Source organism: Notechis scutatus, chromosome 1, assembly GCF_049901735.1.
Source record: "Notechis scutatus isolate UNSWTSFEM ecotype Mainland chromosome 1, rNotScu1.2, whole genome shotgun sequence".
Taxonomy (NCBI): Eukaryota; Metazoa; Chordata; class Lepidosauria; order Squamata; family Elapidae; genus Notechis; species Notechis scutatus.
This window is the reverse complement of record NC_142009.1, coordinates 234827715-235116072: the sequence shown is the minus strand read 5'-3', so window position 1 is coordinate 235116072 and position 288358 is coordinate 234827715. Positions and strand designations below refer to the sequence as shown.

The window sequence follows — 288358 nt, the reverse complement described above, 5'->3', positions numbered from 1 at the left end:
TGGTATATAAGTCTAAGCGATATTGCTATTTAGGAGAGCTTAGCATTTACTGATTTGCTTGAAGTCAGTTCTCATGTGATTTGAATTTTCCAAAATCCTAAAACTTGTTTGTAAAATTCCAAAGGTGGATATGTGTAGAGTGATCTAAAAGCATTAGAGTTTTGAAAACATAAGTTACACTTAATTCCACAAGAAAGGAGAGGCAGCTGAAAACCTTGTAGCGTACATTTGTTTATCCCCAACAGGACAGAATGAAGGGTGCTAGATACTACATTCTCAATAAGCTTAAGAAAAAGACAGGAAGAGGAAAGCTGAAAACAGCCACTGCCACCTTTTGAAGTTTCTTTGCAGGTGACACCCCTCTGTGCACCAACTTAGGGGAGACCTCCCATCTCTGTTTAACTTGTATTTTCAAATGTTTCTTGCATCTCTAGAAATGAGCCAATAGGGTGTGCTGTTGAGCTGTTCATGAAACACAATTCCATCTTTGGATTGTCAGAGGACTTCCAAATCTGAACTCCCCCCACCCTCCACCTCCCATTTCTCTTGTGCTGCTGCTCTTATTATCTAGCCATGGTTTCTCTTCTGCCACCATCAATCTTTATAAGTTATGTTTGAATTAGACATACCCTACAGTTGCAGTGAGAGGGTCCAACATCCTGCTGACCCCAATTAAAGTGAAGTAAACTATTTAGATAAGAGAGTACAGCTATTTTAAAAAGACATAAATAGCAAGTGTTTACATACATGCTTTGCTCAGTATCAAAAACAAATCTACTAAGCTGGGGCAGGCAGAATGATTAAAATACAATTACATGTTTTTAAACTGCCTCCCATCTTCCCAAGCCTAGATAGAATGCTTAAGAATCGGGGAGACTGTGGTTCAAGTTGACCTTCATCCACAGAAACTCCACAGTGACTTTGAGCTAATCATCCCCTTTCAGTCCAGCCTATACCTGGTAAAATAAAGGCAGATCAAAATATGAGACCCCTTTGAGCTTCTGGAGGAAAGGTGCCATATAAATTAACAACTAAGTTGACATTTCAAATTTGTGTTAACAATCCACAGTCTGTAGAAGGATAATCCTGGGTTCCAAGAAACTTGCAATCTGAACTTCAACATGCAGAAAGAACTAGAGGCAGGAATAAACATGAGAAGAATATGCAGCTGTTTGGCTCACATGTGCCAAGGCTTGTTCGGTTATATATAGGCCAGCCAATAACAAAATTCTGATAAAATGAAGTAGGCTAAATGTTTCACAATAAAATTAAAATGCCAATTAAAATACAGAACAAAAAGAGGACAGCAGGCACCACAGGGAATCAAGGAAAGAGAGAAATCCCAAGTGCCAGGAAAAAGGAGAAATCCAGGCGCCAAATCATTTAAGCCCAGCATATTTTGGAAATGTTTTTCAGGGTCACTCTTGGAATGTCTATAAAATAATAAACTGACTAGCTGTCAGAATTTTTCACCCGTCCCTTGTTAAGAACAGAAACATTAAATCAATAAAGCTAAAACATACATATTGGAGCAGATATCAATAAATAGAAAATAATATTTTGCCTTGTATCGGAAAACACGGGTGCCTGGCAGCCCTCTCAAAGGGAAGAAGGTATTGGATTAATGTGCAAGACAGACCTTTTCCTTTGGTGCCCCTGTGATGTTTCCTTCATCCTGCCACCAGCCTTAACTGTCCTGGTATTACAGTGGTGTTTCCTCTCTTAAACTGATAGCAACCTGTGTCAGTCTCAAGGCCTGCGCATCCTTTCCTGCCACATCTCAGCAATGAAACAGATGGGATCAACCTGGCACCTCTTGGCATTTCAGGCTAGTGTGGGCAGAGGCTGTCCTGGAAGCCTGGCCATTCCCTTTTAGTGGCAGTCTTCTACGTGAAGCTTAAAAGTCCAACCCTTTCAAATCACGCTCTTCTAGCAAAAGCCAAACTATTGAACCAATGCATTGGCTTAGTGCATAATGCACAGCTCAAATAAGGATGGCATGTAATGGCAAGCCAGAACAGAGGCTGTAGAAGCCAGATAGGGATTGGGCAATGGGTAGAGTGAATTTAATGCCTGCACAATTTTCTCCGGAACAGAAAGATAGCACTTTGAGCCCTGGGGAAAAGTCAAGACAAGGGTTTCTGATTCAGAATATATGCCTTTAGGACTATATGATTGTTCAGAGATAGTCATAGGCATAGTTCAAGGCCAGAACTGATCAAGCTCAGGCTGGAAGCTAGAGGCAACAAGGAAACACTATTGTGTTCATGTTTGACTTAGCCACAAGGGGACTATTTTGCTCTTTTTATTTTTATTTTATTTTATTTTTATTTATTTTTATTTGTTTACAGGATAATAGGTATAAGTATATACCTACATATACATTAATAAATGAAATGGGTACATATAAGAAAAATAAAAGAAACAATAGGACAGGGACAGTAGGCACGTTGATGCGCTTATGCACGCCCCCTACAGACCTCTTAGGAAAGGGGTGAGGTCAATAGTAGACAGTCTAAGGTTAAAGTTTTTGGGGTTTGGGGAAGAAACCACAGAGTCAGGTAGAGTATTCCAGACATTGACTACTCTGTTGCTGAAGTCGTATTTCCCGCAATCAAGTTTGGTGCGGTTAACCTTGAGTTTGTATCTATTGTGTGCTCTTGTGTTGCTATGGTTGAAACTGAAGTATCCATTGACAGGTAAGTCATTGCAATGTATGATTTTATATACCATACTTAAATCAGACCAAAGATGGTGCAATTCAAGGTTTTCTAGGTCTAGAATTTCAAGTCTGGTGGCATAAGGTATTCTACAACGAGTAGAGGAGTGGAGAACTCTTGTGAAATATTTCTGGACCTTCTCAACTATGCTAATATCAGATACATAATGTGGGTTCCAGACTGATGAGTTGTATTCGAGTATTGGTCTAGCAAATGTTTTGTATGTCTAGTTAGTAGTGTGATATTACCAGAGAAAAAGCTATGTAGGATTAGGTTAACAACTCTTAATGCCTTTTTGGCTATGTAGTTACAGTGGGCTCTAGCACTTAGATCATTAGAGATGAGTACTCCAAGATCCTTGACAGAGTTTGGATCATCAACAAGGTCTTGACTATTCAGCTTATATTTTATTTTCTGACTTTTTTTTTTTTTTGCCAATATGTAAGACAGAGCATTTATTTGTTGAGGTTTGAAGTTGCCATTTGTTTGACCATTCTGATATATAGTCGAGGTCTTTTTGAAGGGTAGCAGTATTGTCTGTGGTGTTGAATAGCTTTACATCATCAGCGAAGAGGACACAGTTGCTCTTAATATGATCACAGAGGTCATTTATGTAGAGTATGAAGAGAGTTGGTCCTAGAACACTGCCTTGGGGGACCCCACTGTTGACAGGTACAGAATTTAATAGGACGCTCCCAATTTTGACCATTTGTTGTCTGTTTGACAGGAATGCAGGTGTCCAGAGGTACCATAAGATTTTAGTTTTAGGAGTAGTTTGTCGTGTACCACTGAATCAAAGGCTTTACAGAAGTCTATGTAGATTGCGTCTATTGCTTTGCCCTGATCGAGTTGTGTAGTCCATATGTTTTTGCAGTGTAAGAGTTGCAGATTGCAGAATAGTTTTTTTCTGAAACCAAATTGTTTATTAGAGAGTAGGTTGTTTGTCTCTAAGTGGAGGATGATGGATTGGTTAATAATTGATTCCATGACTTTACAGGTGATGCAGCATAAAGAGATTGGTCTGTAATTTTCAACTAGGCTGGGGTCTCCCTTTTTGAAGATGGGGATGACCGTGGCTTGTGACCATAGTTTTGGCAAGGAGCTGGTCCTGAAAGATTTTTCAAAGATTATGCTTAGAGGTTCGGCTATGGCAGTGGATAGCTTTTTTAAGAAGTAGACACATATTCCGTCCGGTCCAATAGATAGAGATGGTTTTAGATTGCGTAGTGCCTTTTCAACATTGTCTACTGTAAAATCGATATGTATTAGATCATTGTAGTTGTCTGTGGTTCAACTAGGAAATACTGGGCATGATCCATTGCTGTTTACAAATACTGAGCCAAAGAATGTGTTAAAGAGGTTGGCTTTAATGGTGCCATCATTGCAGTCTTTAGCATTAGGTCCTTTCAGGGGTGGGATGGACCTTGAGTCTTTTAGTTTGTTGTTTACAAAATTGTAGAAAGCGCGGGTGGAATTGGTGCGTAGAAGGTTTTCCTCTTGTTTAATGTGATACTTGGTGCATTCAGTCTTTATCTGGTGGCATAATTTTTTGTATCGACTTTTGAAGTTGACAACGTGACCAGATTTGTTTTTCCGCCAAAGTGATCTCTTTTTGGATTGAAGCTTCCTTATTGTTATGGGTAATCTGTTTTTTCTGGTTTTTGGAATTGTTGGTACATATAGTTTGATGACTCTTTTGACTTCAAGTAAAAATATGTTGTAATGGTCTTCAACAGTATTGCATCCAGTAAATAGAAATTGCCAATCAAGGGATGAGAGATTGTTGTCTATAAGATCATAGTTGCCTTTTTTGAAGTTATATTTGGGGATCACATCACTGTGTTGATTTTTGTGTGGACGTATGTTGAGACAAAAGTCAATCATGCTGTGGTCACTGTTGGAAAAGGGTTCTTTAATTTGTATTCCGTAAATTGAAATCAAACTATTGCAGAAGATGAGATCGAGGCAGTTGTTTAGTCTAGTGTTGTTGGTTACTAGTTGTTCCAGTCCCAGGTTTGTTACAGCATTGTAGAAGGTTGCATGTATGGGTTCAGTTTTACATTCGTTTAGGGTCCAGTTAATGTGAGGTAGATTGAAGTCACCAAGAAAGATAAAAGTGTGTGGGCAGGATGTTGCTCATGTTAGTAGTGAATTTAGCTTGTTTACATGTTCGATGTCAAATCAGGGGCTCTATAACATAGTAAGAATCGAAATGTGATATTTAAGGACAGTTCACAGACGATGGTCTCAGGAAGAGCAAGCTTTTGGGTAGCTTGGATGTTTTTTAGATGTAATGACTTTTTATAGAAGATTCCTTATTGTTATGGGTAATCTGTTTTTTGTTGTTGTTGTTTTGGGAGTTGTTATTGGTACATATAGTTTGATGACTCTTTTGACTTAAAGTAAAAATATGTTGTAATGGTCTTCAACAGTATTGCATCCAGTGAATAGAGATTGCCAATCAAGGGATGAGAGATCGTTGTCTATAAGATCATAGATGCCTTTTTTGAAGTTATAATTGGGGATTACATCATTGTGATTATTTTTGTGTGGGCGTATGTTGAGACAAAAGTCAATCATATCGTGGTCACTGTTGGAAAAGGGTTCTTTGGTTTGTATTCCGTAAATTAAATTCAAACTATTGCAGAAGATGAGAAGCTTCTTAGAATGACCTTTTTCTAGAAAAAGAGATAGCCAAGACTAAGAATGTTGTTCACAGCTACAGCTATGAAATTAAAGAGAAATATACTTTCTGTCTACTACATCCTCAACAAAATATGTGATTTTTGCTTTTTGTGTTCAAAAAAGAAATTGATGGTCCTGCCCTTTATAGGGACATGTCAGATTGTTTTCTTGGTAAGATATAGAAGTTGTTTGGCACTGTTTTTCAGAATGAATTTTTGATTTCCAGTTCTACCTCACATTCTTGGAATTTCCTGGTGGTCTCCTATCCTAGTCTGACCCTGCTTAGTTTTTTTCAAGATAGTCAAGGTCAGGTATGTGCTATATTTGTGTCTATATTTGCAAGCCACTTACACATCAATGTTATTCTCAATGGTGTTTATAAGAGAGGAATTCCGTATCTTTTATTTTAAACAGAAATTTTTTAACTTTTTCTTGTAAATAAGTTCATCCATTGCCTGACAAAACTTATTCTTTGGAAACATGGCCAGGATTGCAGTCTTAGAGAAACTGGTGTGATTAAAATCAGTGCTGAAGTTTAAAAAAAAAACCCCACTCTTTGGGTATTTGATAAGACCACATTTCTTTGGAAGTGGTAGTCAATTTTCTCAATGGGCCACACATGAACATGGGAATGTTGTGGAGAGGCCCTGCCCCCACACACTGATGCTGCTGCAGGCAGGATATGGACAGCCCTGAGGCCAGATGTGGCCCATGGGCCATAAAATGCATAGGTCTGGTTTTAAAAAAAGCGTTGCCAGCTGTGCCCAAGAAGGAAGAATTCAGTGTGTAAGTTAGTGGGAAATAACTTCACAAAATTTCTGTGACCTAAGGGCTTCTCTGTACTGCAGTCATCATTTCAGTGAATGAACCTGCTGGAAATGAAACCCTTGAAATGAAATTCCTTTCTGGAATCTTTCCATACTTTGGACCTAGTAATGGACTACGCTTTCCATGACTCCCAAGAAGGACATTGCTCTGTTTTCTTTATGCCTCCTCCTCAGCACCAACTTGCTTTCCTTTTAACAGAGGGCGGGGGTTGTGGGGAGGCTTCTCTCAGGAGATGCAGTTTCCATTAATAGACCTTTTATATGAGCACATACCCCTATAGACTTGTACTTAGGACCCCCAGTATAGTACATCCCCCTGATAATGGATCTATTTAAAAAGGAGGCAGGAGAAAATACACTTCTATATTTTTATTTATAATAAAAATTGATTTATTCTTTAAACAAAAAAGCGGATCATGATTTCTAGTCCCACCTTAGCCTGAAAACCATGTTTGAGCCGGTCACTCTCTCTCAGCTCAGCTCATCTCACAAAGTTGTTCTTATGGGAAAAATAGGATGAGGAAAGAGTATTTGGCATGTCCGACACCTTGAGTTATTCATAAAAAATAATAAAGGCAGGACACACAGACACACACATACCCAAATATTCTGAGTGGAAGTTAGAAAAAAAAAATTCTGGTAGAAGGTAACCTTGAATCACAAATCAAATCCACAAAACGGTATGGATGTGGATGTGTAATCACTGGGAACCAAATGGATTTTTAAAATCTTTTTTACACTTTAAAAAAGGACTGCAGACTATTTAGATAAAAGGTATAGGCCTATAGAGCTTTCCCTCAGCTTTCATCTCTCAATATACTTGTTAAATAAAGCCCCCCCACTTGCTCTGTGGGGTCACAGTCTTGTGGTTTACTGCTGGGAAAGGAAGAACTACCCATCTTGCATGCTTGACTTCTTCCCCACCCAATGCAAGAAATAGGATTAATAAGATATCCATTCGTTCCAGTAGAGGATTTGTGGCATTTAATTATCATGGGGGGGGGGGAGGGGAGTTCACAGTTAAGGAGAGAATTACAGAATCCTACAAATGTAATCTGCGGAAGATTCCGGGGGGACTAAAGTAGGGGGCGCTGCACGTCAAACTGGGTTTAGCAAAAAATAAAATACCAGAGAAATAAAAACTTGTTTGCAGTTTTCTAAATCACTTCTACTTTGCTTTTCAAAGAAACCCAGTTCAGATGTCTAGGCAGGAGAAACAGCACCTGACTGACCTTGTTGGAGTAAAGTTGGGCCTGGTTGGTACTTTGGGGCTGTAAGCAGGAATGGGAAGTAAAATATGCAATATGCAACACACACACACACACACAAGGAATGGCAAAATATTTCCACACTGCTGTGAAGGAAACTATGTGGATGACCTTTACAAAATGCCTAACAGTGTACAAATGATCATATCAGATGTGTGTACTATATAGCTAGATTTTTCCTACAGGTGGGATGCTGTATTTGGCGTGTCAACACTCAGGAGTGCTGTCAAGGAAAATCTGATCTCATCCAGAACTCCACTGTCATCTAGCCCATCTGATTCCAGGCACCTGCCCAAAACCTCTGGGCCACACCTGAACCCAAGGAAGAAAACAAAATAAAACTGAGTATTATCATCATACTTCTAGCATGGCACTTCAAGTCCTTACGTGACTTTACCCAGTGTTTTCATGTACCGTAGATTTAAAACACCTTGGGAAGCAAGACTAGACATCAGCTAACACAAGGACCTGGGAATAGCTCTCCTTCAGATGCAGCAATTCAACCATTTGCCAAGAAAGCCAAGAAGTGTAAACAAAGTTTTTGCTCTCAAAGAAGCTTGTCACAACCTCCATTTCTTGCCTCCTCCAACCCAACAGCTCTTTACCCATTTTATGTCCAAAAACTACTTTGAAACAAAAATAAATTTAACAAAAAAATAATAGGAATAGCAGGAGCACTGTCTTTAACATGAATTTCGCTCAAACTGGCTTCGACTGAACACTTACTTTAACCCATTTCCTTATACAGTTAATCAGCCTCTCCCTACTTAGAACTGCTCTTAACAGATGGCTACCCAGAGACCCTTAAATCCATAGAAAAATACATTTCCTTTGCTTCCACCACCGAAAAATAGGACTTAAAAATGCCTGCTGGGTAGCTTCCCTCCTGAGCCTTCTTTCCCCTACCCACTCAGATTCTAGCTGTCCTTGCACTCATCTTTTATTGCACCAGGCAGCCAAGTATGCTTTTGATAGGCAGAGAGGGATAGCTTCTGTGGACCTTGTATCAAGCCTTTGATAGTTCTCTATTTCAGAGATCTGAGTTTTAATAGGGCACCATAGAAACCCTGCAAAAAGGCAGTCTGCATCTCTAAGTCAGTTTGCATAAGCTTGGGCAACCTGATCCAGACTATCAAAACATAGATCATTAGGAGGCAGCAAAAAGAAGAGTTGGTTTTTCCTGTGTTTGCTGCCATCTAGTGATTGTCTAGATTTCTTTATCTAGTAGTAGCTTTAGTGTAACCCCCCTGGTAGTTCTCTTAACAATCCAAGCAAGTTGTAAATAAAAACCTAACCCATCTGCGGGGTCACAATCATTTGCCAGACATAAACTGAGGTAAATTTTGCATGAGGCCGGTGATTTATCAAGAGAACCATGACATTCTCCAGACAAATAGAAGGCAGGAAGGTGCAGGGAAACACACAGCATGGATAAAACACATCAGCAAAAGTAGGATAGGGAAATCATTTCCACTGAGTATTCTTCTGTCTGAAGAATCTTGTGCTAAATCAGAGGTGGTATTCAGCAGGTTCTGACCAGTCCTGGAGAACCAGTAGCAAAAATTTTGATTAGTTCAGAGAACCGGCAAATACCATCTCCGACTGGCCCCGCTGAGGGGTGAGGTCAATAGTAGACAGTCTAAGGTTAAAGTTTTTGGGGCTGGGGGAAAAACCCACAGGGTCAGGTAGAGTATTCCAGACATTGACCACTCTGTTGCTGAAGTCGTATTTCCTGCAATCAAGTTTGGTGCGATTAACCTTGAGTTTGTATCTATTGTTTGCTCTTGTGTTGTTATGGTTGAAGCTGAAGTATCCATTGACAGGTAGGACATTGCAATGTATGATTTTATATGCTATACTTAGATCGGACCAAAGGCGGCGTAGTTCTAGGTTTTCTAAGTCTAGAATTTCGAGTCTGGTGGCATAAGGTATTCTGCAGCGAGTAGAGGAGTGGAGAACTCTTCTTGTGAAATATTTCTGGACTTTCTCAGCTGTGTTAATATCAGATACGTAATGTGGGTTCCAGACTGATGAGCTGTTTTTGAGTATTGGTCTAGCAAATGTTTTGTATGCTCTACTTATTAGTGTTATTAGTTATTATTCTCTGCCTCCCGAGCCCCAGCTGATCAGCTGGATCTTCTTTTGTTGCCCTGCACAGGAGAACGGAGCTGGAAAGCAGGTTAGGGAGGTGGGGAGGGAATGGGATTTTGCAGTAACCTTCCCCTGCCACGCCTATCAAGCCATACCCACAGAACCGGTAGTAAAAAAAATTTGAATCCCACCACTGTGCTAAATGAACTACTAAACGTTAGAGGGAAACAGGTTACTGAGAATGAATGCAGAATAAACATTTTGTAATAGCTCCTAAGGGAGAAATTGATTGATTATGTGCTATCTGTCTCTCATCCAGTCCTTCAGCTCTTCCAATGATACACTCATCAATGCTGTAACCGAGTCCATCCACCTTGCTGATGGTCATCCTCTTTTTTCCATCCCTCTTTCTTGGCAGTATAACTTTCTTCAGACACCCAGGTCTTCACATGATGTGTCCCAAGTAGGATTCAGATGGTCTTCAACTTACGACCACAATTGAGCCCAAATTTTCTGTTGCTAAGTGAGACAGTTGTTAAGTGAATTTTGTCTCCTTTTACGATCTTTCTTGTCGCAGTTGTTAAATGAATCACTGCAGGGGTTAAGTTAGTAACAGAGTTGTTAAGTGAATCTGGCTTCCCCATTGACTTTGCTTGTCAGAAGGCCGCCAAAGGGAATCAAATGACCCCAGGACACTGCAGGTGTCATAAATATGAACCAGTTGCCCAGGATCCAAATTATGATCAAATGCCCATGGGGATGCTGCAGTGGTCGTAAGCATGAAAAAAGGTCATAAGCCACTCTTTTTCAGTGCCGTTGTAACTCTGGTCACTAAATGAATTGTTATAAATCGAAGACTACCTGTAATGTGATGCCTCAGGTGAGAAAGGAAGATGTAATCCTGCTAAAATGCGGGTTTCATTCAAATCTTCCACACCTTTCAGATTTAGGGAGGAGAGAAATGATTAGGCAAGAGAACACAGTGGCTCCCAACTCCCTCCGTCCTCCAAGGCCATGCAAGGGTTGAATTAAGCATCCCTTCCATTCTCCATCCAGTTGTTTAATCCTGACTGGCAGCTTCTCCCTTTACCCACCTTGCATTTACAAACATCATGTTAAGGCAGATGAGAAACCTTCGGTGGCAAGCAGCTCTTTTAGTGAATCACCCTGCCCATCCAGAAAGGCGGTTTCCATGGTGAATGGCTATAAGTCTGTTGGAAGAATTATCCTTCTGGGTTCAGTTCCAAGTGGGGAAGAAAGACACTGGAAACATGGGGACTGTTTGGAAAGATGGCTTAATGGTGGACAGGATCATATGCCTTGGGAGAAGAAAGAAGGGCTGATATGCTGAGAGTGCAATTGTTTTGTACCCTCTGTTGGGATTTGAATTTGAGCTTGTATTTTGATTGGTTGTCAGATGCCCACAGGGCCATGCAGGGGCAACTCTGTCGGTTGTCCTGAGTCCCAGGCTTGGTTGAGCCTTGCTGGATGATGATGTAATAAAAGGGCTTTGGACAATTCCTATAGCTCTACCTGGAGATCTTTGTTATGTAAAATAGGCTGGCCTAGGCGAGAGTAATAGTCCATTAGCAAATGTGGGAGGGGGCTGAGCTTCTGAGGTGAGTTTCTGCTTCTGAGTTTCTACTCTTTTTAGGAGAAATTTTCTGTCTTTTTAGTATATCCTAAAATATTTCATTTTCCTAGGAGAGGAATGGGTTTTAACAACCAATCAGAATACAAGTTCAAATTCAAATCCCAACAGAGGGTAGAAAACCCAGGCACTTTCAGCATCTCAGCCCTTCCTTCTTTCTTCACCCAAGGCATGTGATCCTGTCCACCATTAAACCATCTTTCCAAGCAGTTACCATGTTTCCAGTGTCTTTCTTCCCCACTTGGAACTGAACCCAGAAGGATAATTCTTCCAACAAGTCAAAATATAAAAGTATTGGAAAAGAACAGTGAGTACAAAAAGATTTATAGAGATTAATTTTAATTTTGTGAGTTTATTTTCAACTGTATTTTTATTTCTTTGACATCCCTCTGCCTCCCAAAATAAATCCTAGAATCTATTCCAGGATAGGCATCTTTTAGTAAAAAAAAAAAAAAAAAAAGAATAACTTAATTACAAAGGACAATAATTAACCTGTCTGTGTAGTTTCATAGGCTCATTAATTTCCGAGACATGGTGACCATTCGGATTAAGAAAAAGGTACTTGAGAAAACATGTTGTTCTAATTAAGTGGAGGCTCGCAGGGGGAAAATGCTGGGAATGGGAGGTTTTTTTATTTTATTATTTTTAATGAGAAGGGGCGATGATGTCATTAACTCCCCTTCCCCAGATTTCCCTGCTCCCTCTAAATATACAGTGGAGGGAGGGAGAGTGGCTGGCTTTTCTCAGTAACAATAGATTGTTGCTATCCACCTCTTGTAATGCAAAGTATTTTGGGTGAGTTGGTCTTGAATAGGCAATTAAGACCCATTAGCTTCACAAAGGGCCTGTCTCTAGTGGGAAATGAAAACTGCTGGAACTGGACAGTCTGTCTTTTATTATGCAATCTCTCTCCTTCAATAGCAGCAGGTTTTTGTCTGCATCCAGGGTTTGTGTCTCTTGTTGCAGAAGTGTTAAAGAAGAAGAACTTTTTAGTTCCCTGCCACAGATTTTAGAATATGCCTTCATCACCCTAGCAAAACTCTTTTCTTTCACTTTCCTTTAAGATATGGAGAAGCTTGTTCTTTACATGAAAGCCATTACGGCATAATTTAAGTTACACAAATTTTATTTCAACGATTAAAAAAAATCTCTTCTACTAGTATAAAGAGCAGATTGTACAGTAGTTATGTATGTGTAGATCTATATTAACTGAGGTTTTCACTGAAAACCTCAGTTAATATAGAACTCTATTATCCTACAATAATCTTTTACTGGATCTGTCAGGGAGGTATTCGGTTAGAAAAGAACATAGAATAATAGAGTTGGAAGTCTTTTAGTCCAATCTCCTGCTTGAGTAGGAGACCCTATACCATTTTACATAAATGATTGTCCAGTCTTTTTTTGAAATCCTCCAGTGATGGAGCACCCACAACTTCTGAAGGCAAGTTGTCCCATTGGGTTGATTGCTTTCACTGTTAGGAAATGTCTCCTTGGTTCTAGGTTGCTTCTCTCCTTGGTTAGTTTCCATCCATTGTTTCTCATCTTGCCTTTTGGTACTTTGGAAAACAATTTGACCCCCTTGTCTTTGTAGGAGCCCTTTCTTCTAGGAGAGGGGTGGGTGATAACTTTCTACAGTCCAGTGGTGATAAGGGCACCATTGGAAGACCTGAAAGGCCAGCTTAGAGATAGATCACCCTGGAGAATGTAGTCTATCTATGTTGTCTCTCGGAATTGAAAGTGACTTGATGGCACATAATCAGTCATTGGGTAAAGGTAATGATGCATCAAGAATAAGAATCTAGATCTGTCCTGCCACCCTCCAGCAATTTAACAATGTTCTGCCTGTTTCAAAATCATTTATTTGATAGTCAGTTGATCATGATAAATTGAATATTATGTTCTGTACCGCCATTCTTTGCTGTGTGTGTGTGTGTAATCTCTCAGTATGTATTTATAGTTATAGATGCAGACAGCTGGTTCTTGGGTACATGCCTCAGGGGGCTTGTGATCATGCATGCCTAGTTTCCCAATTTTCCCACATCACCACTGCTGGAGGAGCCTGACTTCAACAGAACAAGCCAAGCCATGAAGCAAAATGCTGCAGTGTAGATTGTTCAGCTCAATTACCTTACTTGTTTATGTTAGCAGTTGCCTGATTTGCTTATATGTGTATTGGTTGACTGAAATAAATACAGCACCAATGCAGAATGTAACAAGGTGATATCAATGTATGCAATTGCTGTGATTAAATTTAACTCCTTGAAAAGGACAAATTATATATACACACAAACACACACACACACACACACACACACACACACACATTAATTGCACCTTCATTGTTTCCATATGCCAATCTTCCATATGTCTTTTCGCATATTATTTTATCTGCTTGTCTTCTTCCTCCTACATTGATGCTATAATAATGAAAAACCACACAAGCCACTTAGGTATACTTGCTTTTTGTGTAATCACAGACATTTTAATGATCTTTGCATAATGGTGCATTTCTTTCAGACATTTTAAAAATAATCATCACCCACTCTCAACCAAGGAACTGTAATAGCTATTCATACACTAATAGCCAGAGAGCAGCAATTTTGGCATGAATCTATAGCTCTGCCTCCATTAACAGTCCACGAACCAATGTATAATTCACTAGCAGTTTCAAAACTCAGTTACAAAGTTGAATCAATACAATGTAAATTCATGCAACTGAAAAGAATATGAGCTATTAGAGATTCAGCATTTTGTTTGATGTTGGATGAAATTGATTTAGTAAGTCATGTTGCTGAAAGCTAGTCCTAGTGAGATGTTGTTGGGTTGTTGTGTTTCTTTTTTGTGGAAAGGGTGGGGGACAGACAATATTCAATTCCAAAATTGGAAATTGTATATTTGAGCATCTTGTAGGTTTTTTTTCTCCTATAAAATTTAAAAGTGATGGCATATTTTATTTACACAATTCCTAGGTAATCCATATACACATTCTGGGACCCACTTATGGGTTTGCAGATTGGAGGAGAATAGACTGATGCCAACATGAAACAATTAAGGTAAATTCTTCATGATACATTTATGGCTTAGAAAATTTGAACCAAGGATCTCTAAACCATAACCTTCAGACGAGAAGGTCAGACTCTATTTATTAAGATAATTCTGGTTTCAAACTGCATTTCATAGGTATGTGGCATTCCCAGTTTTATTTTGTTTCCAAATTTCAAAAAGACTTTTTTGTTGTAAAATGTGTTTGCCCAAATTGTTCTGATCTTTTCTCTTGGGCTCTAAGAAAGAATATCTGATGAATACACAGGTGCCACTTTACCATTTTAGAATTGGAATAAATTGAACCCGTGTTAACAAAGGAATTAAGTAAATTCCCCTGTATGGGGAGAAGTGGAGTAAAAGCAGAAAAGCTATGAAGGGTCTCTGAAAATCCTGAAAGCACTAAATAAATGGAATTCAATTTGTGTTTCCCCAAAAAATATCATCCTCTTCTCTCCAAAATAATAAAAACTACACTGTGCTTTTATTATTCTCTCAAAGGTTTTGGAAATATGGCCTTAACTATTTTTCATTACTGACTACTATGATAACTAGACCTAGATGGGTGAATAGCTGATTTCTCCAAATTGGCAGATTTCAGGTATCTTCCATGGTCTATAAAATTGAAGGTAATACTTAAAAAAAAATTAAGAGACAAAGAAGAAAATGTGGATATTGATTACCATTTTAACTAACTTGTTTGATTTTAAACTACTCTGAAACTTGTGGGATGGATTTGTCTTTAACAAATTAGTGTAAAGAATTATTATTATGCATGTGAACCAATAGAAATACAGATGGCTTCCCATCAGCATCCAAGCAGGAGGTCCAAATCTCTTCTCTAGCTATCATTGCTGAAACTAGGGTAATAAAACTAGACTCCAACAACCAAATTTTACTCAAAGGCATAAGACAGGGGTGTCCAACCTTGGCAACTTTAAGACTTGTGGACTTCAACTCCCAGAATTCCTCAGCCAGCTTTGCTGGCTGAGGAATTCTGGGAGTTGAAGTCCACAAGTCTTAAAGTTGCCAAGGTTGGACACCCCTGGCATAAGATTTTAGTTAGAGGATCCCCAATGTCCAATGACGGATATGGCACAAGAAGAAGAAGCTTTCCAGGCTCCCGGTTTTTTTACCACCATTGATGAACATGGCTCACTCTCTCCCCCCCCTCCTCCTCCATCTTTCAAGAGTAATAAATATGTTGACTTTATTTAGAATTCCCATATTATTATGATTATTACCCTTACTTGCTTTTCATACATTCCCTTTTATACAATAGATTTAACATCTAGAAATTTTACTTCATTGATTTTATTTCTCATTAAATCTTCCCCGTGTGCAAAATTGCACAGCTACCCCTTACCAAAGTTTGTCAAATCTGCATTTCTGAGTTTGGGGCAAAAAGAACCTCTGAGCACCTTTCTTTCCATTTTTACAGAGCTATTAAGTGAAAAGATGATTTCATGATGGAAATCAAACATCCCCAGGTGTCCTAATCTGTCCAGATTAGGCAGTTTCTCAACCTTGGCAACTTTAAGATACGTGGACTCCAACTCCCAGCATTCTCCAGGCAGCCATGTTGGCCAGGGAATTCTGGGAGCTGGAGTTCACGTACCTTAAAGTTGTTATGGTTGAGAAACACTTGTTTAGAGGAACTAGGGGTAGCCTTCGTATGCAGTATTTTTCTTACTGTAATAAGGAATTCTTGGAAGAAGAGCTTTGCAGATGATACTAAGCTGGCAGGAATAGCTAACACCCAGAAGATAGGCTCAAGATCCAGATGGATCTTGACAGACTAGAACACTGGGCCATATCTAATAAAATGAAATTCAACGTAGAGAAAAGTAAAGTCCTACACTTAGGCAAGAAAAACCAAAAGTACACATATAGACTGGGTGAAACCAGCAGTAGCTGTGAGAGGGATCTTGGAGTCTTAGTGGACAACCAGCTAAATATGAGCCAGCAGTGTGCAGCCGCCACCAAAAAAGCTAATGCAATCCTAAGTTGTATTAACAGAGGGATACAGTCAAGATCAAAGGAAGTACTAATACCACTCTATAAAGCCTTAGTAAGACCACACCTAGAGTACTGCATCCAGTTTTGTTCACCACATTATAAAATAGATGTTAAGACTCTAGAAAAAGTACAGAGAAGAGCAACCAGGATGATTAGGGGACTGGAGGCTAAAACATACAACGAACAGTTGCAGGAACTGGGCTTGGCTAGTCTAGTAAAGAGAAGGACTAGGGGAGACATGATAGTGGTCTTCCAATATTTGAGGGGCTGCCACAGGGAGGAAGGAGTCAAGCTATTTTCTAAGGCTCCTGTAGGCCAGACAAGGAATAATGGATGGAAACTGAACAAGGAGAGATTTAACCTGGAAACAAGGAGAAACTTTCTGACAGTGAGAACAATCAACCAATGGAACAGCTTTCCCTCGGAAGTTGTGGGAGAGCCATCAGTTGAGACTGTCAAGAAGAGATTGGACTGCCATTTGTCAGAAATGGTATAGGGTCTCCTGCTTGGGCAGAGGGTTGGACTAGATGACCTACAAGGTCCCTTCCAAGTCTGATTATCTGTATCTGCCATGGATGTTTTAAATTACCACCCCATCCGGTGTGTAACATCAGCTGTGCCTGTTTCATGCCCAAGGTCTCCACTGCTTCTATAAGTTATATCTGGGCTGTGAGCAGAATCCTGAGGAGATTTTTGAGAACTAAAAGCAGTCAAGACCAAAGACAAACACAGAACTAAAGAGGTCAAACCAGGAGGGAGGCACAAAAGAAGGCTGGAACCAAGGACTAAAAAACTCAGGAAACTCGAGAAAGATTTGATACTTAAGCAAGCTTTAACTGAGATCAGCCCCATCTTGTCATTTTTGTTGTTACACCCACTGTCAGTGCTTAATATAATTAACTGACCTCAGGAAGCCCACCAGCACTACTGTAACATCTGCCTGTCAGTTTTGTCTGGTTTTGTTGCTATAGCCTCCAGAAAAATCATGCAGGATGATTGCCACAAGGATCAGAGCCGGTTGAAGCAATCCATTATTTGGCAAGGATTAAAAGAGTGCCTCATCTTCCTGTAGCTTCCCAGTTCAGAATAAATTAGCTGCAACCAGTTAGGAGGTGCAACAAATGAAGATCTTCATAATGCCCGAAAGAACAAAGGTTATTACTGCCAAGAAGGAGAACTTGGTACAAGGCCCAACACAGCCTGGGGAAAGTCTGCTACAAACCAACTCAGGCTTCCTTACAAATGTAGTCCCTTGCTGACTGGCTCTGACAAAATCTTAGAAGAAAAGTGTAATACTTCCCTAGTGATTTGGAAGTAGGGACATTAATGAGTGAAGTTTTAGGAATAGAATGATGGGTCCCTTCTTGCAGCTATCACTGTGACCCTTTGGCCTGGCAAGTCCCCCTAAGAAGGGGAGCTGTTAGCTTCTCTCACAGAATCTGTGTTCAGGATGCCTGTAAACCTAGAGTTAGTCTGATTTTCTACCAGGAGTTCTTAGGTGGGTGGGATCAATTAAGGCTTGAGGATACAACATGGTAAATGCTGCAACATTAGTGTTACGCTCTGTTTGGAAAACACCAAGAGCCTTCAGCAGGGGGAGAAATAGTAATAGAATAACTGAAAGAAGAAGGGGGAAAGAACATGAAAGAGTAAAGCTGTTTTCAGACCTATGCAAAGCATCAAGGGGTCTACAAAAAAAAAAAAAAAGAGGAAGGTTGGGAAAAAGCATATAGTACAGTACCAACTTCTGTCCCCTGGCTGACCCTTTCACACTTCTTCAGAGGGCAGAGCAACTACCTTCAGTGAAAAGGCTTCTCTATCCATGGAGGCTCTTCCGTGAATTGGAATCCTGGGGAAATTAGGAGCCTCAATCTTAGCAAGGACCTCTGTAGGTAGGTGATGCTCCTGCTACACAGTTAATCTCCTTGGGGAGAACAGTGCAGTAGGTGGAGGCAGTTTGCTTCTTCCTGGTCTTCCTTTTAATGGGAGGAGTTACACGGCTTCCAAGGAAGCCAAAGAAAAGTCACTGGTTACTGTTTTGCATCAAAAACAATGACGTCCATGGCAAATAGGAACATGCCTGCAACAACAAATGCTGCCTTTGGTTATTTGTCAACTCTTGCCTGACATAAATAACTTACTTGTGGCCTTTGCACAAAGACATCATCATGCACACATCTTAATTTGCCATCCTTTTGCTGCCTCCCACCTCCCCTAAACACCTTGATCGCAGATTTCGGTCCGTCACCGAAGAAGCTCAAACTGGAAGTTGGCGGCTTACAACTTATGACTGTTATATAGAAGACCCAAATCACAATAAACACTTGTGATTTAGGTCTTCTATATAACAGTCATAAGTTGTAAGCTGCCGACTTCCAGTTTGAGCTTCTTCGGCGACGGACCAAAATCCGCGATTGTGTGTGGTTTTGATCTGTGCTCACCGCTGGAGTGCCCTGAGCTGGCTGGATCTGGGGCTAAGCCATCCCGTAGAGGTGGTGAAGAGGGGGGAGACTGCCAGCAGGATCGAGGAGACCCGCATCTCTCCTCCTCAGCTGGCCATTGCTCCCTTTCCCAAAGGCGGTTGCAGCAGTGGTCAGAAATGGCCACCTCAAAGAAGAACTCGACCGGAAAAGAATATGCAGGAGGAAGATAAGAAGAGAAAGTTTTGGTTGACCGGGTTAAACTGAAAAAGCAACAACGTAAGGTACCCTGGAATTTGAACTATAAAAAAATAACCTTGTTCCCAAAGAAGATTTTGAAGCAGCGAAGGAGAGAGGGAAGGGAAAGGATTTGGTGTTTTTTTTCTTCCCTTCCCTTTACTGACAGCTAAGGGACTTAAGCAAGAAATTGAAAAAAAAAAATCCACTTTGACAGCAATAGGCATTTAAGCTTAAAATAAAATGTCAAAGGGATAATAAAGACTTTTGGATACTCAAAAACCTTTAAAAGCAGGAAAGGAGAGAAAAGGAAAGAATAAAAGGGCGGGATCTGGAAAAATGGAGGAGACTGCCTGGAACTAAAAGGAACTTACAGTGAAACCTTAACAAGATTCCTAAAAGATACATTCTAACTGAAACTTTGTCGCAAAATAATAGAACCCCAGGAAGAGAAAGTGGAAAAAAGAAGCAAGAAGAAACAGCTTTGGATTATTTGGATTACTTGGTGATTTTTGGATTTTTGGCTATTGGATTTAAATGACTAAAATCAGTCGGGTGGTTGTTTAAAAGTGTTTAAAACGGCACCACTTTTAGAAGAACTGAAAATGGAACTTAAAAAACAGAAAGAAGATGCACAAGAAGGAAGAGGTTCATTTGGCTTCATATTTCAATTTTTAGAAATGGAGATCTGGAACTATGAGAAACAACAAGAAACGCTTGTAGAACAAGAAGGTTGGGACAAAGAAGAAGCCATCTTTAATGATCAAGTAATTTTATGTGGGGGAAAAAAGGAAAGGGGGGAAAGAGAGTGAAAAGTTTACTATTTGAAAAAAACAACCAAAAAAAGATTAGTTTGAAAAATAATTACAATATTAGGAAGCAACAGAAGAGAGGATCACAGCAGAAAGAATTAGAAGTAGAGAGACAAGGGGGCAAAAAGGGGAGGGAGAAGAAGAGGGGGAAACAGGAAAGAAAAAGAAGTTATAAAAGACAGAAACAAGATATAGAGAAACAGGGAAAATGTATAAAGATTGCAAGTATAAGCCTATTTAGAAATAATGGGTGAAAATTTAATTGAAAAAGGGATTCTGCAAAGGTACATAAGATAGTGTTGTTATATTAGAAATAGAAATAATTTTAGAAAATATGAAACAATGTATGATTAAAATGATGGATAAAATACTTATTGTAATGCAGTGGAATGTTTGTTAATAAATAAATGAAATAAAATGAATGAGAGAATGAAATTAGGAAAGGATGGGAACATTGTAATTATTATTAATAGTTTTTTAAAATATAAGTGAAGAGAAATATGGAAAAAAAGAATTAATTATGGAAAGTTTATAAGTGTTCACAAGGAAGTATGATATTCAATTGAAAAGAAATGTTAAAGATGTTAAGATTCTAACTAATATTAATGATAGAATTGAATTGGAATGGAAAGAGTGTTTTATTTACTATTGTTTTATATATATATATATATATTTTTAAAGAACATAGTGTGTATTTTAAGAATGTACCAAGCAGAATTCGATTGGAAGTTATGTACTATATTGAATGTTATAATTTTAAAGGCATAAATTGAAGTTTAAATAAGAGTTGAATGGATAAAATTAAAAGATATAAAGGTATCATACTCCAATTAGTAACTACAGGGGGAAATTTGTTTAATGAGAAAAGATAATATGAAATTGAAACAGGACAGACAAAAGTATAAATATAATGATTGGAAAGACATTGAAACTTAGAAAAAGATATATAATTGAATTTAGAGATGAGATAATTAAAAATAAAGTTGAGAAAACCAAGGGATGGGAAAAATTATGGAGAAAATGTTAAAATAGTAATAAGATATGGAATAGAACACAAAGATGAATATGAAATTGAGTTTGGGTCTGTATGAAGAAATGATAACCCAGGATCATGCTATTCTCAAAAAAAGATGTTTTATTTGTATTAGGTTTTTGTGAAAACCCAAATAAAATTTATATTTAAAAAAAAAAGTTGTAAGCCACCCAGAGTCATGTTGAGACGGACGGCAAACAATTTACCTCACCCCTTTCCTAAGAGGTCTGTAGGGGGTGTCCATAAGCGCACCAATGTGCCTACCTTCCCTGTCCTATTGTTTCTTTTTTTTTCTTATTCCTATCCATTTCATGTATTCATAACCATGTTTATACTTATACCTGTTATCTAATAATCGCTTGACAAAATAAATAAATAAATAAACAAATAAATACATACATACATATATACATACATAAAAATATCACTTTAATAGGTGGAACGGAAAGATCTTCTTGTTTTGTGACACAATAAAGCAAACTCTGTTTACTGTAAGCAACGTCAATTTATATTTGGTTGACGTTTACCTCCAAACATGGTTAGCCAGAATCTCTCTTTGTAGCCCAAAATGACACACGCAAGCTAAAAAAAAAAGGGTGGGGGAGTACCTGGGAAACATGGCAACGCCATGGGAAAGTGGATGTCTCCCATGAGACATGAGCCAGACCCCTCTCTCGACTTGGGAGGGATCGAGTGGAGAGAAGGGCTGCTCAGATGCTTATCGCTGAGAGAAAACTAGGCCTTGTGGGAGCTTCTGGAGAGCATCAGGAACTGCTGACTCTCAGGGTAGGTGGGCCAACTCTCCGTGTCTATAAAAACAAATAAAATATGACAGCTGCAAAAGAACATTTTGCACAGACGGGAGAATATACTTAGTGACCCGATTGATTGAGTTCACTACCATTAATGTCAGCGAACATAAAATATGCTCCAAATGACTCAGAAAGGTCTGTTAGGGGATTGTTCACCAATAGGGAAAATGTGGGGTGTAGTTTAGTAAATAAATGAACAGTGATATCCTAATCAAACATAATCATGCTTGTTCAAATATGAATAGGCCCCTCTCCACCTTAGTTAACTTACCTGCAGTCAAACCTTGTGGAATATCATAGTGAGTATAACCTAGCATGCATCAGTGTAAAAAAAAACACATTTCTCTGCAATAAAAATAATGTATTGTTTTTCCCCCCAATTTTTATATGCAACTCCTCCATGGAACCTTTGTATTTTGGCATACTGAAATGTAATGCATTGCTATAGTATACCAGGTCTATCAGCCATGTCTCCTGTTTGGCACAAGGCAGTCCTCCACCTGCAGGGCTTTAGAGGCTAATCTATCATAGGCAGTCCTCTTTTTGTGAAGGGATGGAGTCTAATCCAGATTAAAGCTCAAAAGGCCAGGGAAAGGGAGCATATGAAGCTGCTCACTACTAGCTCTCAGGATAATAACTAAGTAGCCCCACAATTCACTTGCTCAGTCTTCCCTACTACAATAAAATTATTGAACTTCTCCTTTCATTCTAGAATGTATTTCTAATTTCCCACTCATAAACATTAAAATGATGTTGGAATTAACAAATTTGCAGAGGTTCCTACTAACCGGGAAGGTAGGATTGTTATCATAAAAAGTTCTGATTAAAAGGTTCTTATTCTCCAGTTTCTTTTGATTAGGGAACATACTGAAAAATTTGAGAATACAGCTAGTCCTCGACTTACAAGCACAACTGAGCCCAAAATTTCTGTTGCTAAGTGAAACATTTGTTAATTTTGCCCCATTTTACAACTTTTCTTGCCACAGTTGTTAAGTGAATCACTGCAGTTATTAAGTTAGCAGCACGGTTGTTGAGTGAATCTGGCTTCCCCATTGACTTTGCTTGTAAGAAGGTTGCAAAACTGCAGCTGTCATAAGTATGAACCAGTTGCCAAGCATCTGAATTTTGATTGTTGTTGTAAGCGTGAAAAATGGTCATCAGTCACTTTTTGCAGTGCCGTTGTAAGATTGAACAGTCACGAAATGAACTATTGTAAGTCGAGGGCTACCTGTTACTGTTTGTTACTAGCACTCCTGCAAATCCGCTGTTGAGAAGAAGTTTCATCATTCACAAAAGAACTCCCTTGGGCAGGGCAGGTGGCAGTCACACTACATTGCCAATTTTCTGCTTTCTCTCCTCTCTCCTTTCTCCTTTTCCAGAATGTTGCCTGATCCTTATCATGTTTTTTTTTAAGGCAAATGGAGCTGTCCCAATAAAATATTGGATTGTAGCCAGAAATCTTTTTCATTTTTCAATAACTGCTATGAGTCTCCTTTAGACCTATTGCCTTGCTCTACAGCCAGCATGGTTGCCAGATGTGTCACACAATGGCCATGCCCATGCCCAATTTAGTGAAGGGGGGAAAAGTCCCAATACATTACGTGACACCGCCTGTCAGCGTTCCAGCAAGCCTCCATTCCAATCAGTAACTCCAAGACATAATCTCAAAAGTACCTTTATTAGAATAGCACCTGGCACATCTGTGGAATCTCAAAACTAAAAGTTTCCCGGACTTCCCACAATGTCCCAAACTACAATCCATCCCCCTTTCTCCCATCATCACATCACATGGACCAATCACGATCTGTCCCAGTGTAAGATCCTTTTTCTCTGCTGTACCACACTTAATAACCTTGAACTAAAAACAGAATTTTATTTTGTCTACTTAGAACTAATCAATTGAATCACCCCCCTCCCATTCTCTCAGGCTATGTGGCAGCATGGAATATGGCTTCCAAAGCTGATACCGCCAGGACGATGTGAGTTTGTCACCCTTGCTCTACAGCATACAAGTAGTCCTTGACTTCTAATAGCTCACTTAGTGAACTATTCAAAATGACAACAGTACTGACAAAAGTGACTTGTGACAGTTTTTCGCTCTTAACAACCTTGATTACGTGATCAAAATTTGGATGCTTGGCAACTGACTAATATTTATGATGGTTGTCGTATCCTGTGGTCATGTGATTTTGCAATGGGGAAGTGAGATTTGCTTAGCAAGCATGTTACATAACAACAATCATAACAACTGCAGCGATTCCCTTAACAACTCTGACAACAAAGGTGGTAAAGTGGCCCCCCCCAAAAAAAATCTCACTTAGCAACAGAAATTTTGATCTCAATTGTGGTCATATGTCTTACATGTATACTGGTTTCTGACAATTTTTGTATAAATACATTACTCAAATATTCTTGAGTGCTAAGGGCATTTGAGAACCTCAGAAGCACAGGTGCTTATTTCTAGCCATGATGACACAGAAAGGAGAAAACATGGATTGTGAAATCACAAAGTAAGTTCACAAGCAAGAACTGAACCTAAAAGGTAGAGTTTGCCTCACGATGTCTTATGTCATTCTTCCTGCTGTAAATGTCTGCACTCAGGAAGAACTTTTATTTGGGCAAAAAGTCCCATACAATGAAACCAATTTTCTGATCTAAATTATGCCCTAGTTTATAAATGCAATCCTTTCCAGACAATTAGGGAGAACATCTGTATCATTCTTTTGAAAAAAGGCTAATGGCATCTGTTCTTTTCACACACTCATTCATATACACAAACACTCATCAATTCCAAGTATCGTTCTTTATTAGATTTATTCATTCATTCATTTGTTCGTTCGTTCGTTCGTTCATTTATTCATTCATTCATTCATTTATTTATTTATTTATTTATTTATTATTTATTTATTTACCCATCCATCTATTCATTCATTCATTTGACTTGTATGTCACCCATCTCACCAGAGTATCTATTAGTATCTGTTCTAGTCTTCTATTTGCACCCTACAGCCTGTCTTCAGTCTCAAAGATAAATTGAATGCCAGAATTTGAGGACACTTTGCTTCCATCTTATACCCCAAAGTGTGTCACCACATCATGCCTGGTTGCCTGAAGCAATCATGATCAGAACACAGAGAAAGGAAGCTGTTTACATCTGCAAGCCAGAGGCCCTGATGTAAGGAAACCAGATGGAGGAAGACCCATTATTTTTCAATAGCAATCCCAGCCATGCCTGGCACCATAAAGAAGGCCATGGAATACCAAGGAAGGAAGGAAGGAAGGAAGGATCTATCTCCCTGTATTTCTCTATATATGTTATATGCAAATATGGCTCAATGGATGCAACCTAATTAATAAAACCTTCCAGAGGGAGTAGTCTAGTAGCACACAGTCACATGACACTTTAAAAATAAGTAAAGTTACTGGGGCATAATTTTTGTCCCATGAAAAAGGTAGTTTTCAAGGGACCACAAAATTCCTGGCTCTACTTAATTTTTGTATGAAACATCTTAACTAAGGAAAGGAGAAAAAGATGCATATCTAGCAAATTGCAAAGCTGAAATGGTAGAGGATGATTTGGCCATCTTTGTCATATAAATATATAATTGTAGTCAACCAGAGCCTTTTTTTTTTACTGGAGTCACATAGAAATGGCCTGAATGATCTAATTCCATTAGCTTTTCCCATGCTAGGCCAGTTTACATCCATATGTAGTTTTAGCCCTGTCTTCATTCTACTTCCAAAGTAATATAAAATCTGCTCTTCTTGGAATGTCTTCTCTTTTGTTTGCATTCTAATTTCTGTTTCTATTTTAAGAGATTGAATGAATTGAGGGGTACACTACATCTAAGAGCAATTCTCCATGCACCAAAAATTGGTTCCCAAAAATCTTGTCTCCAGAGTGAGGACACATTCCCTAGTTTTCAAGATACCTGCTTTCTTGCAAACTTTGTCACACAACAGGGAAGTGCATTTCAGACGGGGTGCAAAAAAAATCCAGAACTTGTCTCAGCTCTGGAATAAGGAAGCAATTATGGCTTGACCAGACCATTGTTAATTCTCTAATCAAGCAATTGCCTGTTTCCAGTCTCACACAGTGTTCTTTTCTTTGGCTGTCACCAGCTCCCTGTCTCATCACTCATCTCAATACAGGACCTAGTATCTAATTTCTGAAGAGTGTGCAACATAGCACAGAGTGCTACATAGTTTAAATCAAAGAGTAAGAAAGACAGACTCCCTTATAGTTCAACAATTTTCCAACAGAGATCAATGGATGCCAATGGTTTAACATTATGAATGTGAACCTTTGGCACCTGCTATTCCTCTTCCCTCGTTCTTCTTTTGAATACTTGTGTTTCTATTTTAGCAGCAAACCATAGCTAGTTATTTTGGGTGCCTTCAGCATACAAACCAGGTTCAAATGGATTTGTGACCTGAGTTTATAAGCACAATGGCTTGTGAAGCTGAGCTGACAGTTTCCTCTTAGAAACTAACCATGGGGTGTTGAAAAACATCATTCATCCTTTGAAGCTTTCTTTGCATTTTATGTAGGCGGACTAATGACAAGAAAAGCAACAGCTTACAGTTGCATTATTTATGTAACATGACTTATGTGTTCTGTATCCATTCAAGAAATCTGTGCCTTGTCAAAAGCCCTTGTAACTCTTCTCATGCCCAGAGACAGGGCTTGGCTTCTCAAGACATCTTCTTTCAATATGGAAAGCATGAGATGGCTAGTAATGCAAATTCAAAATGTATGCTGGCCAAAAGTTCACTCTTGTTACAAATGGTTCTTTTCTATGAGTCTCCACCCTGTTAACCAAACCAGTTGCTTAGAAAAAGAACAAAGGGGGAAAGTTCAACATCGCTCCAAGTTTTGAAATTTTTCTATAAACTGTAAGATTCCTCTAAAATTTAAGAACACAAAATAAAAACCGGACAGGGGCATTTTTTTTTTACTGTATTGACTATCATACACTATTGAATAAGCTGCTTGAGTGTCAGTAAGCATGTCTTCCTGTATGCAGAGGTGCCCCTACCAATTATGGTCAAAAAAGTCAAGATGGCAGCCATATCAGCAAAATCAAACCTCTTCCTGTTGGGTTTTTTTTTTTTTTTTTTGGCACTGTAGCTGCCATCTTGATTATTTTTAACTATACTTTGGGAAAACCCCCAAGTGGAAGAAAGGGTAATTGTATGCAAGGTTGTAGCTATGTTACTTCTCTGAGGTGCTGGGGCCGCAGCTAGCAGCCAAAGGGTTAACATCTGTAACCTATCCAAATTCAAGCTTCTGCCAACATCTGTTATTATGTTAAACATGGTGTTAAGCCACTGGAGCAATACTGTGCTAAGCTCTGATGAAAGACCTGAAACAAGAATAAAAGTAAACCTTTACTGAATAAAAATCGATGAAAGTTAAAACAACTGTAAGGAGATTACACTAAATACCAGATACAAGACATGAGTTTGAATCGGTTGACAAAATGTTCTGAATATATTCAACCCCAATGGATCACTCCTTAGAGTATATACCTCCTTCAAAAGAAAGAACAAAAAACTGGTATCTTTACACCAGAAAGTCCCATTAGTAATCATGATGCATTGTCTTTCTGCAACCAGCTGGAGTCTCCGTTATGATTGTACATATCTAAAAAAGAGAGCACTATTGTCCATCTCTGTTCACAATGTTGGTCTGAAAAAGAAGATCGAGCTTTTGGCTCTTTAGACCATTTTTCTAACAAGTGCACAGAAAGAACACATCGTCCTCTCTTACCTATCTGGAAGCACCATTGAGGCGATCTATTTCTCTCAGTTATGAATGTTGGAATTCTACACTTTTTAAAAAAATGATTTAGAGCTCTACCACATTAATATGTAAATTGGTCCTTTCTAGGCATATCCTTCTATCAACATATACAAAGGTGTCCAAAAGCTGCCATAAATTATTTTGTTTTGTTTTACATGCTCTTGTTAATGTTGGTAGCTCACCATTTTCATAACAAGGTACAAACAGAACCATTCAAAGGGCCATTTGCAGGGAGACACCAAAGGTTTCAAATGACATCTTTTGCTTTGCAAAATCATGTGTCCAAATTTGAGCCTGGTCATTTGTACTTTGAGTGAGAATTTTGATTTCTTCAATGATCCATTTGAATGTTTCCTTGGTTTTCCATAGTAACCTTAGGAGTTTCCTCCAGCATAAAGTTCAAAGGCTCTTTCCTAAAGTCTGACTTTCACTTTCATAGTGTCACTGGGAATACAATGGCTTGCACGATTCTGACATATATAAATCTAGACGCATCACAGCATTTGAATATCTTTTCCAAGGTCTTCATGGCTGCTCTACCAAGAGCTAGTATGTGGCTTATTTCTTGATTGCTTGTTCCTTTACCTACATTGTCAATTCTAGGTCTGGTTGTTCTACCTTTTATCATTAATTTGGTCTTTTGGTCCCACTTCTTCATTATGGTTCTTGACTTTTATTACTACATTGTATATATCCTTCCATAGTCCTTTCTCACAATGATGGAGTATGAGCCTATATATACAGACTTCAAAGCTGAAATTTCCCCAAACTACTCTCATTCCTGAGACCACCTCTGTCTTCTTATGAATGCCCGTATACTAGATGCACTTCTAGAGTTTTGATGTAACATCTCTGAACGTCTATGGAGATTCTCAGTCATCCAGGTCATGGTTGTCCCAAAGGTGCTTTTTTCAAGAAGCAACTGGACTGGTTTTTCTTTGAAGACATTTCATTTCTCATCCAAGAAGCTTCTTTAGCTCTGATTGGATGGTGAGGAATGGAAGGATTTATACTCCTTGCAGGCAGCTTGTCATTTGCATTCTTTTAGCGAATGGTGAAGGTCACCTGGAGGTTTATCTGTGTCATCAGGGTCACCTGAATGGTACAAATGGGTGTGGAGCTTTCTTGGAACTGTTGAAAATACTGTGTTATAGAGTGGAGATAGACAATGTCATATCCATCCCCCTCTGTAGAGAAAGGGCTGTTCAATTTTGACATAAATGGCCTCTTTGACCCCTCTTTCAAACTAGCGGTCCTCTCTGTCCAAAATGTGGACTTTGCTGTCTTCAAAAAGGTGGCCTTTGTCTTTTAAATGCAGGTGGACTGCTGAATCTAGTCCTGATGTGTTTGATCTCCTATGTTGTGCCATGCGCTTATGAAGTGGTTGTTTTGTTTCCCCAATGTACAGATCTGCACATGGCTTGCTGCATTGTACTGCATATATACCACATTGCTCAGTTTTTATCTGGGTGTTTTATCTTTGGGGTGGACAAGCTTCTGCCTTAGTGTACTCTTGGGTTTGAAGTGTGCACATATGTTATGTTGGCTGAAGATCCTCCTGAGTTTTTCCGATATGCCTGCAATGTACAGAATGACAACATTACTTCGTTTATTGTTCTCTTCATTATCTGCTACAGAGAAGCTCCTGTAGGGTGTTTTTTGAGATTTGATGAAGGGTGTTACATCTCTGTTCTCTCTCTCTCTTAAACTGCCAATAGTATATTTGGAATGGAATTGGAAGCTTACCCTCAGTCACAAAAGCCCAGAAATGACTTGGAGCCAATTCCTACCTTCCGTTTTCAACATAACCTATCTCATACGGTTATTGTTGTGGAAAATTGGGAAGAGAAGAGACCATATATCACGCACACCAGGAGGAGCATTGGGTTATAAAGCTAATAAATATGAAACAAAGCAAAACCATAGTATTTCAGAGAGTAGAAATGTGTGGCAAGTGATCTAATGAATCATATTGAAATGTGCTCACCGGTATTGAATAACAATTACAACCTAAGCTTCTCTAATGTGAAATTGGAACAGGAACTGATTTTTCAACTGTTTCCAATGTCCATTTCATTTCAGAAACTAGAAACTAGCTTAGTAGAGGGCTTGATGTACAATCTCCAGATTCAGTGCTACTAGTTACTGGATAACATTAGAAAAAATATAAAATACATTTTTACTACATCACAGTAATCATAGTTTCAGTGTTCACTCCACTAGTCACAGAGAGAGAAAAGGACCCAATAGCATTTATTCATTATTAAGTTTTGTTGCTTTCATTTCCTGCCAAATCCTGGCTAAATCTATGACATTCTTGATTTCTTTCAAACCCTATTTTTGTTCGACTAAACTTATATGGGTAAGTACTTCTGTGTGATGATTCCACAGGTAGATCTTCACCCCAAAATCAGATGATGCTTTGCAAAGTCTCCAGATGCCCAGGACCTCCGTGATCATAATTAGAACTTTCTGAGGAAAGGAATATATTTGCATGCCCCAATGGCTTATGTGCATACTTCTTTAAAAAGCTCTCCACTGCCATCTAAGCCAGGAGTGGGATTCAAATTTTGCAACAACCAATTCTGTGGGCGTGGCTTAATTTCTGGGCATGGCTTGATGGTCACATGACTGGGTGGGTGTGGCGTGGTGGCCATGTGACTGGGTGGGCATGGCCAGGTGACCATGTGCCTGGCACACTAAATACAAGTGGTCCTCACTTAATGGACGGTTGCTTAGTAAGTGTTCTCATTTATGACTGATCTCCCCAGAGCTACTTGACCTGTTTTTGGAGTTTTGACAGCCACACACAGCCACACACAGCCACACACACATGCACACACACACCCTTCTAACCCTGCTATTCTTCTCCTGCTGGAATGGGGGTTGGACTAGATGACCTCCGAGATCCCTTGCAGGCCAGCCCTAGATTGCTGTGCTGCTTCAAATAGTCTTCTGAAGCCAGGGTTTGTGTCCTTTCTTCCTCTCCTTTTTTTCTCTCTGCCTTCCTTCCTCCTTCCATGTATTTATCTATCCATCCCTATATCTCATTCGCTTTCTGGTAAGTGATTGACAAATCAAATAAATAAATAAAAATAAATAAAATATGTAGGAACAATGACTGGAATGGAATAGACTAAAATATACAATACTTTGCTCTGTAAACATTTGCATTTTTCTCCTGCAGAAAAGGCAGCCAGCAGTAAGGTGTGACTGTTGGAAAGGACTTGACTGCATTCCCTACCTACAGTACCTTCTTTTTTAGTTACATACCTCTTTCTTTGATTCTTTCCCACTGTTTCAAAGCCCAATTGACATAACCTGTTTCTTATTATTTTGTTATTGCTGGTGCAGTGCAACTTTGCCTGGGGAAAAGTACTGTAATATTACATGGTCAGCTCCTGGAGGAAACCTGGCAGTTATTATGCTGGCTGGTGCAAAAACATAAGTTGTACCATTGACATCATGACACATATGTCATTTCCAATTCCTCCTTCCCATCCTTTCCTAGGGACACTTGTACCTAGGCAAATGGAAGGACTCCCTCTCTACGGAGTCTCTCCCTTGTGGACATGGGATGTAATGTCAATAAATGTGTTCTTCTGTGGCATATTTCCTCCTATTGTTCTGGAGAGTTGGTAAAAGTTGCTTCCCACCTCCTATTGGTGAGAAAGTTGTATCAGAACTGTCTTGCATATCAGGTCACCTGGCTTTCACCAATATCAAAGCTCTAGAAAGGAAGTTTTTCTTTCTTGGTGTAGTGTCTGTGTTCATATAATACTGTCAGCCTATGAGGTGGCTTAAAGTTCAGTTGAGTCAGACTACTTGATTACTTCTATAACTAAGCAACTATAAATACAAATATCATGCAAGCCTAAGCAAATGCAAATAAGTTCTTTTATGCTAGATGGAGTAGTAAGACAAAATCTCCTCGTATGAACCACCCAAACTTCAAAATTTTTCCTCAGCAATCACCCATACCTGTCTTTGTTTTTTGAAAACTAGGAAAAACCATCTTGAATTGACAGGATTTAGAAAAATTAACATCTGATTCTTGGCTATCTTGTTTGACTCAGTGATCCATTTTTGTGCTTGATCAGCATTTTCCTGTATTCATAACTCATTTTAAATATGCTTATTTTATACTTATGGACCATTGTGGCAGGCAGGTTACTTTAAAAAATATCCCGAGAGTCTTGAATGCTCCCAAATTTACTTCTGCTAGTAGTTGAATTCACTTCTGCTAGTAGCCAGGCCTATTAGGCCTGGATCTCAAAACTCTGCACAAGTGCTTGAACCAAAATTTTCTGCATCTTTTTGTTGCCATCTACTCATCATCTTGAATTCTGAAGTCCAAATCTTACACCATAGGTCAGTCTTAAAAACAGGTGAAGTATGGTATATTGAGCTACAAACTAATTCCATGGACTCAGTTTTCCCAACATACTTGTCTAACATATAATTAGCTTATTTCTAGTTCAATGTGTTGTATGAACCCAGTTCCCTATTCGAGATACGGTCTTTATTAATTCCATCCACAGAAGAATAATGCCAATATTATTGGAAAAGGTTTACACAACTTTAGGATGTTGCTGACACTCAGGCCTTTTTTACGGATTCCAGGTATTTGAGACATGGCTTGAGTGCCAAGTTCTGAAGTGTAAACAGACCTTGGCTTTGTGTTGCCCAATAACATTGGGAAGGAGAGAATGCTAACCAAATCCAGATGGAATGCAAACAGAATGTTAATTTGGCAACAAGACCTGGAGTTGGTTACAGTGGAATTTGGCCTTGCCCACCGACGTCAACCCTTAACTCCTGTGAGAAGTGCCACAAGTGGTTGAGATCTCAGTTTCCATCTCATCCTCCCCAGTTGGCTCTTGCTCTTGCCAAGCAGAGCCTAGCGCCCTGCAAGGCCACTTCACAGCATTATTTATATAAGCACAGCTGGGCAGCTTGCCACCAATTGAGCCTCCTCTTGAAGCATTAATGCCTTTCTTCAGTGGCTTTGATTCAAATCGTGGCTCTGCCTGTTGTTGCCATTTCTGAAACTTGAAATCTGACAGGACTGCAGCTGGAGGGAGAGGATGGCTGCAGGCCCTCAGCCAGATCGAGTGGTAATTAAGTTGCTCATATTAAATTCTTAATTAAAAATCCAATAGCAGCAACAGCAATGCATTAGCTTCTGCTAGTGCTTGATTCCCAGCATCTCACTAAGAGGATGGGATATTTGAACCAGAGCACAAATGCCTCCCAGAGAGAATAGCTAGGTTTCCTTCAAGCTACCCTCTTCCTCCTAAAATGATGGTGGGCTGAGCATGTTGTAAATACACTGATGTAGATGTTGTAGATGCACTGCTGAAGTTTAGAGGTTCAGTTCCACTGAGATGCATTAGCAGAGCTATTAAATGCAAATTCATACACTGTATAAGACAGCACAATAAAATAGCATATGTGACTTTTCTATGGCAGTCTCGGGTATATTTTCAAAAAATCCCACCCTTAAAATCTCTGCGGATGAAACAATATCAAGAAATTGTTCAAAGAAACCAAAACAAATGGTAAGTTAAAAACACCACGAACCCAAATAAATAAATAAAGAGGTAAACTATATGATAATTTCAAGTTCTTCTATACCAGCAAGTCAAAAGCAGTCTTTAAAACTGTGGTGTCTATACTGCCAGCCATGATTCATTTAATAATGGCTTACTGAATTGAGTTAATTACATGGGTTTATTCCATACACTGAAACATCAATTGCACGGACAAGATTCATGCCACACTTATCAGTGGTTTCTCGCATAATTCCATGTTTTTTCATACCACACTGTGAAAACAAACTAGGTTAAAATATAATGGATTAGATTGTGATGCAGGTAAGACTAGAATGCAAAAGTCAGGATGACCCCTATAGCTTAGAGCTCAGGTATCTCTTTGCTGTCATCTAGCTGCTGCCCAGCAAATAGCAGCCCAAAGGCATAGTAAAATACAGGTAATCCTCAACTTACAACAGTTCATTTAGTGACCATTCAAAGTTGGCACTGAATAAAGTGACTTATGACCATTTTTCACAGTTACAATTTTGCAGCATCATTATGGTCATGTGATAAATTTTGGGCTCAATTTTTGGGCTCAATTGTGGTTGTAAGTCATGGACAACCTGTACAGCCTTTGTTTCAATCACATCACAGACGAATCTTATCCTGATCCAGGCTCTTATTCTGTTATTTTTATCTTAAGGAAAGGTAACAGAAGTTTTCAAATCTCTTCAGCCCACTGATTTCTTTGCCCATGGTCTTCCCTCCAGTAAGCAGATTCCTCACAACCATATTCAGCAATTTACCCTGTTTCTTTTTCATTTCAAATCTTAGCATTAAATATTTGGACTAGCCAGTTCTTAGGGCTTCAACTGGCAGAAGTAAAAGTTAGAAAAGGAACATAAGTTTCCCAGATGACCCCATGTTTCATCAAAGATGCTGATAATTATTGGGGCAAACAAGAGGCAAGGAATTGGGTTTAATCAGCCCCTTGCCCCACAATTTCTCCCAGAATATTCAAAGAAAAACAAATCCAGCATGAGGCAAAGTGGACAGGAAAATGAACTGCAAAAAGAATCAGTGAACCCAGAATGTGTTGACTTTTTGTTCACTGATTCCCAATAGATGCGTTGGTTTATTTGCACTAGTGCTCATTTAACCCTGCCACCTTAATTGGCTACACAATACTCAGAATCATAAACTACCTAAAGTAGCTGGAATCGGCATGCTGAGCCACAAACCAGTTACATTTTGAGGGTGATGTATGAATTGGTTAACCTGTGGTGTCGCATTTTTGCCAAAGAAGGAGGAGAAATTGCCAAATTTTCCTGAGGAGAAATTGCCAAAGTTTCTTCATTGGGTGCCTGCTTTGCAAGAAAGAAGGACCCGGAACAATAGAGAGAGAGATTTTTATACACTTTAGGGTTGAGTGGTGGGAAATCTGAAGGAACTGATTCACGGACACATTTTGAACAATTGGGACAAATGTTTAAACAAAGGAAATGCTTGGTGTTCTTTTTCTATTGTAAACCAAAGCTGCTAAGAATTCCATTGTTAAAAGGGTGGAATGTCTGCAGTTTTTCACCTTCTGCTTCCTTGACGAACTTTTAGGTCAGGTGTTTTCAACTGTTCTCCTTGTGATAGGATTGAAAAACTATTTCGGTAACAGAAACACACCATGATTGAGTTATAGTACAGTGATCAAGGAAGGGCTGGTCCAGTCTGTCTGCAAGTGGTGGAGGAGCTGAGGGAAATGGGAAAAGAAGCTGAGGAGTGGGGGGAGGCGGGGGAGGAAGAGGGAAATTTTGCAAATTTGGTTTTTCCATCACACCAACATGTTGTTCTACTTTGCCTTCCTTCCTTTCTTGAGTACTATTCTGCCTTTTACAAAATGTGGAGGATCTAACACTCAGTTATAATACAGCATAACTAAATTGAACAACCAGACAGAGGTTTACACATACCATAGAATCCCCCAAGTGACATGTAAATAGGCACAATAAAAATGATATTATTGCTTAAAAAGTTGTTATAGAGCAGGGGTCCCCAACCACCGGTCCGCGGACCGGAACCGGTCCGTGGAACAAGTCCTACCGGGCCGCTGGTTTGCTGGGCGCCGCCATCTTTTTTTGATGAAAAAGTGCTTCCGGTGAGCTTTTCCAGGTAGAAAGCTCACTTCTACCCGGAAAAGCTCACCGGAAGCGCTGGCGCCGCCATCTTTTTTTGATGAAAAAGTGCTTCCGGTGAGGTCACCGGAAGCACTTTTTCATCAAAAAAAGATAGCGGCGCCCAGCTAATGCCGGTACCGGGCCGCGCCATAAAAAAGGTTGGGGATACCGGGCCGCGGCATAAGAAAGGTTGGGGATCACTGTTATAGAGTATTTCTTAGCATTCATTGTCTATATCAAAATATATGTATGTTTAGACTTCTATTTAGGAATTTAGGATTTTTTTAGGAATACTAATCCCCAAAAACATTTCTTCATTTGTAGACATAAACATTTCAATCTGTTCATCTCAGATTAACATTGATACTGATTGTTATGAGAATTTACCGGAAAATTAATTCATGGGAAAAATAAATGTTGTAAAAATAAATATTAAATCTAGATTGTTATAGATATTTGTGGCAATAAAGGTATTTCAAAAAGACTGTTATTGAGTAGGGCTTTTTATGGAAATGACAAAATGTTTTCTTCTTCATTTAAATTATAGCTGATATAGCGGATTTTAACTCTTGACTTTGGGCATGTTTTTAGAATTCTATTTTTTATGGAATCCAAATGATGAAGTACATCATTAAGTACAATTAATTACTTATTTTATGTCTCACACACCCACACACAGACATCCTACCTCCCAGACTCAGACATTATAGTAGGAGCTTGGTTTCTTTCTTCAGTCAAGAGTCTTCTATATTTCCAGCGTTAAAGATTTGAAGATTTGAAATGGAAGTATGTCTCAAAGAGTTTTATTTGTTTTGTTGTTGTTGTTTTCAACTTGTAGGCTAATAGGGATATTAATGTTCTGGGTCACATAATTGCCACTCATTTGAATCATTCCATGAGCCACCTAAATTGTCTAAAAAATGTCTGTGTATTCAGCTGAAACATCTTTTGATTACATAATTTAATTCAGATACTTTAGCAGATCTAAAATGTCTATCAATGCTGAAATGTACAGTGAATGATTTCAAGTTTACGGTATTCATAGTAAGCAATTAAGAAGCATTGTTAAGATGAATTATTGGTGATTTCCAAAGATATTGAATAAAAAGATGGAATATCCATATTAAATAATCAATGGGTAGTCTTAAAGTTGTTATTTAGTTACTTCCTTTTAAATATTTGTACCATAAAACTTAAAACATATTTTAATGTTTATTTAATAAATATGTATAATCTGAATATGAGATTAATTCAACAAAAGATATTTTTATTTTTATGCCACATCATAGAGACTGATTTAAAAGGGTTGGATGAGTAATTTTGCTTAAAGAAGTGATTCTGTATTACATGCTCAAAATCGGAAATCTACCATTACATGAGGAACAATGATGCTACCAAATGGGGCTTAGCAAATAAGATTTCTCTTTTATAAAGGAAATATAGTGTCACCTGGCTTCATAATCTTGCATTGATGAAACATATTTACTTTCTGGTTATGAACTGGCTTCATATTGACATATGTGATTAAGATGTAACATGTATAAAAACTATGCTGTTTTTTATATGTAACACAATGCAAATTTTGTCCTTTTCCTTCTTTCTCTCTCTTTTTCTTTTGTTTTCTTCTTTTTTCTGTTTCAGAAATTAAGAACTAAAATATTGTTTTCAAATTAAAGATTTCTCCTATGGGGTTTCAGTCAAAATAGATCATACAATCCAAACTAGCAACAAAAGGACATTGGCGAAGTCTATTAAAAAAAGAAACATAACAGAGTCTAAAACAGTCTATTCTCCAAATATACTTCCAAATATAGCAGCTGGTGGCTTTAAATGAGTGTCAAGTGATTGACCATTCTGGATTGCAAAAGCAGAATATTCACAAGCTGAACTTTGAGTCAAGCACTACAGTATCATTTGTCCATCCATGAAAAAAATTGTCAGAAACCAACATGAGAAGTAATTGCCCCCAAGTAATTTCTCATGCTCTCAAACTGTTGTTATTCTTCTCCACTTCTGGCTTTGTACATCCAGGTTTCAAAACAACATAACAACAGTAGTTCTTAAGAACAAACTAGACAACATGTGTTCCTTTAGGTCGAGTTTTTAGAAATATTTCCTTACTAAAACTGTGAAAAAGAATGAGCAGGGGTGGGCAACAAAGCAGTGGGAATGTTAGCAATTTCCAAATTCCTGCCTGCGGGCTTCCCCATTTACTTTGCTTGTTGGAAGCTTGCAAGGACAAAGTCAATGGAGAAGCCAGCAGGAAGTTGCAGATTGCAGGGCAGCAGGCAGGAAAGTGGCTGCTGCTGGGAGGGGAAGAGAGAGATTGCACAACTGGCTAGGAAACTGTCACAGAATGGAATGTTGATAACAATCATGTGACTGTAACAGCAGTGCAGCAATGGCCAGTAGCACTGAAGCAGTTGCCACTTGCCCAAATCTCATTCCCTTGGGAGCCATGGATCCCGGATTTTGGGTACATTCTGAAAGTTAGCCCATTTGAGGTACTGTGGTTTGAAAATTGTTGCCCTATGATGCACCAGTTCACCCATTTTAACGGTTAGAGACAATGAGGATTTTAGTAGTGTGTAGATTGAATAGAACGAACAGCATCTGTTGGAAGAGTCTCTGTTCAGCTATTTTGGTTAGGTTCCTGTGTGTAGGCACCTGCAGGTCAGGGCAAGTGATGAAACATGCCTCCCATTGATATACTCCACCCTGATATACTTGAATATGACAATGTCAGTATGAAAGGGCAGAACTTCTATTGCAACATAATGAGGTGTTTCATCATTTTGGCATCATTCATCATACTTAGGAAAAGATATCTCTGTTCCTCAGCCACATGAATATTGCAAAGAACACTAGATTGTATAATAAAAGAGGCATCTGTATTTTTCTTGCCTTCCAGCTAGGTAGTCAGGAGAAGAAAACCTGACAGATGCAACTGTTACGGACTAAGCAAACGCACTGCAATGGATATAAAGAAGGCCTGCAGTCTCAGGATCATTTTTTTAACCTGCTCTCTGGAAGGCTGGGGTTGAAATAAATGCTAATCCCCCTTCTGCTTGGGGGAATCCAATGAATACTTCACTTTTGCTTTCAATGAAAACAAGACAATCCATGCCTCTGTTCTGGATGTATTGGGAGAAACCACGTCATTGGATTTGGGGCATCAAATCCAGGGGTGGGATTCAAGTTTTTTAACAACCGGTTCTGTGGCCGTGGCTTAGTTGGTGGGCGTGGCTTGGTGTTCATGTGACTGGCTGGGTGTGGCCAACTCAACATCACTCACATCGAGGCACACATCTCCTCACCTGGCCTCTCATGACTGTGGGGATGCTGCAACAGTCGTAAGTGTGAAAAACGGTCATAAGTCACTTTTTTCAGTGCCACTGTAACTTTGAATGGTCACTCCACACAAGCAAAGTACCAGCAAAGGAGGGGAAAAAACTCCAGAGACATTCCTGAGACAGGAAATCTAGTCCTGCCAAGAACGTAATAGGGTTTAACAGAGAGGCAGTTTCTGTAAGCAACACCAGAATGTTTCCTTCCTGCCTTCCTTACAGGATTAGGCCAGTAATTTCTTCTAACAACCGGTTCTCCGAACTGCTTAGAATGTTAACAACTGGTTCTAGAGAATAGGTGCGAACTGGTAGAATCCCACCCCTGATCAAATCTCCTAACTGGAATGTGATTCTTGAGAATTCTTGAGAATCTTGGGGAACTTTTCATTGCTTTTGTTACCTCCACCCAATGTTCATCTCTTGCAGATTGTTGATGATGATGTGCCATCAAATCATTGTTGATGCTTTTAGTGACCAAATAGATAGATTTTCTCCATGACAGTCTCTCCCTGACCTGGTCCTTCAGGTCTTACACTGGTGTTTTCACTATTTTTACTTTTTCACCCTAACTAAAACCAACAAAAATAATATAACACAATTGGTCTCCAGTGCATATTTCACATGTTTATTTTCAAGCTTATATTTATGCATTTATTTTAATTGCCTTTTCACACTACTGTAGATTTTTTTTTTCTTAAAATTCGATCAGAGCATATTCCCCAACCTACTAGGCAAGTGTTAAAACCCAGGAGATGGATAATTTTAACAGTTGCTAGTCCAGGCCTTTTCAAAGGTTCCCAACTAAAGGTTATAACGAGAGGCTGCCATGAGCTTATCCTGTCACATCTTGGCCTAACCAAAGGGGCCATTCTTAATTTTTAAAAAATCATTTTTTTTACAAAAGAACAGCTTCTCCCTTTAGCTTGGCAATATTAAAAACCAGGGAGGAAGGCATTTCAGATCATTCTAGCCAAGAGTTTAGACACGACAGACTTAATAAACATAAAACACCCATCTCCTTGGAAAATGAAAATGTAGAAACTCAGAGAGGCAGAAACCCAGCCCCCCCCCCCACCTTTGCTAATGGACCATTACTCTGGCCTAGGCCAGCCTATTTTACATAACAAAGATCTACTCCAGGAATTGCCCAAAACCCTTTCATTACATCATCATCCACCAAGCTCAACCAAGCCTGGGACTCAGGACAACCTGCAGAGGTGCCGCTGCATGACTCTATGGGAGTCTGACAACCAATCCGAATAGAAGCTCAAATTAAAATCCCAACAAAGGGTATAAAACAATTGCATTCAGCATATCAGCCCTTCTTTCTTCACCCAAGGCATGTGATCCTGTCCACCATTAAACCATCTTTCCAAGCACTCACTATGTTTCCAGTGTCTTTCTTCCCCACTTGAAACTGAACCCAGAAGGCTATTTCTTCCAATAATAGGAAACAAGAATTTATGGGGGAAAGGGAAAAACAAGGAAATGTGACCATTACACTCAACATTCCAGCTCAAGATTGACTCAGCCTTCCTTCCTTCTGAGGTGGGTAAAAGAGGACCCAAATTCTTGGGGGCAAACCGCTCAGAGAGTAATATAAAGCACTGTGAAGCGGTATATAAATCTAAGTGGTATTGCTACTCTACTGATGGAACAGTAGAGGGACCATCTTTTTATTTCTTTAATCTGAGGATATTTAGTTCTGCCACTAAAACTGTGGTGTTTTCTTTTTCTTTTCTTTTCTTTTCTTTTCTTTTCTTTTCTTTTCTTTTCTTTTCAGCTAGTTCAAAAAGTAGGGGAACCAGTGATGGGATTCAAAATATTTTGCTATCGGTTCTGTGAGTGTGGCTTGGTGGGCGTGGCAAGGGAAGGATACTATAAAATCCCCTCCTCACCCCACTAACCTGCTTTCCAGCTCCATTCTCCTGTGCAGGGTAACCAAAGAAGACCCAGCCAATCAGCTGGGACTCAGGAGGCAGAGAATAGATGGGGGCGGGGCCAGTCAGTGGTGGGATTTGCCAGTTCTCCGAACTACTCAAAATTTCCGCTACCGATTCTCCAGAACTGGTCAGAACCTGCTGAATACCACCTCTGAGGGGAACCCACCGTTTAGGGGGCATGGTTAGTGAGATTCAGAGAGAATATCAGGCCATTGCTGTAGCCAACATGATGAAAGGAATCTTTCCTTTTCCCTGAGTACTGCCTCAGATTTTTTAGAAGGAGAAGGACAACAGAAAGCCATTCTCTTTGGGATGCCTGGTGTGTTATGCAAAAGCAGTCCATGTGATCCACTCATGGTTCAGTGTGTTCTAGGAACTCAGACAGTATAATTACTTGAGGAAATGGACTAAGAAATAACCATGTGATAGTAACTGTAAGAAGAATAGAGATCACCATGATAAACTTTGTATAGGTGCAGAAGTGAGAGAGAGGGGACTATTTCAGTGGAGATGGCTATCTATGTCCTAATGTATTTAAATCCTAAAACTGCAATGCATATCTAAAAATCTATTCAAAATGTATTTCAATCAACAGCCTTATGTACTTTAAAGAAATGCAAGGGACAAGGAAAAATAAGGTATAGTCGTAAACAAGGGTTTACTTTTTTTTTTACAATTGTTTAAAACTTTCCATCCACTCCCAGCCAGGACATAATAGTACTATTTCAATCATTTTGTTCTTTGCCCAACTAGTTGTCCACAAATAGTGGATATTCTTTTAGATATGAACATTTGTGACTCTTGTCTCCTAGATAAATGAACATCTGCAAAAACATTCTTGCAGTTTATTGTACACATTTAAGTGACTGCTACAAACATCTAAACATGCCCCAAAGGGCAGGTCTTCAGTCACAGATTCCATGACCTACAAAACAAAACCTTGTTTGTTTTGGCTGTTTTGACCCCTTCCTTGCTGTTGTTTAAATCTTTTTCTCCTCTGTGGATATACTGATGGCCTGATGTTCTATATCTGGACTAGAAAATGATGGTTCCAAATTTTTTTGCTTCACCCCCTTCTTTTCTTAGTATCAACTCTTAAGATTTTCAGATGTTTTCCCTACCATCTCCTTTTGGGTTAATTAGAACATTTGACTGCTACTTGGGGACAATTTCCAATTTGCCACAAGAAGGAAATGAGATACTAAGCAGAAAGAAAACGATTGCTAAACATAGGTGCTGAGTAGAAAATGTATGGCAACTGATTAATTGAGTTTAAGTTAAAGGGAAATCAACTGAGCATTTGGTTGGGGGCAAAGTCACAGTATGATTCTTGGTGAACCACATCCTTTCCAAAGTCACCACAAGCAGCTGGAGTATGTGGGATAGGAAGCATGGAGAGAAGGAAAAAGAAGCTTGAATTGCAGCTGGTAGCTAAAAACTTCTGGACATCCTTCCTTTGGATGATGGGAGGTTTACAGGCTAATGCTGTGCCACCAAACAGCCAGATATTTAATGTGCCGATAGAGATTTAGATGGAAGTGGGAAAATTCATAGCCAGAATTTAATTGCTAAGGGGAAAATGGGAAGGAACTCAAAGGGAGTGACAGATTAAGATCAACAAGAAAGTCAATCAGCAGACAGAATAAAGGAGAAACAGAAAGTCAGTTTTCTTAAAAAGGAAAAAAAAACCTGATGGTACGGAAAAGAGAATTTTGACTAAGCCTTCTCCAACCTGATAGTCTCCAGATGTAAATATACATCAGTATCCATAATTTCAACAGTTCTGCACATTGGAACATATGTGTGCACAGAGGAGTCTGTATGGGATAATAATTTGCACGTGTCTATAAATATTACCATAATTGTTCATTTAATTCTCTTAATATGTATGTATGTTTTTGTCATGCCCTCGTACCAATTTGGAACTAAGGTTTTTAACCAATACGTAAACAAACAGAGACAAATATGAACAAATATATCAAAGGATGTATTGAGCATATAAGCAGAGCTATTGACAGGCTTCAATAGGAGATGGCATCTCCTATTGTGCTGGGAAACTGGACATGTACAGGAATTTTCTGTGCATTTCTAACTTTTCCTCTCTCTTTAAACTTCCTTTTATAGGAAAAAATCTTAAATTCGTTGTCTTTGCTGCTATTGTTTATCTGTTTGTTTATTGTTTATTTATTATAGCTGCCTTGCTATGGACATACTGAGCCAGCATCCATAAGTCTTACTGTCTATGTCCGGAAGCTGTTCAGATTTGAATGGGGTGGAACAGAATTTGGCTCAAATTTGACAAGGCTGACAGGATGTGGCTCTTTGTGGTTGGGTAATGAGTTCATGTGTCATTATCCAAAGAAAAACCACTTTTACCCAATTTTGGGTAGTGTACCTAGGTTTGGGAAGCAGTGCATGAAACTATTTAAATCCATAAATGCACACTGGTTTTGAAAGATTTTAAAGTAATTTATGGGATCTTCCCCATGTCAGGGTTACTTTTTTTGTTTTGTTTCCCTGGCATAAACTTCCTGGAAATGAAGCCAACCTAAGAAATCCCGTTTCTGATTTCAATTCAATAACATAAGACATAAGACATAAGAATTTATTTGTCATTACACTCGCTAGTGGGTGCAACGAAATGAGGTGCTCTTCCACAAAGTAAAACTGGACAAACACCACTAAAAGAAAAAATTGAACTAAACACAACCAACCATACAATAATCTCTATGCAATTTAAAAATGTAAATACCCCATTTCTCTCAGTCATTTAAATTCCACAAAAATCTTATGACCCTGCATTCAAACTCAAAACTGCACTTGGATAAAAACTGTTCTTAAATCTGGTCGTCCTTGTTCTTAATACCCTTAACATCCATGAGGGGGTGGCATGGGGGCAGGAAGGGGGGGATCAGATCAAAGTTAGAAGCCTTGCCCCTTTCATACATGCATTGTATCCATCCACATCCATCTATACAGGTGGGAGGTCCTGAAGCCCGTTGGAGTGCTTTGTCTACAGTGAAATGAAATGTAGCAGGTAAACCTTGGATAGTGCTACCTGTTCCAGCCCAATCAGAAAATATTAGTTTTGATGCATCGCAGGAAAAGTTGGGTGAGCTTTTTGCATGCAGAAATGCTCAGGTTCAACCTTGAGCATCTCTAGGACCTGAAAAATTAAAGTGTTCCTTTTGATCAGGGCAGACAGTAGTTAAGTTTGATGGACTATGATGGACTATGTTGTGCTATGGCACAACAATACAGCCTTTTGTGTTCAACTTCAGGATCACTTCTGTGATGGCTGCACTATGTCACTGGGAAGCTTTTCACATTTCCATACATATGGGTAGTACTTTAAAGAACTCTTACATTATAATAGAGGTCAATAACATCACTAACTGGAATGTTAAGCATTTTGGACTTCTATTGTGCATACACAAATCATCTTGATTTTACCAATCCCCAGTCCTATTTAATATATTTGTATTACAACAGCCGACAACTGATCTGAACTGGCTACTTTTTTCTGTAATTAGTTTTGTAATCATTAGAAGGACAGAATCACGTGGCTACAAGGGGCACTTGAGCTTATTTTCGTCATTAGATTGAATTATGTACAGACTTATCTATTCATAATACTTCTACACCTCCTATCTCATCTAAGGGACTTCAGCATTTCAGCTATTTCCTTAGTCAACAGATTTTGATAACTATCTGGAAGATTGAGAAACATCCCAGAATAAAACAGCAACATAATACTTAAATAAAGCTACCAAGAAAAGTTCATGCAGGGTAGCTGACGAGGGTGATTTGATTTATACGTAATTCTGGTATTTATTTCCTTTGGGACCAAACAAATTCAGTGAACATTGATGCTCTTTTAAAATATGCTATAGAAATGTTTTCTCTTAAGCATTATTTTTACAAGGAATTCTGTTCATGCTCTGAAATCTAAGACTCCAAGACAGCCTTTCCCTTCTAGACTTGCAAGCAACTGATTGCTTGACTTATTGGTAGGGACTCTTGCTACCATCTACTGGTTTGGTATATGGCAAGAACCCAGTGGTTTACATCTTAGCAGACTAAACAAAGGACATTAAGGGCAAAGCCATACTTTCTGTTTGGCCCATTGGTAGCATAGCGCCCTCTTCACAGGAACAGATTGTGTCATCTTCCACACACTCCCAGCCTCAGTTTCTTCCACCAGGACCCATATTTTCCAAAACTACTGTCTGTTTCCCAGCTTGGCCCATCTTAAACCCTTCAAAGCAGACAGGTAGGTGCCAGTACTTAATTCATTTACAGTAGTAGTCCCAGTTCTGGCTGCAGTGACTGGCACATCCCCTCCTATCCAGCAACTGGTCATTGTCCTGCCTAGCTATTTCTCTCCTAGTTATTTGGCTGCTCTGTTGTTTGCTGGCCTGCAATTTATTTATTTTTTAAATAATGCTGGAGTCGATCCAATGAAGGCCCTTCAACCCTAGAAGTTCATACTGCATTCAACACCTACATCTCCCTTTTAGTTTCTGCTCCAGGTTGGGGGAAACATGCCCCCTTCCTTTGCCAGCTCCTGCCCACAGCTTCTTTGCTGCATTTAAAAAAAACTTTAAATTGCAACCAAGAAGCATAATTGTTTTGTTTCAATGAAGGTGGGCCATCAGTTCTTTCTTGCTACAAAGAACTACGTACCCTCCCCTATTGGTTTTAATTACTGTAGCATCAGAACAATGATGCTATTGTGAAGTGGGGGGGAATAGAAAAGATCTACATTAGGGTCAAAGGAAATAATATGGCAAAAGGGTGCAAAGTTATCCACATGTGGAAATATCTGGGAAAGCAAAGGAAAGGCACTGGGACTAATGAGGAGGGAACAATTCCCACAAGCTAAAGGCAGACACCGGATAGACACTGGGTCCATCCAGGACCCAGCCAGCAAGTCTTGCCTTTCCTCCATTGATGGGAAGAATAAGAAACAATGCAGAACAATGAGTCAATTGCAGGCCAGTCTTGTTGGGAGCCAATGTGATCTGGCCAAAAGGATGTGCAGAATTACCCTTTCAGTTGTACCGTTTAGATTGTGAGGGGAAATTAGATCTCTTCGGAATGTGGGGTGTTGATCTATGGCTGTAATCTTTGTTTTGAGATGAAGATGGAATAAATGGTATTCTTTGGTTATGTCTCAGGTGTGTCTGGGAGACCAGGTATACAAACATCCAAACTGGGGCTATAGCGATTCCAGAAGGGAGACAAGCCAGAGATACATTTTTGGGGGAGGGGCGGGAGAACTGATCCAAGATTGCCTAATAACATTTCATCAAACTGTCTTCCCTGTTCCCGTGAGCTTCCGTGGCACAAAGGTTAGAATGCAGTATTACAAGATAATTCTGCTGACAGCCCGGAGTTCAATCCTCACTGGCTCAAGGTTGATTCATCCTTCCAAGATCAATAAAATGAGGACCTTCCGAGGTCAGTAAAATGAGGACCCAGATTGTTGGGGGCAATATGCTGAGTCTCTAAACTGTTTTAGACAGGGCTATAAAGCATTATGAAGCAGCATATCAGTCTATTGCTTTGCTATTTCCACTCTTTTCATTTCAGTACTAAGTGAACAGTGTAAATAGGGGATATAAACAAATGCTTAGCAGCCTGCATGGACCCTGGATCTCTTGTACAATGTGAAAATGCAAAATAATAATAACCACAAGTCACTAATATGAATAGAGTTCAAAGAAATGGATGAAAGAAACCTGACAAACTTCAGAGAGGAATACAGGCCCTCTCTCAGAGGGCTCAGCCTAGCTTGCAGCTGCCTTCAATATGATCCTTAAGTGTATTTTCTTGGGCTACATTTTTATCAGAGGAAGATGAAAACACTGGACTTACAGGGAATACCCCTCCAGCAGCTGCTCTTTAATTGAAGTAATTCATTTAGCACAGTAGTTAATTTGTTACTATCATTGTCAACGAGGGTGGAGGTCTTTGTATTGTTGTTTTAATTAGTATTTTCTTACTGCAAGAGGAAATGGAGTTATGTAAATTTGTACTGAATATTTTAACATATCAAACAAAATGCCACCCCAGTGAACCTGAGGATTCTTCTATATAAATATTTTGTAATTGGATAACCATAATGCTGCACCATTAATATGATTGCTGCCTTGAAGGATATTATCTTTTAAATTTATCTAGCTAGGGATGAGAAACAAAGCAAAAGTGCCAGAGTTTTACATGTTTATAAAGGAAAGGAATACAAAATAAATCAGCTCTTAGACAATTGTCCCAAAGGTGTTTTTTTTCCCCCCAAAAGGCAAGAGGAGTTTCTTGTTTTTTTCATTGAAAATATTTTGCTTCTCACCCAAGAAACTTCTTCAGTTTAACTGATGGGTGGGGAACTGGAGAAATATCTTGGATGAGAAGTGAAACATTTTCCAAGAAAAAACCAAAGAAAGTCTACTTGCCTTTTGGAAAAAGCACCTTTGGGACAGCCATGACCTGGATGATTGACAATTTCTGTAGACTCAGATAATTAGCTCTACTGTTAGAAATGGACCACCTGCCTTCACCATCCCACTAGAATTCCACATGGGCATCAAGTGACCAGCTTCACATACACTATTAATTCACATTGTGGCTTGTTTGATATACTATATAACCTGAATCCAACAACTCTAATTTCTACACTGTGTGGCTTAAAGTGCTGTATGATTTCAACTAATTGAAATTTATTTAATAGCCCATAATTAAAACATGGATTAGTTTGAACCAGTCCTCTGCATCATTACTCTAACTTTTCCTAACCTTGTGCCCTCCGAAGGTGGTGAACTACAACTCGGAGAAGTCCCTAAGGGTACGCTGGTTGTATCTGAAGGTGCTAGGTTGGAGCGCAAACTTGTTTAGTGCTTTGAGCATATATGGACCTCTGGGAATAGGCTGAACACACTGAGAGCAAGCAAGATCTTTCCCTTCAATGGTTCCTTTGCTCAAACTGTACCTATTTGTGCCTGATTTTCATCAAATGCCCACCAAGTCAAATGCCCACATGCATTTGTACATGAACAGTAGTTCTCAACTTATCACTGGTTCTTCCCGGCTCTATAGAACTGGTAGCTCTGAAGAGCAGCAGACACCAAACCAGTTCTGTGTTTGCTGTTGTTTGGCCTACCTGCCCGCCCGGGCTCTTATCTGTCCTTTATTGCCTGCTTTTTCAACCTCAGCTGCTTTGCGCGGAACAGTTGAGGTTGAAAAAGCAGAAAAAGGGGGCTTTTCAAATGCTGCACACCCACGCGCAGCGCTTTTCAGCTGTCTGGGCAGCATAGCTTAAGGTTTATTACACGTGCGCACAGCAAACGTAGTCACCAAACTGGTAGTAACACTAGTTGAATCCCACCCCTGCTTATCACCATTCGTACAGTGACTCGTTGAAGTTACAACAGCACTGGGGAAAAAACGAGTTGCTCCCAATGTCACAGCATCCCAATGTCCCAGTCCTCCCAATGTCACAGCATCCCCCTGGTCACATGATCAAAATTCAGGTTCTTGAAAACCAGCATGTGTTTAGGTTGGTTGTAGTCAGTGGTGGAATTCAAATTTTTTTACTACCGGTTCTGTGGGTATGGCTTATTTGGTGGGCATGGCTTGGGTTAGGGTTTGGGTAGGTGTGGTTTAGTGGTCTGTGATTGGCTGGGTGTGCTTGGTGGTCATGTAACTGGGTGGCATGGCTTGGTGGTCATGTGACTGGGTGGGCGTGGCCAACTCAATGTCACTCACATCAAGGGGTGTCTCACCTGGCCCCTTCCCTCCCAGCCATTCCTTGTCACCCAGCCTCAACTTATCTATAGTTCTGTAAAAATGTTGTTCACCTTTTTTGACTTTATTATCTGTATACTATAGATGTACTTTCATGGACCACTGAAAGGAGGAAATGGCTCACATGCTTTACACAAGAGTGTGATAGGCAACGGGCTTTTAAGGGGCTGCCACAAAGAAAGGGCGGGGATGTATTTTCCAAAGAAGTAGAACGCAAACAAGAAGCAATGGATGGAAACTGAACAGAGAGAAGCAACCTAGAACTAAGGAGAAACTTCCTGACAGTGAGAACAATTAACCAGTGAAACTGCCTGCCTCCAGAAGTTCTGGGTGCTCAATCACTTGAAGTTTTTGAGAAAAGACTGGACAGCCATTTCTCTGAAATGGTATAGGGTTCACCCCAAGCTCCCTTCTAAGTATTATTCTGACACCTTTCCCAGGATTTCTACTCAGAGTTTGGCATCCTCAGTTTTCTTGCCTGAGCTGGGGGTTGGACTAGAAGACCTCCAAGGTCCCTTTCAACTCTTGTTAAACACATGTGTATTTTATGCTCTGGACTATTGACATTGAATGCATGTAAACCCTGAAAAATATGTGGTAGCCCTGGGCAAAAGAAAGGCAGAAAAAGCACTCTAGGTGTAGGGACAGTGTAAAATATTAACACATGATAAATAGTGGAACAATTAAAAATAATAGCACAGAGTTTTATCTCTCTCTCTCTTCCTATTTTTTTTTCTTTCTCTCCCTCCCTCCTTCTTTCTTTCTTTCTTTCTTTCTTTCTTTCTTTCTTTCTTTCTTTCTTTCTTTCTTTCTTTCTTTCTTTCTTTCTTTCTTTCTTTCTTTCTTTCTTTCTTTCTTTCTCTCTCTCTCTCTCTCTCTCTCTCACACACACACACACACACACACGCACGCGCGCTCACACATGCACACACCACTTAACAGACAAGCATTTTGGAAGCAGCTCCTTTAAATTTCTCCAAGGCTGGAGTAGATTCCCCCATCCCGTCTGTCAGACCGCACTACTTCTCATTCCAGGCACTTTTAATTCACATGGGGAAAGTGATACTTGCAGCGTCCATGCCTTTCTTCCTTTCCCCCAGGGAGAAAGAGGATGTGGGGAACAGAAAGCTAGGAGAGCGATCGCAAGTGAGTGACCGGGCGACCGGGTTGGGGGCGTGGCCAGCCAGGGGTCACCACCGGTTCAGTGACCCATGCCAAATAACCGCTACCGGTTCGCCTGAGTAGGTGTGAACCGGTTGAACACCACTTCTGGTTGTAGTGTCTTGGGGTCATGTGATGACTATTTGCAACCTTCCTGGCCGGCTTCCAACAAACAAAGTCAATGGGGAAAGCTAGATTCATTTAACCACATGATTTCCTTAACAACTGCAGTGATTCGCTTAACAATGATGGCAAAAAAAGGTCATAAAATGAGGTGCAACTCACTTAACAACTGCCTTGCTTAGCACTGAAAATTCTGGCTCTGGTTGCAATTGTAAGGCAAGGACTATCTGTAGCGCGCAATTGCCCCAGAGGGATTTTCATAATTTGCTTTCAGAAAACCACCTATAGTTTCTTTTTTGTTTCACTGATTCATAATGAAGTCTTGTAACATAAACAGAGAAGCCCACAAAGAACGCTATCTCCCACATTTCCTCCCCAGTGAAGGACATTTACATCATTTTAAACACTGGACAGCCAACTGTGTTATGCAATGAACAGGTTTTTTATCATTTTTTAACAAAGTAAAAGTAGTTGAATGAGCATCTGTCACATCTTGCAACAATGAGCAGAAAAGCCATCCGTGCCATTGAGTCCCATCAAATGCAGCCCTGCTGAGGATTTCATACTAAGCCAGCTTCCTGCTGCCACCGTTATCTGAATGATCATTGGGGTGTGTGTGTGTCACTGACACAGTTGTTGGAAGCATCTGATTGCAGGGTTGTGAGTTTCACCTCAGGGATCTAAGAGGAAGTGTACCCCCGCCTTTCAGGTGACTAACAATTGTCTCAAACTCTAGACTCCAGATGAGACTTCCATAATCCCTCAACTACATGGTTAATTACTACTATTAGACTTAAATGAACTCCTGGGCATTAAGCTATGGCTTGTTTAACCATGTTACGTTCTATAAATCACAATGATAGGGTTCACACATACAAGGAAGAGCACTCCCACAATGAAGCCACATGCAACATGTAAATTCAGCCCATAATAACCCCAGTTTGGCCGGAAAAACCTTCACCTGGCCATGAAGCTTTGCAAATGCATACCTCCTAAACTGCACTACAGTATTGAAATTTGGTGACAATCTGGCCAAATTCTGACAATGCAATTTCAGGCTACTGAGAAAGTAAGGAAAATGGGATTCAGAGGGTGCAGAGGCCGCCTTCTCCCATTCCTGCCCATTCACCCCCTTTAAAAGAAAAAGAAACCTGTTGAAAATGTCATTGAATTTCTATGACACCCATCGAGATTGCTATGAGTGGGCAGGTGTTGCCCATCTCTGCCCTAAACAAAGAAAATTAGAAGGAAGCAGATCGGGTTTACTTCCTCTGTTTGTTCTGTGGGGTTTCAGACAAAGGGAGGGGTAAAAAAAATACTTTAAAATGGGAATTGAAGGGAATGAAGGATATTTGGAATGCATGGAATATAATAGAATAACAGTTGGAAGGCACCTTGGAGGTCTTCTAGTCCAATCCCCTGCTCAGGCAGGAAACCCTACACCACTTCAGACAAATGGTTGTCCAATCTCTTCTTAACTTCCTGTGTTTGAGCATCCACAACGACTGGAGGCAAGTTGCATGTAAAATATCAGGGGTCTCCAGCCTTGGCAACTTTAAGACTTGTGGACTTCAACTCCTAGAATTCCTCAGACAGCTGGCTGAGGAATTCTTGGAGTTGAAGTCCACAAGTCTTAAAGTTGCCAAGGTTGGAGACCCCTGACATATATTAAAAAAACAATCCCGGGGAGGCGGAGCTGGTGTCTCAGCGGTACAGTGTGCGATCTTGAAGCTCCAAGATCACTGCTGATATCTCTGTTGCAGGACGGTCCCACCGGACCTAAACCATCTCGGAGAGACGGTGACTGAGGAGGCCACATCCTGTCGATCCCAGGGACATCGCAAAGTCCCTGGTTGATTCAGGAAAAACCCTTTTGCTGGCGGTGGAGAGGCAGCCATTCAAGCTGCTGAAGCTGGAGCAGCTCCGGAATGGAAGAGATTGAAGGAAAGTGTATCAACTTGGTGAGATGACCTTTTACCTATTATTGCTTGAAGAGAACACTCTGAAAGATTTAAAGTGAAATTAAAAGTGAAGAGAAAAGTGTTTAAGCACCTAAATTAAGCTAGTTAGTGAAAGTTTTTTCCTTTTCCCTTTTTATTGGAACTTTGAATTTGGTAAAGTTACTGAATTTTAAACTGGACTGGTTTCTTTTAAATTTTCCATCTTTGTTTTTATTTTTATTTTTTTTAACAATTTTTTGAAAGTCTGTTTTGATTAAGACTCTTCTTTTGGATTTGAGTTTTTTTTTTCATAAAAAAGGAAGGATTCCATTTTCTCTTTTTGTTTCTGGTATTGGATACATGAGGGGGGAGTGAAAGTAAAGGGGAAAAAAAGTAGCGCTGCCATCTAGAGGCTTGGACATATTTTTTTCTTTCTTTCCTCAGTTTGTTTATGTACTTGTGCTATACTCAAGGACTCTGAGCTTTGCACTGGAAAAGATAGTGGGATGAGCATAGCAGATTGTTTATACAGGTGCCCATCTGTGAAACTAAATAATTAGAGCTTTGAGCTGAAAGAAAGAAGATTGAAGTGACCTTGAAAATACTGGAACCAGAAACATTGAGTTGATTTATTAAAGAGCCTTGGATACTCAGTGGCAGTGGCTGGCTTAACTTTAGGTTATTTTCCATCTCCTTTTTTTACTCCCCCACTCCCATTGGATTTTTATATTTGGATTTTAATCTTCTATTCCAGAAACTAGAACGTAAAATTTTTACTTCTTTTCTTTTATCGTCTTCCTTTTCTCTCTTTTATTAAGAGAAATAATTGGATTAAGGTACATAAGTGCCTTTCACTTTTTCTTTTTTGGAGTGGCAATTGCCTGCCTGTACTCCTTTTTTTCTCTCCTTTTTTCCTTTCTCTTTTTTCTTTCTCCCTCTCTACAGGTAAGCACTACAAGATGAGCAGAAAGACAACAGCACCAGCTTCTTCAATACCAATAGCCTCTTCACCATCTGGAGGACAACTGTCAATACAGACAATCTTACAACAGGAGAAAGAGAAGGAAGTGACATTACAGATGATTATGCAAGGAATTCAGAAGATTGAAAAGAGAATGGAGAATATTGAGCAAAGAATTGAAAAGACAGATGAGAAAGTAGAAAATATTCAACAGATTATGATGCAATATGAGGATAGATTTTAAAAAATTGAAGAAGAAGATACACAAAGGAACAAGAAAATTGGAGATATTGATACTTGATTGAGCGATGTCGAGAAGGGCAGATGCGAACCATTAGGATGGGAAATTAACAGATCAGAATTCTACTTAAGATTTCAAAATGTAGAAGAAGGGAAAGGTGAAAATCTTGCTGAAATAATGACAGAAATACTGGCAGAAGCATTAGAGATAACTAAAGAGAAGATGATGGATGGGATGGATGAAGTGTTCCGTGTCTATACAAGATACACAATGAGAAAGAGACTACCAAGAGAAGTTCATATCAGATTCACTAAAAAGATTATTAAGACACAGATACTGCAGGTGGCAAGAGAGAAAACTTTAAAGTACAAAGATAAAGAAATTGTGGTGCTGAAACAGATACCAAGAAGAGTAAGAGAGATGAGAAGAGAATATTTATTTTTGACCAAAGAGTTACTTAAAAGAGGAGTAAATTACACATGGCTGATGCCAGAAGGCCTCTTGTTCACCTGGCAGGAACAAAGACACAGAATTGATACAGTTGAAAAAGCTGAGCTATTCTACTTAGAATATTTCAGAGGAAAGGAGGAAGAAGCTAGAAAGGAAGAGTCACAAATTGAATTCCAAGAGGAGTGCATAGCAGTAATTGAAAAAGAGAAAGAAGAAGGTGCAGTAGGTGGTGTACCCAGAGAGCAGCAAGAATTAAGACTTACTAGAGCAATAAAAACCCCTCACAAACTTAATTGATTGCGATTAACATAAATGGATTTAACTTGGCTACTAAAAGAAGGAAAGTATTTCATAAACTAGAGAAATTAAAATTTGGTATAATTTGCTTACAAGAAGTACATATTAAAAAACAACATGAATATATACTGAAACAAAAACAATTAGGGAAATTATTTGCATCACTGGCACAATCTAAAAAAAGAGGTGTGGTTTTATATATTAAAGACACAATTTTGGTGGAATTAATTTACACAGATGACGATGGAAGGATTTTGATGGTGGAAATAATGGACAATAATGTTAAAACACTTTTAATTGCAATTTATGCTCCGAATGATAACCAAGAAGAATTCTACAGGAAATTACATATGAAAATAATTGAACTGGACTATGCTAATATTTGTATGATGGGAGATCTTAATGGAATAATTAATGATCGGTTGGACTACAAAATGCAGAAATCAACAAAGAAAACTAGAAAGATATTACCAAAATCTTTCTTTCGAATAACAGAAGAATTCAACTTAAAAGATGCATGAAGACAGAGAGAAATGTGGAGAGTAAGCAATACACTGTTTACTCAAACAGACATGCTTCATGGTCTAGAATAGTCATGATATGGATGTCAGCAGAATTACTAGCTAACATACAAGAGACTGAAATAGAAACAAGCACTTGGGCAGACCATAATCCAGTGACAGTTACTTGGAAAGGATATAAGAGGAAATCCAAATGGACCTTAAATAATACGATATTAAAAGAAAAAGACTTTAAACAGAAAATAGAGAAAGAACTTGCTTTCTTTTTTAAAGAAAATAGAAAAGAGGATACATCTCTACAGAACCTCTGGGACACGATGAAGGCCTATACAAGAGGCTTGATAATAGACTATACAAGGAAAAGAAATATAAAACAGAAAAAGACTTTCAAAATATTGGAGGATGATTATAAAAAAATTAGAAAAAGATTTACAGAAGTCCCCACAAAAAAAACACTAAAAATAAAATGGATATAATTAAATATAAAATGGGACTAATGGAAAAAGAGGAACTAGCACAAAAAATTAAAAAATGCTAAACAGAATTACTTTGAAGATGCAAATAAACCAGGTAGATGGCTAGCCTATAAACTGAGAAAGGAGAGAGAATCAAGAAAGATTAGCCAACTAATAAATGAAGAAGGACATGCTTGCTATGAAAATGAGGAGAAGAAAAAAATTATACAAGATTACTATGAGAAATTGTATTTTCAAGAGAATATTCAAGAAGAAAAAGTTAAGCAATATTTGCAGAAAGTGAATTTACCTCAGATACCTAAAGATACTGAAACAATGCTAGAAGGGAATATAACAATGATGGAACTAACAGACACCTTAAAAAAAAAAGAATGTTGGAAAAGCACCAGGTCCAGATGGCTTACCAGCGGAATTTTACCAGACTTTCCAGGAAATATTGAATCGTCACCTATTAGAAGTTATGAACGAAGTTATGTTAAAGAAAAGAATACCCAAAACATGGACAGAAGCATATATTACACTTATACTGAAGGAGGATATAGACCTGCAGCAAGTTAAAAATTACATACCTATAGCCCTATTAAATTCATATAAAATTTTTGCTTCAATTTTGGCAGAAAGGCTAAAAATATATTTAAATAACTTTATCCATATTGATCAAAATGGATTCCTGCCAAAGAGACAAATCAAAGACAATGTGAGAATTATTTTGGATACTCTGGAATACTATGAGGCATATCCTGAGAAGCAAATGGCTTTGATGTTTTTAGACGCACAAAAAGCTTTTGACAATGTGAGTTGGCGATTTATGTTATTGCAATTGGAACAAATGGGCTTTGGTAAGAAATTCATTCAAGCCATTGAAACGATATGAACAAACTGCAAAGGTTATGGTAAATGGAGAATTAACAGAATCTATAGATATAAGAAAAGGGACAAGGCAAGGTTGTCCACTATCGCCCCTGGTGTTTGTGTTAACATTGGAAGTGTTGAATAGGAATATTAGAGAAGACAAAGAAATAAAAGGAATGAAAATCAAAAAGGAAGAGTATAAATTGCAAGCCTTTGCAGATGACCTGGTATTTATATTAGAAGATCCATTGGAAACAGCACCTAAATTAAGAGAAAAAATAGAAGAATATGGAAAAGTAGCAGGTTTGAAAATAAAGATATTAACAAAGAATATGTTAGTAAGACGAAAGAAAGAGTTGGAAGAAGTTTTAGACATACAGGTCACAAACAAGGTTAAGTATTTAGGGATATACATCACACCAAGATGTAGCACACTGAAGGGGGATAATTAACTTAAACTCAAACAGCAGATTGTGACAGATTTGACAAAATGGGGAAACTTACAATTATCATTGATTGGGAGAATATCTACAATTAAGATGAATGTATTGCCTAGAATTTTATATTTATTCCAGACAATTCCAATCCAACTAGGGAAAGAGTTTTTTTGAAGACTTAAATAGAATTGTGCTCAAATATATTTGGCAGGGCAAAAAAGCAATAATAAAATTAAAATTGTTACAAGATGCAAGAATAAAAGGAAGGTTTGCCTTGCCTAACTGGGAATTGTATCACCAGGCGACAAATTTGATGTGGGTAAAGGAATTGATAACATTAAGGAACAATAGACTATTTACCATAGAAGGGCATGACTTGCTGTTGGGATGACATGCCTTCCTTTGGTATAAGGGAACTAAAACACAGGGAAGACATTATGTTCAAGAGGCATTGTTTTTGAATTGGGAGAAGATAAAAATACAATATTATTTAAAAATTCCATTATGGATATCTACCATTGAAGCTGGGAACAAACAGTTAGATATGGTGAGATATTGAATGAAAAGGGTGAACTTAAATCTATGCAAGCGTTGAAAGAACAAGGTGTAAAAATGAACTGGTTTTCATATTTGCAAATACAATCTAGATTTGATAAAGATGTTAAAACAGAAGGTATTTATGATAAGTTGACTGATTTAGATAAAATTTTGATGGGTATTGATGAAAAGGTAATTAAAAAACTTTATGGACACTTATTAGAATTTAAATTGGAGGAGGAACAAGTAAAAGAAACGATGATTGCTTGGGGGGAAAAGTTTGGATATGGGATTGATTTAGAAAAATGGCAAAAATTGTGGTCTCAAAATTATAAAATGACAATGTAAACTGCATATAAAGAAAATTTGTATAAGAAGTTTTACAGGTGGCATCTATCCCCAATGAGACTTGCAATAATATTTAAGAATAAATCGGATAAGTGTTGGAAATGTCATCAGATACCTGGTTCATATTACCATATGTGGTGGACATGCTCGGATGCAAAGAAATATTGGACTAAAATCCACACATGGTTGGAAAAAATGATAAAACAACATATAGACTTTAAACCAGAGATCTTTTTATTGTGAATTATACTGGAAATATACAACAAAGAGTTGAAATATTTGATTGTAAATGTATTAACAGCGGCTAGGATTGTATTTGCTAAGAATTGGGAAAATGATAAAATACCTATGCAGGAGGAAGTTATTAAGAAAATTATGGATTGTGCTGAAATGAGTAAATTGACATTTGAAATTAGAGAACAAGAAGATAAACAATTTTATACGATATGGGATTTGTTTTAACAATGGTTGGATAAAAAGACATGGTAATGTAATAGACTAGATAATTCTGTGATAGAAATTTAATAGATTGATATAAAACATAATATAGATATATATAACCATTGGTTGAAAGTATAACATAAATTTTGAGATAAAATTTGGAATATCTCATATAAAATGATGGAATAAATAGTTTAGTCATGGATGATTAATAACTGATAAATATATAAGCATACGTTAGTTTGACAATGTGAAAATTGATATAAACTGTGAGTAAATGACTATAAAAGGATAGCACAAAAGATTTGTAACCAACTGACACACTGTATGTATATAAAATGGAAGATGGTTTTATGTTTTTATGTTTTGTATGTGTATGTTTGTTTTTTTAAAAAAATAAAAACTTTTTATAAAAAAAACAACAATCCCACCTACCCTTCCCCCAAGGGACTGGATATATACATAGGAAGAACAAAGCAGGAGAGAAACTACCACTGGATCTTTTGCAGATTTGATGTGGATTTTTTTCTAATTGGTAACTGGTGGTCAGATGCTGGACTTGACCCACATGTTCAGAAGGCCACCCACTAAATAGCCCAAGGCAAAAGCAGTGGAAGAGTAATGTTACCACAGCAATTAGGATAATAACTAACCTTCTGAATTAGAGCTTAGTTTTCTGGTAATTGTCATGGAAAGTTACTCTGGTAGCAGAAATTGTTGTAGATTAGACAGCTGATCCATCTTATAATACTGGTTCATGTCGATGAAGCACCACTTTTAATAGCTGGAAGTAATGTTTAAAATCAAGGTAATTCTTGCCATAAATTTTAAAGATAAGCTAGCGTGTACACTATGGATGTGAAGACTGACTATGAGTGGTCTGAGATTTGAACCTGACGGACCAGATGCTTGACAATTTTTGTGTGTGCAAAGCCTTCTAGGTAGTCATCACAATCTGAACGTTTTAGGCGATCCTTCTGAACCATCAATTACAGTTAAAATATTGCACATGGGTTGGTAGATTGTACAGACCTACTTTCTTAAGGGACATACCTTACTTTTTACCTGAAATGATCACAAATTCTGGTAGAACCAAATTCAGTCCTGTAATTTTCCACATTTTTTTTTTGTTTTATTTTGGCTCACTTTTTTTCTTTGTTTTTTTCTTTTTGAAAACCAATCATGCTGGCTCCCTACTGTATATACTACTTACTCTAGGACATGTGCTAGATGTTGTTAGCCACAAGGATCTGTGTGGGTCACTACAGAAGGACTAAGTGTAGTTAAGAATAGTACTGCAGGCAATCTTAAATTTAACAGGACTGCCTGGGAGGAAAATTACAGAGTTGATGAAGGATAGTGGCTATGATTTCAGTGTTTTATAGTAAATAGAAATGTCAAGAGTTTTGGTGGTAAGGAAGTATTTTCATCAGCACTGTATAAGGCAGCCTTCCCTATTTTAGCATTTGTCAAATGTGCCAGATTACAATTCCCATTGTCCTTTCTTTGGATAATGGGAGTGATAATCTAATTAATCTTGAGGTTGAAGAAAACGGACATAAAGCTTTCCTTTATATTTTGGAGTCTTGGGGAAACATCAAAAAAGCGCTAGGTCAGAAGGGAGATTTCTGTCTGTATTTTTGATCCAGATAGATAGAATAATAATGCCAATGGAATTAAAAGCCACTGGAAAGTGGGGAAAATAAATACAATCACAGCTTCATCTTAAAGTATCAACTAGTGCTATCTAGACAATCTAAGTCTGAAGCTGAAATGACACCTTGAAACAGGTACAGAGTTGAACTATCCAGATTTTTGGACAATCCTCATATGCCCCAGTCAATATAGCCACTGATGATGACCCGCAGCATTTATAGATGGAAACATCTGCAAGAAACCAGATTGCCTGCTGTAGATTGGAATTACTTGTGTTATCCAAGAGTAAATAGAGCTAACTTGCATGTTACTTGAGTATCTTGAGAGAAAGGTAGCTTAGCAACTAACAGATTGTTGGGAAAATAATTTAGTCAGTGGAAGATTTATTCAAATTCAGTCTCACAGCTGCCTTCTTCCAGGCAGCTGGGAGTGCCCTTTCTTTCAAAGCTTGAATCTGAAACCGGAGAAATGCCAAGGATCGAATCTGGGACCTTATCTACAGATGGCATGTGCACCAGCACAAAAATATGGCCGCTCCCTGAGCTGGTGACAGACTTCTGGAATCAGATGCCAAAAAGCAGGTGATAAAAGGCAGATATACAAAATGAGAAGAAGTGGCTTTTGTTGGCAGAGGACTAGAGCAGGTAAGCAAGCAAGAGTCTTTGCAGAAAGGCATGTTGTGGTTCTAGGCAGATGTTAGAATGAGCACTGCAGTATTGTAGAGATGCCTGTTGACCCCCATTGTACAAAGTGCTGCATGTGATGCTTGAGAGGGAGGGGGATGTGAGAAGTGGCACTGCAAATGGATAGCTGGCATTAAAGAAGCTGTTGCATGCTCAGCACTTTGGTCAATCTGACCTTTCTGATGGTGCTTAAACAGGAGCTGTGCATTCTTGCAAAATTCTGTTAAGCAGCTGTTGATGCTATATGCAAAGAAGACTAATGTAGTTGGAACTAGCAATGGGAGGGGTGGTTCTGTGATGACCCTTTTGATTTAGTGGTATCTATGCAAGCACAGCAGCAACAGCCCGCCCACCCTGCACATTCTCCTATGATTCTCCTGGAAATGGAGCCCCCTTCTACATGGCTTTCATTGTTACCTAGTAAAGCACACATCATGTTTCGACAGCTGTAGCCTTGACTGAATGTTCTTCACAATGGGAAGGTTCAGACATTATTTCTTTGTCCCAGGATACTAGTAGGATTAGTAAAGTGCTTTCTGTGCCATAACCCCTGTCCTCTGGAACATTCTCCTTTCAGAGGTTAGGAGACCCTGGCCTAGTTTCATAAAGTCGTGAAGATCAGGTTGTGTACCTGGACCTGGGGTCCAAGTGCATTAACAATCCTGTTTCTTGGCTGTATTAACATCCATGGCAATAATTTTACTTGGTGAGCATACATATTTTGTATTGTTTTGTTTTAATTCCTTCATTTTTGTTTCATCTTACCTTCTAAAGAATTCTGGAGAACCCACAAATTTGCATTCTAGTTCATTATTTAATTTCATCCAATGAAGCATGTTCTGGAATTATGAACTTTCATGCACCAATAGTGCTGCTTGCTTTTAAAAATATTTTAATGCTTAAACCACTAAGCAAAATAAAGCTCATCATCATCATGTATTAAATCTGCATGCCACCCCAACTCTCAATGACACTCAGAAGTAATAATAATCTCAGAAATTACATAATAGTAGAGAGATAGCCCTTGTTTCACAGTGGTAAATGGAACAGAATTTATGTCCCTAAGCAATTAAGCCTTGAAGTGCGACATTTGACCATATTACTTAGTGGTCCTGATTACTGACAGGAACAAATAACCAGGAATAGGAGATAAAGCACTAAAGGTATATTACATGCTACCCTATACACAAGAATCTGATCTACTAATGGTCAAGGCAAATTGGCACTAGATAAGAATCAATGGAATTCACAGGCGGCTGGACTTAGGTCTCTTGTGGCTGCGTAAGGATTCCAAGCTGTTGATGCATTTGACTCTACCTTCCAGCCCCACCTGGTCTTCTCCTACAATTACCATCATCAAGTAAGGACAATGCATGTCTTATCCGAGCCCATGGAAATCACAGACATGTAAGTAAGTCTTATATCTTTACTAAAAGGTTTTCAAACAGAATTCAATGGCAAAAAGTTTGAATAAACTAAAAGACAGCTAAAGAGTTGAGGAACACGATGGTGGGGTAAATGGAGAATTGTTGCCAATGGATCTGTGAAGTGTGCAGTTCCCTTTCTAATTTGCTCCTTCGACAGGGCAGGATTCTTTCTGACCAACAGTCTTGCTGAGCACCTTTGTTTCAGCCCTCCTCTCCTTGTGGCAAGCCCTTGCACTGGGAGCAGGTGTTAACCTCTTTGTCTTCCAAGACCAGCAATAGATGCCTTTCCTGGTTGTTAGCCAATACTGCTTTTTTGGCCTGCAATTCTTCCAGCTGATGATCTTTATCCTCTGGCTCTGTGCTGGCCACCACAGTGCAAAATATTAAGCGAGGTCCTCATGTTAACATTATTTCCAGCTTCTAGACAATCTTTGGATTGATTTTGCTTGTGGGAAGCTGGCAGGCAAGGTTGCACATCATGATCTCATGACCACAGGATGCTGCAACAGTCAAAAATCCAGGTGAATTCCTTAACACCTGGATCATGATCATAAGACCATGGTCATGCTGCAACAGCTGGAACTTCAAGGACTGATCTTAAATACCACTTGGAATGGTCACTGAACCCTATTAAGCGAGGATCACTTATAACTAATTCTGAATTGCCACATGGCTTTTGGGCTTGTATTTCTCAAAAAGCAGCTTCACATGCAGTATAAACAAACCTCTTTTGAAATCCTGAGAACTTCCAGCACAACTTGTTCTTGGAAGATCTGAAGTTAATAAAAGACATCAAGTAAATAAAATCCTAAAAGTCATGCTGCATGCAGTAATTAGATACCAGTTACTGCTGCTATTATTGTCATCATGATTTCTATTATCTCCAACAAGAAATATAGCCAGAAAATCATGTGTGACTGTACTCCATTTCCTATAAAACAGACTCTGGAGTAAACATTTTTTGAATTGCCTCCAGAACCCAATAGAAAAATTCAACTGGAAACTGAAAAGACTAAGGAAGATGATCTTGACAGATATATGCAAACCCATTATCTAGGCGAAGAGGCTGGAGCATTTTTAAGCCCTGGAAAACAGAATCATTTCAGAAACATCTCAGGCAAATGCCTCCCAGATTTATAGGGATATGAGAAGCGGGGAATATATAACCACAATCAGATTTGCAAAATTCTGTTATTGTAGCTAATCTCAATAAAGTGTGCTTCTGGTTTCCCTGTAGTGTTGATTTCCTGGTCTGCTCTACCTAGTGGGGTTGAAAGCAGCCAGCATCCAGTCCAGACAGTCTGGGTTATGTCCTCATTAAAAGTTCCAACCACAACCAGGTCACTGCATTCTGGATCAGCTGCTTATTCCAAATGATGTTAAAACACAGAGACATGCGTACTGCATCGCAGTAACCCAGCTGAGTGATGATAATGACATTAAGGCATCACTGCAAGATGTACTCAATTAATTGAATTTTCTAGGTTTGCAATCTCTCTGAACCATGCAACTATCTACACTGGCTGCTTTCACGTCATATAGGCCAGGGATCCCCAACCTTTTCGGCCTTGCGGCCCGGTTCCGGCGTCAGCTGGCGCCCGCCCGGTTCGGCGTCAGCTGGCGCCGCCATCTTTTTGGCGAAAAATCACTTCCGGTGGCGTCACGGTGATTTTTCGTCAAATAAGCGGACTCAGCGCTTCAGTGAAGCTTTTGGGTAGAAATGGCTTTCTGCCGGAAAAGCTCACCAACGCTGGCGCCATCTTTTTGACGAAAAATTGCTTTTTTACCAAAAAAGATGGCGGCGCCAGCAACCAGCGGCCCGGTAAGGCTTGTTCCACAGCGGCCCCGGTCCGTGGACCGGCGGTTGGGGACCCCTGATATAGGCTAAGCCACAAATGAGCCAATTCAAGCTAATATGTTGTGCAAGTCCAGCTGTTGTTGACAAGAATCTTATTTCTTGTTGATTTCTACTTATAATTAAAGAGATAAGCCCTGATAAGAAAGGAAAGGATACAACCTTCATCACCTTTAAAAAAAAGCACGAAATATTATTCTGTGTCTGCATAGAGACAGTTTTTCTTTTTTATAAGAGCTTCGCCAGAAAAGTTATGTGTCCAACACATTGCCAATAGTTTTTAGACTGACCAGGGTTTTGTTTCCATAACTTGCTATACTGTGCATCATGGTTTACAAAAAACAACTAAGCTAAAATAAAAAAGAGACTATATTTCAAGACATTGTGTGAACTAGGCCATCATATAACAAAAGTTGCTTTGACTTACCATGTTGTCATGTGGATACATTCATGATCTGCTAACTCTTGTTTGTGGCTAAATGTATTGCACATATAGCTTATGAGTAAGTTCATAAATCATATGAAGTAATGATAGTGATGATTTGATTTTGGAGTTTGCAATGACTTGGAGTAACATTTTTTTAAATTTAGTAAACAGTTGCGCCAACATAATGCACTAAATTACTGTTAGTAGGTTAAAAGGGGGTACCCACCACCATTTTAGCCCATGCTAAAGCTATGCTTTTAGCTCCTTCTGAGATCTATTTTCAGTGTCAAGTTTTAGCTTGTTGGTATGTAAAAAATGGTGTGAATCCAGCCAACCACCTTACCACACAGATACTAATAGAAAGCATTCCTGCTTGATAAGCCTCCCCTACTTAATCACACATGAAAAAATACAGGGCATGAAAATCCCATATTGCACTTTCAGTCATTCAAGTAATGCAAGTAAATCTCTGCTTGAAAACGTAGTACAAGAATCCTGTTTGGATGAGACATCAGTTCTATATGATGCTCCAAAGCCGTGCCCTAAGATTAGAGAAAGCAAATCTACTGCCACTACAACTCTAATCCTGATCATTGATGCCTAAATCAAAGTCCCAACCACCACCCCAGGGACCCCAGTGTCCATACCAGTGGAAACCAAGGGCAGAAGAGAGGCTCAGCTTGTCAATTGTCTGCACAGGCAATTTATGACATTCAAAACCACAAATACTGTATAGCAGTGGAATATTTGCTATAGTTTCATTGTACTTTTTTATCTTTAAATCAAAGTTGATTTTTCTGTTGATTACACCCTGGATTTGTAATAGTTTCTGCTTGCCCACTGCATTTTGCTTTCAATAACACACTTTTGCTTATCTAGGGCTTGGGCTAAACAAAGACTTATTTATTTCAGACTTTGACCTGATAAAGTCTTCACCAAAAATCTAGAGATTGGTGCAGATAGTAATTAATTTAGGGCACAATTTCATAAAATGATACACAATGCAGAATACATTCACCTCTAATTATCCACTGAACAGCCATTTTAAATTGTGTGGCTCTCAGGTCAGAAGGTATATCTCAAACAGAAGACAAAGAACATAACATTTCAAAAAAGTTGGGAATTTATTAAAAGCAACAGTTGAGTTCCTCTTGAACAGGAATGAGCAATAAATTGTCCTCCAATTATCCACCATGGTTCATCAGAATATATTGGTTGTCTTCACTATAAGAAGTTTGGGCTGTCTTTCAACGTTTTCAATTCTAATGCCAAAAATCATTGCACAGCTGAAATCACTACCTGCAATGTTGAAACATAACCTGACATTCTGGGAAAGGTGATTTTCATTTTGTAAGTATATTCTTTGGAGTAGAGGCTATTACTTTGCTAAAGAGAAAGGTGGAATACTCATAAAGTTTTTCAGCATTGATTCTGAGCATTAAAAGAAAAGCTGAAAATTTATCTAAGCAATTGTGTAGAAACCGAGAGTGATGACCACCTATGCTGAAAATATAACATTAAAAATGGGGGGAGGGTGTCTTGTTTCAATCAAATTCATTTAGAGCTGTTCTCTAAATACTGACACTTGCTTTTTAGCAAAAGGCAAGCTTAATTTATAATTCATAAATCAAAACTACATCACATGGGTATCATACCTAAAACTAACCTGAAAAAGGATTTAGAACTATTGTAACAAAATTCCTGTATTGGCTGCAGTGCAATGTACATAACTGCTAACTGATTGTATGGCATATTTCCCTTTCAAGACCCAGATCCACAGTTGCTGCAAACCAGAAGTGGCCACGGAGCTTCAGGTTGTACAGATCTGCTCTAATACAAGCCTTTGTGACTATGTCATTCCAGAGCAAATATGGAAACAAAGTAAGTTGAAAAGTCAAAAGCGTATCAGAATAGGAACACTTTTGCTTGTCGGAGAGGATCTAGTGCCCCTCTCCAGTTTCTAGTTAATGGTAGTGGGACAGAGAGAAGGGCCTCTCCAGTTTCATATAATATAAGGAAGTGTGTGAAAATTTTCAAACCATGATCCTTTCCATTCCTTCTAAAGCAAACACACGTTGATCTTAACACATGCTTGTTGGAGCAAATCTTCCTGGAATCAGCTCACCATCCTCTTTTCCCTTCTAAAGCAATCATATAGTCTTAACACACCCTTGTGTAAACAGATATTTAACTTCATTTTGCTGGAATTAGGTGCTAGTCCTGCCCCTCTTCTTACTGTTTTGTTTTGATTTTAGCAATTGTAACTCTATTTCCTTTTGCAATGAAACAAAGCTGCCTATGCTAAAGCAAGATATCAAATTATATTTAGACATAAAACAATTATATCTCTTATAAATGATTGAGTTAGGTAAAAAGTTTATGTTTTAAACAGTCAAAAAATCAATTTGAAAAAGTAGTCTTATGCATGCTTAATCTTATGCATACTGATTCAAAAATGACTCTTCATTTCCTGGATTTATTCTTAGTCCACCAGAAAATACCAGTATCACTGATAATATCAGACATTTTTATTGTAGTATTAAATGAAATACTGTACTGTCAAATTTAAGTTTTGCTTGAATTTGAAAAATTAGGGGTATATAGGGTCCGTGGAAGTCCGTGCCAAAAACAGATGATCGCCTGGTGTTTCAGTCTGGGGATGCTTATTATACGGCTTCTCCACAAAAGAATTAGTTTTAAACATGCCAGACAATTAATCAGATTTCACATCTTAACTGTGCAACTTAAACCAAGCAAGTTTCTTCTTGTACTCTTGGTACAATATATTACATAATAAGGCCCTTAGTTTTTCTTGAAGTCCTTGTATATTGTCATATAAAACAATGGATGGGATTAAAAGAGCTACTTAATTAACCCCTCAAGGCTTCATGTGTACCCAGTTAATCTTTCTTTTCTTTTCTTTTCTTTTCTTTCTTTCTTCTTTCTTTCTTTCTTTCTTTCTTTCTTTCTTTCTTTCTTTCTTTCTTTCTTTCTTTCTTTCTTTCTTTCTTTCTTTCTTTCTTTCCTTTCTTTCTTCTTTCTTTCTTTCTTTTCTTTCCTTCTTTCTTTTCTTTCTTTTTCTTTCTTTTCAGATAGCAACATTATATTTCTGCCATTTGTAAATGATTCTTCCCTCCCAAATGACAATCTTTTAAAATGCTAAAGGAATTTCAAAACTCAAATCAATAATTAGAATAGGTATGCCAGGAACACATGCATAATGTTACTAGAGGGCAGGGATAGATAGCCTGCAGCCCTCAGAGATGCAGAACGCCTGATCTATCCTTCAAACCAACCAACTTATCGAAGTGCTCAGCTGCCTAGAGACAAATAATCAGGAAATAGAAGAAGCCTGCAACCTTGCTTAAAATCACTGGGAAAGATGATTTGTAACTCCCTCTCTCCCTCCCTCCCATTGATTGCTTCCTAAACCAGTGGCTAGCAAGCAAGATAACTGGGAGGTAATTGATATATATTTTTCCTATGTTTCCCATAAACCATGCTCAGTAGTGTATGTGTATGCATGTTATGCATCACCATATTTATGCATGAATGACCATGTATTGTATGTGCAGTCCCTCTTATAGCAACCATGCACATCTTTACCAAAGGGACTTGGGAGTTATTCTTTAGCATCTGCCAATTACAGGTAATTGGAAATAGATTATTAAAAATCAATTATGAACATCAAATTGGTTTCCCTTCTTCAGTGTTCCCAGTACTGGAAATCCATAAAGGCTTTTCAAATAAACATGTTAAATAACTGCTCACTTTGTAATGTTTATCAAGAAAGGTTAATTATTCTCCCAGTTCTCATCTTAATTTCCAGTAATTCTCCTACAGTATTTTTAAGGGAAGGGAGCAACACTCATCAATACTGCCTCCTGCAGGACAATACCTAGCTGCATCCATATTCTTACTAAAATGTATTCTTACTAAAATATAAAATTCTGCCAACTGGGATTGCAACATGTAACCATATGGTTGGTTAGATTAATCACCTTTTAAAAATAAATTTAAACAATCAGAAAAGCACCCCTAATTAATTGAGCAATTTATTTTTTTGAAATAAAAACATAAAACATTCTCTCCATGATAGTTTCTTTCAAAAAGATTAACAAGAAATCATGTATTCCAGATGGGTAACTGCACAATTGTTCCCATCTGAAAGACTAGCAAAACAATAAGGCAAGTACTGGAACAATTAGACAGGAAATTATGTCTTTAATTCCTGTTAATGGAAGGTTTAAAACTTCTCCACCTGCATGCAGAAGTCTAAATCACAACTGGGCCTCTGCCCACTTAAAGTAGCTTCGCAGCAACAAAGAAAACCAATCTATTGTGTTCTTTATCCACTATGATTCAACTGAGCAGTAGGACAGTGAAGTTTATCTGGCTCATATAAGTTCTTCCTTTCTCCAGTGGAGAATTGCCTGATAAAATTGATAACTCAGCCAGTTACAACAGTACTGATGGAAGAGAATATTACTAGCTCCAGGTTGAATTGTGGAGTCCTCTCTGAGCCTAATTGTTTTCTTGCAGACATTTCAATGCCAAACACTGATGATGTTACCTAGTTTGGTAATGAAACATCTTCAAACCAAGCAAGTTCAGAAAGCACCAATACCACACTTACCCCAGTGTTATATATTGTGTTTAAACACTGTTCCCTGTGCAAACTGCTCTACTGATCCAGATGCCTTGGGCATTGTTTCACATTTCAGCTTATCAAGAATAGCAGGAATTCTTAAACTAAGTTGGGATCCCCTGAAGGACTCACAAGTACAGTATCTTAAAGAGGGAGATCATGTTTTTTTTTTTAAAAAAATAACAACCTTGATCATGCTCATATAGGCCAAAGGAGAACCCTATCAAAGCTACTCACGTTTTGCTCGTCCTTTGCCTGTGAAAGTCCAGTTTTAGTTCCCCCAAGTTTAAGTGCAGCTGTGATAAACTAATTAAAATTTAATAACTAGCCCAACTCTAACCTCAATTAACCTATTTGCTTTATTCAGAGGAGTTATTACAACAATTGTAATTTTGAGGGGTTGCAGAATCACACAGTTTGATATCACTAATGTATGATAATAGTTTAACATTTAGGGTACACTTCATGATCCCATCTATTTTATAGATATTAAAAATTCAGCGCTGATATTTAAAAACTCACAATTACAGAAATAGGGCCAATCATATTTATTTTTCTAATCCACAGTCTATTGGGATAATCCGTTAACAAAATTTGAGACTTTGATCAGCAACCAAATTATAGCTATTGAATATTTAAATATATTTTGTAATCATGCCACATAAAGTTCAAACCATGTGTGCTAGAAGCAAATTGTCCAGAGTTTCAAAATGTCTTTTTGGTCGCAGTTCAAAATTGAGCAAAATTTCCTTCTACTTTGTGCAACTGAATTAGTACATTTATCTTTGTGCTCTTTTTATTTATTTGGTAAACGGTCATAGATGGAAAAATCACAAACCATTATATAATTATATAAGAGGTCTGTAGGGAGCGTGCATAAGCGCACCACCGTGCCTACTGTTCCTGTCCTATTGTTTCTTTTTATTTTTCTTATATGTATCCATTTCATGTATTCATAACTATGTTTATACTTATACCTATTATATTGTAAGCGATTGACAAATCAAATAAATAAAAAATAAATACACAAGAAATAAATGTTGCCATACATGGCTTAGATCTGACTTCTTATTAGGACAGAACAAGGCAAATTTCACAGTATATATAGTTTAATAAAAAGTGGATATAAAATGTTCAAGCATCATAAAGTACACACTTAATCCAGACTTAATTCATTGTGGAATATACCAGTGACTTTTAATGGTAATAGCAACACTAGACATTTTGCAATTCTGCTGGAGATTTTGACACATTGATCTTGCTAGTAGTTGATTGGTATAACTGCTGATTGAAATTGGTCTGCAAATGTGCTAAAAGCTCCTTAATACTCTTGTAAGACCAGGTATGATATAAAAGCCAGTTCTGTAGGATATGACACAACAGCAATCTCTGAACAGAAGCAGAAGTGATTATGGTAAAAGATAGCATATCTTCCCAGCATCAGCTCTGAAAGAAAAGCCTTAATTTGTGCTAATTTGCCCTTCCATGCAAGGAGGATTTTATAGAAGTATCTATGTAAAAGGAAGGAAGCACAGATAAAAGTTGCAATAACAAAATTGTCATTTTAAAGTGAACAACTTAGACATGTAGATTTAAATCTCTTCATCTGAGGTCTGCCATGGATATCCCTGGGCCTTGTAAAAATATAGCTAAGGTGGTGGTGGGGTGATCTGCAGTGGATCCAACTGAGGTCTGTTTGCTTTTTAAAAGAAGATGTATAACTATCTAAAAGAATAAGGTGGGTTAAAGATTCACTTTCAAGTATTTGTTTTAATTGATATAAATTTAAGTTGGCAAGCTTCAAACAGGCCTCAACAGAAATCTAACCAAAGTTCAACTGAAGGGTTGCATTTACAACCAAGAGATGTGGATGATGACCCTCAAAATTTTAGAGTAAATAGTTTCTAAGATACATATGTCCTTATATGCATAGAATTGGGTCATTACATACTCACTCAGTTTCATTGAACCCTGGCTTTAAACAGTTTCATTGAACTGGGCATTTCTTTATTGTCCTTATTACTTGGGGAATCTGATGATTGTAAAAACATGAGCTTTGGGGACTCATATTACTTCTTCATTTGATAGGTCTAAGAGGCAGAAAGTTACTTAATTTGCTTAATAAAGGTATCATTAAGTAAAAAGTAGCACCTTTGTTTTGAAGTATTTATCTTTATACCACAAGACAAAAATGTGCTATCCCAGGGAGATACTTGCAAAAGCCAACACAGGTCCCCTGTTTGCCATTGTTCTTACATCTAATTTACATAAAGGACTTTACATGTCATGCTATTATCAGTTTGAGCAGACAATAGTTGATGGAAAGAGATTATCCCATAACCTGTTTCAGATAATTCAATCAATGGAGAGTTCCTTGGAAAACTAGAAAACTCCTCTGTCAAGTAATGTACATTTACACATTTTTTCCCTTGACTCACCAAATCAGCAAGATTACAATAAATGTTTCACCTAAAATTTGCTAATTTTACCTAAAAGGCTAACTGAGTCATAATTGGGCAGTTTCTTCTTTTTTTATATTGATAGGTAATAGAATAATTCCTATTTTGGGGAATCATAAGGAGCACTAGTAAATGGCAAGTGGGGTGGTAGGAGACAGGCCCTTTAGTGAGGGTTCGTTTTCAACAATTCTGGGGGAATTAATTTCCTTGCCACCACTTTACCATTTTTTAGTAGAGTGATTAATTTAAGTATGTCTGAATTTGAAACCAGAGGCCCGACTTTTCAAACTTTTGGCTAAAATAAATTATAGATTCTGTTCATCCTAACTATAGAAACAGCTTAAAAATTAAACACAGATTCCCCTCTAATCCAATCTCTTTCTTAAACATCAAATGTCTGCTTCTGCTATAGTAAAAACAAAGGTGTTGGTCAACTGGCCAATCTCAGTTCACAGACAGAGGACTATATTAATCTGTATGAATTGCAAGTTATTTATATATGTAATTGATTTCACAATTCACATCCCAATTATTTGTACATTTCCATATATGTGTGTGTGTGTATATACAATATTTAAAAATATTACTGATGCTGATAGTGTTATTGATCTTTCCTTTGCCAGAAGCAACTTTTGAGACATGTGATCAATATTGCAACTTATATTGATATTGTTTTAACAATAGTTAGAGAAAGAAAATAAATTAAGAGCAAAGTACTCTCGTAGAGAAACTGGACCAGAATGCTCTTGTTCAAAAATCAACTAAAAAGTTCTGTTTAAATTATTTGCTCTTTTTAAAAAAAATTAATTCTCATTTGCTGTTCATTATAATCGTAGTAAAGGTTTTAATATCAAAGGGCTGGGTCTGAATTCTTGTTGTTGATGTGCCACAGAATGGTTCAATTTTCTCCAGCTCTTCCTTTCTGGTTGATCCAGGGAGTCAGGAATAGATTGAAGGGACAATGATCACACTCCCCCTCCTTTAGCATAAATTGTGGTTACAAGCTAACTTTTTTCATTCTGAAACAAAGACTGAGACAAATAATAGTTAAAGAGGAAGGAGGGGAGGCTGTAAAATCAAGCTGGTTTTTATATAAAGTGTGCTAAAGTACAGTATGATTGTGCTACGCAGCATATATTTGCATTATATTACAGGCAGAAGTAGATCAGAAAAAAGGTAGTCTTTGACTTATGGCCACAGTTGAGACCAGAATTTCTGTTGTTAAGCAAGTAAGTCATGCCTGATTTTATCATCTTTTTTGCTACAGTTGTTAAGTGAATCACTGCAGTTGTTAAATGAATCATGCAGTTGTTAAGTGATCCTGCTTCCCTATTGACTTTGCTTGTCAGAAACCAGATGGAAAACTCGCAAATGGTGGTCATATGACCCTAGGATGCTGCAATTCGCAGCGAGGGGAGTGTGTGTGTGCCACACCTCGCCCCGAAGTGGCTGGGGACTCTGCCTTCAAGGGAGCTTTCATCTGCCGAAAGAAGCGGCCTCGCAGCGAGGAGAGTGTGTGTGTGTGCGCTCGCCCCAAGGCCGCTTCTACCGGCCGACTGGAGTAGCTGGTGACTGCATTTGGGGAGCTTCCATCACCCGAAAGAGACTGCCCTAAAGGCGAGGGGACACGGGTAGCCACGCCACGCCCTGAAGCGGCTGGGGACTCTGCCTTCAGGGAGCTTCTATCGGCTATCGGGGTATTCTAGCCTAGGCTACCTGCAGGGCACTCCTAAAGGCAAGTTTTCTCCCCATCCTCCCCACCCTTCCTCCGTCCATTTCTCTTCACCTCGTGTAGTCCTAACAAAGGATGTGAGAAATGGCGGGGAAAAGCATGGTTTGAATAGGCCTAAATTTTGGGGGCGGGGCTTAATTTCACCTCATGCCTAGAAATCATGCTGGGCCTTCCTATTGGTGGAGGCCATATTGTTGGAGAAACACGGTACCTATGATTTTGTTGGCAATATGTATGAAAATTACATATGATTTAAGTAATCTTTATACAAATTGCTCAAACAACCACAGGGATAAGTAAATCCTTTTCTGAAAACACAGTCTCGAAACTTCTTTGTACAAAAACATCAAATCTCTTGCATCCATCTATCTGAAATTTGGCAGGCAATGCTTACTCTGAAGTGGCAACTATGCCTGTAAATATAATCCAGCTCTGTTAAACAATAAACATAAAAGAAATCCCTCTTTTAATACATTTTAGAAGCCATTTCCATGAAGATAATTGAGAGCATGTTATATAATTTATATACTTTAGAAACATAGCATGCTTTATACTAGCAACAATATCCCAGCAACAATAATATTTACATAATTATAATTTGCATTATAATAAAAAAAAAACATATACTGAAATTGTTTGGAGCCATCCTAACAAGATTTTTGTGTTTGCATGATACTCTAAGACTGATCACATGACTCTAGGAATGACATTGCATTAAATAAGGGTTAATGGTACACCAGACAATATGGTAAATCTGTTCTGCAGTATTCCAGGCACTTGTTAATAAATAGACAGCAAGATGCTCCAACTGACCCTAGGAGCACTGGTTGTGTTGGTATGGCAGGTGAAAACTAAGTCTAGTTTATGCCTCTCTTTCACCAATTATGTCCTCCCACAGGATGAAATTGAACTAAAAGCAGCAGAGATGCTGGAAGAGGTAGGGCTGTTTTACAGTTCATCTTTAAGTATATTATTTTCCCATTTTCCAAGTCATGACCAGATCGAGTTAAATAAACTAACCAAAATCAAGCCATGGTCATGGATTGTGGTTAAAATGGAACATCTTTATCAAAATATGACCAACAGTGTCAGTTTGGATAGTACGCCAAGTTAAATCAAGTATGACTTACCATATCATGTAATACAAACAGATCGATTTCTATCCTGGTCCTGCACTGGATAATTCATTGTGATAATAATTGGAGGACGTTCGGTTCTGCATTCTAAAGAAATTGAACTGGCTCTATTTTGTTTGTCTAATTCTTTTACATTTTTGTTCTGCACATTTTCTACTGAACTTAAAAGTCCTTATCCAAATGCCAAAAATATTATGAGGTTATTATTAAAAATTATAAATAGATAAGGTTTGTCTACACTCTTTCAAAAGTATTTAATCATTGATTTCTTGGCTACTGAATGTAGTTAGTATGACTTTTTCAATTTGCTGCACACAAAAATAAATGTTCCCAAGTATTCAAAGGAATTTGGTTGAAATGGTATCTGCTAGCCATTTTTCAGTACAAATCATGGACTGTAAAGATGAATCTGAAAATAAAGGTTCACAAAGTAATTTGCTTGATGTTAGGAACATGTCATCAGAATATAGTAGAAACTCTTGTTCATCGTTTTTTTCATGGACATCATATTGCTTTCAATACGTGATTCAGTTTCATCCTGAATAAGAAGCATCTAGCAGGTATCTTTTGTCTTACCCTGCTGTTTATACTATGAAAAAGAAGATTTAAAAAGCACTAGCTCCGCCTTACTTTATCTAGGATATTATATAGAGGATGTACAGAAACTGAAGAATGTAAAAAAAAAATATCTTAGTAAAGGCCAGACCAAAAGGGGAAAAGGGGGGGGGGGGGGGGGGGGGGGGGGGGGGGGGGGGGGGGGGGGGGGGGGAAAAATATCATCTTATGTAGTGCTAATAATGACTTGGTGGGTGCTATAGTAGAAATAGTCCCATAGATGTTAAAAGGAAACCCTCTTCTGAAATCTTCACTATTGTAGACTTTAAGGAGAAAGGGTTCATTTAAAAATGGAGTTATAGAAAGGTCTCACTCAAAAAGAAGCAGCAGATTATTCATCCGGAAGGTTTACCAGGTTGTTATTAGGGGCTGATATTCTGCTGTTGATTATAGACTACTAGATAAAACACGAACTATACTGAGAAAATGTTATCTGGTGTTGCGCCATCAGATGGTGCAACTGCAGGGCAGGGCATCTACTACAGGAACTAAGGCCGCTGACCAATTGGATGATGAAATAATTCAGAGAGCTGATTTGTGTGAGGACAAGATTAGGCTCTACAATTCGGTGCTGCAGAAATTTATAAGGCTAATCTGACAAAACAAATTTGAAAAGAATAGGCTGAATCTCATTTATTTGCCAGAAGATCCTTGACCACAGCCATCTCCATAGACAAAACAATACATGATGTCCTAGGATAGGATAATAAAATAACTACAGAGTTGGAACTTCTTGTCCAACTCCCCACTCAAGCTGGACTGCCTATACCATTTCAAATAAATGGTTGTCCAGTCTCTTAAAAAAACTTCTAATTATGGAGCACCAATAACTCTTGAAGGCAAGCTATTGCTGTAACCATTAGGACTTTTCTCCTTGGTACTAGGTTGCTTCTCTCCTTGGTTAGTTTCCATCCATTGTTTCTTGTCTTGCCTTACTGGTGCTTTGGAAAATAATTTGATCCCTTCGTCTTTGTAGGAGTACAGTAAAGTGTGGACACATTACAGGAATGCTGAACTTTCATTAACAAAAATGAAATAGCAACAGGACATTTTAGCATGGGATGTCTGTAGCAGCTTTTTATTCAAAAGGGTAATGCTTAACATTTTAGACTTGGCAAAAGGGGCCTTGTAACACTGAGCACATGCTGATAAACAGAAACCTCAAGGTTGGGATTAATTTATGAATGCTATGGCGAGATGAATGTCCCAAAGCCATGCTGGGTACTACCTCTATTAAAGAACAACTAAGAAGCTAAAGAGTCTGTGGCTCTTAAGGATGTGAATGCTACTACCGGTAGTCCGTGTTATACCTATGCTTATTGGGACTCAGATCAAACTCAGACCCTTTACTGGCACCAAATTCATTCTGTTTACTGGATGCTAAATCCTAGAAGTAGGCTAAAGTTTGATGATCGGCTCAACTTGTAAAATGATTACAAACATTGTGAAACAAGCAAACAATTCAAGTTTTTCTCTTTATTTTATAGCAAGGTAGGCGTGTTTACATACATTGATAATGGGTACATGCTCCAAGCCCCCCTTCCCAACTTTATACCTTTTACAAACATTTGATCCTACTTTCTACTTCTTATGAGTCTGTATAAAAATATACACTTATACTACTGAGAGATGTAATACTAAAAAAATCCTGCAAACTTTAAAACTTGTAAAACTCCCAAGGGCCAGAGTCATTCTTTCCCAAGTACTTTGCCTGGGAACCAGTTTGCTGTATCATTTTCCACCCGATATATTTAATTCTTAAGAGAGAAATAAGAAATACCCTTTTGTTCTATTCGACTAAGGAAGATGCACAACTTCTCAGGTCACAAATGGACAATGTCATTCCCCGCCCCCCTGGGACTTTTATGTCCCACATGGAATCCTAAGGACTTGTGCATTTAGCTCACTATGAAAGTTACAAACTGTAGAGAAGTATGAAGTTGATACATTTCAGTAGGGCCATAAACAACAGATCTAAAATAAGGAAACGTTCATTTTCTTATTTATAACACAATATAAGCCAGCTCACATGTAATCATTTTCAATTGGACCAAAGCTGAAATAAGCATTCTTGTTTAAATAGATTACGCAAATGCCAGTCTGGCTTTAGGCCATGTGTCTAGCCATTAAATCTATGGCCTAGTGTAGCCTACTTTCAGGTTTTGACAGGAGTAGATTGACAGAACCTGGGCCCTCTTAAAGAATGTGTCTGCTTCTACGTCCTTTGGAAACAGAGACTGGGTTACTGGATTGGTTCAGGGTACTAGGAAAATGCTTTTATTTGAAATATAGTGGTGTGGATTATTTTTGTTCCAAAACTGTCAATGCATAAATAACTCTGAAAATCAGTCATCAGACCCTCCTAGGTGGAGGGTCACAATATAGTGGACCAGTGAGCATATTTAGGGCTTTGAGAATGCCATCATACTGTGCCATTATGGACCCAGACAGTTGCATAGGAATATACTTGCACCCAAGACAAATGGATGAGATTGGTACCCACCATTCTCTGCAACTGAACTAATTTCTAATTTTTAGGAAGCAAACGAATTTAAAACAAAGGCCTGGGTTGTTTCTAACTCTCCCCTTGTTTAAAATATAGGATCTTTTGTATGTTCCCCTTCAGAAAAGTTTGCCTTATTTAAAAAAGAAATCACACACACACGCACAGAGCTGGCACTTTGCAGCATACCTGCTTCCTATGATTTTATTCCTAATTAGAAGAACCTAAAAATAAGTCAGATGCAGCAGAGGGCTTTGTGGCGCCAAGGGTGGTGTCTGTGGCATATTGCCTACCCCTACAGTGGCAAAGGTGCTTAAAATGCAAAGCATTTTTGTCAGTGAGCCCTGTGCCATATGTGCTGGGCTAGAGCCACCTTGGGCCTGCCAAGGGTTAGACAGGTGCAGGCTTTCCAGGAACAAAATGCAGCGATAGCCCCAATCACCATCTTCCTGTCTGGCAGCTTCCCAAGATTCAAAACTCCTGCCAGCAGAAAGGTGGCCATCACGACAGCCTTTTGTCCCTCAAGTTCCTCAACCCACGGCTAAATAACGTGGTTGGTGGATAGTTGAGCCCCGGCCCTACCGGTGACCCACTGAGGCTGTCGAGCCCGCTCGGGAAGCAGTCGGTCACCTTACTAGCCCGGCTAGCCTTGTGGATGATACCTAGTTTGGGTAACGAAACGTGTGTGCAAGAAGACACGCAAACTCAGAAAGCACCAAGGAGCCCTAACTTTCCGCCCCCTCGCCCCCCCCCCCGCCGCAGTCTCCTTAAACTGGGCTCCTCGGAAAGGGGTTTCCATGGGGGTTGTTGACTCTATCGAAAGGAACGGGATTCAGAAATAAAACTTCTAGCAAACGCGTGCGAGAAACCTAGCCTGCTTAAGACTGCCCCCCTTCCCTTGAAGAGGGAAGCAGTTCGTGGGCACCTTGGCTCCCCCCGCCCCGCCCCGGCTGCTCCTCCTTTCTAGGGGAGGTGACTTGTTGAATTTAAAACCTGAAGGGCGAACTTCACACCTGGCGCTCTTTCCCCAAGCAGGCGCGCCGGCACAGGCGGGGAGACCGCGGCATCTGGAGCCGCGCGGGTGTCCCACGCCGGGAAAGAGGCGGAGCGCCTCCTCGTTGGCTTCCGTTCCGCTCCTCCTCGCCTTGGATTTGCAGCGGGAGGCTCCCCTTCTCTCTCTCTCTCTCTCTCTTTCCCAGAGCGACAGCACCGACGAGGACGACGACGAGGAGGAGGCGGCGGCTCCGGGGAGCGCCCGCCTCCTTCGCTGCCGAGCGCGGTGCACACGGGGCATGGAGCCTGCCTGAGCCAGTCCGCGGGGCAGCTGCTGCTGCAGCACAACATGGAGGCGGCAGCGCCGCCGCCGCCGCTGCTTTTGGTCCTGTTCCTGCTCGCCGCCTCGCTACTTCGGTGCAACTTGGGGTCTGTGGCGGGTACGTTTCTGGGGCCGCCTCTCTACCACCCCCCTCCCAACCCCTCGCCGGCTGTTCCGATCCCGCGCTTCGGGAAGAGGGACCCCTTTTGTTGTGGGGATGGAAAAGTTCTTTGCAACTCGGGAAAGGGAGCGGAGGAGGCGTGCGAGCGGGCGTGGGGGCGCCAGGGCGAGCCGAGTGGGCGGCGGGGAAGCGCTGTGCCTGGGAGGGAGGGAGCGTGCGTGGCGGCGGGAAGAGGGGCGCAAGGCTGCGGGTGGAATGGCTTTAGCCCTGGCGAGGAAAGCTTCGGCCGCCTCCTCTAAGGAGAGGCGGTGCAAGGGGAAGGACGGCCGTACTGCATGTCAGGCTAGGAGAAAGGGAGACCCGATCGGGCAGGGGGGAAAACAAACAAACAAAAAAAAAACAGGCAGGAAGCGCCTTGGTTGCTGCTCCTCCAAAGCGCAAGTTCTGAACTAAAAGCGGAGGGCGTTTCCGTGCCTCGGTCAACGTAGCATTTCGGGGCTCCTGCCTCCCTCCCCCCGCCAAGGAAAAAAAAGCATTCCTTCGGCCTTTTTGCGTGACGGGGCTCTCGAGTTCAGCCTGTGCCTCGAGAGCGAGACAAAAGTTTTACTTTCTTAGCGCTTTGCGGCCCTGGGCCGCGGAGATTTCCCAGGCGCTCGGAGGCGCGGGTGTCGATCCCGGGCTGAATCAAAACTTTTTCGGCTTTGGCGGAGGGGTGTTGGGACAAGAGCAGATCTAATTTTCTTTTATTTTAATACTTGTAACCTAGGGGAGTTGGGGGGCGGGGAGAAGAAGCGGGAGGAAGGAAGAGAGACTTGCCTGACTTGTGAAACGTAACACTTTGGCAAAACAGACTTCTGGGAAGAGTTGGACTGTCTGGGGGTTTTACCCAGACAAAACTACAGGGAACATTTGTTCCCTTCCTTGACTAGAGGGAGTGATCAGACAATCACGTACATTTCCATATGCAGTCGTAGTCATTTTACTCGACTTTTGAAGAAGGAGTTTCTGGCTTGATTTTGCTGAAATGTGCTCGGGTAGTATGTGGCCCGATCTGTTAGATCATTTAGTCTTGGATATAAATAAAGAGACCGTCTCCCTCTTTGTTAATACACTTACTCTGTGTGTGTTCTTATTATGAAGGCTTGCATTGATGCAAGAAGTACAGGAAGATTTGAGGATAAGGAATATCAATAGGGATATAGGGTAGTTTTCTTCTTCATTTTGTAGTTGGTATTTCACGTGCTGAGGAATCATACATTTTGTTTTGCATTCCATTTTGTCTATAAAGTCTCTTGTGTTCTTGCAGCAATCCCTAGCACTATCACAAAAGGATTGTTATAGTTTGTCACATAATCAGCCAGATGTTTAGACTGGATTTGGCATTTTTAATCCATCTTTCAAATTGTACCCAAGACCTGGAATAGGGAGATGTTGTTCCACTGTCTAAAAAGTTATTTGTTCACAAACAATTTGCTGCCAGTTCTTTATCTAATGTTAGCTTTTATAAGCATCAAATCCTTCTCAAGAACCTAGGGTGTTGTAACGTATCAACAAATCAAGCAGTGTGACCTTTTATAATTCATGGATGGAATTTTTTATAATGTGCAGATACTCTTTAAGTACTATCCAAGATTTTTTGGTATGGCAGCCTGTGTGCCAATAACCACTAGGGCCATCATAGCTACTTTGTGCCATAATTTTCCAATTTTGATTTTTTGATCTTGATGCTTTGTGATATTCTCCCTATTCTTTGTCTTCTATTCTGCTATCTCCTCTTATTATTGCCACATCAGTTGTCCACATTTTCTTTTCAACCACAGTTAAATCTGGTGTAGTTATAACTGAAGACTTTATCAGTTTGTATTCAGAAATCCCACAATATTTTAACATGTTCATTCTTGAGCACCAATGCTTTATTACTGGTACATTTTTTTTTACAGATGTTCTTCTAGTGAATAGCTAGGGTGACTGTGTTACATTGTTTATATTCAGTTTGTGCAATCTTCTTGCATGAGCTTGAGTATATGATCTACTATTCTTTGCATAACCTGCACTTTAAATAATTCGCTTCCCCCCTCCCAATTCTGGACTTGATTGCATCAGTTCAAATACCTTGCTCTCAAGCAACCAAAATCAACCCTTCAGTTTCTTTTTTTTTAATGTTTCAGTTGTGAGCCATGGTTTTATCTTTATCCTCTTTCCCCTTGCTCTTTTGTAGAAATAGAATGTGTCTGTGTCTGTGTGTAAGTCAGCCAACTCCAGTAGATTCTGACAATTATACAGTAATTCAGAGGCTGCTACCAAAAAGGGAGTTAACTGTCTTTTTTGTTTCCCACTTGTACTGTTACTTGCAGGAAAAAAAATTTTTTTTAATACATAAGAACCTCTCAAATAGCCTAGTATTTGTCTTCAATTTAGCAGTCCTCAGCAAACTGAAGTTTTGACACACTAATGAATGTTTAATTGTTGTAATTTTTCAATTAGTTGGAGAAATATACTTGTGGCTAATAGTGCATTCTCTTAAAGTAGTTATTACTGGGATTCCCCCTTTTCTTGAAATCATCTTTACTTATTGCTATTTAAGAGGGGAACTCTAACCAGTTTTCCCAAAGGCCATTGTGTTTTGTTTGGAGATTTGGCTTGTTTTAGATATACAATAACATCTGTATGCAGCTTTAATTGTAAATAAAAGAAATCCTTCACACACCTGATAATTAGGGGAGGAAAAGGCTCAGTTTTCCAGTGCTGTTTTAAGTTAATTGATCCACCAGTTTTTTCTTAGTATTTTTAAAAAAGTGATTATTATGGTTTAAACCAGGGGTGTCCAACCTTGGCAACTTTAAGACTTGTGGACTTCAACTCCCAGAATTCCTCAGCCAGCTTTGCTGGCTGAGGAATTCTGGGAGTTGAAGTCCACAAGTCTTAAAGTTGCCAAGGTTGGACACCCCTGGTTTAAAACGTTAAGTTCAGCTCCTTAGCCAGTGGGGAAATCCAAGTGAAAATATCCCAAAGAGATGGTTGTTTAGCCTCTGATTGAATGTGTTCAATGAAGAACACCTCACCACCACTCAACCATCAGAATAATTGATTTGAAACTGCGTTTCTCTCAGAAATTATTTTTCACCCCTTGTGGTCTTCCATAGTATTCTGATGGAATTCTCACCACCTAGATAGAGATTTGGAACTTCAGGAGGAGATTATGAGAAAAATCTGGGGTTCCACTGTTTGGAACCTCTGCTGAATATATCAGTAAAATGATGCATATTGGTATAGTTGATGATACTAAATAATGTGTGCTGTTTCAGGACTCAAATACCATATGACTGCTTAGTTTTAAAAAAAATATATAATGAGAATAAGGGTCTGCTAGTCTTAACAGCTATGTATTGCTTCCATTATTGGAGGTGGTATGCATCACAATACCAGTTGTTGGAGATTATAAACAGAAGGCTGCTGCTGCTGTACTTAATGCAGTACTTGAAAGTTTCCTGCAGGCATGTATTGATTTGTGTGGGAAAGGAATGCCAAACTAAATAGGCTTTTGATCGGAACTAATGGGTCTCACATATTCTTAACCAAATCTGCTAAACTTATACAGAATAACAAGAGTTGGAAAAAACCTTGGAGGTCATCTAGTCTAATCCCTGCTCAAGCAGGAGACCTATATCATTTCTGACAAGTGGCTGGCCTGTCTCTTCTTGAAAGCCTCCAGTGATGTTTTGAAGATTGGGGTGGGGGGGAGTTTGAACAAAATAAAAAAGAGTATGCAAGTCTTATAGTTCCCTGACACTAAACCATAATCTGAAGATGTTTTGTAAAACAGTGTTGAACAGATTTATATATCATGAATCAGTTAAAGTTTAAACAGGTATCTGTGGGTAATTGAATGTGACTCAAATGTCACTCATTTTAATCCATTTAATTCATGCATATTTTAAAATGGATATTTAAATGCAGCTCATGTAAGGCAAATCAATGCATGGATAATGCTCAGTTTTATATCTCTGATAATGCCATGGAGCCCCTTTTCTTGGGTACTTGAAGCTGTGATTTGAAAGTGATGGGGAAAAATAAGCTTAGAAACAGCACTAGCAAGAAGACCAAGTGGCTTTTCAACGGTGTACCCCATCTATAGTTTTTACAATGAGAATAGCCATTCCTAAGAAATGTGATCATGGGATGCCCCACTTTATGTGACTGCATTACTTAGTGATGGAAATTTTGGTCCTGGTTACAGTATTTAAATAAGGATTACCTGAACTTAGTTTGTCCCAGAAGAAAAAAAAAAACTGCATTTCTGAATATGTTGATTGTTAATAGATTTGTGTAAGTACTAATTACCTTGCCTCTAGAGCCTGGAAAAGGTGGACTGAGAAAGTTGTAAGAGTGTAATTGAGTTTCTCAAAAGAGAGAGTTTATGCCTTTAAAAAGAGAAATTAGGAATTTGAAGAACAGAAGAGAATGCTGGAATCAGCCTTTGGATGAAACAGCAGTGGTTTGCCGGAATAAATAAGACCTGGCCCTCCCCACGAACACTTAAGGATGGGAGGGATCAAGAGCTTGGCATTTGTGATTTTGTGATGGGACTCTATTGTATTCGATGGTAAGAGAGAGTTTTTAATATTTTGTATCGTTCTTTAACTTAATTTAACATACTTGATTTTGGACACTGCCAGCCTCCAAACTCTGTCATTTATCTGTTGATAGCTGCTCAGATAGTCTGACAGAGGTAGAGATTGCGATGTCCACCCAGTAAAAGATCTGTAGCTCCTAGACAAACAGATTGCTGCTAAAAAACTGGTCATGAAAAATTCCCTATATTTTTTAAAGGGAAGCATTTTTGGACTGGCTTCATTTTAAGACATAAACCTCCAGTCTGATTCTGAAAAATACCTTGAAGACTGATTGTGCCCTTGGGCTTTCTTTGGATTTCATTCCCATTACAAGAAACAGGATGTTGTCAGCCATAGTGGTAGTAGGGAACTCCTGGTAATAAAATATTTATATTGACTATTTAAAAAAATGGAAATTCATCCGAAAGTCAGAACTCATGGTTTGATGTACACTGATGTCACATTTGGGAGGTGAATTTAATTTGCTTGCCTGTTCTAGATTTAATTGGCTATGTTTGCATAACACAGAAAACATAAACAATGAATCATGACCCACAGTGGCTAAGCCGGAAGCAAACAAATCACTTTATCTTGTTGTTTAAAGCCACCATCATGCTTTTTGTTTTAGCATGTTGTATGAACTATTTCTAGCATGTTCTGTGAACAAAGCTAAATGTGAGATCACAGGGAATATGATCCCTTCCTGGATAATAAATAGTGGCTAATAATAGTTTCAATGTGGGCATTTTTAATTGTGATCCCTTATTGTATAAAACAAATGATGATTTGTTGAAATCTATATGTGAATCTATAGCAAAAATCAATTTTTGTTTTTCTAGTCTGGTTCAGAGAAGAAAAACCAAATGCTATGCTGCTTACTTACCATTTCCCCCCCATTCAGTTGTATGTTCAAGGTTGACTCAGCCTTCCATCCTTCCAAGGTGGGTCAAATGAGGACTCAAATTGTTGGGGGCCATATGCTGACTCTATAAAACTGCTTAGAGAGGGCTGTAAAGCACTGTGAAGTGGTATATAAGTCTAAGTGCTATTGCTATGTGATTCTTGAAAACTGCAAGGACAAGTCCCTGCCATTTTCTTGGCAAGGTTTTTCAAAAGTGTGGTTTTCCATTATCTCCTTCCTAGGGCTGAGACAGACTAACTGGCCCAAGGTTACCCAGCTGGCTTCGTGCCCAAGGCAGGACTAAACTCCTAGTCTCATCCTTTCTAGCCTTATACTCTAAACTGGCTTGAGTACTAACCAATTAACTTGTAAATTATCTGACAATTTCCTGAATTTTATTCTTTTAAGAGTGTTACTTTGTAGCAACACATATGCTGCATATGAATCGTTATTACGATGGAGGGCAAGAAGACACTCATACAGATATAAAATTTCAATTTTGTCTGACATGTTAGTAAAATGCAACACTCAGTCTAAAGAAAATAAAGTACATATGCACAAACTGATTTCAGTTTATAAATATGGCTTGTATTAATGTGGATGCTTAAAGTCAGTGCTATGCTTGTATTATGTGCATATGCATTTTAATTTGCTTCCTTTTCCTCCTCTTTCCGTCTTGTATCTGGCTATCTAGGTATAAAATAAAACACTCAGCTCCTGCTTTCTAAAGGTATATTTACTATATGTGAATCACAAGTTCAGAGATGTATTTGTATTGAAGATTATTGATACCTAAGCTTATGAAGACAAGGAGCTTGAATGTTATTAATTCTTGGCTGTTTCTTTGGCTTTGAAAAAGTAGCATGGTACAGTACATTGGAAAATTTAAAGTTCAGAAGTAGACATAATAAATCAGCTGGGCTGGCTAATACATAACTTTCATAATAGCTCAGAATTATGAATATGAGCCAAAACTTTACTTGAGCCCACATAGTTCTTATACATAGGCAAACTATCTGAAGTAATTATTGAAAGCAAGCACCTTTATTGCTTAAATTTGGTTTATACTCACCAATGCAACTGACGTTAATGTAGAATTTGCATAAAACCACTTTTAGTTTGGAGGGGAAGCCTTTGGTGTTCATGGAGAATGAATGCTAGGCATCATCATGTAACGTAAAAACTATGTGTTATCTAAATGCAGGAATTGTTGAAAAGAAGTGTGTCTTGGCATTATCCATAAACCACACTTTTGAGAAGACAGCAATGTGGCTCAGCTGAAATAACACATTTATCTCTATACTGGAGCTCCAAATAGTGTCACACGTACAGAAAAATAGTTTTCAGCTGGTTTAGAGGCTACTTTCAGTGCAATCACCATTTCATATACTCATACAAATATTAAAAGGTAATTTGTTGTGAGCTCCTATATAAATTTGAGCAATGTATGCGTATATGGTATACTCAACTAAGGTTTTTATTAAGGTAGGCAACTTTATGGCCTTCATATAGTCTGGACTTTAGCTCTTATTAACATCAGTCAGCATAGCCAACAGCAAGGCATTGAAGAAATTGTAATAAAAAAATCTGGAGGATACCCTACACATAGACTGGCATTCTCCCTAAAAGATGGCAACTAATTCCTTTAGGGTTACAAATACTTGTTCCTGTCTACTTATAAGACTTGGAAAAGTCCTTCAACTGCTACATATAGTATATAGCTGTGAATAATTGAAAACTTTTGATTATCGCAATTGGAAATCTCTGGGCTTTCACAAGCAGATTTGATTCAGGTGTTACCTGTAGTCTTCCAATGTCTTTGGTGTAGTTCCTACATCTCATCTAAATATTGCTGTTGAATTGTTATCTGAAATGCAGCAGAAACCAAAATAAATTGAATACATGCAGAATAATCATGGTGACTATATATTGCGTTTGGTTCCCTAACCAACTGTTTTTGTCCTGGACCAACTCACTTTTGGGAGTAAAATGCCCAATGTGCTGTTCATTTATGGTGTTTGAAAGAATTGCACAGGTTCAGCATAAAATAACTATATTGTTCTCTCAAAATTTACATTTTTTATTTTGGTTTGTAAAAATAAAAGGCATGTTAAAATTAATTGCTCATTCAGCTTCAGTTTCAACTAGCTTTACATACCTGGGTTTCTATCGGTGTATGCAGCCTTGTTTACATTTAAGTCACTTCACCTGACATTAAAAGGAGAGAAGAAAACGAATGTATCAGTACTTCTGTATTAGGTGAATCCAGGGTGGATTTGATTTAAATCAAGTTGATTTAAATCACGATTTAAACCATGATTTAAATCACTAGTAAAAGGGCTTGATTTAAACCAACTTGATTTAAATCAACATTTTAAAAGAGCACCTGTCATGTCTATCCCGCAGTGGCTCCCCCTCTGACTTGCTGTTGACTCACTGACAGTCCCATTCACTTTAATGGGGTGGTAAGTGACACAAGGTGAGGGACGTGGCAGGCAGCAGATGAGTGGATGCCTGCTAACAGGCGCTGCCATGATGGATCTGAAATGACAGGTGCTCTTTAATATTACATTTATAAGCTGCTTAGAAGAATTCACTTTCAGTTTTACTGCTTCTCTTCCTGTGCACACTTAGAGCCTGGTGGTACAGATACATTTCTCTTCAAACAATTATACAGTTTGTAGTGTACATAGATTTGCAAAACAATGGGATAAAGGAACATTCCTGAACTTTGTTTTATGATTTATCTAATGATTACTGTGAAAGTCTGTGAATGCATCAATGTGGTGCATATTATCTCAGCTTGCAGAGCTTGGATTCATTGAGTTTACCAAAAATATAAATATTGCAGAATATACATCCTCATGCTACGTAACTAAGCTGCATTTCATGCTGAATAAACTAAATTATTAATGTATCTTAAATAGAAAATTATCTTTAGATAATTTTTATTCCAAATTTTTATTCAATTTTATTAAAATAAATTTGAAAATTTTAAAAAAATCAATTTAAATTAAAAAAAAATTAAATTAAAAAAAAATTTTAAATCAATTTTTATCCACCCTGGGTGAATCCCTCATAGTTCCAGTGTACAGTGAATTTTGTTGTATCAGTCTTAACTTTAGATCTAATTAAATGTGATTTGAATAAATACAGTATTTGAACAAATAAATTTAAGGGAGTTTTGCAGTGCTATGCCACATTGCATGCAGAGGTGCTATTCAGCCGGTTTGCACTTACTCAGGTGAACTGGTAGCAAGAATTTGGCGTGGGTCACCGAACCGGTAGCAACATCTAGCTGGCCACGCCCCCAACCTGGTTGCCCAGTTTCCGCTCACTCGCTTGCCCCGCCCACCCGATGCTCGCTGCCCCAGTTTAAAAGAGGACTTCTCCCCCGCCCTAGCCATGCATTTTTAAGCAGCCACTTGAAAACACATGACTGGGCGGAGCAGTGGTCCATTTACCTGCAAAACTGTTCCAAGTCTGGATTCTTCATGGACACTAGAAGTATTCCCCTTGTGAGTAAAGTGCCTGGAGCAAGAGGGAAAGAATGCTGGGGGAGGGGGGGAAATCCAGCCATGGGGAAGTTTGCAGGAGTTTCAAATGCAAGTCTGTTTGCCTGCAGAACTTCTCTAATGCTGGATTCACTTCCCCTTGTGAGTAAAGTGCCTGGAGCGAGAGGGAAAGAACGCTGGGGGAGGGGGGGGGGAAATCCAGCCATGGGGAAGTAAGTTTGCAGGAGTTTCAAATGCAAGTCTGTTTGCCTGCAGAACTTCTCTAATGCTGGATTCACTTCCCTTGTGTGCCTGAGTAAAGTGCCTGGAGCGAGAGGGAAAGAACGCTGGGGAGGGGGGAAATCCAGCCATGGGGAAGTTTTGCAGGAGTTTCAAATGCAAGTCTGTTTACCTGCAGAACTTCTCTAATGTTGGATTCACTTCCCCTTGGAGGAAAAACAAATCTGGTCACGTTACCAATTTCAAAAACCGATACAAAAATTTATGCCACCAGATAAAGACCGAATGCACCAATTATCACATTAAACAAGAGGAAAACCTTCTAAGCACCAATTCCACCCGTGCTTTTTACAATTTTGTAAGCAACAAACTAAAAGACTCAAGGTCCATCCCTCCCTTGATAGGACCTGATGGTAAAGACTGCAACGACGACACCATTAAAGCCAACATCTTTAACATATTCTTCGGCTCAGTATTTGTAAACAGCAATGGATCATGCCCAGTATTTCCTAGCCGTACCACAGATAACAATAATGATCTAATACATATCGATTTCACGGAAGACAATGTTGAAAAATCACTACGCAATCTAAAACCATCTCTATCTATTGGACCGGATGGAATATGTGCCTACTTCTTAAGAAAGCTATCCACTGCCATAGCCAAACCTCTAAGCATAATCTTTGAAAAATTTTTCAGGACCAGCTCCTTGCCTAACCTATGGTCACAAGCCACAGTCATCCCCATCTTCAAAAAGGGAGACCCAAGCCTAGTTGAAAATTACAGGCCAATCTCCTTATGCTGCGTCACCTGTAAAGTCATGGAATCAATTATTAACCAATCCATCATCCTCCACTTAGAGACAAATAACCTACTCTCCAATAAACAATTTGGTTTCAGAAAAAAACTATCCTGTAATCTACAACTCTTACACTGCAAAAACATATGGACGACACAACTCGACCAGGGCAAAGCAATAGACGCAATCTACATAGACTTCTGTAAAGCCTTTGATTCAGTAGTACACGACAAACTACTCCTAAAAATAAACTCCTATGGTATCTCTGGACAACTGAATAACTGGATAGAAGCATTCCTGTCAAACAGACAACAAATGGTCAAAATCGGGAGCGTCCTATCAAATCCAGTACCTGTCAATAGTGGTGTCCCCCAAGGCAGTGTTCTAGGACCAACTCTCTTCATACTCTACATAAACGACCTCTGTGATCATATTAAGAGCAATTGCGTTCTCTTCGCTGATGATGTAAAGCTGTTCAACACCACAGACAATACTGCTACCCTACAAAAAGATCTTGACTATGTATCAGAATGGTCAAACAAATGGCAACTTCAAATCTCAACAAATAAATGCTCTGTCTTACATATTGGCAAAAAAATCAGAAAATAAATACAAGCTGAATAGTCAAGATCTTGTTGATGACCCAAGCTCTGTAAAGGACCTTGGAATACTCACCTCTAATGATCTAAGTGCTAGAGCCCACTGCAACTACATAGCCAAAAAGGCATTAAGAGTTGTTAACCTAATCCTACGTAGCTTTTTCTCTGGTAATATCACACTACTAACCAGAGCATACAAAACATTTGCTAGACCAATACTCGAATACAGTTCATCAGTCTGGAACCCACATTACGTATCTGATATTAGCACAATTGAGAAAGTCCAGAAATATTTCACAAGAAGAGTTCTCCACTCCTCTACTCGTTGTAGAATACCTTATGCCACCAGACTTGAAATTCTAGAACTAGAAAACCTTGAATTACGCCGTCTTCGGTCTGACTTAAGCATGGTATATAAAATCATACATTGCAATGTCCTACCTGTCAGTGAATACTTCAGCTTCAACCATAACAACACAAGAGCACACAATAGATACAAACTCAAAGTAAACCGCACCAAACTTGATTGCAGGAAATACGACTTCAGCAATAGAGTGGTCAATGTCTGGAATACTCTACCCAACTCTGTAGTTTCTTCCCCAAACCCCAAAAACTTTAACCTTAGACTGTCTACTATTGACCTCACCCCTTTCCTAAGAGGTCTGTAGGGGCGTGCATAAAGCGCACCAACGTGCCTACCGTCCCTGTCCTATTGTTTCTCTTATTCTTTTATTTTTCTTATATGTACCCATTTCATGTATTCACAACTATGTATACACTTATACCTATTATCTTGTAAACAATTGGCAAATCAAATAAATAAATAAATAAATAAAGTGCCTGGAGCGAGAGGGAAAGAACGCTGGGGGAGGGGGGGAAATCCAGCCATGGGGAAGTTTGCAGAAGTTTCAAATGCAAGTCTGTTTGCGTGCAGAACTTCTCTAATGCTGGATTCACTTCCCCTTGTGAGTAAAGTGCCTGGAGTAGAGGGAATGAAGGCTGACGGGTGTGTGTGTGTGTGTGAAAGAGAGAGAGAAGAAAAGAAAGGAAAGAACGAGGAAGGGAGAGAAAGAAAGAAAGAAAAAAAATAGGGAGAGAGTGGTGTGTGTGAAAGAGAGAGAAAAAGAAAGGAAGGGAGAGAAAGACAGAGACAAAGAAAGAGAAAGAAAAAAAGAAATAGGAAGGGAGAGAGACAGAGAAAACTGCTATTATTTTTAATTGTTCCATTATTTATCATGTGTTAATATTTTACACTGTCCCTACACCTAGAGTGATTCTACTGCCTTTCTTTTGCCCAGGGCTACCACATATTTTTCAGGGTTTACATGCATTCAATGTCTATAGTCCAGAGCATAGATAAATGTGTGTTTAACAGAGTTGAAAGGGAGTTTGGAGGTCTTCTAGTCCAAGCCCCTGCTCAGGCAGAAAAACTGAGGATGCCAAACTCTGAGTAGAGGTCGTGAGAAAGATGTCAGAATAACACTTAGAAGGAGAAGGGACTTTTGGGGGAACCCTATACCATTTCAGAGAAATGGCTGTCCAGTCTTTTAAAAATTTCCAGTGATTGATCACTCAGAACTTCTGGGGACAAGCAGGTCCACTGGTTAATTGTTCTCACTGTCAGAAAGTTTCTCTTTAGTTTTAGGTTGCTTCTCTCTTTGTTCAGTTTCCATCCATTGCTTCTTGTTTGCCTCCTGGTGCTTTGGAAAATACATCCCCCCCCTTTCTTTGTGGCATCCCCTTGAAAGCCTGCTGCCTATATCACATTATTGAGTAAAGCATGTGAGCCATTTTCTCCTTTCAGTGGTCCATGAAAGTACATCTATAGTATGCAGATAATAAAGTCAAAAAAGGTGAACAACATTTTACAGAACTATAGATAAGTTGAGGCTGAGTGACAAGGAATGGCTAGGAGGGGAGGGGCCAGGTGAGGCACCCCTTGATGTGAATGACATTGTCCACACCCAACCAGTCACATGACCAAGCCATGCCCACCCAGTCACATGACCACCAAGCACATCCACCCAGTCACATGACCACTAAGCCACACCCACCCAATCACATGACCATCAAGCCACACCCACCAAATAAGCCATGCCCACAGAACCAGTAGTAAAAAAATTTGAATTCTGCCACTGATTGCATGGATATTGAAAAATGAGAGATATGATGAATAGGAAAAATATAGGGTCTAGCATCTAAACACATGTTGAGATTTAGGGAATTGAGACCCATTTTCCCATATATGATTTGTGGTTCTTTTCTCAGTATTCTTGTGTTGGTGTGCAAACATTGTTTCATGAATAGAAGGGAACTTGTGAATACAAGTCAGTATTTAAATGTTTGCTGCGCTTAAATGGCATGAGTTATATTGAACAACAGCAAAAGTTATGGCATGTGTTATATTGAACAACAGCAAAAGTTGTGTCATCAAATGTACAACATATACATTCTTGTGTGGGTTAAAATAGACTGAAGGAAAATCATATTTCCAGGCAACCCCATGCCATGATTGAAGAAGGATGTTACCAATGAAAGCTTGCACTGTAATAAACATTCATTATGGCATATCTGGGTGTTATTATTTAAGCTGCATTTAGTGAGGTATAAGAAAAGTAGAGCAAATTGGTCTTTTAGTGGATAGTACTGCAGAAGTTATTCATGCTTCAGTCACTGGAAGCTGCTCTGTGTGACTTAACACATTGAAGTTGTAAGATTTCTCTTTCTCTCTCATCTGTCTTTTCCTCCTTTGACAATCAGCCCAGGAGTTGCTGAATTGGTTGATCTCATAGAACACTCCAGTTGTTGATGCATATTTAGGATTTTGATATCTTAAAACTTGCATACATGACAAATTTGAATATTGCCCAATGACTGATTTAAACATTTTTAATTTAAGATTTCAGTGATTAATGCACCAGTGTATAAGTTAATAAGATGGTGCATTTAGATTGAATGCTTAAAGCAAGGAGCTTGTTAGTGGTGGGACTGCAACTCTAGTGTCATTTAACAAGGAAAAGAAAGAAAGCCTACTGTATGGCCTGATATGTGCCACAGTTTAGTAACAAGAATGTGCAAAACTCCATAACAATTAAAAGTATTGAAGGAAGGCCACTCTGTAGTTTGCAGTCCTTTCCAAAGCTCATAATATTTGGAAGAATGCTATTTTTATATATCTCTCACTGTTGCTGCTGAGCAAGTTATTTCAGTCTGGAAGGGGTGATTGCCATATGCTGATCAATCTCACAATCCTTTATCTAAAGCAGGGGTGTCAAACTTGCAGCCTGAGGCACGTGCTGGCCCTGCCCGGTTTAGCAAATGGGGAAAACTCCCGATACGTCATGTGATGCCATTGTGACAGTGCGAGTTTGACACCCCTGATCTAGAGGTTGCTTCTCCAGCTTCACTTTCTGGAATGATCGTATGGCCATGTAGTGCAGGACAAGCAGTGACTCCTTTTCTCCCCCCAACCCCATGTTTTTCTGGGCCTGTAAAATTAGATAGAATGCTGGTGTTCATACATAAACTCATTTCAAGAAGTCAATAATTGCATGAATTGTATGAAAGCTGTTGGGGAAGTCTGCTGAGCTCCATTCACTCACTTTCTCCTTTATATTGGTAGAGGAAATAACCTGAAATAAAACAATATTTAGTTTGTAAAAAAATATAAATATAAAATGTAATTATAAGTAGAATTATAAATAATTATAAATATAATTTATATAAATATAATTCTAAATATAATTCTAAAACATAAAATAAAAAGTTTAGTTAGCTAGTCACATTATTTCACAGCGTTGGGAATCTTGTCCAGTCCCATAGAGTATTATAACCATGGTTAGCCATATGTAGTCTCCCATGATCTTTTATCTGTTTCTTCAGAGTTAGAACAAGTATTCTCATCTCCTATCTGCTAATAATGACAGCATGCTTGTCATACTTTTTGTACAACTGCAAATGTGACTTCTGAATTTTGACAATGCAGTCATAGAGAAGTTAGAAGGAGGAGATTGAAGGATATTCTGTGGGCTGTGTGTGGAATTAGAACCGGATAAAAGCATTGTCTTATTTCACCTATCCTGCCACTCCCACGAGAATCCCAAAGCTCCTGTTCATAAGTGCAGCATTTCCTTAATCAAAGTTCAAATACCGTATTTGCCGGCGTATAAGACGACCCGGCGTATAAGACGACCCCCCACCACCACCGGAAACGCCCTCCAGAAATCCCCGGGGCTGCAGCGGCAGGGCAGAGTGCCAGGGGCCGTGGGAAGAGCAGGAAGGCTGCAGCCTCGGGCGGAGCGAGGCGAGCGGGATGAAGCGGAAGCGACGCAGGGGATCCAGGAAGCCAGAGGCGCCTTCGCTGCGTCCAACAAGCATCCGAAAGCCGGCAGTGGATATACCGGCGTATAAGACGACCCCCCCACTTGGAGGCATGTTTTTCGGGGCAAAAAAGTCGTCTTATACGCCGGCAAATACGGTACATATAAAAGAGGAAGAAGAACTGATTCCGGTGCAAAGTCACATTGGATTCTTTTATTCTACCTTATAGTGCAAGGGTCTTCAAACTTGGCAAGTTTAAGACTTGTGGACTTCAACTCCCAGAATTTCTGAGCTAACATGATGAGGAATTGAAGGAGTTGCAGTCCACAAGTCTTAAAGCTGTCGAGTTTGAAGACCCCTGTTATAGTGGCTCTACAGCAGCCTTCCTCAGCTGGAGTGTTTACTAATCTCCAGTTGAGTAGGACAACACAATTTGGACAACACAATTTTGAGATTAAAGCATGATGCAGATATGAATGGGTTGGTGCATAAATAAACACTCAGGTTCATCTGCATGTGTCAAACTTGTGCATGAGGAAGTCTTGGTCTATCCCATAGTTTTTAAAATAATGTCTTTCAGTCTGCTATGAGCCTGATGGTGGTTATGGTGCTGGGGAGTGGTTATAATTCTTTTAATTAAAATAACCACATAGGCAAACCTGTTAAGCAGCATTAGTAGATATGAGAAGGCTGCAGACAACTTAAACAGTCCTGGGACTATCTTCTGTTTCCTTAAATGACACACACCTGAACAGCCTGTTTTGAAGCTGGGATGGGGGAGCTTGGACATTCCAGCAAACAAATCATTTGGTTGTGGTTTAAAAATAGAGGTTTTCAACCTGGTTTCATTGGCAGTTTATGCAAAACCATAATGTAAATAAACAAAGGCTTATTTTAAGGAAATAAGTAATTCTAAACTATGATTTGCTATTGGCCTAGTAATTTCAACTGCAATTTAGCATGTTTTCAAATAGAAAAGCATAGATTATTGTGGGTTCCTGGCTTATTCTTATCCACAACCAAGTCTATAATCAATTTACAGTAGTTAAACGGAAGAATGCTAAAAGAGAAGAAAACAACAAATCAGGAGTTGGTCAATCAAGTCATTAATATTTACTACTTTGCACTATTATTGGCTTCAATAATATCATCAGTTTATTCACCATTGGCTTCAATCATGACTTAAGAATGCAGCCTGTGTCTTGAGAATATTTTGAAAGGGCAGCCTTGGATTTTCCCCCCACCATTCTTCCAGCTCTGCTGAAAAACTAATAATATATAATTGCTGTTGTTAATACATAATATATAATTTGCATATAAGGTTTGTAAGAGGTTTGGGGAGAATGTAACCCTAGCATAAAGCAAGGGAAACTTTATGCTAGGGTTCTGTTCTCCCAAAATCTCATAAATTTACATAAAGTCACAGAAAAACAAGATTGCAGAATATACTGTGAAACGTAAGCCAGATGCATTGACAAATGTGCTCATAAATTTTTAGAGCCGCATTCTTAAGCACTGTGTTATTCAGACATGCTTTCTTCCTCATGTCATATTTTATGTACTGTACAATTAAATCATTTTTTTATTTTTTTCCCACATTTCTGAACCTTCAATCCCCCCTCAAAGAGGGACTATTTTTCTCAATTTTCTCCATCTTTTCTCCAGCTGGATTTCTAATGCAAGTGTCAAAGAGGCAAAATGCATCATGACACTTCAGATTTTATTAGCATTTTCATTATGTTACACACAGTAGATTTGCTTGGGTAAAAGAGTCATTTTAGAGCTGAGGATCTTTACCGGCTTCAGCACAATGTACTTCATTCACATTTGTTTCAAGTGTTAGAGGTTCTTTTTCTCTTCATTCTGAGTAAGGGGGTTGGACAAAATGGTGATGGCTATTTTGATCCCCATAACAACGATTGTAATTATTTGCAGGTATGGGAGTAAGTAAGCAAGGAAAATCGGTACTTCATTCAATGCTTTGTGCAAATACTAAAGGCCAAAATGTGTATAGCATGCAAGATGCTTGAAGGTGTACAATCTGGTTTGTCAAGAGACAATTTCTTTATAGTAATGAAACAGTTGCTGATGAATCTGTTATAACAAGGTGAATATTTCTAGGAGCATAGGGGGATTGAGGCTACAAAAATTGGTTGTTTATTTTCCACTAGTATTTTTACAGAGAAAAGTGGATTCCAGTGAGTTTTGATTTTTTTTCACATCTCCTTTTTCCTATCTGGCAGCTTTGAATTAAAAAGAAAACCAATCAAAGGAATGTGCTGGTAGTCTAGATCTTTGCTTTGTCCTCCAAATTCACTTATTGTTAAGACAATCTGGCAGTATTTCTGAATTTGGATGTATGCATATATGTAATTTTGCTTTTCTAAAGCCAGATGAATGGTAACAGAATATTGTTCTCCTTCCTGAATATGCCATATCTTCTGTATGTTGAGTATCTATTCCAATGCACCATTTAATTCCCAATTTTACTGTCTAGTAAATAAGAGCTAAGTTAATACAAGAAATAAGTAAAACTACTCAATTAGCTTTTACTATGTTTTGTTTTAACCTAATACATCATCTTTTTTTTTTTTGCTTTATACATTTTCAATTTGTTTCCAGTATGATGGAGTTTGTTTGGTTTAAATTGGAGATATATTTAACTAATAGTAAATATGAGGCCAGCTGTAGTTTGACTCTTTATCATTTATTTCAGGAAAGCTAGACATTCAGAAACTATTATAGCAATTGATTTAGAATAAATTGAATACTTGTAATCTCCCACATTTCATCCTAAATGTGGATTCTGTGACCAATGCATTATCCTCTCCTCATTTTTTAAGTACCTTATAACATCTTTAAAAATCTTTCACAGTATTTTCACAATATTTAAATTTATTTCAGAATTATTACCTTAATATAGATTTCAGAATTTTTCTTTGGACTATTACAACTTTTTGGACTTGACTATATTTTTTCATACCTGAATTGTCTGGGATCTCTCTCCCCCCGCCCCCCCCCGATTGCTTTGTAAAAGTATTCTGTGTTTCATTAATCATACCAGACTGCCTCTGTCGATTTAGATAGTTACACATAATCTGGTCAGCCCTTTTCTTTTCAAATTCTGTCATGCATTGAACAGCAATGATTTTTCTTCCTAAGACAAGAAATCTACAGGTAGTCCTCGAGTTACGACCACATGGAGATCAAAATTTATGTAGCTAAGTGAAACATTTGTTAAGTGAGTTTGCCCCATTTTGCAACTTACCTTCCCACACTTGTTAAGTGAATCATTGAATTCCTTAAGTTAGTAACATGGTTGTTAAGTGAATCTGGATTTTCCATTGACTTTGCTTATCAGAAGGTCGCAAAAGTTGATCACATGACCCTAGGATACTGCAACTGTCATAAATATGAACCAGTTGCCAAGCATCTGAATTCTTATCATGTGCCAACTGGGATGCTACAACTATCCTAAGTGTGAAAAACGGTCATAAGTGAACTGTTTTAAGTAGAAGACTTCCTGTACACTCTTGTTTTTTTCTGCTTAATTTTTGCTGAATACAGCTTCTGTTACTTCTGAACTTGGCAGTTTACATTGTACCATTAAAAATGTTAATTTATGTATCAGAAATTGGTAATTTCCATATCACAGTAACTATTTCCAAATCATGAGTCCTTTGGGTAAACAGGAGTAGGCAAATAAGTTTGGCAAGAGACTTCAGGGGGAGGTATTTTTAACAAATATTTCCTCTAACTAACTATATAGTGCTGATAGTCCTTGATTTACAACCATTCCTTTAGGGATTGTTCGAGGTTACAGTGGCAGTGAAAAAAAGGTGACTTCTGAACATTTTTCACACTTATGAACATTGCAACATCATCATGGTAACATGTTCAAAATTCAGCATTTGCGAGACCTGGTCTTGTGTATCAGGGGTTGCCAACCTTTTGGACCTCAGGGACCACCAAACTAATAATCTTAAACTAATAATCTTAAAGAGACCCTTGAAAAATCCCCCCAAAAGTGCAGGAAAATTCCCCTACCGATCGATCATTCTTTATTTGGGATTGTAGGATATCGTCACCAGCTCTGTTCTTGGGGGGGGTGGGGGGGGGGAGAGCGGGAAGAGAGTCTTTTGGCTTCATGCAAGGAAAGCAACAGAAGCAGCAGAAGTCTTTCTTTCTCTCCCCCAAATTCCGCCAGAAATGAGTCTTTGTGAAACTTGTCGTGCCAGTGCAGCCTCTTGGAGCAGGATGCCTTGCAGGGTCTCAAAGATTCATTTTTGCCGTAGTTTGGAAGAAAGAAAGACTTTGGGTGCTTTCCTTGTGTTCAGCCAAAAGCAGAAGAAGAAAGAAGCGGAAAGAAGCAGCCCGGTGGCCAGGCCAGGCAAGTGGGGCAAGTTCCCCACTTCACCTTTCCCCCCTCCCCATACTACCTCATGTTGTTTGCAATGCAAGCAATTTAAGTCTTGTGTTTCCACGGGCTATGTGGGTGGCACAGCCTTGTGTTCCCGCGCAGCCTGGATTAATTGCTTTGGAGGGTGCTTTGGGGGTGACATTTCTCTGCGGACCACCAAAAGTTTCTCACAGACCACCTGTGGTCCCCAGCCTGCTGGTTGGCAACCACTGTTGTATATGGTGCCCAGCTTTGGACATTGCATTTTAAGGACTCAGAGGAATTGAAATCAATAAAAAGAACAGCATTTTGAGGAGGATTGGGGACTGAAAACCAAATCTTATAGAAATTGAGGGATCTGAATAGTTTTAGGTTTGAAAAAAGAAGGCAGGACAAGCAATAAAATAAATTTTTTTAAGGGGAGTCTCTGAATCATTTGTTAAAATAGCTAGTCATATAAATCAATCAAATAAAGAAAATAAAACCTTACACAAGATCTCTTAGATTTAACATAGAATAATGAGCTTAAGTTACATGGAGACAAGTTGTTGTAGTTGAATGTAGGTGAAACCCCCCCCCGCCCCCCAATATTAAGAGCAGTTCATTTGTGAAATTACTGAGAGAAATGGTGGGCTTCCCTTTGTCAGATGCACCACGTCTGGGCATATACCTGTGAAAGATCCTTGAATTGGGATTTCTGCACTGCAGAACCATACAATTTTATGACCTAAATACAAATGATAAAACCAGAACTGAACATTACATATGCCGAATTCCCACTGCTAAGACTTCAATCCTTTTGTGTGATTTTCCCCTTATTTGCCAATTACATATTCTACCCCAGGTCCCCCTCCCGCGGTTCAGCATCGGCTGGGCGAGGGCCGGGTCTGGGCCGCCATTTGGCGCCCCGGCGCAATGGCGCAAAGGCCGTGAGCTTTCGGGTAAAGGCTTTACCGGAAAAGTCCGGGGCTTTGGAAAGGTTTCCGAAAAGTGGGGGGGGGGGGGGGGGGGGCCGCGCGGCCGGGGACCCCGTTCACGACTTAGAAATCTCTTCAAACCCTGTGGTAATATAACTTCGGTCTAGAAATGTCACTAAATAGCAGCATGTCTTTCCAGATTGAAAATAACAATACTGCTAGCTTTGGCCAAAACCTGCAGATGAGGGAAGAAAAATGTGTTATTAATAAAAGTAAAGCACAAGATAGAGTACGTGTGCATGTATTTGGTACATAAATTCATAGGAATTGGTGCTCAGTTGCAGGGGTGTTAATATTTTTATTGCATTAGCTTGGTCTGAATTTATATTTGCCATATTTTGGTGTCTGTGTCAATAATATGCTAGCTAATAAGCTAAAGGAATTATTATTTTTAAATAAGCTTACTTTGTTTTGGAATAGTTTAATTCATGCCATATTTTTAAAAGGTTCCAGGTGCCATAAATATGTAAGGAATGGTATTTCCTGGACGTGTGTGTGTGTGTTAAGTTTGGTTTGGACAGTAGTGTAGTTAATAGACTTTACGATTGGAGGGCTTTTAATAACTGTATTAAATGATGGCTTAGTTACCATGGAAAATTTGAATTTCAAAAGCAGTATAAGATGTCAGGAGATAAAAGACTTTACAAAGGTATGCTTGTTTCAGATGTGATCTTGTTTCTAATTCCAGATGTTTGCTTTGCTCACCCAAAGAGCTTGACTGGGTTTTAGGATACAGTATATTTTACAGTATATTGCTGTTAGAATGCAAACCTGAAATTAATTAATCTAAATATACAAAAGCAAAATACTCACGCATCATCACAAATTCTCCAGAACCATAAACCAAAAACTTGAAATTTGGCATGTATGTGGAAGGATCTTTCAAAATGATCATCAGAGCATTAGTATTTCATATAAGCATGCTCTGATGCTAAGAGTTCTACTCCCCCTCCCCACCTGAAAAGAAATCTGTTCCAGATGCGAAACAAAAGCAGAGGAGATGAGTTTCAGTTTCAGTTTCACAGCAGCAACCAGCTTTGGTACAGAAAATACTGTTTCAGTTTCCATACAGCCCTCAACTGTCTCACACACTGACAGGATGCTAGCCAGATGGATACCAATGGATGCTGTTAGGCAGAGGCACAATTTCCCCCCCTTATTTTCTCCCCCAAAAACTAAGCCTGATCACATAGTTTCGTAGCGAAGCGTGGGTATAGAGCTAGTCTCATATATAAAATGTTGCTCAGAAAAATAGTGAGGGGAAAATCCTGTATGGTGAAACTTACATATTCTATTTTGGTGTATTTTTGTATTTTCTTATAAAGGTTAAAAATGCTGTATTTTTAACCTTTTTGAGCTTTTATTTTGTACTGATTTGATTCTATATACTCAAACAGTCCACATTGTATACGAAGAGTATACTTAAGAGACCTGGAATCATTAAATGGACGTTGTACAGCGCTAACATAATGGGGACAAATCAGCCTAGAGAAGGTGGGTCTTCGTGGTCATTCACTACCAACTTGATGATACATAATCAGTACATAGATATAATAACAGGATGTATCTTTTGTTTACAGACATAACATTTTAAGGACATGTTTACATGTTTTTTTAAAAGATATTTTGGGGAAAATGAAATACACAAACTGTTTTTATCAGTTCTAAATTGTATAATAATTGTGAATCAAATTTAGCAAATAATTTTCTATAACTCCCTGGTAACCATAGAGTTTGCTGATACCCGCCCGCCCTTCCCCATTAGAAATATTTTTCCCAACCTATTTGATCCACCCAGCTGAATTCCAGAGGGAATTTGGGGGTTCTTGAAGTTCTGCATGGTTCAGGTAAAGCTTGGTATAGAGAGTAAGGGAGGAAAACTTGACAGAAATATGCAAGAACTGTTACCTGAGTAAGAGGCCTGAAAAGTTCTTTAAATCCTGGAAAACCAGATAATATTCAGAAGCAGTTGAGGCAAACACTTCCCTGATTCACTGGGGTATATCACACAATCATTCTTGCAAGATTCTGTTATTCTAGTCAATTTCAACAAAAGTAATTCTTGTCATCCCGTAGAGTTGATTTTCTGGTCAGCAAACCTACTGGGGCTGACATTTAGTCACTGTTTGGACTGAGTAAGATGTTGGCAGCCTTACATTGGATGATACCTAAATGGAGTGCTGGTTGCCATATTTAAGGCCCTACCTGTCATGGGCTCAGGTTAGTTGCAGGACTTATTATTCGTCATGGCTGTCCTCTCACCTGGCATATTGGGCATGTTTCAAGTTCTTTTGGGGAAGCAGTGTAATCTGGTGGCCTTATAAATATAGGTAGTCCTTGACTTACATTAGTTCATTTAGGAACTGTTGAAAGGTACAATGACACTGAAAAGAGTGGTTTATGACCATTTTTCACATGACTGTTCCAGTATCCCCATCATCATGTAATTAAAATTCAGTTGGCAACTGACTCATATTTATGACAGTTGCAGTGTCCCAGGGTCATATGATCTGCTATTGCGACCTTCTGACAAACAAAGTCAATGGGAATGTCATATTCACTAAACAACCATGTTAGTCGCTTAACAAGTGCAGTAATTCACTTAACAACTATAGTAAGAAAGGTCATAAAATGGGGCAAAATTCACTTAACAACTGTGTCACTTTAGCATCTGAAATTTTGGACTCAATTGCAGTCATAAATCAAAGACTATTTTATATCTTTTCTGTTCCAATGGAACACCCCAGAGATACAGATAGCACCTATTCTAAAATATTTGGGAAGGATGCGAAGGCCTGGCTCACCCCAGGGATTGGGGTCAGGATGTTAATTTATTAGAGTGCTGACATTTGCATGTAGGTTATACAGGTAGTTTTTAGGCCCATTTGTTTAGTAACCAAAGTTACAATGGCACTGAAAAAAAAAGATTTATGACCATTTCCCACACTTATGACCATTTCCGCATCTCCATGGCCTCGTGATCAAAATTCAGGCGCTTGTCAACTGGTATGTGTTTATGACAGTTGCAGTGATCCCGGGGTCATGTGATCACCTTTGGCAACCTTCTGACAAGCAAAGTCATTGGGAAAGCCGGATTCACTTAACAACCGTGTTACTAACTTAACAACTGCAGTGATTCACTTAACAACTGTGACAAGAAAGGTTATAAACAGGGCAAAAGTCACTTAATAATAACTGTCTTGCTTAGCAACGGAAGTTTTGGAATCAGTGGCGATTGTAAGTCGAGGACTACTGTGCTATTTGAGTCCTCTTCCCAGCAATGTTCTGGTGGTAAAATAGCTGAATTTTGATGGAAGATTTTTTTTTTGTTCTTCAGGGCTACAAGATTGACAAATATATTTGAATTTCAACTTAAAAGAGACAATTTTATTATTTATTTATTGGATTTATGTGCTGCTCGTCTCATCTGGAGGCAACTCCAAATTTTACTTTTTTGAGAGGTCTTTTGCTAAGTTCTGAATCTGTTTTGGGGTTTTAATAATTAGGTACCTAGTGTACCTAAAAACTGCAAAAGAAATATTTTAATAAATAATGAAATACTGAGTAACTACTGAAAATGTTGGGTTTTCCCCCCCAATATTACTAATTATTATATTCATGGTGTGACGTTTACCTTCTTTGGCATATTATTCTTCTAAAAAACGTATTCCTTTTTGCAAATAAGGGTATATTAAAAAAAAATCCAGCCCTCATGTCTGAAATTCCAATTTGTCCTTTGAAAATATTTGCAGAAAATATTTTAAGGAGGACAGAAGACAGGGACAAAAGAGTTCTGCATTTTTGTGTTATTGTAACTATGTATGATACATTACATATGGAAGAACTGGTTGGAGTAGTATGGATGTTGGGCAGGAAGATCATAATTCTGATACTGGAACCTCAAAAATTCCAAACCCTGCTGATGACAGGCAGAGAGGATGGTTATTTTATTATCTCTAATGCAATGGAATGCTGCAAAGGAATTAGTGGAAAAATGCTCAGGACATTGTCAACAGGATTATTCTCTGGAAAAAAAAAAGAAGCAGAACTGGACCAAATTTGGTGTGGCAAAAGAAACCAGAAAAGGAAAGATCTAATTTAAAAAAGAGAGCTGGATCAAGCTGAGGGTTGCACTGATCAGAACTATTCAGAAAGAAAACTCTGGTTGGTCAACAGCTCGAACGGTTGCTATCTGCTCCATTCTCAAGACTGCCATCTAATTATGTGACCCAGATTAAAATATATATGGTCCAGCCTGAGCTTCTCATGCATATATTCACACAAGAATTCTAACCAGGGCAGAAACATAGCCATACACAAATGCAACTGACAAGTATTCTCCCTAATTTGACCCTCACATAAACACAGGCAAGCATAAGCTGATGTGATTAGTCCTATAGGGGAATAAAACCATACATAGATACATGATACATTATTGCCACACTGTAGGAAATAGAGATGCTTCTCCTTCGAGCCGCTCGGAGCATCCAGAGACTGGGATATGCTTCCGAGTCCTCTTCTTGCAGGCTGAGCTTTAGATGAGGAAACGCCCGCCCCTCACGTGACATCGCGGAGCGCTCCCAGTCTTTTGCTCAGCCTCGAAGAGTCAGGCTGTGTGTTAGAGAGCTCCTTGGCTGATCGCAGTTTTCCTTCCTATTTCACATTCTGATAAGGTTTGCCTCTTTCTCCTCCTGCGCAAAGGGTCTGGACTTAAGGGAAAATTTTCCCTCGTCCCTGAGACGGCTGCGGGCTCGCAGCGCGCTTAGCGCTCCCCCCATCCTTATCAGATCGCATCGCTGCCTCCGCTGCCTCGTGGCACGCGTTGTTTTTCCTTTCATTTTACTGCTGGATTCCCCCACCCCAAACGCCGACCGGGAGGGTTATTGCCCCTAAGGCCCTAGGCGTGCCGAGCTGACCGGCAAAGCCCTTCTTTCTCGTCCCGGGCGTCCCCGACGGTTCAGCTCATGTCGCCATTTTGGCTCCGCCGTGGTCGGGCGCCTTTTTTCTGGTTCTAGCTGCGGTGAATTAGAGCCCCAGGCCTTGGGTCAAGGCTTTGCTGCCCATTTCTTTCTACCTGGCTCGCTTTTTATCTTAGTTGGCCTCCCGCAGTCCGTTTCGGGGCGAAGTTGCAGCCCCCCTCCGGTTTTGTTTTCTCTTGTCTGGAGGCCTGCTGCCAGAGGCCCTCTCTTCTACCATAGGCCTCAGGCGTTTATTTGACTGATCCGGCCTGTACTGAGATAACCAGTTACTGCTACTGTTCGAGAATAAAAGGAATATATTTGCAAAATAATAATAATAATAATAATAATTTCTGTTTTTTTGTACAGTAATAATTTTTTTTTTTCATAGATATATAGATATTTACGGATAACCTGTATATATATTGGATACAAAAAAAAAAAAAGATAAAAAGATAAAAAGAACAAACAAAAAGAAATCAAAGGAATTACAAATAGAGTATCTATTTTTCCTGTACATACTATATTATTTAGATACCTTACCGTTATCTCTGTACACTACAAATTCCAAAAGGGGGAGAGGGCCAGCTCCACCTTCACCCGGCCTCATCCAGGCCTATTCTGGGCGAGCCAACCGCCTTTGCTAGTATTGTTACCTAACATGGCAGACGACAATCCCTCTAAACGTCCTTCTTTGAAGGCTAAAGCAAAGTCCCACTACTTGCGCAGGCAGGATAAGGAACCTAAGGGCTCCAGACAGGACAAGGAACCTTCCAAGGTCGCCAACGTGACGCCTTTGAGGCGCCACAAAGCGTTAGAAAAAGAGTTCGACCGGCGCTCAAGGGAGTCCCGCCGAGCCGCCTATACCTCCCCATCCAACCCCTTCTACCTCTGCTCTACCTCTCCCTCAGACCCTTCTTCCCTACCTAGGCGCAGTTCGCTTCAGGGTCTTCCGACCCCCGGACCTCTGACTAGACGGACCCCGGCCACCTTTACACCTACAGCCGCTGGTCTGCGCCAGGATGAACCTCTACCTCCGAGGTTCCACCTCACATCAAGGCTTGATGGAATCAGCCATCCGCCAGGGCATAGCAGAGGCACTACAACACGTGTCCAGATCAGGCTTCTCTCCGCGAGCCTCTGAACACGATTCTCCGTTATCACTCAGATCCCTTCCACAACCGGTCCCCCAACTGATCAGGTACTCTCTCAGAGGGATAGCCCTCCACCGGTTGGGGCCCAGATGGAGGAGGAAGGGGACTTTGGGGATTTCAGGGAGGAGGAAGAGGATTCCCGGATGGGATCCTCCCGCCATAGTGAACCCCTCTTAGAGGCTGACATCATGGAGGGGGAGATGTCGGAGGACGAGGGTCCTTCCCCGACCAACCCACCTTTGGGGGACTGTTCAAACCACATATGTTCAAGTCCTCCTCCTTAAGGCCAAGAATGTATCTGGCCTTCTTCCCCAGTCCCCTGCTGAACCCCCCCAGTCCAAGAGGGCCCAGAAGACTCCATTTTCACCCAACCAGTGGTGGAAGCCGAGGTCATCCCATCCCCTCCCATCTTCGTAGATCTGGTTGCAAAGCAACTTACCTCCTCAGGGACACCTCCTGCTCCATCTAGCCAAGACAAGAGATTCTTCAATCTCGATGCGGCTCTGTCTAACCTTCTGAATATCCCGGAGGTTGATGACCCCATTGTGGGTCTAGCTTCTTCCTCTACCCCTAGTGAGGCCCTAGAGGCCTTAAAGCCTGAGGACAGGCGGGCGGAGCTGGCGCTGCGTAGGGCCCACCTATCTGACGCCTGGGCCATTAAATCGCCACGGTCGCCTCATTTTTCACCAGGTCTTCCATCCGCTGGCTACGCCAGCTCAAGGACCACATCCCTGCTTCCAATCTGAGAGCTCACCAGGATATAGCGGTTAGTGGCTGCAGCCGAGTTCTCGGCTGACGCCACTTACCAGTCGGTAAAATTTTCTTCCAGGGCCATCACGTCCGACGTTACGGCTCGCCGCATGCTATGGCTCAGACACTGGCAGGCGGACGTGAAGAATAAGGTCAAGCTGGCCACTGCTCCCATTACGGGAGACAAACTATTTGGACCAGCTTTGGAACCACTGCTGGTCGAGGGCCGCAGTAAGAGAAAGTATTTGCCCTCCTTTTTCGAAGATCGGAGACCAGGGGCCCCCAGCCCTTTCGGAGGAGCTTCCCCGCCCTTCTACCAACCCCCTCCCGCCCAGATACCCTAGACCTCCTTCCTTCCGGTCTCAGGACCGCCGGACCCGGGTGACAGAACCAGACGCGTGGCGGCTACAAGAGACCATTCTGGGATCGGGAGGAAGGCCCTACCGTAGAAGGTAGATCCTCTTCCTCCCTCCCCATTGGCGGCCGCTCAGCCACTTCGCCGCCCAATGGGACATTTCCACCTCCGATGCATGGGTTAGGGACACAATCAGGTTTGGTCTCGCCCTGGAGTTCAGGTCCGCCCCCTGATTGTTTCATCCCATCCCCTCCTCAAGGGATCCCTCCAAACGGGCTCTAGTGGATGCAGCCATCCATCATCTTCTTGACATCCAGGCCATTCAACCTGTCCCTCCGGCCCAGAGGGGAAAGGGTTTTTACTCCCATCTCTTTGTGGTGCCCAAACACTCTGGGGGTTGGAGAGCCATCCTAGACTTGAAACGGCTCAACCGTCACCTCATCCAGCGTAGATTCAAGATGCACACCTTGCAATCAATTCTCTTAGGCACCAGGCGGGAGACTGGCTATCTTCCATAGATCTTCGAGGCATACCTCCACATTCCAATCAGGCCCTCCCATTACAAATTCCTCAGGTTCTGCCATAATAACCTTCATTATCAATACGTGGCCCTACCCTTTGGTCTGGCTTCGCCCCCGACCTTCTTCACCAAGGTCCTGGCGGCCCTGGCGGCCCATCTCAGGACCGCTCCCGTCCGCTCCACTGCTACTTGGACGATATTCTTATTCTCTCCCGTCCAAATCCCAGGCAGTCAGGGATACCAGGGTCACCCTCTCCGCCTTTACGGGCACACGGTTTTCTAGTCAATTGGCAAAAGAGCCAACTTACCCTTCTACTCAATTAACCACTTGGGGCCATAACTGATTCGGTGTCACAGAGAGTTTTCCTCTCTCCGGAGAGGTTCCTTAGCATTCAAGCCCTGGTCAATCAGATCAGGCGTTCAAGGAGGGTGGCCTTGTTGGACCTCTCTAAATTGTTGGGCAAAATGGTATCATGCATCTCCATTATTCCCTGGGCCCGTCCTACACAGCAGATCCCTCCAATGGTTCCTGCTCCCTGCTCCAACGATCCGGAAGAAGCAACTCGAGGGTCAAAGTCAGGGTCCCTCCAAGGGTCCTCACGCTCTTCTCTGGTGGACCAATCCCGCCATCAACAGAGGCCACCTCTTCGCGGAACCTCAACGACTCACCGTCACTACGGACGCAAGCCTCATCCGGTTGGGGCGCTCATCTCGACTCGATCTCTGCACAGGGCAAATGGTCGCTGACCGAGCAGGGTGCAGCATCAATTGGCTAGAGCTTCACGCCGTCCTTCTGGCCCTGCGCAGCTTTCTCAGATCCGCAAACATCACGTTCTCGTGCTCACGGACAACGCCACGGCCAAGGCCCATATCAACAGGCAAGGGGCACCCAGTCCATCCAGCTAATGAGGGAAGCCGAGCGCCTTTGCCGCTGGGCAGAATCCAACCTCCTATCCTTAAAAGCCGAACACATCTCCGGAGTAGACAATACTCAGGCGGACTGGCTGAGCAGGGCCACGGTGGACCAGGCGGAATGGCGCCTCCATCCATCCTTTCGAGGAAGCGCCCAGAATATTCGGCCTTCCGGTGGTGGACCTCTTCGCTTCCCCGACCAACACTCAGCTTCCACGGTTCTTCTCCCGGTATCCGTCTCACAGATCGGAGAATCACAACGCTCTGCGTTGCCCATGGCCCCCAGGGCTCCTATATGCCTTCCCTCCGCTCCCGTTAGTTCCCAGAGTAGTTCAAAAACTCATTCAGGAGAGGGCAGAACTTCTCCTGGTGGCTCCCTATTGGCCCAGGCGACCGTGGTTTGCGGATCTCCGCATCTTATCAGTAGCGCCCCATGGAGGATCCCCCGGACAAGGTCTCCTCTCTCAGGGGCTCCTTCTGCATCCGGAGCCTCAATGGCTCCAGTTAGCCGCCTGGAGGTTGAGCGGATCCGTCTGACTTCTGAGAAACTTTCAACTCAAGTCATAGACACTATTTTGGCCGCCAGGCGTCCTTCCACCACACGAATTTATGATGCCACTTGGAAAGGGTTCTGCAAGTGGTGTAGCGGGTCTCAGGTTAATCCCCTCTCCTCGGTGGCACAGATCCTGGAATTTCTTCAGGAGGGCTTCGCAAGGGGCTCGCACCTAACACCCTGAGACGGCAAGTTTCTGCTCTCTCAACCGTGGTCTCCTGTGATAACTATGGTTCCCTTTCTCACCACCCCAGGGTTAGGTCTTTCCTTAGGGCGCTCCAACCTGTGCCCTCCTACCGCTCACAGGTTCCCCACATGGGACCTCAACAAGGTCCTCGCTTCTCTTACACGTCCCCGTTCGAGCCTTTGAGGGAGTCATCCCTGCAGTTTCTCACTTTCAAGGTAGTTTTTCTAGTAGCTATTACTTCTGCTCGCCGAGTTTCGGAATTAGCAGCTCTGTCAGTCAGGAGCGATCTATGCGTGTTCCACGCAGACCGGGTGGTCCTTCGTCCCCACCCTACCTTTCTACCCAAAGTTAACTCTCCCTTCCATAGGTCACAGGAACTGATTTTACCAAATTTCTGCCCCAGGCCCTCCAGGGGCAGGGAGGTCATCTGGCACACCCTAGATGTTAGAAGGGCCTGCGTATTTATATTAAGCGCACTCAATCTATGCGAAGGTCGGAATCCCTCTTCCTATCCTTTCAACCCAGGTCAATGGGGCTTAAGGTTTCTCCTTCCACCATCAGTCGCTGGATCAGGGCTACTATCGCGAGGTGCTACCTTTCCCATTCTCTGCCCGCTCCGGTGGGATAACCGCCCATTCCACCAGAAGTGCAGCCACCTCGGCGGCCTGGGCCACGCAAGCCCCATCGCCGACATTTGTCGGGCGGCCACCTGGACCTCCCCGCCCCCGCTTATCAGACATTACAGAATAGATTCGTACGCCTCAGCGGAGGCCTCCTTTGGCCGACGGGTCTTACAGAGGGTCATCAGTGATCCGGAGGGGCCTTCGACCAGACGGAGTCCCACCCGTAGGACAGCCCAGCTTTGGTATGTCCCAGTCTCTGGATGCTCCGAGCGGCTCAAGGAGAATGGGCGTTGGTTCTACCTGATACGCCTTCTCGGCGAGCCGCGAGAGCATCCAGCCCCACCCTAATTTCTCCGCCTGGTGGGGACTCTTTCTTCAGCCAAGGAGCCAATAGTAGATTAGAAAGAATTAATAACCTCTCTTCTCGTTATCGCAAAACTGGGAGGAGCGCCCGCGATGTCACGTGAGGGGGCGGAGCGTTTCTCATCTAAAGCTCAGCCTGCAAGAAGAGGACTCGGAAGCATATCCCAGTCTCTGGATGCTCCTCGCTGCTCGCCGAGAAGGGGCGTATCAGGTAAGAACCAACGCCCATTCCTATGGCCACTGCTATAATCTGCATGCTGCCCCTACTTTGTTTATTACTGTAATTGTTGAACTGGACAAGTGTATAACATAAGCTGGGGATTTATAGCCAAATGGGGAAGGTTTCGTCATTTAAAATAAGATTTCTCCCTCTCCTCATGTCTCCTTTTGATCCTTTCTAATGTCAGACTTTCCTTGGGGGGGGGAGTCTCAGGTCAAATATTCCCACAAAGGGGTATAATCCAAAGAATGCTATGATCCTAAGGAACCCCCTCTCTGTAGAATTGAGAGCTGCAGGCTTAAGAAGAGTGGAAAAATTGTGTGGTTGCAATTACCACTAAGTTTTTTTTTTTTTAAAAAAAAATCTAAAAGCCATTCAGGTTCTTTCTTGGCTTTGTATGGCAAATTTGGTGGAAAAGGAGTTAAATAACAACAGTGATATGTGTGTTGCATTGCAGGCTTGCATTGTGACCAGAGAAGCTCTGCTTTTATTAAAATAAAAGTCTTTATATCTTAATAATAGAAAGCCTGAAAAATATGTCCATGTGCTTTGGAGCTATAGATACTACAAATTTCATTTCAGGTCACCTGCTTTCTCAGCCACTTTTGTTGAGATGCCTGCCCATTATTTTGAAAATTAGAACATTCCAGCCAGGCGAGGAATTGTTCCTTTAAAATGGGAGAGGAGTTCAGACATATATGTGGTGAGGCTTGTTGCTTCAGTGAAGAAACTGTGATTGGCATGTGATTATTTTGTTTTAAGGGGCTATGTAGTACTCTGCCTTTTATTCAAGGATTTGATAAGTGGGTGGATGGGTGGGGTTGCTGTGCCACTTTGAGAATGTCAAATTGCTGTTGTGGGTCTTAAATTGGGAGTGGCACATATGGCAACACAAAATGGTGGTGTTTATTAACCCCTGACTTTAGGCATATTGTTTATCACATTTTTGTGAAATACAGGTAAATTAGTTACAACAATTAAAGATACAAACTGGTTTACATGTTAATTGATAGTTTCATTAAATGAAATTCCAATCCTGCACCTTAAGAGATTAGGTGGCCTTAGGCAAGACACTCTTTCTGGGTCTCACCCTTGATGTTGGACCTATTTAAGATGATCTTAAAATCCTGGCAGCAGAAAACCCATTTAACCTAGTTTTGTTTTGTGTAAACTAAACTCTTGAATTTGAATGAACCAGAGGAGACATTGACAATGGCCTAATTTATAGCCATAGTCTACTGTCTGGAAAGGAGAATGGCTGAGCCTCCCTTAGTGCACCCCCTCAACATAAATACAACTCAATAACTCACTGTGAAAGAAAATCCCTAATCCAGTAAATCATACTAACAAACACAACCCTCTATACATATGTGTGCATAACATTACACTATATTATATTGCACCAATGTGAGCATGTTGCACATTGCACCGGCCCTGTGAATCTATCATACTACATAGTTATGATGTTACATTGCATTCAGGAGTCTGATTTTAGCCCGCGGATAAAAGCTGTTCTTCAGTCCAATGGTAGGAGAGTAAAGATCAGGGTGTGACTCATCCCTGAAGGTTTTCCTCACTCTGCTAGTCCTGGAGATTTTGTCCAGTGGTTGACAGCCCATGATGTTTTGTGCTGTGGTCATCAGCCTCTGTAATGTCTTTGTATCCACAGCTGTCAAGCCAGCATGCCATACCATAATGCAATAAGTGAGGACGCTTTCTATCATGGACCAGTAAAAAGAGGTCATCAGTTGTTGTTCCACCTTGAAATAGAGTCTCTGTTGGGTCTTCCTGGCCACCTGGTTCATATTATTTTTCCAGGTGAGATCTTCACTAAGATGGACTCCCAGGAATTTGAAAGAGGAGACCCTCTCCACCCAACCCCCCTTGATGTAAAGTGGGGCAGGTTCCACTCTCTTCTTCCAGAAGTCTAGCACCATCTCCTTTGTCTTGCTGATATTTAGGTGCAAGTTGTTTTCTGAGCACCATGTGGATAACTTTTGAACCTTTCTCCTGTATGCTGAATCATCCCCGCCTGTAATAAGACCCACTATGGTGGTATCATCTGCAAAATTGATAATCACATTGGATGGGTCAGAAGATACACAATCATATGTGTACAATGAGTACAGGTAAGAACTGAGCACACAGCCCTGAGGAGAGCCAGTGCTAGGCTTCAGGAAGGAGGGTATAAAAGATCCAGCCCACGCTGTTTGTGACCGGTCCATCAGAAAGTCTTTAATCCAGTCACAGGCGAGAGAGGGAAAATTCAGGTCAGTCAACTTTTCGATGGATGCTCAGTTGAATGGTATTGAAGGCCGAGCTATAATCTATGAAAAGCATTCTGACATAGTTTCCAGGTTTCTCTAGATGATTTACTACAGAGTGTAAAGCAGTAGCTATGGCATCGCCTGTCGGCCTATTCCCCCTGTAGGCAAACTGGTATTGGTCAAAATTTTGTGGAAGGCATGACCTGAGGTGTTGAAGAACAAGTCTCTCAAAGCACTTTATCACTACAGAATTATCTTAGTCATTATCCAGTAAAGCTGCCACAAAAAAAGGGGGTTGCCTAGATGGTTAACCAATGGTTAACTTCTCCTTTCTAATCTTCTATGCATAAATTATTCTACATATACTAGGGTAAGTTTCAGGCTTCCCTTACTAATATCAGGCCACTCAGATCTCAAAACAGCCCTTTGTGTTTTTTGCTTTTTTTTTTTTAAAAGGAATTGGGAGTTCTGACCAGCCATGCCTGAGATTGGCAGAAGAAGAAGGAGCTGTGCTTCAGCCATTGCAGTTTGCTATATCATGTAAAGGTTCCTTGGATAAATATCTGGTACATAATTGATGATAAGCTTTTTACGTGAGCTTTGCCCCATTTTACCTTTTGCCACAGTTCTTTCTTGCCACTGTTGTTAAGTGAACTATTACAGTTAAGTTAGTAACACAGTTAGGTGAATCTTGCTTCCCATTGACTTTGCTTGTCAGAAGGCTGCAAAAGGTGATCACATGTCCCCAGGACACTTGCAACCATCATAAATACATGCCAGTTGCCAAGCAGCTGAATTTTGATCACATGACCATGGGGGAAGCGGCAATGGTTATTAAGTGAAAAATGGTCATAAGTCACTTTTTTTCAGTGGCATTGAATGGTCACAAAATGAGTGATTGTAACTCAAGGACTACCTGTATTCTAGCTATGCTTTCAATGTGCAGTCTGTTTACTTGTGCATCTGTCATTAGGGGTGTGAGAGATGGAGACATCTCTTTAAAAAGGGGGTGGAGTAAAAAAAAGTGCTGAATCAGCCAAGGTATAACCTGTTTGAATTTAATCTCCTCATTGGATCAGGAAGTTGTTTCTTTGGAGCTCTCCGTGGTACTGCAACCACTGGGCTGCCTTGCCAAAATCTATGCTTCCTAGTGCTATAACAGAGGCTATAATTAAGAGACCCCATTAGAACACTGGATGAATGAGGTTTTATATAGTACAGGAATTGATAACAACTTGAGAAGACTTTTAAGAAATAATACACTTTTTTATTATCCGCCTTTATCAGCTTTGCCAGAAAATAGAAAACATCAACTTTTTGCTTTGCAACAATGTCTTTTAAGATGCAAGTATCCCCTGGGAAAGAAAGAAAGTTTGTCCAAATGAAATAGTATATAATCAGCGAGCTATATTTCGTTGTAAATAATAACGTTAGAAGTAACAAACTGTAAACTGCCAAGTAAAACCAGGATTCTGAAATAAATCTGTCTGGTTTCTGAAGCCTATAATTAGTGCAAAAGATTTAACCTACACGGTGCCAAATATGCATCTTTTACAAGATTCCAGAAAATATGCAGCACTTGCCTGTGAAAAATATATAACCAAGGCTAGCTGCCCAAATTGCTTGGTCTTTGAGAAGGTGTTAATTCTTTGAAGTGGGAGTATGGAATGCCAACAAAAATTTTAAATGGTTTTTTTTTTTAAATGTGTTGTTTTAGTATGGCTTCGGGATAATTTTATATCTTATAAAAACACTGGGATAGGAAAAGCACATTTCTAAAACATGCCCTTTTCATATCAGCTGTCAATTATTTCTACAGCAACCTGTTCATTCTATCCCTGATATTTGTTTTGTAAAACTGGAGTAGCAGGGCAGATAAAAAATTGTATAGCTACTTCCCATTAAGAGGAGGGAGCTATTATTTTCTCATTTACTCAGTTTAGCTAATTGTGGTTTATAAATCTTTTTGTCTTTCTAACAAAGGATTTTGACTGTTTGAATCATGACTGAGTTACATGCATTGAACTAAGCTGTGTTTGATTTAACTGTGATGTAAGAATACACCAAAATTAACTGGATTTGCATATGCTAAGTCATAAATTGGAATGTACAAATGACAATGCAGTCACACACCTAAACCATATGGACTATGTGTTAGGTGTTTAAACCTGGCCAATGTTGTCCTTGGATCTGGATGAATATTGGTAGTTGATTTTGTAATTGATTTATTATGGTGATCTTAGGTAACTTCTAAACAGAAGTTGCCAAAATGTCTTGAACCACAAAAAGATCTAAAATCAAATTACCGGTTTCAAATAAGTTCATAAATTGTATGTGGTAGGTAAGATAGCTTAGTTTTCCAAAAAAAAAAAAATCTTCTGGGAAAGAGACACAATAGATAGGTTATTATTATACCTGATTTTAGTCATTCCTGTGTTAAATCTACAGTTGTTGCATCATGTGCAAATATAGTACTAACCGATTACTCTTGAGCAGGGGTGGAATGCTACCAGTTTGGCCTGGTTCTATAGAACTGGTTGTTAAGATTCCTGGTAGTTCGGAGAACCAGTAAAACGGGCCCCTGGCTGGCCCTGCCCCTCTCCGCCCACTCCTCTGTTCCCTGCCCAGCCAGTCTTTATTGCGCAACATCGTGCACATGCACGACAATCACTACCCTGCCCACCCTGCCCAGTCACTCCTTATAGCGCATGTGCGCTACTTTTTCCCCACATTTTCCCACCCACTGCCATCACTTCCAGCAGCAGCCAGCCAGCCATCACTGCCTACCTTCCACCACCTCCCTAGGTGAGTGAGGCTCTGCAAGCCCTGGTCGCCTACATGCCGCTGCTGCCACCAGTCCCAATTGAGTCCTGATTCCTGGGCTGGCCTAGGCCGCCACTGCCGCCCTCGCCTTTGCTGCCACAAGCCCTGGTTGAGTCCTGAATCCCGGGCCGGCCTAAGCTGCCACTGCCATGCTGCCACCCTCAGCGCTCATGGCCTAGTTAGCTTTCCCCCCAACCATCCCTGTCTGGCTTGTTTAGCCACTAGTGCTGCGACTCCATGCGGCACTCTTGGCCTAGCAAACTCCCCCCCCCACTTGCCTGGTTTGCTGGTGGTCAAGAGGAAGGCAAACCAGGGCTGACCCGTCACCTCTTGGGTCCCCACTATCCTGCATCTTGCCCCTGTCTGGATTCTCCGCAGCTGGTGGGCCTTGGCTGCTTGGTATGGGGATGGGGTGGGAGCGACCAGGGGGCACGATGCTATGCTGCCCATATCATCCCTTGCCTGCTGCCCCTTCCCTCTGCCACCTGTTAGCCTGCATGCTTTGGCTGAATGCGGGCTGCCGCTGTGAGAATGATGCGAGTCAAGTCTCGCTAGAGCGAATCTTCCTTCTCCGCCATCAGCCTTATCTTCCAGCCCATGGAGCTCACACAGTGGTGGCCTGCACTTGGCTAAAACACTCAGTCCGTTGAGGGAGGGGCGATGCGGGTGGCTTAGCCTCATGCTTCCTAGTTGCCTCCCGCACACACACCCCAGCAGCCTGTGGAAGCAATGGCTGGGCTGTTGGCAGGCTTTCCCCAGGCGGCAGAGAGGCTCTCTGTTCTCCCACAGCATTGTCCAGATCAGGCAAGGAGGGTGCCTCACATGGGGGGCTGTCCGGGGCAAGTCAGTGGCCTCAGACAAGTCAGGTTCTTCCCGGGGGCTGCAATGGTTGGGAACCGGTGAGGAGGAGAAGAAGGGGGAGTCCAGGTCTTTGGGATTCCTTTTGAGTTCATGTTCTGGGTTCCCCCTTGGCCAGCTGGGGGGGCAGCTGCTTTTGCGGACAGGGAGGTTGCTGGGGTGGCAGTGCTGGGCCATGCATGGGGGCCCCGCCACATCTGCAGGGGCCTTTTCCTCAGTCATGCCCCTATGGCAGCGGGACCCTTGCCCACCACCTCGCACCCTGCCCGACCTGCGGCAGCCTTGGCGCAGCCTGCTCTTCCTGGTGGCAGGTGCCGCAGAGCGGCGTGGCAGCTGGAGACCATGTCTGGGGCTCAGTCTGCTTCTCTTTCATCCACAACCCCGTGCCCTGCCCAACCTGTGGCGGCCTTGGCATGGCCTGCTCTTCCTGCCAACGGGCGGTGCCGAGTGGCCAGAGCGACGGCAGGGAAAGCGTGTAGCTGGGAAGTAAGTTAACGAGTGACAGAAGCATGTGTGTGTGTTTGTTTCAGGTGGATCTCCTAGCTTTAGAAGGAGAGAGGGAAGGAGGAAGGGAAGGGATAGAGAGAGGGGGGAAGAGAGAAAGAGAGAGAAGGAAGAGAGAGAGGAAAGAGAGGGGGAGAAAGGGGAAGAGGGAAAGAGGAAGAGAGGGAAAGAGAGAGGAAGAGAAAGAGAGAGAGAGAGGGAGAGAGGAAAAGAGAAGGAAGAGAAAGAGAGAGAGAGAGGGAGAGAGGAAAAGAGAAGGAAGAGGCAAGAAAGAAAAGAAAAGGAAAGAAAGGAAGAGAAAGGGGAGAGACAAAGGGGGAATGGACAGAAAGAAAGAGGGAGAGAGGAGAAAGTGAATGATATATATGGATGGATAGACGGAGAGAGAGAGAGAAAAACAGGAGAGGAAGGAAGGACACAAAACCTGGCTTTAGAAGACTCTTTGAAATAGCTTGCATGGAAGGGATCTCAGATCACCTTCTAGTCCAACCCCCTGCTCCAGCAGGGGATTGTTGAGGTAATTCCCCGTTAGGAGAATGAGTGCACACAGGGAGACGTAGTGAGAGTAATGTTGAATAACACACACACAGCACACAGCTACACTGTATAGTAAAATGTAGGTTTTACTTCCAGTAAACGGTTAAGCAAAGTCCAACAAACAGCCCAAGTCATACACAAATATAGCAGTCAGTTTTCAGTCCAGGGATAATCCAATAACAAAGTCCAGTATCAAAAACAGTTCAGTAAAAGACTCACATCAAATCCAAGAATAATGATGACCAGTAACAGTCACTAGGGAAATGCAGGAACTGCAACACTCTCGGAAACCAGGTTTCTGGCTCCATCTTATGGCCGTTTGAGGAAGCACACCCAATTACAATTTTAGCATTCCCTTAAAGAGACAGTATTAAAATGTCTATCCTGGTTTATTTCCAACCCAATTGTTAGGTGATTTACATTCCTAAGAGGGATCCTTACAGAATTATAGAATAGCAGGGTTAGAAGGTGTGTGTGTGTGTGTGTGTGTGTGTGCATGTGTGTGCGCGCGCGCGGCTGTCAAAACTCCAAAAACAGGTCAAGTAGCTCTGGGGAGGTCAGTCATAAATTAGAACACTTGCTAAGCAACCAGCCATTTGGTTTGCCAGTCACGTGAGCACCAAGCCACGCCTACCCACTCATGTGACCACCAAACCATGCCCACCTGGTCACGTGACCACCAAACCATACCCACAAATTAAGCCACACCTACAGAACTGATTGTTAAAAAATTTGAATCCCACCCCTGCTCTTGAGTTTATAAAATCCCATAGCTACATTCGCACAATAGTTTAATCTAGAACAAATCGGAATAAATAAGCACAATGGATGGACTTTTTCATTTTGTCACAATCAAGTTATAAGTGACTAAAGAAAAAAATATTAAGCAGAAGGATTTATGTCATGTACCTTCCTCAAATATTATTCTTATTTTCATCTCAAAAACTATGTAAAGCAATAAGCTAATTAACTGGCTTAATTCAAAAATACTATTTGATTCAATTTGTATACATTTGCACTCTGAAATTTAAGGAGGATATATGTCTGTGAGAGTTTTGGCTTTAAATATATGATGATTGAATTCTTTATTAAGTAGTTTGCTTCTAGCTGACAGTAGCGGAAGTCGTATTCTTCAATATTTTTGAGGGCACCAGGAGATTGTTCTGTAGTAAAATTCTTTAGATATATTTAGAGTTCAGATTGTATCTCCTCTTCAACAATATAGTTGCCCAACAAAATGTTTAACATAACTAGAACTTACACTAAATGTAATTTGTACTTTGATACACTTCCTTGGATAGGATTGGTTCACAGGAATTGGCTATGCATAACAACAATTTTCAAATCATAGCCTATTGAAATTTAAAGCAAGGTTGAAGAGCCAGCTGCTGACATCTGTTGAAAATTCTATACATAAATTATTCTCGGGCTGAAAATATATTTTAGTCTTCTCTTTCTCCAAATTTTAAACAAAGTAGAATAAAGTGAAGCTTCATCTACTGTTTGCCCTTATTGTGCCCAAATGGAAAAAGATGTAAAATGAAGATAAGCTCTTCAAAACTGGTTTTTAATGTGAATAAATACTGCCTTTTGTATACTGTTAAGGTAAGGATTTGTGTGTGTCTGTGCATATATGTGTTTGTTATTTATTTGCTGATGCTCGCAGGATTTCAGAAGGGCTGAGTGGTTTTTGTCTTCAAACTTCCATCAATTCCAACTTGTACACTAATTGGCAAGGGAGGTAGGAGTTCACATCTCTGCTTGTATTTATCAATATACTGTACCTTCCTGCTTCACTATGTATAAATATATGTTCTTTTTGGGTCTAGGACAACTTGCTGCAGCCCACTCACCATGGCCAACTCACCATGGCCAACTCACTGCAGAATAACTTGCTGCGCCCAACTTGCTGTGGGACAACTCACTGTGTGGCAAGACATTCACTAATATTGAAGAAATGGTGGAATAAAATCATTAAAGAAAGGATGCAAAAAGATGGACAAAATGAAGTGTGAATGACAAAAATTAAAATATTTTTTTAATTTAAAAAGAATTAAATTGAATTCTTCCCCAGCGAATTGGCCTACAACGAGTTGACCGAGTGAGTTGGCAGAGGCAAGTTGGCCGCAGTGAATTGTCCCATTCCATTTTTGTTGTTGTTCACACATCACTTTGTATTAATTTTAGCTTTTGCACTTTGCTGGCACTGCTGAAGTATGTCGAATGATTGTACTTGTTATACCCATGATGGCAAACCTATGGTACGCATGCCACAGGTGGCACGCAGAGCCATTTGTACCGGCATGCAAGCAGCAGGCAAACTTACCTCACTGTGCATGCATGCGCCTCACAGCTGATTTTCGGCTGGTTTGAAGCCTTTTTTGACCTCTCAGAGGCTTGAAAAAAGCCTCTGTAGGCCAAACAGGCCCGTAATACTGGAAGTGACAAAAACGGGACCATTTCTGACAAATGGCAGTCCAATCTTCTTGAAAGCCTCAAGTGATGGCGCTCCCACAACTTCTGAGGGCAAGCTGTTCCATTGGTTGATTGTTCTCACTGTCAGAAAGTTTCTCCTTATTTCCAGGTTAAATCTCTCCTAGTTCAGTTTCCATCCATTATTCCTTGTCTGGCCTACAGGCGCTTTAGAAAATAGCTTGACCCCTTCCTCCCTGTGGCAGCCCCTCAAATATTGGAAGACCACTATCATGTCTCCCCTGGTCCCTCTCTTTACTAGACTAGCCAAGCCCAGTTCCTGCAACCGTTTGTTGTATGTTTTAGCCTCCAGTCCCCTAATCATCCTCGTTGTTCTTTGTACTTTTTCTAGAGTCTTAACATCTTTTTTATAATGTGGTGAACAAAACTGGATGCAGTACTCTAGGTGTGGTCTTACTAAGGCTTTATAGAGTGGTATTAATTCTTCCCTTGATCTTGATTGTATCCCTCTGTTAATACAATTTAGGATTGCATTAGGTTTTTTGGCTGCTGCTGCACACTGCTGGCTCATATTTAGCTGGTTGTCCACTAAGACTCCAAGATCCCTCTCACAGTTACTGCTATTAAGCCTGGTTTCACTCAGTCTATATGTGTACTTTTGGTTTTTCTTGCTTAAGTATAGGACTTTACTTTTCTCTACATTGAATTTCATTTTGTTAGATACAGCCCAATGTTCTAGTCTGTCAAGATCCATCTGGATCTTGAGCCTATCTTCTTGGGTGTTAGCTATTCCTGCCAGGTTAGTATCATCTGCAAATTTGGTAAGTTCCCCTTCTATTCCCTCATCTAAGTCGTTAATGAAGATATTGAAGAATACTGGGCCTACGACGGAACCTTGTGGCCCCCACTGCTTACTTCCCTCCATGTAGACTTAGACCCATTAAGGACTACTCGTTGAGTACGGTTTGCCAGCCAGTTGCGAGTCCATCTAGTGGTGGTGCTATCTATTCCACTTTTTTCTCGCTTTCTAAGAAGTAGGTTGTGATCTACTTTGTCGAATGCCTTGCTGAAATCTAAATATATTATGTCCACAGTATTTCGCTGGTCTACTAATTTAGTCACTGTGTTGAAGAATGAAATAAGATTGGTTTGGCATGATCTGTTCTTAACAAACCCGTGCTGACTGCTAATTATTACTTTACTTGTTTCTAGATGTTGGCAGATCTGTTTTTTTATTATCTTTTCCAGTATCTTCCCAGGTATTGATGTTAGGCTGATTGGTCTATAGTTTCCTGGGTCTGTTTTTTTTCCTTTTTTTCCACATCAGCTCTTTTCCAGTCCTCTGGTAGTTCCCCGGTGCTCCAGGATTTTTGAAAAATATGGTGCAGTGGTTCTGAGATGACCTCTGCCAGTTCCTTTAAAACTCTGGGATGTAATCCATCAGGCCCCGGTGATTTGTTTTCATCAAGATCAGAAGATCAGATCTTACTATTTTTTTTTGCTTATTTTAACTTTTATTTCTGGTCTGTCTTTTACAGTTATATTTTTGGTGGGTTGAGCTATAGTTTCTTTTTGCATGAAGACAGATGCAAAGAATGAGTTAAGCAGTTCTGCTTTCTCTCTGTTGCCTGTTACTTCCTTGCCATCTTCTCTCTTTAGTGGACCGACTGTTTCCTTGATTTTTTTCTTGTTATTTATATGTTGGAAGAAACTTTTTTTTTATTATCTTTGACTTTCGTTGCAAGTCTTTGTTCGTTCTGAGCCTTTGCTATCCTGACTTGTCTTTGCAGATTCTGGCTATCTGCTGATGTTTTGCCTTAGTTGTATGTCCTTCTTTCCATTTTTTGTACTTGTCCTTTTTTTCTTTCAATTTGCCAGAGAGATCTTTGTGCAGCCATGCTGGTTTCTTCTTGGATTTCTTGTTTTTTTTTCTCAGTGGTATTGTGCTGGTCTGGGCTTCTATGATCATAATTATGTGTCAATGCAGTCTACATTCCAGCTATGTACTTCCACAAATTTTAACATTTCTTCTTTAAAAAAAAAACTTTTTTATTTTTCCTTCTCAATCATTTTAAAAATTTATTCTATGGTAGCTGTGGGGGTGGGGTTCTTTTGGTTATAACCTTGGAATTTTTATTCCATTTTTATGTTCTATGTTTTGTTAATCATTGCTTAAATAACAAAATTATAACTTGCTAATGATAGGTAAATTACCAAAAAACAAAAACCCAGAATAAGAATTCAGTCTTCCTAAACTGTTTCCTGGATTAATTTCCCACTTTACAATTTTTGTTTACTTCAGAGAGACAAAAGTACCCAATAAGCCACTGTATACTTTTGCAAGGTGAATTCCCTCTATATTTGCACACACTTCTCCAACATAAAAGGAATAATTTTCCATTCTTCACAAGGCAGTACTTGACAAGTTTAAACTCAGGTTAAATATGATGGCTCACTGCATGAAAATCAACGTTTAATCTGTCTTTTGAAGTTGGTGATCAATGGATTTCAGGTGTTCTACAGTAGTAGCTGCCAATGAATAGGGGTGGGTGCAAAACACAAAGCTTGGTTGTTTTGAGCAGTAATCCCAACTATTGTAGTTTTTAAAAAAGGCTTTCTTTCCTGATCTTTTGACTGATTAAGATTGCCTCTCTTCTGTGCACACTTTTATAGAATATTATTGGGTGGCTGTGTATCCCAGTCTACATATTAGCCAAATATTAACTCTATTTGATCTATGTTTTTCTAAGATAACTGAGCAGAAATACCTAGTCTTGGTCTGTGGGTAGGTGATCCCTGTCATGCTATTCATAGACTGTGTGGCCTTTAGAACAATGAAAGTTGGGTACTCCTGTCCATATCAGTGGTTCCAGACTAGAATGTATCATTCTACCTTCACCTGGCAGATCAGTCTTGCTGATTTGAGTTTGAGCATTTTTAGAATGTCTAAAGGGTTAAGGTAAAAAACTCACTCAATTGTATCTGAAGCCATTGAGATATATTTGACTTATCCAGTTTTAAAAACACACCTGTCTTTATTCCATTATCAAAACTATTATTGTTAACCACCTAATCCCTTTGGAGTCAAGTACTGATATCCCATTTCATTGATAACTGAGTACTTTTAGGGACATAATTGAACAAAACTCAGATAATTGAATAAAAAAATGATAACAGGCATCCTGATAACAATGTTACCACAGTTTCATCTTTAAAAAAAGCAGTTTTCAGTGCAGTTGTTAGATCTGGCTATCTGTGTAAGTGGAGGTGGTGCTTGAATAGGCAGTTTGTTCATACAGACATGTATCTGCAATTTTCCCCAAGGCATAATTCCTGGTCTTGTCTGCAGCAGACCACATCCTGCCTTTTTTTTTTTTTCATTTGGGTATCAAATAATCTTCCTAACTGTTCTAAGTCTTAGTTACATTTCCTTAAAAAAGGGTGTGTGTGACTTTTCTGGATGGAGACTGCACACCTGCCGTATTCCCTCCAAACAGCATTTGTCTGTTGGGGATGTTTGGTGGGATGTTTGTTTGGCTGTACAGTTGTTGACAAGCTTTAGATATTATTCCTAAGACTGTTTTTCAGCTGTAGGAATTGTACTGTCTCCCCAGAATTGACACATTTAAGTGTCTTTTAGGTTTTCCAAACAATTTTTTTCTCTAGTAATACGAATGATGTGGATAAGAGGAGAGGACACTACTGTGAAAAGAGAAATGAGAGCTGGTGTGGTATACTGGTTAAATTGTTGGACCAGACGCAGAAAATTCTGCTCATTCACAAAATATCATTGTGTAACTTTGAGCCAGTCTCTCATTCTCTCAGCACCACCTGCGTCACAGGGTTGTTGCGAGAGAAAATAGGAGGAGGGAGCTGTATGCATGCTACCTTATGGTTCTGATTAAGGGCAGAATATATGTCAAATAAATACATGGAAGAGGTCATCAATCAGAAATAAAAACAAGTCTGTTAACATTGTAATGTTCTATAGTATATTTACATTTGCATTGTGTAAGGTTCTGGTCACTGCATTTGAAAAGGGATATAACAGAACTAGAAAAATTGCCAAAGAAAGCAGCCAAAATTATTACCTTTCCTATGGGAAAAGGGTAAAATATTGAGGAATTTTTAAGATAGAGAAAATATTATGGAGACATTAATTTACAACTGTAGAGAGAAAGTTGGCATGGAGATTTTTTCCCTGTCTTAAGAAATAGGACCAATGGGCATTTGTTTCTCTTATTCTTTTATTTTTCTTATATGTAACCATTTCATGTATTCACAACTATGTATACATTTATACTTATTATCTTGTAAACAATTGGCAAATCAAATAAATAAATAAATAAAATAAAATAAATAAATAAAAATAAATTTAATTGGAAGGAAGATATAGATCAGATAAAAGAAAACAGTTCATATGGTACTTAATTAATTTTGTAGAGTTCATTATTACAAGACATGATTATGTCTAGTAATTTGTTTGCCTTTGAAAAAAGATTGGATTCATTCATGGAGGACAGTTCTATAAAAGCCTATTTGTCTTGAAAACTCAATGTAGTTTGTAGATTGGAATTAGACTGTTTTTCCATTCCATTTGCAGAGGAATAATGCCTGCTTTTCAAGAACCCCAGAAATGTGTGCTTGGCCATTCTCGGAAGCAAAATGCTGGACTAAGATGGGTCTCGGACCTACCTAGATGGGGTATTCTTAAGTGCTGCTCAAGCTCAATGTAAAGGAATCCTTACCAGTTTTATGAAATTGTATTTATTTATATACCTTCCTAGGAATCTGTGCCAATAATTGGAAGCCCAGGTACTTTTCCCCAAAAGCAATTTGATAAAAGGGTGACTAAAAACTGTCCTGTTACTGAAGATGGGTACTTAGGCCAATCTTTTTCTATTTTTGAGTGGGTTTCCCCTTTGAGAACAGCCATATTTCCTGTTACATTGATATGTAATATGAAGTTTTTATTCAAGTGCTATGCATAAATTTGATTTAAAGCACAATATGTGTGGTGGCAGTAATCTTAAACTTTTCTAACTTTTAAATCTATAATAGAGCCAGATGATTTAATCTTTCTTACTACTATTTTCATAATGATAAAAAAATGATATTCTTTACATTGCTAATGTTGGTACTCCTTTGCCTAAGTCCTTGATTATATATTTTAAAAACTGAAATCACCACTAGTGGTCTGATACCTTAAATATGGGAACTGTAGACATATTTGAAAGAGATTAACTGTAAATATAAAAATTATTTTGTATTAATTGGATCATTGCATAACATGGTATTCCTTTGGAAATGGTCATTACAATTTTACAAATGGAAATATTTCTTGATCTTTATTATTAGTATTAATTTAATGGTTAGCATGAGGTTTACAGCTTTTATTGAGCATATTTTACAAAGGATAAAAAAAAATTATGTTATTCCAGTCAGTGAAGAAGGAATTGCTTGTGTGCAGAAAGTTTCTACTATCTCCAAGAAAGGCTGAGATTGGAAATGACCACTGCTCAAAGTCCTAAAGGACTTCTGCACCCTTTGAAGTTGTTGCATTACATCCTAGACAATTTTGTCCTAGGATTGAAAGTTGGCCCCAAGAAGTCCTATTACATTTTAAATAATCTTTGCTACCACTTATAGCAAACTACAGTTTTGTATTATTTGGAGGAGATCATTGCCTGTTGTTATTTATGGCAACAAATAATGTTTAAGAGTGGTTGCTGCAGTGGCAGCAAAACAACTGATGGATGGATAATCTAGTGTAGCAAAGTATGAAAGTGCAATTTGCCAGGTAACTGACTCACAGTGACCCATAGTAGGATTGATCCTATGTTTTAAAATCTTCTTTTAGCGGTAAATGACTTTACTTGCAAGTTGTAAGGGGTTTTTGTGCCATAAATGAACATGGGGGCTAGTTAGTTCTGGTATTCTATAGTGAAATTATAAAATGCTTGAGAATAACTGAGAACAGTGTGTTTCAAATATGAAGTAGTTTGGGAACCTAGAATTGGAAGTATTCTCATGAGGGTAGATATTAATATATAATTAAAGAATGGTGTTTGTTTAGTTATCGTTTATATTTATATTTGATACATTTAATGAAGTAAATGAGACATTGCAGATTTTCAATCTCTTTACTGAGTGTTATTTTTCTTCTTTTTTTTTAAAGCTTCTCCTCTCTTGCTTTTTGCAAACCGTCGAGATGTCAGACTGGTGGATGCCGGTGGAGTGAAGATGGAAGCAACGGTTGTAGTCAGTGGTTTAGAAGATGCTGCTGCAGTGGACTTCCTTTATTCACAGAATGTTATTTACTGGACAGATGTGAGCGAAGAAGCTATCAAACAGACTTATTTTAACCAAAGTGGGAATCTTGTACAGAGTGTCATTGTTTCAGGGCTGCTTTCTCCAGATGGCCTGGCATGTGACTGGATTGGGAAAAAATTGTACTGGACTGACTCAGAAACAAATAGGATTGAAGTTGCTAATCTCAATGGAACATCTAGGAAGGTTCTTTTCTGGCAAGATCTTGACCAGCCAAGAGCAATTGCCCTGGATCCAGCTCATGGGTAAGCACCCCGTATTTTTAAACTTTCACATTCATTTGCAGGATCATGGTTGTTTTCAACTTGCCAAACAAAATACAATCTCTTCTCACAAATGTTGTTTACTCAAGGTATTTTTCTCTGAATGTATGCTTACATTTAAATAAAACATAGGATGAGGAATGGGAAGTCATAGAAGAACATCCTGACTAATGCGCCAAACAAAACATTTAAAAAATATTATTTTTCCAGCTTAGAATTCTTTAAAACTTTATAAATTTTAAACTTTATAGCTTTTAACATTATAAAACTTTACAATGTTGTGATTTATCTATAATTAATGTGGCTGGTGAAAAAAAAATTAGGGAGATTGCCTGCTAAAATGCATGATAGATTCAGTTTTGCAACATTGGCTTTCCACTGAATCTTAATAAGTTTTCAAATACTGTGTTTGAGGTAAGAAGGGATCCAATAGTTTCTTTATAAAATAAGGGAGGATGGAAATGAAATTTCTGTACTTTTCATCAAGGTTAAGACTGACCACAGATCTTCTTTTTAAGAGCAAAATGTAGAGCTTAAATAGTTGAGAATTAAATCATTCAGTTCATAAAACTGTATATTTATTAATAATAACTTGCTTCAGTTAGATCCACTGTGTAGTTCAGAAATAATGCTTTCAATTACTTGAATTCCCAATTATCCAAATATTCTGGTTAACCACACCTAACAGCAGTTCTGGCATCCAAGTTAGTGGGTTCTAATATTAGAGAGCAGGAAAAAAAATTCTCATTTCGTCATTGGGGAAGAGATATTGTAAATGTTGGGAAAGAAAATAGATCCATGCCCCCTTTTCTTAATTATCCTGCTTTAGGAATTCTGAATTATTTAATTGCCCAGGGGATTCCCTTCCAGAGGCTGTAGACTGAAGCTTTAATTTATAAATATGGCTGCATCTTGCAAGGTCGGAAGTGGGATGGGGGAAGTTAGGTGGGAGGCTGCCGCAGCATCACTGCAGTCGGTTGTAACAGCAGGCAGGTTGCCTAGCACTCAAAATTTTGTTCTGAGGCACTGTAACTTTGGGTAAGAGTCATACCTCCCTTCATTCGCCATCACCCATCATAATTTCGAATGGTCACTGAATAAATTTGTGGTAAGTCAAGGACTACCTGCATGTATTTTATTATTAGCCTTGTTTTTTCTCATTGTAAAAACAATTATATTAAACTATTAATTATAAATATAGGGTCAAAACTATTTGTAATTTGTGAAAATTACTCTTGAAATACATATTAAAAGCATGTTGGTCATAACAGCATAATAGTCATAATGAATCATCTTAATAAAATTATCCTGCCTGTAAGGCCCAAGCTCTTATGAGATGGAAATTGTCTTGTATAAGCAGAATACTGGGAAGCAAGAGATTGAGGGCAGGGTTGAGTAATGGTGAAGCTGACAGGGTGCAAGAGAGTATTCATCCTAATTAGAGAATTTGATAATATCCTTCCCCCCTCCACAACCTGCCTTGTACACACAATTAATATAGTGGTGATTTGTGGTTGAGTATGCTAGCATTGCAAAAATAATACAAATAGGAAGACCAATATTATGTCTGTTAATTGTTCCTTGAGAAGAACTTATCCACTTTTTGGGATGCATATAATTTATATATAATATTGATCATCTAATTTATATGTAATATTGATCATTATATAAATCATGTAATTTATATATAATATTGATCATGAGGGAGATGTTTATATCCAGGATCTTCTTATGAGATGTCTTGAACCATAAAATAAACAATCTAAACATTTTATTTACACTTGCCCGCCAATTTGTCCAAATGAAGCTATAATGATCAGATTCAGATCCATTTATTAATATGGCTACCAACATTTTACAAATTCATTGTCAGGATCTTGCCTTCCTAACTCTTATTCTCTCTGTTGAAGAGTTTAAGAGTTATTTAGAAATTCATTCTGATTCATATTGACTGTGGTAATGTTCATTTATTGGTCTGTTTTTCTATTCTCAATTCATTATTATTGTTCGCAAGTTTTTTATTTATTTATTTATTTATTTTATTTTATTTATTGCTTTCAGTATTTTCACTATTTGGTGATGGGTAAAGTATTTCATGTTTGTTGCTGCTCCTCCTTTTGCTTGGGCCCATTATTCATCCCTAAGTTTAAGTTTTCCTGACATGACCTCTTAATTAATTTTCCTTAAATATTCAGTTGGCCTTTTCTTAATCTTAAATTAAGAAATTATTTAAAATGAATGACTTCTTACCTCTGATTCCCTCTTTGATACATTACTTGGTGTTGTTTCTTTCATATTTCTAGCTAATTAGTGCTTTGCTTTATAATTTCATTCTTTCACTCTGGTTCCTGTCTTAGGTAAAATATGTATTTGGTACTTTCCCTTCTTTTTTCACCTCAGTTATCACATGATGTTTTGTTTTAGAATTCTAAACCTGCAAGCAGGGCTTAATGATTCCCCCACCCCCCCCATGCATGCATATTAAATGCATATTACATTCTTTATATTGATAACTGTGATGGTTTTATATTTTCTCTGATATACTTGTCTTTCCCAGAATCCTCAATTTAAATGCAAATAAGCTTTGAGCCCACAAAGAACACAGTTACTTAGCTCTGGTATGTAGTAACAATGCTGACTTGTATAGCCCTAATTGTCCCAAGATTCTGAGACTCAAAATATAATCTTGGGCCAAGGTAATTGACAGGTTTTCATTAGGCATCTTTAATGCTATTTTTTAAATGTTTCATAGGTCTAGAAAGGATAGGTGTGAGCTGCTATATGGAAAATAGAATTTTGGAGTCTTTGCAAAGACATGTGTAAGATATTAAGTTACATGGAAGTTGATTGGTTTAGTTGACAAACTTTATAGAACTTAAAAAAACTTAATAGTTCTGCAAAATGCTGGACCATTCACAAAAAAGAAGGCCCTGATTCTAGGTTTATAATGTATGGTAAAGCAGTGTCTTTCTATTTTTTTTGCTATTTAAAAAGACCTATACAGCTTAAATTTGTTATTTAAAAAGATCTAGACAATTTATGTGCTAGGCTGAAATGAATAAAGTGGAATTTAAGTGGCAGAAATATAAAACCTGTAATTGGATAGGAAAATGGGGCAGTATAAGATGGGAAAGTACATGATGTGGGAGACAAGAGACTTGTCTTAGTAGCAGTGCATGTGAAAGGGATTTGGGAATCTTTGTTGATCCCAAATTAAATATGAACCAGCAGTGTGATGTAGGAATGTGTTATTTTTGAATGTATTAGCAGGATTAAAGATTCTAGAACACAGAGAATAATAAATCTAATCTAGCCTGCATTGGTCAATTCCTACTTGAAATACTCAAATCTAATTCTAAACATCCTGACTGAAAAGTGCAGTCACAAAAAGGAGCAAGTTCAACAAAAAAGTTAACATTAAGTGGTGATGGGTTAATCTGAGATAAAGATCCAGCTTGGTCTAGTGCAGGGATGCATTACGGGCTGGCCACGCCCCACCCTGTTTAGTGAAGGAGAAAAAAAGTCCCAATATGTCACGTGATGCCAATATGTCACGTGACACCGACATTATGATGTGAGTTTGACACCCCTGGTCTAGCGGTTAAGGCACTAGATTAGAAAGCAGGAGACCTCGAGTTTTAGTCTTGCCTTGGCTATGAAAGTTTGGGCCAGTCATTTTCTCTCAGCCTAACTTACCTCACAGGATTGTTGTGAGGAAAATAGGAGGAAGAAGGTGTGTTCCATAGGTATGCTGCCTTGGGTTATTTGTAAAAAAAAGTATAAAGCGGGATATACCTTTTAAAAAATAAAAAATAAAATTCTAGTATTTGTGTGTTTGAGGATGTGGTACTGTGGGAGATATTCTGGTTCTTTTATGTGTATCCTATATCCTGTTATTAAATTTTGAGCAGTTCATCTAAATATTTATACTAGTAAAAAGCAGTGGCATGCTTTTATTCTAACAATTGGTTTTATTGAGTATTAAGGCTTTGGTTGTTTGAGATATTATGAAGCAAGAATGCCACCTTGTCATACTTTCCCTGCTCCCCTAATCTAACAAATTTCTCTGTCTGTTTTATGGAAGTAGATTAATGAGGTATGCAGAATATTTACATGTGTCTTTGATAATAGTAAAAGCTAGTTCTTTAACTTACTTTCTAATTTTTTTTCATCTTTGAATGGATCTATTGTCATTTAGCTTACTGTCTTTTGATTTGCATACATTTTCTGTATTTAAGTGTTTAATGGGGCAAAATTTAGCAAAAGTTCCAGAGGATGTACAATGTATGGGAAGCCCTAATCACATTTGAAAAGTCGATCATTTTGTGTTACTTTCAGGCAATATTTGAATGTATTTTTTTTTTAAGAAAATCCATTTATAATGGTAGTTGGTTGTGTATTTACTCTCCAATCCTGTTGTGGAACTTGTTTGTTGCTTTTCTTGGTGGGGGAAGGAGAAGAGGAATAATAGTGGCTTGAGGTCTGTCCTTGTGGAATTAACTCTTTAACAGCTGCATTCCTTGTCTGTCTTTGTGGCATCCATCCCACCCCCTTTTTTTCTTTTCACAGTTCACTCCTACCTTGGTTGTAAAAGGCCCCTTAGGGTTTTTTTGCACAATTTGAAATTGAGGATATGCAAGTCTTTTTAAGTAGCTTACTTTTCTGAACTTGCTCCAGAGGCTTTCTGACTCATTTTTAATAAAATAAAAGGTTACTTTAGCAAGTTTGGTATATAGTTTCTTTAGCATTTGCTAGCATTACCTCTCAGTGTATTCCTTGTGATTGTATTTCCATTATAAAACAATACTGTTTTCATTTGGAATCTTTCAATTTTCCTGGAAAATTTGAATTATAGTGGCTGCAAAGTTTGTATAGGTTATTTTGTATTACAGTTTGTTTTTTCCCGGGGCAAAGTTTCATCTTAACTATGAATACTTCAGTATGTTTATCCAACATCCTATTTTTTTAAATTGATGGCATCTTAATCTAGTTTGGTCATAATTATATTTAATAAATTAGGCATTTATTTTATAAGTAATTTTATTTGAAAATTACATACTCCTGGTAAAGTTGGGCTTTTGGAATGTTTTTTTTCTCTCTTGGTCAATTGTGTCTGATTCTCAGAAACTGCCTGGATAATACTCTGCAGTTTTCTTGGCAAGGTTTTTCAGAAGTGGTTTGCACAAGAAAATTGTTAATACTGTATTTCAGTACTGTAATTATAAATCTGAACATGGCATACATAATTAAAACATTATTAAATATGCGGTAATAGGGAATGATTGGACCTATGCTTAAGAGATATCGCAGTTGAGGAAATTTGTAGCTTGTATGGTCATATATTCCACTCAAAAAGTTACCTCTGGATTCTTTGTACTGTACTGTAAATTTAATCAACCACAATCAGTGAATTAGCCACACATTCCAGTTTGAACACCACATTGATTGGATTTGCAGAGTAAACTACGGTAAATCAGAACCAAATTAAACCACACAATGACTTAATACATTATCTGACTAAGCTCTTGAATTATGGCAAGAAGATATACTAATCCTGCTATTCTTTTGTCTGCTTAATCTAAAGTACATCAACTATAGAAGTAAACAATTTGGCCTCTCAATATGCTTGATTACAATTCCCATTGGTATGTATGTATTTAAATATTTAGGAGCAATTGCTATAGTTGACATCAGTGTAAGAAATGTGCTGAAGACCATCTTTGAAAAATTGCAAATTAATACAGCTTTCTTTATCTTTAGTAAAACATCTGCTCTTGGTTTTCTAATATCTTATTTTTGTTTCAAACTTCAAACTTTTTTGTTCCTTAATTTAGTTCATGGTAAAAGATAACCTTTTCTTTTTTTTCATTTGTATAAAAGAAGTAGGATTAGGCAAATCATATTCCACAAACAAAATCATGTTGGGAATTTAGGTATACATCTTTAAAAGATTATTATGATATTTTTCAACTAACTCTATTCATAGCATAATAACCACAAATTATGCTGAATTGGCAGAGAGTATTAAAATCTAAAGCCATTAGAGCAATAACATTCTTCCCGGATATTGTAAAATTTATATATAGTTACAAATATATATAATATATATAAAATGAATATATGAAATGGGATATTAGAAAAGTCAGGATATTATCTGGTTAAACATTTAATAGGGAATCCATCTCTGCTGAATATATTTTTTGAAGAATTGGTTACAAATTTCAGCTGAATCAAGTTGCATCGTTCCTTCTTAATTTTATTAGATTTCAGCAATGAAACCCTTTAGCATGGGGTGACAAACTGGATTTCTTTGGGGACCAAATCAGCATTGCATTTCTCCTCCATGGGCCGGCTTGTGGGGAGATGGGACGGACACCTCCTGCAGTACCCTGCCAGCCAAAATGGGGCATGGGGGTGCGTGTGGCCCCCCGTGTCCCATTTTGGCCAGCAGAGTGCTGCAGGAGGCTGCACAGACAGAAAACAGGCCATGGGAGGGGCGTGTGTGGCTCGCTGTGCCCCATTTAGGCTGTCAGAGGCACTGCTGACCAGTCCTTTCCTATTTCCAGGCTGACCCTATGGGCCAGATTTAAGCACCCTTGAGTTTGCACCCCTGCTTTAGCAGTATTTGAAGAATGGTATATGCACATTGTTTAAATTCAGGGAACTCTCTTTAGTTCTGTAATACACTTCTGTACTTGGTAGCATTGGCATTGAAAGGAAGGTGAAAAATGTCCCAGAAGAAGTAATAAAATAATATGGGAAGAGGAAATAGAAGCTGAGACAGTGAGTTGAATTGAAATTCTTTATGATATAAAATGGATTTAAATCTACTTTAGAAAATTAGAATTAGAATAACAGAATTGGACGGGACCTTGGGGGTCTTCTAATCCAACCCCTGCTCAGGCAGGGAACCCTATACCATTTCAAACAATGGTTGTCCAATTTCTTCTTAAAAACTTCCAGTGGTGGAGCACACAACCTCTAGAGGCAAGTTGTTCCACTGATTAATTGTTTTAACTGTCAGGAAATGTCTCCTTAGTTCTAGGTTGCTTATCTCCTTAACTAGTTTCCATCCATTGCTTCTTAGAAGTCCTGCCCTCACACCAAGCCCTGACACCAAGAAGTTATCTAAGTAATATTCGGTTTCCTTGATTTTCTGATTAATAGCCACACATTCATAGTCAATATGAATATAATAACAGCAGTTTTGTCATATGGTTTGGTTGCCAGTCATTTTCTAACCTTCTGAGAGTACTCCATTAACCTTTAAGCCTACAGTGCCCTAAATAGTTTATCTTAAAAGAGCATGTCCTTCCATTTCTATTTCTCCAAATACCAGGGCCAACTTCTGAAGCTCTTCTCAATTTATCACTGCCAAAGAAAAGAAGTACATGACTACAAAGACAGGGTGGTGTTGGCATCCTGCTTGAGAACCACGTTGACTTTAAGGCATGGTTTCGGTTAACTGATTTTAGTCCTTTCTAAATCTTTGTGTTACTAAAATTTTCTTTTAGCTGTATGTGTCAGTGTTTTCAGCCAATTATTTATTTTGTTATATGCCGTTTTTTTATCATTGTTGTGTTTCATTTTATTTATCTCTTTATTGTTGGCAAAAACCTGAGTAAGTCATTAATTCAAATGTTGATAAATTACTTCTACTCAGATGCAATAGTAGAATCATTTTTTTAAAAAAATGGCACTTCTTATTTTAATTTGCTGAAAACAGTTACTGTAGCTAAAAAGTTGTACAGGGTATATGTAAATTTTTTATTGGCAGATTGTAATAGAGCCCAAGGGGCTCATACCAGTTGAGATAAAGAGTCCTTGTTCAGTAAGTGATGAAAAGACTTATATATTAATTTGAACTGTATAGGAAACAACAGACTTTATATTTTTAGAGATAGTTAACTAAGGTGAGAAAACTTCAAAAAAAAATAACAAAAGATATGTTTTGCTTTTAAACAAATGTTTGATATCTGTGGAATCAGACACACAAACTTGATTTCAAGGAAATTCACAAAATTTCCTTGATTTCAGGAATGTTTCTATTCTGTTATTGTAATTGTATTTGGATTTTTAAAAATTATTTCTAGATACATGTATTGGACAGATTGGGGCGAAACACCTCGAATAGAGCGTGCTGGAATGGACAGCAGTTTTCGAAAAATAATCGTGGATTCTGACATTTATTGGCCCAATGGACTCACCATAGATCTCAGTGAACAAAAGCTTTACTGGGCTGATGCAAAGCTGAGCTTCATTCACAGAGCAAATCTGGACGGCTCTTTCAGGTAGGGGTGGTGTGTATGTGCATATATGAATGCATGTAACCTTCTGCAAATACATTGAATATTGCTTAGCTGTTTTCTGTTTAAACTTATCTGGTGCTAATGTATTTTCTGGAAACTATGACAACAAAGGTTATCAACCTTGCATCACCAGTTGCCCTTGAATATTTTGATAACTGTCTGGCAGATCATTATTTGTTCCTTTTTCTTTTTACATGTTTCCATCTCTCCTTTATTGTTCTTTGCTGCTAATTCATGCTTTCTCATGCCTCCCTTTTCACCCCATGGTGATAACTCATTCTCCATGTACATGGTAACATTGAATTTTCTGTGTTGTTCAAAAGCACCTATGAATCAAGTATGTATGTCAATGGTTGTGACCTTCCATACATAGAAGAAATGGAGTCACATAAATACATACTTTGCATAGCTGGTATATACAAGATGAGGGAGAGAAAGTACTATCTGCTTGTCCTTTCTTTGTCTGCAGAATTATATTAGATTCTGAATGATTAAAAAACGAACTCAGTTTTACTCCCCATAACTGCTGTCTTTGAAGGGTTACATTACAGCCCAGATTCAAGAAATACAAATAAGTACTGTTGGAACATACATATCTCCTGCTATGACAAAGTTGTTCTAGCAATAGCAAAGTTAGTTTTCAGAATGTTAATCAAAGTTCCTTATGTGTATTGTTATCATTTAAGATAAAATATTCCAGCAATCTCATTTTTTTCTCCTCTTCCTCTTCACTCATGGCTGGACATTGTGCAATACATATTTGTGTTTTGTGCACAACATAATTCCGTAGCTTTTTGTATCTTATTATAGATGTTTAAAATTATTTTGGAGTGGTAATGGAAAATATGAATATGATATTTTAATGCCCAAAAGACCTTTAGTTTTAATAGTGCTAAATAAATTAAACTTCAAAGAAATTATGTACACTACAAATATTGCTATTGTGAATGGTAAATTAAAATTGCTGGAATTTTAGACTCCTGTGTGAGGAACCTCCATTTTGAAAAGTCAGAACAACATAGTAATTTAAATAATTTTTCAGAACAATGTATATTATGGTAATTGTGGTTCCAGTTTGCAGCCATGGTATTTTTTGAAATGATTCAGAAGAAAGTGTTTTGACCAGTTATGTGCAAGGCCCATTCCACATAAATTGAATTGCTGCTGTTTATGAAAGCCACTGTTATTTTATTTAAATTTTGACATCTTGTCTTTCCATATTAATTTGTGAAGTAGTTTTTGTAATCACTTTGGAAAATATTCTTTCTTCTACAAACCAGGCAAAAAGTGGTGGAAGGTAGTCTGACTCATCCATTTGCCCTGACGTTGGCTGGAGACACTCTGTACTGGACAGATTGGCAGACGCGTTCCATTCATGCCTGCAACAAGAAAGCTGGAGAGAATAAGAGAGAAATAATAAATTCTCTTTATTCACCAATGGACATCCAAGTTTTGAGCCCTGAAAGACAGCCATATTGTATGTTTGCTGTTTGTTTCTTTTTCTCTCACATTGGGGATAAGTGGGATTTTAAATCTAACACCCATGAAGAAAATACAAATTATTATTTATGCAACGTAGGCCCCTGCACTACTATAATTATTAATAAGCCTGGTATGCTAGGCTGTTATTTGATTGTGATAGAAGGTTTAGTCCTAAATGCCATGGCGTAGGTTCTTAACTTGATTGCTGTTTAATAAAGTTTGTTATCATATTTATATAAGAAGTTGATTGCAGAAAAGAATCTCAAACTGTTTCAAAAGAAAGAAAATCTCAGGGTCTCATCCTGTAGATTTTTCACCGGTGTTTCAGTGGAAGTTTGCAAGACAGAATTTATCTGATTGTCAATGATGTGGCTGTTGCTGTAATATTAAAGAAACTCAACCAGCTAGAGCATAATAACTGAATAAAAGTGCCAAGAAAGGAGACTTGGGATTCACATTCTGTGGACTCTGTAAGTTACTCTCATTAATATAACAGCTAATTCCCACTTTGATGCCACAGATCTCTGAACAATGTATCAGACTGAACAGTTGAACACTTTCCAAGACTTAAATGAGATCATCATTAATTGGTTGTGCATATCATTCATAGCGCAATGCAAATTTGGTTAAAAAAGCAGGCCATAGCAATGCAAATTCTTTGCTGATATACCTTTCCCCCCTACTTATTGAAACAGGATTTCATTCAGAAATGTTAAAATTCAGAATTTCTCAGGCGCATGTATATATATTAAATATTTTAAATCAGTGGTTTTAAGGACTTATTTTTCATTAGTATCTTGTTAATAGTATATATTTTGTCATAATATTTTGTAATACTGTTAGAAAAATGTTAACGATACTTTGCAGTAAAAAAAATAACTTTACTGTGAGTGACTTGGAGGGAGGAGTGGCAGAGGGGAAGATACCTCATTATTTCTCATGGATGAAGCCTTTAATCAACAGGGAAAATCTGTGGAAAAAAATTGAAAACCAAGATAGTATGCTTTGATTGAATTCTTTAGCCACAAGATTCCCAAAGAAATTGTGTCTTGTGCATACTAAATATTGGAAACATAATGTAACGTAACACATAGTTCTATCCTAAAGTTGAGTACTATCTCATTTAAGAGAGCATTGAGGCCTAAGTCTACTATTGAAAACCTCGGAGGAGGTTCAGCTTATTCTGACGAGCTGTAGCTATACTAAGAAAAAGGATAGATGTTTTGTAAATATTCATGGAGAAGAGAGAGGCAGTTAAGAGCTGCTTTAGCTGAGAAACAGGTGCAAAGCTTCAGTAGATGTCATTGGGTATGTGCCCTGATAGAGTTTGTCCTTGCGTTCCAGATGAGGCAATGCGATGCTCTCGGAATTCCTAACATTTCTCTCAGCTGAGAGCACGTCCCACCCCTGGGTCACAATATTTCTGGACAGTAGTGAGGAAAGCCTCGTACACTGGGAAATACTATGTGCTAGAAATAGTTCAGATAATACTGTCTCTTGATTCGACTGGATTTGAATGCCATAGCTCCAAGTGTTTGTACCATATTAACTGATTGTGGATCATACACAGGGATATCATCTTAACACTGGTGCTTTTGAATGATTTCACACACACACACACACACACACACACACACACACCACTTTAAATTGTCACGCTCTCCTTTTGATGCCATAATCAAAACAGATTACATATTGGGATGAGGAAGAACAAATCAAACAGAACACCCAGATCTTAAATTTTTAGGTTTGACTGTGAGATAGATACGTGATTTTGTATGCTTTCCAAAGTACACTAGCTATAATAAACATAAATAATAACTAGAAATATTTAGGCTATGTATAGCCAACATAATTGACTGGGACACAGCTGAATGTAGAAAATACTAAGAAGTTGTTACAATTGTTGCAGGGTGAGATATACAGAAAAGTATGAACTGATGAAACAAATAACAATTGTTCATGTTCAACCTGCGCTGTAACTATAACAGCAGTCCAAATAGAAATAAACACACAGCATCCAGTTGTCCCTTAACAGTTTTTTATGAAACTATCAAACTCTATTGAACCCCCAACAGCTTTGTAGCAGTTTGAGATACTGTAGTGTGAAAAGGTACTTTTTTCAGGACAGTTTTATGTTTATTGATACTTCCCTAAGGTCATATGGAGTCACATTAAATGTCTGTCTTGTAGTCAATTATCTTTTAGTGCCTGACTGAATTTATGAGGAAACATAAAGTGTAATTATCATCTTTAGGGATCTAGGTTTCCTTTTGATGGTATCAGAATGTGTTTAAAAATGTGCATGATTTCCTTTTCTTCTCTTATTTTTCAAGTTCACACACCCTGTGAGGAAAATAACGGTGGTTGTTCACATTTGTGCCTGTTGTCCCCAAAGGAACCCTTTTATAGTTGTACCTGTCCTACTGGAGTCCAACTACAAGAAGACGGAAAAACCTGCAAAGCAGGTAAGGAAGACTTCACCTTACCACTGCTTGCTTTAATGAGCCACAACTCGATCGTTAGCTGTCCTTCAGCTTTCAGCTTTGTTTCACAAATCCACAAAAGTTGTAAATGTGAGAATTGATCATAAAACTATTTTTACATCACTTTCAAAAATGCAACAGTTTCGGTTACCCTGAGGTAAGATGGGCAGCCAATACATTTTATAGATCAATAAAATAAATAAATAGTTGTTAAACGAGAACCATCTGTGGTGTCTGTTCTCTAGTTTTTTCTTCTCTTCTCCTGAATCCCCCAACCAGTCCCCTGAACGCTTCTTATTTTATAGGTTATTTGTCTATTTATTATAAATTCATTTCCTTTAGAGGCACTCAAGACTGTAAGAAGATGCCTCAATGTCAATTAAGTCAGGTTCAGTTTAAAGTACAAAGCTCCATACTAAAGCATACATAAACATGCAAGGGATAACAGAACTTGTATCTTCTGGGAAGATATTTTTAGCTTTGTAATGGCTGCTCCTGTAATTTGCCAGTGGATGGGTAACCATTTCAGATACCTATCTTAAAATATTAATTTATGACTCTTCATTCTAACTATTACACCACTACAGCTCTTTTATAAACCTAGATTTCTTATAATCATGGCATGTCTGAACCTAGAACAGTGGTAGTCAACCTGGTCCCTACTACTACTAGTGGGCGTTCCAGCTTTCATGGTGGATGGTAGGGGTTTTGTCCCCTACTTTATAAATCACCATTACTGTGGAACTGGTGGGTGGTTAGAGAAAATTTTACTACTAACAGAGATACAAAAGTGGGCGGTAGGTATAAAAAGGTTGACTACCCCTGATCTAGAACCTGACATGTCCTGATATCTTTTGAGTGATTGTAGAATGGGGAACATTGGGAAGTCATCATATAAATCATGATTATTTTGCTCATCTGCAACACTGGTATACATAACAAATTATGGCTAAAGTGTATTCTGGGATAACAATATGAATGACCTCTGCCCAAAATAGTCTGAGATGGAAGTTACATATTCATCATCATATCAGGACTGATATATCTATATGTATGTATGTATGTATGCATTCATTCATTCAGATATATATGTATTCAGGTAGGGGTGTATGTGTGTGTTCAGATGTATACATCTATATCCATAAGAGAGAACTCAAATACTTCAGAAAATTCTGAAGGAAGACATTCGTATTAGATGATATTATGATTTTATTTCAATTAATCCATTTCAGATATGTTACTTTGTCTTCTGAAAAGAAAGATGGAAAATCGTGGCAGAAAATATATAATTACTAAAAAATAAAATATGTACTTTTATTGAAGGCCATTTGATTATATAAAATAAATTTTAAGTAAATTGTTAGTAATATTTTGTTCGTTCAACATCATTATGCTGTGGAATCCAGCCATGAAACGTTTAATAACAATGAATCATATAGATGCATTTAGTCTAGAGGTCTTTGGGCAGCAAATGATGGTGGCCACCACATTCCCCCCCCCCCTTTTTTTGCCTCTTCATCACCACTTGTTGCTCTTGTTTCATGTGTATGTGGACAATGCTGGAAATTGAATTTGTATCTGGAAGAAAGCAAGGCCAGTTTTTCCCCCCATTATTCTGTCTTCTGTCTGCTGCAGTTGTGTTATTGATGTGCTTTTTAAGGTATTGAAAGAACAGGGTTTTTTCCCCCTCCCCTTTAAAAAAACCCCTCTTTTCACAGCTTTAGAAACCCTTGATGAATGAATGCTCAGAACAAGCCTTTCAGAAGACTCATATTGACCTTGTGTTTCTGGCAATGGGAAATAGCCCCAGTGGGCATTTAGTACTTTGGCTAAGGGCACAGAAATGAGTGACTGTTTATGTGGTATTTGCACCTTTCTATTGTTGAGCTAGACATTCTTTCAGCCCTTTTCATCAAGAGGGTAGAAAGTGGGATGGGAACAGGAAGTCTGGTTTTGCATAAGAATATGTAGCTTTTTGGTTCACTTTTATGGATTATTTCTTTCCCAAGCTCTGCATCTTTTGTGGGTTCTCTGCCTTATGCCAACATCCATGTGCTTTGACTCCCAGTCCTATTAATTAACTCATTGGTGGCCAAGGACTTTTAATATATTACTCAGGAGGAATTTAACTTGCAATAGTATATCCACTTTTTGTGATTTCCTCAGGAATTGTGTTCTTCAGATTAAATACTTTGCATGCTATAGAGAATGTCTAACTTGTTCCTTAAATAATTTTGGGTGCATTTAGACAGAAACAAGCTCATTAGTGACCATAATGTGCCTTTAAAAAATTTTTAAATGCAGAGCTACTGGTTTGATTTTGAGAGTATTACTTTCTCTTTAAACCCATTTCTCCTGATTTTAAATTCTCCATCAAAGTTTTTTTTTTAAATGTAGTGTATTTTATTATGCCTGTTGTATAGAATAGAATCTATGTGATATTTTCTCCTATTAAATTGATATACTGCTATTCTTCCATTTTTTACTTCACTAATATGAATGTGTAACATATTATAAATTTATAAATATTATAATTTTATAAATGCCAATTACATAATAACATATAATTTTTGAGAACATACAATTCCTTTAGTGATAATAGAGAAAAAAGCTACGTATATATTAGTCATCTGTTAATTGTAAAATACAATATATGCAGTTATGAGGTGTAATATAACTTTTCCTAAAGAAAAAAGTTACCATTTTAACTGAGAGTTACATTGTGAATTAACCAGACTGTCCAGATGATTTGTTTTCTACCCCAAAATGTAATAGAAATAAAAATATGCATTAAGTGGTAAGGGACTCATACAGACACAAATATTAGTCAATGTATATATTTATGTGTTATATTTAGGTCATTCCACATAAACTGTCAGTTAGGTTGAATTTGCTTGTCTATAAATGAATATTGAGTAATTCGTTTATAAAATGCCTGCTTGTTTGTTCAACTAGATGGAACTATTTAACATTAGAGAATAGTTTTAAAATCCTATTTAAAATCTTCGCAAATTTTTTAAATATCCCTCAGTTATTATAAGGTTTTTAACTCTGGTAACAACTATCTAGGTTGTCTATTATAAATATGCATATGAAACTTTTCTGCAAGAGTTTCATGATGGGATCATAATATTTGGATTTTTCAAAGTGTGGAACAAAATTATTTCAACATTAAAAAATATTTTTTTAATGGCAATATTCCTTGGCATTCATTTTTTCTGATAAACACTATAGTGGCATATATAATGTAGTTGATTCTAGTGAAATAAAATTTTCTCCAGTGACCTTCTTTTTATAAGTTCCTATCTTTTTTCTGTGCAGAGCTGTGGATGAACAATTGGTGTAATATCAAATAATTTGTAAGTGATAGACTGTTCATTGTTTTGCATAGTTGGTTAGAATAACTAATGTTTTAATCCCCCCCACATTCTCATGATCAATAAAAATGTCTACTATTAGTGGTAGGCAATCATTCAGGTAAATCAGGCTAATGTATTTATTGGCTTTAAAAATGATTTGGTGTTGATACACTGGGTATGGTTCAGTATTGAAGAGGCGAATAGATAGCTTTACATTCATTGCTTTCTAAAGGTAGCAATGTTGTTTGCTAGTTTTAGGCTTTGCTAAACCTATTCCCCTTCCCAAGGCTCTGCCAGTACAATAGTGCTTGTAAGAAGTTAGTCCTCTTTGTTGGGAGTGGGAAGGGGAAGAGAAGAAGGGAAAGGAATATCGACAGTAGACCATTGTTATAGTCTGATTAATAGAAGTACTACTGAGAAAGGAATAATGCTGCATTTTCTGCATTAGCAAAAGCAAAATGCTGTCTACATTTGTTACTATATTATAGGTGCCTTGTCACAAATCAAACTTAGAGAGAGCCAAAGGGAAAATGACAAACAGCTCTTGTGGAGCTGGTCTGCTTTGCTGCTGTCAGTTCTGATTGGAGATAATTTTGCCAATAGACTGCAGCTGCCATTTCCAGAGCAGAAAGATGGTTTTTTAATCACAGGAGTGCAAAGCAATGATCTTGAAAGGCAGTATACTAGTATAGCAATTTAAAACTCACAGATGAAAGCAAATCCTACCTTGGTTATAAAGCTTGACACAGAGAGACATGCACATAGTACCATCCTCCCTCACCATCTCATTCTGCTTTCTGCCTGGTTTTTCATTAACTACAAAAACAGAATATAACATTCAGTGGCTGAGGATAAATAGACCAACATTTATGCATTGTGGCTAGATTTCCTTTCAAATCCAGTTAGCCTTGGCAGGTGTTTCTAAATGCTTATTAAAAGGCATATGCTTCTATGGATATTAGTATTGTCAAAAGATATGTAAAGCTTTGGGGAATGGAAAAAGAAAACAAGGCAATTTAATAATATTAGTTAAAGAGAATAAAGGATTGTACTACTAAAAATTATTTTATGATTAAAAGAAATTGGGTTTGTTACTCTTTCCCTTTTAAAAAGTAATTAAATTATGCAATTTTTCTTGCTTGTTGAATGAGTCGTCATATTTATTCCTTTCCCTCCCCTCTTTTTGGACAAATAGCTCCTGGCTGATGTAGACATATTTTTTTTAAAAGCCAGTAAGAATATATGTGCTGCCTTAAATAGTGCTTTGGATTCCATTGCTGGCCAAGAAAGGAATTTTCCAGGACCAAGTAAGATTGGCTGATGAATCTCAACTTCAGGAGATTTATTATTTTTTCCTTTTGAATGCCATCTGAGGAATGGCTGCTTGTACTGCTTGTAGAATATGATCCAAAACTGGATGCAGTATTTCAAATGTGTCTTACCAAGGTCTTATAAATCAGTACTGATACTTCACATGATCTTGATTCTATCCCTTTATTAATGCAACCTAGGATTGCATTGGCTTTTTTGGCTGCTGCCACACACTGCTGGCTCATATTTAAGTGATTATCCACCAGGACTCTGGTAGAATTGCAAAGTTTCTCATACTCCCCACAAAAGATTGGGTGGGGGGGGAGAGAGCTGAACCAAAACACGTGGGGAAACGTTCCTAAAATGCCATGCTTTTTGTGCTTACTATAAGAATATCAAAATTCACCACTGGCTATGTATTTTACACCATACATATCAAACAAGTGTTTTCAAAACAATAGTATGGTTATACTATAGCCTTCATTAGTTACCAGACTGAGTATTAGTGGACTCATCCTATTTAACCAAACCTGTTAATAAATTTCAAAACTTCATTCTTTACAGCAGGGGATATTTCTAGCTGAGCGGGAACTCTGGGATCTGTAATGCCATCAAACATCTGGAGTCTGCCCTATTCACAGGCATTGGGGGGGATTGTACTCTGACCCTGAGCCAACAACTCCAGAATTCTGGAAGTTATAGTCCACAGGTCTTAAAGAGGTCATAGTTGCCCACACCTACTCTACGCAACTGAGATGCTAGAACTAAGGCTAACTATTCAAAGCTCAATGGCACAGTCAAATTCACTGCCTACAAAATTGCCCATAAATATTATTCCACATCATATACACACTTGAATTACTGCATCCAGTTTTGGTCATCACAACATAAATAGATGTTGAGACTCTGAAAAGAGTGCAGAGAAGACCAACAAAAATGATTAGTGGAATGGAGGCTAAAACATGAAGAATGGTTGCAGGATTTGGGTATGACTAGTCTAGTGAAAAGAAGCACTAGAGGTGACATGATAACAGTGTTTCAGTATTTGAGGGGCTGCCACAAAGAAGAGGGGGGTCAACCTATTTTCCAAAGCATCAGAAGGGAAGACATGAAACAATGAATGGGAATTAAAGTGGCCATAAAGTCTACACAGACAAATATCCAGGAATTGAGATTACTATCTAATACTGTGTGAATCTAGTCAATTGTGTTATATTCAGCAAACCATAATTTAGCAAGTTACAGCTTAGTATGATGGATGAATTAAGTGAAATAAGATTGTGCCCCACACCCAATTCAAATAAAACCAAATGTATGAATAGCAGCTATGCCAGCGCTTAATCACTTACAAATGGTGTAACAATACCTGCTGGCTCATAACAAGGCAAGGTCATCATTTAGATACCAATGGGCATAAATATAGAATCATGGAGTTAAAAGAAGAAGAAAGCCTATCTGAAGAGTTGACATGCTGCTTGTTTTCTCCTTTTTTATTTAATTTTTTTTTTTAACTCAGCAGTCCCCTAATGTTGGATATGTATTTAGTTGAGCCATTCTGGTACCCATAGTTAAATAAAGCATCGTCCGTCTGGTCCACTGAAAATTGCACACAGATATCCATATATTCTTGGATTCAGTGCTGGTAGTTGAAAAGTATTTTTCCTCCAAACTAGACTTTTGGCTTTTGGCGGGAGAGAGGGAGGAAGGAGTGATACTCTTTCCGCAAAACTTGTTTTTATGGTGAAACAATTTTTTCACTACTTCATTAGCTGCTCAGGACAGTTGTGTTTCTCCTTGTGAGGTCTCGATGTCTCTCTGTCATAGCAACAGTGGTGCTGTTGTTGGTTTGGTTGAGCCACCTGGACTTCACAAAGTTATAAGATTATACTCAACTTTAGAGAGCTTAGGTGGCCATGGCACAGCCGGGGGATATTTTAGGCAGTGCAGACAGCCCAGGGTCTGTAAAAGGAACTTGGCAGCCGTTATCTGGTATGTGGGCTATAAATTGCACATTCCTCCATTGCATTTTAGAGAGTATTGTACGCATTTCTTAACTAGCAATTAGGCTGTATTCTGACCCATGTTTTCTTAATTCAAAATCCACTCCTGGGTAATCCTGGGGCAAATGTATGGCCACAGGTTGGGCATTTCAATTTGTTGATGGTTGGAGCAAGTTCATCAGGTCTATTTGATACTTTTAAAATCTGTTCCCCCTCTTGCCAGTCCTCACCTCCTTGCTCTTGAGCAACCCATAGCCACGCTGGTTGGAAATTAAGAAAAACGAAGTAAATTTTGCACATTTGTAGGGTTTATGCGTGGGAAAGTTCTTTACAGTTTTGTTTGATAGCCCATGGGATTGTCAAGCTGAAGATGGGTAAGATCATTTTCTATGGAATTTTGCTGATTATCTTTTGATTTTTAAATTCCTGGGCAGATTTATTCATGTGATTTTATTTTTGTTTCCTAACCAGTTTTTAATTATTGTCAAGCTGCCATAGTGATCTCAGAGAATCAAAAGGCAATATTGTGGGTGGGGGTGCAAAGGAGAAGAAGCACCATAACAGAGAACTTCCCATTCCCAAGCACTGAAGCTGGTCGAAAAGTAGCATGGTCAATGCTATTGAAAGCTGCTGAGATGTCCAGGAAGGCCATAATGGTTGCACCATCCCCACTGTGAGCCTTCCAAAGTTTATCAACAAGTGTGGCCAATGCTTGTTTCAGTGTTATGCCCCAGCCTGAACCTAGACTGAAAGGGAGCCAAATAATCTGCTTCATCCAGGGGCCTTTGTAGCTGTGCATCTGCAATCCTTTCAATAGCCTTCTCTAAAAAGGGAAAGATTGGAGACCGAGCAAAAATTGCCTAATACTTGTTGGATACAAAGATGGCCCCTTGAGAAGTGGGCTCACCACTGCCTACTTCAGGGAGAGCGGTATCATCCTCTCCTGCAAAGAGTCATTAATCATTATTGTGCCCAATTATATTTCACCTCTTGAGGGGCCTTAACCAAACAGCAGGAGAATGGGGCCAAAACCCAGGTGGCCAAGCTCACGGCCCCAAGGACCCTGCCTACTTCCTCAAGAGCAACTGGTTCAAACTCCTCTCAGTTAACAAGGTTCAGACATGTTTTCATCACCTCCAAAGAATCTGCTCAGCCAGAATTCAGCTCCAAACAAAGTCGAGCAACTGTATTGGACAGATGCCAAGAGTATTCCTCTCAGTGACCCTGTAAGGGCTGCCCTGACTTCTTCTTACCAAGGAGGGACCTGGTCATCTGATTGATTTTTAACTATTTTTAGCTACTAGAAATCATAACAAAAACATGATAGGATGGGACATTAAAAATTGGACACCAGAGGGAACCAGAAGGAACTAAAGATTCAATTAAAGAATACTTAAACTTGACTTACTGATACGGAATGGAGCAAAATACTTTTAATATCAGATGGATTGAGGATATTTGTAAACAGTGGACCCAGAAGTTAAGTTTTAAAATGACTACAATTATAAATAGACTATATCTGAAAGATTTTATTGAAGAGGAACCAAACTGATTTGAAAGTGGATTTAAAAATAACAGACTACAAGAATGACACGGAAAAAGTGCTATACTAGATGTAGAAATAAAATGTCCTGATGTCTTAAGAAATAATAAAGTAAAAGAGTTATCTGGGCAACTTTCTGATACTAGATTTACAAAAGAGTGAGTCTTGCTAAAATTTTGAAGGATTTTGTGGGAAGGGACAATGAAAATGAAAAGAAATTTAGTTCTAGGGAATAAAAATAAAAAATGTTAAAAAGGAAGGAGTATAAAGTTGTTTTATTTGACCAAGGTTAAAATATATTTTATAGATATCCTTAATGGACTTTTGCCAACCCAGACCCAATGACAAGATTTGTTTATGGATAAGAGATGATAGGAAGAAGAGATAATTTGTTGTATTTTAGGAGAAGGTGGTAAATTACTAAAATATTTATATTCATTGTTATGAAGGGGTAAAGTCATTTATATATTTCTTTTTTTCCTTTGCTATATTATTTTTTCATTCCTAGTTTTCCCTTTTCTATGCTTTCTATTGTTATTTTTATTTTTTTTCACTTTGTATTAGTTTTTTCTTTTAATTGTCGTTGTCAGGCACTAAATGTGGCAGCCTCAAAGCTTCCAAGTAAAACTTGGCTTCCAAGGCTGACAGGAGTTTTTAGTAAAATTACTATAAAAATGTTGTAATGAAGCTGCAGTCTTTCCTAGAAACAATCTGGCAGGTAATCCCAGGAAAAGATATGCCTTCAAGATGCTACAGACAAGTACGATGTTGACAATCCTGTTTACAATCTTGAACCTTTCCAACTATCAATGGAAACTGAAACTTAAATGCTACATGCAACTATCCTTAATAAACTATTAACTTTAAGAGTGCTTCATTTGAAGAGCTCATGAAGCTATTGCAGAAGATAGTGGCTTGCTAAAAAGCTACATAGTGCAGTATAAAGCAGAACATTGGATATCAGACCAAGATTCGTTCTTCATTTCATTTATGAATATGGGGTTATGGGTTGAGGTTTGATCTACCCATGCAAAACAAATGATATAATTTGAAGAGAGTTAACTGCACCAATCCAAATCCAGCAGATAGATAAATTGCAACTTTAATGCTCACCTCTTGAGTAGAAAAATGACTAACAGGGACCAGGAGAGTTTGAACTAGGCAGGAAGAGAGAGAGGTAGGAAGAGAGAGAGAGGCAGTTCTTGCTTGCAATTCATATCTCCTTCAGAAACATTCAGATGTGGAATTTGTCCATGTGCTCTGAAATGTATTATCCATCATAATAAGGACAGCTATAACCCAACAAAGCAGCTTTCTGGCAACCAGTTAAGAGGCATGAGGGTAGGAAAAAGAGCAGCTAAGATGCCAGTTGTTGCTGCTTAAATATTAATCTAATATTAACTACAGGAATACTGACTAAATAAGTTGCACCTTGAAGAATTAATTCAGGCCAGTTCTTTCCCATGGTCTAGAGTCTAGACCAGCGGTCCCCAACTTTTTCTTCACCACGGACCCTCTGTAAATATCTTTTGTGGTTGGAGATAACAGAACACCACATAGAATTTAAACCTGAAGTATTCCTACTGGGAATAATTAAAGGGAAATTTAGCAAACAAATCCAATACATCATATTGCATATAATAACAGCAGCAAGGATAGTTTTCACGCAGAGTTGGAAATTAGAAAACATACCATCCAAAGAGGTGTTAATAAAAATATATTAGAATGTGCTGAGATGGATAAACTTGCAATAGAACTAAAAGGGTAAGGAGGAATCAGAGTATTATGCGGTATGGGATAAATAGTACAAGTGTATAGAACATAGGAATAAGGATTAATGTATAGAAATAAATGTAAATATATGTAATATTGATGACACAATACTGTTAACAATGTAAATAGAGATGTGTAATTTTGAAAATAAATAAATATATTTTGTGGCTATGGACCATAGCCACGGAGACATAACTTAACTCAAGATTTAAATCATAACATATCTTCAATTATTTACAGAATCCCTATACGATGGATGACATTACAAAACCCCACCCCCAGTGGTTCGTGGACCACAGGTTGAGAACCACTGGTCTACACTAATACTAATAATTTAACAAAGCATAACAAAATAATGAAATAATAAGTATAATAAGTAATACTAATGCAAGAAAAAGCAAATATGTGAAGAAACAGGTTTATGTTTCTTCAGCAACAGACCGAAATCTGTGATCATGCGCAGTTTCAATCTGTGCTTGCCGCTGGAGCGCCCCGAGCCGGCTGCTTTCGGGGCTAAGCCACCCCGTAGAGGTGGTGAAGAGGGGGGAGACTGCCAGCAGGGTCGAGGAGAGTCGCATCTCTCCTCCCCAGCTAGCCATTACTCCCTTTCCCGAAGGCGGTTGCAGCGGTGGTCAGAAATGGCCACCTCAAAGAAGAACTCGACCGGAAAAGAATGTGCAGGAGGAAGATAAGAGAAAGTTTTGGTTGACCGGGTTAAACTGCAAAAGCAACAACGTAAGGTACCCTGGAATTTAAACTATAAAAAAAATAGCATTGTTCCCAAAGAAGACTGAAGCGGTGAATGAGAGAGGGAAGGGAAAGGATTTGGGTTTTTTTTTTTTCTTCCCTATACTGACAACTAAGAGATTTAAGCAAGAAACTGGCAAAAATCCACTTTGACATTAACAGGTATTTAAGCTGAAAATAAAATGTCAAAGGGATAATAAAGATTTCTGGATTCTCAAAAAATTTTAAAAGAAAGAAAAAAACAAAAGGGTGGGATCTGGAAAAATGGAGGAGACCACCTGGAAGTGAAAGGAATTAACAGTGAAACTTTAACAAGATTCCTAAAAGATACATTTTAACTGAAACTTTGTAACAAGATAAAGAGAACCCCAGGAAGAGAAAGTGGAAAAAAGAAGCAAGAAGAAACAGCTTTGGATTATTTGGATTACTTGGTGATTTTTGGATTTTTGGCTATTGGATCTAAAAGACTAAAATTAATCGGGTGGTTTAAAAGTTTTTAAAATGGTATCACTCTTGGAAGAATTGAGAATGGAACTTAAAAAAACAAAGAAGATGCACAAGAAGGAAGAGGTTCTTTTGGCTTCGTATTTCAATATTTAGAAATGGAGATCCTGAACTATGAGAAACAACAAGAAATGCCTGTAGAACAAGAAGGGTGGGATAAAGAAGAAACCATCTTCAATGCCCAAGTATTTCTATGTGGGGAAAAGAAAGGAAAGGGGGGGAAAGAGAGTGGAAAATTTAAGATTTGAAAAAACAACCCCAAAAAAGAATAGTTTGAAAAGTAATTACAACATTAGGAAGAAACAGAAGAGAGAATTATAGAAGAGAGAATCAGAATTAGAGAGAGAAGGGGTCAAAAAGGGAAGGAAGAAGAGGGGGAAGAGGGAAAAGAAAAGAAATTATAAAGGACAGAAACAGGACATAGAGAAACAGGGAAAATGTACAAGGATTAAGGGTATAAGCCTATTTAGAAGGCACAGAGATAATGGGCGAAAACTTAATTGAAAGGGGGATTCTGCAAGAGTACATAAGAGTATTGTTATATTAGAAATAGAAATGAACTTTGAAAATATGAAACAAGTGTGATTAAAATGATAGATAAAATACTGATTATAATGTAATGGAATTTTTAATAAATAAATGAAATAAAGACAATGAGAGAATGAAATTAGGAAAGGAGGGGAACATTTTAATTATTATAAATGTGTTATAAAAATTTAAGTGAAGAGAAATATGAAAGAAACATGAAAAAATTATGGAAATATTATAAGTGTTCCTAGCAGTATGATTCCCTATTGAAAAGAAATGTTAAAAATGTCAAAGATTATAACTAACAAGCTTTTGAGAGGGCTTAATACTCTGATATCTTGAAGAGCAGATTCTGAAAATGATTTATGAAGGTGTTTTTGTCATATAGCAGTAATATTTCCCTCAGGTTCATAAAAATCCTTTCAGTGTGAATATTCGTGCCCAGTATTAGCCAAAAAAAAGGCAAACATTTTAAAACTATTTTTTGAAACATTTTTTCCATGCTTCTTTTTATTTTAATAAGAGCAATCTTTACATATTCAGCTATACTATATAATAGCTACAGATCCCACTCTTACTCTTTAAAATGGTATTGTTTAATTTATCTCAATAGTAAAATATCTAGTACAATTCAGATGTCATTAAACGTATGAGTCCTCCAATATTCTAGTTGAAAAAAAAAAGTGGGATGGGAAGGAATTTCGGATACACAGCCAATTAGCCTGAATAATCAAGTACAAGTAGGGATCTAGACTGAAATTGGGCTTTGATCCTAGTTTTAGCAATAGTATGCAACTTTGTTCAACATTTTAAGCTTAGTTTTGTCTAATAGCTATTTCCTATCCTCTGAGAACTTGACCATGGTTAGTAGTTCAGAAAGATGTCATTTTGACACATGATATTAGAACTTCAGTTTTAAAGACAATATTAGGACTACAATGGCAACTATCAATGCTTTTATACAAATCTACAATGAAATATGCAGAGTTCTGTTTGCTCTCATAAACACATTAGAAGTTTCTGTCTTTATGGCTACTATTTAGGATTTAGAAGAAATATAATACAAGAAACAGGCACTGAAAGCATTAGAAGTTTGCATCGTGTTCAGAGAACACAGCCTTTAGAACAATGCATATAATATTTTAAAGAATTTGATTATTCAGTGTTATTTTGGTGCTTGACTATAGGTGGACTGCAAAATGTGAATTAATGGCTTTTCATCCTCATAGCTTATAACCTCAATAGAGGCATATCTACTGTGTGTTAATTCCTCAGAAGCAAGGACAGAAAAGGGGCATTTGAATTCATACCCTGGATGACTCTGTCAGAAGTATCTGTTGCCTCTTACATTCCAATTCCAAAAACAGACTGGCTCCTCAAGCAGCTCTGTATGCGCACCCCTGTTTTCCATTTCATCTTTTCCATTATCTTACACAGTCCTGTCTTGCTTTTTGGACATACAAAAATGAGTGCTGCATTTGCCTGGTGCATCTTCCATAATTGGAGATGCATTGCAATTGGCGATGGGGATTGAGATGACTATTCCTGTGAACTGTAAGATCAGGAATCACACAACCTGCTATCATGATGATCTCTCAGATGGAGAAAAGTCCCAGGGAGCGTATCTTCATACAAGGAGTTGTACTTAGGAAATGTATATTTTTAGTTGTATCAGTAGAAGCAGAAATTTCTGTTGTCCACGTTCTTCCTAAAACATTATTGCCATTGGAGGAAAAAATTGTGATCTTCCTTCACAACCAGATTGCCTTTTTCTACGCAATACATTTCATAATGTAAAGTTAATCGGAAAACTAGAAATTGAATTTCATAAGCAATAATTTAACCGTGTGGCGCAAGGAAAGAACTGTTTACTGGTAGTTTACTGATTACTACTTTTTTCCTAGGTGCTGAGGAAGTTCTCTTGCTCGCTAGAAGAACAGATTTACGAAGAATTTCCCTGGACATGCCAGACTTCACAGATGTTATTCTGCAAATAGACAATATTAGACATGCTATTGCAATTGATTATGACCCTGTTGAGGGCTACATATATTGGACAGATGATGATGTCAGAGCTATTCGCCGGGCATTTCTTGATGGATCTGGAGCCCAGACTCTAGTAACAACAGAGATAAATCATCCTGATGGCATTGCAGTAGATTGGGTGGGTAGGAATTTGTATTGGACTGATACTGGTACAGATCGGATTGAAGTTACACGTTTGAATGGGACCTCAAGAAAGATCCTTATTTCAGAAAACTTAGATGAACCTAGAGCAATAGTGCTCAATCCTGTGATGGGGTAAGTCTTGCAAGTATTTGTTAAAACTTTAAAACATTAAAACTATGATGGTTGGTCTGCCTTTGCATTTCTATACTATGGAACATTTACAGGTAGTCCTTGTAGAGCCGTGGTGGTGAAGTGGTTTGAATGCAATATTGTCACTGGCTCAAGATTTACTCAGCCTTCTGTCTTTCTGACATTGGAAAAATGAGGACCCTGATTGTTGGGGGCAATATGCTGACTCTGTAAACTGCTTAGAGAAATCAGTAAAGCACTATGAAGCGGTATATAAGCCTTATTACTATTGCTATTGCTTGACTTAACAACCACAATTGGGACTGGAATTTCCATTGTAAATTGTTGCAGTCATAAGTCAGATCCAATTTTATAGCAATTTTTTTTACAATGGTTGTTAAGCAAATCATTTGATCATTAAGCAAATCCAGCATCCCTAATGAGCATTCCCCCCCCTCCACTGTAAATCAGCTAAAAATGATCACATGATCCAGAACCCAGTTGCCAAGAACCCAAATTGCAACCATGTAACCATAGGGGTGGTGTGATGATTGTAAGAGTAAGTGTAGGTAATGTCACTTTTTGTAAGGCTATTGTGATTTTGAACCTTTGTTAAATGAACAGTCATAAATTGAGGATCACTTGTACTTTAAAAATATTACCTTTTTCATCATACGACGAAAAGGCAGTGTAATAGAGTATGTTTTCTCAACTGCATATTCATTATTAGTATTTAGTAAATTTGGAATATACAACCATCAGCCTATTTATTCTAGGTAACAAAGTCCATGATTTTTAAGTAAAAAATTTCCTTTCTCGTTTAAAGTGTTATTCCTTATAATATTATTATCCTTTTGTATATCTCACAAACTTGAAATCTTTGAATGAATCTTTCTCTTTAGTGCCAGTTCATGGAAAAGCATCTTGCTGAAAAGCACGCCTTAAAAATGCAATAATAGATTTGATAGAATACTTGCATATCAGAATTAACACTGCTGTTGTTCTCCTTCCACAAAAGTTATATGTATTGGACAGACTGGGGTGAAAACCCAAAGATTGAGTCTGCTTATCTGGATGGGACTGAAAGGAAAGTGCTGGTGAATACTTCTCTAGGATGGCCTAATGGTTTGGCATTGGATCTTGAGGAAAACAAACTTTATTGGGGAGATGCAAAGACTGACAAAATTGAGGTAAGTGAGATTTTTTTTCAGATAACTGCAGTTCTGTTCCAGAGAAAACGTATTGATTTGTTTTCCTGGTTTTTTTTTGGAAACATTGCATTTACCAGAGATAGTTTCTGAAGAAAAGTTTGGGAGAAAAAAACCCCCAACCCCAGCATAAGAGTTTGTATTTCACTTTAAAAGGATCCAGCCTGTCCTGACTCAACTGAGACCGAGGGGTGCCTTTTGTCCAGGCAAATACAGAGCTGCACTGTCAGAAGGCCAAGAAGTAGAGAAATATTAGAGCTGGGCTATTAAAATAAATCAATTTATTGAAAGTTAGGTCTGGAATTCATTATCAAATGACAAACATGGAGAAACCTATTTAAAACAAATAATATTCTCCTTCAGAATTCCCAGAAGAGAATTGTATTGCAGTTTAATTCTGTCTGGGTAATTTATGCATCATGCTGGAAATTGTGTTACGTTCAAGGCTTGCTGACTTTATACAATAAAAATAACGAAATCCAGAAAATATATGATGTAAATCTTCAGGTTGGGAGTATTAATCTTGATCCTGAGATACTGAAAGGACATATTTCTTTGTGCAGTTACCACAGTGTGTTTTCTAAGGCAGACTACTTTTTTAAATGCCAGAAACTTTAGGACGTGTTGACAGAATAAAAATCAGAATTCAAAGAGACCAGGCAAGATCTTTGGTGTGGATGCTCAAGTTGGCCATTTGCTCTGTGCTGTGACTTACCAACTATACTTCTTAAGCACTGTGTTATTTCCTTGGCAAAAATGTAGGAGAACGTATAATAGGTTGTATAATAATGTACTTCAATTAATTGCATGTTGCATTTTTAGCTGTCCATTGTTCCAGAAAACCAACCTTTTTGTTCCCTCGAGGGGGAGAAACCTACCCAGCCCCTCTCCCAGGCAGGAAAATACTGCTAGATACATAGAAGTGCGTTCCTTAATTATGTGTGTAAAACTTCACATGGCAGAAACAGCAGTTATTCATTCTTGGCAGAAACGTTCCCATCTGCAGCATTCAGCTGTAGATACAAAGGCCTCAGTCACTTCACAAGCCGTTTATATCCTAAAGAAACCATTTGGTGAGCCTTGTCAAACGTTGCGTGACAACAGCCTTTGGGGCTTTCACTGCAAATTTGGCACCCTGTGGTAACATTGTTCCCAGCTCTTAAAAGTTTTTTTTCTCCTAACTTGGTTTGGCAGCATGTTTGAAAGGTGGGAGAGAGAGGAGAGAGAGCAAAAAATTGTAGCAGGTTTTATAGAGAGGTATATGGGGAAGTATCTTGGATTCGGGAGGTGCAGCTGATTTGAAGTGAATGGCGCAAAAGTAAATTGAAAGAAAACTTGAGATTCTATCAGAAAATAGTACATTTCAGGAACAAATTAACGTGGATTACAAGATTCCAGCTGAAGGAAAAGCAAAGAGCCGCTGACATCTGCCTGCAAAATTGCCTAATTCTCTTTCAAAACCAGTTTTGTGGGTTGTCTTGTCAACATTTGCTTAATGACTCTGTGTAATTGCATAATTAAAAAATGTTGACCTATTTGTCTACTTTTAGAAGTGTTTTCCTGATTTAAATTGCTGTAAAACAACGTAGTTAAAAGATAAAATGTAACCTATAGAATCACTACTCCCCCCCCCAACACACACACACACACACACACACACACACACACACACACACAGAAGCTTTGTGATTATTTTCTTCAGAATAAATTCAGAATTTGCACCCAGACATTCTCTAAAGTATTGTGCTGTGATAAACAGTGTCTGTGAGGCATAACAGGGGTCACTAGTGTCAGACTCTTCACCTCTATCTGCAAACCCAACAAACTCATTGATCCTTCTGACAACCTGATTCTTCCTATTTTTTTCCTCCCTATAGTTATTTGATGGATATTGAAGAAACAAAGCCTTTGCTGTATTTCAGGACAGGCTTTCAAAGTAATGACTTTTATAGGGAAATATTTTTTATTCTAGGTAATTTCTACATATGATATTTAAAATGGCGCTTTTAATCTCCAGCTCAGGTTTGAAGAATTTCTTTCAACCTTGTAAAGAATAAAAGGATCTTCTGGCATGGTTACTTTTACATAGGTAAAATACAAAACAGTCCAGAATTTTAGAACATGTTAATATCTCAAAATTTAATTGTATTTTTTGTGTCTTAATTTTGTTTTACATTTTTTGGGGGGGAAAATCCTGATCAAAATCTTACTCAAAAATTGAGTCGCAGGACAAATTCACTCTCCCATCTCTTGTCTTTAATTCCCAAAACTAAATTTCTTTGAGGCTGAAAGAGTACTAACAAGGAAAGTGAATGTGAGCGGCTTCCTTTATTTGATATTTTAAATACATATTATATGGTATTTTTAATTTGTTGAAATATTTCTTTAGGATCTATAAATAACTAGCTCTTTTCTTACATAAGTAAACCAACTCATACGTCCCTGAGCTTTTAAAAAGAATTGCTGAAAAAGTGCTGTTTAAACTTAAAATTAATGGTGAATTCTTTATTCCGCATCAAAATAAACTTTCTATTTTTTTAAAAATGGGGCAGGGAAGAAGAGGCGGTTGGGAGCCTTGAATAGAGTAACTGACCTTTGACCCATCAGGAGGCTATGTCAGAAGTAAAGCAGTTGCCTTCCCACAGTCAAAGGACAAATGGACGTTGATCATCCTGAATAGTATTGAGTAGCCTGACTTTCAGGGAACCAATTAAAGGACCGCTGTGGCTTGCAACAATACAGTTTCTATACAAGTTTGAAATTCTTCTGATTTTCTTCTTCTGATTGAAATAGAATGTTGGCTTTTTGTCATTTCTTACACATTTGGATCATATTACATAGAAACATTACCATAGAAATATTTAGAACCAACCTTCCACTTAATGTGACTGAAGCTTTGGTGATGCATACATATATCTCACCAAAATCCTTTCCTTAGTGATTATCGTGCTGAATCTTTTGATCTTTCAACATGCTTTGGATTGAGTGGGGGGAGGAAGAGCAGTGGCATGGAACTGGAGAAGAACCCTGATTGTTGGGGGCAACAATCCTGTGCCCATGGGAGTAAAAAAATATTTTTTTTGTGCATAAAGATGGGGACGGGTGCAACTAGAACACATCTTGTCTTATCATCTTGAAAAGTAAGCTTATTAAGAGGAAATCTATTAAAAATGAAGGAATTACAGAGAGACCACTGCACAAAGACAATTGACATGAATTCAAGACTTACAATCAGAGTACTGAAAAAATTATCAGCATTACTAACTATGATCTGTTTATTCTGGGTGCCTCAGTAGACTACAGGAAGACAAATGTTCTAATCCAGAAACAGGGAAGAGAGATCTGGGAAATTTTGAGCATCTTGTGGAAGACTATTGAACAATGTATTTGTGATCAGTTGGTTAAGAATGTCATAGTCACAAGAGCCAGAATGGCTTTTATTACGAGTAAGTGATGCTAGATTAACCTTACCTCTATTTTTGACAGAATCACCAGCTTAATAGATCAGGAGATGCTGCAGACATAATCTCAGCAATGCATTTGATAAAGTCTCCGATCATATGTAGCTTAATAAATTGGTAAAATATGAGCTAGATTATACAATATAAGACAGTACTTCTGAATGCCTCAATATCAGTTTGGAGAATAGTGCTAAGCGGACTGCCACAGGGAGTTCTGTCTTGGCCTTATGCTGTTTAAGATTCTTATTAATGACCTGGATGGAAAGATTGAGGAGGTAATTACCAGATTTGTGAATAATATGAAACTAGGAGGAGTGGCTAATTCTTTAGAAGAGAAAGAGAATTGGGAGGAGGGGGAAAAAAGGCATCCCTTTGATAGCTCAGCTGGTAGAGCAGAGGACTGTAGAATTGCTTGTACTGAAATCCTTAGGTCGCTGGTTCAATTCCGGCTCGAAGGAAGCTTTTTATTCTCCCCTTTATCATCATTTCTAAAGTTGCCATTCATCCTTTGAGAGAAACAAATTGTGATCTTGCTTTAAGAGCCAGTTTAGTCTCGAGTTTAAAGCACCAGGCTAGAAAGAGGGAGATCATGAGTTCTAGTCTTGCTTTAGCCATGAAAGTCAGCAGGAACAAATGTAAGATCCTACATCTTAAAAGGAAAAAAAAATATGAAAGGCTCAGTATAGTATAGTGAGACTTGACTTGACAGTAGTAGAAGTAACTACTGGGTATTTTGTTAGATCATAAATTGAACATAAGACAGTTTAATAGATAAATGCAACTTTTTAAAAGTTAAAAAGTTAAAAACTCAGGTGTTTAGTTATAGGTTTGGTGGACAAAGTGGTTTAGTAATGAGACTTCTGAAAGAATTCTTAGTTGTTGATTGCAAACTTAAAGTAAATAATTGTTCCATCCCATCCTGCTTTATTCAATCCTATCTCAAATGCTCTGTTGATTTTTGGGCATCAATTTCGAAAAATAAGAAGAGGTTCAGAATAAGATGGTGAGGTCAACCAGGAGACCAGAAACGAAGATCCTATGAAGAGAAAGGAATTCTATGAATGTCCTAATGTCAAGATCTGCTCTTCTTTGTTGTAGAGTGCAGGACATGGAATAGTGGGTTTAAGTTATGGGAAGGCAGATTTCAATTGAATTTTAGCAATTGGTTGATAACTGAAAGAACTTGATGATGGAACCAATTATCCAGAGAGGTGGCAGGTTCAATGGATTCAGTCAGGTGCCTGTTTGGAATGCTATAATGTGAATTGCTATACCAATCAGGGAACTGGACTCTAAATTGCCCCTTTCAAAGGCACAATTCTATATATTGTCAGGGGTGAGGAAGAGACAAATAATAGCCGATGCACTGCGCAAAGCATGCAGTTTATATTCTTGTGCCAGGTGTTATGTCCCAAATACGTCATCTCATTTGTGCAATGATGCTGATGCACACATCTTATTTTGTTATCATTATAGCTTTGTGAGTCTTGGAGTGGGGGTGCATTTTCCACTATTTTAGAAAAAAGACCTAAGCATTGTTTTCTTCATCATGGATGTTTTGAAGAATACATACAAATGTAAGAAATTGAATGTTTGAAAGTTGAAGCAGCATGTGAAAAAAATGATTTGAATCTCTTCAGGAGTAATGTATGTTTATGCAAAGCACTATTTTCTGATTAATTCCACTCTGTTGGTTACTTGGCCTTAATTTGAAAATTTACTACAGGTATAACTGCCCACATTACCTATGTTCTTTAGGTATATTTAGGTTCTGAAATCTGATAGAATTCTGTTTGTCTTACTACTCAGATTTATTTTTAACAGAGTGTTGTCCACTTCCAGGTGGAATATATATCATTTCTTCTAGTTTAGAATATATAACAGTGATCCATTTAGTTTTTTAAGAGCCCTGGTGGCACAGTGATTAAAATACAGTATGCAGGTTTGATTCTCACCAGCTCAAGATTGACTCAGCCTTCTGTTCTTCCAAGGTTGATAAAACGAGGACCCAAGTTATTGGGGGCAATATCCAAATAATGCTTAGAAATTGTAATCTGCACAGAGAATGCTGTAAAGTGCTATGGGGCAGTGTGTAAGCCTAAATGCTATTGCTGTCCTGATTTTATACAATTTAGGTATTTCATGTAATGTGAGATTAAATGATACTGAATTGTTTTTCTTTTCTCCAAACCCGTACCTAGAGCAACATCAAGTAAAAATGTTGTAAGAAACATTTTCCTCACCGTGGTTACCAGTGAATAATTTTTCCCTTTCATTTTAAATAACTCGGGAAACTCACCTCAGTGGTTTGGTTTTGCTCTGTTTAATTTCATTTCTTACATGCTCAGTCTGCATGTGGTTGAACTGCCTGGAAAAAAAAGTGTCTTCAGGATATGCTCTTAGCCATTGCATGTGAGCAATTATATAGTGGATACTCTCTGGATTTTAGGTGGCCTTGATAGCTTCAGTGTCACAATGTGTGATCCCATTTGGGGAAAAAGAGCTGATTAGAACGTAGGTGTGCTTGCTCAGCATTAACTTAAAGAGAAATATTTAAGTCTTGTTCAATTGATATTCAGCAACTAGCAGCTATATTAAAGGGTGTGTTCAGCTTTTTATATTAGTGTCGTGAGGAGACATCTGTCACTCAAAAAAGGGAAGGGTTACTTCTATCATTGATTGACTAGAGTCATCCTGTGGGAAAGCATGCTAACTTATTTTAAACTATGGGTGACCCTTGCCTCCTTTTTTTGTGAGCAATAAAGATATAAGGGGGGGCAAAGGGGGTTTAGCAGAACCCCCACAGCTATCTGCGTCCTTCATTGGTAGAAGTGGCTTTCACTTGAACTTGCATTTGACAAGCATGTTCTGTCTCATTCAGAAGGATCCTTCAAAAGCAACTAATTGAAATGCTTGCACCCCTTCATTCCTTTTCCAAGTCTTTCCCGCCAGGCACATGGCCCCAGATTTGCTTAAACTTCAGGGCAAGTAGCATTCACAGTTAATGAGGGTCGAGGGTGGGGGAAAGGAACAGACCATGCAGATTTGCCTTTTAAAAAAAAAAAGTCTGTGGGAAAGGGTTTTTTAAAGTTCTCCTACTCAACCCCTTTTGCCAATGTCTGAGAATCTAGTAGTGCTAAGAAAGAAGCCGGCTGCTGTTCCCTGCCAAACTTTTTGTTGCACACTTGTTAGAAATTCTATTTGTCTTTTCTAGTCCTTGACTTCATGAAATGAAACACAAATCAGGTCCCCAGAATGAAAGGTTGCATGTCTGCCTTGTGGCATTTGGAATGAAACTATTCACTGCCTGGATGACTATAAATAGAAAGCCAGTAGCTGCCTAATTCTCCACTTTGAGGTTCTTGCAAAGAAGCTCTCTTTCCTGATGAAGGGTGACTTTTGATAGAAAACTTGGCAAGGAATTCTTATCCTTGCACTTCTAGGTAGGGCAGCGTTTTCTCTAACAAAGGTGTATTCTTGGACCCATAGCAAGATATACCTTCTCATCTGTAGAATTGCATGTGAAATTTGAATGCAGAACAAACACCATTCTTTCTGCATCCTGAAAGATTTCTTTGGCTTTCCTCCAACTGTCGGCTCCTTTTTAACTTGTATTCATTCCTCGGCAAGAAGACTAAATTAGTGGTGCAGAGGGGTGATTCCCCCCCAAGAATTCTGAGGGACAGAACAAGAATTGTCATTGGTTTTTTTTGTTTTGTTTTTGAAAGCATGATAGGAGATTTTATTCTTCCAACAGACTTCTGAAGTTGCCGACGTAAAAATCCAATAGCTTACTGTTGCAGTTCTTCAGGCAAGTTGTTTGGTTGATTTGGCCATTATGAATGCCTAAAAATGCTGTGTTGTCCTTTTATGCAAAGCGCTGTCAGCCGTCTTTCTCCTCCCCTTCTAGTCCTTTCTAAAGGAACGGGGAGGAGGAAGAGACAAAGGGAGTTTCTGCCATACTTCCAATAGTTTGGATGGGCATACATGAGCAGAAGTGGTCAATAAATCATCTGTCTGAGCAGGCACTTTTTAAAACTGTCCCACGTCACTATTGTTTCTGAGTTGTGAAAGCAAGAATTGAAGCCCACTTTGAAGTTTTCTGTGGGATTAATTGCAGTCTGAACAGTTTTTGTTAGGTTTTTTTTTTTTGGGTTGCTTATTACGGAGGCATAGTTTGTACTCTACTCTAGACGTCATTGTTTCTATGACTCATATTTGTTGCTGCTGATCATAATTTTTAAAATTTGATTCTGCCTACCCTTTCCTTTAAAAAATTAGGGGCAATTTTTTAAATATGATTCTAAGTTTTGCACTCAGGTTGCTAAAGGAAAGAGTGGAAAACATTTTAACCTAAATTTTGTTATTCCAAGTCTTATATTTCTCTCTCCCCTCCCTCCAGTTCCTTTGTTGCTTGAACATTTGCATGAGAAAACAGCGCAAGGGGCAATGTTAATTTTCAATTGATGCCACCAACTTTTTAATCGGGGCTACTTTTCAGTTTTTATGATGAGTCGTTGTTATGTCTGCATGCTGATTTCATTGTGATGGTCCATATGTTTTGCTTGTCACTGTTTATGGTAAGGCTTCCTTTACCTAAGAGCACCCTGCTGCCCTTTTGCATTGGCTGTGCCTAGAGGTAGCCCTGCTCTTCCCTTTCTAACTAACATTCCCCTGGGAGCCTGTTGTGAACTATTGAACACATTGAATCTTTTGTCAGTTTTCATCTTGCTTTAATCTTGGGTGCTTTTGTCCAATACTCCCAATTTTACAAGGGTGTTGTAAACATCCATCCATAGATGTAAAATTTGTCTTCCATTACTCACAGCTTTGTTCTGTTCATGATGACTAGATATTTTTCTTAAAATTTCCTCTTAGTTAAATTCTATTCATGGTTATATCGGCATATGTATTTGGTCTTGGCAAATTATCCTCTGGACACATTGATATTTTTGTTTACCAAAGATCATCATGGTATATTTTGCTAAAGTATATTTGCTTTCTTAGCTATAAGTAGCTGCACTTTTGTATTATATTGTTATTGTATTATTTGCTATTCAGTACTAGCTGATAGAAAATTAATATTTACTGGTATTCATTTCCAGCAGGTAATTGTAAAACATAATTTTTTTAGCAAATGATACAATTCTTATTTTACTTTACAGAATTGTCTAACTAACTTTGCATATTTCCTGCAACAGTTTCCCATAAAAATGTTGTCCTTTAAGTATAATTTATGTGCAGATCAATCATGTACAAGTTAGAAATAGAAAATATTACAGTATTGATTTTTGCTAATAACAGAATGCTCCCTATTAGTTTATTTATACTTAACACTCCTATACTACATTTATGTGGAATGTCTAGATGTAAATGAATGGATTCATAATCTTATTCTACATTCATTTAAATCAGTCTTTTAGAATTTGTTCTCCATATAGATGATTTATACTACAATTCTACTATCCAGAGATAGCATGAGGGATTCTGATAATGCCTTTCATAGCTTAATCATGAAAGCCAGCTGGGTGACTTTGGACCAGTCACTCTCCCTTAGTCTAACCCACCTCACTGGGTTGTTGTTGTGGGGCAAATAGGAGAAAGGAGTATTAGTATGTTTCCTATCTTGAGTTGTATATAAAAACAAAGGTGGGATAAAAATCAAATAAGTTAATACTATCTCCATTTGAAATACTGCATTTCATCTAAAGCCAAATATTACTCAGATCATTAAATGAAAGCTAAGTCTGTACATTTTATCTTCAATATAAAACAAATTGAGGATGAAAATAATAAAATATTTTGTTCTAATTTTCAACCAAGTTAGTCTGATGTAGAAGGCAAAAAATTCAAATTCAGAATGGGCAGGTTTTTTATGGAATTGTTTTGCTTGTTGATCCATGCAATAACCTTTTTACAACTGTTTTTCTCTTTAACAGTTTTCAGGTTAGGAAACAACCTGAAAACAACCTCATCCCACCTTGTGCAAAAGAACTTTGAACAAATTGTTTGGGAGGGAGAAAGCTGATTGCAGGCCTCTGTCCTAGTTCATGCTATAATGTAAATCGCTCTTCTAAATTTCAGATAAAATTATCCAGAGTGGGGATTAGTTGGTGCATTCTTCTGTCCTAAGAAATGTTCTTTGGGTTTTTCCCCCCCCAAATCAAAACTACTACTTTTAATCATGTTCTAGTCTGTAAACACTAAACTTGCCGAAATGGGCATAATTTTATGACATGCATCATAGACCTGATTTTAGCTAAAGGGATAAGTCACCTGCTACTTGAGGGAATCATGGAGCCCCCTGCTTGTTTGATGTTTTGTAAGCCACCTGACATAACAAAACCCATCTCTGAAGACAGCCTATAAAAATTCCAAAGAAATAAAAACAGAACTGGACAAATGGTAGAGTCATTAAACACACAAGCATTTAAGGATAAGAAGTGTGGCAGAATAATAAAGAGAAAGAGGCACTCTAGCATATGGTTTGTATGCTAAATCAGGAGGAGGGAGGAAAAAAGTTTGCAGGACAAGAATAAAATTAAATGTATCCACCCAACGTTAAGAACACCTGAATAAAGTTCAGGATATCTAAATACAGTTAAGGTTGTATAATATTATTCTGTAAGGTAATATTGAATCTTTAAACCACTGCAAAGTTAATTTTAACAATGCCATGATGTAGTCTAGAAGCAAGTCTGGAGCGCTTAGGGGAGGTTGATTTTATCTTCCATCCAATATTGCTGTTTTGGATAGCTAATCCTGACATTAAAAATTCCAAATGGCAAAGGTAATATCAGCATATCATGCTCTCAGAGAATGCATCTCCTGTCGGGAATAAATATACTTGTTTCCATTCTTTGCCTGTGAGTGAATCAGGGCCATTTGGCAGGCTCTTGTTAAAAGACCAGAGGTTGACCTAGATGAGATCATTTTTCTGACCTGGCAGACATATGAGAATTCCTTGGGTTATGTAGGTGTATGTCTCCAAATGCACATTCCAGTGTGGGTGGTCTGTCCATTTTTCATTGCTACAATGGAATGCATACTTGGATATCTGTCCAAATGAGGCAACACGGTACTTATAGCTGCATCCTGAGGGTGCCAAGATGCGGAATGCTCTAAGGGCTATGCTATATGGGAAAACATGACTTTATAGTTCAACCAACATATAAAGAGAATGCCAGTTTGAAGAACTCTCTTTACATTTAAGAGATGCATTCTGCAGCCATTTCCTCTTTCTCTTTTTCTTACACTTTCCCTCAACATCACATATAGGGTGTCTAAATTTATTTATTTAATTTTTATGGCCACCTATCGGACAGATGTAATAGTCAGTGGCTAACAAAAGGTAAAAGCTTTAAAATTATTATTATGGCTTGTCATACAATCAGTCAGATGTTCGGACAGGATTTCATATTTTTATCCATCTATCGAGTTCTTCTCAAGGACCTGAGTTAGGCAGATGCTGAGGTATCATTGCAAGATGTAAGCTAAAGCTGCCTTTTGCAATTGATTGAAGGTGGTTTTGTCAATGCCAATGGTATTTCAATAGTGTTCCAGTTGTTTTTAGGATTACACCTATATTATTATGAAGGAAAAACCAACAGTAGTTAAGCCCAAAGAGAACAACCAATAAAAGTCCTTTAACGGGCCATCTAACCTCCAGAACCTCAGGCCCTGGAGCTTATGAAAGACTAGCGGGATAGGAATCAATGGTGTCTTGGAGCACATTGCAGTAATCCACCTTGGGAGGTGACTGGCATAAATAAATATAAGCAGTATCTCCAGTCCAGCAATGAGCATAATTAGTATGCAAAGTGAAATTATGCAGAAATTCTCCTAGCCATGGCTGCCACTGATACTTCAATATTTATGAACAATGTGTCTTGGGTTTAAATGAGGCTATTACTTAATACGTCTCCAGATATTTGGCAAGTATAATTTACTTGTGTAGCCCAAGGCAATGAAAGTCCCTGATCTGTATTAATTAAAAATGGGGAGAATTACATGCATTGATCTTTAATTAGTCAATGGAGCATAGTTTGCAGATTCTTGTTAGGTATTAATAGAAGTGTGTGTTAGGGGATATGGGCAAGAGAAGAGAAAAATGGATGTGTAATTGAGCTTGCCTCTGATAATTCATTTTATCACATAATTCCGGCATGATGCAGTTGCTGCATCTCACTTGCTGATCTTTTTCACCTGCATATAAGAAACAAGAACAACAAATAACAACAACAGCAACACAATCGGATGTGAGGTATGATTGATATTTGTGACTTTGTTTTCAGAAAGCTTTTGAGTCTTTATTAATGAGGCAGAGGAGGAAGGCTAACAACAGAGACAAAATGAGGCCATATTTTGGATAGGTTACAGATGTTCTGAACTTGGCAGAATAGTTTTTTTTAATATAGGACATTTGTTGTTTTGCCAGTAGCTTGGTTCTACATACAGGCTATTCAAGCTATACATTTTTGGTAAAACTTTCCTTTTTTATTATAAATATAGAGAGTTTATTCCCTGTAAAGTATTTAAGTTCGAGTGAACGAGCTGAAAAGAGTACTTTGAAAGATGATTGCTGGAAATTAATAATGCAATGGAAAGATTGTGGAATTCAGTTGAACCCTGTTGACAATAAAGCTTTGATGCAATTTGAGAGACATGTCACCTCTGTATTATCCTTACATTCTATAATATTGAACTTCACAAAAGGACAGAAAACCCAGTGAAAGAAAGCAGCTTGTTAAATTAGTTTCTTTCTCTCTCTCATTACCTCCCCACCCTTTTTACTCCTGCCATACATATACATACATACACACATACATACATGTCCATCAACTTCTACTTTAAAAAAAAGCATATTATGCTGGTAACGTTTAGATAACAGCTTTTCCAAATTATCAAGAGTGGAAGAACAGTCAGTCTAGCCAATTGTTTTTCTTTAGAGCATATGAACCATTGTTCTTAATATGGTATTTCCTTTAGGGGGTGTACACAAAAGAGGAAAATGCAATCTTAATAAAAATTGATACGTTCAGAACATTCTGGTATACTTTTCTGGGTGTTATATGGAACAAAAAATTTCTCCACTGCCCTATATTTGCATGGGACAAGCCCATAGAATGCAGTGAAAATGTTAAATGAGTATTTGGCTCTATTGTTTTTCATCCTAGGATCACAAAAGTTGTTTCCTAGGTGTCAGTCCATGTCAAATCCCCCCCCCTCCCCCCGTAATATTTTTTTTTTAAGTCCAACAGGAAAAAATGGAAGCAATATCCTTTTGGAACTTCTTCCTGCAGAAATAACCACAAGTTTATGCCCAAAAATGCAATAGCAGTGAATGTATTTTAACTCGGCCCATGAACAGAAAAGATTAATTCTCTCTTTGCAAAGGTCAAAGAAAGCAAGATGATTTTTGTATTTTGCAACCAAAAACCCAGCAGTATTATAATATGTAATAGGATTTTATTACAAGTATTAAAGACAAAGAATTTTAAATATGCTTTTTAAAATTTAGCAACATCTGAAAACAAAATACAACACACTTAGACACACATAGCAAATAAGGAACATTTTCTATAATAAATCCATTAATTCTATGCTAAATATTTAAAAATGTATAATGAAATGTAGACCTGGACAAACGGTTTTTTTTTTCTTACTTCTAAAACTGTTTATGCTTAGACGACTTACCTTCCCTGCTATCCTTACTTCCTTTCAGTTATTTCTGCCCATTGGTAGAAGAGGCTTTTTTTAAATGGCTAATGCACTCTTCAGAATATTTTTGAAACAATATAGAGTTTTGTCCTAGTATTTTTACCTCAAAATATATTGACCTTGGAATGGTTTGAGTATGCTCAATTTTCCTTTTGAAGGAAAGAGGGATTGTGTTGTTTTCCTCCTAATAGAGTTTTCAAAAATTAAGCAAGCAACATCATGTGGTATTGTGGAAACAACAAGAACAGCAACAAAACAATGATTTGATGATGTTTTGTGTTGTTACTATGATTTCTATGAGCACTTGGTAAATATGGATGATCTAATAAGTCTGCAGCTTTTTTTCATTTGGAGAACTGACTTTACAAATGAGCATATACAAGTTCTTTTTTACTTGGGCCAGTGAGAACCCACTTCAGATGAGAAGGGACACTTTCCCTAATATTTTGGAGTTCATTAACATGGGAAGTAAGTCTTTAAACATGCTGTAGATAAAACTTAAATGATTGTCTCAAAAAGGTTCTTCATATGAGGTCATTCAGAAGACATGTTTTTATCCAATTATATCCTAAAATTCTGAATAAGCATAAAGAAAAAGATAGTCAAGCAATTTATTACTTTTCCTCAAACTCCTACAGTTGAACATAGGGGAATTGTATGAGTAATCCTAAAATACTTCTCTCTGGTTTCTAAAGATGTCACCAGAGTAGATGTGTATACTAAATTGTAATGCAAACAGATGGGATGGGATGGGATGGAATGGAATGGAATGGATTAGAATAGAATAGAATAGAATAGAATAGAATAGAATAGAATAGAATAGAATAGAATAGGAATTCTTTATTGGCCAAGTGTGATTGGACACACAAGGAATTTGTCTTTGGTGCATCTGCTCTCAGTGAACATAAAGGAAAAAATACATTCATCAAGAATCCAACACAGTAATAGTCATAGGTTACTAATAAGCAATGAAATCATAATAGGAAACAAATAAAACAATAAACATTGTAAAGATACAAGCAACACGCTTATAGTCATAAGTGGGAAGAGCTAGGTACTAAGAAGTGTTATTATAATCTAGTAGTAGAGGAATAATAGTAATACAGTCTTAGTAAATAAATTGATTATACACTTTCTTTAATTGGGAGTATTTCCTACTTTTGATTTTTGTGGAATATAATTTGAAATCTCAGTTGATAAATATGTTCTTCTCCATTTCTGTAGAACAATGTATGAATTTAACCCATATTACAACCAGGGTTTAAAATTTAAATCACGTTAATGTGTGAATAAAATATAATTAATAAGATGCATTACACACACCCCTAGTCCTTGACTTACAGCCATTCATTTAGTGACCATTTGAAGTTACAACTACATTGAAAATAATTAACTTACAACTGTTTTTCATGACCATTACAGCATCCTCATGGCCATGTGATCAAAAGTCGGATGCTTGGCAACTGGCATGTATTTATGACAGTTGCAGTGATCACTTTTTGCAACCTTCCGACAAGCAAAATTCACTTAACCACTGTGTTACTAATTTAACAATTGCACTGAACTGTGGCAAGAAAGGTAGTAGAATAGGGTGAAACTCATTTAACAGCCGTCTTGCTTAGCAATCGAAATTTTGGGCTGATTGTGATTTTAATTCGTACCACACTTTTTGAAGAGTTGCATAATATTGACCAGTTCTCCACATGTTATTTTCTTGGGAAAGTTATCAAGCCTTTTGATAAAGGAAAACTTGCCTCGATATATGATTTGTCAGGGATTGTAAAAATCAGTGTAACAAAGCAGCTTTCTACCCTACTGCTGCCTGTCAGCCTTATAAGCCTGACCCTTGGGTGATGTGGAAAAAAGCCAAGCCACGCATTAGTGCACATGCGGTAGATATTAACATGCTTTGACAGAAGGAAAACTTTCATAACGAATTAGAGCTTGATTTGGAGAAGTCCCCAGGGTTGAAATCTGTTTGGAATATCTGAGAAGCTAGTGCTAAAATAATTGAAGCTTAATTTCAGACTGTATTTTTAAATTGCACCAGACCAAGTCTCACTTGTCAAAATTTTTTAAAAGCTCCTGTTAAGATTTTTCTTCAACCCCATGCAAAAGGAAATGTACATAGTAGATATTTGTTTTGGTTAGGTTTGTGGTTTATTAACATAATTACAAAGAAGCAGAGATTGAAGTTTCTTGTTTTATAAATGTTGTGGTTGACAGTTGCCTCCGCAGCTGGTAAATATTCTGTTCTCAATGCATCCTATACACATTGGAGACCAGACTGTGTGAGAATTTATAGGGTAAAAAGAAGGGTGTAAACTGTGTGTGTATGTAGGGGAAGATCCCTGATGATCTTCTAAGTAGGACCCAGGCTTATGATTTTCAAGATCAGTGAAAGTTGGCTAAGTCCTATAGCCTTCTGCACTTTAAGATCAATAGTTGAGAATTAAAATTGGCTAGTGCTTTGTTACAATTTATAATAATTGCCTAAATGCTAGCAAATGGTAGGTCAGAATCTATCGATAAGTTTCTGGATGATTTAGAAGTTTCTCATTCCTGTGTGCTTAATAATAATAATAATAGCTGACTATTAGAATTAAGGAAAACGAGAAATGTTTTTGTTTCAAGAAATTAGGAGTTTGGTTCCTGTGTTTGAAACAGATTGCAGGACTGATCACATGTTAAAAAGAAGCAGTTTTGCAGGGATATGTATTTGCTGAGTCTGATGTGCCAATCAACCATGAACTTCATACAAAAAACAAAACAGCACTCATAATTTACCACTGAGCTAGATATCTAACTTAAATGATAGTTACATTAATCTCATAATCACCTCCATCAAGATAAATTTTTCATACAGAATTTTACCTTTTTGCTTGTGTGTGTGTGTGTGTGTGTGTGTGTGTGCGTGTATACATACATATACACACCCACCCACACCCATACATATATATATATATGAACTATATGTACATATATTTATCTTTTACAGGTAATAAGCCTTGATGGAACCATGAGAAAAACACTCATAGAAGATAAACTTCCTCATATATTTGGATTTACTTTACTTGGTGAATATATCTACTGGACAGATTGGCAGAGGCGAAGTATTGAAAGGGTTCACAAGAAGGCAGCAAGTCGAGACATTATCATTGATCAGTTGCCGGACTTGATGGGTCTTAAAGCAACAAGTGTCACCAGAGCAGAGGGTAAGTGAGGGCATTGCCCAATGGTTTGGACCATGCTCCACTGCACATGTTTGCAGTGAAAACAATAACGAGTTTCTTGGAGGAGTTGCTTAATAGGAAGTGTAACCAGCATTAAGATTAACTATAAAAATTGGGATCCTTCTTGCAGATTCACTCTCTGATAGGTAAAGGGGTATGTGAACTTGCATGCCAGTTGTTCTCGGTGGTCTCTTTCTTATTTGGTGAAATAACTTTGAACCCATTGGTTGGTGAGTAGGAGAGTGGCCGGTCTCCTCTTCAGTCAGTTACGTGCTCCTGTTGAACCTGGGTTGCACCTGAATGTTATTTCACCTGCCAAGAGTATTTCTTGACAGTGATGTGGGGAAAGGAATAACCAATGGACTCAGGGCCTTGTGTGTGAGATTTGGATATTTTGTTGAAGGGGCACAATTATTGGCATGATCATCCTCTTTCATCTTTGCAGTGTATCCATTCTCTAAGGGACTGGGGAACTCCAAAATAGCTGGAGAAATGGTGTAAGGGGAATGCAGCCACCTGGTTTGTTAAGGTCTTTGAATAGTGCTGATGTATTTCTATTTTGTTTCTTTTTCATGCTACCTAGGTCATTTTATGAGGTAAACATGAATAATTTATCATGTATTCTTACAAATGAGAAATAAGTATGATTATAGGGATGCATCAGTTGGGCTACAAAATATAAAAGACACACATTATTAGCTACCAATCCCATTAATGTTGTTTTGACCTATGTTTATATCCAGAGAAGCTTTTAGCTTTTAGATATATAAAGAGAGCAGCCATTAATATTCTTCATGTCTGCAGATAGAAGGATCACACTGAAAATAATTGTATCTTTTACACATATATTTACACACAGTTTGTGTGTGTGTGTGTGTGTGTGTGAGAGAGAGAGAGAGAGAGAGAGAGAGAGAATATATAAACATGAAAGCTTGGCTCCTGATTTATGTGTCTGTGCATCCATTACGTTTCCCTAATTGTGGCTTTAAATATATTTCTATACCTTAATTCATCTCACAGTGTTCTCTAAGATTCACTCATGCTTTTTAAAATTTCCTCATAGCAACGTTTAACCATACTGACTCAGGGAACATTTTCTAGAAATGTTTATTAGCTGCTATTCCCAGACAACAAACATCTGGGATGAGCTGAAGTTTGTGATATAAGCTACAAGACAAAATTTATTACTCGGACATGGAGAACACTTAGAACTCTACACAGGTTTTAACACCTAAGTGCACAAAGAAATTCATGATATTCCAAAAGTTTACTGTGAAAAGAAGGAATGTTTTATTCTTTCATTAATGTTAAATGGAACTTTGCCATAAAAATCAATTACGTTTAATTGAAATTTTGTGATTATTGTAAATAATCTTTGCTTTGAAACTGCAACAATAACAGCCATTATCATAATGCCAAATTATTAGCTATATAAAGATACATTTTCACTCAATCCCATGAAATCTTTTGAGTTTCACACATTTTTACACTCCAAAGTATGTGTAGAGAGTTACACAAGCAGCTTGCATCTGTTCATCATCCAGATGCTGAATGGTTATTACCACTGCTTGTCATATCTTACTGAGTCATATTTGCTGCTTATTGGAAATCTATATAGATTTAATTTCAGAAATTGGTTTACTACCTTTGTCGTATTTGGAATTACCATGTTCACAAAGTGGGCCAATAATTATTACTGCATTTTTCAGGCTATAAGATGCACTCCCCTCCCCTCCCCCCCCAAAAAAGTGGGTGGAAATGTCTGTGTGTCTTATAGAGCGAATGTTGCCGAAACCCTGCCCACCCACCGGCCCCCACCCTTCAGCCTCTGCTTCCCAGCAATTTGCCTCCTTGCAGCAAACAGCCTGGTCAGCTTTAGCATAGCCTGATTTAGCACAAACAGCTGATTGGCAGTTGGATCAGCCTCCCAGAATACCACCCATTTGCTGTTCCAGGCCGCAGGGATCACTGCTGCCCATCGCCGCTGCCTATCGCTGCCTCCTTGTGCCCCAATTTTTGGCCTCCATGCACCATGTTTTAAGCCTCCACATGTCCCATTTTCAGCCTCTGCACGTCCCATTTTTGTCCTGTTCCATGCACAGATGCAGCGATAGGCGGCAGCAATCCTTGCAGCCTGAAACAGCTGATTGTCGGTATTCCAGGAGGCCGATCCAACCGCCAGTCAGCTGCTCGTGCTAAATCAGGCTGTGCTGAAGCTGAACAGGCTGTTTGCTGCAGGGAAGGCAAATTGCTGGGAGGCAGAGGCAGATTTTCCCCCCCTTGTTTTCCTCCTCTAAAGCTAATGTGTGTCTTATAGTCCGGAGCATCTTATGGTCCGAAAAATACGGTAATTATACTTTTGATGCAAAAAGTATGTTGGGCTGTTGGGAAAGTTATAGGAGGGTCTATTTGGTCATCTAGTTAGACTGCAATGAATAGGTCCAGCTAGAAACAGAAATTTACTTATTATCTAACGGAAAACTGAAAATGGTTGCATGTGATATATAGTATATCCCCACTGCTTCTTAGTGATGTTGGTTGGGTTTGGATATTGTGTTGAACCTTAACTGATACCAGTAGTTATGGACATATTTTTCCATATTAAAAATGCATATTAATTCAACAAACTGTTAATGTTGTCAATATTGGAGATAAGGAACTGAGATTATAATGCACTGATACTGTAAGGGATATCTGGTGAATTTTAATTTCATTATAGTGAATTTTCAGCCCAGGACTTCCAAATCTTCTTGAAGATTGACATAAATAATAAATGGAGGAAAGTTTTTAACCCAGTTTCCTTCAGTTAGACAATTCTAGAAGACATGGGGCAGAGTTTATCTTGAGTCGTTTTAAACATAGAAGGGTCTATACTTTAAGACCCAAAGCCTGTCCTAGCCAAGCTTTTCTTTTCCTTCAGAGAACTGTTTTTCTTTTTAGGGACAAATCCATGTGCTGAGAATAATGGCGGCTGCAGCCACCTGTGCTTCTTCACACCCCAGGAGTGCAGGTGTGCCTGTCCAATTGGACTGGAGTTACTTAGTGATATGAGGACCTGCATCATCCCAGAAGCTTTCCTTGTCTTCACCAGCAGGGCAGCTGTTCATAGGATTTCTCTCGGAGCCAGCAACAACGATGTTGCCATTCCTCTTACGGGTGTGAAAGAAGCTTCTGCTCTAGATTTTGATGTATCTGACAACAGAATCTACTGGACAGATATTAGCTTAAAGGTATTCATGGTATCTTAACTGAAAAGTTTGCTTTGTTAACCAATCTGTTGTAATAGATTCCTTCCAGAACAATTTTGGTTCTAAATATTTTGTTGTTTAAATCTTAAAAAATAAAACACATCCTTGAGGGAGCCTTGTCTTGTATAATATTTTGCACTCAGCCATAAATTGTTTAAATTCTTTTGTATTCTGAAATTCCTGTCATTTTTTTAAATGGTTTTGCAGACAATAAGCCGGGCCTTTATGAATGGAAGTGGACTCGAACATGTGATTGAGTTTGGGTTAGATTACCCTGAAGGCATGGCTGTAGATTGGATGGGAAAGAATCTGTATTGGGCAGATACTGGAACCAATAGGATTGAAGTGGCCCGGTTGGATGGGCTATTCCGGCAAGTTCTTGTGTGGAAAGATTTGGACAATCCAAGGTCATTGGCTCTTGATCCATCAAAAGGGTAAGGAAAATCTCAAACCTAAAATCAAGTGTTTTATTATTGCTTATTAGTTTGATTGCAAATGTGTCCCCCAAATTATGCACTTAAAATACAGTCTCAGAGTTTATAACATTGCAACTTTTCTGTCCTGCTCTGATTTCCATTTCTATTGCGGTGGAGTATAGGGCTGGGGTTCCTCCTTGTACCTGATTTTGAACTTAGTGCCCAATTTTGGTGCAGAAGGGAAGACTTAATCTATTACTGTGGTATGTGTATTAAGCAGTGCAAACATTTTAATTTGATTTTCTCTCAGCCAAAACACCCAAGGTTGTAAATGTAAGGATTGGTTGCAAAGCTGTTTTCTTTACATTGTCATAACTTTGAACAGCCACTAAATAAGATAGTAAGTGAGAACCAGCTGTATAGAAAGGACAAATAACAGCTCCTGTGGGTGAACTGTTCTTAATGGAGAACATTCATTGTGAGTTATGTAGCCAGTGGGGAGATCATGCTTCTGCTTCTCTTGCATGGTTGTAAAGTAGGGGTGGGCAAATGCACTCTACAATATGCATATATTCCAAAAAACAGTTTTTTTATATTTGGCCCTTTTTGCAACTTTGAGGTTTGGGTTATTTTAAGGGTTGCAGTGGATACAATAAACCTTAGCTTAGAGACACCATTTTCTCACCTTAAAAGTCCTAGTATCCAAATGGGTGACTGTCCCCCAAAAGACTCATGCCACTCAGAATCCCTGGGAGACCCATGCCTCCCCCCAAATAAAATCCCAACATCTGTAAGACATTGTTTTAAAATATAGAAGAATTTTTTTTTTCATTTCTGAGAAATCATAAGGCAACCTGCAAGCCAAGCAATTGCTCTGATATAAATTAAATATTGAATCATTCCAATTTTTGTTTCACTCATTACAGGTATATGTACTGGACAGAGTGGGGAGGAAAACCCAAAATTGTTCGAGCATACATGGATGGAACAAATAGCATCATGCTGGTGGATAAGGTGGGACGTGCCAACGACCTTACCATTGATTACAAGGATCAAAGACTTTATTGGACTGATCTGGACACAAGCATGATTGAGTCATCCAATATGCTAGGTAATTTGCCAATATCTGGAAAATAGTAGATGTGGTATACAAATAAGTAAAGAAGGCTATGGGTGGTATGTCATGCTGAAGAAAGATCCTGAATTTATTTATTTTGATCTTTAAGACAAAGGAACTGAAACAGATCCATTGATCACATGGGAGCACAGTATAGCAGCCTTTTTGTTTAAGTAGCCTCCAAAACATGGTCTTATGCAAAGTTCTGAATAGAATTTCTCATTCCTTGTAATTTGTTCCAAAACTTTGGAAGAGTCATTTGGAAGCAACAACAAACCAGAGTGTATTACCAAAAATAGTTGAAAAGTTTTATAGTCCCGGTGTCCAAATTATGAATGTGAACAATAAAATGGACCAAAACATCTCTTTGGCATGTTTCCCATCCCTTGCTTCAGAAGAGCTGGTTGTATTAGGAGCCTGAGGTCTCTTCCAGTATGAATTAATACTCTGAATCCTCCTATAATTACCAACTTGTGGAGGGAGGGAGGGAGGGAGGGGCTGTAATTAACAAACACCAAAACAAATAAACATGTACAGATATATTAGTTGGGTCACACATGGTTACAGATGTAGCATCTATGGTGCTAAGGAGCATCTTAAAATAGTTCGTATCTTTTCTTAGGTTTGTGCAGTTGCTTTTCTGCAGCTGACACGAGATACTGATTGCTTAGTTAAAGATGCTCCTAAAAGGTGCCCAGTGTATGCCCATCTATTGTCCTTCAAATTTGGATTTCTGCACAGGCCTAATGCATATGTGGATATATATGTACCATGCACCAGTACATACCTATCACACTATTGTTTTAGACATTATGCCCTTACAGTCAGCAGGGAATGGATATAGCCTGACTGTACTTATATGTCGTGAGCTTGTCTAGCATTCCTTTTTTTTCTTTTTTCTTTTACTAAAAAGTATCACGAGAAAGTCTTTCACCAACAGTTCATGTTTTCTAGAAGTGTAGATAAGATTTAGTTCAAACATTGGTGACAATAATGGCAGCAATCACATATATCATGCTAATGATCTGTTTGGAAAGGCATGGGAAAATACACACTTTTAAGGAATTGCATGCCCCAAAGCACTGATAAGAATCAAATCTGAAGCAGTGCACAGCTCTTATTTTTTTATCTTTAATGTACCATCATATACTTTCCTTGATAAAGCTTTGCAGCAGAAAATAGTATTTAACTGAGAGTTTGCTCCTATGATAGGACTTTCTTTAAGTGAAGTAAAGGTACTTCCCAAACTGTATCGTTTCATTTCTGGTTCTTTATAGAATTAAAGCTATTATCAATGATAGCTTTGTTTCTTAGCTGCCATATATATTAAAGTTTGAACTATATTGTAATTGTTCTTAACTGTTTTTATGATTGTCAGCCATTCATTAGTCTAAGATGAATAATTATAGAAAATGAATGAATGATCATGAGAACATCCTATATTCCATTTTTTAAAATGGTCTGAGACTATAAATAAAATTAATGAAGGTATTGTCTTTGACCATGGGGTCTCATAATTGTCCAGGGCAATTTTTTTCAATGTACTCTGATAGGCAGTTCTGCTTGAAATGCTTCTTTCAAAAATGGGAAAGGAATAGCAAATGGCAGAGATAGATTATTAATAAATTATTTATGGATAATTAAACATTCCTAGTAAAAATTTGAGTTAATTTGCCCAACATTAATCTTTTGGCTACCATGGTTTGAATCTTTGTATTGATTAACAGCATATGGGTTGTTTCTTTCAGGGCAAGAGAGGGAAATAATAGCAGATGATCTACCTCACCCCTTTGGGCTAACTCAGTACAGTGATTTCATCTACTGGACAGATTGGAACCTCCACAGTATAGAAAGAGCTGACAAAACAAATGGGAGGAATCGAACAATTATTCAGAATCGTCTGGACTTTGTGATGGATATATTAGTTTTCCATTCATCACGACAGGATGGTTTCAACGAGTGTGCGCAAAATAATGGGCACTGTGGGCAGTTGTGCCTGGCCATACCCAATGGCTATAGATGTGGCTGTGCATCTCACTACACCTTGGATCCCAAGACCCGCAACTGCAGTTGTATGTATTTTTTTGCAGCTCTCTAAATATTTTCAGTTCTCCACCAATCCCAACTTGGTATTCTCTGAATAGGTTAGATTACAATTCTCATCATGGACGTGCTGGTTGAGTTCATGAAAGTTATACTTTCAACACTTCCAGGAAGATAACATTTTTGCATCTGTAGCCTATCTGTGTGGGAAGGACAGACAGCTGGAACAGACTAGGAGTGATTCACAGCTATTCTTGCCAGAAGTCGAGTAGCAGCTAAAGAACATAGTGTTCTTGGGAGTGTGCACTCGCTCTTCTTCTGTTAGTTTTAGGCCTTCCTCCATCAAAATAGAGTTCTGGTTCCAGTAAGCCCAGGGTAGAATGGGAGGAATGTAAAGGATTCTGCAACAGAACTTTAAAGATGAGAGGTTTCACAAAGGAACCGCATAGTTCCTGTTCCAGGGCATCTTGCCAGCCCATTTGTTTCTGATACCTGAAACCTGGTGAGTGGGTTTTTTTTCATCCTGCAACCCTCCAGATGAAAAGAAAGGGCTAATTCTTTTCTCCTGGCATTGGAGCAATTTTGTCATGTTGCTGAGTCCAGGGTTGAGCCTAGTGTGTGGCAATGAAAAGGAGTAAAAATGAGTAGTGTTAAAAATGAAACTTGAATATTTTTTTTTACTAAATCCACATGCCCTAGCACACTAGTTACTTATGGCTGTAAATATATAGATGTCTGCATCTCTCCCGATAAATGCCTTAATTTTCATTTATACAAAAATCATTATCTTGTTTTCCACCAGAAGAGAAATTCAGATATCGGTTAACAAACAACACAAAAACTAAAATTAACAATAAATCTATTATTAAAGCAACTGGATAAAGCTCAGCACAATTCTGGATTCAAAACAGTATTGGAAAATAAGCATAAAGAGTGATTGCCAACATTTGTCCATTTCAGAGTTTTCCAAAAACCTGCCTTTGTGATTTAAAGTAACACCAGCTTTGCTTCGGGAAGGAGGAAGGGAGAGGGAAAATTCGGTTAAAAATATTAAATGAAAGGAATTCTAAATTCATTTTTAAAGGATCTAAATTGATGCAAAGAAATGATTTTAAAGGTGGTGTTGATGCAAGTAATAATGGTAGGATTCAATATTGCTTGGGATAGTGCTTGTCAGTAAGAGAAGTATTATTTAATGTTATTATTCAACACTGAAAATAAGCTGAGCATTTTGCAGAAAACATCAGCAGCATTTACTTCCTATGTAGTTGGCTTGAATGGCAAGTTGACATTTGCTGAGCCCTTTCTTTTAACGGAACGCAGTGCTGGCCCAGCATTCCTTGGGTGGACTGCTGCTTCTTGCTGTCATTCTTTATGCATCTGTCCCTTCTATGCAAGTAAGCATTGAGAGAGGTGGGAGCCTCTCTTATAATTTGGGAATAGCTGGATTCACCGACATGCATATGGCAGCAGCAATGAAGAACATAAAGATGTAGAATAACAAAGTTGGAAGGGATCTTGGAGGTCTTCTAGTCCAATCCCCTGCGTGAGCAGGAAACTGTATACCATTCTAGAGTGATGGTTGTCCAATTTCTTCTTGAAAACCTCCAATGATGGAGTATCCACCGTTTCTGGAGGCAAGACATTCTACTGATAAATTGTTCTCATTGTTAGGAAATTTCTCCTTAGTTCTAGTTTGGATCTTTCTTTAATGATTCAGATTCAACAAATGAGGTTGGTAGAAGTTCAAATTAGTAGAACATCCTACCCAAGAGGGCCTCTAAAAAAACCTGGATCTGGCATTGCATAAATCAAAAGAAGATCTCTGGGAAAGTGAGGCAGACCAGTCTTCTAAATTAAACTTGCATGGGTTAGGCTTTCATGCATTCCTTCCTGGACTGGACTGAAGATCACAGATGTCATTTTATCCCAAGTCTGGTCATGTGAAATGTATTGGACTTTTTGGCAAATAATTCTGCTGTGTTCTTTGAAAATGGGATTGAAATCATGTCCCTCTGTGATCAATAACAGCAATAGCAAAAATATAGACATGGAAGGATTATACTTAGATATTTTTGCAAATGTGTATTTACTTTCCAAAAGAATTTTACCAATATTGTTACTTGGATTGTGTTCTCTACTTTTAGCACCCAGTAGCTTTTTACTATTCAGTCAGAGGTCTGCAATAAGTCGGATGATACCAGATGATCAGCAGAGTCCAGACCTCATTCTTCCCATCCATGGCCTAAGAAATGTTAAAGCCATTGATTATGATCCACTCGATGCATTTATCTACTGGGTAGATGGACGCCAAAACATAATTAAAAGAGCAAAAGATGACGGCAGTCAGGCAAGTATTTTTATCTTGTAAACGTGCCTAAACTGGTAACAGTATGCTTTATGGATGGTTTCTGCAAGCTGGTCCTGCAGTGTCCTCCCAAAAGAAGACTTCCTTTACAGCATTTAAACTGAAAAGAAGCAAAAAAAACAAAACCCACCTTGCTATCTTAGGGGGGGGTTGAGAAGTAAACACTTAAATGTTTTTCCTCTTCTACCCTAAAAGTTTTCTTGCTGTAATTAGAAGGCTGCTAATTCCAAACTAGGACATTTCTGAAGAAGTAAAAATGAAAAAAGGACCCTCTTCAATCAAAGCACCTTCTATTTATACTGTCATATTTTAGGCTGTTGCTGTTGGGGCCCCTTTATTATTTCTTTCTTGGCAAGCTGCAGTAAAGTTCTTTTTCTATGGAAAATACTTGAATTTTCAATGTGCAATTTCTTTCTTATACATCCAAGAATGCATTTTCACTAGTTTATGTTCTGTGAAAATGAGAAGGTAGGGAGGAAATAGGAAAGGACCAACTGGGCTAATCTGATAAATTTTTATGTAGTATTTTCTACAAGATAATGAAATCTTGTTTGTTCCAAAGAGGGGCCCTCTAGTGTCAGGCCTGCTCTTTGAAGAATATTTGCTAGGTGTTAATTGCTGAATTGTTTCCCATTAGTACTCTTCTTAGGTGCAAATTACGTTGGTGACTTATTGTTACAATGCAGTCTGTTGTTCTGTAGAAGCAAAAGAGTTTCACTGTTTGAAGAATATCTCCTCACTACATTTTTAGTATCCAGACTTGCAGATTTGTAGTGATATTGATGATTGGGGTACTTCATATTCAGTCTTTGTTAATTAGTGGTTTTGAATATTAATATTAATAATCAGATACTTCTCAGTTGTTGTTTTTCCTGAAATCATGCAGAAAAAAGCAAGCTTGCGGCTTGGTAACTGCATGAACTTCTAGCTTTCTTTACAGTAATACATAAATAGCTAAGTACCATTAAAAAAAGGTAAAAGGAGAAAAGAGAAAAAATGGTAAAAAAGAAAAGAATGTGTAGGGGAATTACTTTCACCTTCATAAAGACAAGTACAAACAATTTTAACAACTTACCAGGAACAACACCACATATATTGTAACATTGATCAAATAAGCCAACTTTATATTCCTTTGCTTTGCTTTTAAGACTCTTGACCTGTAATCCATTTAAATAGTGTCCAAAATATTTTTTTTATTTCCCCTTTGTTCTCAGAAACTTCTTTAATAAGTTTAAAATGTTATTTTTTTTTGTAAATCCAAGATAAGGCAGTTATCCAAATCATTCTTCTGATTTGTTATCAGTATGTCCCTTTTGATTATTATTTAATTATTACTTATATTATTAATTATATAAACATTTGTATTACATATTTTCCATATCAGTCTTGTGACATGTCATTTTTAATTCTACATTCAAATACACATTCAAAATAGCTGTCAGTTCTTTTCTATCACCTCCTTTAAATCCATTTTAAAAGTAGTTTAAAGTAGTTTTAGTATTTTTAAAGTTAAAAGTACAGGAAGTTTTAAAAATAAATTGTGAATGTATTAGCTCTTGCCTTAAATGTTTCAGTTCTTTCTTTTAACAATTTGATTGTTTCATTCCCTCAGTAAGCAGGAATTTTTAATACATATGCACACAAAAACAGCTACCTATTTTAGAAAGTGGAGGATTTGTTGCTCAGAAGGAATAATTCATCTCAAAGTCTGGTAAAATATTAAGCGCAGAAAAAGCAAGCTATGATTTTTTGTCTACGTCTTTGTGAATTATTGTCTTTACTGAATTGGTCATCCGAAGTTGCAATCTAGTAACTGCTTACTTAGGGTTACTTAAAAGTAATTGAGCTCAGTGGGATTGTTACATGGAATTGCATAAAATCACATTCTTAGATATTTTTTCTCTAACTTTAATTATTATTTGGTTTTAAACAAAATTTTCATATACTGTGACATCAAATAATCTTATCTAATTTGTTCTTGTTTTTCTTTTCCTTGTAGCCTTTCACAGTCATGAATATTCGCAACCAAAGCCAAAATCCAGAAAAGCAGCCACATGACCTGAGCATTGATATTTTCAGCCATACTTTGTATTGGACCTGTGAAGCTACAAATACAATCAATGTCCACAGAATTAATGGGGAGCAGATTGGAGTTGTCTTACGGGGAGATCATGACAAGCCCAGGGCCATAGTCGTAAATGCAGAACGAGGGTAAGAATACTCTCAAGTTCTAAGAAATCATATTGCATTGAATGTTGCAAAGTGTTCCATGGAGGTTGCCCATGCTACATTATAGGATATAGACATTTATTTTGCTTGTTATCTTCTTGGGATACTTTAAAACAATTTCATAGGGCTGCCTGACAGTTTCTTATTGCTAGACCACCAAGACTGTTCTAACCTCCTTTAACTTAATAAACCAAAAGCTACCTAACAGTTCTCTGGGATTAATTAAGCTCTTGTCTCTGGAAATAATGCACTTATTTTTATTGTTGAAACTTTAGAATGTATAATAGGGAAAAATCTTGATAACATATCCATCCACAGAAAGGATTTTTTAAATCTTGAGTTCCTGGAGAAATCATAAAACTAAATAAATATAGATAAATCAGGACAGCAATTTCATCTCTCCCCACACATCTGCCTCAGAGGGTGGTCCTAACCTTCCAGAGCAGTTGTTGTGAGGATATTGGGGCTATGATGGGAAGGGGAAGGATGAGATGTCATGCATACAGGCTTCTAGTCCCAATCCTTTTGGCTTTATTTCACCAACTGTACCATGTCCTTCGGGGGAGTTTGGCTTGGGAGCGCGTGGATGGTATATTTCAAATATCCCTTTTCTAGCTATAAATTTATTTACAAGCAAGAAAGATTTCATAAAATTTCCTGGAATCTCCCTTCAGTACAAAACAAGATCGTAGTTAATCTGCTCTAGAAGCTGAGAAAGGAAGTTCAACCTCAGAAAAGAACTTCAGAAAATGGCAGAGAATATAATTATATACATGATGTTTGTCTGCCAGATATTAAGAAGTCAGTTGTTCTTATATGTTGTCAGGTACATGTATTTCACTAATATGCAAGAGCGAGCTCCAAAGATTGAGCGTGCAGCCTTGGATGGAACAGAACGAGAAGTGCTCTTCACCACTGGTTTGCTTAGACCTGTTGCACTAGTGATTGACAATAAGCTTGGGAAGCTCTTTTGGGTGGATGCTGATCTCAAACGGATTGAAAGTTGTGACCTGTCAGGTGTGTTGCACTCTCTTTTTTGCCTAAAATGTCATGAGTGTCCCTTGTTACCCATGCCAAACATTGGGCCTTTGGGTGAATTGCACAAGCTAGTAACCAGTTCAGTATTCTAGAATGACTCTGTAACTGAATGCTGAATGGATTTTTCTCTAAAATAGAGTTTCTGGGGGTAGACCTGTTCTCCTGACTTATTTTCTTTGTAACTTTCCAGCTTTTACTCTTCTTCTTGGTTATAATTAGTTCATTACATTTTTAACTCTCTGCTTCAAGTATCATTACAGAATATGAATGTTAGATAGTGATAATTACAATCTTTTCTGATTCCAGAATAAATACTGTTATCATCATGATACTCCTACTTTATATCCAAAACAGGATGTGTCTGTCCTCTCCCTCCCCGGTTTTGGATATAAAGTGTGTGTGTGTGTGTGTGTGTGTGTGTGTATCGGACACTTGCTTTTGAAATTGCCTCTGATTGCAATGTTTTAATTGTTTTATTCTGTGTAGTACCCAGAATCCTGGTGGAGGCAGCCAGTCTATAAATTAGATCAAGGGTCTTCAAACTTGGCAAGTTTAAGACTTGTGGACTTCAACTCCCAGAATTCCTGAGCTAACATGACTGGAGGAGGAATTCTGGGAGTTGAAGTCCACAAGTCTTAAAGCTGTCAAGTTTGAAGACCTCTGAATTAGATAAACACATATACACACACAATATTATACATTAATAGGGCCAGAAGGACTTTAGAAGCCAAGAATATGAATCTATGCTCAGAAAAGGAAGGTTTAACTTATTAATATAATAAAAATTTGGAGTATAGTTGTACTAGAAACAGATGAACACATTTGTATTTTTATGTCAATATAGGCTTTAATAATTCTGCCAAAAGCATTTTTTTAAAACAGAAAAAAGCAAGGATAAAAAGACAACAAAACAAAACCCCTCACATGTAAGGCCCTTTTGGTATAATGAAAAGAAGAAAGATAACTAGGATAAAAGAGAACATTAGCATTATTAAGTAGGCAATATGCATCACATATTATGACTCTTCAGAGTGCTACATTTTGTTTGTTCATTAATTAACATTACAATTCTTGTGCTGCACATAGATTGTCCATTACTGTTTCTGTGTGAAATACAAAATTGGTTATACTTTTAAAGTAGTAGGTTATGTCCTATTTTTTTCCAGGGCATTTTTAATAACTGACAATAGTGTAGTTAATATTTATATCCCATCTTCCCTTTAAGATTTCAGGGTATTGTACAAAGCAGTTTCTCCTTCATTCCTGCCCCCCACCCCCCTCCCCCAGCTAATTTATCATTTGAAGCAGATTGAGGAAGAGTTTCCGGCTGAAAGTCACCCAGTGAAAGTAGTGGTTGAATAGAACTCTTCTGCTTTAGCCATTGCCTCACCTTGGCTCTTTTGCTTTCTTTGCTTACTTACCTTCTACTGCAATTTAATATGAAGAAGTGGATCATATAAAAGGACAAAAGATTTGGTCTGAAAGTCCCCTCCCCTCTTTCTCAGATTAGAATACTTCATCTCTTCTTCAAATCATGTGAAGGGAGTTGGAGAACAAATGCCCATTTGCTGTGGACTGGCCCTTAATGACAGCAATCTTCTGTCATGAAATGCAAACATTTTTTTTCTGATATGAGGAAAAAGAACATTGTTGGTGTTGTTTTACCTTAAGTTAGTTGTAAACTTCCTCTGTCTCCCCAAGGAAAACTAACTACTATGGAGGAGGTCTGTTTTCAGTTTATCCCTGAACAGATCGATAAAACTGTCAAGATTAATTTTAGCTACCACCAATATAAACTCCATCAGGAGTGGGTGGGCTGTGAGGATTTTTAACATATGAGAAAAATAGGACTTGATACCAAACATTATTTTATTTTTAAGAAAAAATATATTTGATTATTAAGAAAAAATATTTGATTATTAAGAAAAAAAGTTGCTCATAAAATATTTCTCTTATGACACATTAAATATAATTTCACCTGAAAATCACTTCTACAGAAGAAACTACATAACTTGAATATATTCTTCTCTTTCTGGATTTGACGAAACTGGTTGTACTTATTTTCTCATTGGTCTTTTAATGAGGTGTTGTAATCTGTTTTGATATTCACTTTACTCATGTAAGGGCTGTCGAGTGTGGAACATTTACAAAAATCAAGATGCTAATTTTTGCCAAGCAACCATCTAGAGCTATAGTAATTTTTAAAAATCATTATTACTTTTTTTTTTTTGAAACCTTCCTTTAAAAAAAGAAAGAAAAGAAAAATCTGTATTGACAAAAGTTATATTATACTCTCAGGGGCTAACCGGGTCACATTACAAGATTCCAACATTCTCCAGCCAATGGGTTTGACAGTTCTGGGAAATCATCTCTACTGGATTGATCGGCAGCAGCAGATGATAGAAAGAGTGGAGAAAACCAATGGATACAAGAGGACCAGAATACAAGGTCGAATTGCTCACCTAACTGGTATACATGCCATTGAAGATATTGACACGGAGGAATTCTGTAAGTTTACTATAATATTAAAATCTTAATTTTCTCCAGCATTATGTTATATTACCCTTTTTTATTCTCAGCTTGCTGCTCAGATTCATGAGTCAGTTCTAACAGGAATTTAAAACTCTGAAGGACAATTTTTATTTGAGTCTACTCTAACATAAAGTTTGGCATTGAATACGCTTGAGGTCTAGGATTAAGTGGACATTTGAACTTTGAAAAGCTTAATCCAAATCCAGATCCTTATCATGGACTTCATGGACCTTGCAATAAAACAAACTCATATTCACCATGTGAATCTAACAATATATTTCATCTAGCTGAGGCATTCTGATTCACTGTTTTTCAAAAGTGAATAGAAATCAAGAAATAGCCATGTCCATTGGAAAAAACAAATAGGCCTCATCAGTGGTGGGCTGTAGCCAGTTTAACAACCAGTTCTGTGATATGGGAGATTATATCTTCTGGTTTCATTGGACAGTCTTGTTTTTTGTTTACTTTTGGTATTAGGTAGTCACTTGTCATGATATGTGGGCTACTCTTTCTGAAAGAAATTGGCTGTTATATGGTAAAATTGATTTCTCATTCCTTCCTTCCTTCCTTGTATATTGCCCACAATCATTATGTTACAACAAAGTCCTAGGAGTCAGAACATACAATAAGAAAGTTAATCCTTTGTCTTTTAATGGTTAAGCAGGTACCTTTTTATAAGAGGCTGTGCACATTTTCCCAGAAGTTAAAAAAGAAAAAGGCTGTTGAGCACACCCACAAAAAATTTGAAAGGGAAGGGATATGTGTTGAAAAATGTCAACCTTTTCTTGTGTATTACAAGTCAGTGATCGTTCAAATGCCACGATGAGTTTTTATAGTAAACTGATGGTTTTCTAAGTTTTTCATCAGAATGAACAAGTAGGAAAAAATTGTTACATTTTTCCTTATAAAATTTCCCATCCTTGCTACAAGAATGCACCTTTTTTTTTTTTGGTCTCAGGTAATATTGAGCCGAGTTCTAGAAAGGTTACTAGTTCAGCTTGTATCCTGTGCAGCTTGAATTTTATGCATAGTTATGTAGAAATCATACAGTCTTCAGAGAACATAGAAAAGGAATTCATCTTTTCCATTGTTGATTAAACTCATTCTTCATCAAAGAAGGCAGGTAGTCTATATATCAATTAAATTATTTAATATCAATTAAATAAATTTAAATAGGTCTCAAAGAACTACTCTTTCATGCATATGGGAAACATTTACTTATTACCATTTGTAAATTGTATAGACTAGATTATATTCAGGGAGAAAACAGTATCCTCCCCCTATTCCCCATGTCTAAATGTCACAATTCAAAAGGAAAAGGAGGACAGAGGAAAGAAATAGTTTTTAAAGTTAATACTAATTACCGGTTTGAATGGAAACAGATAGTTTAGAGAAGGGAGGGTATAAAGCTAATTTTAAGTGAATGCCTCATCTAAGCTACTACCTTTCTCTCCACAGTTGTTAAGTGAATCACTACAGTTGATAAGTTAGTAACCAGTTGTTAAGTGAATCTGGTTTCCCCATTGACTTTGCTTGTCAGAAGGTTGCAAAAGGAGATCACCTGACTTTGGGACACAGCAACGGTCATAAATATGAATCAGTTCCCAAGTGTCTGAATTTTGACCACATGATTATGGGGATGCTGTGAAGGTGGCAACTGTGAAAAACAGTCCTAAGTCACTTTTTTCAGTGCTATTGAAACTTTGAATGGTCATTAAAAGAACTGCTGTAAGTCGAGCACTACCTGTACTTAAGTAGTAATAGATTTAGGAATTTTTCCTCTATTCTATAAACAACTGCTGTCCTCCTTTTCTTCTGCATGAAGCAAGCCACCCATGTTCCCGAGATAATGGGAAGTGTTCACACCTCTGCATAGCAAAAGGAGATGGGACTCCAAGGTGTTCCTGCCCTGTTCATTTGGTACTTCTACAGGACCTCTTAACGTGTGGAGGTAAGTAGTCTTAAGCAATAGCTTTCCATTCAGGAAGATTGGCAAACATTTTAAGCTTCGCAAGGCAGATGTATTTGTACTTCATGGTTCCAGAACAATTTTCTTCAGCTACTGCTCCCTAGAGGCAGCAGACAATGTGAGAATTATTTGAGTTAAACTCAGAGAGATCTGCAAGACCCTGTTTTGTGGGAAACCTTCACATTGCTTCACCGGTTCATGAACTCAATCCCTTGCCCTTGGCAGGCAGTATTTGCACCCAAATGAGATTTTGAGAGAAACTTAAATTCAGCAGGTAAATTTGACTACCATTTTTACATACATGGTACATACATTTTAGTATGTGCATTTTACTTTCTGTAACTGTGACAGTATAGTAACAACACCTGTAGTATAATATCTGTACTGTAGTGGGGAGGGAGTTTTATAAAAATCATAGTGAATCTAATGTACACTAACTAAAGCACAAGACTGCAATGCATTTTACTGGTTTCACGACTATGTTAATTGTTCCCACCAAAAACTATGTTGTGATGCTTTATTCACAAGGAAATGCTGTAAGAAAATGTCACTGTAGTGATGTCTAATTCAAAATTGTTTCTTAGGTTCTGTATTTCTGTGAAATAGAATAGAAAGTCAATGGAAAAAGATAACAGCAAGGGGCATTTTTATTTGTTTCCCCTTAGAACAAGTACAATCTAAAACTATTCCATCCAAAACAGACTGCATCCGGACCTCATATTAGATTGTCTGCTGGGGATTAGAACCTCTATTTTGTCTGGACTAAACCCCAGTTTTTTACTCCATATTGAGGAACTGCTCAAAATCACTCCATGAGTTGTCAACTAGACATGACTATGAGTTAGTTTTATTAACCAAGTGATCAAATTCAAACCATGAACCCTTGAGTGATCTCATCAATACATCATGTAGATGTTTGGAAACAGTGTTTCATACTGAGAGATTCTCTGTCAGTAGTTCCTTTGAACTTCTTCAAAGTGATGCAACTAGTCAAACATTCCAGGAAATGCTGTGATTGGAGTACTAAATACTACTGAGAGCAGCCCTGTTTGTAAATGACATCTACTCAGTGTTTCTTTTCCTGTTCTCCTTCCTTTCTCACTTTCCTTTGAGGATTTAAATAAAATAATCTACACAAGGCTATCCTTGTAATTTCTCAGTTTCATTCAAAACTGGGGATAATAAAATCACAGAAAAGAAGACTTTATAAAAGTATGCATTGCCCCAATCATCATTTAAAACATGCATAATATGCACAAAAAGATCCACACAAAGACAGTCTCCAAATTTGGGGTTATATGAACTGCTTTACTGCAGATTATGTGATCTAGTCTGTATTTCCTAACTGTCAATAAAGGAATCACAAGTAAATAAGAGAACCTGCTTGTAAGCCTCCCAAAGGCTTCTAGACAAGATGGGTGTCACATAAATCCAATACAAATATACACATACATACATACATACATACATGTCTTTGAATTGTATTTAATGATTTAACTGTGAAGTATAAATTGCATGGAAACATTTTCTACTAACAACAGGACACTCTTGGATACATTGTGTTTTAATTAACTTGTTCTGTCTTCTAAAGTTGTAGACAGCTTCTAAAAAAACAAGAAGATTGACTTTAGAAACTGATCGCATCCATATGATGAAGGCCTTAATAGTTTATCATTTCCTTACAAAAGCTAATTCCATATAACATTAAGCTATAAGTCTCTGCTTGGAGTTTAGTTTCTGAATTTATATTTAACATTCCAAAAGTGTGGCTCCCATATATTTTACAAAAATCCTGAAAATGGTTACTTTGGGTGGATAAATAAAAGGCAGTAGGAAATAGCATAATTGTGCTGTTATAATTACATACAAACGGCATTAAGTAGAATAGATATCTTGAAACTCAGCATTAAGAACTATGGTGCTATGTTTTTAGCTAAGAGTTTCCCTTATTTCAGTGTATATATACTGTTCGAATTTGTCCATTTTATTTCAATATATCTTTTCTTTTATGGAACAAAACATTTTTCAAAATATTTATAGCTATATTTTCTGTGAAAATAAACATCCCTTCTCATCAGGAAGGCTTTTTTCTCCCATCTTTGCAGCTTAAAGCTTCCCTTCTCAAGTTTATTTTGAAAATACTTCTTTCTCTTAAATGACACATTTGCTGTACTATGAGCTCTCCAGGGATCTCTTATAAATAGTTGCGGTCTCGCAACCACAACATGTTCTGTGGTATTGGAGTTTTACATCTATTCTATGGAGAAAGAAGGTCAGTTTACTGGCTCGTGTTTCTCCGTTTGTGAGAGATTCCTCATGACAAATGCACTCTTCTTATTGTATGCTGAATCTCACATTTACATACCATTCCTAATACAGTAATTTTATCTTTATCCTTGTCTTTTCTCCTAGCATCCTAGTTTGTAATCTTCAGTATCTCGAATTTGTCAGCCATCACTAATATACTTATATAGTCTTTCAGCAGTCACTCTATTCAGGTCCAAAATATTGAATCTGATACTTTATAGTGGACAAATTGTACCTATAAAGACGCAAAAAAAATGTGTAAGGGGGAATCCATTGTGAATTTTTTTAAAAGAATAATGATCCATGTGACTCACTGCATTCAATAAACCAGTTAATCCTTGTGTACAAGTTCAATTCTTTGGGGGGAGGGGGGAAATACATTGTCTCACATCTGCTTTACCTATTGTGGATTTTCAACTCAAGCCTTAAAAATCGAGGGATCTAAGAAGGCCTTATAAGAGATCAAACAACGTCCTGGATTTAGGCATATAGAAGTACAAGAGCAGACATTCTTACCATTGTGAGACCTTTTTTCAAGAGGTGTAGAAGGGAAATAGAGTAAACTCTTTCAAGATCTCTGTGTGGAGAATATAGCTCAAAGCAGCATCACATGTTTCACTCAGTTGTCCGTTGTAGCATTCAAGGTACTCTGAATTAATATCACCCCTCTTTGAAAGTGATTAAATTAAATCCTTCTAGATGTCATATAGAAAAACATTTTTTTTTACTTATTAGCTGATAAATCCTCAGAAAAAAGGTGCAAAATGATGTTCTGTGATGATTGTTTTAAGGAAACTGTGTGTATATATAAGATCTTCTTACTCATATTAGAAATCAATTAACTAGACAGATTAATTGCAGCTGAAATTACAATTAATTTCAGTTAATTGTAATTTGTTTCATAAGAACTTTGATCTATCAAAAAAAAAACGTTTGATTGTTGTTATCAATTGACTTTTTTCACATTTTTTGTAAGTAGCTGTCAACATGCATTTTAACTTTGAATGGCAAGCTTCTTCATGAAAGGCAGATTTCAATATAGGGACATGAAGGAAAAGCTAGTTTACTTTTTAATTATGTAAATACAGTTTTCATTTCATTTATTGCAGTTATCGAATTATAGTGTTTATATTAATTACTTAATTGTAATTTAGACTGGATGTATGGTACATATGGCACTTATTTTTTTAAGCATTGAATTTGCTCCTTTTGGAACTAGTTTTCTAGACTAAATCGCAGAATGAAATTTGTTGTCTCTTAGAGACTGACAACATTTCCAAACATAGCCTCCAAATAATAGATTACAGATTTTCAATACATTCAGGGGGTTCTGCATATTTTATGTCTTATTGTAAAGGTGGGGGAGTTGCCTTGTCTGGGCAGAGTGATTGTTCAGACTGATTGAAATAAATATCATAATGTTACAGGATCTAGTATAAGGGCCTTGCAAAGATAAAACAGTGCATTCTTTGTTATAAATTATGTAATATTTTGAAGAGTTTCATGCAGTTCTTTAAAAACTTCTTTCAGAGCCACCAACCTGTTCCCCGGATCAGTTTACATGTGCAACTGGTGAGATTGATTGCATTCCCATGGCATGGCGTTGTGATGGCTTTTCAGAATGTGATGATCAGAGTGATGAAGAAAACTGCCCCATCTGCTCAACAACCCAGTTCCAATGTGAGAAGGGGCAATGCATCGATGCACATTTGAGATGTAATGGAGAAGTTGATTGCCAAGATAAATCTGATGAATCTTATTGTGAAAGTAAGAGCTGTATACTTTATCTTATGTTAGACACATACGCATTGTTAGATTCAGCAACGAGGGAAGCAAATGGAACTATGCTTATACATATACGACTATAGATCTCAGCCTGGTCAAACAGGAGAGGTGATAGAAGGGCTGACCCAGTGCCTGGAAGCTGTCAACACCTGTATGAGAAGGGACAGTCTTAAAATGACCCCCTCCAAGACAGATTAGCTTTGAATTTCAAGGTCAAATGATGTTCACTATGAATGGAGTTGCACTCCCCTATTCAGAGATGGTTTGCAACTTGGAGGCTGGTAGGTGCGACCAAGAAAGCTTTTGTTTAATTGTATCTCATGCTCCCTCCAGTTATATTCTTTATGGTGGGGCCCTGCTTACAGCCACTTTACATAGGGCTGTCTTTGGAAACCATTGGAAGCTATAAATGATACAAAATGCAGAGTCCTAGGCAGTGATGGGTACATTCCAATATTCTTGAATGGCTCGGTTGTTTTAGGACTTGTGTTGGTTGCTGGTTGGCATCTGGATGCAATTCCAAGATTCTGGTTCTCATTTTCAAGGCCCTACATGATTCAGGACCAGATTTTCTGAGGGCCTGTCTTTTCCCACATTGATCTGCTGTCCATTAAGATCAAATGAGGGTTGGTCCTCCAGATCCTGGTCCTGTCTTGGAATGCTACTGCATCAGACCTCAGTAGCCACCATTTTATATCAAATCTTCCAGACTTTGGCATGCCTTCCCTATGGAGATATTCTCTTTCACTCCTGATTTTCAGGAGAGCAGTTACGACTCTTTTCTTTCCCCCACAAGTGCAAGGAGAGAATTTGAATTGTCTTGTACATTTTCTTCAATGTATAATTTTGATCATTTGCTTTATGGTGAATGGTTCATAAATCAAATGGGTTTTTGATGCTGTTGTTAAGGATGTTTCTTGCTCAGTTTGGAGTTATTATTAGCCACCCAGAGCCTTCCAGAAAAAGCAGCATATAAATAAAGCAAATGTAGCAAATTAATTAATCAAAAGTAACTGCCTATAGCAATAATTCATTATTGAGTTTTATTTTTGTTCTTGGTAAATAAAACACCCATTCCAAAAGTAGAATAAAACATTCTGCTTATGCACTTTTACTTGGTTGCCAGGCCATCGTTGTCACATTCCTCATAACCTACTATTCTTTCTCCCCTGCCCCTACATTTTTTAAATTGTGTCCAAATTGGGTTGTTCATCCCTGTTTTAAAGGGATTAGAGTAAACTCTACATTGACACTATGATAATTCATCCTCCCATATCTTTGGTGCTTAACGGAAGACTGAGAGTGGTTTGCATTTATGTTTTCTGCCAGATGCTTGATTTCAAAAGGACCAAGTATAATGTTTATTTGTGGTTCTTGGAGGCTTATAAAACAACTGCTGTCTTGAAGAAAGTGATGTGTTTATTATTTAGTTTATGTTTGGCTGAATTATCTTGACAGTATTAAAAATTGCTTGGTGCTTGTCTCCCATCTCATCCACCCCCTCACAGCTATTTGTCTCCAGAATCACTTTCAGTGTGCCAATGGCCAGTGTATTCTCAAAAAACAGCAGTGTGACTCCTTTCCGGACTGCATTGATGGTTCTGATGAACTTTTCTGTGACAAGACACTTTTTACCGGTAAGTTGGTATTGTAAAAGGCCTCCTATTGTTAATTATCTTTACACAATTTGTGTTGGGCGAACATTCCCAGAATTCCCAGCCAACTTACCCAACAGCTAGGAAATTCTGAAGCTTTTCAGCCCAATACAACTGGAAGCTATCAAGTTCATAAAGGCAAGTTTGGATCCAGGGATCACTGTTTATTCTCTGAGTCTAGAAAAGCAAATATAATTATTTACTATTGCCAACGCTTAATACTTCTGTCCTTGAAATGCAGTACTCTTCAATGGTGCTTTGCAGTTTTCAGAAAGCTGTCATTTTTCTTTCTTCAGATGTAGCCAAATCCACATCCTGTGAAAAAAAAACAACTGCGTAAAATAAAGCTATTATCAAAAGGTCAAAGCAGATGCAATTCCATCTTGTCCCCCTGGGCCTTCAGTGGCTGTTCAGATTGGCTTTAATCCCTGCATCATTTATGCTAACCATAAATGCCATTTTCTGACTGTAGATGGTTTGATAATAATTCTGTATTTTCAGCCCTAGGACCTCTGAATGTGTTGGGGTTGAGGGGAAAAATACTTAGAGATAGCAGCCCTCTGATGACCTGCAGAATGTTGCATTGAATTAGCTATTTTCCATTAGAGTGATTGCCATTGATAAATATGTGGCAATAGAGATCATTTTATACAGAAAAGACCCACAAGGGTCCTTGTAATAAAGTGCTACAGATTGCAAACTAGTCTAGCCTTCCCCAATTTGGTGCCTTCTAGATGCACTGGATTACAAGTCCAATTATCCTATAGTCAAGAAAAAAGACCGAAAATAATTTGGACTTATGTATTCCTTGGGTCAATTTAATATGGGAAAACCACAAGTTACCATGAGCCAGCTACCATCAAATCTGTCTAATGGAATTTGCATGGGAGTAAAATGAAGTAAACACTGAACAGTCTTTTGAACACTGAAAAGGACTATTGAAGTTATTAAGAGAACATGCATGGAATATTGATTCTATTTGAATGTTCCTTTCAATACATTAAAGCTTGGGGGCTCCTAAGTGATGTTAGATTGGTTCCAGGTTTAAGAAGACCTTTATCAATGTGTTATAGTTGGGTTGTAATCAAAGGTGACACATGGACTCTGTTAGTTGCCAAAGGTTGCTAAAGCAGACATTGTGAGACTGGAAAGTGTCGCTCTCAAACCAGGAAAGGTGATACAGTTGAGTATTCCACATCTTTCTTCCTTTGCACAGTGTTTCAGTGCAAAGGTATGTGTATGTGTCTTGCTAGTAAGCTTACTGAAAGCTTCATTTACTGTGAATTGTAAAAAGATGATAAAAGGAAGGCAACATCTGGTTTATTATACTAGAGAGCTGATACGAGATGACAGGAAAAAAAGAAATTTTATGCAGAAGGAGATGGAAGTAAACTTAATATTTATTTCTACAAACGTTAATACAAACATTTCTAATAGGCTCCTGTCCTTCATACTCTCATTATTTGCTGATCCTTCTCAACAAATGCTACCCTTTGACACTGCACACATTGTTAAAACTTCTTTTTGATGTTAATTTAAAATTAGTTGCTTTAGCCATTTGTACAGAACAATTGTGTGATTGCATGGTCATCTAGGATTGGAAGTACCAATCTGCACACAATTTGCAGTAGTGGACTATTGATAGATATAAACTTTGGAGACAAACCGGAAACCTTGGAATTGTTCCAACAGTGTTGCATTCTGTAGAGGAGAACCTTTTCAGCCAGAATCTACGACATCAAAGATGACAACTGAACTCTCCCCGACTGGTATCTCATATGTGAAAAATTACTTAGAATGTAAATCCCACCGGCCATGTCTGGGTTATGTTGTTAGTAATTGAAAATCTGTGCCAAAAAGGCCCTCTACTATTTTTATACCAACATTTGTAGGGCTGTTAAAAAGGAGGAGGTGGAGTTCTAATTTCTTTTATTTATTTATTTTTTCAGAAAAAATTAAATCTTCTGATGATTCTGGACCCCACAGTAATGCTATTGGGCCTGTGATTGGAATTATTCTTACCCTTTTTGTCATGGGAGGCATGTATTTTGTTTGCCAGCGTGTGGTTTGCCAACGTTACGCTGGGCCTAATGGACCTTTTCCACATGAATATGTCAGCGGGACCCCACACGTCCCGTTAAATTTCATTGCTCCAGGGAGTTCTCAGCATGGGACCTTTACAGGTAATAGTAACAGTGCCTCTATGAATTGCTATAATGTTCTTCAGATTTTGTTTTGTTTTTTGCTTTGCCACATGCTAAATAACAACTGGCTGTGGTTATATGATGATCTTCATTATATTGCTCCTGCTGTTGAATCTCCAGCCAAACTCCTATTTTAGAATCTTCGAAAATAGAATGAAGGGCAATATTTTGAAGTGGATTCTTGCTTTCTTTGGACTACTAGTGCTCAGAATTTGAGATCTTTTATTATTCTTTTAGCCATATCCTCTGCATGAATAGTGTGCTTTGAATAGGATTGTTTGTAGTTCTGATGAAGAACTGTATGTATTATAGGATATGTATTGCTTGTGCAAAGATCTTTTAAATTCTAATATTTAAGAAAATATTCAAGTTTGTGTATAGGAAGGAATTCCTGCATTTCAGAATTTAAAAGGATTGCATTTTTTAAAGTGATAAAACCAAGAAAGATTCTGCAGTCCAGATGTCTTTTACCACAGTAATTGCTTTGGTAAATTTCAGTGAGTATATAATTGAATCCCAGGCTATTCTTATTTCTTTTATCCATATAGGCATCTCTTGTGGAAAATCCATGATTAGCTCCATGAGCCTAATGGGTGGAAGCAGTGGTGCCCCTCTTTATGACAGAAACCATGTCACTGGAGCTTCCTCTAGTAGTTCGTCTAGTACAAAAGCCACATTTTATCCACAGGTAAGTGTTGAAAATTGTATAAGCCATGTTGCAATTATGTTTTCAGTTCCTAATAGCTCTGCTTGCAGAGCACACTTAGCTAGATAATTGTTGAGGAGGGAGGGGCAAATTTCATGCAAACATGAAATTTGAATCAAACTTAAGGAAGTTAGATTGGGCTCAAAGACCCCCAGTTTCCTCTCAGTTGGCCATGACATGTCAATAGCTGATGGGAGCTGGAGAACAGTTCTCTATTTCTCACATGTACCCAACTTGAACATTTATATCTAAGAAAATGCACCTTTGATGGCACTCCTGGAAAGGACCACGGTAACATTGTGGAGAACTGCTATCCCTGCTTATCCTGGAGTTCCAAGTTATTTCATTGAAATAAATTGCTATAAAATGTATGCTGATTCCTTAATGTAATAATTAGCAGAACATTTATTTATTTATTTATTTATATAACTCTAAATGGTGGCACATTAATAGAATGGTCCCGTTGTTTTAGGAAAACATCTTGATTTGAAACAGATTCTCATAGAATGGTCTTTTAGAATAGATTATTACCCAAAGAAAGTACAGAAGGTCCTCTTCTTCTCAGGCATCTCAAATGATTTCATAGCTCCCATTGGACATTATTAAACTATTTCATTTTACATTCACACAGATTTTGAATCCACCACCTTCACCAGCTACAGATCGCTCCCTCTATAACACAGAAATGTTTTATTCTTCAAACATTCCATCAACAACAAGATCTTACAGGTAATGGCTTTCAAAATCATTTGGCAGATTCTTTAACACTTAGGTTTTAAATATCTGTTTCTTATTCTGCTTATATAGCAGCTTTGGATAAAGAATACTTTCTTTTTCTGATAAAACTGCTCCAGTTGTCAGCTTTGTACAGCTGGAGTGGTGGAATCTTCGAACTGGAAAGTAAGGTTTCGTGATTGGGCTTAACATGGACATGCGTTTTTAGACTGCTCAGAAAAACACGAGCACCAAAGACCCCAGTATGAGGGGTCCTTGGTGCTCTCTCTACTTGGTTGTTTCATTACCTAAGCTAGGTCATCAGTTCTAGTAAGGTGTGGAGTTTACTGTCATTTTATATTCTAGTGCTGTGATGCCATAGGTGCCATAGGTGGCACGCAGAGCCATTTGTGCCAGCACACGAGCTGCAAGCAAACTTACCTCACTGCGCATGTGCGTGCCTCATAGCTGATTTTTGGCCAGTTTGAGGCCTTTTTCGGCCTCCCAAAGGCTTGAGGAAGGCTTCTGCAGGCCTCTGCAAGCTTTGTAGGCTGAAAACTAGCCCTATTTAGTCACTTCCGGTATTTTCGGAAAAACAGGAAGTGATGAAACAGGGCTAGTTTTCAGCCTTCAAAGCTTGCAGAAGCCTTCCTCAAGCCTTTTGGAGGCCAAAAATCAGCTGTGAGGCACAGTGCAGGTAAGGGGGGTGGGTGGGGGATTACGCACACATGCGTAGGGGGCGTGGGGGGGCACCTTTTGGTTGCTGGCATGTGAGCGTGCAAGTGTGCACACAATTTTTGGCACAGGAGCCCAAAAAGGTTAGCCTCTACTGTTCTAGTGGCTTGCCCTGCCTATGTGGATGGAGGTCTTAGGGGTTCTTTGATTGGGCTGTTTACTGTTAGCTTCTTTGGCAGTTCCTTGAATGGGAAATATTGTTTATTTCTTGATTGTTAGTCTGATATTAATGTGGTGTTAATCTATGCTCATTTGGGTGTTGATTGCTGTTAGGGAGGTATTTGGGGGTCATTTTGTTCCCTTTTTGGCACTCTGATGATCTTGCACCCTATGTAGATGTTGTCTATTGTCTATTGATGGCTAATTGCTGCAGATAAAAAGAAGTGGAAAGTCTCCAACTTCTGTCCTTTCCCAGCCAGCAGAATTTTTCTACAATGCTACTAATGTGTATTTTGTATTTTAGGCCTTATCTTATCAGAGGGATTGCTCCACCAACTACCCCCTGCAGCACAGATGTATGTGACAGTGACTACACCACAAGCCGGTGGAAAGCCAACAAATACTACATCGACTTAAACTCAGACTCAGATCCTTATCCACCTCCTCCTACTCCTCGCAGCCAGTACATGTCAGCAGAGGAAAGCTGCCCACCGTCTCCAGCTACCGAGCGGAGCTACTTCCACCTCTACCCCCCTCCTCCATCTCCTTGTACAGACTCTTCATGATTTTAACAGAAGGGACTTGTCTTTTTCTGTAAATATGTTTTTTAAATATGAACAAAGATTTTAAATATATATTTTATGATCTAAAATGGGGTGGGAACTTATAAAAATGTGAATAAAAACGAATGGGCCTGGGCTGTGAAAATTGTACAGCAAAGTGATATTTATGTTGATCTTTTTTAATTTAATAATCCATTCTTTTGTGCCATAATTTGCCTTTGCATTGAAGTTGCAACATTTAAATTGACCTCCAAAGGAGGTGAAAAGCAGAAAATAATATGCTTGGAACATTTTGAAATCATCTTTTGGTTCAATAAAGGGGGAATGTGCTGAGTTATTTTTAAGTAATATAAAAGGCAAGAAGTAGTATGTATGAATGAATGATGATGAAATACACACCACAAGGGAAATTCTTGTGTATGTGTGTGTGTCTGTGTGTATGGATTAATACTTGATCCTAGGTACTTAACCACAAAAATGGGCTTCCTATGCTTTATTTTATTTTATTCCATCATTCACCTTTCAAATGAGTCAGTGCATTGAAAAAGTGAACATCTAGAATACATGTTAGATTTATTACATTATTCATCATGAACGACCTCCCCAAATTAAAATTTTCATTCACTCCTATTAGACGCATCACATTTCTATTATGAGTCTTATCAATTTCAAGGTGCACTGCTTCATGTTTTCTCTTCCTCTAAAGGCCTCCAGTACAGCTCAGGAGATTTGGAGGTGAGAAGGGAAGAAAGGAGGTGGTGCTCATGATAGAAATGAAAAGTGGAAAAAAAGAATGAATCGACTTTCTGAAAGATTAAAATAGTTTAGAAAAATGAAATCCCTCAAAGTTTCTTTTTCTCTCACATCCGGTAAAAATTTATGAAAATAAAAATCTATAAAAATTAAAAACAGTTTATAAAGAGTTCACTGAATAGCAAAACTATGTGCAATCTCCAAATTGATGCATTTGGATATTTCTTGAATAGACGTCTACCGAAGCCCCTGGTTTTCTCATTTTAAAACACAACATACACTGCCACCACATTTTCCACTGGGTAAGAATCCAAATTTTACCCTCTCTAACTTCCTATATATAATATTAGAGAGAGAGAGAGCTCAGGAATAAGGATCCGCATAATCAGATAGAATTCAGTAAAATATTATTTTATTTAGAACAAACCCCAGAAAGAAAGGTGCTTTTCATCACAGGTCAGGAAGAAGAAAATGAGCAATACGTCTTGCATTGCTGACTGTGCTTGTCCTTTGGTTTGATTGCTTCACACAGAATGTTTGAAAGCTTGTAGGATTAGGAGACTGTGATGTGAACAAATAATAAAATACATTGGAAAAAAAGGGGAAAGCCAAAATTACAGTATGTTTTAACAGCTGTATAACAGCAGGTGCAGCCGGCTTTTAACAGTCATAGAATCATTGACAAAGATAAAAAATGCTGTTTTTTTACATTTACAGCTGGATTTTAGCAAGTATTTCTGGCCAAGTGTGAGGTGAGATGCCTCCAATCCCTGGCCACTTCTTCCAAGCTTATTAATAAGATGGAGGTTGATCTCTGTTATTTTGAATATGTTCCCATCAGTCTATTCCTAATTGTTTGGATATGGTGGTTTAATTCTGAGGACGTGCAATTAGGATCTTTGAGTACAGGAGAATTTTGATTTCTCAAGAAACTTGTATTTTGTAGTCATCCATGCTTTACTTTTCAAGTTTAATATGGGCGATAAAAAATAGAATTATTTGTATGCAAAAATATCCTACCTGAATACTTTGGGGAGGTCAGAGTTATTTGGGTGTATTGCTTGTGTGTCTAGCACAAAAATAATCCATAATAATGAATCTAGAGTACTCAGCTCAAAAATCACAATATTCCGTACTAATTTTAAATCATAGTAATATACTTTAAAAAAAAAACAATCCTTAGTAACTCAAATTGGGTGGGAAGGTAATAAAGCCAGCTTCTTGTAATTCTAAGATTCCATTTCTAGCTTGGTTGCAGATAAAGCTTGTACGTGTGTGTGTGCACACATACACATACATAGTTGTCAAGAGATTTGCATCCACGAATTTGTTTTATAATTGCTTTTAACCTTTTGTCTAGCATTTATAAAAAGATACCCTTTAATTCTTAACATTGCATGCTTTGATTTACCATTGCCAGGTTTTTCTTGTCTAAAATGCACTGCACATGCACTGCACAAAATTTGAATGAATAGTTTATGTTTTAAAAGCAAAGTAAACAGCTATTGGTAATATTAACCTGCTTGCTGAAAAAATTGTACTGTATTCAGTGGTGAATTGGATACTTTAAGCTATGAAAAAAATAACTAATGCTACTGATGTGAACAGAGTACTATAATACTTATGGCTAGAATATTGAATATTTTTATTTTGCTTGCTTATTGTAAATCTATGTTAATCAGGAAAATTAAATATTCTGCTTTCTTGATTAACATGTTAATGGGGAAACATCCCACCAAATTCACATAAATTATCAAAACTGTACAACTGGAGTTGTTGAAGAATTGAGTGAAGTCAGAAATACCTTACCAAGAAATAATTGTCACATTTTCATTACTTTAAATTATTTATCTCTCTGATCCATAATTTTTGCTAAAATATCTGATTTCAATAGTACTCTGGCCTATGATATTGTCCATTTCTTTTTTGACATAGGTAGGTCTCAATGAATCACATAAAAAACTACACTGTGAGCTTGGTTGTTTGGAGACAATTCATTACCAAGGAGAAAACCACATTCCCACCAACATTGGCAGGGCAAGCTATTGTATATAAACAGAAAGCAAACCCCACACTAGCACTGATGATAATATCTAGTCTGATAATGAAACATCTACAAGTAAACAATCATGCTCAGAGAGCACAAAGGACTTCACAATTCAATTAATTTCTGTTGGAAAAAAGATACAGTTTACCAAATCATGAATCTGTGCTGATATTGGTTCTAATTTTAACAAGCTAATTTGAAATGATACCATGCAAACTGTTGATAGTAATTTTGGCTTTCAAGAGCCCTTCTAATCTGGAATCATTGGCCATGTTGCCAGAGAGTTACAAATGATATCAAACTGGGGATGGCTAGCAAACTGACATGCTTTGGATCTCATTTTTTAAAGCCATTGTTTGCTTAACTGTGATTGAATAAACTACAGTTGCTAGGTTTATGCTAGGCCTGAACCAAATCATATTATGACTTAGCCCCATAAGTATGAACCCTACCTTTATATTCTAAATACAATACATGTATGTAAATGTAACTGATTGGCTTTATTAAAATTTAAGGAGCAAGTAACTTGTTCGGGTCTAGCCACAGTGCAGTGTCAAAGGTTAACTTTCTTATATTGGTTTTCCATTGGTTAATGGCTGTGTGTAGTATGTCACTATTCTAGGGAAATTGTTTTGAATATTTTAACCCTTCAAAAGTGATTATTAATCTTGTGATATGTTAAGTAGCATATCTCTTCCAGCCAGACTGGGTTTTACTGTGTAGAAAGACATCAGATTGGATGCCTAATCCATGCAACTGTTTGTTTGGGTCCACTTAGATCCATCTTCATGAACATTAATTTTTAGAATCCATAATTCACTGAAAGTAGTTATTGATCTGGACCTGAGAGTGAGCTTGCTCTTAGCAATTAGGACAACTAAGGCTTTTTGAAAGGAAATACTGGTCTTAACATACAACATACCAAAAGCCTTCATCTGAAAAGTATTTAAAGCACCTTTAGTTATGGAGCTCAGTTCCCTGGAAGTTTCCTTTGCCAATTTTAGGTGTGAATGTAAATGAGTGGGATATTGGATGGAAAGCAGAGTGTGGTGTCAAATTTAATTTGTAAAATAATATTTGTTGAAAATATTTTGTAAATAATGTAATTGAGCTATTTGCAATTAGAGGGGAAACACTCGATTTTATTAAATAATGAATAAGAACTATTGGGCCTGGATTAAAATGGAGCAAAATTAGTCTTGCCAAGCTACAAACCTGTGACTCCTCCTTTATTTTTGAGCCTACTGAGCTCAGCTAGAGGAAAAGTCAGCTAACAGCTTTTCCAACTTCTTTTTTTCCCCTCCTCAGGGCCTATTGTATATATACTTTTTGTGTTGTGGAATACATATTTCACTACTCACATTAAATCATAGATTCTTTAATAAACCATACGTGGCTGATTTTACAGAACATTAAGCTATAAACTATTATTTAACAAATCACAATGGTTCACCCACTGCAATAGATCAAACCCAATCATGTTATGGGCTATTGCAATATGTGAACTTTCCCACAGGATCTTCTTGGTCATTGCACTAAGAATGGGGGAAGCAGAATAACCAATTATGGAAAAGTGAAGAGGGGCGGAAGAACAGGAGAAGCAGTAGCTGGCTCACCCCCAGTTTGGTGGGAACATGAAAGGGGAGGATCATTGGATGCAACCTGGCAATTTACATTTTTAAGTGGGTTGTGTTTTACTGTTATATACATAACTCGGAGGGCATTCTAATTAGAAATGAAACCCAGGCTGCTTTCTTTATTGTATCTAAGTATTTTGCAGTTGCTGCTAATGTAATGTAAATGTACATGAAAATATGCAGATATTGCCAAGAATTGTTATAATAGACTCATGCTGATCTGTTTTATATTTATATTGTAAAGTGTATTCTGCAAACCTCCTAAATATTTTAGCTTTATATTCATATACCGTTTTGTAGACACAGTTTTGTCGCACAGAGAAAAAGTGCCTTTGGTCTTTTTAAACAGCCTAGCATATTGACTTGGGCAGATGATAACAAAGCCTTAAAAATGAAGCAACCTTTTACTCATTTGCTCCATTTGTTAGTTTTTCATCCAGCATGGTGTTGCAAATACGTATTGTGTTCAACTCATTCCAAGATAAGGCATTCACAAGATGGTGGGACTAAGCTTGTTTGTATATGTTAATGAAACATCACTAATTATGTGATTTTACAGAGAGTTGTGCTTGGTTTTTTTTAAAAAGAAAATATTTCAGAGAAAACTGGGAGTTTTTTACCCAGAAATTACAAAATTGGGAGTTTTAAGACACCCAATGTGCTCCTTTTCATTTCACTGTTTATATTTTATGGATGCTAAATATGCTATTGGTATAAATTTTTGTAAAATTATGTAACAAAATCTCTGTTATTAAATTAGATTAATGTACTTTCCTAAGGACTGGAATTCCATTTAATTTTTGCTACAATAATATTGATTAGCACAAGCTTTACCAAAATCATTATTTTGAATATTAATTGGGCAGCTGAAAATAGCCTTTTTTCATATTAATGTCCAATATACACTACAATATGCAAAAGCCCCTTTTCCAACAATAAAACAGAGCCCAATACTTGTTTGTCTTTTTAATTTTACTGTTGTGAAAAAAGCATATTTTTAATATTCTGGGAATCAAATATCTATATAACTTTGAGTCATACACTTTAAAAAGAAGACATTTTTGACGTTGCAACCTGTAGTTCCATGTAATCAACACTAGGCTTTTATTTTGGCTTCATTGTAAAATATCTAAACAAATGAGAATGAGGTGTGAGGTTTTAAATTTTAATTTAAATGTCTTGCTTTTAGAACTACATTTTAGCAACTTAGATCCATTGCTTTCCAGTTTTATGCTTCTGAAGTTTAGATATAATGAAAGTGTAGGAATATGCTACATAAGCAGAAAGATGTACTGAAAGTAATATTTATTCGTTTCTGGAAAATATTTTATAGCTTTTACATTCCAGTTATATACATAGACTCTCAGCAATTTGCATTGTGGTGCCCACTCCTTATATGTAACACCTAAGTTTTTGGAATCACCTCCAAATTATGAAGGATATTTGTAACGAATAGTATCCTTTGCTGCAGCTCAGAACTGATCCAGAAAATGCATTCCTTAAATTATTATTTTTTCCTTTTTTATTTTTAGTTGTGCCTGAGTCAGCAGTGACTTTTAGCAATTGCCCGGATGAGTCCCTGCAGTTTTCTTGGCAAAGTTTTTTGGAAGTGGCTTGCCATCGCCTCCTACCTGGGGCTGAGAGAATGACTGGCTCAAGGTCACCCAGATGGCTTCGTGCCTAAAGCAGGATTAGAGCTCAGTCTCCTGGTTTCTAATGTGCTGCCTTAAGCACTACGCCAAATTGCCTGCTTTAACTAACACATGGTGCTTAATTTTTCTTTGTGTACAATTAGAGTACAATTAGAACCACCAAGAAATATTTTTAAATTTTATTTATGAGATTTATATTCCACCTTTACTTGTACAACTCAAGACATACATAATATTCCTTCATACTATCTACAACAGAGGTCTCCAAACTTGGCAACTTTAAGACTTGTGGACTTCCAGAAATTGAAGTCCACAAGTCTTAAAGTTGCCAAGTTTGGGGACCCCGATATACAACAACAACTCAGGTCCACGGTCAGTCACCCAGCTTCTGTGCCTGAAGGAAGACTAGCAGTCTTTTTGTTTCACATCAAGCAAATTTAATACAATTTACTGAATATTGAACATTTTAAAATAGTTTTTGGAAAGCCTTAAAGCCATTCTCCAGAAAATGTATACATTATTACCTTCTGGTACTGGAGAAGATATGTGTTACGCAGCCTCTGAGTCTAAATAGTTCGTGTTCAGTGTATTTACAATTGAAAACAGATTCTAGACACTAATTATAAATTGCTAGGATGGGGTTTATGAATAACCAGAATAACTTTTCCGTGTTCAAAGAATTATATGGGAAGTTTTGTGAAAATGAGCAGTGATTCTTAGATAAGTAAATAAAAAATTATTTCCTTCCTGTGTTTTACAGAATGACAACATAAATTCTTCTTACTCCAGGCTGCTGAGTTCTGCTGATTTTAGGTAGTCATCTGTCACCCCAAATGACAAATAGGAAATGGTTGCTTAATATACTGTATGTATAAAACCACACAGTGGTTTCCATTACTGTAGCTTCTTACTACCTTTTACTACCTTTCCTAATCCAGATTATTATTTACCTCCTGGCCATTCTGTTTCATCAACTGAGGTAGTATCTATATACCTATACATTGAGTGCTTTTAACCTGGTCTCCAGTGCTGGGAATGAATGGCAAGTGTAAGTGTGGGCAACCACCTTGTCTTGAATTTGGACTGGCAGAGATGGACAACTTCTGATGGATCAGAGCTGCAGGTGGCCAATTGGCAATGTGGTAATTTAATCAGAAGTGGCAAGCGAGAAACAATATTGGCCGATGGAGGGTGGGTTAAGGGTAGGGAAAAAAATCAAGAGGTGAGACAAACCTCTTTCATTTACAGAAGAACTTCTGGTCATGAACACTTCTGACCATGACTAAATCGAGTTCCAACCAAAAAATTCACATTTTTTTTCCCCACGGCCTATTTCCCTTTGCGTGTCATTTTTTTTTTTTTATATGCGCCAAATTTCCAAAACTAGGTTTGGGTCATGACCAAATCAGGTTGCGCCCAAAGTTATGGAACGAATTATGGTCATGAACATAGGTTCTACTGTATATTATTTTAAAAAGAAACAACCCTCCCAGTATGGTCTGATATTTAGAAGGATCACTTGGAGCCTCTGGATTGATATTTGAAGGACAGAAGGTCCTACCTTTATTTTTGCAAACAAAGAAAAAAAGTGCTATTAAAAACTGGCCATTTTTGCAGCCAAATTCCAGTAATCTGAACAGATTGGACTGCTGTGGATGGGGGGGTGAGGGGTCCGATGGGGGCAAATACAGGTTCTATTGACTTGATAAAGAAGATTAAAGATTCTGCTTTTTAAAAACAGTATTTTGGCTTCTTTCTGTCAGGAAAGGGATGGTTTGCCAAGCCAGTACTTTCTATGGCCATCCAGATTCAAGATTCATCATTTTGCTATGCTCTATTTGTTCCAATTACAGGAATGGCTGTACTTGATTAGCCAATAGGTTATTTTAAAAGTCAAATGTTTTCTGAAAATGAATGTACCCTTAAAACTCTCTCATCCCCTTTGCAAATTTTGGTTGTTTTTCTTTCACCTCTCATGTTAAGCTAGGCTATTGGCTAGATATGTTTTGTTTGCAGGTTGTAGCTCTTTTCTGTGCCATTTTATGGTATCTGGAAATCATTTTACTTGAGCGTGCCTTTTATCAGGAAACCTGCCAGTGTCTGTTCTGACCGTTGCCTGCAGACAGCCAAACTCTTTGGAACTGCCTGTTCTGCCTCGATCCAAGCATCCATTTTGGGTTTATCCTGTTCTTCCCAGGAAAAACAACTACTGAAGAAAAAAACTTCAGATCATCTGCAGCTCCTTCAGAGACCACGCTGTGTATACATGGCAGTGAAAAACTTATGATAGTGCTTTCTAATGAAAGCCATCTGAATTGTAATGTACAGCTAATCATTTGCTTTAATTTGCCAGCTGTTCTGCTGCCACCCTGATGTATTCATTAAATGTAGCTCCCATCACCCATATCTAAGATGGTCCTGGGTCAGTTTGGCTGGAAAGGTAGGCCAGCCCATAGGGAAAGTGTCATGCTGCAAAACCCCACTGAAGGGTTTGTGCAATCAGATTTACCTTCTTTTTTTACAAAAAAGATCTTTAGTTCCTTAACATAGAGGGCTCCCATACATCTGTAATTTTCTTCTGCTGGGAAATGACATATTTCTGCTGCACAAGCCACAGCATTTTGCTCTATTGCTCCCTGCCCCACAAAGATTTTCACTGCATTCTGTTTTGTGGGTTGTTATTGATATACACATATTAAATGCTTCTAGCATTGTTGAGGACTCTTGTATCTACAGAAACTCTTTTCGGTTTTTTATTTGTGTTCAAATGCTTAATTGTGGGTGCTTTGGAGATGGAATTCTCTGCACAGTTTATTTGTGAAGGGTCTACTCTTTTTAAGCACTCAAGCAGTATTTAACATATCCACCCAGTACCCTTTTTTTCAAAAGTTGCAGTTTTCCAAAAAAGATGAACACTGTATGTGTCTGTCACAACATAGAATATCACAGTTCCATAAAATGCTGTGTATTTGTAGAAAGGCTGCACGCACATTCATACACAAAAGTGCTTCAGGGATCTGTTTTACAGGAAAGTTTTCAATAAGGTCTCAGATTATAGCCATAAATTATAAAAAAAATATATGTGGTACCAATTGAAAAGGCAACAGAATCTGGAATAGAACCTAACATTACATAGTTTAAGATAAGTTAGCTTTCATCAAAACTAAACTGTGAGAACAATTTGTTGAACAGAACAAATTTAATGAGATATTTCTGGTTAATGCATGTGACATTTGGATCCTAATTCATATCCTACAAAAATATTCATTTCCTCAGCACAGTGTGAACTGAAATTTGGAAAATAACTTTGGAGAATAATTTTATTCTCCCTTGGAGAATAAGCTGGCTATAAGCAAATAAATTTGTCTTCTTTCTGCCTCATTTAAACAAATAGGTGTCTTATTTTTATAACAGTAAATTTTCCTGTTTGTGACATCCAAATTCCATTACAAGAAAACTTTTTACTTCTGAAATCTGAAATAAAGCCAACATAACAGTAACTAAATACAGCTATGTAGAATCCTAAACTACAAGCTTAAAAGCAATTGCAGATATGAAATTAAATTATTTTAATTTTCAAATATCCCCTAAAAGATTAAATACATTTGGTTTAACCTCCTAATTTTACAGAAAAAGTCCAAAATGCTATTTACAGGCCCATACAGTGCATAAAATTAGTCTCTACTGATTTAAAACAAAGCCTTAGAACAGGGTGATCAGCATAAAATTGACAGACAAGAAAGAAAGGCTTCAGTTTAGCTAGGTTGATTTCAGTAGTCACTCTTTTTTGGCAGACTGGCAACCATCTATCATCTTGAGAGGCTCAGAATTCAAGTTTACATTTTTGTGAGATTTGTTTTTCCAGACTCAGGTGTTTTTCTAATTTGTGAAATGATTGAAGCCAGACTTTTTATAAAGCAAATGAGAAGTCAGTAGGTATTCTCCTGTTTCCTAAATGTGGAGTGTCAGTTTCTTTTGATGAATTAACCAGGCATAAATAACAAGAGGCCACTGTAGCCTATTCCTGGATTCTGTATTTAGACAAGTGTTTATTGTAGAAACATATTCTCCATGCTTTCCATAAGTCCAAGCCACAGATTCTTTCATTGGGCAGATGTCTAGTACACATCAATAACAATTTGGTATGGTTGAGTATGGGAACAAGAAGGTTCATCATTTGCAGGCTACATTCATCTAAATGAAATTTCTTTCTTTCAGGCCTGTCAAACTGGCGGCCCATGGGCTGGATACCTCACTTGCAGGCCGTGCCTACCCCTGCTCCCCAAAGGCAAAAAATGTCACAATATGGCACGATCTAGCCTGTGACGTGATCAAGTTTGACACCCATGGTCTAGGTCAGAGGTCTCCAACATAGGCAGCTTTAAGACTTGTGGACTTCAACTCCCAGAATTCCTCAGCCAACTGGCTGAAGAATTCTGGGAATTGAAGTCCACAAGTCTTAAAGTTGCCAAAGTTGGAGACTCCTGGTCTTGGTGAATGTTGTGAACTAAAGAAATGTATTTAACAAAGATTCATTTGCATAGCAGGATCGTAATCCTGCACTTCCTATTGGCCCATATAATGGCAAGTTATGATTGGTTCATTCCAAGCAATCTGATTGGCTGTTACGGGCCGCGCCAAGATTCAAACGCTATAACGCTATCCATTGGTTATCCGGATAGCAGCTTACTCTATAAAAAGTGACTGCTAGCCGGGTTTTTTGTCTCTGTTATGCTTGTGAATAAAGAGCTGAAGTTCACGGTTTACGGTCTGGTCTCCGTTCATTAAACCCATGCCTCAAACTTAACACTGGCGACGAGGATGGGATGCGGAGACAAAAGAGCTGACTAAACCCTACAGAGCACCCACCGAAGCACGTGGCTGAGAGCGCATCTACATCGGCAGGATGTCAGGTGACGCTATACCACCCGCTCCTTTTGACCCGGAAAGGAAGACTGGGAATCATATATGGATCGGTTTCAAATGTTTCTAGAAACCAACAATTTGAAAGACGCTCCACCCGGAAAGAAGCGGGCGGTGTTCTTGACCCATTGTGGACCGGCCGTTTTAAGATGGCGAAAGCGCTTGCGAAACCGGCTGAGGTGAAATCAATGGATTGGGACAACCTCGAACCTATCCTACGGGCTTACTATGCCCCGCCGTACCAACGTTGGTCCGGAGACACGAATTTTATCAACGGGATCAGCGGAAGGGTGAAAGTATTGCAGACTTCATCGCTGACCTTAGAAACCTGGGAGGCCTCTGTGGTTTTTCAGACCTAGAAGAAGCTATGCGAGACCGCATAGTTCTGGGATTAGATGACCACACAGTACAGAGCAAGATCATGGCAAAGGGGACATCGGTCTTGCAGATGCCATTGCAGACGCTACTGCAGCAGAGGCAACCAAGAAGTCGGCCGCTCGAATGCGCCGCACCAACGCACCGCTCCGTCAATTCGCCCGTGAAGCCTCGCCTCAACTAGAAAGACACTCAGCAACAGCGCACCATGAGGACCTCGAGTCCCAGTCCGAGAGAGATGAAGAAGAGGTTAACAGACTTCGGGCCGAACGAGATCAACAAACTCTAAAATTTCAGCGCCCATGTGCAGGTTGTGGGGAAACCACCCGCGATCCGGTTGCAAATTCCTCAACGCAATCTGCCGTTCCTGTGGGAAGAGAGGCCACATCGCACAGGTCTGCAGAAGTAAGAGGGAATCAACACAAACAGAAAGGAGAACAACCTCCGCCAAACCACAGGGAACCTCCCTGCAAATCGGGATCGTTTGAATAACCAATGGAACAACCATGCCTACAGCAGCAAAACATCTGCTCTTCCAGCAAGACGAGAAGAGGCACACCAGACTATTATTATCGGCCACGCTTCGTCATTAGACAAACAAAAGATCCGAGTGAAAGTTGCCATCGAGAACCAACCTTGCCTGATGGAAGTCGACTCTGGATCGTCCCTCTCCATGGTTTCCTGGAAGACCCTTAAACAGCTGATCCCTGCCATCCGTCGTCAAGACCTCAGGACACAGAAAATCATCCTCAGAGATTACCAAGGAACATGATCCCAGTCGTCGGAGTGAGTCAAGTCCAAGTATCTTTTAAAAATCGTGCCGTGTCACTCCCATTAACTGTCATCGATGGTGACCGGCCCAGTTTACTAGGCCTACAATGGTTCGCCCCACTCGGGATCGAGGTGGCCGGCATTCACTGGGCCGGAGCGGCGATTGGGAAGAGAGCATCGTCCAGGAATTCCACGACGTGTTTTTGGACAACTTAGGCAAGTACAAGGGGACCCCTATATCCTTTAGCCTCAATCCAGAAGTAGCCCCTATCCGCCTTAAGCCTCGTCGGGTGCCGTTGCCTTAAACCCAAGATTGGCGAGCAACTTGATAAGTTAATAGCCCAAGGGGTGTTGGAGCCTATTGACCATGCCGTTGGGAAACCCCAATCGTAACCCCCATCAAACCGGATGGGTCGATTAGAATTTGTGGAGACTACCGCGCCACCCTGAACCACGCACTCCAACAGAGCGCTTATCCGGTGCCGGTGATTCAACATCTTCTCCACTCCCTGGGCGGCGGAAGATCTTCGCAAAGTTGGACTTAGTGCAAGCGTATCAACAACTACCGTTGATGCGGAAACCGCAGAGGCACAGACTATCGTTACATACCGAGGTGCCTTTAAATGCAACAGACTCCAGTTCGGAGTGAGTGTAGCCCCGGGATATTTCAGAGTCTAATGGAAAGACTTTTACAGGGAATAAAAGGGGTTTTACCGTACTTCGATGACGTTTTAATTGCTGCCCCAAATAGAGAAGAGCTTGAAAGGCGTCTCAGATTGGTTTTACATAGATTTAAGGACGCCGGTCTCAAGGTTAAAAAAATAAATGTCAACTGTGCACTGAAAGGGTAGAGTTTCGGATACCTCCTCGATAAACAAGGTATTCACCCTACCGAAAAACAAACTCAGGGCAATCAAGAACGCCCCAAGATCTAAAAATAAGACTGATCTCCAGGCTTTCCTGGGACTCATTAATTTTTACAACATCTTCTTGTCCCAGAAGGCGTCCGTAGCTGAGCCCCTACATAGACGTCTCGACAAGAAAGCCACCTGGGTCTGGGGACATCGAGAAGAACGCTCTTTTCAAAAAGTGAAAGACTTATTAACATCCGATGCTGTTCTAATGCAGTACAACGAGACTTTGCCATTAAATATTACGTGTTACGCATCACCATTTGGGGTTGGAGCCATTTTGAGTCACGTGTTACCAAACGGGCATGAAGCTCCCATTGCGTACTTTTCGCGGACATTATCGAAGGCTGAACGGAACTATAGCCAACTTGACAAAGAGGCTCTTGCTATTGTATCGGCTATGAAGCAATTTCACAAATATGTTTACGGGCGGCCCTTTACTCTAATTACAGACCACAAGCCTTTACTTGGCATTTTAGCAGGTGATAAACCAACCCCGCATATATTATCGCCTAGAATGACTTGCTGGTCAGAATTCCTAGTAGCCTACAACTACGTACTGCAGCATCGCCCGGGAAAGCCATTCCCCACGCTGATGCTTTGAGCCGTTCCCCACTCCGGAAACCGTCAGCGACCAGCTCCAATCCTCACTACGCTGCAAATTGAAACCCTCAACTCGCCGCCACTAATGGCAAGAGATATCGCTACGGCACAAAACGAGACTATATCCTCGCAAAAGTTCTCAGTTGGGTCGAACGCGGTGGCCAGTCGAAGAAACCCCGCCATTTTGCGCCGTTCAAACACCGGCAAACGGAACTATTTTCCCAGAAGGGCTGCATCCTATGGGGAGATAGAGTCGTCGTGCCAGAGAGACTACAGCAACTCGTGTTGCAAACCCTGCACGAAGGACATCCGGGCATCGTCCGCATGAAGGCTCTCGCTCGAAGCTACGCCTGGTGGCCAGGCATCAATAAACAAATTGAAGCCTGGGTAACCATGTGTAGAAACTGCCAAGAGGTCAGCAACGCCCCACGAGAGCAATTCCCACCGAATGGGAAACTCCTCGAGGCCCGTGGTCCCGCATCCACATTGATTTCGCGGGACCCACTAAAGGACACACCTTTCTTCTAACCGTGGATGCTTACTCCAACTGGCTCGAAATCCACAAGATGAAAAGCACGACTACTGACTCCGTTATTAAAAAACTAGATAGATTATTTGCAACACACGGTTTCCCAGGCGTTCTAGTTTCCACAACGGACCCCAGTTCACGGCCCTCACCTTGAACAATACCTGGCGGACCGGGGCATCCGCCATGCCTTAACTTCGCTGGCTCACCCTGCGGCAAACGGTAGGGCGGAACGGATGGTCCAATTACGTTAAAAGACACTACAAAAATGGATCCTGGGGACATCGACACTAGATTGAACAAAATACTCTTACTACAGCATTACCCCCACAGTGTCACCAACAAGACTCCAGCCGAACTTTTAATGGGGCGGAAGCTTCGCTCCCGCCTCGACCGATTACACCCATCTTATTCGCCAGAGAAACCTTGTGGATCCAGCGGAACGTATCGCCAATTCAAGGTAGGCGACTTGGTCTATGCCAAAACCTTTCCGGCGAACTGTTGTGGGTCCCAGCCACCGTAGTCTACCTCACTGGCCCTAGATCTTACCGCCTTAAAGCGACAGACGGCAAGATATGGAAACGCCACATAGATCAACTTCGATCTCGTTTACAACCCAATATCCGCGACCCCGGACTTCCAAACTCAAGGGGAGGGAATACCGAGAGGGACAAAGGCCGTATAGACGGCGTAATCGAGGACAGACGGCCGCTAAACCGAACGCTCGCGCCACCTGAAGAAGGTCCGGGATCGGGGCATCCTCCCCGCAGAGGAGCACCGTAGTGAATACTTCCTCTTTTTTCCCAACCCTAGTTTTTCTGCCCAATCTTTCTCCTGCAGCATTGTTTGTCCATCTAGCAGCTCTATGTACAGATCAGGTACCATGAAATACTACGTGTACTCACCCTGTATTGGTCCCATCTGTCGTTGAATGGGGAGGTAGTACAGGTAGACCACAACTGAACCCAGAATTTATGTTGCTAAGTGAGAAACTTGTTCACTGAGTTTTGCTCATTTTACGACCTTTCTTGCCACACTTAAGTGAATCACTGCAGTTGTTAAGTTAGTAACATGGTTGTTAAGTGAATCTGGCTTCCCCATTGACTCTGCTTGTCAGAAGATCTCAAAAGGTGATCACATGACCCTGGGACACCACAACCGTCATAAATGTCAACCAGTTGTCAAGCATCTGAATATAAATCACGTGACCATGGGGATGCCGCACACATCCTAAGTATGAAAAATGGTCATAAGTAACTTTCTAAAAGTGCCGTTGTAACTTTGAATGTCACTAAATGAACTGTTGTAAGTCAAGGACTACCTGTATTACAAGTCAAAATATAGTAGTCAAGTTTTGCTATTGCAAGGAGCAAGAAAAATTAAATGCTAAAGCACTTAGTTGTTAAAGTAAATCCATTAAGCCATGTTTATTATTCACACATAGTATTTATTGAGACATAGCATGACAGCTTTAGCATCAACTTGAGATTATTATGACAAAGCCCATCCTTATTTGAGCAAAGATAGCAAGTGAGTCATAACCTGACAAACAACTTGTCACTGACACTGGCTTTTATATCATCAAAACTAATTACTGGGCCTGCCATGCTGTTTAGGGGCCATCTTGGTTGCTTCTCTTCTGGAAACATAGGGCCAGTTTATCCTTGAAACAAAAAGAGTAAATACAAGCATGCAAGTAATGTCTGTAGTATTCTGGATTTCAACTTTGACTGTGTCAGCCTCTGGTATTGTCATTATGTGGACCCTGAGAGCACAGATTAAAATTTGAGCCCAGCAGGCGGCAGCAGATGATACCAACATCCAAAAGCTATCTATTGTAGAATGCAAATGAATAATAGAAGTACAGAACTGTATAAAAATATTGGAGTAGATGGGATTAGATTGCCCTCCAGCGGTGCATTTAAAAATGGCAGTCAAACGCTTGGAAATATTATTTTTAATAATATTAAATTTTCTTTTGAACAAAAACAATAATATTTTAAAATCTCTCTGCTGAAGTGCTTCACTAGCACATCAGACACAAATTTGAACCAACCCTTCTGCCAACAAGTGAACATTTTAATAAGATTCCCCCTCCCCCCCCATAGTAGCCACCAGATGTCCAGAATCAATCAATATGTAGGTCACCTATTTTTCCCTTTTGGAATCTAGCTTACTCCATTGCACCCCTGGGTAAATAAAACCAGGTTGGAATAGTGACTTTGCAGACATAATCCGCAAAAATAAATTACTAAATAATTTTGACATTACTTTGGTAAATTTTAATGCCGATCAGAAATGACTAGAAATAATATGGAGATTCATTATGAATCACCCAAACTAGAAAAGACCTTAACATGTGTATATTCAAACAGAATATTTTATTATGCCAAGACAAATAATATGACATCCCAATTAACCCTGTCTTGTTTATTCGGAAACCTATTCTAAGACTTTCATTATTCGTGCTTGTATAATACTTTGTTAATGGATTTCAAAATATTGGGATGGCCTTTGTAATGATCAGTGTGTATTTATTTGTACTTTTGGAGTCTATTTCTCTGTGAGTAGATTCTTAATACCTTTTCATCGATTTCCATTAGCATGTTTTACACGTATAGTTTAATGGACTTTTTAGATCTGATATATCTGGAAAGTGATGAAGAAAGAAATGCGATATAAAATTCAAGTGTTGTGACAAGAATATTAATGCTGAATATAGTTTAGACTTCTGTGGGCTTTGAGCTGTGAAGAAGCACTGGGCTAGGATGGGTGTTGAGCTGTATGGATGTTTGGTCTGGTGTCTGGGGAGGGGACTTTTGCTTTTAACTATGTTTTATGGATGTAGTGAGCTGCCTAGAGTCATTTGGTATGAGATAGGCATCATATAAGTCTTGTAAATAAATAAAAACAAAATTACTGGAATTACAGTAATGCGAACCATGACATGGGAAGCTTGATAGAATGAAGTGAAAGATGCTACAGGTGAGAAAAAATGCACGAAGGAGAATGACTACTGCTGAAAATAACAATCAAAGATATAATGTGTATATAGAAAAAAAGATAATTACAAGGAAACCGTCAAGGGATGAGTGAGATTAAGAGGCTGAAAAGAAATGCTATGAAGAGTGATTCTGATGGAAATAAATGTTTTGGAAGTAGGTGAAGAATGCTAAATAAGAAATCTCCAGGAAAGTGAATTGAAAAATAATTTAAGGGGTGCCCATTGAAAGAATTGTGTTATTATGTATCTAAAATGTAGAAAGATTAAATGTAGAAAACTGTAAGGGGTAAGTTTGTCCAGGAAAATGTTTGGCAAAAAGAGAATGGGCAAACTTTGAAGGTGCAACATGATTCTGTGAGGGATAGGGATTAGACAGAGTTTTGCTCTTCAGCAACAAAGTGTAGGGAAAAGTTTATTATACACTTTTTGATTTACAAAAAATGTATCATAAACTGAAGAACAGACTTGAATTTTCAAATGTTTTGTAATAATATGAAGATGGATTGTTGATTGCATTAAGAGCAGAATAGAATGGACGTAAAGCATACGTGAGGATAAATGGAATATGTAACATTTCGCATGGAATAAGACATTAGGTGTCTTTGTAAACTTAAGCCTTTTTAATGGGAAAATGTATAAGGAATGCTTATGGTAATGTTATGTATTGGTTGGGGACATGATCAGTTGTGAGATTAATTGTTTTTACTACCAGTTCTGTGGGCGTGGTGTGGTGTGGCTTGGTGGGGGTGGCTTGGTGGGCATGGCAGGGGAAGGATACTGTAAAATCTCCATTCCCTCCCCACCCCACTAACCTGCTTTCCAGCTCTGTTCTCCTGTGCAGGGGAACCAAAGAAGACCCAGCCAATCAGCTGTGACTCGGGAAGCAGACAATAGATGGGGGTGGGGCCAGTCAGAGGTGGTATTTGCCAGTTCTCCGAACTACTCAAAATTTCTGCTACTGGTTCTCCAGAACTGGTCAGAACCTGCTGAATATCACCTCTGGACATGATGTAGGTTACTTTTGTACATAGATTATGCCATATAACTGACAAAATATCTGAAGGATTTGCAGGTGAATGTTACACAAATTGGGCAGTTGGGTGGATGCCTCAGGGCTGCAGTTGTGCTCTCTCTCTCTCTCTCTCTCTGTGTGTGTGTGTGTGTGTGTGGAGGGGGAGTGACAGGAACAACTTGTGACCTCCTGCCTGCTTCCCCATCAACTTTGTGGAAAGCAAGCAGGGAAAGTTGCAAATGATGATCACATGATGGCCACAAAACTCTGCAAGTGCCCCAACTGTGAACTTATTGCAAGCAATGATTGTAAAGCACCTGAATGTCAATAACCTGACCACGGAGATGCTGCAATGGTCATAAATGTGAGGATCAGTCTTCAGTTACTATTTCAGCTCCACTGAAACTTTGAACAGTTGCTAAACAATGTGGTAGTTAAGAGAACAGAAACCTGGCATATTATATGCCCCTAACCTCAGAGAACAAATATATTATATAAATAATTTTACACTGAAGCAAGCAGTTGTGGAGAAAGTACTGCTAGCACTGAGCAACAAGAATGAAATGACTGCAGAAATAATGCAGAACAGATGACGGTATTATTTGACAGCAACACTTCACACTGCTAGTGTCCTGATCACTGCATTTTGCACCAGTTGTAATTACTGGGTTATGTTCAAAGGCACCTCTCCATTGTGTAGGCTACAGAAACCTAGTCTTGTAGTGAGAGTCGCAAGTGGGGACTTTGGGGTCCAGTTTAGGATTGCAACTGGTGCATCAGCCTAAAGCAGGGGTGTCCAACCTTGGCAACTTTAAGACTTGTGGACTTCAACTCCCAGAATTCCTCAGCCAGCTTTGCTGGCTGAGGAATTCTGGGAGTTGAAGTCCACAAGTCTTAAAGTTGCCAAGGTTGGACACCCTGGCCTAAAGCCTTCATGAAGGCCACCAGGCCACCTGTTCCTATAGGAGCAACTGTCCTGGAGGAGTCTGTTGCATATTTCCCACATCAGGGGGTGGGATGCCAGTCATTTCCTTTCTCCTCATTTTGTTCTGCTGCCACTGTTACTCCCCCCTCAAGCTTAGAATCTTTCAGACTCTAAATAGACATTGTAGGAGAACAGCAATCTGTTCTTTTCCAACCAGCAGATTTTATTAGAAGTCATGCCCTTTCATGAGCTTTTAATAAAATGTGTTACTTGCTACCAGGCCTCTGATTTTTCAGTTACTAAGCTAATGTACTGAAACTTTATGGGGAAGATATCCGGGTAACCTAAGAAGAAAGATATTTTTATGAAATAACTAAAAGTTTTTAAAACAGGTTTAATTATGTCTACAAATAAGCATAGCCCAGCCCTAAACCTATTCTTTTTAAAAAATATCTTAAACATTTAAAAAAGAATATAAAGCATGATGAGCATAAAAAGAATGAAATATATACAATAATAAACACAGAGTTTGTGCTGTCATGGGGATTTCAATTAGTCAACATATATCCTACTACATATACAATTCTACATCACTTTCTAAAAAAGAATCTAAGCTTTAAACTAAGGAAAAAAGCCATGTGGTTACCAAGAATTATAAACTATAACAAATGAGGTCAATGCGAGGAACCTCTGTATGGTCACTGATCTCAATCCATAATATCCATGGCAGGCCAAAACTTTCCAGATGTGACCCAAAGGTGCTTTTTCAAGAGGCAACTGGACTTCCTTTTGTTTTTCTTTGAAGACGTTTTGCTTTTCACCCAGGAAGCTTCTTCAGCTCTGATCTTCCCCCACCATTCAGTCAGAACTGAAGAAACTTCTTGGATGAGAAGCGGAACTTCTTCAAAGAAAAACAAAGAAAGTCCAGTTGCCTCTCAAAAAAAGCACCTTTGGGTCACACCTGGAAAGTTTTGGCCCGCCATGGATATCATGGATTGAGATCAGTTCCTTATCGTGATTATCACCTGGATCCATAAATTTGCAGAAGCCCCTGTCAACCATCGACAACCTTAAGCCAAAGCTAGTTGATGTGTGTGTGTGGGGGGGGAAGATTACAGAATATCGAGGATAAAAGGATTTAATCCTTAGTGTGTGCAACTCTGCGGTGGGAGAAAATATAATTTAGAGCCGGTGTTTGAGAAAAATGCTACTATTACCACCACAAACTTGTGAAGACTTTATTTTTCACAATACATATACATATGACCTCTAAAATTGGAGAATGCGGGCATCGATCCCGCTACCTCTCGCATGCTAAGCGAGCGCTCTACCATTTGAGCTAATTCCCCTTCGGAACAGCAAAGACTGAAGTTGGTTAGAAATGCCATTTTAAGTGACCGACAGATTTCTAACTCCTCCCCAATCTATGAAAGAAGCCGTTGTTGTCAGGCTGTTCTAGTTCTTTAATTTTATGACGATAATTTTGGCTCTTATGTTGTCCAATAGGACAGCACGTTCGTTAGTAACCAGCGCCGTGGGAGGAGGCACTTCAGCTATGCCCCCCGTAGCTTGCAATTGGACTGAACCCTAGAATGTTTGGCCGCCATTGGTTTATTTTTAAACGGAATGGGACTTAGTAGTTGGGCAATCTGAAAGTCTTTCAAAGTGACGTACATTTGTTGCTAAGGCGTGACAGTGGGAATCCGGAGTCACCCATCCGAATACGCTGATTGGGTTAAATGAAGCCGTGACCTCGGCCTTTATCCCTTTGTTACCCAATAGCGAATCGGTTACCTTATGATCGACTACGCTCTGGAACCAATAGAAAACAGAAAGTTTAGCCAGCGTCCAATAGAAAAAAACCTGCTGGGCGAAGGCGTGACCTGTGGAGGGTTGATTGGCAGGAATGGGGGGGACGGAGACAGGAGGGTTCGAAGAAGCCGATATGACCGCCATCTTGAAGAGTCGATGATGGTAGGGAGCCGCAGTTTTCCCGCCTGAGTGGCGGCAGGGGGTTGGCTTGCCCGAGCGGGAGGCCTCTTCGCTGAAGTAGGGGCTTCGGGAGTTCATCTGCCTTCGGGGAGGAGCTTGCGGCCGCCCCTTCTTCGTAGGCCCAGGGCAGGGGAGAGCGGAGCGGGGCGGGGGTGGCAGCGATGGTGGTTTGCTTCGTTTGAAGAAACGCGTCGGCGGCAGGAAGCAGCAGGAAAGCGGTCCTGAAGGAACGGGAGCCGGGAGGCCGGCTTCGCTTTTCCGTCGCCACCACCAGCTCTTCGGCGTCTTGAAGTGCGGGGGGCGGAATGCTTCCCTCTGGCTCGTAACTTGGAGCGGCAGCGGCCTAGTGATCCGGTTTGTTTTGCTTCCTGAGTGCACTGCCCCCCACCCCCCCCGGCCTTCGATTCTCTGTCGCAGCGGGCCTGCGTCCTTTCTCCCTTTACTGTCGGTGTGGGCGGGGGCTCTGCTTTCCGCCCTCCCCACACGCTGCTGCTTCATGGGACAAGCGGGATTTCCATTAAGGGCCCCTTCCCCGTCAGAATGAGAAGAACCTCCAACACGGGTTCGTGCTTTCCCACGTATTGGTTTCTTGCCACCCGCAGGCTTCCCGGTAGTCCTTTGCTTGGCTTTCCCTGGCAATGTAAGGAACGCCATTCATGTCCTTTCCTGTTGTTAGATGAATGGAAATCAAAACGATCGTTTGAATCATAATGTTTTCTTCTTAATTGATATGTAAAACATGGCTCGGTAACTTCTGGACTCGAGATTTGAGGTCAACTGTTTGTAAAGGCAGAGAGAGCTAGGCTGGTTGTCAGATCGTGGCTGCCTGAACCCAGGATTTTGATTTGCGGTGAGAATAGCTCAAATTCATTTCTGTTATTTCTGAATGAAATAATATGTTCATTCAACATTAGTGAAGAAGGATCGAAAACGCATTATCCCATGTGAATAAAGCTACCTCCTGATTAGTCTGTAATTTCCCCCCATTGCATTTGGAACATTCCCCATTGCCTTAACTTGGGCATAAGAGAAAATGTTAACTTCAACTGTTTTTTTTAAATGATAGTGTTCTAAAATCTTTTGAAGTAATCATTAATTATTTCCAAAGTAGAGGTGTAGGTCTCTTGCTACAAAACTGAATCTTAATAAAATGCTGCACAGTGTTTATATAAGCGCTGCTTCAATTCAACAGTGCTAATATCTAAACTGCATGATCATTTTATTTAGTTTCCACCAAGTCTGACGGTGTTGGCATTCTTTGGGGCCTTTCCATCAAGCAATGGGATTATGACACCCAAGAAGTGTGGTTTCTCTATCAGGGAGCCTGGTCTGCTTAACAGCTTCTCTCCCTTTCCTGTCCACCAGATTAGGATGGCCCCAATCATATTGACCTTTTGTAAGGCTCTTAAAGTCTTGCTGTTCTTGCATAGGGCCAGAGTGTTGAATAAATCCATTTCTAGAAAGTGGGATGTTATTTTGGTTAGTGTCTTTGATCGCCAATTTATTTGGTGGTTTTGATATGTATTATTTTATGATTTTTTAAATTTGTATCCCTCCTTCAGTCACTGGGTGTTGGGCAGCCATAAACCTGAATAAATAAATGCATCACAGTAAAGATAACTTAAATATTTAATACTTGTAGCGTTATGTCTGCCAGGTAATCGACAGCTACTATCAAATTTAATTGACCATGCTGTAATAGATAACACTGCAGGAGTTTTCAAACTGTGGAGGACAGGAACAGAGTGGGCCACAGTTGTTTCATATGTCTGGAAGTTAGTGATCTCCAAGATGCTAGTGCTAGACACAACCATATACAATATCCAGATGTGATTGACTTCAACAATTTTTGTAGTTTCAGCACTGACTCCTGCTAATGTTATCTTTTTCCCTCTTCCAAGATGGCTTTCCCTAGTACGTTTGTCATGTTATGTCTTGATATTGAACCCAATGCAAACTTTGTGTTGATATTTTATAACAGGAGGCCAGCATGCTCTACTGCAGATCTTTCTGGAGTGTATTCCTTATGTGCTGGCCTCCCTACTTAGGCTTTTCTCAGGGTGTGAAGGTAGTTCTCTAAGTTGTGGATGCTATTTGCTTCTCAACTGAGGGATAAATCCCCTACTTCATGTACCTGTCAAATGACATGCTTATTTCATTATTTATGCATCTGTTACTGGTGAGGTTATCACACGCATTTGTTTTTTGCATGAGGCCCTCATATAAATTCTTTTAGTTTAGGGGATCATGGCACCACAAAGTTTGAGAATGTCAATTTACTGAATAATATGAGTTGTAACTAAGAAGTATAAACAACTCTAGATATGTGGTAAATTTTAGACTGGATTACTTCCATTCCCAAAATTATAATGTAATTTTGTATATACATCCAGCAATATTAGGGTCAGGAAGGATTTTTTAATTTTTATTTTTTTAATGCCATGTGATGTGCTTGGTTAGTATAAACCATTAATATTTTAAAACCATTGATCCTTTATCCTCTGGGCATCTCAAGCTTGATTTGTGAAAGTACTAGTCTTCCAGGTTTGAATTCTTATGTTCTGTTTTCATAAATGTGCTACCTGTGATTCTTGCACCTCTCAATTCTGTAAGAGTTTAAAAATTTATATTGTCTAGAGCAGGGGTCTCCAGCCTTGGCAACTTTAAGACTTGTGGACTTCAACTCCCAGAATTCCTCAGCCAGAGATAGTAGTTAACCTTAATCCTAACCATCCTAGTTTATTTTCTTATCAGCAGCGCAAATATCAACTGTTTTGGTTGATGGTTTTGAATGGATGGAAAGATATTGGAGAGTCAACCAGATGCCATGAACTGGGAAGATGCAAATTCTTGTCTAGATCAGTGGTCTACCAAACTTGGCAACTGTAAGATTTGTGGACTTCAACCATGCTGGCTGAGGAATTCTGGGAGTTGAAGTCCACAAGTCTTAAAGTTGCCAAGGTTGGAGATCCCTGGGCTAGAGTGTGTGGTGTATTTTTCATATTCTTTATTATTCTCTTTACTACCACATTGAAAAGGTAATGTTGCTTTCAAGTCAAACTCAAGTCCTGGTCTCCTATGGACATGACTTTGGAAGTTTTGTGCCAACAATACATAATAATTTATAATTGCCTTTATTGCATAATGTTCCTGCAAACAGGTTAGATCCTGCTTGTTTTTTTGAGACTAATTGAAATTTGGATATCTATATTATAGAACATAGAATGCCACACAGTTTAACTATAAAATTCTTTTGTTTTTTCAGCTGCTTTGAGAATTCATTTGTCTTTTTTTAAAAAAAGTCAAAGCTATTTTTACTGACCTATTTATTGGAAACGGAATATTCTTATTACTGAGATCTACTGTATGTAGGATACAAAACATCCAGTAATGAAATTCAGTTCTGTGAATCCTACAAGTTAGGGATTGAGATTGTGATATTTTAAAAAACAGCTAAGGTTATAATAATCTCAAAGGCAATTTAGACGTGCCCATGTATCACCAGCTCAAGTGGAGGGAATTCTACTTTAAGGGTTAGGGTTAGGTTTCATATATACTTGGTTACTGAAGAAAGCACTTTTGATTAGGACTGCAGAGGGATGTGGAAATTTCCCTGGTCTTCTATTTTTCTGAAAGTTACTTGAAATAAAAGGTGGAAGTGTTCTTAAATTTAATGCACATTCCTGCAAGTTATGGTGTTTCTCTAATAGCAGAAGTGTGAAAAAAGATAATAGATGATGCTAAAACAATTCTTAAGTAGAATTCAGATGATTCTTTACTGAAATTAACTGGGCAATAAACTACTCCTACTCTGTGGTAATATGTCTCTAAAACAAATAGTAAATTAGTGATACTAAGGTTTTCGTCTAAATGAAACGACACTAGAAATCCATGATCAAAATATTTTTATGCAATATTTTTTCTGAGAAAATATTCTTAATTCAGAATCCTCTTTGACAGGAGACACTGAATTAAATGAGGCTGCAATGTCTGAGATAATACTTTTTTGTTTACAAAGATACCCCCCCCCCCCCCCAGTTGCTGATCATGCTGCTGGTGAAAGTGTAGAGGTGAACAAATGCTTTTTTATGATAGGACACACTGTAGCAATTTGATAACAAATACATGGGGAAAATGTTCACAACTTTATGCTTTTTGGGATATAATTCTAGAGTAACTAATTTCTTTTAAAAATATTGACAAGAAAGACAGCCTTCTAAGATATTAAATGCATAATTTAGCTTCACTTTTTATTTTTTTTAATAAAGTTTAAATTATTAAAATAATACTAGTATTTTTAAGTTCAAAATAGGGTATGATATAAATTTATTTTAGGAAATTTATATTGCCACTTATTCACACATGGCGACTCAAGGAGGCTTAAAGGAATATAAAACCTCATATAGAATAATAAAGCTAATAAAAGAGAATAATCACATAATAAAATAATAAAATAATATAACAACTCCACACCGGTGTCAATTAAATAATAGTTTCAGTGGTCATTTAGTATCTAACAGCATCTGGATCTGGATTTTAGGTGGAAAATTTAATATAAATTAATTCAGCTTTAGTCAGATGAATTATCATCTCAGTTTAGGTGGAAAACTTCCGTCTAGGACGAACATAATTAGTAGCCATGCAATAATGTAATATGACATTTAAATGTTTTAAGAAATTGCTTAGGTTAAAAAAACAGGGACTATATTCATTTTTTCTTCCTCTTGAGAAGAATGCTGCCCAAAATACATAATTATGTGAGAATATATGAAATAATTTTATTTCTAATAATTATTTCCATCTTTTGTATCTAGTACTATCTTTTTTATGGTTATAAAGTAGATTTTGTCAAAACATGATAGGATGTGCTGGATGATGATGAAAAAATCTGGAAGTTTTTTATAACTTCATAACTTTTTCATAACTAATCTAATTTATATATGGTGCTAAACCAGGGGTGGGCAAACTACGGCCCGCGGGCCACATCCGACCCGTTGATCATTTTAATACGGCCCGCCTCTGGAAAAAAATATTCCCCTCTGAAAAAAATCAGGGCCGGCCAAAAGAGACCCGCGCGCCAAAAAATCGCACACACAACATGGAGCTGGGCAGCCGCTTCCCTGGTGGCGGGGCTGAGGTCGCCGCCTGGGGAACGCCCACTGCTTTCCCTCGCCAGGGCCGGGCGGTGGCGTGTTGCCCTGCGCCGCGTGGCCCCCGCCTGGCAGCGCATTTCTCAGCTGGTCTCCTCCTCCTCAGCCATACAGAACAAACAGGCAGAGAAGGAGGAGACCAGCCGGCTGGTTGGGGGAAGCTTTCTGCGTCGAAAGAGGCAGCTACTAATCTCCAGCTTTGCTCCACTTCTCCAATGGTCCGGCACCACCCTGTTCTATGCGCTGGCTGCTCGGACTTGCTGGGCCTGACACATAGAACAGGGCGACGTCGGATGTTGGAGAAGCAGAGCGGAGCCGGAGATCATTAGCCGCCTCTTTCGCAGCACAGAAGCCTCCCCAACTGGCCGGCTGCTCTCCTCCTTCTCTGCCTGTTTGTTCTGTATGGCTGAGGAGGAGGAGACCAGCCGGCTGGTTGGGGAAGCTTTCTGCACCGAAAGAGGCAGCTACTAATCTCCGGCTTTGCTCCGCTTCTCCAATGGTCCGGCACCACCCTGTTCTATGCGCCGGCTGCTCGGACTTGCTGGGCCTGACACATAGAACAGCATGCTGCAGGAATCTCGCGACAAGCCCCAGGACATGTGGTCACCTGCTGGCTGGCCAGGCCGGGCTGGAAGAGGCACGTTCTCCAGGAGAAGGAAGAAAGCGTGCTCCGGGAGGGCGGGTGCCGGGCAGGTGGGCGGATGTTCCGGGACCACTTAAAGGTCGACTTTAAGAGTGCCCCCATGGAAGAAGCCGAGCAAACGTAGTGGCGGCAGGGGTGACAGGGCATGTGTGTCCCTCCACAAGGAGTATGAAGGGAGGCAGACACCGCACCTCTCAGGAAAAAAGTAGGTGCCAAAGCCCTGGTTGTCACCTGGGAGGGGACCGTGGAGGGACCCATCACATGCCTTTGTTGCCCCCGCCACCTCTACTTTTGTTCTTGTTCTTGGCTTCTTCCATGGGGGCACTCTTAAAGTCAATCTTTAAGCTGGAAGACATTTTGTTAGATCGCCACCAACTCATCGTTGGGAGAGGTGTAGCCCCTGAATACACGAGAAGTCTTGGGTAAAGTTCTCTGACTTTTAAAACGCATCCGTGCGGTGTTTGCCTCCCTTCATGCTCCTTGTGCATGCTGGGAGCACCTAACTGGAGCAAAAGAGAGCGAAGTTGACTGCTATGAAATGAGCACCTTGGCTTCCCCTCTTGCTCCTCACAGTTGCCCTGAGCTGGTGCGGTTCTTTACTTGGGCAGCCAGACGCCTGCAGCAGCGCCCGCAGCAGCAACAGGCAGTTCCGCCCGGCTCCGCTCAGGTGTCCGGCTGGGGCTGTCAGGAGTTGCTACCGCGGCGCAACTCAGCGGCTCCAGTCCCGCGTTGCCTTGGGAAGGGAAAGGCAAAACCAGGAGCTGCTGAGCCTGAGCCTCCGGTGCTGCTGCTGCCATTGCAAAGCGCCGCCACGGCTCTTCCTTTTTGCCTTTCCCTTCCCAAGGCAACGCGGGACTGGAGCCACGCGGAGCTGCACTGGCGGTAGCAACTCCTGACTCAGGGGGCCTCCGAGGGGAGGGGAAGGAGGAGAAGGGGGGGAAGGGTGGGGGGGGGCGATTCCCAAAAATCTTGTGCTGACCCGGCTCGTCTGTCAAATTTTAAAAGTCAATGAGGCCCCCGAGCCAAAAAGTTTGCCCACCCCTGTGCTAAACTATAATGGATAAAATGCATTATGTGGATAAAAATCTATGATTTTTAAAAATAAAAAAATAAAAAATGGATTTTCCCCCCATTTAAATTGGATTCTAACTACCAGCAAGAATGAGTCTTTACATTTAAAGAGCACCTGTCATTTCAAATCCATCATGGCAGTGCCTGTTAGCGGGCATCCACTCACCTGCTGCCTGCCACGTCCTTCAACTTATTGTATCACTGCCGCATCACTAGCCGTCCCGTTAAAGTGAATGGGACTGTCAGTCAACAGCGGGTCAGAGGAGGAGCTGCTGCAGGACAGAGATGACAGTTGCTCTTTAAAAATGTTTATTTAAATCAAGTTGGTTTAACTCAAGCTTTTTTACTAGTGATTTAAACCGTGATTTAAATGGACTTGGTTTAAATCAAATCCACCCTGATAAAATGTGCTCATCATGGTGAGTCAAGAGGACACCATGTTATAGTTTATCTGTGAATGCAACCATTGTGAAATAGAAATAATGATGTGAGAGAAAAGCAGGTTGCTTTGGATTATTCCTCCTTAAATATAAAATTTCTTTCTGTATACCTGCAATGTTTGTATTTTTTATTTTTTTGTTACAGGGTGGAATGTTGTATTTTGCCCTAATTTCAGCAATATTACTTAAATGAATATAGAATTTAATGAATTCTATATACATATAGTTCTCAGGGTACAACCATTGTTTAGTGACTGTTCAAAGTTACCAAAGTACCGAGTGAATGATACTTAGCCATTGCAGGGTTTCCACAGTCATGTGATCATGATTTCCAACAATCCCTGCCAGTCTCCCACAAACGGAGTCAATGGGGAAGCTGACAGCACGTCAGAAATCACAGTCACATGAGATCCTTGCTTAATGACTCATGCTGGAATTGCCATTGCTAAGCGATATGATCATATGACTTTATGCTTAGCAACGGAAATTCCAGCCCCAGTTGACATTGTAACTTGAGGACTATCCGTACATACATTGATGCACTCATTCAGTTTGTTTTTGTTATTATATACTAAACTGTAAACTGAGAAATGCAGTTAGTAATATATTAGTGCAGAGTGTAGAATGTTTAAGAAATGGAATCCCTTCTCAAAATGTATGTGAAGGTCATTTGAAATAAAATAAACAAAATAGCATTAAAACTAAAAAATGAGCCTAACAGGCAGGGTCTGGTAATTTAAGAAACTTCAGTGCCTTAATGCATTTAATTACAAACCATTCTATTTTGAATACTAGTTCTTTTAAAGGAGAACATGAATAAGATGAATTATTATGTAATTTCAAAGTCTATGCAGCAAATGCTACAAGTATTTAAGAACTTTTTTTTGGTTGGTTGTAAAATGTAAAATTGTATCAGATGCTTAATCCCTAATAATCTACACTGCTCAAAAAAATAAAGGGAACACTTAAACAACACAATGTAATTCCCAGTCAATCACACTTCTGTGAAATCAAACTGTCCACTTAGGTAGCAACACTGATTGACAATCAATTTCACATGCTGTTGTGCAAATGGAATAGACAACAGGTGGAAAGCATAGGCAGGTAGCAAGACATCCCCAATAAAGGAGTGGTTCTGCAGGTGGTGACCACAGACCACTTCTCAGTTCCTATGTTTTCTGGCTGATGGTTTGGTCACTTTTGAATGCTGGCGGTGCTTTCACTCTAGTGGTAGCATGAGACGGAGTCTACAACCCACACAAGTGGCTCAGGTAATGCAGCTCATCCAGGATGGCACATCAGTGCGAGCTGTGGCAAGAAGGTTTGCTGTGTCTGTCAGCGTCGTGTCCAGAGCATGGAGGCGCTACCAGGAGACAGGCCAGTACATCAGGAGACGTGGAGGAGGCCGTAGGAGGGCAACAACCCAGCATCAGGACCGCTACCTCCGCCTTTGTGCAAGGAGGGACAGGAGGAGCACTGCCAGAGCCCTGCAAAATGACCTCCAGAGGGCCACAAACGTGCATGTGGCTGCTCAAATGGTCAGAAACAGACTCCATGAGGGTGGTATGAGGGCCCGACGTCCACAGGTGGGGGTTGTGCTTACAGCCCAATACCGTGCAGGACGTTTGGCATTTGCCAGAGAACACCAAGATTGGCAAATTCGCCACTGGCGCCCTGTGCTCTTCACAGAGGAAAGCAGGTTCACACTGAGCACATGTGACAGACATGACAGGATCTGGAGACACCGTGGAGAACGTTCTGCTGCCTGCAACATCCTCCAGCATGACCTGTTTGGCAGTGAGTCAGTAATGGTGTGGAGTGGCATTTCTTTAGGGAGCCGCACAGCCCTCCATGTGCTCGCCAGAGGTAGCCTGACTGCCATTAGGTACCGAGCTGAGATCCTCGGACCCCTTGTGAGACCATATGCTGGTGTGGTTGGCCCTGGGCTCCTCCTAATGCACGACAATGCTAGACCTCATGTGGCTGGAGTGTGTCAGCAGTTCCTGCAAGACGAAGGCATTGATGCTATGGACTGGCCCGCCCGTTCCCCAGACCTGAATCCAATTCAGCACATCTGGGACATCATGTCTCGCTCCATCCACCAACGCCATGTTGCACCACAGACTGTCCAGGAGTTGGGGGATGCTTTAGTCCAAATGTGGGAGGAGATCCTTCAGGAGACCATCCGCCACCTCATCAGGAGCATGCCCAGGCATTGTAGGGAGGTCATACAGGCATGTGGAGGCCACACACACTACTGAGCCTCATTTTGACTTGTTTTACAGACATTACATCAAAGTTGGATCAGCCTGTAGTGTTTTTTTCCACTTTAATTTTGAGTGTAACTCCAAATCCAGACCTCCATGGGTTGCTAAATTTGATTTCCATTGATAATTTTTGTATGATTTTGTTGTCAGCACATTCAACTATGTAATGAACAAAGTATTTAATAAGAATATTTCATTCATTCAGATCTAGGATGTCTTACTTTTGTGTTCCCTTTATTTTTTTGAGCAGTGTATATAAGATTGATACAGGCTTAGTCCAAGGTACATGATAAAACATTTGCTGAGAAGAGACTACATACCTATATATATTTATTGAAAAAGAAAACAAATTATTAAAAAGAGCTTATCAACAGTAGTGAATGGGTTCATACAAAATAAGCCAAAACCAAATGAATCACATGATGTAGCATGTTGTATAAGCCTATTCTAAAAATGATTTTTCTTCTTTTTAAAGGTGTTAAGTTGCACAGTCTCCAGTCTGTAAGCATGTGTTTATTCTCTTTAGTGTTTTTGAGTAGTTTCACAAAGGAGGGCATGCTAATCTTACTTGAGTAACTTTTTTGGTTACATTTAATAGAGGAAGCAGAAGTTAATCTTGTTGAATTTGCTTTGGTTTTCAAGAAACTTAAGAGCTATCTCAGAGGCAGAAGCAAAGGTACAAAGAACAGGGACATGTTCTGAGCAGTTGATGTTGTTTCTAGTTCTAGAACAGTGTTGAGTTCATATTTATAAATATTTACTTCTACTGGTAGGATACTTCTAGGGTTTTTGATTTTAATAACCTAATTAAATGGATAGTTATTTTCTTGTTGCTGTTAAAATACTGGAAGCCAAAGTCCTTTGCCAGTCTTTTCCAAATTGCTCCAGATTTTATACCAGTTTAAGATTACGGTATCTTTCCTTGTGTTTGAGATATGTAACTAACAATTTAGTATATTTGTGTTCTTAACCATAAATTGGTCTTAGTGAACAGAGAATGGTTTGGTTTATACACTTTAATACTGTAAGCTATACAATATTGTAATTAGTTCTAGTATGTGGTCCAAAAAGGGACCATGGCTGAAATTGGGTTAACGCCATCTTTTTGCCCAGAAACTGGATCCTTTTAACTTTTTAACCACACCTCTCTTGACTGTGTGCCTATTTGGACTCGGTCTTAGCCCAAAAGAGACATGTTTAAAGAGAGCTCCTGAGAACAAAAAGGCAGAAGTTGGATTCTTTGAATTCTCAAATGGTGCAACTTTTTTCAGGCAAGTGAAACAACCGCCAGCAAATCAGCTGTTTTTGGCTGTAGCAGTAAATCAGCTGTTTTTTAGCAAACGAGAGGAAAAAACGACTCAGCTGACTACCCTGGTCTGACCGGCAGAGCCACTGCAACAGTTTGTCTGGCTACCTGTTTTATCGGCACAGCCGCCACTACTACCCAGCTCGCTACCCCAGTCTGACCGACACAGCCACTGCAACAATTCGCCTGGCTTCCTGTTTTATCAGCACAGCCACTGCAATGACCAAGCTCCAATCAATCCAACCGTTAGAGCATGTGGCTGGCATCTTTGAAGTGCCCAGCGCAGCTGCCATTTTCCAGTTCATTCGAACAGAGCCGATGTTTGGTGTGCTTTTCAACTGCAGATGCCCTGCCACCTCCCCAGCAGGGGACTGGAAACACTCCATTACAGCAGGAGAAACAAAAGATGGGTCATTGTTTACAGGGACTTGACCCCCAATTATTAGCAAACTTATTTACTGATGTTGTTTCCAATACAAAATTTAGGCACCAACAAATTTGCTAGTCATTACAGTATATTGCTACAAAAATCTTTGTTTTAATCAGAAGTAGTTATAATGAAAAAAAAAGTGTGGTCTAACCAGAAAGCTAAAAACACAAACCCTTTAGTGTTTATTATTATATTAAATCATAAACAAATCACTGCCAAATTCATTACATTTCTGTTATTGATGTGTATATGCTCTATATTTTTTTAAAAATGAGAGTATAAGAAACCTTTGGATGAAACTCTAAACAAGGAGTTGCCAACCTTTTGGACCTCAGGGACCACCAAACTCAGAATTTTAAATCTCGCGGACCAGAGACCCTGGGAAAATCCTCCAAAAAGTCTGCAGGAAAATTCCCCACCCCGTTTTCCTACCAATCGATCATTCTTTATTTGGGATCGCAGGATACCGTCTCCAGCTCTGTTCTCGGCGGGAGGGAGAGAGAGAGAGAGACTCTTGGCTTCATGCAAGGAAAGCAACAGAAGCAGCAGAAGTCTTTCTCTTCCCCAAACTCCACCAGAAATGAGTCTTTGTGAGACTTGTCACGCTGGCGCAGCCTCTTGGAGCAGGATGCCTTGCAAGGTCCCAAAGACTCATTTCTGGTGGAGTTTGGGGAAGAGAACTCTGGGTTGTTTTATTCAGTGATCCATTTGTTTTCTTGGCTATCTGCAATATTCTCAGAAATTCTTTCCAACAAAAAGTTCACAAGTGTCACTATTCTTCCTACCTTATTTCTTCAGAGTCCAACTTTCGCTTCTGTAGAATGGTACAGGCTTGCACAATTATGATCTTTGCACTAATTTCCAACCTGGAGTTAATCTGTTTCACCATATCCTATCTGTACTATGGGTTCATGATCTAAGTTTCTCATGAGGACAATAATATATTCTGGGATTCCCATTTTTCAGAGCAATTTTCACAGCTTGATGTGTGACATAATTGAAAAATATCAAAAAAGTCTCTCTCTGCTTCATTGATTATACAAAGACCATTGAAGGTTTTATATAATCAGTGAAGTACAGAGTGATGTGTTTTTAATATTCTTGGCTTTCTCAGTTATCTAGTGTGTATCAGCAATAATGTCTCATGTTTCTCGACCTTTTCAAAAGCCTACTTGAACATCTGGCATCTCCCCCCTCAATTGGTATTTTCAAATTTCATGGAAAAAAAGCACATGTAAAAAGAAAAAAAAACAGGCTGCTATATGTTTTCATAAATATATAACCTAATTGTTATCTCCTATGTAGCCATTGATACTCTATATATTTATCTTTTTGATCTGTTTCTAATTGAATTGGCTAATTAAATTTTATATTGATGTGATTGTTTTGTTTTTGTTTTTGTAGGAAGAAATCTGCTGCATCTTAACCTAATTCAGTCTCTAATCTTCTAATACTGTAGACTGAAAGATTTTGCTGTTGCCAGGATACCTTGTGATGGGCAAAGAGCCAAGAAGACTAGACTTTTTTTCCCTTTATAAACTTTTCTTTTAACAGGTAAGAAACTTTTCTTTTAACAGGTAAGCATATTTTTTTTCCTCTAGAGGGGTATGTTAAAATATGTATGTCTGATTTTTAAAGTATTGGTTAAACCCTTTATGTTCCAGAAATTTGATAATTTAATTGCTCTTTTTCTTTCGCTATTTTTTAAATTAATTTATAAGGGTTGTTTTTTTTCCCCCTTCATAATTTTTTAAAAAAGTTTTTAGTTACATACACAAATCTGCCTGTATTGCTAATGATTTAAATTCATGTGAGGATTAACTTTACATTGATGTAAAAAGCTGGATTTAAGTTGCAATGTTACTAATTTGGATTGGTCCTAAAATTGTGTATTATCTGATATGGCCGTTATGGTTAAAGAATATTCATGGAACAGAAAAAAAAAGTTTTAAAACAAAACAAAATCAACTTATACAGAATATTCCATTTGAATGTTTTGAGTGGGTTAGATCCTCACAAAGAAAACTCAAAACATTTTGAATGGTATTTCTTAATACTGGAACATGAAGCAGTCTTTTTTCTCCTGTGGCCGCAAAAATAATGGGTAGTAATCTAGCCTGATTGCTCACTGGCATCTAATCTATAGAATAATTACCTAGAATCTTTTTGAGTGTTTCAGACATTATCTGGACAAAGGTACACAAGGTAGTTTCTGATGTAGCCTTATGATCTCAGAGTCAATTATTTCTGCCAAATTTAGGCAAATCAGTACTTGGTGTAGCACTGGTAGTTGCTGCTGTTCTGAGTGAAGATAGAGATAGGCCTTATCCTTCAGTCACAGATGAGGAAGTCTGATGGAGGATAAATTGTGAGGAAGGCCAGCTACATCACTAAATCACAACGTAAGTGTGAATGATGGCCATCACCTGCCATGGAGAATACTATTTTGCTCAAGACACTGTTTGACAAGAATATAGTATACCACTGCCCAGACCTTGTCAGGTTAAGCTAGATCTGTGCATTGACTATTCAAAACAATATTGCTCCTCTTTTGCTTATCAAAAACTTGAGACATCGAGAATGCAAATAACTAGGTAATCTCCCTGCCCTGGTATATCATTACTAAAAACATTCCTCGTAAAAGTTGACTCAAGACTAATTCAACTTATGTTGCGCTCCTATCCAGTTGTATATGCTTGCCAGCACATAGTGTCTTTAGTATCCAGAGAGATCCAGCAGGCAATGTATGTTCAAGTTCTCAGTTGGTCTGTCAAAGCTGTGCCTTTCTAGGATCTTATGGTATGGTAACCCTGGCCAAAGACATGGTTTTGGGGAAAAACTGGCTTAGCATGTCTTCTCAACATTCAAGCACTGAAGGCCTTGGAGATAAGTTTCTATTTCTGCTGTCCAAAGGAACTAAATTGTGTCTCCTTTTTCTAACTGGTTGCACAAGAGAAAGTATATGATGCTGTATCAAATTGTAACGCATGTCAGGATAGTGTGCAGTATTTTTTGTTGAACACCTTCATTCTTTCACACTTTCATAGAAATATCCTGCAGTCCTACATCACACGTTTCAATTGTCAGTGTTGAAAGGGTGCACAAGGGGATTCTGTACTGGGGGAGAGAAGAAACATTTGGACATTTTCCAAATTGAATATGAGTAGTTGTTGAAACTATTTGGGCAATAGCACATGTACCCTCCAGTAATATTGAATGCTATTTGTTTATGGATTACTGCTACAATTACTATGGCAGCTTCCTCTTCTTCAAAAAGGGGTGCTTTTATCTTTTTTTAAAATATTTTTTTAATTTTTAATATAAGCATTCCATCTTCAATTGAACAGTGTGTTTTCTGGGTACAAATATCTTTGTTAAACAATAATCAAAGTTATAACATCCTTCATTACATATTAATTCTTCAATATTTAACTTAATAATATTCCACATATTATTTATACAATGTTAACTTACTAGTCATAGTATTTACTTGTCACTTTTAGCGTATCTTCTTTATTTTGTTTCCCTATTTCTAACTTCCATTTTTATTATTTAATGATTGGTAAAATAGATCCCATACCATATAGTATTCAGTTTGCACTCTTTCCTTAATTGCCAGCGTTAATCTATTCATTTCCGTACATTCTAATATTTTCCTAATCATACTCTCATCTGTAGTCACTTCACTATACTCTCTTCACTCTTCCAGTTTTGTGGAAATACAATTCTAGCAGCAGTTAATATATGAATAATTAAATATGCATTTTCCTTACTGTATTTTTCGTGTAGAATCCTCAATGAAAATATTTCTGGTTTTAAATCAATATGTTCTCTTATCATTTTTTCCAACCATGTATGTATTTTTGTCCAATATTTTTTTCCTTTTAAGCTAGTCCCCCACATATGATAATATGATCCAGGTATCTGGTAGCACTTCCAGCATTTAGCTGATTTGTCTTTAAACATCCTTGCCAACCGTGCTGGTGCAAAATGCCATCTGTAAAATTTATATAAGTTTTCTTTATATGCGGTTGACATTGTTAACTTGTAATTCCTATACCACAATCTTTTGGGTGCTTTTATCTTTTTGATAGTTGGAAACACAATTTGCCTAATGTTACCAGCATTTTCAGGGACGTTTTGCTAAAGCCCAGGACCTGATACCACAAATGTTTTTGTGTCCTTGCCTCTGCTAACCTTTTTGGGTTGTTCTGGGACCTTGTTTCTGCTGATTCTTCTGCTTAGAGTTGGATTTAGGCAATGCAATATAAATCTTAAGTGTTAAAGTTACTAATCTCAGGATCTCTTTAACCTAGTATCTGCTGGCTGTACATGGATCACCATTGGTCTTGAGCTGAATTTCAGTCCCTAGGTCGATAAAACAAGGCTTCCTATGCAAATGGAAGATAATATAGCCAAGTACTGGTGATTTTTTTTCATATGGTGGCAGATGGTATCACAGCTGCTGCAACAGCAGCAAAATAACCATATGAAACTTAAGCCTGTTCCATGTATATCTTTTTTAATAGATCCTTGTCTCTCTGCCTCTCCTCCCTCATCATGATATTATTGATGGTTTTTTGTTTTACTTTATTTTTAATTAGGAAATAGGGAACCTTTAAAGATGCTGGGAAAACTATGAAAAAAAATATACAGGGCACCCAAATACTTGAAACAATGTAAAAACATACTTTCTTTGTTTTGAAGTTTAGAAAAAAATTCAGAAACACTAAAAATGATTTTTTTCGCATAAAAACATTTTGAGCTGGAACCATTTGTATGTTCTTGTTAGCTCAGTTTTGGGTTGGAAGCTAAAGCATTGGATTATTGGGAAATAATTCAAGATTAAATAATGTGCTTGTTCACTATGCTAAATCCTATTAAATATAATTACCTTGGTTAATTCCTTTGTTTGAAAAAAATATGCTTTAATTGAAATCTGCCTAGTGACATAAATTATAAAGGTAAAGAATAAAGAAACGAAAAACCACTTTATTACAAACTGCTGCCCCATGAAAACTTTTCTATGAAAATTACATAGATCAGTTACATAAATTAAGTATATCAGGTTCTCATCCAGGATTATGTTAAAGTGATGAAATGAGAATATTCATACTGCTGTTACTTAAACTATTGGAACAGTTTGCTTTGTCAAACCTGTATATATAATATTTGATATTTTATCAGTTTCCTTATGTGTTTGTGTCTAGGTTATGGAAGTGTGCTTATAATTTAAATCCTGTTCTTCTGTCTTGGTGTGGGTGCTGTTTACTATTGAGGGGATATGGTACTGGCATAAAGTTTATAATATTCGTTCAGTATTTAAAAATGCCTCTTGAATGTACATGAGTTTTTCTGTGTAAGTTGAGAAATGACATTCTACATGAAAGTATTGTTTTATATTTAGACTTTTCTTGTAAGGAAAGGAAAAACCACTGTATAGGTAGTCTTCGAATTAAAACAACCCACTTAATGACCGTTCAAAGTTACAATGGCACTAAAAAAGGGTTACATGACCATTTTTCACACTTATGACTATTGCAACATCCCCATGGTCACGTGATTTACATTCAGATGCTTGATAACTGATTCATATTTAAGACAGTTGCAGGGTCCAACCGGATTACTTAACAACCTGGTTGCTAATTTAACAACTGCAGTGATTCACTTAACAAATGTGGCCAGAAAAATCATAAAATGGGGAAAAGCCCATTTGACAAATTCCTCACTTAGCAACATACATTTTGGACTCAATTGTGATAATAAGTTAAGGACTATCTATACAGGAAAAGATGATCTTTTAATAGTGTTGTCTCTGGTCACTCAGGGTTTGATTTAATGTATGTATTCTAAATAAATCCTGGAAATTGAAACTTCAATTCTGAGATAATAATTTTTAATACTTTCAGATCTTACTGTATAGACATGAATTAAATATTAAATATATTCACTGATAATGCCCCTTTCAGGGCTACTACAATGTTCTGGACTTTGTGTCAGGGCATTTTCCAGAAACAATTTCTCACATTCTGAAAGTGAAGATAAGTAACCAGAATTTGGTGGAAAGTATTCTGGTCTGCAAAGAATACTTGCTTGCCCAAAATTAAGAGTGGGATTTTAAAAAAAGTTTGTTTTTCAGAAACAGATGAGAACAAGTTCAGCTATCTTAATTGTCTTAGTTGAGTTTATTAGATGATTCCAGACTCTCATTCTAGACACCCATCCAGAATACCTACTGCCTTATTTACTATAAGAAGAATGAAAAGAAAGTTGATACTGACTTAATCATGGTACTTTATCTAATTGCCAGATTTCTTAGTGGTTTCATGGTAATGGGGGGGGGGGGGGAAATGGAGGGTTTTCTTCCTCCTGCCATGCTCAAACACATAGCCTCTTTTGATAAACATATGCATCCAGACCTATATATATATTTAGAATTCATCAGATCATTTGAAAATAGAATTTCAGTTGGTGATCCTGGCATTTCCTATACCACCAACAGGCATTAAATAACACTACCTCAACCTAATGAGTAGCGCTCTGCTTTGGAATGAAAACACTTTAGTTTGCCTGATTCTTCCAAGACTATTCCTATACATGTGTTCCTCAACTTATAACCATTTGTTAGTGACTGCTCAAAGTTACAGTGGCACTGAAAAAAAATAACTTATGGCTGCTAGTTTCACACAACAATTGCTGCACATGTAGTGGTGACATGAGTAAAATTTGGATGCTTGGCAACTGACATGCATTTATGATGATTGCAGTGTCCTGGGGTCATGTGTTCAATTTTTGCGACCTTGTTAAGCATAGTCAATGGGGAAGTCCGATTCATTTAACAGCCACATTGCTATCTTAACAACAGCAGAGATTCACTTAACTACTGTGGCAAAAACTTTGTAAACTTGGGCAAAACTCAGTTGTTTTGCTTAGCAACAAAATTAACTACCGGTTCAGGTAAGTCCAGTATTACCTGTACTGGCAATGTGATCAACTCTGGTTGGGAAAGGAGGATAAGGTTTTGTAGATATTAACAGTCAGTATAAAAACGATTGCCACTATAATGCAGGAATATAAAGCAATCTGCTGGTGGTGGCCTAATCCATAAGAGAAGGCTTCTTATCCATAAGGGAAGATTCGTGTTCCACGTGAATCGGGGGTTCTGCGGTTGGACCTGGCCTTCATCCCGAAAGTGAATTTCTTGTTCAATCGGGCTCTGGAGTTAATCTTGCTGGACTTCTGCTCGGGACCATCTCATGCCTGGGAGAGGGAATGGCATATTCTTGATGTAAGGAGGGCCCTCCGCATTTATATCAAAAGAACCGCTAGATTCAGAAAAACAGAGGCCATGTTTATTTCCTTCCAACCAGCTACGATAGGCCATAAGGTCTCGCCTCGACCATAGGCAGATGGATTAAGGTATGTATTGCCAAAGCATATGATTTTCAAGCGATTCGGAGACCGCAAAGGATTACAGCGCACTCCACCAGAAAGGCGGCCACGATGGTGCCATGGGCAACGCAAGCTTTGATGGAGCAGATTTGTAGGCTGGTGACATGGTCATCGCCATCGTCTTTCATTAAGCACTAGAGACTTAATACATTTGCCTCAGCTGACGCGGTGTTAGGTAGGCGGGTCCTTCAGAGGGTGCTCACAACATCAGAGGACCAGGATCAGACTCAGTCCCGCCCATAGGACAGCCAGCTTTGGTATGTCCCATGACTGGATTCTATCGCCACCTACACTGATGAAAGAGTGTTGGTCTTACCTGAGATGCCCTTTCTCGGGGTGGTGATAGAATCCAGTCCCACCCATTAGACCAGTGGTGGCTAACCTTTTTGGGCTCCTGTGCCAAAAATTGCAAGCGCGCCAACACGCCTGTACTCGCATGCCAGCACCCAGAATGCAATGTGCGTCCCTCCTCCCCACGCCCCCTGAGCATGCGTGTGCAATCCCCACCCCCTTACTACACTGCCTCAGCTGATTTTTCAGCTGGTTTGAGGCCTTTTTTGGCCTCCCGGAGGCTTGGAAAAAGCCTCTGCAAGGCTTCTTAGGCCGAACTGTAGGCCTGTTTCAAATGGGCCTATAATTCAGCCTAAGCAGCCTTGCAGAGGCTTTTTCCAAGCCTCTGGGAGGCCGAAAAAGGCCTGAAACCAACCGGTAAAAAATCAGGTGTGAGGCGTGGGCATGGACAGTGAGGTAAGTTTGCCTGCGGTTTGCGAGCCAGCACAAATGGTTCTGCGTGCCACTTGTGGCACCCGTGCCACAGGTTCGCCATCATGACATTATAGACTGTCTGGTCCAGACTTGGGGCATGAACATGGTACAGAGACCAAACACTTAAACCACTAATGGCATCGTCGAAACGGGATTGTTGGCAAGAGGCGTGGCCTCAGTTTTGAACATAGTCTAACGAGCAGAGTGACAGGAGTCATAGCCTGCCTGGATTCTATCACCACTGAGAAAGGGCGTCTCAGGTAAGACCAACCCCCCTTTCTTCGAAAGCTTTATGGGTTTTCAGTTTCATTACTTTTAGTTTAGTTTTAATTTCCAAAGCATATATAAATTGTCCAGAAATCCTAGGCAGTGTTGAAACTTAATAAAATAAATGAGTCAGTTCCATTAATTTTTAGTACAAATTAGCTCTATACCTGTGCTTCACTACGAAATGATGTGATCGGGCTTAGTTTTGGGGGAGGAAAATAAGTGTGTGGGGGGAATTCTTCCTCTGCCTACCAGCATCCATTGGTATTCATCTGGCTAGCGTCCTGTCAGTGTGTGAGAGAGTTGAGGGCTGTTTGGAAACTGAAACATGGAAACTGAAACAGTATTTGCTGTGTGAGCAAGAAGGTGATAGCAAGGAGCCTGGGTGTGGCTTAGCTCACTAAAGCTGGTTGCTGCTCTGAAACTGAAACTAAAATTCCTTGTTTCACTCCTTGTGTTTTGCATTTGGAACAGATTTTTTTTCAGGTGGGAAGGGGGAGTTGAACTCCTTGGTATCAGAGTGTGTTAATAATATACGAAATACTAAAGCTCCGATGGTCATTTCGAAAAATCCTTTCTTAGTGAGTACCTAGATACATGCCAGATTTCAAGCAGATACTTTATACTGTCAGTATTCTATAAGAAATGTTTACAACCAGTATAATTTTTGATACAATATGCTGTTCTATTATTTTGTCTATATATTTTTTCCTCAGTGTATAAATAGCCAAGGGATTTTTTTTCCTGGTAGAAATCATTTTATGGTTTATATTCTAAAACATTTTTTTCAGTTAATATTTAGCTAATAGTAAGACCATCGTAGTAATTTAAAAGCTTTCTTCTGGAACCTCTTTAGTTACTGACAGTGGCATTACAAATAATACATTGCCTTTGCAAAAGAATGCATGATTTATTTGCTGATCTTCAGATATCATTTTAGGAGATGCTTTTTAGTACAGCTGCTTAAAATATTTAATCATTAATGGATATTGATTGCACAGTCCTCTGATAATGCTGATATTATAGAACACGTAATTCTAGGTCAAGAATATTGGAAAATTACTTGTTTTCATTAAACGTATTGAACATTGTACTTGGTGATCTTTGCAGTCATTGTTTGGCATACAAGAATATTTTTTGCCCTTTGAGCATTTCCAATACATACTTCATCAACAGTGTTTATCAACAATATTTTCCTTAGCCCGGGTTATAGTATGGAAATGCTTTTTAGATTTTTCTTAACTGAAAAGGAGACTGTAATAACCACCTGCCATGTAAATTCTGCATATATGCCACATAATTTGCTCTCATTAAATAGGTTCTAGAAAGCACATAGGTGATCACTCCTGAGCATGAAATATTCGACATTTTCCTGTATTCATTTACAGGATAATATTCTAAGGCTACCTGTTAATGATGGACAGTTACGTTTTTGAAACTAAGTATCAGGGAATGCATCAAATGAGAATTTTATTTTTTAAAATCTGGAACAAAGCATTATGTTCCAGAGTTTCTGAACAGAAACTGCTGAACAGTTTTGAATCAAGCCTTGATTCCATAAAACTAAAACTCAGTATGCTTTGGTTGATTGGAGTTTTGGACAAAAGAAAATTTGGATTGGAGGTGGGGAAAGGGCCATTGTTAGTGTCTGTATCACCCTTTTTCTTTCCTTTTCAGCAACTCCTAATGTGACATACTCTATTTCAGCAGTCGCCAACCGGTGGGCTGAGGCCCACTGGTGGTCTGCGAGAAAATTTTGGTGGTCCGCAGAGAAATGTCATCCCCAGAGCACCCCCCCCCCAAAGCAATTAATCCAGGCTGCGTGTAACAGTTTCCAGCTGTTGGCTTGCTGATCATATATTTGCAAAAGATGCTTGCAAGCTTCTTATTTGTGTAATTGCACCTGTCTAATAAGTCTGGCATCAACAGTTTGGAATGATATGTGAAATTGAGATTAGATTTTTCTCTGATTTAACAGAAATTGAATAAGGGCAAGAAGTTAAATATATCAAATACATATTTCTATAGTATCTTTTGCAGCTGTCTTCTAAAGTAAAAGAAGAGTGTACTGGCACAGTGTAAAAGGACACTACAAAATGTACAAGTGTTAATGTAAAGTTAAATGAATATCAGTATTCTTGGTGGTCATCTAAAAGCTGTGGAGAAATGCTCATGTCCTTCTGTGATGTAATAATGCAGATCCCTGACTCACTTGTACTGTAAAAACAGCATAAAACATGGCATGCATATCGAAGGCAGTAGCCTCTAATTGTAAAGCCAAAAAAATAATCTCACAGCTACCTTGTTACGTGCTACCTTAACTCTTGGTGCATTGATAGGAAGTTAGAAAAAAGAATTACTGAAATATCTATTAGTGAGAAGTTTCCATGTGTACTAGAGGTGTGAAAAGAAGACTTTTTTTTTTTAAATTTTTCGTCTATGGAGGTGGAGTATGGTCACTTAGAATTTGTTTTGTACATCTGGAGTAAAGATTATGAATATTCCTGGTAAGTAATAGAACAACAGAAAACTCAATTAGAGAAGATTGCTTCACTAGCTGTAATGTATTGATTAGGAAAAAGCTGAAGACTAATAAGCTAGCCTTTTTTTTAATGGCAATTCTTAAATACTGAAATAATCTTCACAAAATGATCTAGAATCTCTTTATCATATTTGATGAGATTATAGCTGTTAAATGCAAATAAGCCTGGAAAATAAAATTTTAGGGTCAAATCATCCAGATACCTCCTTTTTTCACTTACAGTAGAAATGCCGATTATATATTCAGTTCTTGCTATATTGGCATTTTGTTTCCTGCACTCTGTGACAATAAAAACTATTTGTATGACCCCTCAGTCATTGTGAAGATAAATGTATTTTTTGCCTGAAAATGATGAAATCCAATAAACTATTTTAATACATCATTGAATCCTATGTTCAGTTTGTTTCTTCTTTTTGAGAGACGGTCTGTTATAGTGGTTAAGGTGCTGGCCTAGAAACCAGGAAGCTCTGAGTTGTAGTTCTGTCTTAGGTATGAAAGCTGGCTGAGTGGCCTTAGATTGGTCATTTCCTCTCAGTCCAACCCATCTCACTGGATGGTTGTTGTTGGAAAAAATAGGAGGAAGGCTATCATATATTTGCCACTTTGAATTATTTATAAAATGATAAAGGCAGAGTAAAAAACAAAAATATTCTCTTCATTATACTTGTTCAAAGATCAATAACCTTTTCAGCAGCAACATATACTTTGCTTTAATAAATTTAAACAAATAATGAGAGGCCATAGATTTGGCTGTCATAAGATTTTGAAATTTTTTAAAATAAAAATGCTTTTTATTAATTTTTCTTTTACTTTGAGAATCAGTAGACTAGCTCTCCTAAGAACCCTCCATTATTGGGTTCAGCTTTGGTGGTTGTAGTCTTCTCTTGCAATGCTATATATACTCTCCTTGGGAGCAAATAACACCGGACTGATAAGACTTTGCCAGAACTATATGAAATTAGGTGGCTGTTTTGCAACCTAGTTGAGAACCAAAGAGTGTTATGTTAGAATAGTAAGTGGAACTTGGATAGAATATGTGTTTGTTAGCATAATTACATCTTAAAGATTTAAGTTCAATAAAATATATATTTTTGGGGATCCTGCAATTTACCCTTTGATCCATGTTGGGTATTTTTCCTTATTCCAAGGGTCCTGGTCTCCTGTTGAAAGTGATGGAATAATCTGGCCAGCACCTGCCATATTGAGAAACCAGCTCCTAAAACAGCTTGCCTGGGAGAAAGCTTGTGAAATAACGCAGTAACATGTTTGCAGTAGTATGCTTTCTTTTTTGTTGATATTTAATATTGGTCTTCCATGACTACTATTACAAATTAATGGGTCTTAAAGATTGTAGAATTTCATGTACCATGAGGTACACATATTTTCTTGATACTAAATTCCATCTTCTTGAAAGGTCTTCTTTTTAAATGTCCATTGGGCTAGAGGTTGAATGCACAAGGATTTTTCGTTCACAAAGATTTGGAATTCTTTGAGAAGAGCTGAAATCTGGAAATCAGATTTTTAATAGGATATAGGGCAGAATTGCTTTATATGTTTGGAATAAGTGGTAGCAGTGGCCTGATAAATAAGCCAATGTTGGATTTTCATTTGTGTAAAATATATTTGATGTATAGAACTTAAATTCTGAAAAAGTACTAATATATTAATTCATTGGTTATTCTTCTGTCTTTTTAATTTTATGATGTTTAGGTTGATACCAAAAGCAGGTGATAGTTAACTTTATTGGGTAGGGGTCATACTGCAAGAGGCAGCCAAGCCAGAAATTGGCTTAATTATTTATAGCTCTGTACATACTTTTAAAAATCCTGTGTTAAATCCTATATCATTCTTTTGGTCCCCTCCATGTCTGCTAAATATTGTTTCTTACTACAATGCTAAGGATCTACATTTGGAAGTAAGCTTTATTGGTTTCACTGAATTCAGTTCCAGGTGTGTATATTTAGAGAATTGTAATCTATTTTTAAAAGGCCAGTGCATTGAAGTATGGGCCCACAAAACACGATTGGCTTTGATAAGGTAGTTTCTTTCCCAAAATCAAAATGTGTATAGTTCTCTCCCTATGATTAAACTATCATGCATGTGCTTAATTGAAGATAGGTAGTATTTAATTCAAAACAATGCAGGATTGGCTGTACATGAAACTTTTGCTCTCTGTGTTGTCTTTAAAATGAAACAACCACAATTATCATTGTATGATTTTAATTCATTGCAGTTTGAGCACATAATATCTTCATAATGTAATTAATTGGTGGTTGCCATTACCCTGCTTTAGGAAATTACTAACTTACTAAATTGATGGATATAGAATTGTTGAGCATTTTGAAATTTTACATTAATATACAGAGAATCATCTAGCTAATTCCTATTTTTTCTCTGAAATAAAATTCTTCTAATGCACCCTAATACTAATTTATCTTTAATACAACCCTCTGAGCCTGACAGTCGATATTTTGGTCTAACTCCCATCAGCCTCAGTCAACGTAGCCAAGGTTTGGATAATGGAAATTGTAGCCAGTTGAACATCTAAAAGATCCAGATTGGGGGAGGTTGTTTAATGATACTATTTGAAATATTAAGAGTAAAAAAAAAAATATTTTTTTATTAAAACAAATAATTGGACACTGATTTTTTAAAAATCATGAAATCATGAAAGGATTTTAACTCTCCCTCGTTTCCTTCTTAATTTTTAACAATAATGAGGCAGTATTGAATTATTCAGGAAATAATAGCGTAAATATTTTCCTAATATTCTATATACGCCAATACATTTTAAACATTTTCTTTATCAAATAAATTTATTCTGGTAACGAAAGAACAGGGACTCAGTATGAGGCCTGACAGTTTGTTTGGTTTGTTCTGATGATGCGTTTTGCAAACTCCAGAAGACATCCAAATTTTATTCAAACAGTGACTTCAATCTCTGCAAATACTGTCTGAAGAGAAAAATATGAGAAAATACATAGACGCTTAAGGATGGAAATGTGGATCAGCAATAGAGTTAGATTAATTTTTTAATAGCAATTTCCTGAGTTGACCATTGTTGGAATCAGGCTTCGAGTAAAAAAGGGCAAAAATATGCTAAAATAGTGTAAAATCAAATTTCTGAGTCAGATACTTTTCTTGCTGCTGTTGATTAACACACAAACTATTTCCATGTTAAAATCTTGGGATGACTAATCACTGTATTGATATATTAAAGACATTGGCTTATCATTTAAGGCACTTTGATACCGGTGGTATTTTTCTTCCTTGCATTCTATTTATTTATTTATTTTGCTACAGTAGTTTCTTGCTTTTACGGGGTTTTTTTGCATATGAATTGAGAACGGGGGTGGTGTGTCGTGGAATGGCTTTCTTAAGCAGGCTTTTTAAAAACTACATTAATTAAAGCTATGTGTTATTTTTCCCCCTTTCTCCAGACCAGCATGTTTTGGAAATTTGATCTTCATTCATCATCCCATATAGACACACTTCTAGAGAAAGAAGATGTAACACTGAAGGAACTGATGGATGAAGAAGATGTGTTACAAGAGTGTAAAGCTCAAAATCGCAAACTTATAGAATTTCTTTTGAAATCGGAATGTCTGGAAAATCTAGTATCATTCATTATAGAAGAGCCACCTCAAGACATGGATGAAAAGATCAGATACAAGTAAGTAATCTAAAAGCTAGACACTGAAAAACTAGGAAGTTGGGAAGAGATTTTGCATGCTACTAATTTTAGGAAAGTGTGGGTTGTATGCTAAGATAAATACTCTCAAAAAATCTTCTCTTTCATGACTTGCTAAGACCATGTAAAATGAAAATAATTGTATCAACAAAAATTATTTATTGTTACTACTAATATTTGAACATTACTTTGTCTTATTCGGGGTGGGCAGTTAATTTTCCCAAGGGGCATAGGAGAAACTGGGATTGTTGTGAAGGCTGAACCAATAGGCTTCTCAAATGTGTGTGCGGTTGTTCTGAGACAGCCTTAGCAGAAGCAAGAAACAGACTCCTTGTCACAAAACCCCCCTCTTTATTTACCTCTTGTGAATTAATGGCATTCACCCACCAAAAAGTCCAGGCAATAGTCCTTCAAAGAGTTAACTGCAGTAACAGACCTTATCAGTTCCTTGCAATAATTGCAAGGCGGTGGCTTGGAAAGGTTGCAAATTAAGTTCTTTCCTTCTACTTATTCCTCAGCCAAGGAGGAGCCATTCAGTGTCCACATGTGCTTTGCTTCCCAAGTCAACTCCTTGGACTCCATTGTCCCCACTCCTAACAGCTCTGCGCGTATGTGCTGGAACAGGTCCCAGCTGCTCTTCTTCCTTTCTCCCATGAGCTGTTCAGAGCATCTAGAAGTGGGAGGTGCTTCAGTCTCTTCTGGAAAGGCTGGGCTTAAAACTCCAGGACGCTCCTCCTCCTCCACGGGACACCTCCCTCACTTCCAATCCCACACTGCACAGGGAAGTTGGACTATTTCCGAACAATCACAAAGCATCAACCTGTTGGAGCTGCGAGCAGTTCATCTGGCATGACGCAGTTTTCTACCTTTTTTCCAATCATGCCACGTTCTGGTCTTGACAGACAATATCACAACCAAGGCCCACGTAAACAGATGGGGGGTACCCACTCCAAACTTCTGATGCTGGAGACGGCCAGGTTGTTCAAGTGGGCCGAGGCCAATCTGTTTTTGCTCAAGGCAGAGCACATAGCAGGGGCCTTAAACACACAAGCGGACTGGCTCAGCAGGGCCACGATAGATCAGACAGAGTGGCGCCTACACTCGTCTTTCTTCCAGGAAGCAGTGCGGAGGTTTGGGCAACCGGTGATCGATCTATTTGCCTCTCCCCTCAACGCCCAATTGCCCCGGTATATTTCAAGGTACCCGACTCAGGGGGAGGTGGCCGTCAACGCCCTGCGATGTCAGTGGCCTCCCAGACTTCTATATGCGTTTCCTCCACTCCCTGTAATACCCAGGTTGATCCAGAAGTTATTGGAGTAACGAGCGGAATTGATATTGGTCGCCCCTTACTGGCCCAGGCGAACATGGTTCGCGGACTTACAGGACCTGTCGAGAGAACAAACTTGGAAAATTCCACTGTCGAGGGTTTCTCTCTCGCAAGGGCCAGTACTTCACCTGGACCCACAATGGCTCAGCCTAGCTGTACGGAGGTTGAGCGGAGCCGTTTAAGGACCCAACAGATTTCAGAGGATGCCATTGCCACCATACAAGCATCCAGACGGTCCTCAACAAATCGTATATACGAGGCCACGTGGTCCGCTTTCTGTTGCTGGTGCCGGGGGTCTAAGATCGACCCAACCGCCCCATCATTAGAACAATTATTGGACTTTTTACAGGAGGGGTTGACCAAGGGCTTATCTCCAAATATTTTACGCAGACAGGTGGCAGCCTTAGCCTCGGTGATATCCTGGGGTGACCTTCGTTCCATGGCGCACCATCCACATGTCCACAGCTTTCTTAAGGGTGCTGCAAACTTACGACCTCCTGTATTTCACCGCTATCCCACTTGGGAGCTCAACAAGGTGTTAACCGCACTTACAACTGGCCCGTTCGAGCCTTTAAGAACCGCTAGTCTCAAATTCCTGACATATAAAGTGGTCTTCTTAATTGCGATCACATCAGCAAGGAGGATTTCCGAATTGGCAGCATTGTTGATGAGAAAGGACCTGTGCGTGTTTCATGCGGACAGAGTAGTTCTCAGATTGGATCCATTATTCACCCCTAAAGTAAATTCAGTCTTCCACAGAGCACAGGAGTTGGTGCTTCTAAATTTTTGTCCGAAACCATCTCATAGACTGTAGCATCAATGGCATCGACTTGACGTTTGAAGGGCATTAAGCATCTATCTAGACCGCACGGCGGCATTTCGAAAATCTGAGGCTCTATTCCTATCCTTCAACTCATCCACTTTAGGACACAAGGTGTCGTCAACGACCACTGGTAGATGGTTGAGAGCCACCATAGCTAAAGTTACGAATGCCAGTCCATCTCAGTTCCTAAGGCAGGGGGGCCCCGCGGGGGGGGGAGGGGGGAAGTGGCGGTGGGGGGGGGAGGGGCGGTAGAACGAACGAGGGGGGGGCCCCGCCCCCCCTCGCGCCGCCGGAGGTAAAAGGCTTCGGGCGGCATTGAGGGGGCCCCAAGGTGCGCCCTCGTGGGGGCCAGGGAGGGGGAGGGTGGCGGCGAGGCCGTGCCGCGGCCGGGGCGCCCGCCGCCCGCGCCTGGCCCGTGGGCGCCCTGGTGGAAAAAGGTGGTGGGCAGAGGTCGCTAAGGTCCCCGGAGGCCGAGTCTCCCGCGCCCGCCTGTTGGTTTGGGGCCGGCAGGACGCCAGCCCGTTTTTCAGGGGGGGACGACCAACGGGGGTGTCCGCGGTGCCCTCTTACAGCCCACTCAACAAGGAGTGCGGCAACATCAGCTGCATGGACCACACGGGCTTCGATAGACGAAATTTGCAGAGCGGCAACTTGGGCTTCACCATCGCCCTTTGTCAGAAATTATAAAATTGATGTCTATGCCTCAGCGGACGCTTCATTTGGCAGAAGAGTCCTGCAGAGGGTCCACAGAGTTTAGGAGTGGATTTCGATCCAGACGGAGTCCCTCCCTAAGGACAGGCCAAGCTTTGGTATGTCCCACTTCTGGATGCTCTGAACAGCTCATGGGAGAAAGGGCGTTGGTACTTACCTGATACGCCCATTCTCTGTGAGCTGTGAAGAGCATCCAGCCCCACCCATTTCTTTCTGTCTGGTGGGGTTCCGTTCCGGTCAGGGATCTAGATAAGGTGATGAGTTCCGGACTTTGGCACTCAGTCTTCGCAAAACTGGGGGACGCTGGGGAGGTGTCCCGTGGAGGAGGAGGAGCGTCCCGGAGTTTTAAGCCCAGCCTTTCCAGAAGAGACTGAAGCACCTCCCACTTCTGGATGTTCTTCACAGCTCACAGAGAACAGGCGTATCAGGTAAGTACCAACGCCCTTACTCATATCAGCCTCTGAAGGCAACTGCCTCTCAGATGGCTGGGAAATGTTGGACAGCCCTGGCTCTATCTCTGCGTCCAACACATAGCATCCATCAGAGGCGTCCACAGACTCCAGAACTGACCCAAATTCCTCCCCAACCTCCTCTTTGTCTGAGTCTGCCGCCAGCTCTACTGGAAGCTGGCAGGCCACAACAGCAGGGTACACTTCATTTGATTGCTAATTTCTAATTGATCTCACGAGGGCTAGACAGGGACAGCTGGAGGGCCTGATGTGGTCCAGGGGCCATAAAATGCTGAGGTCCGATTTTTCTTGAAGTGATTTGCAATCAACTTTTCTAATGAAATATTAGATATTTGAGTAATATTAATTTTATTGGTAATATTAGCTATTGCTAATAGTAATAAAATTGCTAATAGTAATAAAATGCAAATATAAATTAAAGCAATATAAAATTAATAGATTCAGTTAAAAATGAAGGGATGAAGGAAAAACAAAAATGTAACAACAGCCATTCACATAACAGTTCATGCAGGGACTTGGTGAAGAGAGATATTTTCCATATGACATCCCCAAAAATGTAATTTAAGAAACTTTATGAATATGATAAATGAAAATGTTTCAAAGTATAGGCTTTACAGATCTTGGTAGATGCAAGAACCTCATATCAGGCTTCTAGTTTAGAGCCATATATATCAAAATCAAAACTTTGAACTGCTCAACAGATGATTGGTAATTGGTACATTTAGTTCAACAGAGGGGTAATTTGTAGGGTCCACTACCCCATCCAGTAACCTAGCTATTGTATTCTGCATCAACTGGAAGTTCCACATCTCTGTATAGGCAGTCTTGTAGAAAGCATATTATAGTAATACTCTTAAGTGAGAACATGTGAACATCTGTAACTCATACAATCAGATCTTCACCAACTTTTTGTTGCTGCAGGAAAGCATAATGGGGAAAATGAAGCATAGGATTGGTTTTACCTTCCAACAATCTCTTCTTCCAGAAGAGCATAACTATCTTTTTCCTAATTTCCTAAATAAATGAATAATGTATATATTTTTCAACTATATTTGTGGCTGCATTGGAGAGCAATCATCCCTGTTGGGAGAAAGGCTCAAGCAAGGAATCAGCCTGGACTTGCTAAGTAAACACAAATAGAGCTAGGTCTGACTCCCTCCCCTTGAATGCTTTAAAGCCTTATCCGGTTGTTCCCAGGCTAAAGCTGTCAATCTGGGGAGACTCCTGTGTAATGGGCAGAGAACAACAAAGTAGTTAGTTTGAACTCTACATGCGTAGGTCTAGTTGTTTGCTCCTGACAAGCTGGTTACTATTGTATGTCACACCCAGTGGCCACTTGGATCTTAATTGTAAAAATTGAAACATGTTTATGGAGGTTTTTGTGGCCTGTGGAGCAGTAATCAAAATAGATTTTTCTGTTGTGCCTTGAGGCGATTGTCAAATTGGCATTCCTGATTGTTCATGGGAGTGTTTCTTGCTACATTTCATAACAGCTCGCCAAAGGGTTTCTCACTTGCCCCCTGTAAGCCTTATAGCTTGCTGTGGCTCCTGTTGCTGGTTGTTGCCTACCAGAGGTGTACCTCTAAGTGGCTCTGTCTTGTGTGTTCCCATTCCTCTGGTATGGTGCATGAACGCCACATAGGAAGTGCTGATGTTGCTACACTGACCAGCTGCAACTTTAGATGTTTTCTGGATGCCGCTTACTCTTTCCAAATTGATGCTGTACATATCCTATCGTTACACTGCTTTTTTAATTCTCAACTTTTGCTTTTGGTCAGAAGTTGGGGTTTGTGTCAGGGTTAGATCCGATGATGCTAAGGATACTTTATGTTGGTTTTATAAATAATGTCTACTTATATATAAATCAATTGAAGACCTATATAAAGTAGCTTCATTGAAGTGCTATTCTCAAATGGAAGTTCTATGAAACCTGCACAGGTTGTGAAAGTTGGCTGGGTTAATTCAGAATTTAACAGGTTGCGAAATAATAATGTATGTCTTTTTTAAAATTTATGGCTTTGTAATTCTAGTAAAATAAAACCTCAACTATTTTCTTTTAGATATCCAAATATATCTTGTGAGCTGCTTACTTCCGATGTTTCACAGATCAATGATAGACTGGGTGAAGAGGAATCATTACTAATAAAACTGTATAGTTTTCTTCTAAATGAGCCACCTCTAAATCCGTTATTGGCCAGTTTCTTTAGCAAGGTTCTGAGTATTCTTATTAGCAGAAAGCCAGAACAGGTATTTGCTTTTTGAATTTTTATGTTTGAGAGTCTGTCTTTCTAGTATCATCTGGAGATATATTTTTGAATTTCTTGATGGAGTTGGTTTAACTGAATCAATAGGAGCCATTTTTTTCAGTCTGAGCACTGTTTTGTACCTAATAGACTTGAATGACACACACACACACACACACACACACACATTCAGAATTAATCATGAGCCTTTGCTATAATTTTCAATCTGAAAAATATGCCAGTCTCATAAGCTACTTATAGTAATTGAATATTTTTTTAAAAAAAATAACAAAATAAAAATAAAAAATCCCAAGTGTCTGTGCTTTATTTTAAATGTTCTGCCTGCTCAGAAAAAACGGAGCATGGACTAGAATTTTTTTTTGACATTTTGGGTATGTACAAGATACCTCACAACAGTATTTAGTAAAAAATACCCATCATAATATAGTGAATGTTATAAATGAACATTCAGCAAATTCAATAAGTTATAAATTGATACCAGCAATTTCTTCAGAATCTTCTTGTTATGCTTTGTTGGATTCAAAATGTTTTAGAACATTCTATTAATACCTGTTCATATTTTTCCAGATTGTGGATTTCTTAAAGAAAAAGCATGATTTTGTAGATCTCATAATAAAGCACATAGGAACCTCTGCTATTATGGACTTATTACTCAGGCTACTGACATGCATAGAACCTCCACAGCCAAGGCAAGAAGTATTAAATGTAAGTAATTTATTCTTTTTCAAAATCCATATCTGAATAATACATTTATTAGGTCACTTAAACTTAATAACAGTTACTGTTTCAAATTCTTCAAACTCTTTATGATTTATAGTGGCAAACAAACCAAAAAGAAATGCAAGGAGAGAAAAGAATCAACTGATGATGCTACATTTACTCTTTTATGGAGTTTGGAGAAAATTGTGCAAATTTAAAATTAGGTTGCATATGAAACTGCAGGTTCTCCCAAGAATTGCTGTTGTAAAGAAGGCAATACTGTTGATCTTTGCAATTGAAGACTTTGGAAAGTGCTCTTTTGACTATGAGAAAACACCATATAATCAACTTAAATTTATTTTAAAATTTTGGTGCCCTCCCATCTGTTCTTTTTACCTTTAATTTCCTCTTCTTTAGTCATTTCAGGTGATGCTAAATATTTTCTTCTGACTTTTTGCATCCCCATCTAATATTGGGTTTTTTCTTATCTTATACCTCTCCAAATCCTGTGTATTTTATCCCTTGTGTTTATTTCATTTTGATATCAAATTTTCCGTTTAAAACCATTTTTGCTGTATTAAGTGAGGGCAGAATGCAGCTTAGCTATGTTGGTGGCCTCTTGACAATGTATTGAAAAGATAATACCAACCTGACTGCAAATCTACAGAAAATGTAAAAATAATGTGTATCCTTATCACCTGACAGGCTTGACTTACTGTAGGTCTCTGAACTGTTGATTTAGTTATGCAGGCTTACATAAGTAGAAAATAGTTATTTATTTCTTAAATAATTTATTATTATCTTGTTTCAAAGGTGTATAAGAATGAGCTGTTTTATGATGTAATTGTATAACAAAGTAAATACATAGCATGCTATACTCCCTGATAGTACTTGTAGTTTCCTTTCTGCAAATTTTGAATATCTTAGAATTTTTGGGAATGCACTTTAGTGTTTAAATAGCACCAGTGGGTGGATTATGCAATAATTATATTTAGTCTTAATTCTGGAAGGTGATTTTTTTTTTTAAAAAAATTACCATATGTCTCTACAGTGGCTAAATGAAGAGAAAATTATTCAGCGGCTTGTGGAAATCGTGCATCCTTCTCAAGATGAAGATGTAAGGAAGATATTTTACAATTCATATTTAGTGTTATATATACTTGTATTCTGCTTATAGAGTTTAAATTTTTTTCACTGTATACTTAATTATATGAGTACATTAAAATAGTGGGTTCTGCAGTTACAGGACTGAGGAAACATCTTAATCCACTTACTTAAAGTATAATTGTGCCTTCTACAAAATAGTGAATCTGTGTTAAATTGTTTCTGGTATTAACTAGCAAATAAAACTGTTTAGCTTTCTTTTCCCTTTACAAATTCTCTCTTGTTCTTCAGAGACAGTCAAATGCATCCCAGTCACTTTGTGAAATTATACGCTTGAGTAGAGACCAGATGCTACAAGTACAAAACAGTTCTGAACCAGATCCACTGCTTGCAACACTAGAAAAGTAGGTTGGTGTAAAGATATTACTTTACTTTTAAACCACCATATTCTCTATGGATTTTGAAATTATAAATTTATTCCTTCTGAAAGGAAGAATAGAGATATTTATAACTGTAAGAGTGTCCATATAAGTTGTAGCAAGCAGTAAATAAATAAAAACAATATTTACTCTAAATAGCAAATATGGTATTCCCATTCTTAGAAAAGTAATTCAAGACACATGATAGCATAGAGTTTTATTCATTCACTTATGTAATGTCTTCGTTGCCTCAGCTCTACTGCTTTCCTATGCTTTGCAATACAAATCATGGCGCTAGTTATCACCTTAAAGCCTTATATGACACAGGGCCAGGTTACTTGTTGGAACCATTGTCTCCAGTTGTTTTATCTATCCCACCAGATGGAGCAAAGTGGTATACTTCCCAAGCCCACTTTCCTGTTCATCAAGGAAACAGTGGCATCTTGTGGAAACCAGGAGATGGACATTTTGCATTGGAATAGCATCCCCCCATCCACATGGTCCTGATCTCATGGCCTTCTGAAAGGCTATATAAACCCACAGGGACTTAGGGCAGGTTGTTAGTAAAGCCTGAAATAGGTGAATTTGTCACTGAAGAATACGTATAAGGTGCCTCGTTTTTTATATTTTGTTCATTATGCCTATATTTATATTCATGTGGTTTTTATTCTTTTTTATTGTGAGCCACTGTGTTATTTACGTAAGATAGATGGCCACATTAAATAAAAATAAAAATAATGTTAAAGCACAACTTCGTGATATATCAATAATATATCAATAAGACATTACAGAGGGTGATGAACACAGCACAAAACATGAGCTGTCCCCTGACACCACTAGACAAAATCACTAGGACTCACTGCCTTAGAAGGGATGACTCACACTCTGGTCAGCACTACCTTCGGGTGGGAGATATAGAAGCATAGCCAGTCCTACAAACAGGCTGAAGAACAGCTTTTATCCATGGGCTGTCAGACTCCTGAATGCAACACAACATCATAACTATGTAGCATGATAGACTTGCAGGGCTGGTGCAACGTGCAACATTTTCACACTGGTGCAATATATTATAATGTAATTACGCACATATATGTATAGAGGATTGTGTGTTTGTTAGTATGATTTACTGGGTTAGGAATTTTCTTTCTTTCACTGTGAGTTTTGAGATGTATTGTGTTGGGTTGCACTAAGGGAATCTCAGCCAATCTCATTGTACACATGTTGTGCATTGACAGTAAAGGTTTGAAATCTATCTGACCTCAGCCTTTGTATTTATAACAATGTACTTTTTTAAACAGGTGACACACATTTTATGTATAAAAGTAATATTTGTAATATTAGGTAAAAATATATTTTATTTAAAAATATTAAATAAGAAGGTTAACCTTTACAAGAGAGTAAGAATTTGTATTACATTTAGACATGTAGAAGAAGGATTTGGTTGCCTGGACACATAATATAGGCTTAGATTGTATATATATCAAAGTGCAGGTAGTCCTCAACTTACAGCCATATATTTAGTCCTCAACTTGCAACCATTCAAAGTTACAATGGCATTGAAAAAAAGTGACTTACAACCCATCTTTACACTTACAACCATCTCAGCATCCCCAGGTTCAAAATTCTGGTATTTGGCCACTGACATGTATTTTTGATTGCAAACACTACCCCACCTCCAAAAAAAAAAAAAAGCTGACATGAATACTATTTGTGACTTTCCTAACTGACTTCTGACAAGCTAGGACAATTCATTGGAGGAAGCTAGATTCACTTAAAGACTGTGTGATTCACTTAACAACTGCATTGATTTGCTTAACGGGTGCAACAAAAAAAGGTCATAATATTGATCACTTAACAACCACCTTACTTAGCGATGGAAGTCCTGGCCCCAGTTGTGGTCATAGTTGAGGACTATTTATACTACAAAAGTAAGAATGCAGATCCACACAACTTTCTCCTGCAACTGTAAGAATTAGATTTGAAGTAAAAATAATTGCCTAGACTTTGTATAAAGAATTTTTCAAAATAAACTGCAACGGTTTTCTTTGAAATTATCTACCTACTAAAAGGTATATTTCAAGCATTATCTTTTTATTATAGACAAGAAATTATAGAACAGCTGCTATCAAATATTTTTAATAAAGAGAAAAATGAATCTGCAATAGTCAGTGCAATTCAGATATTACTGACTTTACTGGAAACAAGACGGCCAACGTAAGTTAATTTTTTATCTTTCTATTCTAATGATATTCTTAATTTTTAGTAGCTATTTGGTTATGGTTATATTTGCTTATACCTCCTTCAGATACAATGATACTCTTATATACACAGAAACATTCTGGATCAATATTGTTCTGATAATTCTTATTTGATCTGTTCAATTCCAGGTATCAAAAGGGAATGAACAAGTAAAATTGATAATGATAACAGATCTTCTGTTCATCCTGGTACTGAGCCAGTTATTTTGAATACAGCCACAGATTTCTTGTTCATAATACAGCAATGCTTTATGGTAGTGAGCCAGCAGGCTGTCATACATATTTTAAAACTAATATTTATGTATACTTCTTCCATGACAATGTAATTGAATTAATCAAGGGGGGGTAATACATTGCTGCAAATATGAATTATGTTAAGCGTTAGCCTACTATTTGGAATAGCCAATAAATGCTTTATATAATGCAACAAAGCTTTGAGCTCACTTCATTGTCTGAAATATTGCTTTGATCTCTAGAAAAGGTTGAATGGTTCTTACATTGTGATGAGCAGTTTTCTGTAGATGAAAAGATGAGTTGAATTTGCAATTGAAAAGGCTTATGCTAGATAGTATTGATGGTAGACATAATCTTTCAGTAGCCTTGCTTGCTGAATTAATAGGCAAACATTTTTCTTTTTATGTATGTGTTACAGATTTGAAGGTCACATAGAGATTTGTCCTCCAGGTATGAGCCACTCATCATACTCTGTCAATAAAAGTGTATTAGAAGCCATAAAAGCACGACTTGCATCTTTCCACGAACTGCTTCTGGAACCCCCCAAAGTAAGGAAAACACCCAACTCGGTGAAAATAGATTCAGTTTTGTGACTTTGGGAGCAAGAATATATGTGCCATCTTGCTTAATCTGAAAATGAATTCTCTTCTGTAGGGTGACATCTTGGCTTAGCTTTCCGTAAGGCTGTATACATCAACATAATCCTGATTCAGATTACTGGTGGTATTTTAGCTATGCTCATATAACAAAAGTGCAGGTTTTCTTAGAACTTAACCAGCAGATCTGTGTATGTATTACCTGGGTAGCTAGGTATGTTTGTTTTCCTTAGATTTTGTGTTAGGGCTGTGAATTTAAGTGGGCTGAGGAGGTACAGGTGAAACTACTAGCATGGGGCAGGGGGGGGAACACACAATGAAATGTTACATTTTTGTAAAGAATCATGGCTTGTAGCTATTACCTTTCCTTGACTCCCCTGAAAGAACCTCCAAGTCTTCCAAGCATGGGAGAAAACAGCTGGAAGAAACTAGTTGAGGATTGATTCCATTGGGACCAGGTTATCTGAGGGACCGTCTCTTGCCGGTCACATATATCTGACCCATTAGAGTGAGGAGGCAAGGAATGTTGCAGGTCCTGTCCCCTAAGACGATACATCTGGCGGGACCCAGAAGAAGGGCCTCCTCCGTGGTGGCTCCCTCCCCTGGAACAGCATTCCTCTGGAAATTAGACTGGCCTCCACACTCTTTTGGAAGGCCCTGAAGATGTGGTTCTGCCAGTGGGCCTGGGTTACCCAGAGAAGGATGGAGCCCATTAAATGGCTAGTATGAATGTGTGTTGTCGCCAGTGTGGGGTGAGAGGGTTATTTTATTTTTAAATTATTTTTATTTATTTTGTGCTTTTATGTTCTGTAAGCTGCCTTGAGTCATCATGTGCAAATAGACGGCAATATAAATTTTATAAATAAATAAATTATACCTTCCTCTTCCCATTTTGCTATCTTCCTTTCTGGTATTTGAAAGATCTGCCTAACTCAGATATTGGCACCATAAAAGTTCCATAATGGGATGCTGAAATTCAAAACTAGCATGTCAGTGTTACTTGTTTTTTTCACAGCCTTTTAAATATTTTACTTACACTTTGTTTTGGATATCCAACAGGATTGAAAAATGTCCAAAATAAATAAGTAAGTATTCCTCCACTTAGTGTGGCTGTAGCTAAGAAGATATGGAAGGAATAGGAAGTGCACACTTCTTTTACTTCTCTGCACCATTGCCTCATTCAGACTGGCTGCATTTTACAGAATGGAGGAACTGGTGTTAGCTGGAATTGGGCAAAACATAACTGAACAAGTCAAAAATTAATTATTATGGTTCGCTGTCTTTAGTTACCTTGCCATCATAAATATGGTCTTGCTTATATTTAGGTTTTGCCTGTGATTTCTACACTTAAAACACTAGATTGATAAATAATTCATAACCACAGTCTCTATAGTCATAAGCTCAAAAAATATTAGTCTTACCAGATTTTTCTCAACTTTCTCAATAGAATTAATTGTATTTGTGGGTTTAATATTAGGTTACCCTGCCAATGGACCAGTGAGGAAAAGGAAAGCAGTAGCAGAGCTAGAGCCAAAATCTTTGGTTAGTTGATACAGACAAGCAAAGTGGACAGGCAGTTTTGTTTTGTTTTCTATCTTGGGGAAGGTTATGTTTTAGATACCTGCAGCATTGTCAAGCTGCAATTGCTTATCCCATTTATAAGCCACTCTTTGACAATTAGTTCTTTGAGCTGCCAGTCCCAAGATTCTTATAGCTCCTTGGTTTTCCAAAGTTTTTGCCATTTTTCAGAACTTTCCAGGAGACGCATTTGTTTTTTTCTCAGATACATTTGAGCGTTTTGTCTCTTATAAGAAGTCACAGCTCTGTGCTACATTGGGAGCCATTTGGTATAGTAGTTAAGATACTAGGCTACAAACATGAGACTGAGAGTTCTGGTCCTGTCTTAGGCACAAAGGAGCTGGGGGATCTTGGGTCAGTTACCCTCTCTCAGCAGTGGAAGTAGGAAGTAGGCAGTGGCAAATCACTTTCAAAAGACATTGTCAAGAACCTGCAGAGGCTTGGCCACGTAGTTGCCAGGAATAACACCTGACTTGAACACACACGCACACACACATCCCAGGTCACATTACCAATAGCACTGAAGAAATCATTTGATAAATGAGCTTTCTGAAAGACTGGTCCTGAAGATTTATGTCCATGTGTTGATTTGTGAACCGTGGTGGCGCAGTGGTTGGAATGCAGGCTAACTGCTGACTGCCAGGAGTTCGATCCTGACTGGCTCAAGGTTGACTAAGCCTACCACCTTTCCAAGGTCGGTAAAATGAGGACCCAGATTGTTAGAGGCAATCAGCTGATTCTGTAAACCGCTTAGAGAGGGCTGGAAAGCATTGTGAAGGGATATATATAAGTCTGAGTGCTATTGCTGTTGTTTAGTAATGCAGTTCTTGGCTTGAAAATTCAGCAGTTTTCTCAGATTGTGAATTGGTTTATCAGCTGGTGCAGTACTGTACTGTTTCTTCAGTCCTAATTTTTATGCTTCTAATCTTCTTGGGGACAACATGTCTATTTCTGCATGAAAAATTGTTAAAGAGTAAAAGAGTTCTGATACCTCTTATTTTGATATCTTCCATTATTGTGGAGGAATCTGTTAATCCTTCAGGGTAGGCTAGATCAGGAAACAGACTACAAGTTTTACTGGTCACAAGTGCTCCTTCCTGGGGATTATGTAACCACATGTCAGTCAGTTTTATGACCCTATGTAGTATTGTATGAGCATGTGACCATTATTTGTGATGTATTTGCTGTTTTCTGATAAAAATGCTCTTTCATATGAATGGGTTTGCTTAGCAATTGCAGTGCTTAATGAATATTGCAAAAAAGGCCAAAAAATTATCTGTACTTCTAATAATATAGATGCCTTGATTTATGGCCATAACAACTGGATTTCTGTTCCCAGTTATGATTATAAGTTGACCTTTTCCTGTAGACTATAGAATTTTAAGAGTGTAATTGATCTTCCCCACTTTCTTTTTTATATTTAGGTGAATTGGGAAGAAGTCTTTCTGAGGCTTTCTCTGTTTCCCAAGTTTAATACCTGTTTTTGTGTAGCTTCTTTAGAGTCATCTCTGTGACTACAGCACCTCAAACAAGTTCCACATAAGCAACTTTCTTTATGTAAAAATAACGAGGGCCAGATGTTGAACAATCTTGGCTGCAAGTTATATCCTCTGAGAGTACTCTTCCCCTCTGTAAGTTGCCAAGCATTGGATAGCTTTTAAAAAGTGCTGCCCCTTTGTGTGGGAGAAAATATTCCTATTCCTATCATGTTTGCTGGTCTGGAACCAGATTGTTCAGGATCTTCAGACAGAAGCACCATGATTTGCTAAACAAGAGCATAGTTTGGCTTGTTATGTTACTGATTTGGGAATTAAGGTTTTACTGTTCACCACTACTCTTTGTTGTCATGTGTAGCGCTCTCCTCTAGTAGACTTATCCTAGAAGCCAAGGTTAAAATTGAGACTGTCTCTTTGATGAAGATGGCTAGTTCAGTATTAGGACTGAGGATATTCTGAAAAGTTTTCAAAAGCAACATACACGGCAGCACACGAGTGAGGCCTTCATCAGTGTTGTTTTGATCCCTCTCATTTGTTGCTTCCTTCCTCTTTGACTGAAGATCCAGCTTTCAAAACGGAGTGTTTATTCTTTACAAAGCCCAGAGGCTCTCACAAGAAAGAATATTGCCCCTTGTCTTGCCTAGCAAAGGCATAGGTACCAGATCCAAGGGTTCAGCTAATGACTTGGCCCCTAGTGTTCACCTGTATCTTTCGCTTGAGGGGTGCTTAGAAACATAGAAAACTGACAGCAGAAAAAGACCCAGTGGTCCATTGAGTCTGCCCTTTGAGTTTATTTGGTTTTCTTTTTCTTTCTTTCTTTCTTTCTGATTTATTTATTTATTATTTATTATTTTTATATGTTTTATTTATTTTTATATTTTTTAAATATTTTTATATATTTTACTTATTTTTATTTTTTGTCAGATGATGGACATATATTTATCCCAAGCATATTTAAACTGACTTACTGATGATTGGTCCACTACCTCCACTGGAAGTTGATTCAAAGCTTCCACTATTTCTTTATCTTGGTTCCAATGTATGTGGGCTTCTGTAATGATTGGTAGTTGCGTGTTTTTGTACCTAGTCTGGGAGTCTATTTAAACAGATTGATGATTTTGTTAATGAGGGATTACCCAATTATATCTGAGCTTAACATTATGTTGTTCATAAATTGGTAATAGTTCAGTCTGTTCTTTGATATGGTTTAATTGCACTGAAGAATTGAGTGTAGACATTCACTCCTTGATTAATGACCTCTCCTTCAGCAACTATTCAATGTTAAAGTGGCTCTCAATGAGTGGTACTTATACCTGGTCCTTGAAGTTCCAGCCATCCTAGGAGCTCTGCAGTTGCATGATTGCGGTCTGAGTACTTAACAACTAGCTCACACTTACAGTGGTTGCAGCAGCATCGTGGTCACATGATAGGCACTTGAAGACTTCCCTGCCGGTTTCCCACAAACAAAATCAATGGGGAAGCGAACAGGGAAGGCTGCAAACACTCCTTTGGCGCATCCTTCTTCAATTGGCAGTAGCTAATCCTGGCACTATCGTGTTCTCAACTGCAGTAACCACTTACTCATCAGCCAATTTGCCAACTACTCAGGACTTGTGACTTCTTGTGGGAAGCTGGCAGGAAGTTGCAAGTTCTCGCTTTACAACCCATGTTTCCCCACTTATTGGTGTCAATGGGACTAATTTAGTCAGGCAACATTGTGCTTTATGAGCACATCACTTAGCAATGGAAATCCCAATCTCAATTATAATCATTAAACAAAAACTACCTGCAGTTTGGGAATTTTACTGGATTTCCTGTTGCTTTTAGAATCCCGCCATTGCTAATAAGTAGAATTGCTTTTGTACAACGCAAGTTAATGTATCTCTATCTTGGGCTGTGTTTGGAAAAATGTAGAACTTTAGCTGATAAAAATAATTATACGAGCTAGATTTTGATGAGGAAGAAGTTTTTGAAAAATGTTATTATACATTTGTACTAATTTTACTTAGAGTGGTATAGTGTGGTATAGAGATTAAAATATTAGACTGCAAGCAAAAAGACCCTGATCTGTCTAGTTCACCTCCAGTATAGAATCTCTTTGGGTGACTTTGGGGCACTCATTGTCTCTCAACCCCCAGTCTACTTCACAAGGTTATTGTGGAGAAAAATAGCAGGTGGAAACACCATATATGCTGCCTTTAGCTCCTAAATGAAAGAGAGGGTATACTTAATATATATATAAATAAACAGTTCAAAACACTGGTTACTGTTTTAAACCTCACACAACTTGAGCTAGGTATATTAAAATGGTTGCATCTTTGTGGTTGCAATTAAAATATTAGGAGGAATTCTGTTTTATGCCCTTTTGCCACAGAATATAGAGATGAAGTCATGAGAGAAAATTATTTCGTTTCACTATTTTGGCTGTAGGCTCTGTTCTATAGAACTAATTATTTTCATCATCCTTTAATGATATTGAGGTATTACATGAACATTCTCATGTTTTGGCTTTGATATATTTTGATCTTGATTTTTTTATGTTAGCTATTTTAAACTTCCCTGTTTTTAATTACTTAACCAAGTATGTCCAACCTGTGGCCCCCAAGGCTGCATGTGGCCCTGGACAACTAGTGATGGCGGCCCCACAAGATTGTAAACTTTTAACGTAATCTCTTTATATACATTAACTATATTATGTATTTTATGTGCGGCCCAAGACAATTCCTCTTCATTCATTGAGGCTCAGGAAAGCCAAAAGGTTGGACATCCGTGATTTTTACACAGTTGTTTAAAGGCGCATATTCAGATGGTTTGTGCAGATATTTCTTTGCATTGCCAGATCTCAGAAATCTTAGATGTATGGAATTATTGGAGGAAGTTCTCTTGTTCTCCCTTGTAAGGTTACAAGAGGCCAGGCATGGGTTAATTCTGTCTCCTAGCTGATTGGACTGAGTCTATCAAAGCTGCTTAGCTTAGCTCTGCTCTGTTGCTGGCCACTCCCCAGCTTTCGACTCAGTCCTCGGCTAAGATGGCCTTTCCATTGGATTCCATTCCATCTTTTCTTGCCTCTCCATTGCTTTGCAAACGAAACTTTCAGAAGATGCCCAAAAAAAGTTTTAAAAAATGTGGCTCAGCTGTTTAGCGGAGCCGTGAAACCGCTGATATGCCATGGGGCTGTTTTCGGGCCTCCGCTGTGAAGGTCATAATTTTCGGTGAGCAGCATTGGCCCATGTTCGACAGACTCAGTCCAATCAGCTAGGAGACAGAGTTAACCCATGCCTGGCCTCTATAACCTACAAGGAGAACAGGCATTCAGGTAAGACAAACACCCTTTTCAGTAATGGAATTGGGGCATCCACTTCAAAGCACGCTTCAAATTTCTAGGCAATTGGGAATATGACTTCTACTCCATTACATAACTGTCTCTATTGTCTCTTGGTTTCTTGGTTTTCAGCACAACTGGCTAAACTGTTGCACCTCCTTTCCTTAATAGTGGCACTCTAGAGTAAGCAAAACTTTCAATTCCCTTCCTAGTGCTTACACATATATAAGAAAAGGAAAACAACAAATCTATTTCCCCAGTTTATATTCTCCAAAGGCCCTGCAAATCAAATGACTGGGAAAGGATCTTTGAGTTTGGTTTGTTGTGAGTTTGACTTTAAAATAAATAAATAATAATAAATCCTCCTTTGTAATAGAAGTACAACCATAAGTATTTGGGAGAGAGGTTTTTGTTGTTGACAACTTATGAAAACGCTATAGTCAACTTAAATATTTTCAGTATTCCATAACGTAAAAATATAAAAAATAACCCTTCAAATAAAATTACACAAGCGTTATGCTAAACACAGAATTATGTTCCTGTTACTTAAATATTTCTTCGGGAGTTGGAATTCTATTTTAAATGTTGTGTTCTTCTTTTTGTTTAGAAAAGTGTTATGAAGACAACATGGGGTGTACTGGATCCACCAGTAGGGAATACTAGGTTAAATGTGATTAGGTTAATATCCAGCCTTCTACAGACAAATACGAACAATGTCAACCAGGAACTTATAGAGCTCAACAGCATAGGAGTAATACTGGTAAGAAAATACATATTTTTAGATATATTTATTTACTTACTTACAGGATTTATATGACCGCCTATTTCATGCAATGGTTCTAGGAGGCTCACAACCATCTATTAAAAGAAAGATAAAAACAGAAGTATTTTTGACTCCCAGGTGCCAGACTACACAGCCTCTGGGCTCAACCCCCAATCTCAGCTGGATTACTGGTGGCCCTTGATTAGGGACCACTCCTTCAGTGACCATTCAAACTTATGACAGTTCTGAACGAGATGTAATTATGTCTGGTTCTCAAACAGTCTTCACAGTGTCCCTGAAGTCCAGGACTACCTATATGTAACTCATGGAATATGGTCACAACAGTAACCATATATTGTATTACACTTACTCCCTGCAGTGCAGGGGAAATTGGGATATTTTTATTTAAAACGTTAGCCTTGATGATTGAAAAATTCATTCAAAAAAAAAATTTGAGAGACCATACCGAACAAGTTTACACTTTCATGATTCCATTTCAGATTAGAAGATGCAGTCATAATATTTTCTGCAATGCACATTTTTGTTCAAATAATGTAATCTCTTATTATCAAATAATAGTTGCAGGAAATAAGAATAGCCAGAATTTTTTTTAATCTTAAAAATCCCAAAGCAAGCTCTCCAGAAAAGTGGATCTAGGAGAAAAGCATGGATGTATTGATTGGCCACAGAATCATTCTAATTGAAGGACTATATCCTGTACATCTTATTGTTTCATATTAAATGGAATGAAAAAATTGGCACACAATGGACATGTAGTCTGAATTTGGAAACAGTATTGGAACATTTTTTTCTTCTCTAAACTCAACTGAATTTGGGTTTTATCCCTACTCACAAAAATGTCAGTGCCTTCCCTCTGTAAGCTCCTCAGAGATGCTACTTCAGGGATGTCAAGCTCAATTTCATTGAGGCCTGCATCAGGGTTGTGGTTGACCTCAGAGGGCCAAGGTGAGCTAATTATCCAGAAACCTTGGCTCAAAAATACTTCAAGTCTCTTTCTCTCCCCCCCACCCCAATTGCTCTAGCCCAGGGGTGTCAAACTCAATCCCGTCTCAGGCTGTGTCGGGATTTTGTTTGCCATTGTGGGGCCAGGGTGGGGTGTGGCCTGATTGTCATGGATGAATGGATGCACGTGCCCTGGCCCAGAGTGGCAGGGACCAGTCCCTTGCCGTCTCCGGGCCAACTCCGCAGCCTATTGCGTGTTTCATGCCCCTGCTCTAGCCAATTGATTGCTAGTAGCTGATGTATGTAATGCAAACATTCATACTCAATATATCAAGTCATTTAATCAACATTCGTGGGGGGCCTAACTGAATATATGCTTTTACACACACACACACACACACGCACACACACACACACACTCCATAATCCTTATGGGAAAGAAATTCTGACAAAAAGGATGGTTAGGATTTCTGTTGCTGCTTCTGGCAAACCTGAGTTCACCTTCCTTCATTATTACAAAGAGTATCTGGAAGAGAAAGAACATTTTTAAAATCACTTTATCAGAGGGGGAAAATATTGAAACATGTTTAGTAAGTGGTATGGATACTTCTGATTCTTGTTTCTTTTTCTCTTGCAGGACATGTTTTTTAAATACACATGGAACAATTTTTTACATACTCAAGTAGAAATTTGTATTGCACTGATTCTTGCAAGTCCTTTTGAAAGCACAGAAAATGGTACCGTCCCAGATCCAGATCCCACTAGAAGCAATCTTTTGCTGAAACACGTAAGATATTTTCTTGCTTTGTTCTTAAATATTGCTGCACTTAGGTACAATGGTAGTAAGTTCTCTAACTAAATAATAATTTCAACTATCTTTGAGAACTTATTACAACTATAATAACTGAGTGGCAGGATAATGAAGCACATGCTAGCATTATATTTTAATAGGATTCTAATGTATAAAATAACTTCTCCACTCCAGACTTCACATACCTCTTATTTTTTAACAGAGGTTTTATAGCAATGATGAAAGCAGAAATGCAAGAAATACCCTTGCTTATTATTTCCCATTCATAAACACTGCATCTAGTTCATCTTGTCAGGTTATATAGAGATGATTTGCCCCCCAAAATCTTGTCTCCCTCTAAAAACTTTTAACAGTTGATAGAATTGAATTGAATTGAATTCTTTATTGCCCAAGTGTGATTGGACACATAAGGAATCTGTCTTGGTGCAAATGCTCTCAGTGTACATAAAAGAAAAGATACTTTCATCAAGAGTCAAGAATCATCAGGTACAACACTTAATAATAGTCATAGGGTACAATAAGCAATTAAGCAGTTACTTGAGGACAGAACACATAATACCATTGCAGCATGCAGTTAATTTGAGTTTAATCTTTATTGTTTTCATAAAACATTAAAAATCAAATGGCAGGGTTGAAGAGAGAGAGTGTGCTTGTATGTGTGTGTGTATGTGTTGGAAAAATAGTGCTTTTTTGCACTGTACAGTTTGGTGGCTAGCCAGTCACTGGTGTGGTAAATAGTTCGTTTTAATATTTGATCTTTTAAAAAAAATTCTTCTACAAAACTAAGTAAATTTTTTCTTTATAGCTTTTCCTTAAGTGCCATTTAATAGAACGAATACTTGAAGCATGGGATATGAATGAAAAGAAACAGTGAGTAGTCAGAAACTTTGTACTTTTAAGATGCAGTATAAGTATCACAAACATTGACTTATATCCTAAGTTTAATTAGCAATTTTATATATCTCTTTTTGAATATCTCTTTTTGAATTTCATATATCTCTTTTTCTATGATTTTTTTAGGGTATGAGATCCCTCCATGAGAAGAGATAACGTTAATTCTCCTTATTTGCACTCATTATTATATTTGCTTTAATTAAACACTCTTGTGCACTTTTTTCTCTATGTTTTGGCCATCTTTCCCATAGAAGACATGTATATTGAAACTAAACCAAAAGAATATGTTTTAATGCAGAATGCTGTTTAAATACTTAGTTGTTTAAGAATGCACAAGATGTTTATGTTGGGGATTAAGCTCTCATATTTTATCATAATTCCAAGTTTTGCACAATATATTTGAATTTCTTACTAAATTTGCAATTCTAGAATAAATCATAAATTAAGCAACATAATGCTGCAGGTTACAAAACAACAATAATAAAACAACTTAAGGCTAATGAACTTCAGCATGCAGTTGTTAGTCTTTAACTGACCTATTATTCTATTCTGTGCTGCTTGAATCAGCCTTTGTTTTGATTCCATTTTCTACAAGTCCGTAAAATGAAAATCCCATAATTAACTAATTTTTCAGATTGAATAACGAAGTTTAACTCTTGCAGAGCTGAAGGAGGAAGACGGTATGGTTACATGGGTCACTTAACAAGAATAGCAAATTGCATTGTGCACAGTACTGATAAAGGGCCCAACTGTACACTGGTGCAGCAACTTATTAAAGGTAATCCATTGTACTTTTTCTTACTGAGTCTTGTATAAATGGAATTCACATTTTCACAGGCTCCTTTTACCATCATTTTTTCTATATCTGCTATCTCATTTTTCTCGTGTCCTTTCTTAAAAGTTCATAGGATCTGAGGTATTCTAAGTGTGATAACTTAGCAAACGTCAGATTTGACCCATTTGATTTTTACTCTCAGTGGCTCCAGATTAATAATGTAAACACATGTTTCAACTAATAATTGCATGATGTATTGTAACAGAGTTCAGATGAAGAGGTTTAAAATTACTTCTCAGGAGTTTTTGTTTAACACACACACAAAAAGCCAAAAATAGAAGATAATTTTCCATGTGTCCTCTGCCTGGCTTGATTTTTGGACACTTGCAGAGGTTACATTTTATTGTGAAAGATGAATAATTAATTCAAATAATACAGGATTTATTTGTTTGCTTGCTTATTTTGATGCCTTCAAGTCAATGTTAACTCCTGGTGACTAGTATCTGCAGTTTTCTTGGCATTATTTTAAAAGTTGTTTGCTACTGTCTGCTTTCTGCAGCACAGAGCTAGCTCAAAGTCACCCAGCTGGCTTTGTATTTAAAGTATAAATTCAGGAGTCTACTGGTTTTAAGCCTGACACTATAACCACTACATCAAACTTCCAATGTGACATAGAACTGTGAATCTCTCACAAGAGAGAGAAATTTCAAATGCACATGAGTAAACACAAAGGTGTCTTGAGAAGAAGGAAATGTATACCTCCTGCATACATTCAGAACTGTTCCAAAAAGCTATGATTTGTTTTAAGATCGATCATTCCTTACCATTTATTTATGATGAACAAAGTTCAGAAGTTGTCCTTGGCCCTACCAATTATGCCATTTATTAAACAAAGTTAATGAAAAGCACATTATGCTGAAAAAAATCTTTTGTTTCAGCTTTTCAAGGAAGTCTGGATAATATGAATGGTAGTGGTACTCCAATTTTCTTGTTTCAAATTGTAGTTTCATTATAATGTGAGAATATTTTATAAACCTAGTGTTTCATGAACTTTTATGTCAACTAATCAAGTCTATTAGGGTTTAAAATTACATCCTAAAATCTTCTGCTCCGGTTCTGGAATTGTCAACAGTGATAGAAGGCAACTAATATCAGAAGCCCATTATTTGCTACATTTGCCAGTTATAACTCAATAGCAAATGTCTAGTTATAAAATTAAATTATGATTTAATAATGATTTTGATGATGAAACAAGCAAAACAAGTTATCTAATTTTGGCAACTGTTTGACTGGTCAATTGATTAATTTTCTACATACTAATGTCTAGCTCCATGATGGCGAACCTATGGCACGCATGCCACAGGTGGCACGCAGAGCCGTTTGTGTGGTCACACGAGCCCCAGCCAAACTTACCTCCACTGTGCACGTGCATGCCTCCTAGCTGATTTTCAGCCCATTTGAGGCTGTTTTTGCCTTCGGGAAGGAAGGGAAGCCTCGGAAGGCCGAAAAACGGGCCTTCCGGAAATACTGGAAATGCCAAAACGGGCCCGTTTTCAGCCATCCAAGGCTGCAGAGGCTTCCCTAGAGCCTCCGGCCTCAAATGGGCCGAAAATTAGCCGGGAGGTGCGTGCATGCACAGTGCAGGTAAGGGGGGCTGGGGCGGGGGTGTTGCACCTGCATGTGCAAGGGGGGGCACGGCCCATTGCATTGTGGGTGCTGGCACACCACAACAAAAAGGTTCGCCATCACTGGTCTAGCTGAACAAATCAGTTGATCAGTTGATGAAGATAACATGGTGATCTATTAAATCTACCAACGTATCCATTGTAAGAATGATACTTTGGGAACAATGAGTAAAAATTTAAGTTCAGGTAGAGAAATAGTCACAACAGAATTTCTCTGCTGAAGTTATAACTTGAAATTTAAAATCTTGCATACTATTGCATATAAAAAGCAAATGCAATGTAGCAATTTCTTAATTACCTTGGAAAATAAATGTGTATATTTTTAATAATATGTATTAGTAAAATTCAAAATTACATATAATCTACAGTACCTGGAATGATGACAATCTGCATTCTTGATATTGCATTTTTTTTTCTTTTTGGACTTTCTAGAACTTCCAGATGAAGTCAGGGAACGATGGGAATCTTTCTGCACAAACTCTTTAGGCGAAACCAACAAGAGAAACACAGTCGACTTAGTAGGTTTTATAACATGGCATTAACTGCAATTTTTGCATTACAAAATGAAAACAACACATAATAATCATAACAGTATATATCTCAGAGATTTCTATTATTTTATGTCAAATTTAAAATATCACAGCTACATTTTGCTGATATTAATCACTGATATTAAAAACTACTGATTCTCACTTCCCTCTTTATTAGACAGAATTTAAATTTTCACTTGTGTTAATTTTTTTGCACTCTTCATTCAGGTTTTCGTTGGCGCTGAGGCCTTCTTTCTTTGGTTCTGAGTTACTGGTCACTTCCTGTTTATGTGTTACAAAAAAAAAAATAGTTTTGTAACCTAATATTTTTCCCTTGGGTTCATTAATTTCTTACTTTTTAAGTCTGTTTATCCAGAGTGCCAGTTCTAAGCCTAGTCTCTTATTTAATCTGTTTACCATTATACTCTGACCTATATGAGATACATACATTTCATTTGTTAATAGGATTGTTTAAGTATTTTGTTCAATATACATTAAATAAAGCTGCCCTGTAGGTATAATGATTTTATTGTAAAAGCAAGAGTATTACAAATACTTTTTTAAGGGCAGAATTTAACATAACTGCTTTCCTCCGCTTAAAAACCTATGTTCTTTGTTCTTTTGTCAAATGTTAATTAGGTCGCTATTTCCTGTTTTTTTGCTGGTTTTGGACCTAAAGATGACTTGAGAAAGCAGAGAAGCATCTCTGCTTGAACAGAACATTGCTGCCAACTATTTTTCTGTATAGTTGTGCACAAAGATAGGCACCTGTAGCAAGAAGTAACTGAAATATATTGATCAGTACTATAATTCTAATTCTGTTTTAAATTTGAGTTGTGTTTAATGGTTAGTTTGTTCTTAATCAGTGGAATGGCTTGCTACCAGAACTTGAGGGTGCTCCATCACTGAAGGTTTTAAAGAAGAGATTGGACAGCCAGTTTTCTGAAATGGTATAGGATCTCCTGCTTGAGCACGGGGTTGGACTAGAAGACCTCCAAGTCCCTTCCAGCTCTGTTGCTCTATTATCTTGAATGTTGTGTTATTTATAATCTGCCCAAGAATTGAATTTCCTAAGAAAAGCAATTAATAGTCTACTCCTTAATTCTTTGTGCTACTTTTGTCCACTGTAGCAAGCAGAGCACTATCAGGATCTGTATGAATTTAAGGGAAATGTGGTGTCTGCAATGATTAGCTTTACATTTACATTTAAAGTGGACTTTATTTTTGAGGAAGTATCCAAAACAAAATACTTTTGCAACAGTATAAAAATAATTCTAAAAAATAAAAGTATCATAATTTAGCAATAATTTCATAGAAATGGTAGATTGTGAGGATATATTTCAATTAATTCTTCTACATAGTGGAATACTTGATTCTCCCCCCACCCCCCAGTTTTATTACTGTGAAGGTAGTCCTCAATTTACGACCCCAATTGCAACTAGAATTTTTGTTGCTAAGTGATGCTGTCGTTAAGCAAGACATCACTTGATCGGACATGATTTTGCCACCATTTTACTGTGATAGTTAATCAAATCCCAAGTGAATGATACGATCATTAAGCAAATGATCCATCCAGCTTCTCCATTTGACTTTGCTTGTCAGAGGCCAGCTGGGAAGGACACAAATTGCAGTCACGTGACTGCAAGATGCCGCAACCATCATAAATGCCCTCCAGTTGCCAAGCATCTGAACTGCAATCACATGACCATGGTGCAGTTGGTGGTGCAACGATTGTAACTTTGAGGACAGATCATAAGTCACATTTTAGAAGACTGTTGTAACTTCAAACCATCATTAAATGAACGATTGTAAGTCAAGGACAACTAGTATGGATTTTTGTAACTGATATTTATTTGGAACTTTTTAACTTTTTGAATTCCTTGCCTTTCTACTAGGTTACTACTTGTCACATTCATTCATCCAGCGATGATGAAATCGATTTTAAAGAAACTGGCTTTTCACAAGATTCTTCACTGCAAGAAGTGAGTTAAACTCTGAAGCTATACTGCTTGCATATATTATTTTCCTAAAAGCTCCTGATAAGTTATTTGCTTGCTGTTGTGTAGGATATTACCGTATTTAAGAAGATTAAACCACTTTCATAGAATAGATAGTTGGAAGTGACCTTAGGCATCATCTAACCTGAAGAAAAACTGACTACATGATGCGGCAACCTCTTCCATTGTCCAACAACTTTTTACAACCAAGACAGTCCTCTTGTAATCAAGCTAGACATTTGGGAACATGTTCTAAAAGTGTAGCTTGGAGAATAGCATGGACACTACTAATATCTGTCGGTGTTTCTCCTATTGATTTCTGTCAGTGAAGATCCCTGTGCAGACCTTGGTGCTTTTAGAGTTTGGTTATTGCAGACGTTTCATTACTTGACTCCCTGACGCCATGAAGGCTAGTGAATGTGATGTTTGGAGTAATGAAACATAAGCGAGCAAACAACCAACTCAGAAAGCACCAAGGATTTCAGAGTTCAGCTCTGAACTACATATATTTTCTTCTGATGGAATTAAAATCTCTTTTAGAGTCAATAGGATCTCAGTGCTGGATTCTATGCTCTCTTCTAAGGGATAGCAGAGTACTCATAGTCTGCCTTCTCATGGAGTAGAAAGCAATATAAATATTCACATAATCATAAAGCTCTGATCTACAAAAATATTGATTATAATAGATTCTTTAATAGTCCTTTAGGGTTCAGTTTCATATTAAAAACTACTCATTGTCTAGAGGAAGCGTATACATATAATTCAATCGAATAGTCAAAACCATCAAACTCCCTAGACCAGAAAACCAAAATCTGCAAAAAAAAAAAAAAAAAAAAGACAGGTTTTTGTTTTATGCATGTAAATACATAGAGATGGTGTTAAATGAGCTTTAGGCAGTAATGAATTTTATAACATTCCTGATTTCGGTATGGGGATACAGTCACTTAACCTTTGGCTGTATCCTTAAATAGGAATTTGGCAAACTTTAGGTATTGGGAAGATGCAGGAGATTCACTTTAAGTGTAATTCTAGAAGAAAGTTTTTTTCCTCCATATTTCTTATATTTTACCAAATATTCTAGTAGGATTAGTCTTGCAAATTGTGTTGTTTTTTTTTAAGTAATAGTAACACTCTTTGTTACCGTGTATCTTCCATCTAAAATGAAACAAAACATAAAATTCCTTTATATCTATTAGTGAGATTGGTGGTGGTGCCATCAGCTGTAATTTTAGTACTCAATTATAAAACAGTCATCCCCTAAACTACCAAATTACATACATCTGATAATGACAAAACAGCCCTCTCCATATGTGGTATATGTATGTATGTGCATGCACGCACATATGATATGTACTTGCAGTTTAATGAAAGTTTTAGTTCTGGAGCAAATTGGGCAAATAGTATTTAGACTATTATTAGAATCATTATATCACTGTCGTTGGTCCTGGGATTGCCAGGCCTTTTCTGATTATCAGATGCAACAAATGACGTCCAATTTTATTGACCAGTTTGGCTTCAACGATGAGAAGTTTGCTGATCAAGATGACATCGGCAAGTAAGTACAGTCCTATTTTAAAAGTTACTTTTGTTTTCCGTGTCTTGCATCACAGTGATTATTCAGTACTCCTAAAAATAATAAAATACTGTTTTAGTTTTGTTCCATAAATATTTATGCTTTTTGTATACTCCAAAAGAAATCTCATTATGAATTCGTAATTAATTTAGAAAGTTGTGACCCTTACTAAAAAACAACTTTAGGTTCATTTTATGAGTTCCTTTCTCTTAAGTTTCATAAGTTCTAGAACACGGGATATATCATGACCTGCTTTGAAAAATATATTTGGGATTGTTGGCGTAATGGATGTATTCTATGGGACCCATATCTCAGTATTTGGAACCACAGAATCATTTTCATGTAGGATGAGCAGTTATATACATATGATAAATAAATAAAAATAGATTAGCAGTTGCAAGCTATAATATTGTTTTTCCTTGTGTGATGAATTTAGTTGGATTGAAATAAACTTTCATCAACCACCTACTTACATTATACATTATTACGATTTTTTAAATTTTGCTAGATATATTTGTCTATCTCTTATTTAGTTTATTTGTTCTGCGAAAATTATTCAGGCAAGTTGTTACTCTTAGAATATTTCAATAATACAATGGCAAATTGACAGCTAAAAATTCCCTACAATTAAAATGTTTAAAAGTACAATTCAAGCTGCATATAAGCAATTGCTCATATACAAAGCTAACCTACAACTAACACAATGTTTATGCACATTCTGATATTTTCACAAATTAAATTAAAATCAGAAAACAGCTAAATATTGATTTCCAAATGCATCTGTTGTGTGAGATGGTCAGGAAACAACTTTATGTGGTTCTTTACTTATGCATTTGAAATTCAGTAATTTAGATTGTGTAAGTCTTCTATTTTAATTTGGATTTATGAAATGCGTCAATGTAACTGCACACATTCCAAGAATCTGCATCAAAATCTGAATCTCACATCTAGAGACATTATGAATGCAAATACTGCATGTCAGAATGTTGGCATATTAAAATTCTAATTTTGAAAACATTTCCGACAGTCTGAGCATAACCATTTTTGGAATGGTAGACCTAACATTGTTTTTCTGCTGACATCCAGAAATAGTTTGGTAGCAACATAGATTATTTCATTTCCCTTCCCATAGAATTATCCAAGAGTGTCCATATTATCACATTATTGAAGGGAATACTACTGCTAGAAGTGATGCCTGTCATTGAGACAAGTGAGTTTAATCCTTGTCCTACTTGAGCTTGTTTAAAGAGCTTTTAGTTTAATATATTAGCAATCAAGCTGCCTGCTCATCTTTGAAGATGTATGTAGAACATCTTCACATATTATAGTTACTAACAGACGCATACTTGAATCCTTTGCAAGCTCTATTTAACTGTTAATCATATATGCAAATTGCGATGACTTGCGTGTTTGCAGCAATGTATAATTTTTAAACCTGGCTACTTCATATCACCCTCGGAGATAAAAATGTTTTGAAGGTATGCATTCCCTTTTTATAACATGTCAAAAGGCCTTGAGATATTCTTCTTGAAGTTCAAGTTTCATTTTCTCAAGTAATTTATATGGGCTATGTCAATAGGCTTAAAATTTTGTACTAGGAAAGGGTATTTCAGGGTTGTTGTTTTTTTTAGGTACATAGTTATTTAAATGAAGTACTTTAGTTTATCCTATAAAGTGATACTTCCTTTTTGTTTTACTGCCCAAATTTGTACTTTGTTCACAGTGTTTCTTTTGATCGTGTATCAGACATCAATTTTACCCTCAATACAAATGAAAGTGTAAGTATTTTTCAATTTTACCCTCAATACAAATGAACATGTTCCACAGCCTGCTGGTGTACTTTAAAAGAATACAATTTTGACAATAGAAACTCTACTGCTGCATGCTTTACAGAAGGAATAATCAGAGGAAACATTTTGTATAGTAACAGCACTTAGATTTATATGCGGCTTCCCAATGCTTTTACAGACTTCTCTATGCGGTTTCCAGAATCAGCATATTGCCCTCAACAATCTGGGCTCTCATTTTACCGACCTTGGAAAGATGGGAAGCTGAAATGAACTTCTGTTTCCTTATATTTTATTTTCTCTATCCTGAAATCAACCTCTTATCCTTTCAAAATGGGGGAGGGGTGAGAAATGAGACCCCCCCCAGCCTGGAGTAAAGAATAATTTTTACATCGATAAGAAGACTAATGCCTACACAGTTTTCAGGCTGGCCTGTTTTCTCATAAGGGGTAGGCCTTTGCTCACTTACATGCAGATAACACAACAAAGTGCAGGAAAACCTGGAATTCTTGTGTTCTTATTTTAAAGTCGTCGTCCCCCATCCTCTCTCTTTTTCTATTAAGCCTTACTAATTTGGGATCAGAGATTAGGCAAGCAGGTTCTTGGAGGGAGGGACAACTAGACATATTTGACATGACTATTTCATCCAACCTATAGATAATTATCTGAACTTTTACGCCTTAGGAGGCTTTTGTCTATATGCACACATACATATTTACACAACAGACAGTGCATGATAAATGAAAAAAAAAATCAGTATTTATTAATAGTGCTCTTTTTCATATGTTCAGGGCAACATTGCTTTGTTTGAAGCATGCTGCAAGGAGAGAATACAGCAATTTGATGATGGTGGCTCTGATGAAGAAGATATCTGGGAAGAGAAACATATTGCTTTTACTCCAGAATCTCAGAGAAGATCCAGGTAATCTTCAAATACTGTAGCAGGAACATTTTATTTTGTTGTTGTTGTTGATAGCTAGTCACGACCTCTTACTGAACCTACTCTGGCAGAAATGTAAGTGACAGAGCAAATTTTGACCTTCAGCACTGCCTCCTTTTTATATTGCTCAGTGGTTAGAGGCCTTCTGAAATATAACAGCCGAAAACAGAACCCTTCATAACTTCTTGTGGCATGGGACTTACATACTTTAAGTTAATTGTTTTAATTTAATGTATCAAGATACTTAGGATGGTGTCTGATCATATTTTTTGAGGATCACTTTTAAAATTAATACAAAGAAGGCTTCAGTCAGCCACCTACTTTCTTGAGCTTTCCCACTTACAGTTTATCACATCTAATAAAAAAAAGATGTTCAGTAGAGTCGAGTTAGTTATACATTTCTTCTTATGAGAAGAAATGGCTCATATGGTTACATGAGCTACACTGGCTCCTAGGTGGCCTCCAGATGCAAATCCAAGGCTCTGGTTGCCACTATAAAGACCAACATGACATGGGTCAGGCAACCCATGGACTACCTATCCCAATTGCTTTTGCCTCTCCCATTAGTTCTGATAGAGTGGGCATGCATGTCCCCTCAGTGATGCAGTGTCGCCTGATAAGGTCAGAAAGCAATATGTCTCTGTCATTGACACGTGTCTTATGAAACAGTCCACCCTCCCGCCAGGGATGGATGGCGCTTCCTCATTAGCCTTTCAGAAGACTGTGAAGACCTGGCTCTTGGACTCTAGCATGGTATGGTTTTGTTGAATAGGTTGCTAATTTAATTTTAAAGGCTCAATAACCAGTTTTTAAAATTAGTTTATATAGTTTAGTTATATTTTATTTACGTACACTGCCCAGAAATGCCTGGGTAAAATTGTTAAGTAACTAGATTTTTCATTCCAAGACCTAGTGACTTTACAAGAGTCCATATTCCTCTGTATGATTCCTTTGGAATTTGCCTGATATTATCTAAGAGGCAAACATAACATAATGTCTAGCTTTGCTATGTTGTTTAAATACCCTGTAATTGTGTTGATAGGTTTCAGGTTTATCAATGTGACTCTTGAAATAGTGACCTGTAGGCTCATCATGAAGCCTGAAAAAAGTTGAGTACTTTAATGAATAGCAGAGAGCTGCTCTGCTTGTGTGAGGGCAAAACACTCTGTAAAACGTTTTCTGAAAACTCTACTATTGAATGGCGCTAAAATCAGTGGGCATTCAACCATGAGTTCAGTGAAAAAGTTCTCTTTATAGCATTATATAATGTTAATGAACAAAGGGGAGGAATCAGTCAGACCTCCTCACCTGTTCTTAATCCTCCAAAGTTTTTAAGTTTTAAAAATGGTTACTTAACAAGAGAAGGGGAGGAAATTCATGTTATATGTCTCTTTAAAATAAAAAGTTCAGGCAGTACAGACAGTGAAGAGAGTACAGATTCTGAAGAAGAGGATGGAACAAAGCAAGACCTGTTTGAATCAAGCACCAATACAGAAGACAAAATGGAAGTAGATTTGAATGAAAGTAAGTAGCTTTTTTCACAGTTTCTTATGCATTCAAATTCAGATGCAGGAATTGCACTGTCCTTACTGGATTTTTTCATTTGTTAAAAAAAAAAAAAAAAGTGGAAGCCTTTGGCCTTCTTGTTTTTCCCCCCATTATTTGTACTTCCTCAAGTTAACTCCATAAAAATAAAAGAGAAGTATTTTTTTTACATTGCTTCTGTTATGGTTGCTGCCAAGGTGGTCCAAAATCTCAATATTTAATATATCACAATGCAAGGACAATGTATAGATGTACAGAGGGACTTAGGAACATGTGCATCACCCCTTCCCCCTCTTGGTATTTTTGGCTTGTAGCAGGTGGCTGTATGTACTGAAAGACAATCTGTAGACATTTTCCATTACAATGAACATGCGTAAAATGTAAAGAGGTATATTCTAAAATGACACAGAAAATAGTTCTATTTTTTCTCAGTATTCATAAAAATAATACAGTTGACAATTTTCCTCTGATTTTGTTTAAAATGTAAACAAACTTCCTTGCTATGGGCTTAGTATATTAGAAACTAATACCCTGTTTCTCCAACAATGCGGCCTCCCCCAATAGGAAGTCCCAGCATGTTTTATAGGCATGAAATGAAATTAAGCCCCTCCCCCCAAATTAAGGCCTATATTAAAACATGCGAAATGGGGGGGAATGGTGGGGGGGGGGCTTGCCGTTAGGAAATACTTTTGTTGCACACCCGGATATGGTGCTGCCTGCGTTGACCCCGATACGAAGTGCCCCACCAACGCCGAGGTCAACATCCAAGCCGTCGCCGCCCGCCTGAAGATGCAAGGGGAGGGGAATTAAGTCACCCCCGAAAAGACAGCCTAGCCATTTTTTCAGGGCTCAAAAAAAAATAAGACCCGGCCTTATTATATGAGAAGCATGGTATATTTGTAATGTTATATTTATTCCAGCACCTAATTGGTCAGCTAACTTTGATGTTCCTATGGAAACCACACATGGCACTAATCTGGATTCCGTTGGATCTGATGTATGGAGCACAGAGGAACCAATGCCAGCAAAAGAAACTGGTTGGGCTTCCTTTTCAGATTTCACTGTAAGGTAGGAAAGTTTTGTATTCCTGCAAAACCTACAAATGAAATTAAAGAAAAACAAGAAAAAAACATATGCTTTATTTTTACATATTTTATATTTGAAATTATAGTATTAGCTCATTAGTTTGCTTTGGCATCTTTTAAAAGTGCAGCTGTAGTAAGAGATTCACATGTTTAGGTGAAAAATATCTATCTGTTGTGCAATTTGAGGGGGGAAAATGGTTGGCATCATTTGAGTCCAAAGTCAGTTTTTTGTCACTCATCTCAAAACCACATTGCAGAACTTCATCAATAAAGTGCAGAATTGTAGTATCAGTTCCCCTCCCCCCACAAAAATAATTATTTTACTGAGAAAATTTCAGTCTATAAAAATAAAAACCTAACCTCATTGACTCATTAATTTTGTTGCTAATTTCATTTCTGTGCAGAAAATCTTGGATAATAGGATAAAACAAGTAGCACTAACGTTTTCTTCCCTGGCACTTCAAATGTGCTTCTATCTTCATTTTCTATCTTCTTCTCTCAATCATTATCCCCCTTTTTTCTGCATCTCATTCTGTTGAACATTATATTTTTGTTTTCTGGATTAAAAAATAATCTATAGCTGAATCTTTTTCTTCTATGTCCTAATTGAAAGGTAAGGGTTCAAAGAAAGCGTAGTTTATCTTTCAGAATTTATATAAACTTCTATAAGGTTTTAAATGCTCATTGATATTTACATGACCTTTTATTTGCTGCTCAATTAATATAAGCACAAGTATACTCTAGAATCCTGTTCCAAATAGTTAGCGTTATCACACAGAAGCGACCAACTGAATTCTATCCTGTGTACTCCTTGCAGAAAATAATTGAAAATTTGATTCATCGATTTATCTTACTTTGTTTTTAAAGTTCAAAAGAATCTTTGAGAAGTAATTCACCTGTGGAAATGGAAACCAACACCGAACCAATGGATCCTCTGAATGCCAGTGTAGCTGCCCTTGTGACCCAGCCAGAAAGTAAGAGCTTAGAATTATTTTGATTAGTTTTAACCCGGGACTAAGCAACTTTCAGAAAAGAGATTTTTTATGTTTTGTGTGTTTATGTTTTGTATGTCTTTAAAAATTAATAAAATTTGTTCCAAAAAAAAAAAGAATTACTTTGATTAATAATGTGTGGTATTAAGACTCGGCATATTCCACTGGTGAGAAAATGCCATTTTACAGGACCTTGGAATTGGTCGTTCTATGGAGTTGTGTCTGCTATACCCCTAAGCCTGCCATTTTTTATGAAACTAGCTCCATCAGCACAGCTTGGGCAAAAATGATTTTTGATCCCAGTTTGTAGAAAGTGAAAAGGAAATGTTAGAGAACTTGACAATGATTTATCAGTGTTGGTAGTTTCCACAACAGGTTCTTTTCTCTGACATGGGTTCTGAAGACTTTCATTATTATTTTGTTGGGTTTTTGTTGATGCTTTAAACAGAATTATTTTTAAAATTTTTATTTATTAATTAAATATTTATACTGCTCATCTCCCCATTCTTACTTGTTATCCAGAATTGCTACTATGAAAGTAAGCTCTCAATAAGAGTTTACCAATCAGTTAAATATATAAAAGTTTATTCTCCTTATTGTTGACAGTTCCATATAGCTGAGCACAGAATAGAAGAGTAATACAGATATTAAAACATAAAAAAGTAATTGTCCAGTTTCATTCTTCAAATTGTTTTTTCAGATGTAGGAAGTATTTCAATGGAAGGTGGTTCTGATGGAGAAGATGATACAGAAAATGCAGATAAAGTGACTGAAACAGTAATGAATGGCAGCATGAAGGAGACTCTTAGTCTTACTGTAGATGCTAAAACTGAGACTGCTGTCTTCAAAAGGTGAGGCATTAACCTTTGCTGCCCTGTAAGTTTAAAGAATTTTCATTAATCATATTAAAAGGTGGCCTAATGTTGCATTCTTGAGCCATTTAAAACAACCATTTGGCACAAGCTTTTTGTGAAATTGGGATTTTAAAATGATTTTTTTTGTGAGTGCTAAAAGTTCAATTAAATGAGGTATTCCTATTTTCACTGAATATCATTGGGCAGATTTTTAATTTTAAGTTGATAGTTACTATTTTTTCTTATGTATTAGCCTCTGAAGTCTTTTCTGTGCTTTCTGTTTACGTCTTTTTATTTAAAAATAATAATGTTCTAATCTAGTTTTGAAGGAATTATTGAAAATAATAGACTCCGCGGAGCTAATACAATAGCCACACAACAAGGGCCTTTTTTTCCTTAGCTTGTATTTTGAGATAGTTCTATAAATTTAGCTCTACAGTTCACCTTTTTTGGTCAAAATTCTGACCTGAATATTAGCATACCAGTTTCTTTTTTTTGGTCCATGTCTTATTATTTACATGCCATTTAATTCCCAATTCTTGAGTGGTTCCCAAGTGAAAATGTTCAAAACAAGAAAAAAATGAATGCAAGACGGCAAGAATGACAACAAACAGTCTGGAATGAAAAAGAAGTGAACTCACACAATCCAAAGGAGGCTTCACCCATCCTTGCAGATTTCTTTCAGTGTTTCCTTCAGTACACTAACGAAACAGTGCTGTGAAAATATGTACCTTACAACCATTTTTATTTTTTTATTAAATTTATTTGCCACCCATCTTGTTTCAAAATTATCTGAGCAGTTTACAAAAATTTGGCCTTCACTATTCCTGTAGTTTCTTTCTTTCTTTCTTTCTTTCTTTCTTTCTTTCTTTCTTTCTTTCTTTCTTTCTTTCTTTCTTTCTTCCTTCCTTCCTTCCTTCCTTCCTTCCTTCCTTCCTTCCTTCCTTCCTTCCTTCCTTCCTTCTTTCTTTCTTTCTTTCTTTCTTTCTTTCTTTCTTTCTTTCTTTCTTTCTTTCTTTCTTTCTTTCTTTCTTTCTTTCTTTCTTTCGCTTTGCCCCTTCCTTCCCCATCTCTCCTATAAGGTGACTCTGGGTGGCTTACAAATTGTAAAACAAGTGAAAAATAGTTAAAAGATTAAAAGAAACCAACATTAAAATATTAAAAACTGCACTGAAATCACACAAGAGCCAAGAGATGGATGAGACACGGTTGAGGTCTTATTCCATCAGCTGCCTTTAGCAGTGAGTTCCTCCCTTCGGGCCCAGATCAATCAACAAAGCCAGATTTTGATACCCTTCCTGAAGGCCAAAAGGGAGGAGACAGTTCTCATTTCTAGTGGTGGATGGAGCCACAGCAGAAAAGGCTCTTCTACTTCATCCCATATGCTTTTGTTTCTTTAGACAGGATTCATAGAAAGCCTCTTCCATAGGCATGACTGGGGAAGGCTTGTCCCATCAGGGTGAGACCACTCCTCAGATACCCTGAACCCATGCAGTGTAGGGCTTTAAAAGTAATGACTAATACCTTGAATTGAATCCAGAAGCAAATTGGCAACCAACGCAGCTAGTGCAGATTTGAAGTAATGTAGCAAAAAACTTCTTACTATTAAGTTATTTGAGAGAGACAATGAAATATAGTGTATGGTACGATGTATATAGTATATCTAAAATAAAGAAAGAAAATTTGGGACAGAATTAAATTAAATTAAATTTGGTACTCAAAATGCATTCCTAGGCTCAGAATTCTTCAATTATAAGTAAATATCCCCATAACAAGATTTGTTTTTACATTCTTGGGGTGGTTTGGGGGGGGGGAGGGGTCTGCTTATAAAACAAAATATGTCCTACAAGTGGATTTTACAGGGACAGTATGTTAAAACAGAAAAAACCAGACTAACTAATGTGTATATATTAGATATGAGAATGCAACAGAGAGCAGGATGTTTTATGTTAGTTAAATATTCAAGTTATGAAGCTGAGTCAGCTTAGATGAAGTGCAGTGAACCTTGAATCCCACAACATTAATAATTCAGCTCTCCTTTGGTTTGTTAATTAGGATGTTTGCAGCTCTATTAAACTATGAGCTGTCAGTGATTACTTTGGAAATCCAGCAAAGACAATAAATGTTGTCTCAGGAGACTGACATTTTGGCTGCTATTTATTTTTCCTGATTACCAGCTTTTTTTTACCAGGCATACTGAAGGACCAAATATTAAGCAGATGATCTGATTCTGTTTGTTCTAGTCTGAATCTCAGGAGCATGGTTCTAGAATCTAGTGCTCATGGTTGTGTTGCACTCTCACATGGTTTCAGTCTCCATTTCTACATCTGGATTTGATCCTCTCTGGAGTATCAAAATTTATACAGAAGCTGCTAATCCTGAATATTATTGATGATGTTCTAATTTCTACAAATAGATTCTGTTTGCAAAATTACCCATATATTTCAACTCTTAGATCAAGCCAAAAGTTTGAAATTTTAACTTCAGATTCACTTGTTTTTGCTGGGAGCATATTTTTTCCTTCCAACCACAAACACATTGCAACTAAAATTAAAGTAAACGTTTGACATGTTACAAAAATCATTTCAAATACTAAATGTATCAGCATTTAGTTTGAAAGATTTCAAAATGCAGATAAACTTTTATTCTTTTATAATGACTAAATTATTTTAGACCTCAGTCTGTCTTTATCTATCTATCTATATCTATCTATATCTATATCTATATCTATCTCTATCTCTATCTATCTATCTATCTATCTATCATCTATGTATGTATCATCTAATCTATTTATGAAACTCCTATCTCATACAACGACTTTAGGACACTCAGAACAATTCATGAAACATAGTTAAAAACTAAAAAAAATGCTATCGTATTTCCAGCTTTTAAATACTTGCTTTCGCTGATGAAGAAAGATTGGTTTTTCTTTGAACTTCGCCTCTACTCGTGAAAACAGGGTAACTAATAAAAGAGCAATCAACCCGGTGGCTTTCTTTCCTTTCTCCTTTCTTAGGACAAAGCTTTTGGTAGAAACACTTTTTGTGTTTAAAGCATCCTGGGATAAACCTTACCATTGCTATATAAGACTAGAAAAAATCTCTTTGAAACAATTCATCCTCCCAGTAGATTATTATACTTAATAGATTGGTTGGGATAAGGCATTTTCCTCTGTTGCTCCTTTTCTGTTCAGTTACTGTTTGTTTTATAATTTGACTCTGCTAGTTTCATCACACTCCAGATCTGGATGGGTAATTTTTTTCTTCTATATAGAAAAAGGAAGCTTGCTTGCATTAGTTCTGCTGCTAGACCATGTGAAAAGAGATGCCTCTGCACTGGCTAGATTGTGCACTGTGAAACACCAGTGCTAAATCCACTATCTTTTCTTTTGTTGGTATTAATTTAAAATGTCCTTTTGTTTCCTCCTAAAGTGATCCAAATGCTGGATATTTTGTATACTTGTTTTGTAAATATGAATAATGATTACTTAAGCATACTATTCATGTAGATTTTTCAAGCCACAGGTTGCTGCTGGTTTACTTCTTCCCTGTTTTCTGGAGTGCTTTTTATTGAATAGTGCAAATGTGTGTGAATTGTACTCCTTTGGATACTGGAAAAGGACAAAACACATAGTTAAGCATGTGGTTTTCAAATGTATTCTTCATTTAGGAAGGCATTAAAATAGTTTATACTCTTTCATGAAAATTGAGGCTGATTTCTGGTAATAGATTGGTTGTAAACTGTTGTTGGATAATCCTACTTCAGGCTGCAGTTGGGACCTCTGATTACTGAATATTAATCCATAGGTGTCCAAAGAGTAGCTTAGTTTTAAAAATATATCCCAAGTGTTCTTAGCCATAGAAACTGCTAGTTTGTTTAAAGAATTTGAATAACAATACCACTACTATTTTTGTTGCATCCTAGATAAACTTGATCCGAACATTCTTCTTTTCTGGGAAAATCTTGATAGTCTTTTTTATATTACTTTTCTGTTTTTTCCACCCTTCCCCTTCACTGTGGCTTCAGAGTGTTGAAATCCTATCGGTACGTACTGTAAAGGATCATTCATGTTTTTTTTTCCATTTTGGGCACCATTTACATTCTTTGTTCCTTTTTTTTACTACTCTCTCCTGCATTTTTTCTTGTCCAATTCCTTTTTAATAAACAAACTGATGGGAGTGATGGATGTCAACAAAAACAACAATCTTGTGCTTGTTTTCCATGTTTCAATCACATTTCTAAACTCTGTGTGCATGTGACCTCTGGATCCTTTCCCCCAAGTCTTTCATTATTGCATGGTAATACAAACATTTAAAGCACAAACAAAGCTGTAATTTTATTTATTTATTAGTGAGGAAGGAAAACTGTCTACCTCGCAAGATGCTTCTTGTAAATATGTGGTGGAAGAGAATGCAGATGTTGGAGAAGAAAGTCCTGTAGCTCCGCAGCCCACTTGCAGCAACCTGGAGCAGAGGTATCTTATTGTTACCAAGTCATGTTTATATTGTGCACAGTGTATGTATATGAAATGAGAGCTGCTCTATTCAATTTGTTTGCATTCCAGCAGATCAAAATTCAAACAGATTCATATTCTGACAAAACTCGAACCTAGAAAACGGTCTCTTGATCTCATCTAGTTCCAACAGTGGTGGAATTGAGAATCCAGTCTGATGGTTAATCAGCCATCCAACTTGCACAAATGGACCCATTTTAAAAATTTACAAACACACAATTATCGATAAATTGAAGCTAATTGTTCATTACTGTCATCTATCACTAATCAATATTAATTAATTTGCAATCATTGGAGCCATGTATTTGTCTTTCTAATGCTAAACACCAAGTCTTTTGACTGGAAGTACATTTTCCTTGAAAGTCAACTCCTATGTGATACAGATAAACTTCAAAATATAAACATACAATTAACACCTTCAGCTTAATACGCTACTCAAAAAAATAAAGGGAACACAAAAGTAAGACATCCTAGATCTGAATGAATGAAATATTCTTATTAAATACTTTGTTCATTACATAGTTGAATGTGCTGACAACAAAATCACACAAAAATTATCAGTGGAAATCAAATTTAGCAACCCATGGAGGTCTGGATTTGGAGTTACACTCAAAATTAAAGTGGAAAAAAACACTACAGGCTGATCCAACTTTGATGTAATGTCTGTAAAACAAGTCAAAATGAGGCTCAGTAGTGTGTGTGGCCTCCACATGCCTGTATGACCTCCCTACAACGCCTGGGCATGCTCCTGATGAGGTGGCGGATGGTCTCCTGAGGGATCTCCTCCCACATTTGGACTAAAGCATCCCCCAATTCCTGGACAGTCTGTGGTGCAACATGGCGTTGGTGGATGGAGCGAGACATGATGTCCCAGATGTGCTCACTTGGATTCAGGTCTGGGGAACGGGCAGGCCAGTCCATAGCATCAATGCCTTCGTCTTGCAGGAACTGCTGACACACTCCAGCCACATGAGGTCTAGCATTGTCTTGCATTAGGAGGAACCCAGGGCCAACCGCCCCAGCATATGGTCTCACGAGGGGTCTGAGGATCTCATCTTGGTACCTAATGGCAGTCAGGCTACCTCTGGCGAGCACATGGAGGGCTGTGCGGCCCCCTAAAGAAATGCCACCCACACCATTACTGACCCACTGCCAAACTGGTCACGCTGGAGGATGTTGCAGGCAGAACGTTCTCCACAGCGTCTCCAGACCCTGTCACATCTGTCACATGTGGTCAGTGTGAACCTGCTTTCATCTGTGAAGAGCACAGGGCGCCAGTGGCGAATTTGCCAATCTTGGTGTTCTCTGGCAAATGCCAAACGTCCTGCACGGTGTTGGGCTGTAAGCACAACCCCCACCTGTGGATGTCGGGCCCTCACACCACCCTCATGGAATCTGTTTCTGACCGTTTGAGCAGCCACATGCACGTTTGTGGCCCTCTGGAGGTCATTTTGCAGGGCTCTGGCAGTGCTCCTTCTGTCCCTTTCTACAAAGGCGGAGGTAGCGGTCCTGATGCTGGGTTGTTGCCCTCCTACGGCCTCCTCCACATCTGATGCACTGGCCTGTCTCCTGGTAGTGCCTCCATGCTCTGGACACTACACTGACAGACACAGCAAACCTTCTTGCCACAGCTCGCATTGATATGCCATCCTGGATGAGCTGCACTACCTGAGCCACTTGTATGGGTTGTAGACTCCATCTCATGCTACCACTAGAGTGAAAGCACCGCCAGCATTCAAAAGTGACCAAACCATCAGCCAGAAAGCATAAGAACTGAGAAGTGGTCTGTGGTCACCACCTGCAGAACCACTCCTTTATTGGGGATGTTTTGCTAACTGCCTATGCTTTCCACCTGTTGTCTATTCCATTTGCACAACAGCATGTGAAATTGATTGTCAATCAGTGTTGCTATCTAAGTGGACAGTTTGATTTCACAGAAGTGTGATTGACTTGGAGTTACATTGTGTTGTTTAAGTGTTCCCTTTATTTTTTTTGAGCAGTGTATATCTAATTGCTCCTTATTAAAATAAAATATAATTAAATAAATTATTAATTTTACTGCATTTCCAAAAATATAAATGCAGTGAGGTCATTGCTAAATTATGGCCTATATTACTGCATGAATTATATGGCAATTGCTGGCAGAATTACATGCAGCTAAAAGCTCATCATGTTGAGGAAAATTTGTTCTTGTTTTCCAACTTTTTATTTTAAAAGAGGATTGGCAGCAGCAACCAATTTCTGAAATCTCAGTGCTGTGGCAAAAATTGGATCGGTAAAAATGCTGATATCCTACGGGAAAGATTAGCAATCTGTGGGGCCAAATTTGAAGCCTAAGCTTTATGTAGTGATCTCCAATGTGTCCTAGGTCACTTCCTGGGAAGTCAGGGAAAATTCACAAGGCAAATCTTTGTTGTTATGCTGAATTCTTCCATTTAGTTAGCAAATATATCACATAAGGTCTATTCCATGTTTTTAAACAAATCTAAAAGTAATTTGATTAACGTTTTTCAGCGTTCAAAATCATTGTGTACTCTTCTAACAATCTGATACTTCTTTGATCTCCTTAGGACTGATCAACAAACCATTCTAGCAGAGGCATCTGTTAATGGCCCTGTATGATTTGTGATATTGACAGATTATAACTGAAGAATATGAACTGATTTCAAGATTTGATTCTTGAGGATTTCATCTAGAACCTATTGGAGCCAGTCACTGCTGCATTTAATTTCACAAGTGATCAGGACCAGCAACATTTATATTCTAGATTTTGAGACATTGTACAGAAATTCATAAGTGTAAAAATTGCACATTGAAGAATACCAAGAAATTTTTGCGTATGTTTATATTGTATTGTTCTAAATGATGGGTGATTGTGAAATAAGAACTTGCCACCCAAGTAACATTAGTAATGATACTATAGTTAAAAATGGCTGTAAGAATAGTTTTATATAAAAAAGTGAATACATAAATCTAATGTATTTGAGGCATACTATTTGACAATTAGTGACCAAAGTATGTAGCAATTTTCATAATTTTTCACCCAAAACATTTTTAAGTCTATTTTTCTTTCATTTTGGCAAAGAAATTGTTCAAATGCAATGCCCTTTAAATGTTTGGTTGCTTTAGATTTAAAACAATGATTTAAAAAGATTTTTTTGTGTTTGACATACTACAGCAGGCTTTCAACTGGTAATTGTTTTCTGTATTGTTTAAACCAGATCAAAATGTAAGTCTATCAGTAGAGATTTTAAGTATTTATTACTACAGCTTAGTTGACAGATTGATGTTACTGTAAAGCCATATGTTCTGTTAAGTCTTGTTTGCTTGAAACAATACCTTACAGGTGAAACACTAGAATATTTTTGAAGTGCACATGGCTTGTTGTGTATTTTTAAGACTCACCTTTTTTAACCCATTCACCAAGATGTACTTTAATTTAGAGCATTACAAAATTACCCATTTTGAAACAATCTTCATATTTAAAACACTGTAATCCTTTTGACAAATCAAATAAATATAACAAATGCCCATGCTGCTCTTGTAATTAAAGTTCATATTTTAAAGATAAAATGTCTTTAAATATCCAAATTGGGCACTTGAGCATGTTAATTGTTATATTTTCACTGTTTTGATCTGTGTGAAGATTTCATTTGTAAGTTTTAAACCAGTTTTTTTCATAACTGGGTTGTGTATATATATATAGTGATTATGGAAACTAATTGTAATTTATAATTTTCTATGTCATAAAATTCCAGCCGCCTTTTCAAACAGAAGCAATATAATGTATATTGCCACATTCTTTGGTGGAAGGGTTAAAGAACACCTCTTGCAACTTTTAGGTGCAAAATCCACTTTTCTTTCTTTCAAAAGAAGTTATTCATGTATTTTTACATCATATGTTTTCCTGACCAGTATTTAAAAGCCAAAAGGATACTCTAAACAATGGCCAATGATTTATTTTAGAAAGTGTCCCAAGCTATGTGCCTAATATTACATTGCATACAGAAATAAAAACAAATGTATACTGGTACTTTTATTTTCTCATTGCTTCTGTATATGTACATGGCCTTCATTTTGATGTTAGAATATGCATAATTGTGTGACCTATACAAAGAGGGTAAGAAATAATGAAATAAATTAAAGGGAGGAGTCAAAATGAGAAATTCAACTAAAAAGTAATTTATATCAACAGCATTCACTGTATTTTCTTTTCTTTTTCTTTTCTTAAACCTCATTCTCACCATGACAATGCATTTATCCGTACATGGTACTTGCTCTTCAAGTCCAAACCCCTGCATAAGCTGGATACCCTATACCCGTGATGGCGAACCTATGGCACGTGTGCCAGAGGTGGCATGCAGAGCCCTCTTCGTGGGCACGCATGCCATCACTGGCTGCTTTTCTGGTTTCCAGCACTGACCAGCTGATCTTTGTGCGCCGGAAACCTGAATACCAGCTGGCCAATGTGTATACGCGTGCTGGAAACCTGAAGACCAGCTGACCTGCAGGCACATTAGCCAGCCAGCTGGTCTTAGGGTTTCCAGCACGCGCGCACACATTCCAGTTTGGGCACAGTGCTGAAAAGGTTTGCCATCACTGCCCTATACCATTCTGGACAAGTGGCTGTCCAATCTCTTAAAAACCTCCAGTGATGGAGCACCCACAACTTTTGAAGGCAACCCATTCCAGTTGTTGCTACCCATTTTGAGAAATACTGCATAGAAACCAGATAAAAGGGCCCTGATACCAAATAAATATTAGGATATTTTAGATGAATAGTAAAGATACATCTAATTAGTCTTGAATCATGAAAAAGATGCTAAAATCTCACATTTGAAAAACCAAAAGATGAAATGGGTGGAAGTAGTTATTTCAGTGGTATTAGGAGGAATAATTAAAACCAGCCACCTTAAGGACTAAAAAGTGCTGTTCTCTAGCTGTAAAATAACTTTCCCCTAGTTGAGAAAGACATTATAAAGGGTAACAATCACCTGTTAACTCTGACAAAAGGAACTGTGTTGGACATAACATGAAGGATGGTGAAATTGGCAATGCAGAGTAGCACCTTGTGATTTTGTAACAGCTGTTAATCAGAAGCACAATATTTAAGAAACACATGGCTATAAACCAGATTGGGAAGGGTGAGAAATCAATGTGTTGCAGCCCTAGAAGCAGAGTTACTGTCAATGTGAATATGAAATCAGAATAAAAATAGGCATATTTTATGTCCTACCCAGTCTGATGGTGAAAGCCAACAGGAAGTTGACAGGAGCCTGGTTAGGGCAGTAGTAAATGCCTCCTTGGACAAAATATGGTGCCATTGGTTCAAAAGAGACAATGATATAGAGGAGTAAAGGATACTCCATCGCTGGTTCTGGTCAGGGTTATTTTTTTTATCATTTAGAATTGGCTTGTAATTATTCAACATACAAATCTTTTGGTTGTAGCCAGATAGAAATTAGATAGAAATAGGGGAAAATATAAGACTAAAAAGAAAGAAATCCAATGTTTCAGACATTCCTGTTCACATAAAAAATTAATGAACTATCAGAGAAATTAAAGTCATACAGTCATTACGGAATTCATCACTGGGAAATTAATGGAAAAGCTGTATAAACAGATCAGCATTTAAGGTCTTGCTATCAGATTATTTTTTTAATCTGGCAACTGTTATTCATAGAGCTTTCCTGCTCTCCTGAGATTTTTTATTTGAAAACAGTCCACTTTATCCTGCAGCAAGAGGAGTCATACTGACCAAACACTATGCAACTACACCCAAAAAATCCTGGGCACCCTGAAACTTTTGGATTTCTGAGATGCTATCTTTGTGGATGTCAGATGTACAAGAACAGTTGAAGCCTTGCCTTTATGGGCATGCTACAGTGGGAGTGGTGTTCCAGTCAAAAA

At 38.4% G+C, this 288358-nt stretch overlaps 2 protein-coding genes, 1 long non-coding RNA gene and 2 other non-coding genes across 36 annotated transcripts; 4 read left to right on the top strand and 1 right to left on the bottom strand.

Moving 5' to 3' along the window:
- The first annotated feature begins 59091 nt into the window (after nt 1–59091).
- Nucleotides 59092–64935, top strand: LOC148133273 (uncharacterized). Its single transcript, XR_015747248.1, has 3 exons — nt 59092–59243; nt 60670–60752; nt 64821–64935. It is a non-coding gene; the product is annotated as an uncharacterized LOC148133273 (long non-coding RNA).
- Nucleotides 64936–77101: 12166 nt separating this feature from the next.
- Nucleotides 77102–201496, top strand: LRP5 (LDL receptor related protein 5). Its single transcript, XM_026668180.2, has 23 exons — nt 77102–77580; nt 124121–124517; nt 132629–132826; nt 134125–134321; nt 136663–136794; nt 150482–150878; nt 151894–152065; nt 168263–168479; nt 171438–171727; nt 171953–172179; nt 173088–173272; nt 175027–175350; nt 177469–177671; nt 179689–179900; nt 180745–180935; nt 183255–183464; nt 185314–185439; nt 189295–189531; nt 191058–191186; nt 193154–193387; nt 193957–194096; nt 194746–194843; nt 196027–201496. Exons 1-23 carry the CDS (start codon nt 77490–77492, stop codon nt 196286–196288), a joined length of 4869 nt encoding a protein of 1622 aa, XP_026523965.1. The 5' UTR covers nt 77102–77489; the 3' UTR covers nt 196289–201496.
- Nucleotides 155914–156002, top strand: TRNAY-GUA (transfer RNA tyrosine (anticodon GUA)). Its single transcript is given in 2 exon segments — nt 155914–155950; nt 155967–156002. It is a non-coding gene; the product is annotated as a tRNA-Tyr (tRNA).
- A 15204-nt stretch (nt 201497–216700) lies between the features above and the next one.
- Nucleotides 216701–216773, bottom strand: TRNAA-AGC (transfer RNA alanine (anticodon AGC)). Its single transcript has one exon. It is a non-coding gene; the product is annotated as a tRNA-Ala (tRNA).
- A 574-nt stretch (nt 216774–217347) lies between these two features.
- PPP6R3 (protein phosphatase 6 regulatory subunit 3) lies at nt 217348–286481 on the top strand. 32 transcript variants are annotated; one of them, XM_087950724.1, is made up of 26 exons: nt 217348–217398; nt 230183–230277; nt 240898–241023; nt 243190–243422; nt 248832–249018; nt 249603–249740; nt 250786–250851; nt 251130–251242; nt 253358–253471; nt 254168–254297; nt 261349–261501; nt 263105–263254; nt 264084–264148; nt 264835–264950; nt 267065–267150; nt 269058–269144; nt 270617–270714; nt 272456–272510; nt 273311–273441; nt 274865–274983; nt 275925–276072; nt 276957–277063; nt 277782–277932; nt 281962–281979; nt 282287–282409; nt 285019–286481. In XM_087950724.1, the coding sequence occupies exons 3-26, from the start codon at nt 241012–241014 to the stop codon at nt 285068–285070; spliced, it is 2652 nt and encodes an 883-aa protein (XP_087806850.1). In that variant the 5' UTR covers nt 217348–217398; nt 230183–230277; nt 240898–241011; the 3' UTR covers nt 285071–286481. The 32 variants fall into 32 exon arrangements, with proteins under 32 accessions (XP_087806850.1, XP_087806865.1, XP_087806857.1 ...); XM_087950739.1 differs by having other exon boundaries at nt 230128–230277; nt 270668–270714; XM_087950731.1 differs by having other exon boundaries at nt 230128–230277; nt 270635–270714.
- Nucleotides 286482–288358: the final 1877 nt, after the last annotated feature.

Excerpts from the sequence above, each read along its gene's own strand:
- LRP5 (XM_026668180.2), top strand. The coding sequence starts at position 77,490 with ATGGAGGCGGCAGCGCCGCCGCCGCCGCTGCTTTTGGTCCTGTTCCTG. Across the intron at positions 172,180-173,087 it reads GCTCTTGATCCATCAAAAGG|GTATATGTACTGGACAGAGT; the intron begins GTAAGGAAAATC and ends CACTCATTACAG. Across the intron at positions 175,351-177,468 it reads CAAGACCCGCAACTGCAGTT|CACCCAGTAGCTTTTTACTA; the intron begins GTATGTATTTTT and ends CTCTACTTTTAG.
- PPP6R3 (XM_087950724.1), top strand. Across the intron at positions 270,715-272,455 it reads GATCAAGATGACATCGGCAA|TGTTTCTTTTGATCGTGTAT; the intron begins GTAAGTACAGTC and ends CTTTGTTCACAG. Across the intron at positions 276,073-276,956 it reads TTTTCAGATTTCACTGTAAG|TTCAAAAGAATCTTTGAGAA; the intron begins GTAGGAAAGTTT and ends TTGTTTTTAAAG.